Source organism: Anser cygnoides, chromosome 4, assembly GCF_040182565.1.
Source record: "Anser cygnoides isolate HZ-2024a breed goose chromosome 4, Taihu_goose_T2T_genome, whole genome shotgun sequence".
Taxonomy (NCBI): Eukaryota; Metazoa; Chordata; class Aves; order Anseriformes; family Anatidae; genus Anser; species Anser cygnoides.
Window position 1 is genome coordinate 44,583,777 of NC_089876.1, and position 226,218 is coordinate 44,809,994.

Genomic DNA, 226,218 nt, shown 5'->3' on the forward strand with positions numbered 1-226,218 from the left:
ACTTTTCATAGGAGCGCTGATTTGAGGATAACAACAGTACAAATGGGTCTGTGTGTTTGTAGGAGCCAACTGTGCTTGTTGCTGTTCTCTAGCTGTATCTGTTGGGAGTTGTGCATGCATTTTCCCTGAATATCAAAATAGAGGTGTACCTAAAAATTGCTGTACCTGAAAAATGGAGCTCAATCCCATCTGTAGAGTACCCAGTAAATTAGCTACCAGCTGGCATAGCCATGTTGTAGGGCCCAATTTTTCATGCAATACAGAAGTTATTTCACACTATAGGTGGTTGTTCTCTTTACATATAGCACTTTTCGGTGATAATCATGTGGTACAATGTTGGAAGTACACAATGTTAATGACAGAACCAAGCTTGGGGTGCACAACACTTTTTTTGTCTCATCAAATGTGCTTAAGTGACAATCTCATTCTATTCTTGTCTGGAAAGTTGAATAAAGAGATTAAAGGAAATGAGAGATCATAGTCCTGATATTTAAAAAGAGAAAGGAGAAAAAAAAAAGTACAGAGATCTGCTTCAATTCTTTCCACCCCATCTTCTAAACTAATTCTGCCTCTGAGGAGCATACTGGAGGAAAGGGAAAAATCTGGATGGACTTGCTACATGTGGTCTCCTTCTGGCTCAAGCTTACCCAGCAACAGGGGGAGATCTCAGAGTGGAACAGATGCTGTGTTCTTCAGAGAAAATATGAATTGCTTCCTCTAAACAGATTGATCTAAAAGTCTGAGGGCTATGGGGTGAGGGGAAAACATTAAAAAAAACAATAGCAACAGCAAAAACAGTGCTTTGGAAATGTAATGCAGAAAGGGAGCTCAGGAACTCTGTAGGTCATTTGCTTTGCCTCCAAGAAAATGGTTGTTCAGACTCTGGCCTTCTAGCACGTCAGCAGTCCTGCTGCTACTTGTTTTCCTGAGAAGCATTTCAAGAGCAAGCTCTCGGAGGTAAGTTGGGTCTCTTCATCTTTTCCTGTTGCAAGAGTGCTGGTATGCTTTTGTCCATGTACCCATTACCTGTTCAGGATGGTACAGCAGGGGGCTCTTGTTGCTGGTAGGACCCGACCTGTGCCAGCTTTCTGATCTGGGTTTGAGAAATGCTCATGAGGGAGAAGGAAGCAAAAGCAGCAATGGATGGGCAGGGTGAATTGTTGGGAATAGTGGCAGCCCTCTGCTAGTTGCCCTATTTTTGCAAGTGTGCTCTTCAGATGCTGTCAAGAGGCTGCAGGTGGAAAATGCGACTTTTGGTGCATTAACAGTTGAGAGCAGTTTTCACGAATGTCGTATGTAACAAGTTTTTGAGCCTTGTACATGTTATGCATATGGAGAAGTGCAGTAAATCCCAGTCAAGTGGTGGGTTGGCTGCATCATGTGCTCTTTCAGGCGGTATATGGTATAGATGGAAGGACTGAGTATAGGGATTGGATAAAAATCAAATGGAAGATATTTTGCAGTCTCCCTATGTATCCTTTTCTAGCTCTTTATCATCTTTGTAGTTAGAAAGTTTGTTCTACTTTTGGTTTAAATCTGCTTTTCAACAAATGAACCTGATTCCTTCTTAGTCTGCCTTTGTTGGTGATGCAGCAAGTCATTCACTGACATCTCGATGATGCCTATGAAAATATGTACATTCCTGCCCCTTGCCCTACTTTTCCATTTCTCCTTTTTTCAAAAAACTAATCTTTAAAATGCATTCTTTTTTTTTTCTGCTTTTAAAGGCACTTGATGAAGTTTTCTCCTCTGGATTCCAGTTTGCTTACCTCCCTTCTAGTAAGCTGCCTGAAACAGCGTTATGGTCTGGTTGAGATCTCACCAATACTTCAAAGCTATCGACTGGAGAGCTGAGTAAAGTAATTACTTCATTTCTGCCTTGTAGCACTTCTCTTAATAGATTTTGGGACTGCATTTTGCAACATCATTTCCAGTCTGTGGTTTTCAAGCCTTTTTAGAAGGATGAGTGCTTAGCCAAATAGTTTTGTTTTACGGGGGTCAAAAAAAAAAAAAGTTATATCTTGCACTTACCTATAGTGAATGTCACCTTGCTAGCAATACAGCAAGGTTCAATCCTATTTTCCTGTGAATCTTGACAAAAGGCTAATACTCGTGTGAGAATAAGCAATGGGGGAGCAGCGGGGTGGGGGATTTGGCCTAACTCCTGGATTCTTATACTCATAATTGGGTCAAAATACTAAATTTTGTATATTCTGGACACTGAATGTGAGGAATATTCAGATTTAGTCTTTAGAAAAGGTTAATTAAGCTAATTGGCAAGGATAGATCCTTTGGATGAAACTTTTTTGTTCTTACCTTTTCTTTTTTTGACTCTGTTTCTCTGATGCCTTTTTAAGCTAAAACAAGTCAAGTTTTTTGGTAAGAATTTACTGTTCTTTCTCAAGTAGGTGTTAAAATATTTATCCAACCAACATCTGAGGGTCATTCTTTAATATTAGTTAAAAACAAAACAACAAAAACCACAATCAACAGTTATGTTAAAGTGAAGGAAGGAGGCAAACTTTTTTTCCCCTTTTATTTCAATGGAAAGTGCGTGTGCTTTCACACTTTATGATTTTCTTCATAAATCATCAAGAACAAAAAAGAGTAACAAATTTCTTTTGCAGGTTAGACATTAAAACTTGGTCTTTGCAGATTACAATGCATGAATTATGAAAGCATGTAGTTAGATAACTAACATTAGGTCTGTACTTGTAGCCTTCATCCAGAAAGACCAACCATAAACTTTTCAGAAATAACCTTCACTAAAATACATGCTGCCCTGTTGTCTGAGCTTCTGAGACGCTGTAGTCATCGTTTAAGTAATCCAGGAGTATTTGTGTGCATGGTGGGAGAATCCAGTTAGGAAATTGCCCATCAGAACTCAGAATGCTTACTGTATTACTGACATTATTTATTAAACGTTTTATTCTAAAATATAACTGTAAATAAATATGATATAAAGTTAGCTGAAAAGGTCAGAGGAATGGATCTATGACAAATAAAGGAGGTTTGATTTTTATATTTATATATTTCTGTAGATATAGTCCTGCTTGCTGAAGAATATCAAATGAGGATTGTACTTGCTTAGTTGGAAATCTTTGAAGGTTCTGGTTGGTGGGGTCTGCCTCTGAACTGAAGAGACTGGAGACACTCTATTTTACGGTTAAGGAACTTGGTCTACCACCTGTCTTGACATTTAATACTACAGTAACAAAACCAAACCAGATTTAACTGTTTAAACATAAGTACCTTTGTGGTCTACACGGCTAGTTTTATGTAGCATACTGGAATGTCTCTGTCCTGCAGAGTCAGGGCTTTGACTAGCGAATTTTTGCTAGCTTCTCTACTTCCTGTGGTGTAAAGATAAGATGTCATCTGCCATGTAGATTTCTAGGGGGGGAAAAAAGGACAATTTCTGATGTTAAAAGTAAGTAGAAATAAGATGGGGAAAAGGGAGACAAGCACCTTTATTATTTTATTTTATTTTATTTATAGTAGTAACAACGACCAGAAAAGATAGGCGTGAAGGCCAGCTTTTCTTCTGCTTAGCTGAGTCTCAAAGCCCCTGAGGTACTGAGACAGGTAGCTTCATACCTGGGAATCACAGAATCATACAATGGTTTGTGTTGGAGGGGACCTTAAAAAATGCCCATTGGGAATAGCACAGGTGTCCTTGATGCTTTCTTGGATGCTTTCCTGCTCTGTGCTGTGACTGAACGTTTAGGGCCTGGTCTGAATGTTTAAGAACTGAATTCTGTCGGAGATCTCAATGTTGAGGAAGTGGTCCCTTAGTCACTTGAGCATATTTTCATGCTTACTGAGACAGATTGATTTAACATAAAACAGGCAAGAATATTTTCCCCTTCTGCTCCTTGTTCCACACGCCTATGAAGTTAAAGTGAAATTGTGCTACAGTTAACAGATGTAGTCGTTTGCACAGCTCATCCTAGTGACAAGCCTCACTTTCTGCTGGAGAGTGTGTTCTGCTAATAGCATTTAACCCTCAGTAGGAATGGCTGGAGTATGAATGCCTGATAGGAGACCATCTGGAGAAGAGCTCTTCCTGAGGCTTATCAATATTCCATTCAGGAACCTACGGGGAGTCTTTGCTCTCAGAGCAGCGAGACTGGAGAAGTGGTGACAGCTATAATGGCAGGGCACTAATGACTTTAGAGAAATGTTACTTTTGTAATTGGAAATGATACAAACAGTGTCATTAAAACAGATTGTTGATGCAATTTTTATTCTTGTCATAAGCTTAGTTCTAAGAATGGGTTCACTCTAAGGAGATGACATCGGAATTTTTAGGCTTTGCACAATTGGATGGACAGATCATGAGCCTTTAACTCACAAAATGCTGTTTTCCAGAACACCAATTAAAACAAGTGAGGCTTTGAATGACTTACTTTTCCTTCAGTTGAACAGTAGTGCAGAAGAGGTGAAATGTCATTCTTGAAGATGTGATTAAAAAGCTGAGAGCTTCGATTTGAACTCTGATTGTTTTAATTATTATTATTATGTTTTTTCTTTAAGCAGTTGCACTTTAAGAAAAAAATCTGTATAGTCCAAGATTTGGCAGAAAATATGAGAAGCTTATTTAAAGATAAAATCAAGATATCTTCCTTTACCCTTCAAGAAACATCTCATTCTCCTCGTAACCCTGCTGCTCTAATCCAGGGTCCCCACCCATTCAGTCTTTTTTTAGAGTAAGTTAGCACACAAAGTCAGCAGAATGGTGGTGGGGAGGAGACGCTTCAGTGAAGGAGACCTTGAATACTTTTAATGCAACACTTGATTTTTTTGCTTGTTTGTCATATCAAGTAAATTTTTAATATCTAATTGGCACATAAGGTGTTCTGTCAGACCTCGACTAGTGGTGACTGTTGTCCTAACTGAAGTATTTGGCATCTGTTTACTGTGTTCTAGTATCAGTCTTGTTACATGAGAAGATAACGCCAGGAATATATTCTCCTGGAAAAAAGCAGCAAACAAGGACAAAGAATGGTATGTATATATGTAAAACAGCATTTTCTTTGTGTATTCCTGCATTCATCTTTGAATGTTTCATCTCCTGAAGATTTGAATCTGGCCTGGCTGGACAGAGTTGAGAGTTGGAGCACTCCTGGGAGCTGGTAGAGCTGCTGGCCTTTCCAAAGTCTGAACCTACATCAAACTAGGGACAAATAGATACAAAGCTAGAAAGTTTGGAAAGAATTAGGTACAGCTTTTGTCGTCTGACTACTGTTTTCTTTCCACGGCAATGTTAGATGCCCTTTCTCACTGTGCTTTAATCAACAAAATAGCTATTTCTGTTTAAAGCTGATATGCTGAAACAGAATATTTGTTCAGAAGGAAAAGTTTCAGTCATTCAGTCTGTACCTCCTTTGCTTCTAAAATTACAAAATAAGTACAGTTGAATCTGATCTCAAAATGATGAAGGATGCTGATGACCACAAATCATCTGAGGTGAATGCTCAGTGAATGTTTCATTCTCAACAGTAAAATGCACAGTCTTTGAATAATGACTTGTGCTATAGGACAAGTCTTCATACCATTTATATGAAGTTTCCAGTTTCTTCTCCGCACTGATTTTCTGAATAAGTCTCTTAAGACAGAAACAGAGCCACTGGTTAAAGTTATGCTTTGTATTTTGTTTGTCTTTTGTAGGAAATAAGATGACATTCCCACATCAGTGTATATTGTAGGGACATCCCTAACTTACTGCAGCAATCGAGGAGAGGCCAACAGTAATTCTGCTGGAAAGTCCAAAGCTGACTGTGATGGACTCCCAAATAGGGTTACAGCCACTTTCCATTGGTCTTATGTCAGTAAATAAAAAAATAAATATAAAAAAAATAAAACCAAGGTGGGAACTCGTAATGGCAGAGGTGTGACTTCAGTATGTTACATTCTGAATCCCACTGAATGTACTCCACATGAATGTGTTTAAGTTCCTCAGGTTGTTAGAACACTGCTGTAGCTGAATAGGATAGATTTATGGTTGTAATGATGAGGTAATAATAAATTCCTTTGTATTCAGAATATGTCCAAGCTGTGTGACAAAAATACATAGCACTAGCTTCCCCTCCTGGCCAGAAGAAGTAAGTGATCTTGAAGGTGAGACACCCAAATTATTTCTCTTTTTTACCTTTATACGCTAAAGATAGAAATGCTAGTTTTCAGAGAACAAATTAATACTTAACTGCTAATGAGAGGGAAGGAAAAAAGTGCCGGTGAGACATCTTTATTGGAATCACAGTACAATGATGGATCGAGATAGGGTTACTGTTGGAAGATGCAGTTCTTCTCTAAACGTGGGCCTAATTTGTAAAGTAACTAGATAAAAATAATAAATTTTGGACAGACAAATTCCTGCAGTCCCTTTTAGACCCCTATTAGCTGGTGCTAGAAACAAATATTTTACTGCTTTCCATATTTTGTATGCTAATCTTCCCTGTGCAGCTGCGTCTGTTATGATTTTAACTTTTATTTTGGGGTTTGCCTTTTCTTGCTTGCCTTTTTGTTTTTAAAATAAGACATCTTTCTTTCATTTTAGTTCTAGGGTACAATATTTTGTAGTATTAGCATAAATTTTGTAAATACAGATGTACTGGCATAAAGGTGTTTATTTTGTGGCATAAGGCAACAATGCACAATATGATCCAAAATGCTTTTTAAAAAGCTATTGCTAAGTTAGTTTGCCAGCCTCTTACAATGTTGTACTGCAACCCTTTTGGATGGTTTGATCACATAATATTGAATCTTAGCAGAATCTTTCCTTTTTGTCATTCTCTTCCATCTGCTACAGCTGCCTGGAAAATGGGACATTTAAATCTCTAAATAATTTTGCATTGTAAGAAGACTGAAGTCTTGCTTTTGTGGGCATGTTGGAGATTAAGCATGCAAGTGCAGCATGCAGGCACATAGATGCATATGAGAAAAACAACTTCCCGCATGATAAATGATAGCCTCATGTTTAAGATGCTTATGTTGACTGCAGGAAACAGGATTCTCTGTTTATATCAGAGGAGTTGGTCTGAATTGGAAATATTTAGGTTTTCCAATATCTTAGTCTTGAATCCCAATTATCACATTTATCATGGGCGTGGTCTTCCTCTTCATCTTGGCTGTAAGTGTCATCCTGGAACTGAAAATGTGTCTTGATATGTTTTGCTGCTATTGTTATGTTCCTATGGTCACTCCTGCCCGCTATCTCACTTCCACCAATTGTCTTTTTCACCTGCTTGTGAACCATTCAGCACAGGGATGTTGAAACAAAGATCTCTGAGCACTTATGCTCTTAGAGATGCAGGGAAAAACATTTGAATGCATGAAAGACTTCATCTTTACTCTTAATGCTGTTTAACATTGTTGTTCAAAGTTGTAAACTGTTATGCATTCATCATTCATTCTTTGCCCTAATGTATGCTTTACTTTGTGAACTAAGGTTTTTCTTCTTGCTGTATAAGATTGTGCTAATTTCATACAAAGCTAATAAACGTTTTACACATTGGGATGGCAGGGGAGGGAGGCAAGAGGTTGTATTTCACTTGAAAGTGTCAGTCCTTTTTTTCCATCTTTGTCAAGTTTGAAAGAACTTAGGAACTGCAGCCAATCAGTCATGTCTTCAGGCACAAAGTAACTGGGAATTAAGATATCTTGTCAAAGTCAAGTGTCAGATCGTATTATCCTCTTACGTTTACTAATATGCTTGCTATGGTTTCATTGCTGTAATAAAAGTAATCAGGAGGACGCAATTAATGATTTCCTTTCCAGCTTGTGCAATAATGGACTACATGAGAAATATTTTTGTCATAAGCCATAGATGGCTATGGAGGAAAACATTCTTTAAGCCAAATTTTTACATTATTAATTGAAAGAAAAAAATAGTATTTTACTGACAAGTGACATGTCCTTGCAGGCTTATAATTTTAACAACGAATAAGTCTTGGAAAACATTATTTAATTTGCCTTTGCAGCCATTAGTCTGTATGAATTAGCATAGTTTTCTTGTCCATACAGTTATTTACAAATAAATTCACAGAAAACATAATTGCTTTTAGAAGATAAACTTTTTTTTATCTGTCCCTTTCACATGTCATTTTAGACCAGGCAGTTCATCATGAACTGTTGAAAAACTTCTGCAGAAATGGTAGAAAATTTTCCAGTAGTGATTGATGTCATTTCTCACTAATGTGCAGTCATTGCTCAGTTTATACCAAAAAGAAAATGTTGGAGTCACTGCTGTAAAGTTCTGTGAATAAAGTTCAGCTCCCTTGCTTATAAAAATGTTATACAAGTATAAACCATAGTGTTTTAAGATGCTTTTTTCCTCCTCTTTCGTCGGTTACTCTTGTAGGTCTCAGCCACAGTTCAGAGAGCAAATTTCATTTTCCCAGGTTCACCAGGCAGCTCTAACAGCTCTGGCAACCTTACAGCTCCTCACCAGCATGGGTACAATGAATCTGTACAACAGTTGGAGTCATCTCCCTATTTGTAGGTTGCTGAACCGGGAACGCTGGGGTAAGGCTTTTGTCTCCATACCTAGCCAGAGAGACGACTTACTGCTCTGTCCTAAAACCTTCAAGTGCCCCTACACAGCAAACACCTGCTTGTATAGCTGTTAATGAGCCTTTGGGGAAATTCACTTCTTTTACGCTGTTGCCTTGCCTGAGTCATGAATGTAAAACCCGAGTCCTGAGGTCATGATACATTTAAAGAAGTAAACTTTCAGATGTGAATATGCTTCCATTGCTTTTTTTCAGGTGTCCAGTTATCTTTAAAATGATGGGGAAGGACTTTTTTTGTTAGGAGTTCTGAGACTGTTCTTATTTAAAGGCTACTGCTCGTTACTGAAAATCAGGCTGTAATCAGCAGGTACCTTGCTTAGTGTTGCTCTGCAAAGCTTGGATTGATTCAGATTTTTCTCTGAGAACTCAAGTGAATTGAGGGGTGTCCTCTGAAATAAAGGACAAGTGCTCATTCAGTCACCACTGTAGTTTCAGTTGGTACTGTAGCAGGGACTGTAGTTTTTCTGTAATTTGCCTAAGCACGACATGCAGGCAGGATTTAACCCACACCACAAATAAACACTTGCTTATTGCTCTGGTTGGCAGTAGCAGGTTGCAATGGAAGAGAACCCCTTGTTTCTCCTGTGCTCTGGGATGCAACGTGTCGGCTCTCAGCCACAAAACGGGAAGTGCTGCATTGCTGGTTCCTGGGAGCTGGGGGACAGGCATGTAGTGTTTGCAGGAGGGAGCCTGACAGAGTTTGGATACTGAGTTTGGATCTACATTACGTCAGCCGAAATTTTTTATGTAGTCTAAGGAGTACGACTATTTTTCTTGAACTTATCATAGCAATAAAACCACTAGTCTGGTTGTAATCATACTAGCCAAAAGCATGCATTTGCAAGTAAGGAGGGTGGAGTATTTAGAGGCAGAATGGAGAAATATTGGAGTGAGTGAGAGAGAGTAAAAAGAGACCCAGTGCTATACTGCAAGTGCAATGTGAGTAGTCAGCATAGGAATTGCCACTGAATTTGTATTCCTGAATGAGAAGTTCTTTAGCAATAAGGCATAGCGGAGAAAGCATTTTGGGGACATGGTAGAGCCTTAAATACCACGCCATCCTCACAGGGGGAGAATGAAGTAATGAAATAAAACCACATCTCTAAGAAATTGTCATTGCTTTTTGTAAGTGACATGCATTTCATAATTCTGGAACAATAACCAGTAATGTGTAGTCATGCCAGACCTTTTAACATACAGACGGAAGAGCCAATAGAGGTAGTTCCTAGATACAGAAAAATTACATCTTTACATATTTGGGAAAAAGCCAGTGAGTTTCAAGCTGGTGCTGTTCATTTGATTTCATCAGTTATTTGTCCTGTTGTAATTTCCTTTTAATATTTTTCATTTAGATCATAGAGAATCTTACTTTTGTACTTTTGCACTTTTGCAACACATTGCTTATATCTGTATCTATGAATGGATTAAATACTGTAGTTATAATAGTAATGTGCACAAGGATTGCTTCAGAACTTCTTAAGGAGATGAGCAGAGCAGTGGAAACTGGAGTGCTGCCAGAGAAAGGAAGCACTAACGGATGGCAAAGATGTTAATACTGTTTGTCTTGTGAGAAGTTACAGAAATCTATTTTTCTATTATAACGATTGTGATTCAACTGAACACTTTGTTCAAAAGATCTGCACAAAGACTAGTGCATCCTCACACGCCCCTACTCCATGGTGCAATATTTTATAACACTTGGCTCAGAAGGAAGACTGCCGTTTCACAAGTAACCAGCAGTACTGTTTTCTTAAACATCTGGGGTAGATTTACTATAAGGAGGTTAAGACCAGATCAGTTGCAGACTGTGATGATAACTATGGGATACACATTTTTATTCTTCTAACATCCCTGGAGAAAAGAAGCAGGGGGAACACAATAGAAAGATGACTTGCATTTGAAATAAAAACAAATAGAAAATACGAGGGAAGCAAGCATGAGGCTTAGTGACTTTGAAAGCTACTGAAGGACTTTCCTGAATACCTCAGCTAGGATGTTGTGTGAATTAATAACTGGGTAAAGGACCACGTGAGCCTGCAGAACTCCTTGTGTTGGAAGTGAGAATGCAGAAAGCCCGTTAAGCTGACCAAAATTCAGTGGGTTGGGTGTAATAAAGACCAAAAAGATGCATGTTTGGTCTCTTACTGTATGTGACAATAAGGAAAACATGAAAACACTATAGTAGGACAGGATGCAGATCGAGGAGACTCAGGATATGGTACAGCTTCCAAGGAAGTCCTTTGCCTATTTTAGATGAGGTCAGAGTAATGTAAAATCAGAGATGCAAGAAAAGCATGTGATTGTGGGAGAGCTGCACAATCTGTATTCCAGTATACTGAAAGTATGTGTGTATATCCATTACAATGCAATAGGAATTCTTTCTGTCAAGTCTGATGTTTGGAAATTATAGTCTTTAGAGAAAAGAAACTTACTTGTTTAAGATTGGAGTTGAGTGGAGGGGGAGGTGACTTGCACAACTATGCTTTTACTTAGTTGAGCCTCATTGTGTGAGTGTCTTAAAATGGTTCTTGTATGAAAAGTACTGAAAAATACATACGTGACTTCCTCATGGTCATACCAGCTTGGCAATGCAGCTGATGAACCATATAAAATAGCACACTTTTTCTTAACTGCTGAATGCACAATTTAATATAATTCCTACTATTCTGTTCCACAAGATGATGGTGCACCAAGAACTGAACAATCCACTCTCCCCCTTCAGAGCTGCTGAAACGTGCAGTTTTCCATTGCCATTCATCTAGTCCTTGTAACAAGGTCAACAATGAAAGCATTCAAGGTGAAAGCGCACAAAGTCGAATGAAATGTAGGATCAACAATCTCTGATGAAACCATAGCGGAATGTCTTTGTTGTTGTTATTAATGGTGTTGTGCTATCTAGGTTTAAGAACAGCGCTTGAAACGGCCTTAGAAAGTGTGTTTAAAGAAGAAATGATAGTGATTCATGGTAACTGATGAACAAAGGCATAGCTACAGAGAGAGGCTACGCAAGGCTACTTTGAAATGGGAATTCCTGTCTCTTTCTGCTGCATCACATGCTGATGAGGATGCAAAACCCCACATTTCATCAGTTCTGACAAGAAAGTGTGGATTGTTCAATTCTCCATGTATGATCATCATATGGACTGGAAGAATACGAATGATGTTAAACTGTGCGTTTGGAAGTTAAGAACAAAATCTATGACATTTCATAGTCCATCAGTTGCACTGTCCCTCTTGCAGGACTGTGGACACCTCTGGTATTCTTTCCAGAATTGCGTTAGCATCCTTGTGAGGTACTAGCAACAGCTTAGGTAGCAGCAGATGGTGTGCATTTCTGTTTATTAAATGCATTGGTTTTAACACAAACAGATGCAGCACCAGGCTGCTAACATGACTAGAGAAATAAAAATAAATAAGGAGGATATTTAGAGAAATAAAAAATAAGGAGGGTATTTAAAAAGTCATGGTTGTTTAACTTGGTGAAAAATAGGAAGTATGACTTAATAAACGGTTGGGGGTTATTTCTTTGCCATTGTTTGAAATGAAATGGGAGGGTATTAAATGGTCGTGTACAGATTTGAATTTGACATCTTAAAGATTTCAGAAGGGGAGTTAAAGGAGGTGTTGCCGCATCCTTCCTTATGCTGACAGGGCAGAGGACCTGCTCCTATCTCAGCACGACACCGGCAGCAACCTGAGGCCGCCTTCCTCTACAGTGCGGACGTGAGGAGCGGGGCCGCCCCCGCCTGCGTTGGCTGCCCCTCGGCCGTGTCCGTTAACGCCTCGCAGCCCCTCACGCGACGCCGCCTAACGGTTACAACGGCCGCGGCGGGGCGGGAAAGGCGGGGCGCTGCGGCGCACGCGCGGCGCTGCCTCAGCGGCCGCGGGCCGTGCCCGGCGGTTCCGTCTCGTCCTGAGGCCGTCACTTCCCCGGGGCGGCGCCGCGCTCTGAGGCGAGCCCCGGCCCACCGGAGCCGGCGGCGGCAGCGAGCGGGGCCGGCGGCGCTGAGAGGCTGCCGAGGGCAGAGCCAGTCCCCAACAGCGGGTTTGAACCCCCGGAGTCCGCGGAGGTGGGGGGGGGGGGGCTGAGTTCGTTAAGCCTGAGGGGCGGGGGGGGGGGTGTTGATTGGTTGGGTCCTAGGTTTGGGGGATTCCGGGTTGTTGCTGGATTTTTGTGGGATGTTGGAGCCTGTATTTAAACGTATTTTTTATTTCATATTTATAAAAAATTTGTTATGATTCCGTGTGATAATAAAGTGATGCCGTGCTGATGAACATTCTGTAATGTCTTTTTCTGTTTTTCAAGAGGAAGAGAGAATCACCTTATGCATTTAAAATGCTGGGTTTAGATAAGATATCAGCACCTGCATACACGTTTCATTTGTGTCCTTGCAAAAGCACTTGGAGTACTTTGAAGGAAGTGAACTTTTTCTCTCTCTCACCTTAGGGTCTATGCAAACAGAAGTGAACTGGTACCTCTGGAGCGTTTAATTCCAAGCAAGATGAAGATCCCCTCTGTACTGCTGAGGTTTCCTCATTGTTATCTCCTTAGAAGAATGTATTTCAAGAACTTTCACTGCACTTCCAGATCAGATTTCCCGTGCGTTGAGTCTCTCACGCCAGTGCGCCGGTATCATACAAAATGGATGTGTTCATTAGAGGGTTTGAAGAGAGAGCTGTGTCACCAAGCTGTCCCTGACCAGCAAGCAGAGGGACTCTCTGACAGAGAAAACAGACTCATAGACAGACTTTACAGTGGACTCATCCAGGGCCACAGAGCCTGTTTAGCTGAAGCCATTACACTTGTAGAATCAACTCAAGCTAGGAAAAAGAAAGTAGCCCAGGTGCTCCTTCAGAAGGTATTATCCTACCACAGGGAACAAGAAAAGTTAAATCAAGGAAAACCACTTGCCTTTAGAGTGGGTTAGTCCTTTTATGTCTGTCCAGTAGTTGCTTTGACAGAATTACAGCATTCACCTTTCATTATTACTGCTATTCTTTAAACATTGTGATCGATAGTCTTTCATCAGTGGTTTCTTGTGATTTGTAACCAACCTAGATCACTTCTGTTGTATGGCAGAGTTATGGCTTGGGCTGGAAAATGTGGAAAATGAAAAAAATCAAGGTATAATTGACGCTTCTTGAGTGGTTGGGGGCATTGGTTGTTGTGCTGTTTGTTTGTTTGTTTTTAATATGTATAACAAGATGAAATGTTAAGTAGTTAACTGATTGTTACAGCTATTATCTACACTTAGATAGGGAAGGATGTAGTTAAGCAGACACGTTCTTTTCCTGAAGTGAGTGTTTTCTTGAGTGCATTCTGAGTCCTTTCACTAATCCACGAAAGGAAGAATATGTACCTTCCTGTTTTATGGTGTTACTTTAAAGCAGCCTACTTTTTGACTGAGGAGAGTTGAACCTGGCTCTCTTGGAAACTGTAAAATGTTCTTCCCTTGCGAAGAGCTGGACTAAGTAAACTCGGTTGCGCCCAGCTGCCATCTCTCATGTGTGTACAGAGGTATTAAGAACAAGAACTTGGGCATGGGAATAAGAAATACCTAGTGCAGGTTTTCAAACTAATCCTTCTTTATATGCTTTGAAATGGAAGTAAATTGCTCATTTTTTGAAATATTAGCCGCTCAGGGTAAGGGCTTATACTCCTAAAGTGTCTCTTGTATAAATCTGAAAAATACAGTTTTACGATATTACAATTTAAAACTTTGTAATATAAACTAGTATAGATAAATTTCTTTGGAGGAGAGGAAATAAGGATAAACCAGATGGTATGGGTAGGATGAGGGGTGGCGAAGTGAGCACTGCTGTCTTGGGTGAACCATGGTGTTGTGTTTCAAGTCAATTACAATTGCTCATTGGGGTACTTTTTTGTGATCTTGCGCTAAAATAGGAATTATCAACTTAACTATCAAGTGTTCACATGATGTATAATTTATTTAATTAACAAGATCTTTTCCTAATGTGATTATTAGGGTTGTCTGGTCCTCCTGGTGCTGGGAAATCAACTTTCATAGAATGCTTTGGGAAAATGCTTACAGAAAGAGGACACAAAGTGTCGGTGTTGGCTGTAGACCCTTCTTCTAGTACAAGTGGTGGTAAGTAGGACTTAATGTTTCAGTCAGGTTTCTAATACCTTGTCAAATGTAAGAGTGTCTCGTTGGGGCAAATGGAAGAAAATTTTGGGCCCTATGAAATTATTACAAAACTGATATTGTATCACTTTTTCATTTTTTCTCCCCACACATTATGAAATTGAGAATTATGTATCAATGCCCTCATTTTGTCAAGTTTATTCCTTTCCAGTGTTTGAATGCTGTTTAACATTTTTTTGTCTAAAACTTTGCAAAGCCACTGTTTTCTCTCTAGTTTTATTAACTTACTTAATGCAACGTCAATGAAGGAGAAGAGCTTTCATTTCTACTTAAATTTCAGAAGTGACAGTGCTGATCACTGAGCAGGATATAAATGCTAATTTAAAACTAGAAGATGCTGCAATTCAAATGTATCTGTCAGGTTGGAGTATAGAATATTCATTAATTCTCTATAAGAATTTCTAGTTTTTTGTTGACTGTATCAGTTTCATGGTTTCCTGCTGCATTGTCACTGACCATTAGTCTGACTTGTAGCATGGCCTGCTGATTTTTTTTAAATTTGAGATTCCTCAAAGTTGTGTGGCTGTAATGTGCCACTCTCAAACTCTTAGGGAAATTCTAGGCTGATCAGGCTTGATTAATGATATCTGTGACATAAATAATAGAACCTTGATTTTGATCCTTTTCTAATGGGCAGCTGTCAGGGAACATCATTCCTTTTTCCAGTATCTACACCATCGTAGAAGATGCTGCAATGTAACTATTTTAAAAAACAGATTTAAGCACTGCAATGACTTAGAGTTAAGAAACAGTATATTCTTGTATGTATACATTCAAGACGCCTGAGTAGAATAGCAAAATGTGGTGCCAAGACCGTACCAGTTATATGAATTGAGCATCTCTTGTCTTTTGGAATGTGCTTTATATATGTAGATCTCAATGAATTTGATGTAAAGTTTGTATGAATAATAGGAAGGCAGGAATGTATCTAAGTTTCCTTAAAAATGAACAAAAATCAACAGCAAAATCTTAAGGTAAAGATTTGTCTCTTTGGAAAGAAACAGCAAATATTAATTAATAGCTCTTAAAAAAGAGCTGTTCAGGAAGTGCGGAATCCATTCTGACCTAGATCAAATTCTTCATATTTGGTAGCAGTAAGGTCCACTTGTCAGGCCTTTCCAGCCAGACAGGAATTTCCTAGTCCCGAGCAAAGTCTTGAACAACTATTATTGGAATATTGTTTTATGACTTCTTTCTTCCAAGAGATCTACCTTTTTCTCATTCGTTTTGGTGGGGGCAGGGAGCAGGGAAGCAAAGTCTAGCTGTTTGGCACATTTGAAATAATTTAATAGTAAATGTTTAAGGTTCTCTGTTGGGTGATAAAACACGGATGACTGAGTTGTCAAGAGACATGAATGCATACATCAGACCATCTCCAACCAGAGGGACGTTAGGAGGTGTAACAAGGACCACAAATGAAGCCATTCTGCTCTGTGAAGGAGGAGGCTACGATGTTGTTCTTGTGGAAACAGTAGGTATGTGCTTAGGGTTTTCTTTCAGTTATCCTGCTGTGACACCTAAATCAGGTGTGTCGCTAACTGCATACTTTGGCTGCTTTCATCTTGGATTTGCTCATGCTTTCTTGCACGGTCACTGGGTAAAAATGCATGCCTGTTCTGTCAATTTTCTAGGCCTTTATATTTTGTAAAAATGCTGGAACGGCATTTTCCCTGTTGTGTTTATTTATTGCTGGTGAGGCACTGGAACAGGTTGCTCAGAGAAGCTGCAGATGCCCCATACCTGGAGGTGTTCAAGGCCAGGTTAGACGAGGCTTTGAGCAACCTGGTCTGGTGGGAGGTGTCCCTGCCCATGGCAGGGGGTTGGAACTGGATGGGCTTTAAGGTCCCTTCCAACCCAAACCATTCTGTGATTAGTGGGTTTTATTCAAATCAGAAAGGTAGTGCAATATTATGATCTGATATTAGCGTTGTCATAAATGTGACTGTGAAAGATTGCTGTAAACAGTGAACTCTGGGTTTAATTTTTCAGGTGTGGGACAGTCAGAATTTGCTGTGGCTGATATGGTCGATATGTTTATATTACTGCTGCCACCTGCAGGTGGAGATGAATTACAGGTATTGTTTAGTTTCTCTTTGTAATTATACTACCTAGGACTAGGAGAAATTTAAATCCAAGTAGTACCTCTCTGTGCAAGAAGTCCATATCGATAGTATTTTGTAAATTACATAGTTGCTATTGGAGTCTTTTCAATGTCTTACCAACGTATTACACAGTTGAGACCTGATTTTTTTTTTCCAGATCTTGGAATTACTGGGATGTAAGGTTTTGATACTCTCTGAGTAGTATCAGGTAGTATTATTATGACCTGTTTATTAGTTACGTATGGTACTGGGAGTGGTTTTGAGGAAAACAAATCAGTATAATTAGTTTTGTAAACTTGGTCATGTTTTGTTTAAACTTAAGTCTCTATGCATAAAATAGGTTATTGTGTAAACTCTGATATCCGTATTCAATGTCCCAGTGTCAAAGCAGAGTAATAAATGGTGATGACAGAGGCCACTGGTACTACTGCTGCGTGACTAGCACGCTCATCCTCCCACCAGCAGGAGCCATCAGAAAATAACAAAGCTTTCCTGACCTGCTTTCTGTGATGAAATCAGTGTGTCAATTATTCTGGATATTCATAATTTCTCTCCATGTTCTGTTCAGGGTATCAAACGGGGTATAATTGAGATGGCAGATCTAGTAGCTATAAATAAAGCTGATGGTGATTTAATTGTGCCTGCACGGAGAATACAAGCTGAATATGTTAGTGCCATGAAGCTGCTTCGCAAGCGTTCAAAGGTTTGGAGACCAAAGGTGTGTGTACTTCCCTGTGGTATTTTTGGTGGTTTTTTGTTGTTGTTGTTGTTGTTGTTGTTTTCCCAGAAAATGTGCTGGATGCGTTGGGACTGTTATTGTCTCATTTAGCTGTTTGAGACTCCTTGAGCTCTTTGATAAAAAAATTAGTTTGATTGTTTAGCTTTTTACACCGTGTTAAATATTGATTGTTTATTGTTTAACATTCATATAGGTGGCACACGGTTCTTTGCTTTTCAGCAGTCTGTGTTTAGTTCCTCACTGTTTAATGGCAACTGATACATCTGGATACCTATTTGTTCAGCCTGATAAATGTGACCCAAAACACCTGTTTGAGATCAGTGAGGCTGTCAGAAATCTGTCTCTGTTTCAGTGATGAGGACTTTATCCATTAGACTGGGGAGAGAAAGAGAAAGAGAGGGTTTTTTGTTTGCTTGTTTTTTTTTTTTTTTTTTAGGCAGTTCCATTTTAAAGATGAAGTTGGATGCCTGAAATACTTTGGTAAAATGAATTCCTACTCCGGAAAACATATGTAAAAAGAAGTTTCAATACCTCCTTTCTGGAATATTTTAAGTGCAAAAGGGTAGCTATCAGAGTGTGTCTACCTGAATTAATAATTAAGTCTACATTTAAGTAAAATAGCAACACTGTACATTTTAGCTAAGGGTCTCATTTAAAATGATTCTCACTAGTTACACAAGCAGTTGGACAAACCCTATTTATCCCAAATACTGTTGATCTCAAGGTCTGCTTATAGTTGGTAGAATCCCAATTTTGAGTTTATTTTTTTTTCTTATTCTTTATGGAAAAAAGTGTGAGTGGCACAAAACTCCTTTGAGCAGCATTGGGTGAGTGTATTGAAGCAAGCTTGCCTTCCACATTTCCTAATTTTCACTCGATCTACTTGATTCAGTAATTTAACCCTTAAGTCCAGTAATTATTTGGCTTTAAAAATTCTTCTGAATCCAACAGGTAATGCGTATCTCTGCCAAAACTGGAGAAGGTATCTCAGATATGTGGGATAAAATGACAGAATTCCGTGACCTCGTGCTCACGAGTGGTGAGCTGCTTGCAAAACGACGGAAACAGCAGAAAGTGTGGATGTGGAATCTCATCCAAGAAAATATGTTGGAACATTTCCGGAGTCACTTGGCAGTCAAGGATAAGATTCCACTTCTAGAAGAAAAAGTTCTTAGTGGTGTCTTGTCTCCTGGGCTGGCAGCTGACCTGCTGCTGAAAGCATTCAAAGATGGTCTCTAAACACTGTAGTATACTGTGTTCTTGCTACATTCTTCATGTTAACATAAACATTAAATACAGTTTTTCTATGTGTGGATTCAATTGTTTTGCTACAACAGACATTAATGGAATGCATATCCAGTAATCTGCCAAAAAAAAAGGTGAAAAAATATTTGGGCACAAAATACTGTAGGACCCTGTATATGCAAGGATTGTGACAAATGCAAACACAGACTCAGAGACTGTTACAGATTGTATTTGGACAAAAGCACATTTCTGAGTCTCCCATCTGTATACACCATGGATTTACTGGTCACAAATGTGTGCCTGTGTCAAAAGGGCTGGTTTTGATAAAAGTTTGGTGTTGCAGAGTCTCATTGTGGAACCATCTCAGAGCTGATTGGCAGTGCAGCTTTCCATTCTGGTACAGTATCAGCTGTTGCCTTTTCCTTCCTCACCTTTAGTGACTGCAAGAACAGTGAGCTTCCCTGATAGAACCTGACACAGTTTTAAATAAATTGTATGCATATAAATAGAGCATAGTGCTTGATAACTGGTTGGGAGTTACTGTACTATGTGCTGGGAGAAGGGAATGTAAACCAACCCAGATTCTAAATAGACATTTTAATAAAAAAGCAAAGTTTAATTAGACTTTTTAAAATACAGACATCAGATGGAACAAGTGCTATCTACAATGTTTTAATTGCAATTGGTTTTGTACTAGAGTAATTGATTTACTCTATTACTTTTTAGTAATAATGATTTGAGGTTCTGATCTGACTGAAGTAACTTCTTCGGCTTCAAACAAAATGCCCGGCAGGTTTTTCCTATCTTGTAGAAAATGTGGCTACTTAGGACCAAAAGTACATATTTTTTTTCCCTTTTCCCTTGAGAACATGTCTGGAGGTGTCGTTTTCTTAATCCAAGAACTAGAAAGTAGGGTTCATTTGGTACCTATTAAATATGAAGAGTAACATGGAAAAGTGGTGATTTCTGAAGACTTGACAGAAAAGCAGTAAAAAGCAGGAGATTTTATGACTCTATTGTTGCTTACATGAATTAACTTTAAGTATTGCTAGTGATTATTTTTATAATCTTGATTTTCTGTACATGTACTAAATGGGATGATGACTTTCATTCCTTATTTAAGCTCAGTTTTACCTATTTGAATTCCAAAGTAGTATGTCATTCACACAGCATTTGAGTTCTGGCAACCTGTGTCTGAATTGTTCAGGCAATTCCAGGGTAGCAATGAATCTGTGTAATTTGATCCTCTTTCTTTTTGCCTTCATTTTTTTCCCCCTGGGGACAGTTTTTTTTCTCTTCCCTTAGCACCGATTGTTATATTGTGTCCCCAGCAAAGTCTACTTTTTTGTGGAAGACCTCTGTGCTTCAGAATTTTCATTCCAGGGTAGGTATAATTTAGCAACTATCAGAAAAGGTGAATGAGTGTTGAAAATGCTGAGCATTTTTTTCCTTTGGTTTGTCAAAGTGGCATCAATTAAATACAGAAAAAGCCTTCATACTCAGTGCTAGCATTTCAGTTATTTCTCCTATTGTAGGACGGTTTCTGTATTGTTGTCCATAAATAAAATTCTCCGTATTGTCGCTCTGAGAATACGAAGCATGACCAAGAAGTAATATGTAAACTACAGTGTAAAGTAAAAATACTTCATAATTTATGGCAAGGATCTCTTTATATATTTGCAGTGCAATACTAACAAAGTGCGTTGTGTTGTTTTGCAGGATGTGGAGCTGAGACATTTCTTTTTAAAGAAATTTGGCACCAGTGTAGCTGGTATTAGTGGTTTCCACCACACAGACTGTCAACCTCCCCCACCCCCGTATTCCTGTTTCTTAAACTTTACATCCCAAATGAGTAATTTAGGATTGCTGCAATCAGTTACTTAAAAGTACCTGAAGAAGTGTTCAGGGGGTGCCAGAAGCAAAGGGATCTGATTATTGCCTTGCTGTGTTGTGGAAAAAAATGTTTCTTTTCTATATAAAAACAGTTTAGGTCTCTAATGACTATGACAGAGTACCCTGAACCTAAAGTGATTTATTTCATCCTCTTAGATTTAAAAATTAACTGTATTTTGGTGGTACCTAGTAGAGGAAAGACGGATGGAAAATGATTTGATGAGAGCAGCAGCTTTTTAACTGGTGAGTTCTCAACTTTTTGGTAGTCCATTTATTTCAGGTGACAGTTTTTAAGATGACCTAATTTGCGCTTATCTGCTAGATCTAGTCTTCACTATTGTCATTTCTTTTTCTGTTGTCAGGGACTGCTTTTTTCCTTGTCTGCTATATGGCAGCCATCATGTAAATAAAATAGAACCTCTGGCTTTGTTTGAATAGAGGCTGTTCTAGCAGAATACCTTTTACCACTTCAGGATTTGTTTTCTGGACCGAGATCTGTCTATCTACTCAAGCTATGGCGTTATCATCGTCTCATTTTGTTGCTTCTCTTGGAGTAGAGTTAATTTACTAATGAACTCCTAGAAGATAGTGCAGTGGTTTAAATAAGTTCTACTTTTCATTCAGCTGCATTTTGCTCCTAAAGGAGAGCATTGAATGAAAATTACATTTGCCTTCTTTATGTGTTTGTTTGTGTTTCATGCTTCAGTAGACAGAAAAATGCCTTATACCGAAAAGGGTCTCCAGAAATGGCATGATAAATGACGGTCCCTGCTTTGTTTTCAGTGATTCCCCTACAAAACTGAAAAGCTGTACTGTGTGAACTATGAGCTGAGCCTCACATGTAAGAATCAACTTTTTTTTTTCTAGCTGGTAGAATATTGCCACAGAATGTTTTGAAGCCAACTGTTCAATTAGTTGTGCAGTTTTGTTTATGTCCTCACTGACATAAACAAAATGGGGAAGTGCATTGTCTTCAGAAGGACTCTGCATAGCTTGAGCCAGTAGGCTAGAATTTAGTAAACGATTCAGTATTTCCCAAAATGGGAAGTGACATTTGCAGCTCATCACTTCTAACTCTGGGGGATTAGACGGGGTAAAATGCACTAAAACATTGTCATTCGAGTAAACAGGCTTCTGAAAAAAAAAAAAAAAACAGTAAATAAATCTGTTGAGTGGGATGTTGACATATTCTCTAGTTTCTAGAGTTAAATTTCTTTCACATTAACATTTAAAACCACAGCTACTGCAAAGCAGTATAAGAAAACTGTACGAGAAAATAATAAGACTGTTTGTAGCTAGAGATGCGATGAACTGTTAGACAAATTGATACGGGAGGTGAGGAACAAACTTTCCAGATGCACAAACTGTTGTGTCCTGTGAAGTCTTGCAGTTGTATGTAAGTGTGAAACTTTTCCCCAGGTCCCTGTATAGTAGATGTTGCTGCTGTTTCACAGCTGGAAAAACAAGTGTGGTGAGATCAAGTGATTTACCCAGGACTCTGAAACAGGTCAGTAGAGTATAAGGGTTACAGTTCAGTAGTCTTTACTCTGAGCCCCATGTATATTTACGGCCATGTTACTTAAGGTTGAAAAAATGCTCTTAGCAAGTTCATGCTCTCAGTGTGACTTACTCCTTTCATATCTAATCTCTCTGTCTTCAGTGACAGGACACAGTGACCCCTTCTTGACTACTGTTCTGCGGTAATGTCCTGCTTTAAGTAGTAGAAACCTGTTCCTTGATAGCTAATCTGCCTTCACCTTTCTGTAAATTCATTGCTTCCTGTTACATATGCTTGCTCGCTCTTTCTGTTTTCCTCATGTATGTTGCTTATTTATGAATCTGCAGTGTGTTACATGTCTTTCTGTGGGTTTTGAGATATTGGGGGGAGGGGTGTTGAGCAAAGCTAGAGCATACACGTTAACTTTTTTCTTTTTAATTAACCTTATGCGGCTCCCTTCCTAAAGTTTTCTTTCTTAAAGCAACTGTTCTGGTGTAAATATACTTACTTCTTTACTTTTTCTTGCTCATTGTTCTGTTGTTCCCCCCTTGGATGCACAGTCAAGAAGTAATATTATCCATCAGTTAAAATGAGAAATGTTTTTACAGAGCTTAGTGGTTCCAACACCATTTTTTCTGGATGTTCTAAAGTAGCTATCATTTGAGACATGATTGAATAGGGGGTAGATAAAACATGCATGTAAAGCAAAATCAGTATGTTCCCCTGGAATGTACAATTTGAACAATCTACAGTGTACAGTTTAACTAGTAACAGGATTCCTCTTGTAAAAAGTAGATCAGATACTCAGTGGTCATACTCCTTACAGTTGATTTACAAATAAGCCCTCCCCCACTTCTGCCGTATTAGAACATTAACAAAATTTGTGGATTGAGAGCAATTTCTTTTCTTCAAATGGAAAAATTCATAAGCAATTACAGTACATTTTTAAAATGGATGTACGATAGGCATATTCTGTTCCCTGCTGCCGTACCTAGGTATGGTTCATCTGATAAACGAGGAAAAGAAGAGCTGACATGCATCGTAGTCAACGGAGAAGATGTATTATGGAGCAGCAAGAAGGATGTCTACTCTCTTCCTCTCATGAGAACATAAGAATTATCTCAGATGTTTCACTGGCAATTCTCACAAATTGATGTGATACTTAGTGTTTGCTGTGTGAGGTTTAAAGAAAAGATAAATTCAATTCCCTTTTCTGTCTTTTAGATTTGTTTGTTGAGGGCGACTACTTTAATAATGTAGACAGTTGTACTTTGGAATTAGGTGATTTTGTTTGTAATCATGCTCTAGGGGTGGAAAAGTTAATGTATTCAGAAGTACTTGTAGTTTAAGTACATGATTGTTCACCTGTAGCAAAAAGCAAAAGCTTTACTACTCAGAATGCACTTCTTTTTTGGCACTTCTCCTTCATGATGAATTTCCTGTATTTCTCCATAAAATACTATGGCAAATTGACTTACATTAGTTACTTTCTGTGTTTGTTATGTTTAGATGTCTTTCACTGGTAGAGTATTGTAAAAAAAAAAAATAGTTTCAATTATTTAAGTTATTACTTTTAAAAATTATTGAGATAATCCCTAATTATGAATAATGTTATTTTTGTTTTGCTTCTTCTACTGAAAGAAACTTAGACCTAAAGATTCCGAGTACTGAGCTGACCTGCACTGTGGCTGGTGGTGATGGCTGAGGATATGTAGATTTAACGAGAAGATTGTCTCACTGATTGTGTGGCTCGTAGCAGTACAGAGTCACACTGCTAAAAGTTTCTCTCAGTCCTGAATCTATGACACAAAGATCCTGTTTGTAGTTTTCTAATTGCAAGTGGTGGAAGACAAGCGTAATGTTAGTTCTTATGGCTTGTTGCTTAGCAGCAGTGATCAGCAGAAGTGCAACCTTTTCTTTTCCTGTGACCTTGGTGAACCTTGGCACGGACAGAGCTCACCAGCAGAAGACAAGGATTTCTGAAGTGAAACCGCTGTTCAGTGTCTGCATTTGTGGCAAACCATCTCTTCTTGACCCCTTCATTACCTTTGCCCTTTAGTCTTCTTTGTCTCTCTCTCTCTCTCTCTCTCAAGTCTTTGAAGAAAACAGGCACCATCCTGGGAAGGTGGGGAGATTGAAAAGTTTAGAGATGAGTCAGCTGCGCTAAGACGTATTCTGCCACTTACGGGGGAAAAGGAGCTGAGCTAGTCCCCAGGTTGTCATGTCAGATGCTCCGCTCATGGCAGCAAAAAAAGCCACTGTATGCTTTATTTCTGTACCAAGATTAAACAGTTCGTCTGAATTACAACATTTCGAAGAGGGAGGGCTCCGTTTCATCTCTTGCAGGATGCACGTGGCTTTTAGTTTAGCTTCAGCCACTGCTCCCCACACCCATTTCCACTCCACACAATTCCTGGCTGTGTGTTTTCTCTTATTGGAAATGGTACCATTTTTCTACATCTTCACATCAGGAAGGGTGGCATCTGAGCACGTGCCTCAGTGTGATTGAACAGGGGTCCTAGAATGCAGGCTGAGTTTTGTCCCATTAGCGAGTCAGTTTTCCACTTTCGAGGTAGCAAATTCATGGGCAATGAGACAGGAAATTTCAAAGGGGAACTGGAATAATTAAAATAATCTTGTTTGGTCCACTGCCAACTCTTTCATCTTAGAAAACATTGCTCTGGAGACAGGCACAGATCCTGTAAATGAATCTAATCTGGATCTCTCTCATCTAATGTTTTGAACATGTATTCCTTACTAAGCAGCTAAAGTGCAAGGACATTTCTGTGGGACAGTTTGAATGGTTATGGTTTCCTAATTTTTTCCTTTATTGGCTGCTGCTTGAGAGTAAGACTGGAGTAAGTGGATTCTGAAGTTAATGTGGTGTTTTCTCATGTAAATTTCATCGTAAAATCACCAAAAAGGAAAGATTTTTACAAACAAGACTTACACAACTTACAAAGAAAAATGATATTGCACTGAAAAGGCAAAATGCAGATTTAATTATTGACAAGCTGGATAGAATAAGGCTTTTCTGGGTTTTTAGTTTTATAGATCCGGAGTTTTTGTAGTAAACACCTTGTTTGCATACCAAGAAATTGCAGCAGAAACAAACAAATTGCTAGAAATGTCAGGGGTAGATCTTTTTAATTTTATTCCTCAGCCAAATTCTCAGTAACTTCGTTTACTAGATTCTTCTTGATGAATCAGTGACAGTGATTTACGGAGAAAACAAAATTGCTTAGGAAGCTTTCTAACGGGAGAGCTAAAGGGCACACAATGTGACAGGGAACCTGAAAGCTCTCTGGGAACAGCTGCAGCCTTCTCGTCTCAGCTGCAGTATTTGCAGCGAGCCCTTAGATGGTGCTGTACAGCAGCGCTCAGCCCTGCCGTGCTCCTGCTGCATCCGGCGTGGCAGCTCCTCCGCAGGGTCACGCCACCCGAGGGATGCTTTTGCTCCAAGTCAGGGTCTGTCGTGATCACTTGGTAAACTTCCTGAGCAACTGCCTGACTTCTCGGCCAACTTATCTTGGACTACTGATAGAATTTGTTTTTATTTTTTAATGAAGTTCTCATATAAAAGAAAATTAATTCCAAAATGTTGCTTGAATAAATTATGGAAGCGAAAGTGACTCTCAGGGCCTGGGTGTTCCCAGCAGGGTGTTCCACACAAGTCAGAGCTTTCTGCCCAGTAGAGGAAACACTCCTCTTTCTCTCCAAAGTGTTATGCCCAGTAACTGGCAAGCTAATGTCTATTCCTGTCCTTTGTTTTCTATATATCCATGGATCCGTAGCCCAGATCTGAAAATTTTGCCTTAGCTCAAGTCTACAAACATGGATGAGGTATCTCTGGGCACTGTTAATTGAAATCAGTAAATGCAATCTGTCAGTAGAGACATATTAAATATTAAATTCAAACATAGATTTCAGTAACTGCTATAATTTAATTCTTATAAAACTTGAACCCTGTCATGTTTAAAAGTGTGTCAGATATATTGCTGTCTGTCTGTAAAATAAAGTGCTTTTGAATAATAGCTAAAGATTTTTTGAGGGCATTAGAGGATCACCGTGATCAAAGAACAGTATTCAGCCTGGGAACTTCCTCACATAAATGTGGATGTGGTACCAGGGCTTTCAGGTTAAATCTTCCATTCTGTGGAACTCACTTCATTTCTAAACAATTGTTGGATCCGGGACACAGATCTGGGGATATGAGCTGTGCTGTTAATTGCAAAGAAATTGAAATGGAATTTCCTTCAGCGGGATGGATCTCGAGCCACGAAGTTGGTTTTATTTGGAAGCCCTTGGTGAATTTCTGAAAGGAATTTGTTAGACAACTCTCAAATACTCTATCAGTATCTAGCCTTTTCTTTTATAGTGAGGCAGGAGAGAAGTGAGATGTTGAAAATAATTTGATCCCTGCACCTTGGAAAAGAGCTAAGTGAGTGAATTTTTCTAAGTTGGGAGTACAGCCTTCCTGTAGTTTTACTGTGTATTTATGCACATTCCTGTAATTTGGGAATGGATTGAATTGCTTCCCACCTTTTACCACAATTTGAGGGGATTAAGCCTAGGAGTAGCCTGCCAAAGCAAATTAAATAATTCATGTTTCCAGCATGACTTCATTTAGTTGTGACTTTTATTTATTTAGAGAGAGTGAGAGAGAAAGAGCTGGTGTTGTTACAATCTCAGTACTATTTTTTTAATCTCTGTAACTTCCTACAACCCAACCATTTTTTTTTTGACCTTTGAAATGTACCACGCTGCATATACTAAGTATCGATTGTGTGTTCTGCTCATCCCAGTAATTTTCATCCTATGGTCTCTGCATGCTGTTATTTTAGGTGTATCTTTTACCATTATGCAAGGTAACGAGTTTGTAATGTTAACTTGCATAATGGTATCTTTTACCATTATGCACCTTGTTAACATTACCCCAAATTCTGCAGGCACATAGCTGGAACAAATACCAAGTCTTTTTTTCCTGTGTGTTGAGAAACTCTGTAACTGAAATCGCTGACAAGTTAAATGTTACCAGGTGGTGACTTGTAGCCTAAAACTGGTGGCTATAGATTCTCACCTGTGGAAAGGGACTCCTGTAGCTGTGCTCAGTTATGTTCTTCCAGCTGCAGCTGAATTTCTGCCACGTTAAGATCCTTAAGCAGCTGCAGCAGTGTCACACTGATCTAGCATTTAGCTTCCTCAAAGCTCTGCTCAAATATTTGAACTCAGTAGAACACCGTGCTTTGAGTAGGCGAGTGTCACTACAGCTTTACAGAAAAAGAAACAGCCACTGAGAGGTTAAACCAGCTTTCCCTTACCACACAGCAAGTCAATGGTGGAGCTGGAATTACAGCTTGGGAGGTTCCTGGCTCTTGCTGCACTACAATGCTGTGTAGAAAGGTCATTTCCCAAAATAGTACTGAAAGTTCCCATTTGTTATTGATAATAGGGCAACAAAGGGCTCTAGCTGTATTAATAGGTCACTGTATAATGTCCTTAATAATCCATAATTAGCAACCCTGCAAAAATGTCAACATTGCATTTTTTTGGGGCGGTATCACTTCCACAGTTAGTTTTGTCTACTCTCAGTAGGTATTTTTATTTTGTCTCTTCTAAAACCACTTTAAAGGAAACAGACACATTCACAAAGTAGGCGTTAAATAGCCTCCCCGTTAACTGTCATGTTGGACCTCATATTGGACTCACCTTCAGATCCGTTCAGCTCCCCTTCCTCTGTTAGTACGTGCTTGTCATGGCACTTCAGAGTTTGACGGCAACTTTGAAGCTATCAAGCAGACTTCTGTCTGCCTGGAAGAAAAATGTGGGCTGTTGGAGAAGGCTGTATATTACCTTCTATACCTTCTGTGTATTACCTTCTCCTAAGGCTGATAATAGAGGGTTTTTTTGGTGGCAACATTTTCCCTGTGTTGTGTGACAGCAACCCAGCACTGGCATACTTTGGCAGTGTAGCAGCTGAGATGCAAGCATGGAACTCCACAAAGGCACCAGGTTTGGTGGTCTCCAGGGCTTCCAGGAAGGAAGGCAAACCCCATCACCATACAGCTGGACAGGGGAAAGGAAGGTGAGTACTTGTGAAGTTATTGTCACTGAGATTTAATCACAACCAGACTCAGTTCCTCCAGTGTACCTGGAGCTGGGGTGCCTGGTAGATATTGCTTGATTTTTTTAAATTTTTTTTTTTACTTTGCTTGTTATAATGTTCTATAAATCCTGAACTTAGAAATGGTAGCGGCACTCTAACTTATTGGCTTCAGCAGTCTACTACTGAAAGTTTCTGTTTCTTGTTTTTCCTCTAAATGAATTATTTGAACTTCCAGGTTATTTAGCAAATTAAGAAGGGTCATGGAGTAATAAATACGAAGCTTGAGTTTGTTCTTTTACTGGGCACCTAAATCTGTGCATCTGTAATTGACAGAAGAACAAATGGTGTTTTACGCTAGCCAAGTCTGAAAAATTCCAGTGAATGATGGTGGGAAGAGTGGCATTCACAAAACAAATAGTTATTGAATCAATTTATTTAGCCCTGTTTTGGTTTGAGTTAGTGTGAAGTGTTTCCAAACAGGCAAACCCCAAGAGAAAAACAAAACAAAACAGTGCACCTCCCCCCCAACAAAAAACAAAAACAAAAGCAAAAAAAAAAAACATAGATTGATGATTAGGAAAACAAAATGTGTAAGGAAAGTTAAGAAACCAGAGCATGTATAGCATAGGGAAATGGCAAGGGTGCTGTTCTCTCATCTTTATATCTGCAGATCTATGTATTCGAATTAACAAAGCAATAAGAGCATTATGTGCTGGATTTGCTTTTTAATACATGTTGGTTGAAGTAATTGGATCTATTGTTGTGGGCAGAGGGAATGCCAGCTTGGCTCTTACAGTCACTGACTTGTGAACATGACCTACTGGAGGTCGAAACACTGGAGAGCCTGCTCTGTTTAATTCTCAGAGGTAACAGTCATAATAGTTACTGCTTTGAAAAAACAATCTAAGTGATCCCTGCCTGTATCTAGTTTACTGTTTGTATTGAATTGTTTATATTTTTTATTTTTTTCATCTCTGTAAGTGGATTCAGAATTTTTTTAGTTTTTTTTTCTTTTTTTTTGAAAGCATAATTGAATTTTCACAACGGAAGTTTGTTAAATAAATCATCATAGATTGAACTGTAAATGCTAGTGGTTTTGGGTGATATTTTGGTACTTGTTCAGCCATCCTGCTTTCATTCCTCCTGCTGATCAAGCCAGCCAGACATAGTCAAACAGTCCTGCATAGGAAAAACAGTGTACTTTCAGCTTGAGGAAAGAAAAAAAAAAATCTCTTGTGATTGATGCCAAATGATTCCTGGTGAATGCTGATGGCTACATAATTTCAGCATTGAGTACATCTGCCTTCCCTGCTAGGGAACTCCAGAGAGACCTGAGAAAAAAACATCCTACAAAAAGAGACAAATGCTCTCTTTAGTGAGTCTCTCAGTTCACACTCCTGATCTTGCTGTTTGGGCAGTGCTAAGCTCCAGTCCCTGTGGTAGAAAGGGAGGCTTCAAGGTCTGTGTGGTTTGTATTTTCTGGCATCAGCTGGCTTAGTGGTTCTTCGTGGAATGAATCCTTTCAGAGAACTAGGGGAGTTGCTGTCAATCCTCAACTTTCCTCCTAGAAGTCTGTCATAACATAGTATTTTAACACTAACCATGCAATGAAACAACCCTTAGATTTTTGTAATCTATTATCAGATCTGCTGGAGTTAGAGAAAAGCAGGCATGGCATCGGTGACCATATCTCCTCCTGTAAGGTATACTTTCCTGGACAGTTCAGATAGGGGAAACTGAACTTCCTCAGAATTTCTTTCTCTTCCCCCTAAAATCCACCAAGGTATAGGTACCACGTTATCTGTATTGAAGAGTCAATTCGAGCTGATTTGAAAATTAGTTTTTCCTTCTGGTGAATAGCCTTCTTCCACCACACTGCTCCTTAAAAATGCTTATGTAAACGGCTGAAATCTGTGTCTGCTATCAGGCTGGTTGGGATCTGTGGGCAGGCTTACTCTGTCATGCTAGTAATGTTTTTTCTAGAACTAGGAGAATTCAGACCTCCTTAAATCTGGACTTGGACTTGCAACAGATTTGAGTATTTTTACCTCTTGCTAGACAGCCTTATTTTTAATTTGCTCTATGGCTTGCTCAGGGCAAGCAGCCTGCTGTATATCTGCCTGCACTTGTTTGGAATTGATGCAGTGCGCTGTGTTGTACTCAGATTTACAGCCAAGGTAAAAGGAACAACCACTTGTTACCGTCTTCTCCCGCCCCCCCCCCAACACGTCAACCACTCAGTGCTCCCTCAGAAGCACATTGGACTGCTCAGAACCAGGGGAAGTGTGCTAAAGGAAACAGTGAGCAGGGCCCTAAATCGATTGCCTCAGGTCTTGTCTTCTCCTGGGTTCTACGTTTCTGCCTTGCTTTCGACCAGGGCTCGTTCAGTGTTTGTGATGGGGAAGAACTACTGAGGATATAAAAGGCTTTGCAGCTGGAGGAGAGAAGATGCAGGGCAGGCAAGATCAAGACTCCCAGCTGTTGTGTAAATAACTTCAAGGGCATAACTTTTTCAAAAGGCCTGTCCCTGGTTAAATAGTTCAAGTCATTGCTATTAGCCAGGAAACCTCGGTTCTTTAGCCCTAATAGATCCAAGTTCATTTGGATCCCCCTCTCCATCCCCTTTTCCCTTCTTGATATCTTCTGTTTACATGGTGTGCCCTTACACAACCTATTCACCCCTCTGTTTTTCTGTGTGATTGTATTTTATAACTCTCATGACGGTGTATTTCTGCAATCTTTCAGCAGTGAACATATATAACCATCTATTTTGTTCCCTTTTTCCTTACTTCTGGCTTAGATGGAAAGCTGCTTTGAGCCAGTGTGGAATTCATGCTACTTTTAATTACAAAGAGCAAATTCCCACTTTTGCAAAGCTCCTCTCTTTCATTTCCTTCCTGATGGTATCTCCGCGTCGCTGTCTGCTGTCTGACGGACCTCTCTCTCGCTGGAGAAGGCAGCTTGTGGTTCTGGCAGTAAGAGGCACCTGACAGATGCAGCCCTCTGCTCCGCTGCTAGGTGTGATAAGGGAAAATGCATTTTGAGTTGGAGTTAGGAACGAAAAGAATCCACACTAGTTCCTGCCCATATCCTGACTGTTTCTCTTCAAAAGACAGAATGTCTATCATGCAATGGAGTCACTTGTGTTAGAGTATGAAGTCTTTATTTATAGATGTATATAAATAAAAATCAGGCTTCCTCTAAAAACTGTCATCCTGCATCTCCCAAAAGCTGAGGAATCTGGAGTTAATGAGTGAGGCTGAGTCTCGAGAAAGAGCACCTTTCACTCAGAAAGACTTGTTTGTTTTAATTTGGCTGCTGACATGGATTGCCTGCAGTTTCATCCTACAAAAAAAAAAAAAAAAGGAAAAAGAAAATATGTTGTTAAAGTGTTTAAAAAAGAAATATTACTGCACTGTAGTATTTGATATGATGTTTGCATTATTTCATATTTTGCCTAAAATAAATCCAGTATAATTGAGGGGGCATAAGATACAGTTGGCAGCTCAGACAAAATAAGATGTGCTACCAGAGATGAGGATGGATAAGTGCTTACGTAAGATCTTCATTATCTGACATTAATTGTGCGATGAAGATCATTGGAAGCAGGTGCCCTGAGCAGCTGGTGTGGCTGTCTGGTCTTCACCTTTCTAGGATGTAGGTTGGAACTATGCCATACTGTTCTGTCTTAAAAGGAGGAAAAGAATTGTGCTTTGGACTGGAAGTACCTGGAGGTTGGCTTCCATGTCTTATAAATTAAGAAAAGCCAGTCCTTTTACTTCAGTCAGCCTGTGATCCATGATGGATGCAGTCTCCGTTTCCTAGTTAGGTGTGCATCAGTCTCTTTTCTGACACCTCTCATGTCCAAAGTAACCTGCAGGGTTGTGGGTAAGAAAGGGTTGGTTCCAGGTCTGAGTGTCAACTCCGCCACTTAGTGACCTGAAGCCTGGGTGGGGGGTCTCACACAAGCTTGATTTTCCATGAGTAGGAGAAACTCTGCTTATTCACAAGAACAAGACTATGAGAAACATCAGCGTGGGCAAACGGATGGGGTTTCCTGTTTGGTGTGTGGACAGGCTGCTGTCCCCTCTCAGGCTGTCTGCCTGGTGTCCCAGATTGCCTTCTGGAGTTGAAAAAGGTGATGTTTTCTTCCCTGCAGCTTCAGAGCACGTGGCAGCTGTCTCTGGCCTGTGCCCACGGGTGGGAGGCTTCTCTTTGTCCTCATGCTTTCCTGGGAGAGCTTCCAAAGACCTTGGAACAGGCAGGAGGGGCCCTTTGCTTGAGGGTAGCTTTCTTTGTTGGCCATCCTCTTTACCGCCTTGGAGGGAAGGGGGAACAAGGTTACCATCAGGCTTCCTGTTGAATGCTTCCTTGGGATGGTGTAAGCGTTCAGCTTTCACTTCAGTAACAATATTACGTGCACTACTGGGCATTGCACGTGTTCTTTCCATTTCTGTTAACAGAAGAGAAGTCTTCAGTAAGTCCACTTCCACGGCTGGGCCTGTGAAGAGAAGATTGGAGGGATTGAGCAGTCTCCCTGTAGAAGCAGGATAATTGATTTGAACTTGTTATGACACTGCAACTTGTGATGACTCTTGGGCTGCCCTCTGCAAGAGCAGAGCAGGAGGAGGCAAGGTATGTGCGCTTCTGTGAGCACTGTTGTGGTAGCAGTTCTCTGGGTTTCAGTGTTTGCACAGTAAATTCAGTGTCAACATGTACAGACAGCAGATCTCAGAGGAGTTAGAGGTAACTAGCCTTTCTTTTTTGAGGTTTCTAGAGCAAGATGCAGAGCTAAGGGATTCTTTCAGTTTTTGCCCTGTCATGAATTGGCAGGTGACTTGGGAGGAGGTAGTCCCTGGTCATTTGGCAGTGCCAAGAGTGAGCTTTGAACCATGCAAGCTTTTGGCAGCTTGGGAACATTTGCAATGGTGACTTCAGAGTCCTGTCCTCTTTGTGGCTGCCAGCAACATTTTTTTGATGATCTGCTTTATTTTTATTTGGTTACTAAAAGCAAAAGTTAGGTGGCTCAATCCCGCTGTTAGTCTGTCCTGAGAAGCCTTAAAAAATAGGAAAAATAAATTCTGAACTATACAAAAACATACCACGCCCATGTTGTTTTGCTTCCCTATATGTGGAGTGGTCCTGAAGTCTCAAAATAAGAGCATAGATCTTGAGAAGTTATTGGTTAGGTGACAAAAAGCTAAGGCCAGGACTCGCATGACTCGTGCTGTCGGCAGCAAATATAAAAGTTGAAGAACTGTCCGTTACAGTGACGAAATAAAAAATTCTGGTGGAAAAAGTCCATTTTGAAGGAAAGCTCAGGAAAACCTCTCTGTATAAAGGATTTGGGGAGCTGGATCCAAAGGCAGTCAGGCAGCCCGTGGCTGGTAGTGCTCCTCAGGAACCGCACACTCTGCTCCACAGGAAATTCTTGCGTCTTTAGAAACTTGTCTGACAGCAAAACATTCCACTGGGAGAAACCTCTGAGCAATCCCAATGTATGGATTTTTTTCTTTCTTTCTTTCTTCTGAAGTGTTAGTCAGCAGCATTACCGTGAGAGCAGAATACTGGCAGGAGCTGCGGGGTGAATGGGCCAGTTGAGGAGGGTAAACACTTTTGCCACATATGAAAGTAAACTGTGAGCGAAGTGAACTTGTTGTGCACGTGCTGAGGTCCAGAGGAGGGTAACAGCGCTGCTCACAAGTGAAAAATGGTTTATTCCTGGTAAGAGTGAGCAGAACAGGGCTGGCCACGTTGGGCACGTATGGTTGGCTGCTATAAAATAGCTTGGGGAAGGCTAATCAGGAACTATTTGTGTAATCCAAGCATTGAGGGGGCAATTTAGTATATTACTGGGTTGCAGGCTTGCAGCAAACAAAGTACTTTTTCCCACATAGTGGGTTTTCATGTAAATTGTGGAACTCAGTGCTGGACATGTAAGTTTAAAGACCGGATTCGGTGAGAGGAGGCCAATCCTGCCTCCCTTTCATAAGTAAGTACTTTTGTCTTGCACAGTCACGTTAGGAAGACCTTGGATATAAATTACTATTGCAGCACCAAAGGACCCTTAGCTAAATAGAGCTTAAAAGAAAATACCACCAGATTCTCTCTTTTTTTTTTTTTTTCCTGTTAAGTTCCTGGTTACACAAGCTGAGCTGGGCCAGCTTGTGAGGGGGCCAGCACCTGCGCTGAGTTCTTCCATCTGGGACCGACTCCCGGGCTCAGTCGTAAACCAAAGCTGCTGCAACCGTGCTAACGAAGGTGCTCTGAACAGCAGATACACCTGTATAGAAGTGTATGGTAACCTTTTGTAGTGTACACAGCATTGCTTTCCAATTAAAATTGGATGTGAACTAAATTTTATTATGAAATTAATTAGTTTTAATAGACTAGTCACAGGAAAATAACCATGTGTTTATCACAGAATGAGGTATTCTGACGTGTCTGAATTTGGGTAAGTGATTACGTGCACCCTTAATTATATTTTCCTGGTTTGAATGGCTGGAGGACTGTTCTTCGTGGCTCTGTCTTAGAGGAATCTGTCACTTTGAATAGGAATGAAACTTGACTGGTAAAAATGCAATCTTGCCACAGTATCACCATATAACTGGATCTTATTTATTTTTAATTGACATGTCACCTTAAAAGATGCAATGCATATCTTTAAATTGCATTAACATTATATTCAGATCTTTTCATTAAGTGCTGGGTGTGCAGTCCCATTAAAAATAGGTAGCTAGCTATAAAAACATGAAGTCTTAATGCTTGCTTACTAAATATTCAGAGTGCAAACAGACATCGCTGATAATACATGTGAATGGAGCTATCCTGGTGTATTTTAAAAGTGTCACAGGCATGAGTGACAGACACCAGTGTATGCATATTATTTCAAATCAAACTGATGGAGTGCACACTCCTAAAGCTATTTATTTTTATTTATATTCCCATGCCATTTTATTTTTATTTTTCCTCAATTTCGGGAAAAAAGAAGATACTATGATTTTATTGCTAAAACAACTGCTGTGTCTAACTGTAATGGAATGCAATTGTATGCTGTGTACTAGAAAGTCTAGATGTCAGGAAAATGTTAATCCCTACAACACTAGAAATGCAAAACATGTATAGTTTAGCATAATTTATTTTGCTGGTTCTAGCAAGAAATTCTGTCTGAATCTCCCCACACAATTTTAGAGTTGTTGTTCCTACAGGGAAGCCAAGTGACTTTGTGCTCTCCTCAAGCAGCAGTTGCTCTCAGTGCCCAGACAAACTCTGTGTGCATGAGGCTACGCAGCGTGAGACGTGCAGTGGGGTAGGGCGTGCCTGAAGCTGGCTCCATCCCTGGGGTCTGGCTTGGTGGCAAATTAGTCGGTGCTGGGCATTGCGCTGGTAGCGCTGCTGTCGCGGGTGTAGCAGCAGGCCTTTTCTGATCGGGGCGAGACCAGGCTAGTGTGGTTATTTGCAGCAACATGCTTGAGGAGAGCAAGCCAGGGAAAGCATGCTCATATTCATTCATGCAATCGTATGTAAATAGGTTCTAAAGTCCTACTCAACTATGCATGAGCACGTTGGTTACATCTTTGACCCTCCCAACTGGCTTCCTGTTAAATCTGTTAAAAAGGAAGGTCTCCAGTCTACTGTGTGAATGAAAATTCCAGTCCTAAATAACAGACAGGGAAAGAATCAAGAAAACATTTGCTATTTTCTCGTTTGTTTTCTTTGTTTTTTAACCAGCCAGAAAGCGAGGCCTATTTTTGGTTTTGGTCACATTAGGCTGTGCTGAATGTTGGCATGAAGTTCTAGGAGCTCAGTGATAGCATTTTTCTATTCTTTATTTAAACAGGCACCTTCCCAGAAGAGTTACAGCACAAAGTTCGCAGTTCCAATGAAATGATGTCTGAGAAGTGCTGGAAAAGAAGGTATGTGATAGAAATTAGAGGCTTGAAAAGTAATGTAGAGCAGAAATATATGCAAACAACAGAGAATACTACAAGAAATCAAATAGTCTTCATGCTAAATTGGAAAACTATTTTTTTTCTTTTTTGTATTTTTTTCCCCCCCGAGTTTTGCAATGTGTTTTATTTTAATCAGAGTTGAGGGGGAGGGAAATGGAACAGTAAGATTTTTTTTTTTAAAGCTAGTATGAAAAGCTTCCCCCATACAGCCTTAAAGTAGGGAAATAGGTTGCAGAACCTTCACATGGCTGCACAAGAAATGCCAGATTATCACTTTTTACTCTTCCATACACCTCTGTCTACAACTGCATTTTACTGTTGTTGCTGGTGTTTGGTGTTTTTTTTTGGTTTATTTGTTTTTTGTTTTTTAACCTAATGGAAAATTTCCTGTTGGTGCCCCTTGCAACTGTTCTGTGCCTGCTCTGAATCATGTTTCTCTCCCCACTTCTTTCTTTCTTTTCTCTTTTCTTCTGTTTTCTCTCTTTTTCTTCTCTTTCTCTTCTATTTCTTTCTTTCTCTTCTTTTTCTCTCTTCTCTCCCTCCCTCTCTCTCTTTCTCTCTTCTCTCCTCAGTGGGTACTTAAGAGGGTCGTACATGTAAGTATATCCACAGCCAGGTTCTTCAAAAAGCAGCTGTTGTGCACATGTGGCAGCACAACAGCTGCATTTCTGATGTGTTGCCTGGTATCCAGCAACTGGCTGGCTTCCTGGTATACATAGCAGCATTTTCCCAAGAGGCACACAACAAGCCCACAAGCCAAGTAGAATTCTGCTCTGTTTCAGATGTAACCTGTTAACTCAGCCTAGATTTGCCAAAACACATGTGACTTCGAAAGAGCCCTGACTGGCTTGATGCTGGAAGTGCTGTACCCCAGCTGACGTGTCCTCCTCCCACTGAAGTGGGCAGCAGGTCGTCCCCTGCAACTTTCCCTCAGGTTCCTTAGGCCCAGGTGGTGACTGAAGACAAGATTTTAAAAAGTGACTGATAAACAGAATTAGTTGCTCAAGCTGAGGCACCTTGAAGATGCTTATCTTGCTGGGGGTATGACCTCAAGGCACTAAATCCACACCCATCCCTTTTCCAAGGGCTTCTGCTGGACACTCAGGCCCTGGCTCCCCATGTCCAGAATTAGCTGTTTCAAAACAGCTAATTTAGTTTCAAAGACGTCATTGCAAAAGACCACACACCTTCCCCTCGCAGGCTACTTGAGTGCATCTGTGATGAGAAGATGGCATTCCACTTACTGCCATCCCACAGACAAAGCCGTGGTTGGCAGACCTCTGGTTCGAGTGATTGTGCTAGCACTTTATTAGCTCTCCGAAAATATATAGCAGAGAAGAGGCTATGCAGGCTCTGCACAGTCTGCCTGAGCTCTGACCCCTCGGGCAAGAGGCTAGATTGCTTTTACAGCCAGTACTTAACCTTTCTGACGAGACTTGTCAACAAGGAAACCAATTAGCAGCAGATATGATGGCAGATGATATAATGCAGACGCCTGTTTGTTAGGAGCACAACTGATACGTTTTTAACACAACATGTATTTTAAAACATGGCTCTGAATTAATGACGCCATCCCCCACAAAAATCACTCTACAGTTGAGTTTCTGTCTTTAAGGTTTTTTTCAAAGTCTCTGCCTTAAGCCTTGTTCTGGTGGACTTATGGCAGGTGCAAGATCATAAGAAATAATGAAACTTTTGAATAATCAAAAAATTTCTTCCACTTTTCAATATTTTTAAATTAACATTGATGGCATATTCAAAATATATGGAGCTGCAGAATGTGAACAGGGCAGTTCTTGCCATCTGGAGTGGGTCTAGACAGAAACTGAGCTGTTTTCTATGACCACACAGATGTATATTGGTGTGTATATAACAGAAGAAAACTAGTTCAGGGAAACTTGAGTTAATTGATTAACACTGTGCAGATCTACAAGCACGTTGTAGCCACCTGCTGGAAAGGACAGTGGCTCTTTATCACATAAATATGTGACACCAATACCTCCGTTTGGGTGCAAATAAGGTTCCTCTGTCACAAATACAGAAACATGGTTTTGCAGAGGTGGGATGGGGGGAGCTAGGGGTAGAGCTTAACAGGACAGCTGATGTTTTGGTTGAGATTTGGCCTGATCTTTTAAACAAAAGTTTACAGTAAAACACAATGTCAGGAGCTACTAAAGGACCTGCTAGCTGACTTAAATGATAGCTGACTATGTGTCCAGGCAGGACAATTCAATCCTCTGGCTCTGGCCGTTCCTAGAGAAATTGTTCTCTTTGGAAGAGAAACTGGACAGTACCACAGCATTGCATGCTACAACATGTCAGGTCATAGGGATGCACACACTTCGAGAACCAGCCGTGTCCCCTCTCCTCCACCAGCCCAGATGCTCTTTGACTCACTCTGTACACATTCTCTGTTTGTTTGGACTGAACCTTTCAACCAACGTCTTAAACCTTTTTCTCAAGTCACCGAACAGTTACTATCATTTACAACAGACCTGTAACAATTTACAGTTACTGTTTTAAAACCATCAAGATACAATCTGCGTTTGGTGGATCAATCTCTGAGATATCTTTCAAAATCAAACCCAAGAATTTGCATGATCTGCTTTTAATTGCTAGGATAACTACAGTGCAAAAAAAAAAAAAAAAGCACAACCAAACCAAACCAACAACAATAAACCAACAGAATTTCCTTTTACAGCACAAGAGGAAAGACCATCTCTGTGTGAACATAGTCGACTTACCATTCTAACGCCAGCGCTATAGAAGCCTTCCCTCCACATAAGCAGTCACCAGCAGGAGGAGGACCGGTGGATTCAGCACATGAGCATTAACAGCACTGCATTCTCTACCAGGTACTGATAGAAGGCCTGGAAATTAACATCCCTCTCCCAGTAGAAAAATAAAATCTTTTCAGTTGATTAGACCTTAACACTGTCCCAGCTGAGGGCAAAAGACAATTAAATTTATTGAATGTTAACATTAACTTATATTAATGGATAATTTTTGTCTAATGCATACCCAGATTTTTTTTTTCTTTGGTTAGTGTTTATAAACTCTTTTTCTTAACATGTTAAGTATCTTTTTGTGTTCAATGTGGCCAATAACATCTTTGCTTAACCAGAGCTTTCCTGTCTGATTTAAATTGTTGCTAACATCTTACCTCTTTTCCGTGTATCATCTTGTCTTGTTGGAGAATATGCCTCCATTCTTCCCCCCCACCCCCCACCCCTTAAATCAAGCCTAAAATCTACTCAAGGTGGTCTATAACAAGACAGGAAGGAAAAGCAAAAAGAAACTAAGGGTATAGCCAACCTTTTTAATTAGAGTATATTGTACTTCCAAACTGGATACACTAGAAATTGGCAATGCAACATAAGATGCAAAGGAATATACCAGTTACTGTCAAAATGACCCTGTACAGCCTTATAATGCAAAAAGCTTTATACAATACAAATTTTTATTAATGTACACAAACCTTGACAGAAGGATATCTGAACATAATACAACAAGTTAAAAAAAAAGACAGAAGAAAGAAAAAAGTACTGAGAACTTTAACTGAATTACTCAATGGAAAAACACACTACCTTTCATTAAAGAATGCATAGGGATAAACCAGTATGAAATTAGCTTCATGGTGGGGGGGAATTTATCAGAACTGTTGGTCTTTATAGTAGGAAGGGGTATCTCTGGAGAACATTCCTTTTTTTAGTCTTGAAACTGCAAACCAATTATTTTAATATGCATGAGCTCTGATAAATACTGTTTTTCTTTTTTCTTAAAAAAATAAAAACCTCCTAACACACTTTTCCTTACAGAGAAAACTTCTATAACTTACCAGAAAGAATGAATTTATCCTTTCCAAAGTGCTAAACAAATTTCCCAGGTACATTAAACATTACTATGTCAGATACTGCTACAGTGGACCATCGATGAACACATGGCGTTTGTATGCTGACAGCTCCTTCTTGGAAGTTCCAGCCCTAATTACATTGCAGTTTGAGTTACAGAAAGTAGCCTAGTAGTATTTATACTTCCTCCTCCTAGACGGCTGTACTTTACCTGTTGGTTTGAAAAATAAGCTTTCTGAGTTGGAAGTGTTTCCTCTGCTATGGTGGGGTCAGAGATAGATGCGTTGAGTGTATTGTATAGAACTGGTATAGTTTCCGGATGCAGATTGCATATTTCATGCTGTTGAGATACTTTTTTTTTTTCCCTTTGTGTATTTACTAATACAGCACTTTCTATTTTGTCTGTACTCCCAGGGGGGTTACCAGGAGTTCTGATGGAGTAAAGCATGGCAAACAGGGCCCTGAGTTACTTGCATTGTTTTCTAAGGTTTATACGTGCTTTGGAACAGATGGCTTTTCTTTACTGCGTAGACAGACAGAACTGCCACATGCTCGTTAGAACCAAAACTGTCTGCTGGAATGTAAACAAAATGGTGGGACTTCTCTGCCCTTCAATTAATAATTCCAAACAATAACTGGCTACTGTTTTGGATGTCTCCCCCTTGTAGATAGCTTCCAGGATGTTAAACAGGAGTGCACAGATCAGGATGTACTCCCTGAACAGGAAGAGTTTGGTCATGACAGTGGAGAATGTTTGGCCATCCCAGTGCAAAACAAACGTAGGAATCTTGATCACAGATTAAATGATGCAAATTTTGCATCAAAAAGTATTTCTACACATGCTTCACTTAAGAAGTAATGAAGATTGAGATTATGCTTCTACTTGCGCGTATGGCTCAGAGCCTTTGTGGACCAGAAATGCCTTCCTGAACTGGGGCACTGCTTTAGTGCTGTCACAGACAAGGGGCTGGCTCCAACTGGTCTGTCAGGATCTCTCCATCCCACAACAACCTGTAGAAGAAGCTGCTTCAGGACAGCATGAGGGTGGGTAGCACATCAGATGCGTCTCAGCACCTCTCTTACAATGGCTTGGCCAAGGGAGGGAGAGGGGGGACTGAAAAAAGCTAGGTCAGACATCTCCAATACGTGGTGAAAGACAGCGAGATCCAATTCCAAGAGACACCATGGAAAATGATAATCCAGTAAGAAAGCATTCCTGTAAGTCATGTGATAATTTTGAAATGCTTCATATTTCATACTTCCAATTTTAATGCAGAATATTTTTAATTCTGATCTTTCTTCCTGGATATTAAGTTGTCTATGAAACAAATCAATTAACAGTCAGCTTTTCTTCTTTAAGATCGCTGTTGTCATTTTGAGATTAACAAAGGTTATACAACCAATCCACATTTGCTTCTTCCTGCAATAAAGTGCTACATATAACATGTCATTTTAATGACCACAAAGTAAGAGCATTAAATAAGTATAAAGTTAGCTTCCTAGCAGTGTACACTCTATCAGCCATTAACAAAAAGGAATAAAGTATTACTAATAACATAGAGGGTATTGATAGGACCATAGAATCTGCAAGTACAATTGAAATAGTGAGGGTATAAAAGAGAACTGTATGGTTCAAACAGTATCTTTTTTATAGCTTGATATTTCAAAGAAGTTACTGGTACCTTTTCAAATATACAGTCATATTACCTTCACCCCACAGAATTTTTTTCTTTTTTTTTTTTTTTGCAAGTGAGAAACAAACTAGTGCAAGACTAAAGCACTGTGCAAATCTGCCTTTTTTTTTTAGTCTGAGTATTTATACCCAGAATTTATCCATACCCTTTGTAAAAATCCCCTTTGCTGGATTTTTTTCCACCATAGATTTCTAGTTGTACAAGTTGTTCCTGCAAACTAAAAGGTAACCACTGCATAATACAGCATATATATATCTATACATAATATTTATATGCCCTTTTAAAACAAAAGATGTATGCTATGGCCCAGGCTCAGGTGTTTGTTACACCTGCGTAACAGCTGAGAATTGGGCCTGCTGTGTGGGTGTGTAGACTGCACACACTGCATATGCATGTGCGTGTATACACACACACACACACACACTTCCATCGTCATACTCTCACCCTGCCGTGCTGAAAGCCATTTCTTCCTCATCAGCTCTACCCAAAATCCTCAGACCTTGACAACTCAATACAAGGCAGCAAACAACTAAAGGAAGCTGCAAGCAGCACTGAAATCATACACCAGGCCACCCTGAACCAAGAGTTACTCCTGCCACAACTCTACAGTTCAGGGGGGCAGAGTGCAGGGAAGGAGCAAGTGTGTTCAAAGGGGAAAAATAATAATTAAATAAGCCAAGACAAGGGATGTGCAAAAGCAGTGTCATGGCACGCTACAGACAGACTCTCTTTCACACACCCACACGCACACGAAGACCAAAAATAAAATGCATCAATATGTAATCTTACAAGTGCTGATTGCCATTAAGGACACTCGTTTTCAGCTTAACAAGACAAAATAGTTTCTTAGATAAGAGTACTGGGAACATGCCTCTGAAGGTAGAAGTATGCAGTAGGTCACCTCTTGAAGATTTAATAAAGCAGCTTTCATGTCAATGCAATAAGTATACACAAAGCCATTTTCTAAACCTTACTAATGGTATAGTACAAGTGTTCGTTACCTCTTCGGTCTATGGTTTGCAGCAATGTATGTATACCTGCTGGGTTTGTCGGGGTATTTTTGGTACAGAATGGAACTGCCCTCAGACAGTTTCTGCCCTTTCTGTTAGTCCAAGATAGGCAAGGAAGGAGTGTTTAGGTGAAGAGGCACCTCCTGGTGCAGTCTGAGGTCTGGGTGGATGGAATGTGAGATCGTAGTGGTTTTTGGGGAAAAACATTGTTAAAGGAATAAGGTGGGCAAACTCTGAGTTCCAGTATTTATCAAAGCACAGGGAAGTGCCGTTGATGGCCAAGGCTTTCACCGCCAGGTTTGGCTCTGCCCCACTGCTGTGTGCAGCCGACAGAGCCACTGTCTGCAGAGCCTGGGAGGCAGACATAACTGAGAGGGGTGACAGGAGGTTTCTGGAGCTGTTCACTGGTAGGAGTGGACTGGCTTCCTTGGAGGCTGAATACTGGCCCTTCTTCTCCTCTTCGGAGCAGTCCCCGATCTGGTGCTTCTTCACATGGCGGCTGAAGACAAAAGGGTGGGTAGTCTTGAACAGGCACTCATCGCAGCTGAAAGTCTGGCGTGGAGCATGCTTCAATTTCTTGTGCAAGTTGAGATTGTCTTTGCGTTTGCAGCTGTAGCTGCACTGGTCACAGTGAAAAGGGCGCTCGCCAGTGTGGACACGCACGTGTTCGATCAGCTTGTTGGCTGTCTTGGACAGGTAGCCACACTGGTCGCACTTGTAATGGTTGCCAAGCCGGTGTTCTCGGATGTGCATCTCCAGCTCTAGCTGATTTGCTTTCACTGTCTGGCAGATCCGACACTTGTACTCCATCTTGTAGTGAGTCTTCAGGTGGCACTCCATCGCTGCGGGGCGGTTAGTGGAGTAGATGCAGAACGGGCACCTGGCAACACAACACGGAAGGGCATGGAGAGAGAAAAGAGGAGTCACTCAGCTGGAAGACCTGCATTCCTGGGTTAACCCCGTCATTCAGCCCCTCTCTGACTTACTAAAGCAGAAAAAAAAGGCACTTAGCCCTCCCTGTACAGTCTGTTTAGAATATTTAGTGGATCTTGACATGCCTCTACTTAGAGTAGCTTTGCCCACTAATGGTGGCAGAGCTCGCTCGTTCCTTGGAAAGCACCTATTCACTCTGAAGGAGCATCCCTTAATCTTACCGGCTTACCTCAGTGGGGCAGGTTCTGCAAAGCAGGCCAGGTTGTGCAGAGTGGGTGACAGGCTCACAGGTACTTTGTGTAATGATATTAGTGTTTGCACAAAGTCACTTTTGCCATTTTTTCCTTTCAGAACTGGTTTAAAAAATGAATGCTTACAGACGAATATGAAAGCAGCTGTTTAAGTAAAGATGGAATAAACTTGTAATACCACATGTACAGCAAAAGCCTAGAAAATTCCTTTTATGTGACCTTGAACAATAAGCTAGCTGGGTATTCGGCTAGAAACAGCTGAAAGTTGGTCTGCTGGATGATTTGTAGAGATTCCCAGTGCTGGGAGATGAGCTAGTCCACGCTCAAAGGGTGTGTGTGCTTGGCAGAGCTTGCCTACAGCTGCCTCTGCCACAGCAGGAATTGTTCCTGTGGGGGAACAGGATGTGGGCTCTGCTTACTCACAGCAGAAAGCGTCCGGACCGGGGTGGACATGGCAAAGGGCCTCACCCCTGGTTCCTGGACCAGGAAGGGCTGAGAAGGCTGGAGCCTTGAAAGCTTGGAAGTAAGCCTGAGCTGAACAAGCCTGGACACCAGCGAAACCAAAGCACACCAGCTTCTGCTTGATGTTGTTAAGAGGAAGCTGGTGAAGACAGCTACCTGCCAGAAATCTCTGCTACATTAAACAAAGCGTACTGCCTTCTAGGTCTAGCTCGTGAGCTAGAAGAGCAAGCCTAGATAAAAAGATAGAGCTCATGGACCAGGGTGCTGTCTTACAGATGCCTCCATCTCCCGCTGGTATGCATTCACCATTTAGCAGGTCTGCCACTTGTGCTCTATCGTTTAAGATAAGTTCTAAGCAGAGATCCTCTTGCTCCATGTTTGTTTTCCCTTGCTACAACTGGTTGCACATACAGGTTTAATTTTATCTAGCTAATAATCGAGAGACTCTTGAGCACAGTGAACAATACAGGAGGACAAACAGATAGTAGAACATCCAGACATTTTTCCTGATGCAACATCAAGTACTCTGATCCAGAGAGGGAGCCTGGCACTGAGGCTGCTAAAGCAATTAGCTCTATTGCAACAGAGAACTCAGCTGTCTATACACACATACCTCTCCTGGGCTGGGTGCTCTCTGGATCAGAATCTCAGATTTTGATCTGGAGCTGGAGGAATCATGTTATTTTCTCTTCCCCCACAGCAAACAGGAGACACAAAAATACAATTTACTTAGATCTCTTCAGGCTCTTCTGGATGCCTTAAGAAAAAAAAAAAATCAGAGCTTTTTCTTAGGTGCAGCTTTCAAGGTACCTCATTATTACTTGAGCTGGGCAGGAATAACTTATGTAGACTGAGAAGCCCATTCTGTCAGGAAGGTCTGAGTCATAGGTCATGGTTTTTCCTTGGTAAATAGAACAGATTCTGTGCAGCTTAAACCCAAAGTGCATTAGACAACTGGTCTGTACATCCAAGACAGACATCCCGTCGTTCTGGCACGCTACTTGTTTCTCAATCTGGTCTTCTTCCCAGATTCAGTCATCACATCTCAAGTGATCACAGATCCCAATTCATGGAACTACTGAGCTGGAGACCAGACGCTGCCTGGCAAACAGAACCAGTTTCACAAACTGCAGTGCAAACTGATAGAGCTACTCACGGTAACACTAAACGCGGTGCACCAGTCACCTGACAGTTACAGTGCACCAAAAACACTGGTTTGCTTAGCCAGAGCAACACAAGCAGGGAGTCCTGTGCTGAACCCTAGCTGGCCTTGAAGTGGTTCCAGCCTCTTTTTCCTGCAGCAGCTGGAACAGAGACCAGGGGCATACATCTTGCATAATGTCACACTGACTGTGCGCAGAGAGCAAGCATATGGCCCCAGCAGTCACTCCTTCCCTCAGGGGTCCAACTTTGACATCAGGGCACACTCACTCGCTACAAACTGCTCTGCACCAAAAGACCTTAAAGGGCAGCACCCTAGCCAAAGACAAAGGGCTTTTTTTCTTAAAAGAGTGTGTCATTTGTTACTTCTTAATTTATACAATAGAGATTATTCTGTGGCATGCAAACCAAAGCAGTGAGCATCAAAATTGTTAGTTGCTGGACTGACTTTGCATTAGCATCTACAAGGGTTATAAAGCTACTCAGAGATCTGATTTTGAGAAGCTGACTTCAGACTTAGCTGCACAGATCATACAGGATTTAGTTTCTTTAAGCCAGGTGCAGAACAGAGAATGCGCTGTGTGCTCTCCTTTGCTCCGATGCCTTCAAAAAAAACCCTCTTAGTTTCGCAGCACCTCTGTCCAGTACTACCTCATAATCTTAGGACTCATACTGTCTCCTATTTGACTTGAAATGGGAAAAGGCCATGCTTTGTTACAGCTCTAAAACCAGTGGACACTAGATCTACTACTAGCTATCTACTATAACGATGCAAGCCAATGTTAAAGCAACTGTAAAGGACTGGGCTTATATTATCTAAACAAAGGAAGCCCCAAATCTGGATTCCCAGACATTTAGCTAATCCTTTCTAGTTGACTTCCTTTTGTTCTATCCCCACAGTATTAAAGATGCTTAACACAGTAAAAGTTTGTGTACTTGCTTTCCTTACTTGAGCCCACCGGTGGGGACAGTGTGGCATTTCTTGTGCTCCAATAATTGCTCAGGTGTCTTCATGAACTTGTGGCACACATCACACTCAAACATCCGTGTGATCAGGTGGATTTGCAGATGGCGCTCAAACATATTTTTTGTTTTGCAGACAAAGTTACAGAAAACGCATTCAAAGCCTGAAGAATGAAAAAGAGAAAAATGTATTCCTCATATGGTGGCTGGATTCACTGCACAGAAGGTGACAGCTTGTGTTTGTTTAACAGGGTATTACCTTTCTCTGACTTCTCTTCAGTATTCAGTGAGGTCTGAGTACCAGGCACTACAGAAATGACTAGCAGATTGTTTGAACCTTTATTTTTTGGAGTTACATCTGCATCTTCTTTGCTGTTGGCAGAGTCACTGAGCGCTGACAGCGAAGATGAAGATGGACTGTTAGATTCACTGGGTGTCTTCCTCTCTTCAGCTGAAAAACAGGAATAAAGAGCAATAACTAGTACAGCAGATTAGATGAAAACTCAGCGATCCAGTTTTAAATTTCAGAAAAAATCTTATTTATATTTAAAGTTAATTCAGACTTGCTTCTAAACAAGTCTAAAATCAACTGGTTGGTTAAGGAAGCATCATAATTTCACCTCCTTCCATTTTATAAGTGTTTACAGTAGTATATTTCTGTTTATCCTAGAATGTATTCTGTCTGCAATGGCATAAGCCCTTGTCCATCGTATTCTGCTGCACGTCAAAAAAGTTGGATGGGCAAATGATTAGCTCCCATCCATGAGTTGGTTTATTCAGAGCTGTGTTAATATGAAATGTTGGCAAAGTCTGCTTTTATCTATGGGATAAAGTCCCCTGATAGAGGCGTCTGCAAAGAGCAGTGTGTGCCTAGCTTTCAACTCATGAGCGGCACCTTTAAGTAAGTCTGAGATAAAAATGTAGGAATGCACTAATGAAATCTGATGACCCAAGCTGTCAATAGGGAGGATGACTGGGATATCATACAGAAAGATTCACTGACCTTGGGGACCAGAGTAATAGAAATGGAATGAAATTTAATAGTACAGAGTACAAGGCTATGACCTGAAGGGCCAGTAACAAGAATTTTTGCTACAAATGAGGAGTGCTTAAGTTGGAAACAGTCAAGGAAAATAAAAGAAGAATTTGAGCAGAACATGGGATGAATATGAGCTATCAGCATGGTAGAGCCTCCAAGGAAGGTAAATATGATCACAGAATGTTATTGTCTGAGTTATTCCCAGTAGCTGCTGCTGTTTTACACTACCACCATTACTTATTTCATTTCAACTAATACACCACGTATGGCTGTGATTGTGTATGTCAAGAGCAGGGATTGTAACAAGAACAGACACAGTGAGGGATTGGTACAGTAAGAAAAGAGTATTTCATGTAAGAAAAGGCTCTACGAACGTTTAGATGGGATTAAGTTGTTCTCCAGGAATATACGAAGGAATAAATACAGTGGGAGGGACGAAGAAAGGTGGAAGGGCAAGAGGTGGACTGCTGTTTCAGACTGAAGACAGCTCTGGCACAAGAACAAAGTATGTGTATTCTGATTATCAGTAAGACACATGCTGGAAAATTTAAAAAGGTACCTAATCTTTAATGCCAGAAAATCGTCAGCTGCCTGTCTGTTGGAATAGTTGGTCTGCAACAATTCTACTTGCTTGAAGACATTCGCCAAGACCCTTATGAACAGATCTTTTATGACTTGGTAACCTTACAGGGTAAGGGGCTGGAGTCAAGTGACCCACAAAATCCATTCTATTTTTTTGCCTCCATATTTGCCTTATGTGTAAGCCCTTGGCTGAATTGCCTGCTGAACGGCTCATTTTGACAGGGTGATTGAGGAACAAATAATTAAAAGAGAGGCTTTAAAAGACAAGCAGCAGCTCCAAATTTTTAGTTTTAGCCAAGAGAGAAAGATGCGATTGAGTACAGCTCAGTTTTTAGCTCTGATGCAAGCTTTTCATGTGGATGGCATTTCTCCATTTGCCTTGACTTCCTACATGTGAAATACATATAGGTTAAAAGTTTGGGTGAAGACAGAGTTGTAAGGGAACACAAACACCTCAGATAGCAGGGAGATGGGAGCAATGTTGTAGTACTGAGAGCTGTGCTGGCACAAAATCCCATGAGGGCTTTCCAGTAGTTTGTATTTCTGTAGGGACATTTAACTTATGTATTTGTAAGCACAAACAGCTGCATTCTTCTCTCCTTTCTCCTTCTCCATATTCCTATTTTCCCACTTTTATCCCTGGAGGATAAAAGGAGGAGCAATTTAGCAATGGGAAAATTGTGCAGGATGCAATTCAGCTTCAGTATTGTCAACACAATTATTTGTAGCTTGTGATAGCAAAGTCCTTCTGCCTGGCGTTATAAGAGAAATTAATTAAAAGCATTCTAATTTTCTTCTCCCTAAATTATGCCAGACTTCATTAGCTGGACTACGCATGTGGAGCTTGTTTGAAAACTGCTGTTGCTCTTATCTTTGGCTATTAAGTGAACAGGACCAAAGAGACTTGGTCTGGTATGTGACTTGGTCTGGTATTCAATACAGAGTTGCATTTAAGGCACTGCTGAATCACAGTGTTGGCTAGGCATCAACATGATATTCCAAACTGACGGACTGTGGAGGTGAACAAACTGAAGACCAAAGCTCAATATTTTGTGTGTTACAAACTTACAGCCAGGTATGCATAATTAGCACTCAAAGTCACCTTATCACCTCTGAAGTCAAACCAGGATTTTGATGAAATAGTAAACCAGTCAAAAAAACACAAACAATGTATGCTGGCTTCAACCGGGGAGGGGATTTGGGGGATGTGAGGAAGGAAGACTAAGTAGTCCTTCATTTATTCCCCTAAGCTTGAAAACCGATCTGCAGTACCAGACTATTTGCCTGGCTAGAGTCCAATTCACTTCAGCTTTGAGAGATCAGGCCTTAATTAGCAAGCATTTCAGTGAAAGTAAAAAGTGTGCTAATGGGAAGTGTGAAGGTTGCACCTAAAAAGCAGGGAAGAGATCACTGCAGCTGGGAGAGGGGGATCATCACCTGTGTGCTTGCTGTTGACATGAGCCTTCATATCTGCCTCTTCCATGGTGACAAAATCGCATGCGGTGCAGCAGATCGAGAACATCCACTGCTCTTTATCCACGTGGAGGGACATATGACTGACAAACTGGACGTTCATCTCTGTCTCAAACCCACACACATGACAGCTGCAGGCAGAAGGGAATTCAAGAGTAAGAAGGATTAAAAAATAAAGCACAAACAGAAGCATATTGCCCTTCCCTTCATTTTTGTAAGAAAAAACTCACTGCACTGATTTATTTTCTTCTTCACTGTTGAATGTTCACTGGAAAATTCTTTTGTCTGCTGAACTGCCTTTGAACTGATGGCCATGCCAACGTGATTAAGGGCAGGCACAATGCAACAATCCTGTACATGCTATAATGATGCTAAATAATCATAAAGTTAATTAAAAACTACAGATTCCAGATGCTGCGCATCACCTAGCCGATTCCTTTGGGCAATAAGAGGCATTGCAGCCTTGCCAAGATGTTTAGTATGGCTGATACACTGACAAACGGAGAGCTTGCTGCACACTCCAGGAGTTATTTTCAAGCCCTGGAATGGTTCCCGTGCCAAACTGGGATCTTGTGCAAAACTGCCTGGCAGTTTCAGTGTAAGCAAGTAAAAATGGGTTCAAACATTTCTTATGCTTGACTGGAAAACAGCAGTCATCAGCTATACAAATAATTAGCAAGGAGACAGATTTCACAGCCAGTGCATAAAAAGAGTGATATTGAGAGGCAACGGAAGGGACCCTTTAATTTAACTTTCTGTGCAGAGTCCTCCTCTTGTTTTGATTAGGCCATTAACATTTAAAACAAGCCAAAAACATTAAAAAGGCGTATACTCTAGGGCACTATTTTGCCTTCCCAGGGGAAAGGACTAGATAATCTAATCCAGGAGGTCTTATTTATTTCTTACTTCTATGGTTTTATAATTAAATCTGCTCTTGGCATTTTGACTGAAAGTAAGAGTGATTTTGTAGTCTGCTTGGCCACTAGGGTACATATCATGGTTTGCAGAACACGCAACAGCGCATACAAGGAGAATGCCCAAACAGCCATTTTATCTGGGCAATTCCTTCCAAGTTTCCAGGTAAATTCTCCTAAAGATCTTCTTTCATCATGCTGGTCACAGAACGTATATACCTCTAGCAAAGGAGGAAAATGTGTATGTAGTCATTATAATTATTGTAAAACTTTATTCTTTGATTTCATAGATTTGGCTGAAAACAACGGAGCTAACAGACACAACTGGAAGCATAGCACTTTACATTTGCCATGAATCTGTGTAAACAATGGGGTATTTTGAAGCACAAAACTTAAATGAAAAGTTAAAGAGGCTTCTTGGAGCCCATCTGCCTCACACAGCCATTAAAAAAACAACAACAAAACACACACCAAAAATGTCATTCCTTCCTTATTGCTATCCAAGTCAAACAGCATGAGGCAGCCACATGGGTTTTGCTGCTTAGCCCAAAGTCAAATACGGGCAAGGCAAATACTTTGAGAGCAGTTCCACCCTCCGATGCCAGAAGGGTGGCCCTGTAACACCACCTTAGCAGGAAGCTAAGACATTCAGATTCCAGTGTCTGGTGCACAGCCCTCATCTGGGTCCTCACCTGTAATAATAAGGGTGCTTCTTTCCATCACTGCCTTCAGAAGTGACAGCGCTGACAATGTCCTCAGTATCTGTACTCACCAGCTTCACAGAATGGACGGTCAGGTGTTGGTTCAGATTAGCACGGCACTTAGCAGCATAGGGGCACAAGTGGCATTTGTATTTTCTCTCTTCTGAGAAAGAAACAGAAAGCCTTCAATGTATATTTCATATTGAAGCAAGCTATTTTCAAAGCTTCCAAATATGCATTCTTTGGAGTCTCTCTGAGCAACTTCCTGAATGAGGTACTTTGGAAGCCTGGCACTTCGCAAAGTTATAGGAGTTCACAGCAATTACTCAGAAAAAAGAACTCACTCAGAGGTAGTTTAGGGCTAGGGTGGTTTTTTTTTGTTTGTTTGTTTTTGTTTTTAACATGTTCTACCATTTGTAGTCAGATAATATAAAACCTCATAAACTGGAAAAGTGGGGTAACGGCTGCTCTGAGAGCTGCAGCAGAGCCAGTACAGAAACAGGTCAATAAGCTACACCTACTTCCTTTACCTAGCATCTTTTATTTGATTTTTGGGCCCAGTTATTCTTGAGGTTGCCCATGTGATCACCTGCAGAGAGCTGATGGTTGATGGTTTTGTATTAAAATCTGAGAGTGGGGAGAAAAGGGAATGCTGCATCATCAGGCCAATTCTGAACACAAGCTAACCAAAAAACCACTCAAAGAGCAATTAAAGAAATTAAACACAAGTTATGCTGCTTCACAACTGTTAAAATAAAAATTATTTTAAATTAAGCATTTCTAAATCCTGGCAGCAATCTTTTTGTGCATGCCAGGCTTCATTTTCTGAAGAGCTGATTAATAAAACAACCAAACATTACATCAGCTTTTACAACCTTTCCCTTTGAAGAGCTGCTGCTCTATATTTGAAATATAATACTACAAGTGTTAGGGGAACAAATTCAATGGAGAAGCTTTGGATTAAGAAAACCCCATAAAGCCAAGGAGCAAGAGCATCTGAACCTTTTCAGCATGGCTATACTAAATGACACGATACATACTGGTGTTATGCCAACAATATTTTTCAGCACCGCATCAGAAATTCTTGCATTCAAGTCTTAATTTGTGCAGTGCACCTCAGCAGGCTGACGAGGTGCATCTTCCATATCAAAACTCTGCTAGTCTCAGTTGATTTGAAGCTGATCGGATTTAAGAAAGCTGATATGGGGTAGAACAGCCCGTGTTCCTCTTAGAAGAAGTGAACGATGAGAGCAAAGGTGAGTGACAGATACTAAATCCTTTCAGTTTCACCACATCTGAAACACCAAGGCCAAATCTTTTGTTGTTAAGTAATGTTTAAAAAGCTCGTCAGGTGAATGTAAAAAAGGCCAGACAAAAGCTGTGTCTTCAGGACTGTGTTAATGGGCTTGATTAAACAGCTGAGGTCTACACGCAAGTCTACTGGAACCTGGACAAACTTGAACTTGCAGATTTTGTATAAAAATTAATTTAAAATAGGCTGTAAAGAAATGTTAGTTAACCCTCTGTGTACCACTGCTATGACATTCTGGCCTGTTTCTGGGCTTGGCTGTGCTCTAGGTGCAACAAGCTGAGGATAGCTCCTTCCACATACACTCTTCTGCTTACCTTCTCCCCAGGCCATGATGAACACAAGGATTTCCTCAGTGCTGCAGAGAACAATAAAGCATCAGCTTACCTGTGTGCAGCGAGAGATGTCGGGACAACGTCTGCTGTCGGCCAAACACTTTTCCACACACATCACAGGGGAAGAGCTGGTCGTTAAATTTCCAAGACGGCAATCCATTTCCTGCCTCCAACCCTAGCTTTTCTGTTTCTATGCCCAAAAACACATAAACAGAAAGTTGTACTTTAATAACTGTAAAGAATCTCAGATTTCACTCAGCAGAGTCCTGTAGGTATCATATAAAACACAGCACTTCAGGTATATGCAGTGTAATGTGGCACACAAGTTCATGTAAAACGGAAACTTTCCCAGTGGTGGAAAGAAAATTAATCTTTCATACAGCATATTCCATACATACTCTAAAGCAGAACACTTATGAGCTAGACATAGAATTAAACTGGATTATGTAAATAGAGAGAGTCAAAGTGAGCAGTGCAAAGCATTAACCTCCAATTCTGATTTTGTGGAGAAACCCCTCCTTTGGCTTTTTCAATCACCTACTTTTGCCTGGTGGATGAAGAAGACCTGGTTTGAGCTGGTGGTTTATTTTACACTGGATTATTACTCACGGCTGAAGGAAAACTTCCAATCCTTTTCTAGTGATGCAGAAACTGCTGCAATATGAGCATCTTCCACTGAAGGAGAGCAGAAGATTGCTCAGACAAAAGCTAAGTGAAGAGAGCCCAGCATGCCAATGAGTGGGTGGCATCTGGTGTAAGCTCTAACCAGTACCTGCGGTCCTCAGGCATCAAAATCCCCAACAGCTTAGAGGGCTGTCCATTGAAAAACTCAGACCCACAGAGAGCACTTATCTTTAAAGAAGTGGTTTTAATTGTTCCAAGGACAGAGAGTCTGCTATATATCAAAAAAAAAACTCCACACGGCATAAAACACAAAGTCACTCTGTAAAGATGCAGAGAGAAAAAGACTGGAAGTGAGGAAGACAAAAAATGTACACAGTGCTTCAGGAGGAAGGTAAAAGCATGACCAGTTTTGATCTGGACAGAAGGGAGCAGGAAACCAATAGAGACTGAAGATAGTAGTGATACTATTCAGACCTATATGAGGACTTATTTTTGCTAAAAGACCGCCTACTTCTACTGGAATGATGAAAGATGCAACATGCAGAGCACCCTTCTCTAATCCCACACCACCTGTGACACTGCTGCCCAGAACTAATTCCCCTGGTGCACGTGTGATGGAGGGAATCCATTTCGCTGGTATTTTCAAGTACACAGAAGGAGAACTGAGGACAAGAGCGCAAAAATATCTTACTGAGCTTAAGCTGCTACCTTGGAGGTTGGTACAAAACGGTAAAATCTTCATCCAGTGCAACACTGAGGAATAAACACCCATGTGTACAGGCAGCATTACCTACCACTGCAAATTTGGCTAGCATGTCTGGAAGAGTCTCTCATTCACAGATAGGTGTCCATCTCACTCTGCTGTGATTTAGGCAAATAGTTGTCAAATACTGTAATTAATTTAAACAGTAACAAAAACAATGCCTCATTTAGGGCTGAGATTGCACATAGCAATCTCAACAAGTTTATGGATGGTCGTATTTGCCAGCCCTGTTTCAGCTCCTGTTCCTTTCTCGTGTGACCCTGTGTGTGTACAATGTTCAGCACAGCTGAGAAATTATGAGGCACTTCTGAGTACTACCATCCAACAACAACACATTGGTTCTTAAAAAATTCCTAGTCATGGAACAAGTCCTGCCTCTTCAAAATAGCCATTTTGTGAAATTAAAAAAGACCCTCACTCCCACCCCCCTAAGGGACCATAACCCTTAACCTCCAAGAACTTGAATAACAAATGATTCTTTTTGTTACCATCCTCGAATTCAAAACAATGGAAAAATCTGACTCTGTACTACCGTTACAGTTATTTTAGCAGAGCTTCTTGAGGACATCATCGAAACAGTGCTTTAAAAAAGGCATATGGTAATAATTATAAGAGAAGGTCACACAGGTGCAGGTTGCCTCAATATGGTCACAACAAAAATGAATTAATTGGGACACATACCAAACAAGTAGGCTCAATTAGAAGTAAATAAGTCTCCTAACAATTCATTTCAGCATTAATCATCAGCTCTCTTTTATCTCTTAAGTAGGAGAAATATCCTCTTCCCTCTGGCAGATTTATAGCTATCAGTTCTGGGAAGCTCATAGGAAGTCAGAAAAATATCAACTCTCTGGTTATCTCGAGCTGGTGAAAGCTAGTTCCCCGCAAAGCAGCTGCATATTTTTCATTGATGCAAAAGAGGATACTGTAGGTGTTTTGAAAGTACTTATGTTTACTTTAAAGATTTATTCCTGGAGTCCTAACTACAGTGCTTCTTTCTTCTCTTTCTACTGAATCTTCTATCTATAGCAAAGCTTTTTCTTTTCAGCGAGCTTCTTAGTTTGTTCATGGCAGACCAGAGTTGGTCTCTGGTGCAGCAGGAGCCTCAGCACTTCGTGGGAGATTTTTCAGCTCCGAGGGAAACCACCTACTTCTACCCACCTCACCCTCTGGAAAACTCTGTCTGCAGCCTAAGCCCTGTGTCCACGTGGTGGTCCAGAAAACTCCCCAAAACACACACAGTAACTGACCTGGCCAGTGACCTGAAGAATCGGGTGAGTCAACATCCATATTCAGTCCTTGGGCTCTGTGTCTAATGCCAGGGAATGGTCTTTTCTGTGAAGCAAGATCCTAACACTGGTTTGTGCACAGCGTTCTCTGTGTATCCCAAAGCATTTACCAAGAAAGTATCGTTTTAAGAATACTTTACACAGAGGGTCTTTCAGTGGCCAGGAGGAAGATGGACTGAGACCAACTAACATTAAATAATAAGTCACCATTGCGAGAGATGTCTCATAGAAATCCATCTTTCACCAAGACATTCTCATACTTAAAAAAAAAAAAAAAGACCTGATGTAAGATTTCTGCTTTAAACATTCAACAGCAAATTCCAAAGCATTTATGTTAAAAAAAAAAAAAGACAAAATAATACTGAAATTATTAAATAAGTAAGAGGCTGCATAGGTTGTGGAGTTTAAAACAAAGTATGCTTAGTAAAATGGAAGGCCTCCAAGTTCTCTAGTACATCATTAAAAAGTAAGAGAAAGTTTAAGACTCAGCATATTAAGGGTTAGTAATAAAATTATTTTGAAATAGTTTTGCATGAAAGTTTTAAGAGCTAGATTTTATTTTTTAATATAAAAGTAAAACTTCATGAAATTTAGTGAAACGCATTTTTATGGTCACCTTTCCTGCCCTTCTGCATCACCTGGCATCACTTCCCTACTAACCCCAAGTCGACTTCATAACAAGTACCTGTATTAAAGCTGACCATTCCCCATGGGGTTAGAAAGAGCTGGGACTGTCCCCACCTCAAGTTTCCCTGTGGTGAGGATACGGCAGACAACAGCTGCAGAAATGTTGCTCCATCCCTCCCCTTGCCCCTTCAAACAGAATAATTTCTGGTAGGCAAAGCCCAGTGGCTTGAGATAATTACTACCTACCCCTTTCCTAAGCTGTTAGTGATAATTTTGAACATGTATGTATTTTTGGTTTTCACATTTAGCAGTGAACTCGTTTTTTGTAACCTCAAACTGGTAATATCGCTATGAAGAACGCATTAACCACCCCTCCTGAAAAGCCTTAGTCTGACTTCTGTCAAATGCTGAGAGAGGATACCGTATCTGGCTGAAGCTCTAAATGAAGAAGAGAACAAAGTGTGACCTGAATACATAAGTAACTGTCTAGAGTCACTAAATCAGCATTGTGACTGCTAGAAGCTCTCACATACAAAGAAACTTCCCAAGAGACTGGATTTGGGCTCTGATATGTGGTACTTTGATTACTTATTTTCTTTTACTTAGCTTGTGTGTTTTTCAATTACTGCTTCACAGTGCTTTATACTACATTGTATTTCAATCTGTGGTTCACTGCAATGCTTAGCTTTATATCTTTATACCAATAACTGAAAGAATGAAACCACTATTTAACTGAAAAATATAAAGATAAGAAAACAACCAAAACATATATGATGAAGCATTTTTCAAAGAAGATAAATTCATATTTATAACCGTTGCTGGTTTACTGTCTGCTCTGACACCCTATAAATCACTTAAACAGCTGCTTCTCTGTTTCATCTTCACAACTCCGTAGACCTCAGAAGCAACAAATTTCGCAAGGGCAGATCCTTACAGTCCCAGAGAATCCTATAGATAAAAATTAAATAGATTGTCCTTTCCAATAATCATTCCTTAAAAAGGTAGAAGTGAGAGGTGCTGATGAGACCTAACAAGGAAGGTCAACATTTATCATCTCCATTCTTCTGGGAGCGTGTATCATATTTACACTTCGGGTTGTTCAGACAGTTTGATACCACGTAGACAGTCAAGAAGAAATCAAGTAAGTGATTTTGAAAATGAAGTGAACAGAAATTCTGTGAAGGGAGAAAATAAAGAGTGGTGGTGAGACTGTTTTTGATCAAACCCCCTTGCAACCGAAACGTGATGAAGAAAACAAGTTAGACATCTAGAGGAATTGGTGGCAGAACAGTCGTGCAGGGGGAGGCTGAGCACTAAGAGGGAGAGATGGCCAAACGCAGAACAAGAGATGAACTGGGAAAAGGTAGATAATAGCTGATGCAAAAAAAAGGGAAAATGAAATGTGCAATACCTCCCTCCTCATACTCCTCAGGGACAAAACTTGATGTGAAGAATATGAGATGTAGAAGGAAGCTCCCAAGGGAAAAAGCATCTAAAAAACTCCACAAAAACAGAAAATGAATAAACTGACCAGAAAACAGTGCTGGATAAAGTAACCAGGTTTCTGTGATCCTCATATAGATCCTCATGGCAAGAGGACCTACACAACTAGAAGTGCAGATGTCCCACGACAGGACACCTCAGCTTTGCTCTGAAAGACTGAGGCAATTCAACAGTCACCAGATAACTTTTGGTTCCTACCAGCCTGAAATGGATTGCTGTTAGCATCATCTTTCAAGTACCTCACTGTTACCCAGGAAGTAAATATACTGTATGCAGCTGAATCGGAATGTCACAAGAACTTGTCCCATTTGTAAGGTTATTTTTATTCTGTTGCATCTAAAAAACTAAAAGTTCAAGAAATGATTTATTCAGAAACAAGGCATTCAGATCAGGCAATCATACAAACACTGCTTTAAAAACATGTATTTGGTCACAGATTTTTTTTTCTTTTCTTCCTCTGCATTCATCTATGTTATTATGTCTTCCTGTTCTCTGCAGTGTCCACATCATCAAAGATGCATTTTACTGCTTTGGAGCCTTCCACCTACGCGTTCATCTATCACCTCTGGCAAGCACACAGTATTTAAAAATCAAGAACTTCTTTTGTGGAATATGTAATTAAGGCTTTGCTGGAAGCTTGTTTGCTGAAAGCCTGAGAAGGGCTTGCAAGCTCAAAAATATATTGAGTGTATGAAATTGCAGTGCTCCAGATACTATATATCTTACTTCCTTCCCAACTTACTTTCACAAAGGTTTTATTTGTGGCACCAGAATTCTTATTTCTAGTAAGTCAGTTAAAATAAATGGTGGAATCCTTCCAGATACTGTAGTTCTTAAGTAAGATATGTCTTGCTAGTTATCTAAGGAATCTGTGATCCTTAGTGGTCCTGCAGTCTTCATTTGTCTCAGCCAGCATCACAGCAACCTGTCTCATCTTATTTTGGGATTTATCTTTTACTGTGAGCAGGCTCATCCACTATTAGCCAGTGATAAGCAACAGCTTTTTGGCATAAAAGCAAAAATCTATGCACCCCACAAAAATAAAAAGAAATAAGAAATATGTATATAAATAAAAACAAAGCTTCAGCTGAAATTCCAAGCTGTTTTGCCTGACACCTTTGTGGGCTTTCTTTTAATGACTTTTTGTAGCTATTAAAGGCAGTAAGTGCTGCAATACCAATTCAGGGGCATCTGTTCAGATAAACCCAAGTCCCCTTGCTTGTGTTCTGGCTGGCCAGAGGTGATCGTGCACCAGTCTGGGAGCTGTCTAGTGCTGGCAGCAGGGCCCTGTGGCCAAGCTACCAAGTTTGAAGCATGAACAAAGGAAGGGCTTATGTAAGCCTGTGTACCCAGTCACAACGTGCATCAGATAAGAGAAGTTATTTTGGGAGATTTTAATAACTACAGCAATACTCAATAAAAAAATTACTGCCCAAATATACAAACCATAATTCCACTTGCAAGGGGGACATGTACTTTTTATTTCATTAATCCTGAAAAACTGCACACAAGCTGTCTGAATGACAGAAAAAAAACTGCAAAGAGGAAGCACAGGACACCTCATTGCTAAATAAAACAACTTTACCAACTAGGTTAACAGGCTCTTATTTTTTTTTTCCTCAAATTCTTCATAACTAACTAACATTACTATAGAGTGTGGTAACAGATAGTCATGTTATGGTAATTTAAAATCCTTGGTATGGGAGAAAATAGAAACCAAATGATTTTATGTATTAGAAGTATGGTGCTTAAGTAGCTCTTTCTGAAGCCATCAAGCAAAAAGACTTGAAAGTATTTCAATAAAGAGCTTGTATAAACCACAAAAAGAAACATTAATATTATGCATTGAGTTATTCCAAATGCACGATGATAGGCGACAACATTTGAAAAGGTCACTGAGAAGTGATAAAGATGCTTGTTTTTGTGGGGGAAAAAAAAAAAGTTAAACCAAAAGACGAACTTTAAAGATGCTTCTGCACAGGTACATTGGAAAATGGTGCACTTCACCACTAAGACTAAGCCCGTTGCTCAAAAACGGGCAGTTACAAGCAGGGTGAGAAGAATAGAACCCATATCATGACAAAGATAAGGCAGGGATACACTGACTTTAAAACACAAGTCCACTTCCCACCTTTGTTTAAAAATCAACTTCTCTTACAACTTCACTTATCAAACAGAGAACTTCTGACCAAGCAGTGAGGTTTGGGATAACCTTCATCTGCATTATCAAGCTGTCAGATTTGCTTTTACTGTACACTTTAAACTTGAAACTTTAGAAACAACCAAGAAAACAGAAATTTCCTTCCCAGTTCCAAACTTAAATCAGTCTTTGTTTGTAAATTCTGTGAAAGGTGGCTGGAGTTGCAGATTTTTAATAAATCCTAAAGCTGCAATAATTTTCCAGTCATTTCTTGAAATACATTATTTTTATAACAATGTACACTACAACATCAAGTTGAGAATAACACTGGACAACACCACCCAGCTTCTATGATGCACTGTACTGCTTTAGGATAAAGCATAATCAGGGTTTTCTTGCTGCTAACTTTGTTCTATACACAGTAAGAAGGAATAAAACAATGTAAAATTCTTGACATATGCAAAGTAAGGCCTTAAGCTGTAACATTTCTGACCAGAAAGTAGTGGTCATGGAAGAGTCCATCTTGCTCACTGCACAGGCTCCAGCAGTTCCTCTGTCATTCACAGTTATCACAGTGAAGAAAGTCAGCTTGGTTTCATAACTATATGTGAGATAATGCAATACGGTCCACATGGAAACTGGTTTATTTCTTAGACAGAGTTGAGACATTGCAAGAAAGGGAAAGAAACTAGCAGCAAATTCCCCCAAAATGTGTTTTTGAAAGCTTATCTGCTCACTGTCAGCCAATAGAGCTATGAGTCCCCTGAGTAGCAAAAGGCTCGATCAACACAACTTTTTTTCTTGTTTAGAAATAATAGCTATTATAAATAAAAGTTAAATTCTGTATCTATTGTCAGAGAAAAACTTGATAATGTGCTCTCTGTTGTCCTATGCTTTATTTTAATAGAATACTACAACGTCTCCCTGAAACTTTCTCCATGATAGCTGCAAGATGTGCCACGATGAATTTGCATAAGCTCCCCCTCCAATTCACTCTCAGGTAGGTGGCCCTCACATTTATCTCATCCATTTACACTGTAACATTTATTTTGGGTGCTACAATACTGAATACAAATGAACTTATGAAGGTATAATTTGCTCCTATTGTTATTTTTAAAACACAGTTGATTCATTTCTGTATTGCCAATAGGTTTCTACCCTTTGAGTTTCTTCCCTACAATTCTGTTTAAGACACACTTTCTAAGAAACACTTTTAAACACGATTCAGTGACTGTCATACATATTTAGGACTGTTATCGTATGTGTATAAAGTTCTTTTTGTCACTATGCCAATTTCTACTTGCAAGTCCACCTGAAGTGGGGGCTTTTCTTCCATAGAGAGGAGGTAATAGCACATTTAGGGCACTTTGCAGAGTCTAACACTTGTACTCTATCCAGGATTCAGATACAAATAAAGACAAATTGGCCTTTTGATTACTTTTTTCTTTTCAGCTCCCTGCATTCTTTCTAGAGGAGTAAAAAGTTCTTTACGAGGGAAATCGTAAGCTGGTGACCAGAAACATCAGTGGAGGGGATGCAAAAAAAACCCAATCCCAAGCACAGACTGAATACCTCTTCCTGACCTGAATAAATTAAGATTCAAAACTAAATGAAAGTAACTGCAAACATCCAGCAAAAGCCACCTTGCAAGTTGCTGGGGGAGAGGTACCACCCTTCACAGTACATGGTTGCTGCTGTAAAAGAAAACAATTCTTGTGCTTTTCTTGCAAATTTCCTGAGCGATAAGTAACGAATCTGCCATTTCCTTGAAGCCCTTAACTCACTCCTCTTTAAGAGGAGATTCACCTCTCCTCTCTCTCTTCCATAAACACGTGTCCCACCTTCCTTCTGCACTGCTCCCATCTGCCTCTGCTCGGGCTGCATCCGCAGGGCACCAGGGTAATCGGCATTGCCCCCGGCCCCAACAGGACTCGACTAAAACATCCAGGAAACAGCAGGGAACTTTGTACCCTGATTGAAATAGGGCTGTAGAAGAAAAAAGCCTCTTCTCTTGCTTAGATATTTTTTCAACAATGGCCTTTTTTTTTTCTTAAGCTGTCCCAGTAGCCTGATGAATTTTGCATTTAATTTACTCCTAGGCAGACAAATATCATAGAAGACAACCTTGTACAAAATAAGACAGGTGAGGACTGGAGAGTCCCAAGGTAACTGAAAAGAAATGCGAAAGAATAATGTCTTCCTATTCCTTTTGCAGAGCGAGAAAAGTCATTTTAAAACCTCTCTTTCTATTTCACGTTGGGCTTGTATTTGGAAAAGTTTCCTATTCGGTCTGTTTTAGAAAATTTTCTGATATTAAGACAGACAAAAGAGGACATGAGACTTCATATGAGTTTGAATAACATGCAGAGTCTAAAACCCAGCATGCCGAGCATTTATAAGCCAAAAGCCCAATCTATCAAGTCTCTTTCAAAAGGTTATTTAATCACCATTACAGCTTTGCTACTGAATTTATATCACAGCATTGGAGCTGGAAGGGACCTCAGGAAGCCACTTTTTCCTCTCCTTCGCCCAAAGGTGCACCCACCACACACAAAGCATACCTATCAGTCCTGACAGGTGCTTGTCTAACATTTAAAAAAAAAATCCTCCAGTGACAGAGGCAACACAGCCTGCACGGCAGTTGTTCCAGTGCAAAATCCCCCCCCACTGCTAGAAAGTTTTACTTGATGTTTAACTTAAATCTCCTCTGCTGTCATTTAAATCCATTATTCTATATTTTACTCACATGAACATAGGCAAGATTTATTCCTTTTCTCCTAAAGTTGTCATTTTACATATTTGAATGGCATTATCGTGTCTCTCCTCTTTCTTCTCCAGAATAAACACAAATCTTTCAACCTTTATGCATGGCTCGTGGTTTCTCAACCTCTGACCACTGCTCTCGTGCACATTGGTTTGGGGTTACAAAGCCCAGAATTGGATTCAGGGCTCCAGCTGTAGAGCAAGAAGTACCACAGGTGCCTTACAGACAACATTCCCAACATCTCAAAGGGATATCTGGCCTTTCTGCAATGTGTATGTTGTCAGCTCCACATACAGTGTTTGACCAAGACTGATCCAGATTCTTCCCTGCAGTTGCACTGCCTGGCCGTTCATCTCTCCCCCCTTTTTGTGGCGCTCACCATTCACCCAAGCATGGAATTTTGTCCTCACTGAGTTAGCCAATGTTTTCCAGACTATTTCTTCACTTCCTCAAGACACGACTGAACTCTACTTCTGTCCTCTGAAGTGATTAAGGCACCTCCCAGCGTGGTGTCACCTGGACATTTAATAAGCACATTTTCTCTTCTGTCACCTACATTAATTAAAGGACTGAACAATATGAGAACAAGCGCAGACCCTTGCAGAATCCCACTTGGTTCCTGGGGTTTGACAGCTACCCTCACCCACCTGATTAAAGTTTCACCTGCTCTAGGTTTTCCTCCTTACTGTGTTGTGGGAAGCAGCGCCAAAAGCTTCACTCAACGTAAGGGTCAAGTTTCGTTAATGGCCTGGCAACAACCATTGTCAGGTCTTTTTCCACACAGATCTCCCTGTTTGTAACAAGTGTACTCCCTGAGGCCAACTGCTGTTAGTTTGCTGTTTTCCCTTTTTCCCTTCCTGAAAATCACATTTCATCAGTTCATGGCCATTCTTCACCAGGTTGCCTTCTGTCACCTGCATCAAAACACAGGTCCAAAGAACCAGCTAAACAACCTTGTGCTGCCCTGAATTAGTCTCCCAGAAGACAAGTTAGGCAAAATCTGACATTTCTCATTCTGTGCTTTGGATGAGTGTAGCTGCTCAGTAAGCCCTTCTCAGATTTGACCTCCACTTGTGTTACACATTTATTTTGAAATACTGATGGCTACAATTACTTTACTTTTTAAAAAATCACTTGCTGTCAAACAACTGAGAAGCCACATCCAAAGATGTTAAGAGGTAGCAAAACCTGCCCTACTCAGGGTAAAAAGAAAGCCCAAATGCTAAGTTTTATTTTCCATGTGGAATGAAACTGTTACCTTTGCCCATTTTGACTTGGATTTGATGATGGTGATATGAACAGCTTCTGGTCTGCTGGATTTAGTGAAAGGAGTCTAACATGGGTTTATCCCGAATGAAACCGGAAGGTATTTGTTCTGAGCAAAATGACTTTCTTATGCCATTTACCATGAAGCTGATCCTGCTTTAGGAGGAACAAACACAAAGGGAAATGAAATGAAATGAAAATAAATATTTTTGTCTGTATGAGAAGATCATGCAGTGTAAGACTGAAAAAAATACCATGTATAAAGGCAGCCCATAATAAAAATTGCCCATTAAAAAATCATAACTTTTCAGATAGAAGTGCCTTTAAAGACTTCCATTAGACATGGACCTGAATGTATTTCTGTTTGTCTATTATAATTAACACTTTTCATCTTGAAGGTCCTGTAAATAACAGGCAAAATAATCAGTGCAGTGCCTTCACAAGGAAAAGTAGTAGCCCTGTATGCCCACAGCAATTCTTGCAAAGCCCAGCTATTTAGCATATGCTGTATTTAGAGAGGGAGTGGACAATTCACCAGGAGTTTCATGCGTTCCTCAGAAGGATCTGATCACAGTCCCCTTAGTTGCTGTGGGAATGGCCAATAAATTATGATTGTTAAGAAAAATTTGAACATGTACACATTTGCACATGATGCACACTTCAGTTGTCCTATTTTAGCCAAAGAACGCACTGTGCATTTTTGAGCAAGAGGAGATTTGATGAGTTGAAATGGTCTCTTCTGCCTAAGAATACTTTCTCTTTTGAAAGGGGCCTTGTTAGTTTTGAAGTGTGATGGCTGCTCAGGAGATGGGCACTATCACTGCACCACAGACCTGCAACACACGTGCATTAGATGCAAACATGCTTGGCAGCAGACCCAGAAAAAAACTGAAAAGGAAATGTAATCCTGTAAGTTTGCTTGGTAAAGAGATTCCAAGGAAAGAAGCAGAAATTCAGACCCCCCTGCTCAAAGGCTGCAGTGCAAGCTGGTTGTCAAGGCAGCTGGGCACACAGCAAAAGAAGGCTGCGCCCAGGCAGACGATCAGGGGAACCTGAAGACAAGATGCTATAGATAAAAACAAGCAAGAGTCAGAACCACTGTCACACAGTTTAGCACTGAATTATGTTGAACAAATTCTGAAAATCTGTCTCTCTTTGTGGAACTATGCCAAGCGCAGCCCACTTCTTCAGCAGTTCAACTATCTCGGTTTCCTAGAATCACTGTCTACAACTTGCCAGTTATCTGTCTCCTACTATCAGACTTCAGAGAGCAACCAGGATGGCTGACAATCCTTAGCCTCTTAACGTGTGCAAAGACAGCGTACACCAGGTAGCGTGTACCCAAGAGATGTACTTTTTGTGTGAAGAATCAAAGTAAAATACACGTTGGGAATCAGGAACTTAAATGAACTACTCAAATCAATTTGCCACTCTGTCACAAGTATTTTCCTACCATTTATGAGGCTGTCACATCGGTTGGATTTGTCAGAGGGCTCTCTCCACTATTCTTCAGGTATCTGCATGGATTCATATACATACACAGAAAGAGAGTATCTGGTTGAATTTCACCCCAGACAGGTATCAGAAGAGAAATAAAATTAAATGGTCGCTTTTGAAGACCGAATGAACCAGATTTTGGGAGGGTTAGTGAGTACCTAACACTGTGTACTGCAGGCAGTGATGACAGCAGCGTAGCATCTACCTCCAGCACTGCTTCCAACACGCACATTTCACAACAATGCTGAGATGGAAATGAACAACAGGAACAAATGCCTGGTGGAGCAAACCCTGCATAGCGATTCAAGTGCCACTCTATGTTTTTCCACGCTGCCAGGAAGCCAACAGGGATCAGGCACTAGTATCATCAAGAAACTGAAGGGGTTATCAAATGTCCTGGGTGGGCAAAGCTCATAACTCAGAGCAAAACTGTAAGCAAATGCAATGATCATAAACACCAAAAATAAAGGGATAAAGGAGGAAAAAGTGCACTAGGTAAGTCAATTCATGTGCAAGTGGACTCCCTCTGCTACTACATAGGCAATAAAAAATTGCTAATCCATCACAGGGCCAGAAAACGCTCCTAGGATTTTGAAATGTTCTTTTAGACTTAAAAAAAAGTCTGAAGTCCAGCAAACATGACTAAGGGATAGGAGCATCTGTCATACAAGGACAGCTGGGACTGCTCAGCCTGGAGGGATCAGCTTGGCAGGTGGGATCTTTTCAACATGTATATATACCTGATGGGGGGAACAGCGAAGAAAAAGCCAGGCTCTTCTCAGTGGAGAAGAGGCAGAGGTACAAATTGAAATGCAGGAAATTTCATTTAAACATAAGAAAACACTTTTTTTTTTTTTTTTTTTGGACTGTGAGGGTGGTAAAGCACTGGCACAGGTTGCCAAGACAGCTTGTGGAGTCTCCGTCCCTGGAGATATACCAAACCTGCCTGGACAGGGTCCTGAGCAACCCACTGACTGTGCCCTGAGCAGCCAGGCTGAACTAGACCGGTCTAGTTGAACTGTCTTTTGTTACCTCAACCATTCTGTGATTCTCTCAGAAATAACAGTCCACAGGTTCTGCTGCTCTGAATATACTAGAAAATCAAATGCTTGTATTTGTATTCTTAAATCCTAGCTTTCCTTTAAACATTCTGGCATTTAGGATTGCGAAGAAAACCTTCATAAAGCAAGCAGGGAATTACCTATAATGTGAAGTTAGAGGCTTTTTGGCAGATATAAGTAAACAACAACGGTAAGAAGGTGTGAATTGTTCTAATTAACTCCATGGGTACATAGCTGGGAAGCTGTACAATGGCAATTTAAATGCCAACATTTCGTTGTTGAGCACTTCAGCCGAATCCTTAGGGCCTGTGCATTTCACAGTCCCCTATGGCCTAGCACATTTTCCAGGGTGACAGAAGTGCCACAGAAATAAAAGCCTCGAGGTCTCCTTCCATCTCTACAGTGCAGTTACAGTGGTCTCAGGAACAACATAAGGTAAGTTAAAAATAGAAAGTCTGGCAACAGGCTAAAAGAGGCCAAGCTGGAAAAGAGTCACTGGCAACTTGTGGAGAAATTGAAACTATAGCCAGATTCACTCTTAACTTCATATTCAATTTATCAAAATCCTGACTTTCTTAACTAACCCAGAGATGACCCAAAATTCAGAACTAGTTGCAATGGATAATTGCAGAAGTTTAGTTTGCTGCAGAAGCCACAATCACAGTGCAAATACTGCCAGAAATACTGTATATCAATGAGCATGTTTGTAGGTTGGACCAAAAGGGCTCTTGCTACCTACTTTCTAGATGCTTTAAGCCACATATGCAAAATCACAACATCAAGATTACAACATTAACCTTAAAGTGTCTTTAAAAAGGGATTAGGAAGGAAGAAACATGTTAACTACTTCATTCTAAAGCATACGGTACCTGGACAGCAGTGAACAGCTTAATTACTTATCACATCCAAGTTAAACCCTGTATGTCCAAGAGTTATTTTCAACTACAGTCACAGAAGATACGAAACAAAGTAAGTGCGGTCACAACCACATCAATCTCACATAAATGCTGAAGGGTCATATGGCTAGAAGATACGGCCTTACCTTCACCCTGCTCACATCCCAACAAACTATTAGAAAAAAGAGAGTAGTCCGCTAGTTCCCCCGATCCAGCTTGCAATATGGCCACACAAACATCAGTACCACTGCATTGGAGAACGTGCAAAAACATGCCCAGGGAGCAGGCAGATTTGCCTATTTTAGCTTATTAAAGTTACTGTGGAATTACTGCTTTAGAGAACAGAAACAGGAGGGTGCAAGTATGAAGGGTTACAGGAAAAACATGTACATCTGCTGAATAGTCCTGTAGTAGCTGTAAACATACAGGAATCTTTGTCACATATATTAATTTAATTCAATAAATGCAAATATAGGATAATGCCACCAATGGCATCATCATTAAAAATACAACTGACAATTGTTTTGCACAATGTTTCCAATTTTTTACTGACCTAAAAGTATCACGCTACTGATTCAATATTGGCTTATGGGCATTCCTGAAGAGTAAGCATGGGCTGTCATCTTACAGGTCACTGCAGAACATGGAGACCCAGTGACAGAAGAGACTGATGCATTTTCAGAAAGGGACTTGAGGACAGAAGCTTTATTTGCTTTATTTCATTGAAATAAATACCAGTGGTAAATTTAGCTTGGAGAGCCAGAACTATTCATGGGCTACAAGTCACAAAAACCTACATCTTCCAGTTCCAGAAGTCCACTTCATCCATGCGAAATTCATTTATCACAATCAAAATTACAGTTTTGCAAGTTACAGTAAATTTTCACAAAAAGATGAAATTAAAAAAATAAAAATAAAAATCCTCTATAGATGAAATTGTTTCAATATTTGGCACTGGCAATGTAAGTGAAAGATGATACAAAGTTCTTGGTGAAATGGAGAGAAAATAATGAAATATTCTTATACTACATACAGATATGCATGGAGAAAAAATCCTTCTCAAACCCATGGTTAGAGTCTTTGACAATATTAATGAACTGACTGGAAAAAAAATAGTAAATATCACTCATCTGCATTTCATGGAGGCAGGTTTGATTTACAGAATGAGTCAATGAGATACTGGAAAACTGTTAAAACACATTAAAGATTGGCTAAGGGTCAGGAACACCAGCATAAGATCAAGTCTTTGATTTATCTAGGGATCTGGGCTGAACTACATAGTCTGACATACAACTAAACTGTTCTGTCAAAAGAAACCAGTCTTATAAAACAGGAGATAAAAATGCCCTTTTAAAGCAACTGTTTGAAATGAAAATTTTCATTTCTTCCCCTTACCTTTTGCTAGGCCAAAAAAGGTCACTTTGCTGTTCTTAAAGGAAAAAGCTCGAACTGTTGAATTGCTTTGAATATACCTTTGTATTGGATATGACTTTGATACTACTGTATTTTTTGCACAAACTGTTTGAAGTGGTCATCAATACTATCTTAATTTTAATTTTTTAACAGAAGTGAATATATTTAGATAGTAGAATAATCCAGAAAATTAACTGCAATTAATTTCATATGCTTATTAAGGTACAAAACACTTCAGAAAGGAAGGGAAATAATTCCCCAAACCCATCTAATACTTTTGAACTACGTACTACAGGAAACTTTCTTCCCTCCTCAAAATATTAACAATTCACCACAGATTATCAGGGAGGTACCATTACTTCTGCTGGACTCCCCTTCTAACAGCTGTGGAGATTTTTTCATTGGTTACCAGACTTAAAAGCTGCTACATGCTAATTATTTCTCCTGCCTGTGATACTGCTGCTGATCAGGATTCCTTTCACCTTTATCTCAGGTTAAATATATTGCTATGCCATCCTTCCCCCTCCCCCCCCTTATTTTTTCTCCCAGTAAGTGCCCCAATCAGTGCATTTCACACATCTTTTAATAGGTCTTTCCTAATTGTTTCATACTCCTTGGGGATCTTACATACTCAGTGCCCTACAGAGTGCGCACTTCCTCTTAAATTCCTAATCTTGCAATTCCCTTATAAACTGGATATGAAGAGAAGTGGTTTGCACTAAGAAGGATGGCAGTAGGCTGAAGGGCTGCTACTATACGAAGTCTAAAAGACTGAACTGTGGACCAGCTTAAAAATCCTCTTTGAGTTTTTAAGCATTGCATTAACAAAAGTATAAATATGCAGAAATTTCAGAGTATTAAAGAAATAACTATGATCTTGATAGCTACAATAACAAGTGAAACAATTCAAATTACAAGGTCATATGCCTATGAAGTAACAAGAAGAATTGCTGTTGCATGCTGTGGAATCATCAGCTGAAATTGTAAAGGAAAAGAAAAACATGTCACTATTTGATTAGCAAATGATTTGCAAGTCATCAGTGTGTTGTAGTTAAAGACTATGATTAATCAGTAGAGGCATTTCCAATATACATAAAGATTTCACGCTACTGAAAAAGTAATTGGTAGGACTTTACGTAGAATAGCATATGTAGTTCTTACTACACATATTTGCAGAGATTAATTGCCCTAAACAGAGACAGAAAAAGGCTATGATGCTGGTCAAGGAATGGAAACCCTATCATACCAACAGAGACTAAAAGATGTTGACTGGCTTACTTTTCCAAAAATGAAGGCTGGAATAAGGGGATATAAAATAGCACATCAGATGAGGCCACAAAAGAGAAGAATTATCAAAGCTGAAGGATACCATGATAAAAGGAAAAAAAAAAGTGGACGTTGTTGTGAGTAAATTTTGGCTGAGAGTGGTCCAACTCTTAAAACAGGTGAGCTTCTGAAACAGTGTCCTCATACAAATAAGTAAGGATGACAGGTTTAAGATGGATTATTGATAAATGATACAATTACATAATATTGTTACCTAATATAGAAAAGAATTGAACCTGACACATGAGATATCTGACCGTCCCATGTTCATGTCACTTTCCCAATTCCTCTTCAGCTAGGGTGCCAAGAAGTCTGCACACAGAAAATTGGCAGGAGTCTGGGGATACATCAGTTTGTGCTGGTACTCTCTTGGAAAGAAGCATGGAGATGGAGTTTCACCAAAGCCACCCTGACCGACCTAAAGGCTTCCTCACGCCACTCTGCCTGCCTGAGCCGTGCCAGGTCACAGAGCACCAGTGCAGAGTAGCAGCTCAGATCCCACACTTGTTCATTAGCCTCCGTTAGCCGTGGTGACAGTGACACAGAGTGGCATTTTTGGGTGTGGGCACTGCTTACTGAATGCTGCTGGCTGTTAGAAGCTAATCTGCTTGTATTTTAATTGATGACTTGAAGATGACACCAGACTGCAAATTTCCTGTCATTTTGTGTGCTGTTCTTTTCTAGTTCTTACTATCCCATTTCAGGGATGAAATAATCCCAAACAAATGTCAACCAAAAGCATACATACAATTTAACCATGGGACACACCACATATACATTTCCACAGCATTTTCTCTTACATCCGGTTGGCCTTTACTGTGGTTTGTTACTGTTCCTTTATGCTACTCTATGCAGGGATGAAGCTTTTTCTGAGCTATCCATAGCACCATGTAGATTATTTCTTCTTAGAAGGTTGAAACTCGTAGAAAATCTACCTGTGGATATTCTACTGTTCTTTTACATGAATTTTACATTTGTAATTGATTAAAAATTTAAATCACATTCCTGATGCTACTGTAAAGTTGCTGTTCAGGTCCAAGAATTTATTATGAAGCTCAGAAAATGAATGACAGTGTTGTTGCAAAAAGAAAAATGAAACAAACTGACATTTTTAGATTTTCAGTATATATACTGCTGTTACATATTGGAGTCTTTTTAACGTTTGTTATAATGCACAGACCTATCCAGCTAAGACTTATATTCCATAAAGTACAATATGGGGCATCATGAACATATAAAAACCAGTTCCTCAATAGCCATTTTAACACTCCAGGATGTCCTAACCAACTAGATAATTTACGTCTTTTAAACATGTTACCAAAACCCATCCACAGTTTTAGTGGCCTCACTTAAAATGAAGTCTTATTGAGAATCAGAATTCTTAGACATTCATCTTGGTATGATGTAAGAGCATTACTGCTAGAGGCCATGTCCTCTGAGGTATTGAGCGCTGCCTAAGGAGTCCAAGAGTTCTTGTCTTTCATCTGGGTATATGAATATTCTATATTATGCCAAGGTCAAAAGCCAGAATTGAAGCGATAACCTGGTTTACATTTTAATACTTAGAAGTACCGCAAAACTGATCTGGTTCACCTAGTCCTAGGTTACAAAAACCACTACCTTCCTTGGGAAAGTGTAGTTGAGAATAGCCTGAAGACCCTTGTCCTCCTGCTACAATTTTTCTTCTTTTTCTGCCATGAATATTTACCCTTAGACAACATCTAGCTCTTAACCTCATCTGCCACTTCACAAGCTGTCAAATGACTATTCAAGCATTAAACAAAATGAAGGGTCTGTTAAGTTGTAAATTAAATGACAGTCTATAGTTGAAAATTAGCAGTAACATGCCCAAAACTTTATTGATCGCTAAGAAAAGGTGAATAACCCCCACTGCTACTGGCTGTGTAATTACTGACCTTTAGAACTCAAGAGCTATTAATTTAAGAACAGATACCAGTGAACTAGCAAACGAGATATTTTGCAACAGGACAGTAAAGGCACGTATCAAGGTTTTGCATGTATTTAGTGCCACCTTGAATGGTACTGATATATGTCTATATTCTCTCTTTTAATGCAGAATATAGCCCAAGCTACATTTGGGCATAAAATGCCTGTCAGCTGGTTCAGAAGATCAGTGGGAACGCACCCACAGACACCAAGGCCAAGGCCTTTCGGTATCTTGTTAGAACTCCGTATCTTTCCAAAAATGTTTCTAAATTACTGTTAAAGGCAGGAGAATTGTATTGTCAAGCTCAGCCACTCATGCGCATACTGCAAACATTTCATCCATACTGTGAGAGATGGAGATAGAAATGGCCAGTAACAAGAGAATGGCAGGCAGTAATCAGATGTAAGTTCATTTAAACATGGAATACACACACCAAAAAAACCTACCTGTTAATACTGCTGTTTAATCTGTTATAGAGTCTTTGTTTCCTTATACAATTCACAATAGCAGTTTAAAGAGTAGTAATATAAATAAATCATTTTTTTTCCTCCCATTAAGCACTTACTGTGATGGAAAGACAGTTACCTTTTGACAAAGTAAACTACGTTTTAGGAGCACTGGTCAGGTGTTGTTGCTGTTTACAGTAAGAAAATAAAAATAATAACAATAAAAAAACCTATATTGACTGGAATTAATGAAAGAAAAAAAGGTATCTGACCTGGTGCAGATGTCCTTCCATGAAGAGCTGTTTCATTAGGCAGGAGATCTTTTGTGTTGGAAGTGAACGGTGATTGTCTAAATGTGTCTTCGGAAAAGAAAGGGCTATGGGGAAAATAAGATGTCTTTTTGTAAACAAAACAGCAGTTAACAACAACAACAAAAAAAGCAAGCACGATTTTTGACCTTAACATTATATTAAAAGCCCCATTTAATTTACAGAATTCATGCTGAAAGATATGCAGACTGTGAGGTAAGGTGTGGAGAAGGAGCATGCTTCGGGAAAACTGCATCTGAATCAAAACTGAAGTCCTCCCAAAATGTTTTTAATTACAGTATTTCAACATCTCACATTTGCTGTATCACATCACAGCGTAGATCATGAAAATTAATGCTTCAAAAATTTGTATTCTACTGTCATATCTGGAGAGGGCAACCAGGAAAAGTGCAAAATACTATATTACATATTTTAGAGTATTTAATAGTCTGATGAATATATTAATTATGTTCAAAACAAAACTTTTCAAATTTTAGGTTAAAATTATGCTGAACAGTTCTCTTTTGACACAACATCCCATGCATGAAATTAACTCCACCAGTTTGATTTTTAAAGCAGGGAACAATTCACACATGCAAACTGAATGGTGACTTCCCAAATAGAGCATAAATCACCAGCCACTTGATTCTGAAAAGTATAACATGCTTTGGTTTTAATTAACACACAGTAAAACGTTAATTTCAATAGTGAATGGGCATTTCTGTGAAAGTATTTTTTTTCTGCTCAGTTAAAGATCATAACGGAAACAAGGATCCCTTGTCCACAGTACAGACAGACATTAGTAAGCATTACATTATAAATTAAAAATGGAAAAGGATAATCCCTCTTGGAAAGCTGTTTTCTAATGTAGTGTATTCCATCTGCATACAAAATATGAACTTCTTCTAAGCAAAATGGGAATTACATTTAAATCTGATCTTTACAGTATTGAGATTTCTTAACAGGCTGCTGTATTAGAGGTGTTTTAAAGGTGTAAGACAGGAAGCCAGCTCATTTCTGCATTTTATTCTTATTGAGCAATAAAATCCAGGAACCCTTTCAGGATAAGGAATGTAGTACAAGTTCTTGAGGAGCACTGCACAGCAGGTAGTCCGGAACCAGAGAGTATGTGCCAGCAGGACCACCCATATTAACCCTACTAGTCTTGATATACAAGGCGTCAATCTATACAATGGCACCTGCAGAGCTTTTCCAACATATGGTCTTTCTGCAGAGAGTGAACATTGTGTTCTCCACTGAGTCACACTTGTATTCCATTCAGATCTCTTCAACCTTTGGGAAACTTGTTGATAATTAGTTACTGTGATCAAGTAACACCTTCAACAATCATATTATTTCATTTCTCAAAAGTTTTGTTTTATTTTTTTTTAACTATTATTTTGTGCTGTTCTATATGTGACAGTTAATGGGATATTTTGGTATTTCTACAGAAGTCTGAACATAACCATAAGCAGAGTCAAACCGGTTGTGCTGGAGGTAAGGCATGAAGCTGCTCCAAACCTTGAACAGTTCAGGGTATGCAGATAGCTGATTAAGCAGGATAAAATGAACAGCTCCAGCCCACACGTGCAAAAGTTAACTTTTCCAAGGCTCACACTCCCACTCTGGGGTGAAATAATATAAAACAGACTGACGCTGTATAAAAATATGGCATCATTTATTGCAACATTCCTTTCACTGGGTTAACAATGATTTGAAAGAAAAACACCAATAAAAAAGTTTTATTACTCTTGTAAGTCTTCAAAATCTTGTAATCCACTCAGGTTTCCATGTTGGCCTGCCTGCTTGTGTCTTAGATTCAATCACTGGCACGCTGCTCATTGCTGGTTCTGAGCAAAATGATGCAGATCTCATCTATTTCAGGCTATGACATGTATCATGTGCAGGTTGCTGTTGAAGACTACATTGTGTTGGTGTCCTAAGAATCTCCCCTCTCCACCATCAGCCTTCAGGGAATTAGAAAATCATCCTTACCTTTTTTGCCTTTCTCTAGAATGGCAGCTGAGCCTCTTCAGTGTCAGCCCTACTACTGTTTTTATTTCAGTGGATATGCCTTCCAATCCCCAATGCAAAATAAGGAGGGAGAGCTCCTGCTTCGTAGTAAGAAACTACATATATTGTTCTCAATCACGGTGCAAAGTAAAGTCCCTTGTGTTGAAGGTTAGGCTTTAAGATTTTTTATTTTTCTGGCTGCACTTCTCCAGTTTTCTGTCTACACAGATCTCTAGATGAAAGAAACTTATCTTGGCATCTCATGCTGGTGTATTCACTTCCAGATCATTTGCTTCTCCACTTTCTGTCTTCAGATCACAGATGGCAGGCTCTACCACCTCACTCAGCCATTGAGCTGTGAGGAATCCTTGCCAGTTTCATCTGCTTGAGCAAAGTCATATGGATGTATATGCTCACAAAGTCCAAGAATACTCACAGAAGGAACAGCAACAGATAAGCGACGGTTAGAAATGTTAACATGGAATAAGACAGCAAAAAGTGCTTGCATACCCCATCTTGCTGGGCTTTGCTGATTTAAGACTCTTACCAATGACACAGCTTAATCTCTCCACTCCCCAGTTACTCACAGGTGGACAACAATGACCTCGCCTTGACTTTCTGCAGCTGTCAGCAAACTTCACACAACAATTGTGATTCCAATGCCTTCTTGTCATGACTCCAGATGTAGGTTGGTGAGCCAAACTGCAACACTACACGTTTTCTTAATGCAGCCTTCATGCCTCTATCCTCCACTGCCTGCTCCATCACATTCTATTTTTGAAAAGGTGTCATACCCTTACCAGTAAAGGCTTCCAGCTGTTTGTTTGGTTTGGGGTGTTTTGATTCTTTTTTTGGGAAGGTCTTTTGAGTTAATCTGTTTGAACTTGCAGGATTTAGTAGACTTACTGACTTCCCCTTAAGAAGCTCCTCTCATTCATGTCTTCTTCTGTTGATAGATAGGTAAGACAAGAAAAGCACCCAGAAGAATTGAATCAGGCATGCAGCTTTTCATACCCTGAGGGGTAGCAGCCCTTATCAGGACTTCTCAGTAAAATTCAGTGCGAGTTTGACAACAGCCAACTGCGTTACCCTCTGACAAGGTGGCAGCCAGAAGGGGAGGTTGTTTGAACTGTCCTTAACCTTTCCAGTTTGAACTACCCTTGATAGATCCAAAAGTAGCTCTGGATTCTCACACCAGTCCTTCTGGTATCATGAGACATTGAAATCTATTTTTTACCAACTATTTATCGCTCCCTCTCCGCAATACACACTGGATGGTTAATGAGAAGTTGGACAATATGTGCATTCATCTTTATATGTATCTCTCAGGCTTATGTTTTTTCAAGAAGTAATGGGAAAGCTGTGCAGTCTCCATAACCCATAAATTCCCAAACTAGCAAATATGGAAAGCATTCACAATAACCAAAAGTTAAAAGCTCAATTTAATTCTCTTTCAACTCGTAACATCAAAAAGTCCCTAACGGGCATTTACTGAGTTGTTCAGTTTATTAAAAACAAATTTATTACAGTTACCATGAAAGAATGGGATGGGTCTAGGAATTTAAGATCAACATATTTCAGAGATCTTTTCTTCTGTAAGCAAAATGCTTTTCAAATTCTGTCTAGACAAAGTTGTTTTAGTTAGCAGGCGCTGTACACCCTGAGAACTTCTGCAGAAGGGGCTGCAGAGGCACAGAAGGTCTTATCCTATCTTTGAAGGGACTCTCCAGCATGTTTTCTCCAACCCATCTGCACTGACTAGAGAGCTTTCAGGTAGGAAATTAACGTATTCTTGCCCCAGGTGAGAGCTGAAGAAGGTATCAGAGATTTAAGTTTCAGATTTGGAAGCCAATTCCTGCCCACTCCTCACCATGGGCTACTAAGTTTTCACCAATTTTAGCTGCCACTTATTACATAATAAGTTTGAATTTTCCCCTAGGGACACCTCACTTTGCGGCTAACATATTTAAACAACCTGTGGGTTTGTTCCTAGCCAAAATACCAGAGAAGGGCAATGAAGCTGGTGAGGGGTCTGGAGAACAAGTCTTATGAGGAGCAGCTGAGGGAGCTGGGATTGTTCAGCCTGGAGAAGAGGAGGCTCAGGGGCGACCTCATCGCTCTCTACAGGTACCTTAAAGGAGGCTGTAGCGAGGTGGAGGTTGGTCTGTTCTCCCACGTGCCTGGTGACAGGACGAGGGGGAATGGGCTAAAGTTGTGCCAGGGGAGGTTTAGGTTGGATATTAGGAAGAACTTCTTTACTGAAAGGGTTGTTAGGCATTGGAATGGGCTGCCCAGGGAAGTGGTTGAGTCGCCATCCCTGGAGGTCTTTAAAAGACGTTTAGGTGTAGAGCTTAGCGATATGGTTTAGTGGAGGACTTGTTAGTGTTAGGTTAGAGGTTGGACTCGGTGATCTTGGAGGTCTCTTCTGACCTAGATGATTCTGTGGTTCTGTGAAAGTACGTATTTCTTTAACAACACATGCTATCATTGAATCATATTTTTAATTCTTGCATAATTTCACTTAGTGTGTTAATGTGACTGTAATCTTGAACAAATGTTTCATTAGCATTGTCTCTTAGAGTTTGGCTTTTAAAAATTCATCTCTAGAAGGCATCGAGAGGGTAGAAATACCAAACTGAAATTTTGTTCAAGAAATTCAGGCTTGCCAGAAGACTGAATCACAACACCTCATCTTACATTGGTCCATGTCTTAAAATCCAGTTGCCACCCTGTTCTTCCCTCAAGCACTGCATGTAGCATGCAGTTTCTTTTAAGTTTCAGTTTTTGTAGAAAAAAAAACAGAAAAATACAATTCTTAAAACCATGTGTGAATACTTGATCAGAGGAGAACAGTCATTTTCACCCAAAGGCCTTTTTTTGTATCATGGACACTAAGAAATCAGACCTATAGGTGTAATTTTTCAGATATATGTTACATTGCTGCATGAAAATATCTTACACTTGTAGTATCAGGTCACATTTGCAAGAGAGAGACACATCTGCATACCCAAGGCAGAATTATGAAATGCCATTTGCACTACAGCTTTATAGATAACAATGGACTGCACTTACCTGGCTGTAGTTCTGATGGCATTATCTTTATTGTGATTGTGCTCTTTGCTCACCTTTTCTGCAGAGGAACATACATTATTATTATTATTTTGTGATTAGCATTTATCATATTTTCCCTATCAAGTTCTATTCAGTAGCACTATTTTAATGCTTTCTGTTAACAACGTTATCCAGAGTAACTTAGGGCAATTGATTACAACATGATTAGAGGATAGGCACTTTTTAAAAAACTCACACCAATTTTTCTTACCTTCGTATTTCAGTGCTAGTGCTCCACGTACAGTGTGCACTACAAGCATTCATTAAACAGTGCTAAAATCATTGCATTTATGTAGTAGCTGAGGTTCACCTTCCTTATGAAATGGACAGAACATTCCCAGGAACACTGTGCTGCAGCCGCTGCCCATTTATGCTGGGAACTGCCATCTATAGGTTTCCCTATACTCCCAAGCCTCGATCAACCAGTTGTCACTAATTATTTAATTAGCTTTCAAAAATACAGGAGTTGAACTCTGGCTTTTCCAATTCAGTTCAAATATTATGAACCTGACCTGACTGTCACAGTGCTCTAAAGCATATGTTAACTATGGGGAACATTTGGCAAGACTTCTGCATTTCAAATGTGAGGGTAGAAGGGCTCTAATTCCTATCATGTTCCAGTTTTTAGTAATCTCACACATTCATAACACCTTAATGGTTATACACAATCTCTTTTTGTTCTTTAAATTCCATCAACTATTTCCACTGCTTTTACCTGATAACTGGAAGAGCAGCTCAGATGCCATCTTCACTGATATATCTTGGCTGAATAGATTTCTTTCTGGGAGCACACGACCTTCTGGTGCCTTCTGTATGTGTTCACTAATGTCTCGCCCTAATAAAGTGCTGTAGCCAACATTTTGGCTGGGTTGGCTGGGTGACACTGAAGCCTGTGAATCGTGAATGTCAACTTCCATTGGTTCTTCTTTTATTTTTACCATCTGGGTTTCCTTGTAACTCTCAGCTGCAAATATGTATTAAAAGAAAAAAAATAATTAGGTTACAATTTTTCAGAGCACTCAAAGCAGGAATCACAATTACAAACTCATAATTTGTACACCACATCACTGCAAAATGGTAAGGGAAGCGAGCAGCTGACTGCTATAATATTCTTCTAGGGTTTGTAAATAGAAGAAATCTCTCAAAAATATTTTTAAACTAGAGTATAGAAAATAGTACATAGTTGTAAATACAAGAATTACATCACTTTCTATGAACACTGGGTGATCATATCCCAGTTAGTGAAGCTTTGCTTCTCTTTATTAGCTGAAGTTACAACAATAAACCAGCTCTTCAAAGGCAGGGACTGAAGCTTTCTTCCAAACTCTCCATTACTCTTTATCAGCAGAAGTACCAGCACAGACAGTTAGAAATATTGGTATGGGGATAGAAGAAGAAACCTGATCTGCTCCTCTTCTGCTCTCTTGATGACAGGAGTATTGTGGGGCCCGCGCTTTTCTAAAGCGTGTTTTTCTAGCAGTCACTGATACTCCCTCATATATTACAACACCCAATAACCTTAATCACTAGCTTCCATATGTCCACATCCTTCCCTCTCTGCCTTGTTTTTCTCCAGTGTGCCAAGTCTAATGAACAAAACCATAGTCTAGAAGCCAATTTGTAGTTCACATTCTATACTTGATATTCCCCTGGTGCTGCTGAATGCTCTGATTTGGTTGCAAGGTGATTATTTTTTCTTCAGAAGAAAGCTCCAAAATCTCAAAAATAAGGCTCCAATGTAACTTGCCTACTACAGCCCCAAATACTTCTACAGCCTTCTTGATTCAGACTTTCTGCTGTGAAAAGAGAAGTTGAAGACCTGTGTAATTTACTCTCAGTTTAGTTTCAGAGACAAATAATGATTTTTTTCTAATGAACTTCTTTCAGAGTGTTCCTGAAAGGACGTGGATATCATGGCAGAACTCCCCAGCCAGGTGTTGCCTCTGCTGTCTGGGTGCTCATCAGACACTTGGGAAACAGGCAGCCTGAGAAGACAGGCAATATACCTGGGACAAAATAAAGACAGACAAGGAAATAAATAAATGCACGAACACAATTGTATAGCAGAAGGGCCATCCAGGTGAGGAACCATTCCAACAAAATTGTATGATTCTGTTCAAAAAAATGTACAAGGGATTTATTATTTTTGCCTAAACCTATATATGTACTTCTGCTACTAACCAAGATACTCAAAAGCTTATGGAAAATCTGCTTCTTTTTACTTATGATTAGCACATGCCCTACAATGTAGCCTAGGTATCCTCCACAGCTGGAGTCAAGGGAAAGCATAAGTTTGAATTGCTCAGACTTCATGAGCCAAAGGACAGAGAAGGCAAATCTAGCACCCAGGGAAAGAGGTCATGGGCAGGGACATACTGCAGCACATTGAGCCAGAGAAGCACAGACCTTAAATGTTGAGTGGATTAAGACCCGAGAGAGCAGCCTGGCCCTTGTCCAGACTGGGGGGATGCGATCAAATCTATGACCACAGGCCAGCACGTTAACTGGTGCGGGCAATCTGGCCATCCCCACACCATCAGGTCACTGATGAAGGTACTCTGTACTATGAGTTTCATCACTTGGAAGGTTCCTTTTCAGATGTCTAATTTTAATACTCATAAGGATTTGATACTAAAAATAAATAAACGGATACCAGTTTGTAAAAAAAAAAAAAAAAACAAAAAACACTAACCTATACAAACAATATTTTCTATTAAATTTGTGTCAGAGAAAAAAGTGGGGAAAAAAAACAGACTAGCTTCACTTGAGAAATGAATCTGTTGCTACTCTCTCTGCCTTTTCCCTCTTCTCTAACTCACATATTAATATGTCAGCCTCACAGATTTTACTCTAAGTACGAACGTTTCTAATTACCCAACATTACGATGACACGTGGAGGCACCAAAACATGGTTTGGTCATCTCTGATAATGCCCTCAAGCTAGTCAACTGATTGGTGTCATCTTGTAGCCTCCAGCCAAGATGATCAGAATCCCTTCAGCATGCAGGTATACACCTTCTGCATAAAATTGAACTGATGTTTTCCACTGAGTCCTTTTTCATTCCCCCGGCTTCTCCCTCTCCCCACATTCCTGTTGTACTTAAGTGGAGAAAAAGTGGCTTTGCTGCTTGCAGCTCTTAAAATAAGAAAAATCGAAGCCAGGAGATAAAAGCTACTTGGATATGCTCCAGGAATGATTTACATGAAGTGCTTTCAGTCTTTTCTTATGACATTTCATGACCTTTAAAAGAAACATATAAACATTGATAAAAATCTTTACCATCTATGATCCACCAGATACATTTCAGACTGGAAATTTTCAACTGAAGATGAGTTAGAAATATTATTATATAATGCCTTTTTTCCCCCCTGTTAAACAGACTTTTTTCTTTTTTCCTTTTTTTCCCAAGCTTCCATTAGCCTCTTATTATAAAGCCACAGAACATTGTATCTGTGTTGAAAAGTGCAAAAATAGTATGCTGTGCATTGAAACTGAACACAGAATGGCAATGGAACGCATCAGGTAACACCGTCAATCAAAAGCTCAGGTAACTCCACAAACAAATGAGTTCTTCAGATGTCTGACAGACTGAGCTCTGTACCCAGCTGCCAAATTTAGGTTCAGAGTCAGGCTGACCTTTGCTGCTCTTTCTGCTTTTAAAATATTCTTTCTATTTCTGTTCCTGCCCCACACAGTTTAATTCCCTGTCCTGCAAATGCTTTTCAATCAGACTGATACAACCCCAACTAAGGCAAGAGTTGAGCAATACCAATGACCTTCTCTCCTTCACAACCAGCCAACAGTCACATTGCCCTAACTAAATTCACATATTTGATAATTTCCTTTGACCTTTATCTTCCCAGCTGCACCCTTCTGACCTTGCAGAACGTCCCTACCACATGTGAGTCCTGTCATAGTCCAATTCCCAAAAGCAAGCACACACAGATGACAGGGAGGGTGATAATGATAATTTTACAAAGCTAACCAAAGGGAAATACAGCCTGTCCCATGAGCAACAACCACACCACAAGCTGCAGGCAGAGAACCCACGTGTGCTAGATCTTTTGCTGAAGAAAGGACCAGGATAAAGGTTATGGCCACGCACATCTCACAGTACAGACTGTCGAACTGTAACTTCTTGAAGATTATTTTCCCTTCTGTTCGTTTGTGCTGTAAGGAGACAGCCCTTATTTCCTTACATAGGTATCTCACGTGGTCATGGTATAGCTGAAGCTTTTAAAGTACACTGAAAGGTCTCTAGGTTCAAATAATTAAAATCATGATAGCTTTGGCTTTTTTCCCACTTCTGCATTTCTCCTTGAGTAGATGGACTAGGTAAAATAAATGGCAATGTATCAGAATACAAAGTTAGTATATGACAGTAATTTCCTCCATCCCAGATTTTTATAAAAGTACAGACATCTAATTCCTAACAAAAATCAGGGGATAACAATTCAAATAGCTTTAAAATATCTGGACTGTGATCTGGTCTGCTATTCATTTAAACGTGGTCTGCTATTCATTTAAAACTAACCTGGATGAAGGTCAGAACAACAGTACAGCAGTGAACATTGCTTCTCTGGCAGAAGATCAACTAAATGACCTAATACACCTTTTTTTTTTTCTCCCTACTGTTAATTTTGTCATATAGAAGCAGCTTAACAAGATTAGAGAAAATTATTGCATACATGGATGTGCTATCATTAAGCCACAGAGATGGTCTTTACAGTCTACGTTTAAGCATCTGATTTAGAAAACCCTCAATGAACTTCACCCTATTCACATCAAGTGAGACAATTTTCCACATCAGATATGCAAAAATGCAGTATTTCATAGTCCTGTTCCAGGAGGAAGTAATTTTTTCCACAGCTTTCAAGTTCTCTGGCATTCACAAGTGCAAGGAATTGCTAAATAGTGGCACTCGTTTAAAATAAAACAAAACAAAACAACCAAACAAGAATGCACAGAACAATACTTGTGCTACCTAAAAGCTCAGGGTATGGCATTCAGCCCTGAAGGCATGACAATGTCACCTCAGGTATGTGTGGCAGCAAAAGTGGCTATGAAATTTACCCTTAGACAATGCCTCTCTGTAGCCTCAGACAGAGATTGCCAAGTTTTAGAAAGCTCATTCAAGCTACCTCAGTCAGAAAGCTGGGACTACCACAGTCCAACACCTGTAACAGACATATGAAAATGGAAACGGGGACAAACAGAAAAATCATCTTTCCAAAGCAACCCACCACAAACTATATGATTTCATTGCTTCAGCACCATCTTAAAATAGATAGGATTCTAATTCATAAATCCTCAGCTCACGGAAAACAATGCAAAAAATGGCACGTAAAGTAAGTGAGAACAGAAACACTGGAGTTCCTTATGTTCTGAAAACATTAACAAGAAGTTAGCAATGTCAAGACAAAAACAACACATTTTTACATTAAAACGGGGGATAAAAAGAAGCATAACAAACTAGTAGACTTAAATACACTCATTGCAAATAGAGATACAAGGAAAAGATTTCACTTTTTGCTGGAATTGCAGTTCCAGTTATCTTAAAACCAAATACACATCCTACAATGGTAAAAACAAAACAAAACAAAAACAACAACAACAAAAACTATTGGCTCTTGTTTGACACTTCTCAATTCTAGATTTCCAGAGCACTTTAGAAGATGTGTTAACATAGTACTTATCTTACAAAACAAGAAACAGAAATGGCAAACTTTAAAATACGCACCTGCTCAAGTTATAAGCATTGCTGTTCATTTGCAAACGTGCATTTGCTGCAGTGACATAAACCAATATGCATGATGAAACCTCGTAATAATACACCCCGACTCAAGATACACTTGCAAAAGCATACTTTCTGACTCCTAAGCATTTCGCTTAGATTCAGTGTTCCTCCCAGTTGCAGGAGCAGGTCTAGAACTAAGGAGGGACAGAGGAGGACACTGTGACTGCTGCCAAACCTGCACTGCCAGGCAGATGTTGTCAGGGTATTTCCAGCCATCCTGGTCACTTGGTGTACAAACTGGCAAACCACACGTCATGAAGAGGCTTCAACATACACCATTTCCCTGTGGCCCTGGGAACACAATAACCAGGGAGGAGCTGCAGTGCATTTCAGTAAGTTCTCCGGTTTGGACAAATGGGACCAGAGCTGTGGGATAAAATGCTGAGTGCACCTCACTGCAGGATACCTACAACCAGCGAGCCCCTGGCACTACATGTGACCTAGTAAGATCACATTTCCCCCATGCAAAAGGCAATAGTTAGGTTTATTTGTATACAAATACTGTTTTGTACTCAAAAATGTTGACAAATAGTCATTAGTCATTTCCTCCAAGTACTGTTCCTGACAACAGTATTTTTTTTTCTGTCTAGAGGTTGGTCGGCCTAACCACAGTCTCCTAAAAGATTATAGAACAAATCCTCCGGGAAGCCACTTCCAAACCTGTGAAAGACAGGACTGTGTCTGGGAAAAGTTAGCATTGATTTACCAATGGCAAATTGCACCTGATAAACCTGATCGCCTCCTGTGATGAAATGACTGGCTGTGAGGACAAAGGGAGAACAGATTTTGTTACCTTAACTTTGACTAGGCCTTTAGCTTCATCATTAATAAATACCTGTATCAGCAAACTGGTAACGTGTGGACTGGATAAGCGGACTACAAGATGGGTGGAAACATGGCTGGATCTCAGGGCTCAATGGGTTGCGGTCAGTGACACGAGGTCTAACTGGCAGCCAGAGTCCTGCAGAGTGAATAGTGGGCCTGACTCTCTTCAACATCTTGATTAACGGCTTGGATGATGCACAGGAGCACACTTCTAGCAAGCTCATAGGCAAACACAAACTGGGAGAGTGGTGGATATGCTGGAGGGCAGCACTGCTCTTCAGAGGGACCTCAACAGGGAAGAGAAATGGGCTGACAGGAACCGCAGGAAGCTCAAAATAGGAAAACACTGAGAACTGCAATTAGAATAGCACAGCACATGATAACACAGGCTGGACAGTCACTAAATGGAGAGCTCTTTTGCCAAAAAGAACCTGGTGAACAAGTTGGACATGAGTCAGCAATGTGCCCTTATGGCAATGAAGGCCAACTGTATTCTGGGCCTTATTAGCAAACCTGTAGTCATTAGGTAGAGGAAGGTGGTTCTTACCCTCTATTCTGCACTTATGAGACTGCATTTGGGGTACTGTGCCCAGTTTGGGGCTCCCCAGTACAGAATGGACACTGACATCCTTGAGTATGTTCAGTGGAGGGCTACCAACATGGTTGGGGAGCAGCTGCAAAACCTAAGAGAAGAGTGAAGAGAACTGGGTCTGTTCAGCCTTACGAGAACAACACTACAGAGTCATTTTATTACTGTCTGTGACTCTAAGGAATAAAAAGAAGTTATAGAGAAGCTGGAGTTAGACTTCTCTCAGAAACGCACAGAGACAGTCAACAGACACAAGTAGGAACGTGGGAAATTCTTTCCACATAAATGGAAGAAATTTTTCACCACCAGACTGGTCAAATACTCACACATGTTCCCAAGGGATGCTTGGGCTCATCATTCTTGGACACATTCAAAACTTAACAAGACCCTGAGCAGCCTGGTATTGTTGGATCTGCCCTGAGCAAGGGTTTGGATTATGGAGGTCCTATCTGAACTTAATTATTCCACGAATCATCAGCACCAGATCACTTCTGCTGCACCTTTATCTAGCAGCATTTCCAAAACCTCCAAGCAAGGGAAAGATACAGCATCCTGGGAAACACTTGATCTAGTGCTGCACTGGAAACTTTTCTTAATGTCCGGGCTGAACCATTCAAGCTGCAGCTGGTAGCTGTTGCACCTTGTTTTACCATCTGCCACTACGCAGAAGAGTTTGACTCCACTGCTTTTCTAAGACAACTTCAAGTAGTTGCAGGCTGTGATTAGATCTGCTTTTAGTCTCTCCTTTGCCAGACTAGATAGGCCCAGTTTTCTCAATGCTTCCTCGCAGGTCATAAGCCCTAGACCCTTAATTAGGTTAGCAGCCCTCCTCTAGACCCTCTACAAACTCTCAGCAGCCCTTTAAAACCACGGAGCCCCAAAACGGTACAGTATTCTCATGCAGACCTCATCCAGCTCTAAATACAGGGCACATGCTAAGCATGCTCTTCTAATGCAGCACACTATGTTTTTCACCTTATTTGAGATAAAAGTCAAAAGCAAGTGCACAGAATTAATAAAAAACCACAAGCCATATAGCAAATACTGCTTTCACTGATAACAATAGCAGTCCAACTATTTTCCATTCCTGAAATCAAGCGAAACATTTTAAATGATTCATACTTCTCCTGATCATTTAATTTAAAACCTCAGCCTATCACCAGAATTCTGAGATGTTCATATTTGCTGAAATGAACATCAGCTTTACAAATCAACTTTATGAATCAACTTAGAAAAGAAAGTCTTTCCCATATGTCTTATAAATTGGACTTGTACTAGTTTTTGCAATCAAGCAGACAAGGGTAACTAGTGGGTCAACTTGTACCGACTTCAAAAGCTTTCAGTACGGAGAATCGGGCATTTTGTTATGCTAATTGTTCTGATTTGCTAGAAATAAACATGCCCTAAAACAGCTTAAATAAAACCTTAGAGGCAGGGAACAGTTGGCGAGCCCTGAAGGTTCTGCTACAGAGACACAACAAGTAACATCTGACGTTCCCTAGGGCACTGTGCTTGATGCTTTATTTTGCTAGTATTTTTTCAAGCTGCTGTTTTATATAAGACAATGTCAATGAGCCTTGAATCAATGCAACACGATCCTGCATTAAAAAAAGAACAAAAAATTGGCTGATATTTGTTAGTGGAACTCAGAAATCCCATGCTATAGAATTTTTCAACTAAAGGCTCAGTTTCACAGAAATGCAAACCGAAAAAAAAAAAGAGAAAGAGAAAATTAAAGCAATAGACGAATTTGAAGTTGCAATATGCATCTGCTGTTCTTTCTGTTTGAGCAGTAGGAGTTATAGTGCTTACTAGAAAAATCCTACTTGCAGAACACAGCCAACCCTTTGAATGTTCACAAAACATAAATCAAAAATAATTTGATAAGTCTACACGTGCAGTGAATTGTTATTTTACAACATATCCCAATCTATGAAAGTCTCCCAGTTGAAGAAAACTCTAGTTTCTGCTCATTTCTGCAGCAAGCTGTGCCTTCACAAAGAGCCTGGCTCCAGTTCTCTTGCCCTAACAAGCTGACTCTCCAAATCCACAGGGGACTGCAAGAGGCCCTTCAGCAAGTACTGTGCATCTACAATCCTCCGACAGATTGAAAAAATTGACACAATCACTTAGGGTTGTGGCCACTCCTACCTGGCTGAACATCATCAAGGAACAGCAGTAAAGCTAAGGATCAGGGGCTTTGTTTGAACTCTTCAGGGATAATTTCCTAAAACAAATAAATTAATAAAAAACTAAACAAACAAAAAAACAACCAGAACACCAAAAGAACCAAATTTGAACTACAGATATGATTTCTTATTATTCCAAATGATGTAATCTTTTATATTAACATGGTTTTCATTGAATGTCAAGATTTCCCTGACATGAAATAAAGGGAGAAAATAGCACTGTAGCACTAGCTTAAAGCTACAGTAGAACATCTACTGAACTTGAAAAGCTAGGCTCTGATATGAGGTACTTGCTTTTCTGTAGACTTTTTTTTTGTTGTTGAAAGCTGTAGTTTAATTATGGTATAGAAAAAGATAAAGCTTCACTCTTAACTATTAACAATGATTTTCACATTTCTGTTGGAAACACACACAAAAAATCTGGGCTAGCGGACTTCAATCTGTTGATGTGACTTGCCACGGCATCTCTCCAGCTCCCCTCAAAGAAAGTCTTATTTTGGGTCAGACACTTCTCCGCTTACTTTTTCAGGCTTCTGCAGAAGCACCTGCTGCTGCCCAGAGCCTTCTAACGAGCCATTTAGAGACCAAGGAACAAAAGACTTCCCTGTATTTTCACTCCTGCCTCCATTATCAAGGCTCTCTAAGCAGGGATAAAAGTATTCGACAGCTCCCCTGCAATCTAGGTACGGACATATCTTACAAAGTCCTGACAACAGCTGTCCCCAAAGACTGCAGCTGAGATTCAGACAAGCACTCCCCAGAACAGTCCACAAAGTTAGGAAAAAGAAATATATAGGAAGGCTAGTTTCTCTGCCACCCAATTCACCCCAAGAATGTAGTAATGTATGCTTTCTTCACCATATTAACAATAAACCAAAAGACCACCAACACAACCCACTAAACCTGGAAGATTTTGTTACTGCTAAGGATAATAGCTTACCAGCTACAGACTCCTTTTTGTTATTTCTATTTCATGTTGCTGATGAGAGTCAAGCAGAAAGTTACCAAAGCCTTAAATGAGGTAACTCTGACACCAACTGTCCAGACAACACAGGCATAGGTAGCACTACTATTTAACAAATTTTTAAAAATGGTATTCTCATTTAGTTTCTCTGGAAGTCTGTCCTCTCGTGACTGGAGTGGCTTTTGTACAAGCTAATTTAAAGCCTTCGCAGGAAGCCCTTCAGTATACTGTGCCCTGATACATGCTGGGTCATTTCTGGAATGGGAAGAGCACTGGCGTGTTCTGGCCTTCATCTTACATCTAGAATTGTACAATCCTTCTCTCTCCCCCTCCCCCCCCCCCCCCTTTTCTTTTCTTTTTCCCCTCACTTTTCTTAATAGAAGCTCTAACCCATGTGGTTTCAGTTAAACCTAAAATATAGTGTCAAACAAAATTAATTATGAAGAAATTAGTGTAAAAATTTTCAAGTAGATAAGGACTTAAAAAAAATCAATCCACAACAAGCAGTTGTGCTGAAAGAGCTCTGAATTGTCATATAAATAGGTAATAATAAACAGAGTTGATCAAGGATGGCTTTGAAATCAATTGTATGCAACATTTTATTTCACAATCTTGGCACAAGAAATAAGTATGCACTAATTTCATCTGCTGATAACCCAAAATTACGATGCATTGTTTGTACTGGGAAATTGGTGTATTACAAGAAACACTGTGTGACCTGAGGACTGAAGTACTAATAAAACAAAGGAACTGAATAGTACAAAGGTCGTGGATATGCTACTGATAACAAGGATATCTGCAATACATAGGGAATTGATCCACTGCAAGAAGAACAAAAAGACCTAGGTTACTGCAGAAATGCAGAATGACTACAACTCACAAATAATATACAGATGAAATAAAGGCAAATGGGATTCAGACAACATTTCTTGGAAAGACAGGAGCTTGCTAATGTTATAGTTCAAGGCACCAGGGTAAAATATTTATAAAACACTCATACCTGGAATAGATTTTATACACCTCCAACAATGCATTCCTTTTTGGACAAGAAGGGAAAGGAACACATGCTTCTGAAACACAATACATGCCCAAAACATATGAGCGGCATGATTACTGCAACAGAAAATGATCTTTTAAACAACGTTGGCATGTGAATGCAAAATTTATTTTAAATTTCAGTCTCCTCTGAAACCTACCTTTCATCTTACAAGACTGAGGGTATAAAATTGACCAAAGATCACTGTGTGCATCACTTAGTTAAACATTTGGAGAATTAAATTAGCTGCTCCATAAAAGAGAATGGGTAAGAATGTAGAAAACTGGTTCAGGTGTATTTGAAATACATTATTTCAATGTATTTTAAGTGATTCTACGCAATGTTGAATGGGAATTTAAAATCTTGCATGCATGGCACCCTTCCCAGGCTGAGATGAGAGCAATTTGCCCCACTCTACTAGTTCCTCAAATCTGTTTGGTTACCATTGCATCGCATCTCAGTGAAAACTTAGTAATGGGCTGCACGCACAGCTCACCTTTGTACATTTGTATAAGACACGGCAGTCATTTTACATTCTGTAAAACGTGGATTGAAGGTCTGTACTTAAGCTGGAACTGCTAACCCACAAAGACCATTTCTTTCAAATGGGTGTTCCATTTGTTTTTAAACATCGGATCAGTTGTTACAGTTTTGTTTTGCCTATCTGGATGGAAATGAGTTCCACCTAGACATGCCCTAGATTGACATTAGCCTTCCTAGTTTGAATAATCCTTTAGAAGAAGCGTTCAAAATGTGAGGTCTTTATTAGTTATCAAGCTTACGAATTGTGAGGTAGAAGATCTGAATTCAAGTGGAACGCAGTGGAGAAAACTCATATGAAAGGGCATAATATCTCCAGATAAGGTCCAATTCCCCTGAAGTAATATCCAGGATAAGGGCCTGACCTTAAGCACTGGCTATCTGCTGCTACAAGCATGCAAGTGTCCTGACAGCTTTTTAGCTTTCAGAGAACAGAGAGAACCTTGTGCAGTAGAACTAAAATATAGACAGCTGTATGTGTGATTTTTTACCCATTTCTGTACATCTATGTCCACAAAGACAACTAGTAAATGTTCTATTAATATTCTATTTCAATAAAATATGTTTATTCTTCAAAGTTCTTCCTAGTTTTAGAGTGAGTTCCGAGTGGCTGGCAAGTCTCTGCATTATATTCTCAAGGTACAGGTGATTTACAAATGAGTCTCTCTTACAGTATCTACCAGCCCAAACTAGGGTCCAGAGCCAGAAAGGCTTTCCACTAAACTGCACTAGCTCAACTAAGAGCCAGCACAACAGCATATCTGTTTGGGAAAATATATTTTCCAGTGAAAAATATAAGCCAATGCATCCCTTCACATGAAGGGAGACTGTAAGGTACATGTCTAAATCCTAAGGGGCTTCCAAGAGGCTGCAACAGTCGGCAATATTATTGCTAGGGGATAACAGAAACACGTATGGCAGGAATGCAGAAAGCAAAACACTATTTGTGTCGGAAATCCTTTGCCTAGTTTGTATGCAATCCAGGTTTTCTTAATTAGTAGTACGTAGAAGAACGTGAAAATAACAAGGCAAGGATGTCAAGGATGTAATCCATTCAGTCTTTACCAAGACCATGTAGAGTCCAGAAGGACCTGACTTAAACCCAATTATGCAATATATCAAGTCTGATAACTGCACTTGACTGAAGATTTCCCACAGACATTAGAACATCCAGACATTCACTCGTTTCAATTTTTTTCTTTTTTTTTTTTTTTTTCTCTTACTGAAAGTATCATGAAAAAGGAGGAAGTTTGTTCTGGTTTTCACTTTGTTCTGACAAAGTGGTATAGTTGTTTAAATGCTACATCACTAGAAACAAAGTGCGCAACTGCTTAAAATAATCTGGGAAGTCAACAGCAATTTCAGAATATTTTACCAGATAAAGTAAACAAGTTAAAACAAACAAACATCAAACAAACACTAAAGAGATTATTGATCTTAGATTTCCCTCTTACACTTGTCCTACGTTAAACTGTATGTTAGCATTTTTCCTCTTAACACTTTTTGTTTTAGATGCTAATTCAGAAAAGTGCGAGTTGAAAGCAGCACAAGAAATAAACTTGGTATAACCCCACCCACTGGCTGATTCAGGAATGTCAACTGCAGCAATACTGACTAAATCCTAAGTAAATCCTTACCATTCAATCCACTGATTAACCACTGTCAGCAAAAACTGTGCAATCACCAAGAAATCATAAATATATATATATTATACTAGTGTACTTCCTACTGGAACCTTTAAACACTGGGGTTTCCCAGCATAAGTGACTGAAGACTTGGTCAAGGTTTCCTACATGCCAGGTTTCACCCACATGAATAGACATTTAAGTCACTAATGCTCTAATATAATGAAGTCTGTAATAGAACTATTTAAACAGCCTGCTAGTACTGAATTCAACATTCACAATAAAGAACCCTAGTGTCTCTGAAGCACTTGAAAAATCATTAAGTTACGGGGCTCTTTCTTTATGGAAATGTTTATATACATTTATATGAACCAAGAAAAATAAAGTCACTGGCTAACATTCATTAGGCCATAAAGTTCTGTTACGAGAACACCATACTTGAACCAAATACCAACAGCAACAGTGCACTTTAACAAGATGTTTATTATTTGAGAGCTCAAAAAATTGGGAAACGTCTTCTGTGATCAACTATTAATACTTGGGATGCATGTTTTGCACCATCAACAACACCAAGGCCTGAAAATCAATGATTCAAAATTCCTCTGTAAATTAAAATGCGCAGGTATGAACAGGAGTGAACTAATTACATGTTAGAATTCATGAGGGGAGATCCTAGTGAGCTGAAGTTTTACAGGTATAAACTTGAGCTCAAATTCAATTCTGACAGTATCCAATGAAGCCAATTAATTTCAGATAGATTCAGCAGGGATCTCAGAAACTGGTGAACTTGTGTTTCCAATAGCACTTCTTGTTTGACCCCTCCACTCCCCCCAAAAAGTCTTGTCCAGTTTTGGAGAAGATTTAAAAGCTAGCTGATCCAGTTTAAGTGGGAAAGTATGAATCCTAGGCTCCCAGACCAATTTTTGTTTCTCACTACTAAAAATTTAAGTGTATTAAAAGTTCAAATCCTTTTCATCATTCATTTAAATCCTGTTCCCAGCAGGGAGAACTCAAACTTTTTACTTTCCCTAAAGTTAAACATCAACTCTGACAGCTAGACAAAGCATAATTAGCAGAACATACATTTTATTTGGCTCCCTCCAGACCTAACAGTACTTATGTGTATACACATGCATACTGTCCAACTGTCTGAAAGGCAACGTAGGCAAATTCAAGTGTTCAACAGCAGTACGGCAGCTCAGTTTACTTTTTTTTTCTTACAAAAAAAAAAAAAACAACAGCCTCTTACAATTTTGAATACAATATATTGTCAGGAAAAAAAATAAAAAGCTTTAAAAGCATTTTTAAAGCTATATCAGGTACAGGTCAGTATAGATATATTTTTATGATGTTAATGAAATGACACAGATATGAATAAATTGATATAAAAATGTTTTGGTACATTTTAAAAATAACAGTACCTAAAAGCTTTAAGGTTTCATTTCTTTTGACTTATTCCATAGTCATTAATTTGAAGACCACTGAAATTTGTGCAGAACACAGATAATTAGATACTATGGTGACAGAACAAACTGAGATGTCTTATGTATATGAACTTGTGTGGCTAGACATTTTCATTTGTTCCTTTACTTGCTACTAAAGCTTCATTCCCTCCTTCTGCAAGGTAACCTTGTTAGCATACTTGAAAAAATATTAAGCTGAATATTATTAAATTAAAAATCTACCTGACAGCTTCATGAGGAGCTCAGATGCTGCCTTGACTGACATGTCCTGCCTCATCACATTTGTCTGCGGTTCTTGTGGTTTGAGTTTCTCCTCAGGGACATTGGGAGCTGAGGCTTCGGATTCCTGGCTGAACACATAGCTGGACTGAGACAAGGTTGAACTTGCAGCTTCTTCATCCTTAGGCTCATCTTTCACTTTAAACTTTGGAGTCAAGGGCTCTTTTTGATTTGCAGCTGTCAAGAGAAGGAAAAAGGTAGACTTAATGAGGTGTGTAATATAGAATCATACAGCAGCTAGTAACAGTAAGAAACCACAACCTGAAAAATGATAGAGCAGGTATTGGAAGCAAGAATGTCAAACAGTATTCAAAGATGCTTCAAGAGGTAAACAAGCATCTGCTTCTTCCGTACCAAAGGACAGTTTTGAATCACAAAAACTGTATCTAACCAGAGCTCAGGAAAACATCCTACTTCTCCTTCTTCTTTTGTCCCTACTCCAACTACAAAGCATCCCACAAAATCATTGGTTTGCATGTCTTCCATACGTTTGATGGAAGTTTATAATACCATGTCACATAAGGGCAGATTGGGCAAAGTCCATGTTCACTGCTACATAGTGAATTCTTAAGAGCATGAAAAAGAGGCAAGAGGTGAAGAGTAGAAAGACTGGAAAACTAAGAGGGGTGTACATAGATATGTACATAGATATGTTTCCTCTCCCAGGTATTTTCCTCCTTCCATATGACATTCACCTGTCCACCCTCATGACTCTTACAGACGAGCTCAGCCCTTGTAAGAGGGAAGCATCCCACAACACTTTTTACTGCACAGTAGGGCATTAGAAGTCAATATGCATTAACTGCTGTAGGGAGCTGTTTGTTTTACAAACCCATGGCAAGAACAGTAAAAGCTGAGGAAATGGCATACTAGAGGGACAGTAACATTCAATTGAAGGTGCAGGATACTGACAGGTCAAATCAACACAAATTCTGGGAAAGTTCACTCGCTTAAGCCCTTGGTCTACTTCCTCCTCCACTTCGCTGCTTCCTACCAACTCTCTGGCTCCTCACTTTCCTGGCTTATTTCCCAAGATACTCTCCTTCTCAATCGTTCCTCCAAAATCTGACTCCTGGAACGTGTGAATTCCTGCAGGCCACTGAAGTGCTCACCATCTCCCAGAGACCTCAGTCCCAAAGTATGGAGCACAATTGCCATCTTTCTTGCAAACAGTCAGTTCCATTTGCTTATGTGTTCATTTTCTTATGGTTCAGTGTCTTTTTTTTTTTTTTTCTTTTTCCCCGAAGCAACTGTTTTACCCTGTAACACAATATTTAAATCTCTCCCATTTATGTTCCAGACTTGTTTGATCAGGCTTCTGATGATCTATATTTTTGCCCTTGTTGGTTGGGAAGCCATTACCAATGGCCAAGATTAAACGAAGTGGCACAAACTGTATACACATATTCAGCCCATACATACACACTGGGACTATTCACTATTTCAGAAATGAAATCAGTTTATACATGTAGTTTTTAGTATGGACTACAAGCACTTATGAACTAAGTGCTTTTATGAACTATAAGTGCTTTTACCGGTATTAGGAATTACTTTTTCCTTTTTTAAAAAAATAGCAAAAGCAGAAATATGAAACATTAAAGTCTGTTTCAATTCACCAAAATACAGATTAGACTCCCAAACCAATCTTAACTTTACCAAGGTACTCACAAAAAAACCCATCTGCCCTCTACATTGTCTTTCTAGCTCAATCTATTCTGGGGTTTGACCTGAGGTTGACCTTTTGGTTTTCACCAAAAAATAAAATAAAAGTCTTTCCCCCTTTAAAATAAGCCTCTCTAGCTGCTGCAGATATGAAAAAAGCCTCCACCAGGAGCAAAGTGCAACTGGTACAGAGATTTCTTCCTGAACTTTCAGAGAACCTGGAGAAAATTCTTTTGAATGTGTTCATTTCAAGAATGCATTAATTCAAATTGTTCCAGAAAATAAAGGAAATATGAGTATGAGTGAAGAGGTAAAGAAGACACAGTGAGAACAATCATTAACTTGTGCAGCCTGCTGTGTTTCTGCCCACGAAATGAACCAAGTAGAGGAAGCATTATGGACCAGGTCAGCAGGCAACATTACCATGTAAAATACAGAGGTGATACTGAACTGACATACATAGGTCAGCGTGTTTGCAAGCTTTCACCATAGTCCACCAAAAACCATGTTAAGATCAAAGCAAAAATATCTACACACAAGTAGAACCACCGTAACTAAATTTATACAATATCATAGCCTTAAGCTACGAACTTTTATTCAGAATCAGGCCCTAGTCGGCAGTGACAGCGGCCTTATGGGATCCCCTGCCACCAGAAGGGGGAGTAGCACAAGGATCAGTGTGGGCACTTCTGGAAGAAATTAGCATTTATTAAACCCTCTTTAACACAGAGCCAAAACTTGGGGGGCAATCTGACCCCACCAAGGGCAGTTGTCAAGTGCTACCTCTATGCCCTTCATCCCAGGGCTATTCTCCAGCTCTGCTGAGATGAAGTCAAACTCCAGTAGCTCAGAGAACCAACAAGTCAAGGTAGGCCATGCCAGAGCTTAAACTGAGGCACACCCAAAATGATTTTGAAAGGGCATCATTCCTTTCCCACCTCTGGCTCTCCCCTTCTTTCCCTAGGCCACGTTAGCCCTCCTACTTTGGCAGCTTGTGCTATGAGCCACTGCTCTCTCACACTTTGAGCCACCACCCAGGATTCCAATGCAAAACCTACCCTGACAACAAATCTACCAGCACAACATTAGTCATAGTCCAAATGAGCTCTTCATGATCTGTACACTCGTTTTGTCCCTGTATGTCTATCAGACCTCACCTATGAGAAACATAAAATGTAGTCAAGGTCCAACAACCCAGAGAAGTCTTGATGATGGGCATTTGGCAATATCATGTGAGAGGAAAAAAGAAATCCAAGACTAATGTTCTTATCTATGTAGCTGGTTCTGACACTTTGCTTTGGACCAAACAGTCCAAAGATAGAATTAATAAACTAGGAAAGAGGTAGATATTTGTTTTGTTAACTGTCAGCACATTCCTTTAACTGACCGCACTTTCCAAAAATCAAACATCTTAATCATAGACAAATCCCCAAAACCAGGTATATTTACCTCACTTTTCTTTCCCAGGAAAACAAAAACAAAATCAGACAACTACTAGGTCTGTTTCAACACTATTGCTTCAGTTAGTGGGGCTTTTGCTCTTCCTTGAAACCTGTTAAAGCAGATTCCAGTGTAAATGAAACCTAAAGAGAAGGACTAATAAAAAAGGGGGGAGGTTGTCCAGTCTATCAGATCCATACATTAAAACTATAGACAAAAAAAAAAGTCATGATTTCTAACAAATGGATAATAGCCATTATGATGCATCCACTAGTTACATTAGGGAGAACAATAAACAGATCTAAGAAAAATAATTGCAAATTAGGGAAATAAAAGTTGACTTAGACCAATTAGAAACAAACAAACAAACAAAAACCCCTAAGACTGAAAGATCTTTTTTTAAAAATGGAACTAGACAAGGATTAAAGAGAAGATGTTGAAGTCTATTAAAGTATTTTTGAACTACAGAATCATTACTCCCCAGAAGGAATAACATCTTCTATCTACATACGAAAATAGATACACGTACATATACTTAATTTGTAGTTAACTTACATTCATCCTGAATTGCAATGAGAACAGACTGAAGGATGTGTTGCCTGCGGACTGAATCCAAAAAAAGACAGCAATTTAATTTAGAAATACACAGTGAGGGAGGGGGGGAACAACACTGAAAATCCAACCAACAGGCAGCAGTCTCTGAAGCAGGGTTGATACTTCTACATTCATTCCATTCCATTCCATTCCATATCCTGAAGAAATAAATCAAAGAAGATTCCAAATTGCCAGTTTTTATCTTCCTGGAAACTGGGATCATTTGATCCATTTGGCAAAAGTAGAAGATCAAAGTTTTAACACTTTTCTCAAACTGCCAAATGCCACAAGAAAAGCCTTGGGCATCTGCCACTAATCTGAAACGCTTTGATAAGAGCTGCTAACAGCATCAGTCCACTCACCGAGGATTTCTGAATGCTTAAAATGTTTTTAATTGAGAAAGGAAAAATGGGCTGATTGCTTCAGCCAAGTTCAGTTACAAGTTACAAACAGCAAGGAGTTGGTCACCTTGTTTGTCTGAGCAAAGGGGGGGGGGGAATCCACAACAAAAATGCCCCCACAAAAGAGGAGGCCATGACAAAAACCATCTACAGTCTGGGTCAGAAGAAGCAGTGCTGAAAATCTCTAATGCCACCGTACACTGCTGCGCCATCACAGCGATCCTCGACTACTGACAGAAAGATGAGAGAGAGCAGGGCACTCATGCCTGAGGGAAAAGTGAGGATAGATTCCCAAATGCACCGCAAATGGAGCTGATTTCCTTGAGACCTTTTTGATTCTCTTCAGACCCATCATGAAAGAGAACCATAGCATGACTTCTACCTCAGGAAGAAAGAACAGTATTTTAGCCAGATCCCACTGGAGCTAGTGCATCTGAACGATGCAGCGAGCCTTCTCTTCCAGGGAGGAGCTCTGAGCCACAGTGGTTTAAAGAAGCCAAGGACCTTCAATAGCTTCAAAAGACATTTCCCTGAAGGTGGACAACATCCTCCTGAAGGCATCTGTGGTCAATAAAGGTTCTGACTTGAGTCTTCTACTATTTTCAGTCTAATAATTGAAATGCACAGGTAGGTATTGGCATTCTGCATGGAAACTATGGCTTATGTTTGAGGACACTCAAGAACTGAGTAAGGGGTACAAATGCTGCAGAAGAAGCCACCAGTGGCTTTTGCAAGAAGCATTTATACAACTGGAATCTGTTGGAGAATCTCCAGACTAAGATCCAATTGGCTGATAAATCATGTTCAGCTTATTATACACAGAGGCTGCCTACACCATAAGTGGCCCAAAAGGAGAAATACTATTCTTCTAGCAGGACAATCCTGCTGGTCTCTCATTTCTTTTTAGTGCTTCCTGCCCTGGAGTACTGACCTGTCCAAGAGCACGTCATTTTACTTACCCTTCCTGGGAGTGCTAACTCAATTACATCTCATTTTCAAAGCCCTTTACTCTGCCCTCAGCCAAATAAACTAGCATACAGGGCTGCAAAGAAGAGGATGGGAAACTACTTATGGCTCAAGGACACTTGGCTTTAAAACACTGCTTTTTATCAAAGCAGTGGAATGGCAGAATAGATGATCACGAGAAGTATGATAGTGCCACGACTTGCCATCTCAGGGCTTCCAGAGACCACTTAAAATATATGGTCTTCCAAATTATCTTGCTTAAGTGTGTTGAAACTGTGTAAGCAGTGGTCTAGAAAAGGTCGCTAATTATCTTGATCTTCTCTAAAGCTGTTTTGCATTTAAGGACCTGTAGTGGAGCAAAACGAGACACAACACTGGAGAGCGACCAGTCCTGTTACTCTCCTCTCAGAATTTTACAGCATTCTAGTGCAACAGGAATGGAGGGATTTGGCAAATTGCTACAGCACCTGGAGGACCAGACATGCCCCCATACCCTAAGATGTCTGGTATACAGCCAACATCCCACCAGCTAAACAAAATTGTAACATCTGCTAAGACCATGTTCTCCTTTCTAGGTAAAAATCAAAATAACAGCAGATTACGTAAACTTCTGGGGAGCAGAAGAAAAGAAGGGGAACAGCGTAGAAGGAGCAAAGCAAAATTTGTTGCTTATAGGAAATAATTATTTGGAGTATGGAAATTTCTTCTCTCTACACAGGAACAGAGAAAGAGAGATGTGCCACCAGAATGACCTTTATAGTTGTTTACGAAAATTAAACAAACAAACAGAACAAAACAAATAATCAGAGATGATTGAACTAACAATGTCCTCAATTCCTGTTTTGGATAGATCTGACAGAATGGCTCATGAGCTAGGACTTCTGCCCAGAGTAATGGTGTAATCAGGGAAGCAAGAGACATCAGTCTAACTGTTCCTAAATATAAGAGTTTCTGTAGATAATAAAACAAAGTTGTAAGCACAGAGATGGTTCTGAATCATATTTATGTCTTCTTTTAAGCTGTATTGGGCTGAGTAAACAAAAAAGCAATTTGTTATATTGCATTTTAAACAACTGAATTAGAGGAGAGTCTACACTGCTTTATCTTGCTAAACTCTGTTTCTACAAGGTATAAAATATGATGTATGTGATTTTAAAAATACCAGGAAATTCTTGGACGTAAGACTAGCAATTGCTGAAAAGGGATGAGAAGAGTGGTGGCGTATCAGTGGCAAAGACTTGCACAAGTTTTCATTAGCTGTGCTATTGCACTTTTTCAGTTTTATTTTAAATTAAAGGTTCATATAGAAATTATGAAAACGTGATTCTGGAGAAGCACTTCAAAGAGATCTCAATGACATCAGGGGTATTTACACTGACAGCAGCATTATGGAATTCACAGTATTTTTAAATTAAGGATATGGCTGAATAATTGCCAGCCCTGTCCGCTTACATATTCCAATTGAAAATTTACATTCTGGCATAAACTATGAATCCTAAATATAGACAGCATGGTCTTTTCTTTGGAACCTACTACACAAGTGCATCAATTATGACAACTTAATTGGACATGCTTTTATTTTATTAAAAATAGCTGCTCGAAGAATATTCAAAGCCAGCCAGTTCAGTACTGTCAATGGCAAATGCTGCAACTTTTCAAGTTACTCGTGTTACCTTTAAGGAATGCAGTACTTTTCAAAAAGCAAACAGAACGGGTAAGCTAAGCGGTTACTTAGCTTATCTACTAGTATTTTGTGTGTAGCTGTCTGATGATTTACAATTTTGTTACTCCATTAATGGAATCAGCTCAGGAAACGTGAATGCAAAGCCCAAGTTCTTTGGACAGTCACCAAAATCCCACGGTGGCATTACTTTCCAAAATCAAGATTTGACTCCTCACACGGCAGTGACATCAGATGTGACTTAAACCGGGAGAAACCACTGTTTCTCTTTGTTTAATATGGCCAGCCCCAAACACTCAGCATGCCTGTTATCCCTTCTTCCCCCTTTCTATATTAAAGTTTTTCCATGCAAGTAACCTGGGGAACATAAAAAGAACTTCAGAAGCAAGGCGCACACAACGTCAGAAGATGAAGAGAGATGCTTTCTAGAGTAATGCACTTGGTGAACACAGAAAGCCGGGGAAGGAGGCCAGGAATGAAGTATGCTTTACAATTACTATTTCCACACAGAATTCCTTTGAGATCAATAGTGCAAGAATCCCATTCATTTTGATGGGTTTCATTTATTTTCGAATGTTATGAAAAGTAACTGCTGTGCACAACATAGGCACAGTAATAACTTCACTAGAGCATAGTGGCCATGGTAATTTGGATCACTGTGAAAGCCATGCTTTATTACAGAAGAAAACAAGCCTTAGAAGTGGGTGGAAGGGCATCAGAATTTAAAGAGATGTGTTGTATAATGTCTACCACTGAAATTTTTAAAACAGGAAAAGCAAATACTCTGCAAATTACAATACGAATGCAGTGACAAAGAATTAGTGGAGTGGGGGAACAAAACATCCTGGCAAAGCACTGATCCATCAAAGTATTTGGGCAACTTAAAGCATACAGGCAATCCCACTGAAAATAAGAGGGGGAAGGTCTGAAGGTTAAAATAGACCCATGCTTAAATATTCTTCTAGTATAAGGTTATATGTTAAGAGTCTTCAACTAATTTTATTTATAAACAATAATCATTCCAAAGTTAAACAAAATTTCAGAGAATCCTTTTATATCACTATGAATTTAAAAACATCTCCTGCCTTAAGGTAAGACCTAGAGAATGAAATCTGGAAAAGATTTCAATGTTTGTTCCTATTTTCTGGTTCATGATTTGCATGCATCTAAAAATATTTGTGGCAACCAATATCATTGAATCATACAAAAATGAGGATTGAAGGGATCTCTGAAGGTCACCTACACCAGCGTTGCTCTACCTCTTTGAATCTAAAGACCCCCAAAGTCTTTCTGAATTAAAATTCAGAAGCCATTTTGAGCCCTATCATCTCAGTTCATTTATGAACAACTCAAAATCAGGTCCAACTTTGAACATCTGTAATTTTCCCCCCACCTTTGCTACTCTACAGCTTGCTACTTGTCGTTCAGCTGGAGTTTCCTCTAACTGCTTCTGCTGTTGTATGGTTCACTGACCAAGACACACGTATCTAGTCCATCCTACTGCTTAATACGTGATCAACGATATCTGACAGGCAGCTATCTGTTTTTAAAAAATCTCCAGTGGTGGAGATGTCCCAGTCTCTCCTGCCAATTAGAAGTTTAAAAACCTCAACTTTGGGAAAGATTTTCCTAATGCTAGCATAAAACCTATAGCAACAGATAAGCGTGTTATTGTTTGTCCTAATCATCATGAATCAACATCAGATTATTCACTCCCCTAAACGTTTTAACGCATTAAAGGTGTGACTCTCCTTAGTCTTCTCGATAGGTTTCACAACCTCACTCCCTTTCATGCATCCTCACTGGAAATGTTTCCTCAACCTCCAGTCAATTCTGCTGCTCTCCTCTGAAGTCCTCGCAACTGTCCATGCTCTCCATGAACCATAACGCCAAAAAGACTTGGACTTTACCAAGTCTAAGAGTGGGATCGCCTCCCCCTTCTTTGGGGCTGTTTCTCTCCTTACATATCCCAGTACAATGACTGCCGTTCTAGCAACGGTATGATGTTATTAACTCCTGTTCCTTTCCTACAGAACTGTTACCTAGCTGCTGTTCCTGGTTTTCTATTTGTGCAACTGTCTGCTGAATAGCTGCACATTTCTCCCTGATCCCTTTTCAAGGCAACCCTTGTCTTTGGCCTGCAAGCTACTCTCAACGTACGGTTTTCCAGCCACCTGATACCCACTTCGCCTAGACTAGAGAAGTACCGCATTGCGCAATCAGAAATAATATCCAGTTAAGATTATATACATGCTTATGAAGATTCGATTTCAAAAGTGATGATAGTTAATAGCCACCGATTTGGTACCATCTTCCACCCCAGATGCAGTAGTTAAGCTTCTGCTCTGAGATGGTACTGGAGAATGCATCTCTTGGGTGTGAAGGGAGGCAAGTATGCCTCCGGGTCAGACACTTGGAAAAAGAAGAGGCTGAAACTGCCCAGAAATGAAAACCAACAGGCCCCGAGGTTTCCCATGAAATTAGAGGCGCAGAAACTGAAACTAAGAAAGAAGAGGAGGAGCAATAAACATTGGCAAGCAAAAATAAATGTTCATTTAAGCCATCAATATTCAATAAGAATAAATGCCAAATTCTAAAAGCTTAGATATCTATCTACTGCTTCTCTCTTAGCCACAAGGCCTGTCAGAGAAGAAAATTAGATTGTTTTGACATAATTTGGTCTCGACAAATCTGTGTTGGCTGTTAAAATTGGCATATACGGTTTGAGATGTCAAAAGATTTATATCATGGAAAAGGTAAGGCCAATAATTGAAGTTCTGATGGGCCTAAGAAGAGAGTGTCATAATAAAGAAATCACTCAAACAAACTTGGTTCAGCATAGCAAGCAGTCAAAAAATGCAGCTATTACTTAGCCAACTTGTTTAAAGAGAATTTCTTTTACTTATTCTCTAAATTTATGCACGTTGTGTGCAGGAAAGCACAAGCTAAATGTATATAACACAATACAAATCTCAGGAGAAAAGAAATTCCGTTCCTTTGAACATGCTCTCCTTGTGTAGTAAACTTGGAGACTGGCAGTACATTTTCATCCAAATATGCACACATACAAAATTACAGATACATCTCACTCCCCCAGTGACTTTATAACATGTTGCTAGGTAACAGTGCATACAAGTCAGGTTTCAAGACCTTTAGTAAGTCACCATAAAATAACTGCATAGGCCTTTTGCATGAATAATGTACATTTGTATCCTTTTTCTCATGCCAATAGATCAGACACTGAAAACACGACCGGCTGCCAAACTGTAAACAGCTCCCCATCAACAGCTACATGAAAAACAACATATCAAAATGTTGCATGCTTTTTCAGCATTCAGCCCTTTCCCCCTCTCCTGCTTTCTGCTCTCATTCTTGCTACATGCATCCTCCACGAGCACTACCATCCACAGGTCGGTACAGCCGATGCACTGAGCCACGGGGTGTACAATACAAATTTAAAAGAGACATCAGAATGACAACATATACAGGACAGCTGTCAGACATCAAAAATGGATTTCGTATAAAGTTCAAATTCAAATCTCAATTAAACAATGTACAGACAAAACAGACTCATCTTTGCTCGTTTTTTCTTGGTCATCCTGGGCAGATGAGGACTGCAAACCTTTCCACAATAAAAGGCTGCAGTTGCACCTGGGCAGGGGCATTAGGACAGAGCTACTTTCCTACTTTACCTGACAATAAAATTTACTGAAATGCAACTTACATTCTATCTAAAGGAAAAAGGTGACCAATTATTCTCTATTGAAAAGAGCATCTTCTGCCTCCGAAGCCTAAAACTTGCAACACAGACCGTCTTCTCCTTGTGAAACAAAAGTTCCTCCAGTGACGTTTTTCCTGACTCCTTTCTCTTTAAGAATTAAAGGCCAATTTTGAAAACATTTAGTATAGAACAAACTCCTAGCATGTCCACAGCTCTGAAATGTTCAGTCAAATCAATAAGAGAGCACATAAAATAATAGATTTTCCCTAAACACATTCTCCACTTCAGATTCACACATCTGAATATCATTCTCACAGCAATAATCTGACAATGAAAAAAGAAACCACAATAAACACGTTTTGCATTAGATATGGATTTCAATTAAAATATTTTTAAAAAATGTTCACAACTCTCTAGGACTACCAATTTCATGTTAATAATCAAGAAATGCAATAACATTCATACTTCACAAGCATTGACTAGTTAGACATCATATGCTACTCTGAAAGGAAGGTCACCAATCACTTATTGGTGCTATTTAACAGATGGTTAAAGGCAGAGAAGTTAAGAGCTGAATTTTCTAACATGCTGTGTGCTCGTGACCCTCAGTGAATTTAAACCAGAACTACAGATATTTAGCAGGCCTGAAAAAACACACAAAATGAGATTTGCCAAGGTAATTGTCAGCGAATATCAAAGCCTGGAAAACAAGTTCTCACTCACAATCCCAGATTTTAATAATTAAACAGCAAAACCCCTCTCTTTTTCTCTTCTCTCACTGCTTTCCCTCTTCCCTCTATCAAGCACCTCTTTTCTTATCCAAAGAAACAAGAAATCACAAGTTAAGAAGTTGCAATGTTTTTCTCCCTGCAATTCAATGACTTAGCAGACCCAAGGCAAAAGGTTTCTTAGCCCATCAAAGGAGCAGCTGCCGCTGCTGGTGCTTGCTGCTCAATTACCTGACAGCTTCATAAGAAAATCTGATGCCATCTTGACAGAGATGTCTTGGCTGAATAGTGCTGATGCTGTATTGGCCACAAAGTCAGAGGATTCTTTCAGCTTTGTGTTGTTGGGGGCTCTGTCAACAGTGCTAAGAGCAAAAGGTGCAGCTGAGATGCCATTGTCATCTTTGGGCTCTTCTTTCACTAGTAAAGGTGGAACTCCTCCACTAGCCTGCCCAGCCACATCAGGCGTTTTAGATACAGATGCTGATCCCATAAGGTCAGGTCCAACTCCTTCCCTCTGTGGTCCCGAGCAGGAGTCACTATTTAGCTGTGGTGACCCCTTCACCTCAGTTTCTGGTATTTCCTCCTTCACTTTGGATTCTGTCCTGAGGAAATGCTGATGGCAACGCATATGGAGTTTCAGGCTGAAGTGGCGGGAGGAAGTAAAAGGGCATAGCTGGCACTGAAAGGTCTCACCCCTGTCTTGGTGCTGATGAACCTGGTTCAAGAGGTGAAAGATAAAAGCATGTATTAAGCAGAGCAGTTTACTAGCATTACAGAAATCTCAGCTCAACATGTCTGACACTGCTTTTAAAAAAAAGAAAATTTAACTAATGAATGAACTCTGCATTCAGAGCACTTGGAAGGAGGTCAGGTACTATGAACAGTAGGATTCTTTCACACGTAAGTCAACATAAACATCAGACTCAACTGAAGAAAAAATATCAGAAACATCTGCTTCTGTGGCATGAAAATGATGAAGGCTGCTTTGGGTGAAACAGTTCTTATGACCTGATCCTGATGACCTGCCAGTGTGCAAAAAAAGATTTCCAAGCTATAACTAGCAGCTTCCTTGATTAAAAACAAAACCAAAGAAACTCCACAATAACCTATTTATTATATGTCCTGCTAAGTACGATCATTCTGTGCAACCTCATAAATAACAATTGTTCAGAGCAACCCAGCAAAATATCAACCTGCACAGCAACGTCCATCATCAATTTATGAACTATTAGGGTAAACACACAACACCTGACAATACCAATGTGCTATTGAAGCAGTTCACTGCAAATTAATCCTCCCAGAAAATAAACGGCTCTGTTATCATAAACTACAAACAGGAGAGATGGTGTTTGACAGCTAATTCTATCAGTCAATGATTACAGTTAATCTTACTGCCCTCATTTTTTGACTGTACGCTCTTTCTCATAGAGACTGCGTGCTCCTATATGACTACATAACGTCTAGCATCCCCAGGCCTAATCCTGATTATGTTTTAAAAAGAACTCTATCCATCCATCCATCTGCAATGGTTTACATATTATCTACCTGAACAGACACACTCATTAATATAAACTATGTACACACAATTATACAAGTTCTTGATTAACACAGTACTCATGAAAGGGAAGGAATAATTGAGCTCAGCATAATAATCACAGGTGTATTAAAAAGTTTTGTCTCCATAGCTTCACAAATAAATTTAAAATCTTGACAGTAGCACTCAGGGCTACTCCCTCCAGAAAGACTAGCAAATACATACGTTTGTTCCTTACTAATTGATGAACACGTGATTAAGACAAATTGGCACCAGATTGAGCTCCACACATTCATTTTCACTTGTGACTTGAGTTGGCTGGAAACATTGCACTGAGACAGATTTTTGTTGGAAAATGGCAATTTGTTGAATGTAAAATATTTCACCTGAAACATGGAGGGGTTCGATGAACTCTTGGCAAGGCAGGCGTCACCCTACTGAGAGGCACCCTATCCCCAGCTCTCTGGGCTTGGCTCAGAAGCTGCCACCTGTGCCAGGAAATCACGGCTTGCTGCTGAAGCCTGGGAGTCCAAAAGCCAAAAAGGAATTCAGTCACAAGCTCCTATCCAGCATTCCCAGCTCTACGTGCATTGCACCTGAACTCAGGTCTGCTAAAATGTGAAGCTGGTAGACCTCCCTCTTGCAGCCCTTTTTGCATTCAGTGAAAACACATTTCAGCAGCTCTGCGGAACTTTTTATTCAATGGTTCTTCAAAGGCTCTGGAGATTAGGTGCTAAATAAACAGCAAAAGAGACTTTCTCTTGGCCAGCCGCTTCACAGAATGACATTCTCGGTATTGTATAAGCATGACATTTACAGACAAATTCTGGAATCTTAGAATTGCAACTGACAACAACAAAAAATTAAAGCTAATGCTAGCCTAAGACAATTTTAAAGCAATAACCTTGCAGAAGAAGAGAAGCACAATAAATTCTAAGTATTAATAGGTTACAACGGAAATGCCAACCAGATCGTCTATCTCCACTGCTGGAAACTGGCTGGTCTGTGAGCGCAGCAGTATGCAAGCTATTTCCTTCATGAAGAGCACCGAGAGGTACTAATGGTAGCAAGCACTCTCACCATGGCAACTTTCTCTCTTACACCCACTGAGATCCTGTGTGCCAGAGTTTGTCTCCAGGATCCCCACCAATCAACATTTCCCTGCCTACATATTTAACCACTTCTTCCAGAGGCCCTGTATCGCAACCATCAATGCGATGCCTCCTGAAGGCTGTCACTGCTGCAGATAGGTGGCAAAGTCTGTGTGGGAGCCCACCCTCACCTCCCAGGAGCACGGCACGCCACCCCTGCAGTACCTTTTGAGAACAGGGGACCGATTCATCTGATTTGGATTTCTCTCCTGTCCGAAGACAACAGCAGTGTCACCAATGGATTTCTCCTAAATTAAAGCCTTTTATAACTTGCAGCCAAGGAATGACAGAATTAAAATCCAGGGAATGGCTCTTACACTGTGCTAGTGCTTCCCAAACCATCAAGTGTCTTCTTCAGACTCAGCTAGGCTGCTGCTGGTGGTGGCAGAGCTACTGCAATGGGGGACGGATAACCCCTGGCAAGGACAAACACAGCAGCCTGACCTGACTCCTATTCCCTGGTGACAGCAAGAACCACAGGCAAGAGGAGATGAGAGGGTAACTGGAAAGTTTTCTCCAGAGTCCCAGTCTGAGCCTGGCTGCTGACAGATTTGGATCTCTCTGAATTACGCTTCAACAAACCAGAGCACATAAAGAAAGGCTCTTCCAAAATCCCATAAAACCATGTTCTGACTTATGTCAAAAACATTGAAGGACTTCTTCCGAGTTTCTTTCATTTAACTGTGGATATTCTCCTTGACAGCGCAAAGCATACTTATCTTTTTTTTTAATCCTACAGTCTTCCCAGTCTCAAATGGTCTTTTGTGGTTCTACAGTTTTTGCTGTGTGCGCTTCATATGAAGCACACAGTAAGTTTCAACAGATCTACACACTTCCTACAAACTTTAGACATAGTTGGAAGACTTGGGTACAATATATCTATTGGTTCTTTCTGTTTGTTTCTTTCTTTCATTTTCTCTTGCTGCCTCCTCATTGTCACATTACAATAAAGACAAAGAAGAGTCAGTTCAATTTATCTTCTCTACCACATGCATTATTTTGATCACACCTTCTAAACCAAGCGGTTCCAATCTTTTCAGTTTCTTTCTTCAAAGGAGTTCTTGCCATCCCACTACTCATTTTCATTACCAGCTTTTAAAACTCCTTCTAATACTAATATATCTTTTTCATGCACAACGTGCATCAGAAACGAATATCAGAAGTGGCAGCACAGCATATGTTTGTAATAGCATTGTAATATTTTCAGTGTTATTTTTGTTCTATTCTGCACACATTTGAATATCTAACATACTTTTTAACCACTACTGCACATGCAAAGAAAAGGTTTTCATTGAACTGTCTAGAATGATACCCAGATATTTTCCCTGAGTAGTTACAGTTCGTTATATTAAAGATAGTCAGGTGCATGATTAGTTTAGACTGCTGTTTCCAAGGTGCACTACCTTGTATTTGTCAACAGTAACTTCGTTTGCCCTTGCATTTATCTGTCAGCTAGCCTCTTTTTATTCTCTTTCAAGTTTTGCCTTTTCTAATCTTGATTTGTGTACATGAGGTTGTATCGTCTACAATTTTCTTACACCACAGACATTATTTTGTGTGCATATTTTCTATCATATTTTCTAAACTACACGCCACTCTTAGCAACGGAACACCCCTCTGTTAGCCTTGTGTCATGTTTAACATTGCTAATTTCTTCCTACCCTTTGTTTTATCATCTCTTGGTGAATCTCTAATTTGCTATAGTACATCACATTGCTTAATTTATTTGGCAGCTTCTCAGTGAGCAGCTTTGCCAAAGGCTTTTTTAAAGGCCAAATAAATTTCAAATGATTCTCAAGTCCATGATTTTCTTGACATGCTCAAAACATCTTAGTGGAAGAACACATGATTTCCTTTTACAGGAGCCACGTGTCCCTATCATATCACATCATTCATATCATCCTATATTTTGTTACATTTTTTGTCGACATACTAACATTCCTGGTATCATAAGCAGTTTGTTAAATCATCTTTTCATACTTAAAAGCAACATCCTGGCAGATTTACCAACCAGTTTAAGTGATGTGACCCCACCTAACACTGAACACGGGGAAGTAGGGATGAGAGAAACAATGACATAGACTACTCCTGCAACTTTGTAGTACCAATGAGGTAGATCTTCTCTTGTCCACTTCCTTAAAGTTGGGGTAATGCTGCTTGCACAGACTCTCCCTTCTAGTTACGAGGCACAGGAAAGGAAAGTTTGGCATTCCTCTTTCTTTTGCGGGACTCTGCAGATTTTATTGGTTTTGTTGTTGCCTGTGGGTTTTTGTTTGTTTGGTTTGGTTTTGCTTTTTTTTTTTTCCACACTCAAAATAAAGGGGAGAATAAAGAGGACATTCATCCCTAAGCAAAATTAGCACATAAAGGGTGTAATTGCATGTGCGTGAATTCTGTTTGCTTCTGGCTACTCACTCTGACTTACTCTCATTGACATATTTATCAATTTTTTCTTTGCCCACTGTAGGTTTTATTTTTCTCATCAACTTTTGTTTGATGTGGATTTACATGAGGAGCATCTGTTTAAGAAACTACCACAATCAACAGTTACGACAACCTGACATTTATACATACTTGCCTCCTCACCTATCCCCCCCCCTTTTTTTTAATCTTGTCGTAAAATACCTACTGAGACTACACTCAGATACACTTGAGAGATCTCTATTTTGCATCTATCATGTGTCCTCTGCCATTTCCTTTCATGCTTTCTGATGAACTCCTTCATTTTTAAAATCTTTTACTTTCAGAAGTTTAGTGCTACAGTGCTAGTTTTGGTATGATCCTTCGCCTCAGGACACATACACTATTTATATAGGATTTTCTTTTTGAAACCGTTTCCTTGCTTTGCTTAAAAAGCGAAGAAGAAAAGCCTCTCTGCAGGACTGAACTACCTGTTCAAAAACTTTATTTCATTTTATTTGTCAGATTTAAGGTATACATGTTTTTCCTGTTGTATTCTTGTACCATATACAAAGAGTGACAAGATTAAAAGGTAGGTATTTGAAGTCACTTGTGGTACATATCTGAGACTCGAGTCACAGATTTCACTTGTTGAAAAGAACTGCAAGTCTGTAGTACCTCCCGTCAGCTGAGGTGAGGTAATGGAATCATAGGAGCCTCCCCTGGCTCTTTAAGGTTAGCTTAAACAAAACTAAACAAAAAACTCTCATAAAACACAGCCAGCCTCCTTCTCCTTGACGTTGAAGATGCTTTAAAGTAACCTGTTCTGTACTTCACCAGAAAGGACAGTGAATGCTTATGCAGTTTTCTGACCTTTGCTGAGGGATAAAGAGGAAGATGCAAATCACTACTGTAAGCACTTAGATACATTCTTCAGAGCCTTTTCTTATTCCTGTTATCATGTAATCAACAGCCTCCCTCTGATCCGCAGGTTGATTAGAACCCACTGAATATGACACAGAAGTATTAATCTAAGATCTCACTACGTGGTCCTTCTTCACAAGCAACAGTAGCACGAAGATGCTGTATCTGAGCACCATGTGACCTGCCTGCCATTGCATCTGCCTGTTCTGTTAAGCTTAACCTTCAGTTTCTTCATTTTCTGTCTTACCATCATGCTTCAGCACAAGTTCACAACACTAAACTTCTTTTCCACTGCTAGAAGAGCTGGCTCAACTGTTTCTGCATTATGTCTATATAGCAGCACAAGGAACATTTATAGATATTATTTTTGGCCATATGCTCCTCTTCCTCATTCCCCCTTCCAAGTACTCAGGCTAATATCCTGTTGCTTTCTTGGAACATATCCGTATGATCTCACAGCCTGTCCTTCCACCAATTGCTGAGGAAGATATGTGCATGATCCAAAGATATCAATTGGCCAAAATCTGACTGATGCTTGTGGTATTGCTCTGAGGTAAATTTAATCCTTACTTCCCTACCAGGAAAAACAGAAAAGCCTGAAAACATCTTGCTGAATTACACCACCCCTTTCTGTTGCTTTCTGCAGCTTCAGAAGTAGTACATAAGATATTCTTTTGCTCAAGAAGAAAATAACATGTTCAAACTGAGTATGTGTTTCGATATATGGAGAGGAGGTCTCACACAGCCCTTGCTGCCTGCCTGGACAGGACACCTCTCTCAGTTACCCATTGATTTTCTTCAGCTTCACTTTCAGCATTCTCTGGGCCCCTGGAAACCGCACTATGATACCAGAATAAAGTCCTCAGATGCTACCCTCAGATTCTTGTGAAGAAGGACCAGAACTTGTGGTTATGCAAGTACTATAATTTGTCTCCAAAATAGACTAATAAAATTCTGTACTGTGTCTATTTTAGGACTTTTCTAAGGTGCCTATCACTGTGGAATCTGAATGCCATATAACAATTATAGATAACACAATGTGCCTTAAAAGGCAAGCTACTCCGTCTCCCTTGTTCATTTTGTGCCTGCGTGGAAACTTTTCTTCTGCTTCCCTTCTTGCCTTTCACTTCCTCGCCTCCAGTTGTGAGTTCGTCCTGGCAAAGTGCCCTTACTGAAAGAAAGCTTTCATCGACATGGTGGGTAGCACATGTAGATCTGAATATGGTCAGGGCTGGAATTGCTCCAGCTCTCTCTCTATTAAGATATTCTCTAGCAGGGGACAAAACACCAAAAATACTGGCAATGTATTCTTGGCCAATGAGTTTGAGTTTACCATAAAATAACATTATTTATATAATTGATCATTACCCTAAAGATATACACAATAAGGAAGCCCCAAGTTGACACTCACACAAACCACTAATGGAAATCAAATCTCTAAACTAACTGCTTCAATGGAAAATGCCTACAAGAACCTAGAAAAAAGAGGAGGTACTCCAGCTCAGAGCTATGCTGCCTTGGAGGAAACACGGACAATGCTATTAGATTTTGAAGACCGCAGCTGGACAAAACACCTCAACAGGTTTTGCCTGCCATCCTGATCAATGGACCATAAAAGCTGAAAATTGAAGAGCAGCATAAAGAAAGCAAGCTTAGCTTGTGATAGCATCCTAGAGTAAAAACTGACTTATAAGAACAAACACCAGCCTGGTACCATAATTTTTCAGTCTTGACCAGCAGCTACAGTCAACTCATGGGGAAGAAGAGATAAGCGGAGAGCTACAGGCAGATCTGCTCTGCCTTCATAGGTGCCTGCCAGGAAAGATACAAGACCAGGTAGCTCCCGAAGGGTCCTGGGACAACAAAGAGCACTGGACTGTCCAACTGGCATAACCAGAACACTATATCCCAACTCCCAACTCTGCTGTACTACCTCTGGTGTGTATACACCACATTTTGAACAGTCATTTTTTTTTTATATATACGCTCATACTTATTTACAGACAGATTTAAGATCAGCACAGTTTTGTAATGAGAAAAAAAAATGTGATTTTTAAAAATCTTGGTATTGATTGACTTTCACCAAGGCAAACTCAAAGTATGTCTGACACTGTTCAACACAAGACTAACATCTCACTCACCTGCTACTATGTAAGTATTTCCACTTTTATCACTTTTGACCTGATAGGCAGTGTTTTTATGAATGGCCTGCTCAATTAAGAAAAGTTTATGAAACCCACTGCAATTAAGGTAAAACATTATCTTGCCGATTCTTGCACTTGTGATTTTATGCACCTATCCGGAAGACTATAACAAAAATAAAATACCAAATACTGGCCAACTAGTTTTATAAAACAATTGCCTTCAACTTAAATAGGGAGCAGTTTTACCAGCAAAAACCACTGAGTCCATCATGACCTGCACAACCAGACTGCGTTGACTGAGGAGACTTTACCTACGTACTGAGGCTAAAGGAAGCTATAATCTCTTACGCTGTCAAGCAGCTTTGGGGCTGACTCTGGTCTCAATAAGATCAAAAGGAAGCATTACTTGCTAATAATTACCATATTACCAAATTACCAAACAATTACCAAATAATAAATGCTACATGTTACATACTTGTACCAGGGGTCTGTTTTAAGACAACGTGGACTCAGTTAATGAAGGGGTTTATGTTAGGAGCTGAGAAGAGCACAAGGGCTTCAGATAGCCATCAATCTGACAGCACTCAGATGGTGAAAAAGTCGCTGATTTTCCAACATCCTACCTATGACCTCCTATGGAAATTACCATGTGAAAAAGGAAGAAATAGGCCTTCAACCTGTAAAAAATAATTCCAAAAAGGCACAAAAAGCAGAGATGAAGAATTTCTGCAGGGAATAATAGGGATGTCTTTCACAAAGCAGGGCACAACAACAGGCCTCCACCAAGAAACAGCAAGCTTTTAGGTGGTTCATGCCTCTGTGCAGGTTGTCAACAACTGAAAATAAAAAACCTTTCCTGTTATGCTTAGTTCCCCTTCCTTCACATCTTCTACTTCGGAGGGTCATCTGAGCCCTCCAGTCAACATCACACACCAAGTGCTGAAAGAAATAGTTGCAAATACCAAACCTACTTGTACCTGACAAGGACCAGCACAATTCACTAAGGATGTCTGGGAACAGTGCACCGATTCTCACTAGGAGAGGTACGGGGTGAGCCTTCTGGCTTTGGGGGAATATTTTCAGACCTAGCAAGGACCTGAAATTCAACAAGATCTGCTGTTGTGATCAGTGGAATCATCTCAATTTATACTTAAGTGAATAGTTACTCAAGTGTAAACAAGGTGGGACTCCTGTCTAGTGATCTCAGATGTTGCAATAGTTTATATAAAAGCTGAACCAACATTCCTGCGCCCCTCCACACCAGTCTGGTACTCTTACACACATTTGCCCCAAACAAACAAAATATTAACCATTATTTTGATTCACTGTTATTATCACAGCTTGAGTACATTAACCAAGGCAACTCTTTACCCTTCAGCTTCTTCATCCATGGATTAATGGGTCAGGTACCATTTTTTACTTCACCAAGCATGCCCTACATTATACAAGACCAGACACTTCCTATCTTGCAACCGTGCAGTACTTCAGCTAAATTCAGCTAACGAAACTTTAGTTTCTTTACATTTTTGTATTTCTCCATACCAACATGAATGTTGCTTCCTTCAAATGGTCACCTTCAGTTTGAACCTAAAGCATAGGCTGAGTTAAAAACATATTTTAAACTTAGTAGAAACATTCAAAACCAAAACATTACAGTATAACTTGTTATTCATTCTGTGGGGATACTTCACTTCTGAAGTACCTGCAGTTAAAAATCACAGCAAGAAAAAAGTTCAAACTGCAGAGCAGCAGGCCAAGTTGGTATGCTCCCTTAGTGCAATGCAATGCCAAGTGCAAGGCAGATACTAGCTTGCAGCCAGAAAGCAGCACTGCTATGTTTGCATGGTGTCGCATCTCAGCTACCATCCCTGCATCCGGTGGTTCCAGGTCCAGAACTAAATCCATCACAGACAGCTTGTGCTGCACCTAGTGCATGTAACCCAGGGCAGCTTCCACATGACATAAAATGGAAAGGCAAGCAAAGGAAAATATTTTATTTCTTTATCTCTTTATGATGCCTTTATTTAAATAAACACATAATTAGTGGTACAAACAGTGAAATCTTCTTGCAAATGCCACTGAAATAGGTTTGTTGCGCTATCATTTTTTGATTGACACTTCAAGTGTTTTGAAAATTAGTAAACACTTCCCTTACCTTCATGTGTGATTTGAGATTGTCCTTGCGGGCACAGCGAAATGGACAGAGTGGACACTGATGACTTTTCAAACCTGTATGAATCACCATGTGCCGTTTCCAGTAACTCTTCCTCTTGATAACCAAACCACAGATCGGACACTGGAAAGGTTTTCCTCCTTCTTCTTCTGAGGCTTAGCAGAAGGGGGAAGAAAAAGAGAGCATCCTTTACAGCCACTTGTCGAATATTTTCCCCTTGTAAACATACTCAAGATACCATTTTTCAATGCTAGTATTTCATCTGCAAAGAGACACATCAGTTAAACAACAACATGTACCAGAAATTTCAGTTCCTCCCCGTGCATGTCTCTTTTCCCGTTAATCTAGTTATTCTCCCTCTAAGAAAGGTCACCATAATTTATAAAGGTTAATGCCCCAAACATCCTTTGGCTAATCAGTAGGGGATGCTACTCTGTCTCACCTGGTCCTAATGTTCCTTATAATTTAACTGAACTGAGATGGATGTCTCCCATAATCATAACTTTGCAGCCTCATTTCCTATCAAATGCCAGTTTTAGTAGCGTATGGAAAATATGCTTAACTGTGTTCAAAAATGATCCATTCCCATATCTGATTGATCGCCAGGTGGATATGGAGGATAGAAAACAGGACAATTCACAGCTTAACTGACAGGCACGCTGGTATTGCATATCAGATATATTTAACTCCAGAAGTGAATGATTTCATAACCCCTGCTGCTGAACTTGTTTAGCTATGGCTCGAGCAGATGCTGCCGCAACTTCAGCCATCAGGGGTCCTAGAGTCATGGGTTTCCTTGTACTCCTCTAGTTACCAGGGCATTAAATCTACTGCCTTCCCAAATGTTTTCACTCTGCTTTACTGCCCAATTCACCTATGATAAGAAAAGCATTTGGTGGCATTTGTCAAGCAAACATGGTTAGACTACTGAGTGTGGAACCATCTCAAGGTTGATGGAAAGAGAAATTCCTTGCTGCTGACTACACACAACCATCCATCCATTCATTCTCTCACCACAATTTCCTCTGCTTATTATAAAGGTCTAGCATTATTACAGAATTGGAAGCCCTTTTTCCTCAATATAAAAGACAGACTGTTTTCAAATATCCAGAGCTCAGCAATGCCTATCCTGCTATTTGGAACTTCTCTCGGATTATTTCATCTCATTATTATCAGTTATTTCCTACTGATAAGGATAGAGCAAAAACCAAATTCCCTCAATAAGGAACTAAGGGGTAAAAACCACCAGGAAGATTTGTCATATCCTAAAAAAAATAATTCTTGCTATTAGGTAGGAAACACAGACACTGCAATTCCACTGATTACTTACTCATTATGTAAGCACAAAAAAAGGACACACTGTCAAAGCATGCACTTCTGCAAGTCCAGAAATGTCTACTTGTGAAATTTTCTATCACACTCAAAGTATTATCAAATTGTTCCCCTCTCTGACTTTCTATGGAGCAAGCCAAAGCCAATGCTATAATTACTTGTGTTTCACTTTTTTAGTTTCTTTACTTACTTATGCAAAAGGCAGGAGAAAGACAATCCACAGAAAAATATATCGGTAGCACTTTTAACCTACCATTTCTTTTCCTTCTATTATATCTTTTCCCCAGCCTCTGGTTATCACAAAAGATCCACAGAAGAAATGTGTAACAAGCTTTCTATTACCCATTTTCCACACCATTAAAAATAAATCTGCAAACAAGACCAATCAATAGCAATTCAGCACTTTGCAAAATACGCAAAGAACTGGACCAAATGCCTGAGACTTCACCAGTAACAATGCCAATTAATGGCACGTGGGATTTGCATCAACCCCCTCCAAAGCTCAACCACATTAGTACTTTACTACACTACACAAATCTTAACGTAAGAAAAAAAGGGGGGTTCAGCTTTCCTTCCTTTATATTAACGTGTATTTTATGCCACTTGCTGTCAATTAATCGGAAGAAGTGATTATACTGAGGACAAAATCAGCTAGTGTTTCCCCAAAAAATTGCAGGAACAGAATTGCAAGCATTGCAGGCAAAAAGTTATTACCAAGCAAGTATTTTGTCAGTAAAAAAAAAAAAAGGGAGGGGGGGGGGCTGCCACCCACAGTATTTCAGAAATGACATCAGAATTTTAACAGAGATTACAGACTTCCTTTAAGTTTGACCCAAAACCCACGAGCATTTAACAAAGTTGGCAACACTAATAATTTCATTAAAAGTTAGTCTTCTCTGTGTCACTCCAGCAGAACCTGTACAAGCAAGGATGAAGTCCACCCAGCTTGACTTGTGGTATTAGAGGTGACAATGTTCTGATAAGCCACAGCTCCAGCTTGCTGCCTGAATAACTCTGACCAAATAGCTCAGCGTGGTGGGCAAAGGAGCAGCGTGCATACTAGCCTCCACCTTTGCTGTTCCTTGCTCGTCAACATCTAATTAATCTCGCAGAGTATTGATCTTATAACCAAAGCTAGATGTTGCTGGTGGGTAAGTAAAACAGATCCGTAACAACAAAGAAAACTCAACAATGCCTTAAATGTTCCAAGTATGAGAGGGGAACAAAATACCTCTCACTCTGTGCCTACTGGGAAAAGATGTTTAACTCTCTGGGAACAAGTCAAAAGCCCTATGTCCCCAGAAGCAATCAGACACACAATAACAGATACAACATTATTAAACTTTACTAGTTAAAGAAATACCATTTCTTTGCTTCTAGTGCCTTAAGGTTGTAGGTGTAAAAGGAATTGGGAACATGTGACATTTATTTTCATGGGAAATACAGATGCTCTGCTACGCAGCTCAGTGCTACAGAAATTAAGTCTCCAATCAAAGGTCATTGCTTAGTGACTTTTTTTGCAGGCTGCGTTCCTCCACAGCCAAACGAACCAAGGAGTTTGGCCTTCCACAACCAACATCCATATATGCAAGCCAACCGCTTGCTTTTTGTTTTCAGTTGGTTAATTATTTAAAAGGAAAAACTTAATTGCATATCAGAAAACCGACTTAGAAGAACTTTTGTTATGAACATCACACTATAAAGTTTGCTCGGATGCCAACTGGCGTTGGCCCAGTGCATATAAACTGAAAGGAAACACCCTTCCCCTTGGGATACTAGCCCCATATATTACAAAAAATGAATAGTTGTGCCTTGGTTACCAAGGACCTGAGGCAGTCGGCCCCTATTGTTATCCTTCAGCAGCACAGACCGCTTGGGCCCTCAGCAAAGAGAAGAGTTGCTAGGAATTTGCTGCATCAGAGTTAGTTTGCAAAGCGCTGGTACTACCAGCACACACACACACCCCAAAGCATTCCCCCAGAACAAGCTGCACGGACAAATCCCACAGTTTATTAGTCGAACACAGAACCCGGATTTTATTCCAACCATTTATTTTCCCTTGTAAATAACTTCTGATGTGAAGGGCTTTTCCTCCAGCAAGAAACAAACTAATAACTGCAAATAAATTTCAACCTTACCCCATTCCTATCCATTGCTGTCCTTCCTGTGTGAAGGCCAATCTTCATCACAAAGTTAATTAAATTAATGCCCACAGTCGCACTGGTGTAGCCAGCGTGGGTCCTCCTAGTCCAACACAAAAAGGTCTTTTTTTGGTTTAGCTTCTATTACTCTGGAAAGGACTTAATCTAAACCAATGGAAACCTTAGGTCAGACCCGTGCCAAGACTAGCTTGCCACTTCAGCTGCCTTGGCAAAACACACCGGCACACCACTTGCAGAACACGTGTAGCTCACAGTATCCCACAGAACGCCACTGCAGGGAGAACACTGGTATCAGACACTTGAAGCCTAGATTTTCTACTAGAAATATGAATCAATGACGTGAACCTTTTATAAAAAGAAAGAATCTTGTTTTTCCTTATTTTGAAGATGGATCAGTTAAGTTTTCATGCATGGCCCACCGGTTCTTCAAAGCTTTTGTTACCAAGACTATTTCTTCTTATTCCCTATAAGCCTGATTCCTTGAATGCCAACAGCTGGAACTGGTGGAGGGAAGGCTGTCGTGTAAAATGGTTCTTGTTGAGCTAAATTAGAGAAATGCAGTTCACTTTTTTTTTTCTAAATGACAAAGGATTGTAAAAGACCAAACATGTGAGATTTGTTCATGCTGCTGCAAAAAAATTTAATGAAAAGTGGCAACATAATAATATACTCTGGTAAATTAGGACAGGGTAGTAAGCGATTATACAAAAGTCCATTTGTGATAGAGACAGCAGGAGGGAGAATTCTCCCTTGTCCAGTATTTCAAAAGCACTAGTTTTGTATATGCTCACTGATACCGTGAGCTCCCTAACAGGGATTCTTTGATCTTCTCCATTAAATATTTTTGTGGACTTATTTTGAACTTGGTGAGGGGGGGACATGCCATTGTATGAAATACAAAAAAAAAAAAAATTACTGAACTGTACACTTAAATCTTTCAAAAATGGAAACATTTGTGACAGTTTGGTCCTCAACTGGTATTTTAAAAAGCTTTTTTACTGTTTCCCCAGAGTACCTAGTTCTTATTCTCATGATATGAGGAATCAAAACAAATCCAGACCCATTGAAGAGATGTTATATAAGTGCATAGCAAAACAAATGCACTCTACTCAGTTGCTCCAACTGTATCCATACCTGTACTGGTGGGTTTGGATGCTCTTCCCTTAGGGACTGGCAGTAACAATAATTCCAAAGACTGTGGTGGAGTTGCTTTCTCTTGCTTCATCTCTGAAAGCTGCAGGGGATCCTCAGCAACCAGTGATTTCTTCTTCTCTGCCAACAGGGTGCCTGCAGCTCTCGCAGCAACCTCCTTGAGTAGGGCAGCTGAAGAGGTCATCGAAGCCAGAGAAAGGAAAGAACTGGCTGGAGGCGGGTGCTCCTGCCCAGGAGTCATGCTTCTTTCACTCACTTTCTTTGATAAAGCTGCTAACGTGGAGCTGGCTGACTGAGAACTAAAAGGTGAGGAAAAGGATTCAAATCTTATAGTATCTTCAGTCCTTGAAAGAGATTTGTCCTGCAGAACGGCATTGGCTGCAGCTTTCAGCTTCAGGATAGCTGAATCGGGGGACAAACCACAGGTGGTGGTGGAGTTTGGCAACCACTTCCCTTGATTCCATATAAAGTGACTACCTGCATTGTATTGGTCACTTTGTTCCTGTTTCTCAGCTAGCTTTCTGGCAAGAACACTTAGCTGCTGGGCGTGATGAGCAGGTGGAGAGAAGGAGAGATTTGAGCCAAGATTTACAGGGGACTCAACTCTGCCATTGACGTTAACGGCAGCATCCAGCTTCAGGGAGCCTGCCTCCAACAGCCGCCTCAGGTTACTGCTCAGTGGCTTATTTGGACCTGGAGGTTCTTCTTCACACAGAGATGACACATCAGGAGAAAGGTGCTCTTTGCCCTGTAATGTGTCTCTCAGTGCCTCATTTTCAACGGTTCCTAACTCCGCTGTGTTGCTGCTAGGAGTTGCACTTCCCAAAGAAGTATCTGGGGAAGTGGACTGCTCCTGGATTCTGTCCTCGAGAGACAACTTAAAGTTCTCCTGGACTTCTCCATAAGATGCTTCTGAAGGAGTCTCTGAAGAATTTCCAAACCAGCGTTCCTCTTCACTGAGCTCACCTTCCACCTCTTCCTGTCTGGTACCATCTGTGTGGAACCAAGAAAAACAGTATTATTCCCAAATCTGTGCAGAATAACTTCTTAGCATGGAGTATGCCTGGCCTCTGCATGACCCTTCTGGATAGCCACCTAACATCCCCCTGAAGTGAACGGACTTGGCATCAGCCTGGACTGAGTGACCAGGAAAAAGTTTTATGACTATGAACAAGGGTTTCTTTGAGGACCAAATTCAGGAAGCCTGTCATCTTTCAGTCAACATTACTAAAACAGTTAAAACTGCAACAGTACAAGTATACCACATGTACTAAATACCACCAGGGCACCACCCATATATACTGATAATTATTTTATTATCAGTACAGTCTGCACACCCTGCAAAGTATTATGAACTCTGTGGTATAAAGCAGGGACTTACAGGCCCAGAAATTATTAGATACTTGAGTCTCAGTACAGAAAACAGGCATGCGTGCCTTCAAAAGCAGATCAGGTGTATAGCTACTCAAAGGAGTTTCTTTCAGTGACTTTAAATCTCAGCCCAATCTTGCAGTTACCCCTATCTACAATATAAGACAATTTGTACCAATAATATACAGTTCATTTCTGAATAGCTGAAATGACTAATGCATGAATGCAAACTAAAGGTCTCATCTCTCCACCTACCTAGGAGAGGAATATCATACACACAAAACTAACCTTTGGGTTTTATTTTTTCTTCTCACATAGACACTACTTGCTTTCCATTCGCTTATCACTCTTCATTAAGGTTTTAAAGACTATCCTAAACTGAAGTTAGTTTAGCTGAAATTATAAAGAAAAAAAAAAAAGCATGTGTTGGTCTCAATGCAGTTAGTTACATTTTCTCTTTTGGGTAACTGCAACACATCTCGTCTCTCCTCAGATCTCACTGGCAGTGTTTACAGTGCTGTGACCCTGGATTGCTCTTCTTCCTGATAGTATTCAAAGTAATACAGACATGACCAAGGCTTTTTTTTTTGCAGATCTTGTTGGCCAATCAGAACATGGTCAAGAACAACAGCAATGCTAGGATTAAATTCATGTTATCGTCTCTTGCCAGATACCTCTCACATTTCTTCTTTTAGACTCAGTGTCCCTAGCTACAAAAGAATCTTTGTAATCATAGCACAGCAAAACAAAAGAATTTAATATAACCCTCCACTGACATTCTGGCAATAAGCCTGCATGATATGTACTGTACCTATGATCATGTATTATTCCCAGATTCCATATTTAATTCCGGCAAATTACAAAGCTTGGAGAGAAGTCAATGAGTAAAATCTTAGATTTATGTTACTGCTTTGATCCAATTAATTTAAGAAGGAAAAACCTAGCCACTTGCATAAGTATAGATATACCAACAAACACTCTGAACATTGCATACATTACGAGGAGTAGGGCGTCATATTAAGTTCCTTTTACTCAAAACCCCTTGAAATTTTTTCACCAATATTTTAAGACCCCACAATAAAAGCACCCGTTTCCTTAGATTAGTATTTTACACAGAAGCGGGTTAGCATCTTTCCTATTCAAAACAAATAAAAGCCAAGCAAAACCCAAAGCACTTATCTAAAATTATTTTGATACTATCCAATGTAGGATCACAGATGGCAGCAGTGTTAACAACAGCAGGCCAATACCATGTACACTGAAATACAGCAGACGTGCTAACCAGTCGAGGCAGCACTTCTGCAGGTTGCAGGAGAACTGCAGGTATTCCCATTTCATCCTGTGAATGCTGCAAAGTAACTTGAGGCATGTCTTTACAGCTGGGTGCAGCCAGATGAGACCTGTCTGCTCATCCCAGATACAAGCAAATTCTGGACTGGAAGCCAAGAAAGCATCTTTCTGGCACTTCTCCTGAACTGATGCACCAAGAGCAGGGCACGTCCCCTGCAACACAGCCCAGAGCTGACACCACTACACAGGCTCTGAGCCAGAACCTGCCTGCATCCTACCACTTACATTCATGCACATTTACATTTGTCTGGGTTAAAACACCCCCCCAAACCCCTGGACCAAATCCTTCTCTCTCTCTGTGTCTCTGCTCCCTGCCCATAAATTGTGAGGGATAATCATATTTCCCTTCACTCAGTCAACAAAAAACTACAGCTTGAGAGAAATTTAATTGTATATAACTAACAGAAGAAGTGGGTTTCTGTTTTAGAGAAACTTCCAACTTATTAAACCTCCAAATTTCTCTGTTCCTGGACATGTATCTCTATTCCTTAACACTGATGTTTCCTAGTTGCAACCAGTCCTTTAAAAACAGTTAAAAAAACACCGTTCTTACAGATCTTATTCATTCTACTTGCACTGGAAATGAGCTCTTCCTTCTCACCTGTACCTGTTTTTGCATTAACCATAAAAGTAATGTTGCACATTTTTATTTTTTTTGGCTAACTATCCCTCCTCTCTATGGCTGACCCCTCAGGAAATACTCACAGTGCTTTAACAGGTCACTGGCAAATTGATTGTAAAGATGCAGGGAGTGGAAGTACGTCTGCTATGGTGGGGCTGCAGTGCAGCTTTCTTAGACAACGTAACAGCTTTCTTAGACTACGTAACAGCTGGGACCAAAGAAAAAGGTACCAAAGGCAGACAGGACAGGAACACGACTTGGATCGCCTTTCTTTTTCCAGACATGCACGTTCCCCGTTGGTCTTGCCTACGTGAAGGGCAGCCACCAACCTATCATCGACAGGGAGCAGCAGCCACGAAGCTCTCTTCTTTTTCACTTAAAGGCTTGCTACCAAGCCCAGAACTTCCCTCCGCCTTGGGTAACGCAGTGAGAGCTCCCCCTCCTGTTGCTCATCTACCTGTACCTACTCGGGTCTCAAAACTTCAAGCAGTCTTTATAAAAAAGGGAAAAGTTTCGTCTGCAGCATCTCTATCCCAAAAGACAGATGGATTTTTTTTTTCCCCATACAGCTTCTTTCAGTACCTAGAAACCAGACCTCTAACTGCTGACACAGTTCTAATTTTCCTCTTCTCAGTAATTCCCTCAGTTGCTGCAGTATCAAGTCCACTGTATTTTGAGGCTGTAAGGTTAATGCTGAAAAAGCCAGCATCAGTGTCTTATCATGAACTCAGTCAAGCCTCCTTTTAAACACTAGTGAATTGGTTTAGAAGCATAACTGTGAAGCCTGGCAATTTCATTTCTAAGCAAAGTTGCCATTCATGGCCTTCAGGGCAGGACTTGAATTCACATACACTTGCAAGCCTGTGAGTTTGAACAAGCTTGAGAACTCCTGGGGAAGCCAGACCAACCCATCAACTTTCATACGAGTTCAAAACAAATAAAACCTCCCCCCAGAACTCAGAGGGTTCGTGGGACACCAGACCACGTTTGTCTGAAATAGGAGCCAACCTCCACGCCTGTCAAGAAACTTTAGCTGACTTTCAGGTTTGCGGCAGAAGATTTGCATGACGTGTTTCTTCCCTTTTGCAACGCAGCTAAGGAGCTCCAGTGAGAAGTCCTTGAAAGGTTGGAGCAGACATGCAACACCACATTTAGGTTTCTTCTTTCTCCATCATAAACATACCCGTTTGTTATTACAGAATTAGTTACAAATGTTCAGCTACAAACATTTCATTCCTATTTAAGACTGAAATGCTAAATGTGGGTAAGAAACCACCTGGAAATTGCAAAGCTGGAAAAGGTAACTTAGGAGTTAGGGGCAAATTCTCACTGACTTCCTTTTGAACAGGACCTGGCTGGGAATCCCGCCAACATTTACCAAGTAACTGCTCATCAGATTGCCTCTTCTCAACATGATTCAAGAGTCAAAACCTGTCAGCACTTCTCTCTCCTGACTTCCATGGCAGTTCTGGAGGGAGAACTGCTTCCCAAACCATTTGTCGCTGGCAGAGACTGGTGAAGTTAGGGGTGTCCTGCGTGCTTCGGGACTACCACATCACACTTCACCCAGGAGCCTCAAACACGTACTTCCCACTCCTGCCAGCATCAACAAAAAGCACCAAAATACTGCTGGGCCGCTGATGTAGCCCAATATCAAGCAATCTCTGGCAAAGCCACAGATGTGTGCAAAAGCACTCCTTGAAGAAGTGCCAGTTTCTTGCGCTCGCCCACTCATCTGCTTGTTTTCAAATACGGAGAAGTTCTGTTTCCCCTTCAAGAGATCGGTTTGACAGACAAATCTTATTGATCCTAAGCTACGCTATTTCGATTTTGTGACCATCTGCTTTTTGACGTAGAGCGGTGATTAGAATTTGACCATGATATCAATAAAAATGTAAATATTAACTGCACACACTACTTATCTCTGCAAACTGAAAAAGACAAACATGTTTGTTGATTTAAATACTGAGCCACCCAACACAAATGCTGAAAGCTCTAACTCTACCTAATGAAATGTACACGTGCCATTTGTGAAACTGGCAAGTATGAGATGATAAACAATTCCAGTTCGTATGGACCTGGAGTGGAGAAATACGAACGCAGCAGAGCATATGCAGGCTATGCAGCACAAGGAAAAAGTAAGGGTCTTCAAGGCATGGCACTGAGCGACAGACATGGGCAGTGAAAGCAAAAGCATGATTGCAAGAACACCATGTGGACCACCAGAAATTACCTGAGAAATGGCCACAATTAGGGAATCTACCCCAAAGAGACTGAATTGGCATGTTAAGAGGGACATAATTTCACTTTAATCACTCAGAGCAATGAGTAAATTACAGAACTCCAAAACAGAATTAACGCTGCAAATCCATATGCTATAGTGATATCATACATATGGAAATCATAATTATCAGATTACAGAACAAAAATTAAAACAAATATAAAAGAAGGTAGAAGTCAAATCACTTCAAAGAAATGCTCACATGAAAACTGCTGATGGGATAAATTAGGTAAGATTGCCCTAACTTCTGCAGTTACGTTTCAAGAAAAGCCTGGGAATCTACACGACCAGGATACACAGTATTAAAAGACCTTCTTTTTATTACCTTGTGTCATGGTTTCTGCTGGGATTGAGTTAGTTTTCTTTGCACAGGCTCACAAAACGCTGTGTTTTGCATTTTTGATGAGAATAGGGGTGATAACCCACGGCTGTTTCAGATGTTGCAGAGCAGGGCTCACACGGAGCCAAGGACTTCGCTGCCTCTCGTGCTGCCCGGCCAGCGAGGAGGCACCGGGAGCCAGGAGGGGACGCAGCCGGGACAGCTGGGCCAGGCTGCCTAGAGGGATGTCCCATGCCGTGTGCCATCGTGCTCAGCAACAGCAGCTGGGCTAGGGGAGGAGGAAGGGGGACGTTGGGAGTGAAGGCGTTGGTCTTCCCAAGGAACTGTTACGTGTGATGTTGAGCCCTGCTGGCCTGGACGTGGCAGAACACCTCCTGCCGATGGGAAGCAGCGAGCGGATTCCTTGCTTTGCTTGCATGTGCAGCTTTTGCTCTACCTAGTAAGCTGTCTTGATCTCAACCCCTGAATTCTCACACTTTTATCTTTCAGGTTCTCTCCCCCATCCCACCTGGGGAGAGCGAGGAAGCGGCTGGGTGGTGCTCAGCACCCTGCCAGGGTTAAACTACAACTTCTTGGCATCAAGCATCATGATCTATATAAAGATTTCAGATATGACCATTCAAGTTTGCCTCAATCTAAATAAAGTTACAATTGCATTTGTTGGCTATTTGTCACCCAAGTCATCTTCCTAGTTTGTTGCTCCAACTTGTTTCCTCTCTCTGATATTTTCTTGCCCCTGAGCTTTTGTTTAGCCCAACTAAAGCTAGATTGACCTACAAGTATAAGCAGCAGTTTAACAGCATATCTTATTCCCTCTTCAATGACTATCATAAACCATTTTCTATATTATTTTATACTAAACACTATTCCATAGCCTACTCAAAGAGCTAGGATTGAGTGATAGGTCCACACTGGGGAGCTGAGGAGCTCTGCAAAGATGCCTAAAGAATTTAAAAGGTCACATTAAACTTAAATGAAGCAGTAAGCCATCCGTAAGGAGTTCTGGGGAACCACAGACTGACTCAGGTGAGCAATCAGTTTAAAGCCAAGTAAATAGGCAGACAAATAAAAAATAAAGCAGAAACAACACCTGAGTGATCCAGAGTTTGGCCTCATGTGAATTCTCTCAAGAACAGCAAGAAAAGGGGGGCGAGTGAGGAGAAGCAGCAGCTGAGAAATGAGAAGGCATGGAGAAGTGTAAAAGTAGTCACTGACAAGGAAGAGGTGAGACAGACTGTAAACTGTTGTGCTCCTATCCGGCTTCCAGGATGGCTTCAATTACCACCAGAACACATCAAATTACCATGTCCTATACTCCCTCCTGTCTCCTTTCTTAGATCCCTCTAACAAGGATTAGAGATTGGGCCCCAGGCCAAAATACGCCGTTCTGGCAGCCCATTTCAGAATACGCTCTCTTCACAGGTGCTGCAACCCAGAACCATGCTATCACCACCAGCATCATATCCAAATAAGTTTTGATGAGTTTCCCATCACACGATGGCAGCACATTCAGGAAGAGAACGCAGGTCCACCAAGTCTCTATTTTAGCTCTGCAATAGTCATCCAACGTAAGCCCTTTAGAAGTGGAGTACAGAAGGATGCTCGCTTCCTCCAGCCAAGCTGGGTAAGTACCTCTGGCACAGGAGCCTTGAAATTTGCCAGAAAGTGGCTGCTAGTCACCCTGGGCAGAACAGTTTTAGTGGAATATGGAAAGTCAAAGATATACTGGAGAAGCTCCAGGATGAAATTAAGAGGAGAGGAACTTGAAGTCCTCACTGTAAACAGAATATTCAATGAGAACGAGCAGTCACAAAAGTGTCATGGCAGAATTTAGTGCAGACCAGATAAAAGAATGAAGGAGCTAAAGGCTGAATACGGTAAATACCTTAGGTAAACCATATATACTGTGTAAACATATCATTTTAGCAACAGAAAAAAATAATAATTAGAAGAGATCACTCCCTAATATCGCATCACTTTCTAACACACATTGTCTCCGGCTGTCAGCTTCACATAAACCCTTGCTAATTTCACAACCAGGTTCTACTGAAAGCAACACTCACAGGCCTAAAAATGGCAGTCATATCTGGGGAGTCTATTTTGTGGTATTCTGTATAAATCACTAGGTCCAGTTCCCCATAAACTACTGTTTTTGTATTCAGACTGCCTTTTTAAGCACTTCGATTTGTATATTTTTTTTATTTCTTTGGGCTCAACAAACTTTGTGTGTTCCCACACCCACCAGACTATGTCGATGTGTAGCCTGTAGGACTACCTCAGAGACGCTGGGCACACTGTGCACTGACATCCCTGCCTCTAAAAAGCATTTACAGCTACATTTGATTAGACTATACATCCAGAGCAGTAGCGCTGTTGATTTTTCCCATAGGGATGCTTGCAAGAAAATCATGATTTTAATAAAGACACAAAGGCCTGCCTTAACTCCTTTTATTACATCAACAGCAGCAAATAAAACTTAGAAGTCACAGTTACATAAACAGTCATGTGCTAGAGTGCCCTCGGTCCCCCGTTTTCCCTTCATGGTTCCTGTGACCTATAATAGGTAAGCAGCACAATAAGTCACTGTCCTCTTTCAACAGAATTTCTGGCTCGCTCGCTTATCAACGGGATGATTATTCAACTCTTGACCTCATCACAAAATGGTTTAGCAGTGTTGCTGGTGCTTGAACCAAATTTCTCTACTGCAGGCTGACCCAGAGAGCAGCACAGCTGCAAGAAGGAACTGCCAAAAAGCGGTAACTCTCCTGTGCTGTCCTTCTCCCCTGTGTTTTATATGTGTGAAAATACTCACGCAATTAGACAGGAAAAGAAGCCCTAGGTAGGACTCTGTATTTCATCTCCACATCTTCTAAAATAATGATTTTCCTAACTGGAGGGAAGGAGAAGAGGGAAAAAGAAAGGCACAGACTTTAAAGACAGGACATATATCCTCTGCTTTTATCCCTAACTTAAAATGAGTTTAAAAAAATCCACTTGCGAGAAAATCCCAGAACATTCACCTAGCAATTTCTCTAGCACTCCTTTTTTTTAAAAAGGGCTCCAGGATGAACAAGATTAGAGAAAGACAAGTTAATTACCTCGCAGTAACTGGGACTCTTCAAGATGCTTTGCCCGTGTGCACAAACAACTCTGAGTGTGCAGAAATACCATGCATCCAGGTTTCCCAACTGCTAGCCAACAGCTGAAAGTCAAAATGCACGTACAATGCTTTCCTCTCTGAAACAGGATCCAGGTGTTATGGACTCCAAGGAAGAAGGGAGGCAGGATGGATTATGGAAAATGCTTATCACAGACAATGTAAAACTGACTTATTTCCTGTCCCTCAAAGGAGAAAATTTTGTCAAAGATGGGAAACAGACAGTGACCTTTTATTTTCAAGCTAGTGCCCCAGAATAAGTATGTCAAATGAGTTTCCTTATCTGCCAAAAGGATCCTTCTGTTACCAGCTGGACATCCATGAAAGAGGACAGAAATACATGGTTTCTCCTGAGGTAAGCTATCACTACTTCACAAAGGTTCTCCTGGCTGTTGACAAACCACAAGATAGGACATTATAGGGACAGGAAGTCTCATCTCCCCTAAAACATCAAGCTCTTCAGAAGATTACTGCTAGTTCAACGGATGTTTGACACCTTGCCTCCAAGATTCACTGTTCTTCTGTTCTAGGCAAGAGGTTATAGTTGCTAGCTGTAGGATCAGTATTAGAGGAGTGCTGCTTCCACTGGGATTCGGAGATTTAAACAAGTGAACAGCAACCTAACAACCGTTGACACAAGCTCACAACTGAAAGAGTGATGGTCCTGTGCCCCCTCTTACATTTGCTCAGTTCTTTGCTTAGTGAGCCAATTTCAACTCTGCCAAGAAGTTGGAACAAAACTGATATGAATGAGACAGGAATGGGGAAACAGGAATGGATTTGGTGGCCTGAGAGTATTTATATTAGCCAGTAATTTGAGCCACCTATCCCCTGAGGTCCTTTATGGTGCAAAGCACATCACGCCTTGCCAATGAAAAATACCAGAGGATTCTCCCTCCCATCCCAAACCTCCACAATATACTACACCTCTCAGGGAGGACCTGGCCATTGTGATCAGGATGGCCACAGTAGGCAACATCACAGAGGCTGCTTTAGAAGCCCTATCCAGGACATCTATGGGTGCGTTGCCCACCAAAGATTGTTCTGAGACTAATTAAAAACACTCCTCTCTAGAACTGGGTGGCAGCATGTTCCTGAGAGAAGAAAAACCTTAAAGACACGGAAACAGTATCTTGATAGCAAAGCCTAGTAATCAGCAACCAATATGTGGGCACGGAAGTACATCTCACAGTGTTATACACATATATCAATGATACATATATACATACTATATATGTGTGTATACTAATCTACATGTATTATTATACATATACTGTATATGGCTCCTTACAATTTAAAATGACTTTGTTCTAGGATTTTGCCCCTATTTGAAGCTCAGAGCTGAAGCACTCAAGGTGCATGCACAAAACAGAATGGGACACATGTGGGCTCAGAGGAATGTTTCTGAAGACCATTTCTCAAGCATTACCCCAAAGAAGAGCATCCTACTTAAAGAGCTTTCATTGACTTGACCAATACCTAGAACTCCTGAAGAGAAGGAGACAAAGACAATTGATTTTTATGAATGAGGTTTTTAGATGAAACAAATATTCCTGAAGTCAGCTTACTCTGCAAAGGCTTGGTTAGTAGCCCCAGGACGGATTCCTAAAGTACATAAAGTGTCAGTCTAACAACAGAAAATCACGTTCCTTACAAACCGTATTTTATGGTACCTATGTTCTTCTTGTAGCACTTTTATGGAGACTGAGCAAAATACCACAGCCCACCTTACTGAAATGTCCTTCCACAGGCCCTCATCAACATCCTATAATAAGCTATAGTTGAGTGTGAGCACACCTTTCATAAAGCGTGAGATTGCGATCATGCTGATTTATACACCACAGGAATACGGACAACTGAAAACCTGGAGTCTGTACATTAAAATATCAAAGGAATACACCTTTCTTTCCTGATGAAAAAAGACAATATGATAAACTATTTGCTACAAAACTAAACACTTCTTCAGGCACCAGCTTCTGAGCCAGATTCAAAAGCCCCTTATCAGGAATTTCAGGCTTCCCCAGGTCTTTTAAAACCAGCTATGATATCTGATTAAGACTCTGACAGAGTATTATAAATGTGAGGACAAACTACGCAGGAGATCAACTGTTATTCCCACAGCTCTATTTGAAACAGGAATCAGTTTTAATGATCTTTGATGGTTCAAGTGGTTCATGTGCTAGTCTATACCCAGAGACGTTCCCTGTACCTGAAGCTGTAGTGATCTTTTAACATCAGCACACATTTACCACAGTGGGCTCACTTACATAGTAAGTTCAGCACAGTGATTACAAATTCTACTTTTCCTTAGTTATAAGCAAGTTGAAAAATTCCTTATAATTCTTCCCAGTGAGCCAAAATTCACTTTGCTTGTTAATTTGTTTTGCTCTAGTTAGAAGTCTATGGCAATAGACTGTCACACTGAGAACGTGTCAAATACCAGAAGGTAACAGGGATGCTGGCATCTCCAAAGTAAGAGTTAAACATTATTCTCAACACTTTGATTATCCTTAGCATATAAAGCGTTGAGGCCTACCATGTCAGCCTACCTCATAAAGGACCAGAAATATTTTAAGATTTCCCAACGTGGGCCTTTATTAGAAATGAAACCCCAAACAATTCTAGCAAAGAATTTGGAAAAGCTTTCTACGGTCTTAAGATTTCTAAATGCAGGAATTTAGTTTCCACTCTAAATCAAATTATTGTGGGGGATAATCACATGAATGCCAAATGGTCAGTATAGGAATCTGTATTTTAAAGACATCCTTGGATGAAAATGAACTCCATGAGCGAGAAGAGATTTTATTGCTTTGACAGGCCATTAATGAAGTCTTCTTTGAAGAACTGTTTACTGCACACAAAACTAGAACCTACCAGAGGCTTGATTACTTATTTCCAAACACCAACATGTTTTGTAGTAGTCTGATTCTAGGGCATAGTCCTCTGTTGGTGTCTGAAGACACCAAAATCAAGACTTAACTTTTTTTCCTGAGAAGATGTCAGGCTGCAGTATCTCTGACTTAAAAAAGAAAAAGAGAGGGAAGGAGGGAAAACTATGGTCAGACTAAACAATCACCATGAGTTCAAGCAGTGAAGTACCTCAGCATTCTCAATCCATCAGCATAACATTTTGTTTGGGTGTTACAGAAGACAAGATCCATTCACTTGGACACTTCTACTTGAGAAAATGGAAGGATCATACTACACTATTAAGATAGCTAAAAGGAGAAAAAAAAAAGTAACAACCACCTCAGTTCTTTATACTTTTTGTCCCTTAAAGGCAATGGATTTCTAAAAAAGGGGTTAGCACATAGGAGTGATCGCAGTACTAGCCAAAAACTTGACCTCTGACCCTGAATGAAAAGCTTGGAAATAGAGGAATTACATACATTTTCAGAGGTAAACATCTGCCTTGAATAGCTGAAATAAGACCAGCAGATTTTCTTTCTGCATGCCCAGCAACGCTTTTTTGGTGCTGAGGTGATCAATCTCCAAGAAAAAGACTAGGCATAACGGAGGGTTTAGAGGATCTATCTGCTGACTGGATGGCTCAAGGCATCTTAAAGCAATTGGACTCTTCTTGGCTGTCAGAGGTATCCAAAAGGCTTTGGCAAACACCAGAAGAAAATTCAGAGAAGCACCCTTGCAGGTGTCACTTTTACGTAGTGAGCACTTCACAAGAGAAGAAGTACCCATAGCAAAACTGAAGTAGGGCATTAAGCATGACTAGCACAGTTTCTCTTATCATATTATGTATGATCTAGGTGCCAAAAAGGGCTGGAAAGCTTTGCTTTCTAATCTTCATTTAACTTGGTAACAGATAAAACCGGTGGTTCACTCTCTTTTGCATATCTGTGTTCTCTATTTTTTTGAAATACATCTATGAACCGCCTGCTCTTACTCACTCAGTGCCTTCATCAGCTAACAATTCATCTTAATTAAGGCCTGCACCTGACCTGCCACCTCCCAGAACTGGCTGCAGTGATTTCTGTCTCAACTCTTTACTGCGACAAAGCGCATCTTCATTGCCTGAAACGTACTGCAAGCCTCAGAACAGTCACAGCCCCGACAGCAGAAAGCAAGGACAAAAATCCTTACATGTTCCTTGCAATTTAGAGCAGCCAAGAGAAAAGCGATCGGTTTACAGCGCAGATTATTGTAACATTGGTTTACCCTCAATATGTGCAGCTCATTTTAGTGTGGCTAGTCATTTAAAACTGACAGGGTCACCACAGCAACGAGATTTTAGTCACCCGTACAGTCGGAAAAGAAGTGCATGAGAAGTTGCAAGCGTCAATTCATCTGGCAAAATGGGCTGACCAAAGTGAGAAAAGTGTTCAAACATGCCACTTGGTCGCATACAAACAATTTGCAATGAAAATAAATAATTCCCCTTACCACAACAGCAATTCAGCATAATGGCTTACGCATGGTGATAAGTTTACAGAAAGTTCTCAAACGACCTGAAAGACTGAGATGGATCTAGAAACACCAGGGAAACGCCATAAAGCTCCTATGCTATCAGCTGTCCTGGGCAGGGCAATTCCAAACCCTCCTAGGGGACACACCACTGCCCAAAAGGCTAACGGAGGCACCAAAGCCATGCTGGCTGATTACCTGCTCCTTCACCCATTCATTTCAAGGAGGTGCCCTCATGTGTTGTACTAACTATATACGATCTGTACCCTTAAGCAATCCAGAGTAAATTTACCATAGCTACCACAATGTTAGCAGAAAAAAAATGGTCTGCTAAGGTTGATAAATCAGTCAATTATCTGCTTCCTTGACTCTTATTCTGGTGTAAATTTTTCAACCTTGCATTAGTAGTAACAGTACCTATGACAAGACGATCTGTACATTGCCAAAACCAACTGTTTAAATTAGTAAGAAATCCTTAATTGCCAACAGGCTTTTTTTTTTTTTTTTTTTTAAAAAAAAAGGGTTCTAAACAGCAGAAACCATGGCTTCAGAAAGTAAAGCTTCCCAGCTATCATTACTGGAGGCCAATGTCTCCACACTTACTTTTGCTCAGTGCACAGCCCTCAATGATCCCTCAGCACACCCGAACACGCCAACAAGAGCACCCGCTGCCTCCCCATCCATACCTTCCTGCCTGGCTGAGGATATACACAGGACGCATGAAGTCCCCAGTCCCCCTTCAGCTCCTCGTACCAAGTCCAAAGTGCCTTCCCTCCCAAACCACCACCCATAAAACAGGAATAAGTCATGAATGTTCAATGCAAGGTGGTGGGGCAGAAATACTACTGAGGCACTGCAGGTACTGACTTCTTCGTCAGGCAGGCAGCCTTAATGCCCCTTGTGGGAATCTAAAGAACAAGGCAACTCTCAAAGGTGCAAGAGAACATGGGAAAACCACAAAGGGCTGTTGTCCTTGCTTGGAAGCAGTGAGCTGGTTTAGGCTCAAAAGGGAATATCAAATCTGTGGCAAGGTAGATGCACATGATCTCAGGTAAAATTTCCCTTTCCATACCACTTCTCTCACTGGTAATAGAAAGAGATTTCCAGAAAAGAACAGAAAATATCTGACTAAAGACACAGAAGCTGAAACCAAAATGAAAATGATGCATCATCCTCTTTCTCTACACACAGAAGTCAATAAGTACAGAGGACTATGCAACAGATCTGGTTTCCTGTGTCTTTTCAAAGACATGGTCAAGTTTTGGAACAGAGAAGGGAAGAAATCCCACCAGGGTTTGTACTGTGACAGAATAATATAAGCCCTGCATCCTTTCAATACCTGAGGAAAGCTCTTTAGGTTTCAAAATTGTTGGAAAAAACATACAGCAACATCCAGAACATACCCAGTCATTTCAAGGAATGTGCTTTCCTTTTTTTTTTTTTTTTTTTTTCCTGCTTACCTCTGTTTCTCAGAGGGACAACTAACTGCTGTCCACATGCATGACTTCATTCACTGCTGCCTTGGTTTCACTGAGAAACTGCTAAATGCATCTTTCCTACAGTACATCTAATTAGAATACAGACTGTCTTTCAGACAAACTATTTTTTGTTAGGCCATGTATGCTGAGGACAACAGACTGACTCTCTGACTTGTACCCCTAAGTGCTATACAAACACAAGAAAAGAGAAGGAAACAATATTTCCTTGTCTCTCATGCACAAGGTAGTTCTTGAGAGCACTTTCAGATGTCTAATAACTACTGCATAAACCAGAAGTCTAGGAGACACTCACGTGAAATCAGACCCCTACAGAAGAACATGCTACTTCTCGTCTGCTTTCTTCATGACTGCTGGCTCTAGTATCTCAAGCAAGGCCAACAAATGTCTGGAATAACACAAATGGCAGCATTAACTTTTCCTCTTCTCCCCAAGGGGTTAAAAGCATGTTGTGTCTTCTCTTGAACCAGTTCCAAGTAACTTTTCATTCTATCAACTTATACAACTGCCAAATCTTCAGGCAGTGACACTGACAAAGTAGTGGCATTACCAAAATGAAAAATAGCAAGTACCAAATGAAAAATCTCTGCTTTCCCACATATAGGAAAAAGCTGACCAATCTCTCCAGCTGGTCTAGAAAACTTACCATAAATATTGACTGGCAAAGGATAAAAAAAAGGATGAATTATCAGTGATAAAAGCAGTGATTACATCTCACGTGGTTTTGGAGAAAAAGGAAGAAAACTAATTCTCATCAGTGCAGTAGTGCTACACAAGGATTAAAGCTGGAAAAATAGAGATGTCTGTGAAGCTCTCTCCCAAAAGGTGTGAAGAATCTCTGAAAATAACTTCTTGTTGAACTACAGGAAAAAAAAAAGAAACAAGAACTCCAAAAAACTGTCCACTTCTTGTCAGTGAACTGTCTCACTGAGCCTCCAAACATCCTCATGAACACCAGATAACCCAGAAAGCTCTGTCATTGGAATCTAGATCTCTTAGATGCAAAGACCACTCCAAGCAACAATTGTAACTTACATGCCAGAAAAACAGCAAGAAAAAAATTCTTGCTTGCTAAAGTCAGGTTTTCACGTCCTGTGCACAAAGGTAACTCAGCCAGCTTCTAAGGAAGGGAGAAGAACACAGCCTCTCTTTCTGTCTCTCGATCTTTGTTGCTGCAGGAGGCTGGCTGGCTGCTCTTCCTATAAAGGACATATTGGAGTTCAAAAAACTGTCAAAGAAGCGTGTGCATTTGCCTGCCTCGATGATATGATGCACTGTTGAACATTCTGACTTGCACTTACTTTGACTTTGGGGTCAGCTCAGTATTTCCTTCTCTGAGTACAAATAAGACATCTTAACTTCCCAACAGCCCCAGTGGCATTCTGGCAAATGCAATTCCTTCCACTCAGCTCGAAAGAATCACTATCTCTACATACTCAATAATCCAGACACTTCTGTTCAGTCTACGTAAAGGGCCAGGTTCTCTGCTGTGTAACCTGTGAGCATTGGCAAAGGAGGAATGAAGCATGAGCCTTTACAGATCTCTGATTCTCCCTTGCATTTTCTAACACAAAACCTGGGGATTGGCTCCTCAGGGGCAGTTGGAAATGGTTGTTAACTAGGAATAACTAGATCCCAGTAAGCTGCAGCCACGGCTCCATCTGTGACCACAGCTCCGTCTCTGATTCACAGCCTATTCAAGTTTCAGTGATACTGAGACGTAAGAAACAACAGTGTTATTTTCCCCCTAGGAACATCCCCATGCAATGAGAATCCCCGTCAGGGAAGACGAAGGCAACTTCCACCACATCTGCATCACCTTAGCAGCACAAGGGCAATCAGAGGAAGACTGCAAAGCTGGCCCATTGTTGATAAAAACCACTATGGTCTGGTTTTAAAAATTTGGTTAAATGGAACTCATTCTAGTCATTTTAGATTATTTTAAATATTGAACTTGGGAAGGTAGGGACAGCAAATGCTGTGAACTTTCTTTCCTTCTTATTAAAATACAGAAAGAGAAAACCCCACAGTAACCACTCCAAAACATCGATTCTTAGAAAAATACTGTTAAAAAACATGGAGTTGTTGCTTTAGAAGACATTTATGAAGATTGTTCAAGTGATCAGTGAAATAAAAGAAACAACAAAACCAATTAGAAATTCCAACACTACTATAATATGTAAGCTGCAATAAAGAAAACCAGGGAAGCCTCAGACCAAACCGCTGCAATGCCTTTAACTATGCCTCTTGTGTTTACAACCTATGTCAAGGGGTCACAAAGCAAAGAGGGGAGCTCACAAACTGTACGTGTGTCAATACTCAAGCACAGCAGGTGAGATCAGGCAGCATACCTGATCTCACAAAGATCTTTGTTATTAACCACTGTTTATTTTTGCTTATATGCAGCTTCTCTAGATCTATTTTTGGTAAATAACGTGCTCCTGATTTACCATCTTACTCTGCCCCATTACTCACCTGAGTGCTTTATGCACATTAGCTTGCTGACTGGTTCAGAAACAAAAGGTTTAGGTTTTAGATACTGAAATTATTCCTTCCCATAAATGTCACAAGAATCGAGTCCCCTATAATTTATTTTTTTCTCTCTCCCAAAGTCAGATTAAAGCATGGCAAATTATATTCTCTCTTTCTCTAATTCCTCCCACAAGGATGATATTATGGTAACGTATCTAAGGGGAGCTTGAAGAAGTATTTATTTTGTCATGCTGTTTGCTACCAAAGACAGCTGCTTTCTTTGACCCTGAGAGGATTGCTTGGGGTTAACAAGCAAAGCCAAATAAGAGAGGATTAGGAAGCTACTCGTAGGGGTAGGCTAACACACAGGAGCAGTTCTTTCCATGTGGAACAGACACTCCTCGCTCCTAGACACACTAAGGCACCGCCTCAGCTTTCAACCTTAAGAAAAGTTAGAGGTCACGTAAATAATGTGCAAGCACCGAATAAAAAGTGGAAACATGATTTAATTTAAAGAGATTTAGGATTCTGTGTTGAGCTCATGCTACGAGAAACTAATGCTGTGGCTACTTAGGGCACAGTCCATTTCTGTATTCTGCCTTACAAATCCACCTAAAATTCAGATTGAGAGGAATGCTGGAAGTGAAGGGGAAGTTTCGTGTCTACATCCATTCCATCACTGGCTTTTCTGCTGCACAAACAAACAAGCGTGCCAATGGCAATGGGAGTTGAGTTGATTTTTTCAAAGAGCACTTCTTGGCTGAAAACTCTGTGGGCTTTACCCACACTTTTTATGCAGGCCAGTAAACGCCTTCAAAGACAACAACTCCGATTCTCATGAGAATATGTCTATACTAAATAACACAGTGCTATGTAGTGATATCTGAGCCAGCTTGAGTATACCCAGAAGTATTATAGCTGAATTAACCTGGGTAGACTGCTGTGATAACTGCCTCCCATACACAAGGTAGCTTATTTAGAGCTTGCTTTGTTATCTCAATGTGGCATAGCGCTCCGCAGGAAGACATATAAGCAATTATCGTGAAGTCCATTTAGACCTTATGGGCAATGTAAAAGTACCTCAAGGTGGGCAGAAGAGCCCCCTTCAGAGTTATTCTCTGTGCATACAACTCCCTCTGGCCACACAGAATTGACAAAAGGATTATGTCAGCCCTTCCTCTCCAGAACGAGGAGCAGGATGAGAGCCAGTGGGCAGCAGAAATTAGAGCAGCTCTGGGTTGTTACGCTTACACCGGTGCCTGAGAAGGGCTCTTCATGGCCTCAAAGTGCTAGAAATACAAAAGCAGACAAGGGGAAATTCTGCTCCAATCACAGATGAAGTGAGTTCTCAGTCACTAGTAGCGAGGTCTAGATTTGACACAGTGGCCTATAAGGCCACTGTGTGGCCTATTCTGCCTCTGCTTCAGGAAAGCATGCAAACACAAACAGCCACAACACCAGCTGCTGGATAAATCCAGTTGCCCACCACCCTCCCTTTTCCTTACATACTTTTGACTCCCTGATCATCTTGCTGTGGAAGATCTGATGCTATTTTAATTTTTTTGAGAAAACAAATTATTTGAGACGAATTATCGTTGCTCATTTGTACTACTACACCAGTCAAAGACTCCAACTTGCAAAGAATTCCTGTTCGTTAATAAATTCACACATAAGGATCACTCACAAAGCGGAGTCACACTTGTTAAAACCATCGACTCTTTTAATGCATTTTTCTAAGAGTTACTTGCCATTTGTTTTTAAGCATTCACTTGAATTCCCACTTTTGCCCTGATGCACCATCTTACAAACCCTAACAGGCACCAAGACCCAGGACACATCCAAAACATCCACTTAAAGTAGGAAGCCCTAATTTTAAAGTAAGCCTTTACCAAATCTTCTCCTATACAGAAACTTTCAGGTAAAACTTCTGTCCTACTAGTTTAAGACCATGCAGGGAAAAATTCTTTGTACCTGCTTAGAAAACCCTGTGGTAAAGGAAAAAGACATTCAAGCAGCAACCTTCAGATGAGGGCCAGCAGAGTTATAACCCCTTCTTGAGGATAGGAATCCCTAGAGGTTGGACCACGCAGAATTCAAAGGAACGACGACAGGAGCTTGCTTTGAGTTGTTTTGAAATTTTTATTTCTATCCTAGTGAGAGAGTGTCCCAAACAAAAGAAATGAAACAGAGCAGATGTTTGGAACCTAACTTGACTTTCTGAAACTGCTGATGAAGCCATGCGTTACAAGACCTCTACCACCTGGTAACCCTTTTGTTTTTAATGCAACTTATTCTAAGCAGCAGCTAAATCAGCAGACTTGCAAAACAAATTTTCTTTCATGGTCTACTGTGCTATCAACATCAGCCATTCTTTCCCCCCCAACTTCCACCACTAGCACCTAAGTACTGAAAAGAACAAGGGAAAGGGCTGCTTACGCAGTCCAGGTTTTCTCTCCTTACTGCATGCTTCTCAAAAAAATCATAACTCTTTAACCTGCAAAACAGAACAGGTTAGCCTGAGCATTAGGCTTAACCTGAGCTTCTACCATTTGGTGTAATTACACCACAAACATGAAATCCCTGGAAAAGCAGGAGAAACTTTACGCGATAGAGCCAACTGCTAAGTCAACAGGTTGAGACTGAGCATGTTTGGTGTCTAGGCCCAGTAGAACACCAGCTTGTAAATGCTACTGAAGGTACGGAAGAAAAAGAGAAATCGTCTTTGGGAGCATAACGGTTCTGTAATTTATGACCCCGAGTTATCTGTAAAAAAGAAAAACTGAAAGACAAGCTCTTAAGTGAACTTATGGGTATATGTTACTGAATCGTACGTTGAATTAGCCATAATGCAGTGTATATGTGCAGAGACATGCTGACTATACCCTGCAGCATGCTTCCTTTGAACTGAAGTCTGGTCAAGCCTGAGTTTTATTATTTAAATTAAAAAAAACTAATAATCCTTTGGGGAAAGGGATAATATCTACCTTTTTGAGTTGTTGGTGTTTTTTTTTTTCCTTCAGCCTAATATCATCTGTTATTCTTTATGATCATATCAGCCCACGTCATTTGTTGTTCTTCATATGAACAATGTTTAAAAGTGAAATAAAAAGTCTTAGTTTGGGGGGCGAAAAGAGAAGCAGAGAAGTCCCCCTCCCCCTTGAAAATTGACATCCATTACATACTGCCAGTTACTTTGAACTCAGGATTTCTGCACATTATTTTCATAAAACACGTGACACTTCACACATACACCATGGCGGGTTCTGTATACGTAAACTGAACTGATACAAATCACAGTACCATGAAGAGCAAACTAGGCACCAAAAAAATGGTGTACCAGGAACCAGAACAAAACATTATTGAGAAGATAAATTCTTCAAATATGACTCTGGAGTAGTTTAACAGCTGTAACAGTAAAAGGATTCCAGGCATAAGCCAAATTAGCTCTCCCTAACCATCTGAACTAATGTCTATATTATGATTTCTTTGCAATGTGAAAGAAAAAAAAGTCCTCTATATGGTGCTTCATGACAAATCACATGCCTAGTGAAGCTTCATGTTAGAAACCCTTTTAACTTCCAAAAAGTCCTCTTTTGTAGGTCATGCTCTCATTATCTTGCTCTGGGATCTGGTCTGATTAAATTATAGGAAATTACTAATACTTCACTTTGAACAGCCAGCTCCTCCTGGCTGTTCTTCTTTTTCTTTTTTTTAAACTAAATTCTTCCTACTCCTGCCTTCTTATATATAAAAAAGACAACAATCACTCTGTTACAAAGATGAAGTTGCACTCTTTCTTTGTCCATTTTAAGACTTAAAAATAAAAATGCATTGTCTGCATGTTCTTACACATCTCATTTTACTGCTCTACCTGCAGGTTTCCCTGTTTGTGTTTTACAGTCTTTTGTACTCCTGCCCTCTCTGAAATGCAATTCGTAAGATCCTAAAAACTTAAGTAACTTTAATGAGCACAACACTGACTCTGTGGTAGTCCAATTTACACTCCAGTGTGATTTATATTCTGTACTATCAGACAACACTAAGACATAGTCTACTATTGAATGACTTTAGACACTGACCACTGAATGACTTTATACAAGCGATGTAGTTGATATAATGTTGTTCCCCTCCCCTCCCCCCCCCCCCCCCCCCCCCCAAAAAAAAAAGAAGCAAATCTGAAGAGACAGGAACTTCAGACATCAAAAACCTTCTCCCTTTATGGGGATTGTATTTCTGAAAAGTCAGTGAAGACTTTGCTATAATGAGTGGGACAAAATAAGAACAGTGTTTTCAGATGGAGTAATGCAGATGCTACTCCATCCAACAAAATGCTGCTGTTCATTTGAGAGGTACATTACAGTACCACCAGGACAACTATGATGATGGCAATGAAATTATTAACCTAATCATACTAAGAATAATAATTTTCCCTACATGGATCCTCTTGTTGACAATGAGCTATATCATGATCCCTGCAGTGGTGAGAGGTTAAAAATAGTAAATAGAAAATATGTTAAAAGCTTCCCCTTGTACATGCAATGCCTGATAGTAAGGTAATAAACACTATTAAAAGAGAGATTCCAGTTCCTGGTAAAAGCCTTGTGTCTCAGAACAAACTCTCAAATGCTGGTGAAAGCTTTTCTGACATTGGGAATTCTTTTGAAAAAAACATCCAAAACACCATCTCATGCTATTAGAAAGTATCAAATACAGCAAGGTGCTGAAATAAACTAAGTAGGAAACTTTCAATTATTCTTAATTTATTCCGCTGTCAGTATTTTCTTTACACTCTGATGATATAGCCCAGCAACAAAAAACAATATAATAAATAGCTTCAGAGTTTGTGCTTTTTGTTTTGTTTTTACGGTATAGAGACAGCTTAAAACTTCAGCAAAGTACCTGACCATGAAAGCGAGAAGAATTATGCCCCCTCATTATCACACATCTAGCTTTTGATATCAAAACTAACATTGTATCCATGCAGCGTCTCTATCTTCAACAAAAGATTGTGAACAGAAGTAGGTAGCAGTTTGTCCTAAATGAACCACATTCTTCAGATAGTAGTAGTAGTACAAAATTTTGAATGTAGCTTCTAATCGTGTCTGATATAACAAATGCAAGCTTTGTATACCTGGTATTGTGGCATTCATTCACAAACTACACTGCAAACAAGCCTTTGAGACTGAATCAAACCCCAAAGAGTATTGATTGCTATACTTAAGGCAACATAGTGGTCTAGATCCTAAATAATACTTGAGTGTCTCACAACTTTCCAGAACTTTTGCTTTTCCGGCTGATCTCTTCCAAGTCACATTTGTGAAGTTCAGAAGAAATGCACTTTCAGGGACTCTCAGAAAAGAAAATTGTGTGAGGTAGTGTGGTAGGTAAGGCCATGAGGAGAACAAAACAAAGTAAAGCTGTACTTATACATACATTTTTAAAGATTCTGATAGACACAGAATAGAGGAGAAAAAACATCTTTATTTAGGTCTAAGCACTGAAGTAGTTAAAGGGAAAACAAAAACAGAACAAAACAACAACAAAAACAAGCAAACAAAAAAACCTAAGTCACACTAAAGAATAGACTTCCTTTAAACATTCCAGTGAAGATGCATTGATTTGTCTGAGTCAGGTGCATGCAGAAGTAATCATAACACACGTGCACTAGGTAAATTTTTAACTTATGAACCTAACTCTTTCATTGTAAACTGAGGCTAGCTGCCCTACTATTTCATTTTTGTATGAATAAGCCACTGTCTATCCAGGAATTCCTAAAGTCCTGTCCTTATTCACTTGTATCTTAAAAAGGATTCACTTGGATTTTGCAGTGAGTAAAGACACTCCACTAGCATCTGTGACTAAAGATTTTCCAAAAACTTCACGCCTTTACAGGTGGAAACCCCAGTTCAATATTTTAACGGCGGCATTTCAAATGGCCCCTGTGCCTGACTGAACTCTGAGGTTCACCCTGCTTTCAGCAGGGGGGTAGACCAGGTGACCTCCAAAGGACCCTTCCAAACCAAATTATGCTGTAAACAACTCCAGCAACTGAGGGCCCAGCCTTAACTCTGCCCTTTTAAGCAAATACCACCGAAGCATAGTATTATTACATCTAATAAAATCAACCCTTTTTTCCTTCAACCTCTTCAGCATCAGTATCTGGCAACTCACTTAAAACCAAGTTAAATTGTTGCAACAGCCTAAAACAACTCTTTCTTCTTTTACATAAAATTTCTCCACCAGACGATGTGTTTTGGCAGTGCCATCTTCTTTTGTGAAATTACTTCTAAATCTACAGAACAGTTGTCCAGTGAAGTCAATGTACAGAAGTATAAAATAAGCATCCCAGTCAGCAGCAGCTGTACACCATCGCTTCAAGCAGCACGACTGTGTTCTTCAGGTGCATTTCGGGGTACACAATTTATAGGAAAGTAAGGCCTAAGTAAGGCCTAGACACCCTGAAAACACAGCTTCCTACCTTAGCTACAGTAAAGTCCACGGGACTTACTCTACTAAGCCACATTTGCTCATTTGCATTCTAGCATTGCCAAATCATTCAGTGGAACCATGTCTTAGTGTTTATTTCCCCAGCTGATAGAACCCAAATTATCACAGAGGGGTTCAGTAAGGTGCCATGTGTCAAAGCGAGCCCCACAGCCATTTAGGTGCACAGGGGAGTGTTCATGTGCTAGCAACAACCTGTAACATAGCTTAGGGCTGAATCACAGCGTAACATCCACACTGGGGCAGAGTTAAGGTTGAATAGTGTATCAGCCATCTCCCTTCCAGATCCGCATGGTGTGCTTCACGTTCTTTTGCTATTGTTAACACTTAAAAATGAAAAATGTATGCACTCTTAATAAATGCATTGCTAAAAACAGCAGGAATTGCAAAATAAAAATGTATTTTACCCTGAGTAGCCATTAAAGCAATATGTTGCTAAAAAAAGTAAAATCACTATTTATAGCATTTGCACCCTGAACTGAGTGCAATGAATTCCAAGGCATCTTCTGAACCTGCAGGGCTGCAGACTGTAACAGTATTCCTACAATTCTCCTGAATTATCCAATGTATTATTAGGTGGTGTTTTGTTTTTTTTTTTTTGGGGGGGGGGGACGTTGTCAAATGATAGTTTTTAATCCAGTGCAATCTGGTTGTAAAAGAACTTAAATAAAACCCATTTCACAAGTAGCATTACTGTGGGACATACAGTGTGTGCATGCTTCACACGTCAGGAGAGAAAAAAAAATCTTCCACGAATTTAACTAAAAAATTAATCTGCAAATTAGGCCGTGCATTTAAAATAAAACGCAGAAAGCACCCCCGGACGGAGCTCGGCTGGCACAATGCAGGCAGCAGCCGGGCGGCGCGGAAGAGGCCGCGGCCCCTCCCGGCGCAGGCGGTCAGGAGGTCGGGGCCGAGGCGAGCCTGAGGCGCAACCCGGAGGCGGGGGCAGCCAAAGCCCAGCGCCGGAGCCGAGCCCCGGCAGGCAGCGCCCGGGAGCGGCGCGGCCGAGCGAGCTAAAATGGAGCCCGGGCGCCGTGTCAGCCCGGGAGGCGGGCGGAGGGCAGGGGCAGGGGCGAGGGCAAGGTCAGCCGCCGGGCCGGCCGCGGCGCCGCCTCCCCCCGCCGGGCAGCCCCCGGGGGGCTCGGGCCGAAGCGGGGCGGCAGCGCTCGCCCCCCCCACCCCCGGACGCCCCAGGCCCGGTGCTCCCGGGCTTGGCCCCTGCCCCCGCCGGGCCGAGCCGGGCGCTGCGGAGGCCGCCCCCGCGGTGCGGGGGGAGCAGCCGCCGGGGCCGCCAGCAAGGGGCGAGCGGAGAGCGGAGGGGTGAGGGGAAGGAGGAGGAGGGGAAGGAAAGGAAAGGAAAAAAAAAAAAAAGGAAGAAAAAAAAAGCCCAAGTGGAGCCCTTAACCCGACCCCGGCGGGAAGAAAGCGGGGAGGGAAGGAGGCGCTGCTGTTGGCGGGGCTGCGAGTGCCGCCCCCCGGCCGGGGGGGTCAGGGGGTGCCGGGGGCAGCGCGGCCCCGGCCCCAGCCCCAGCCCCAGCCCCGGCCCGGCGCCGGCCGCGCAGCGCAGGGCCCGGCCCCGCTGCGCCCCCCGGCCGGGGCCGCCCCGCTCAACTCCCCTCCGCCGAGCCCGGCTCCGGCACCGCCGGCTCAGCCCCCGGCCCGGCGCGGAGGGGCTGCGGGCGAGCCCCGAGCGGAGCAGCCGCAGGCAGGCAGTGCCCCCGGCCACCCCCGGTCGCCTTGAACCGGCCCCGGGGCCACGCAGGGGCAAGGTATTTTTAGGTGCCTTCCCCTCCCCTCCGCGTCTCCCGCACTGGCTGCCGAGCGCTTCGTGCGGGGAGCGGGAGAAAAGTTAACTGCTCTGCGAAGAGGGGGGACGGCGGGGGGAGGAGGGAGGCAGGCAGGCAGGGAGGGAGGGAGCGCGGAGGAGCAGGGCAGGGCGAGCCGAGCCGTGCCGGGGATGCGCGGGATGCCCTTAGCCCTGCGCCCGGGGCAGCGCCGCCGGCGCCCGGGGCTCGCCTGACCCTTCCCTCCCCGGCGGCAGCCCCGAGCCCGCCGCCGCCTCTCCCCGCTCCGCTCGGCTCTGCGGGGACCTCGCCGGGCACGCTGTGCCTCCCCCCGCCGGCCCCGGCCCCCCTCGGGGCGGCTGCGGGGTGCCCCCAACGCCGCCGCCGCCTCCCCCCGCTCCCGGGCCGCCCAGCCCCGCCGCAACCTTTAGCCGGGGCCGGACCTCGCGGCTGGTTCCGCGCAAGACGCCAGCAGCCGCTTCCCCTCTCGCCGCCCTCCCCTCCGGTGCTAGCCCCCCTCCCCACCCCAATAAATCGCCCCCCCCCCCCCCCCCCGGCCCCAAAGAGAAGCCCACGCCGCCCCCCCCCCAGCACAAATGCACAATCACGGGCGAGGGGAGGGAGCGGGAGGAAAGGGCGAGAGCCGCGAAGAAAGAAGGGGGGAAAGGAGAGAGAGAGGAAAAATTAAAAGGGCACAAGGCTGTTCATCACCAACATGGCTGCCTTAGCTCAGACCTAAAAGAGGAATAACCCAGGCTGTGTCTTTGTCAGTTTCACCTCTGTAACCCTAAACTAATGCACAAAACGACGGAGGCGGCTGCAGAGGGGAAGGAGACGGGGAGAGGAGGAAGGAGAAAATGGCAAAAAGAGGGGGCACTTACGTGAAGAGAGGCGCTTGGGCTGCTCCTGCTTCCTCCTGGGCATTTTCCCCCTTTTTTCACATTCTCCTCCTCGGTTAACGGGAGATCAAATAAGACCGGGAGGGGGGGCGCGGGCAGGCACAAAGCCGGGCCCCCCGGGGGAGCCGCCAGCCGGGGCGGGCTTCCCCTCGCCGCCGGGGGAGCGGGGGCTGGAGCCGGCTCCCCGGGAGCCACCGCCGAGGGCTCTCCCCCCGCGCTCTTTCTCTCTGCTCTCTCCCCCCGAGCCGGCCGTGCACCTGGCTTGTCCCCGCTCGCCGTGCTCTCTCCTCTGGCTCCCTCCTCGCTCCCTCCCAGCGGCCGGGGGCTGCGGTCCCGGCGGGCGGGCGCCGTGCCGGGGCCGGGGCTGGCGCGGCGGTGCCGAGGGCTGCGCCCCGCTCCTGCCGGCCCCTAACTAACACTAACGCCGGGATCAAAGGGCAGCGGCGGCGCTCACGGCTCGCCCGCGGGAGGCAGCCGGGGACACACGCGCACACACGCGCGCACACACACACACGCACACGCCCGGCCGGGCAGGGCGAAGGGAAGGGAAGGTGCCCCCGCGCCCCGGGGTGCGCTGCCCCGGTCCCGCACCCGCTGCCGGTCCGCCCCGCAAGGACGAGCAGGGAGGGAAGGGGCTGGGAAGGGGGGGGGGGGGTTGAGGCTCGGCTGCTCGCTCGGGAAGCCCCTCGCCGTTCTGGGGAGAGAGAAAATAACACACACACACCCTTATTTAAAAAATAAATCAATAATAATAAATCAAGGCGTTTTGCCTTCCTGCGATAGAAAAGAAAAAGCGTGATGAAAAGGCACAGGGGTGGAGAGGCTGATCCTAACCAACTTCAGGGTCAGGGGGAGGGAGGCCGGCTGAGCACTACTCCCCCTGCCCCAGGCGGTGCACAAAGTGAGCGAGAAGGGAGCTGGGGATGCAGTGGCCCGGCACCAGGCTCTGAGCTGTGCCAGGGCAGCTTCTAAGCAGGGGACGAAATGCAAGCCCCCTGAAAATCCCAGCTCCTGGAGCAGTGCACGTGCCGGGGGAGGAAAGCACGCTTAGGTCACCCCTAATAGTTGATTTAACTGCCACATGAAACTCCTGCAGTGCACACAGCAAGCTGGACTTGTGAAATTTACTTTTTTCCTGCTGTAATGCGGGTAGACGAAGCTTTATCCCGAAGCAATTTCGGTGTGCATTATGAAGGCAGTATAGCAGTTTTCATTAACTGATACATACTTTCATTACTTCACAAATCACACATCTTTCTTCAAAGACGGACATGAAGGTGGGGAAAAAATAGAAGAGGGAATGGGTCTCACTGAAGCACAAAAGGTACTTCGTGAAAGAGAAGTGTTCTCTTTGTGACTTGCAGTCATTTGGATAAAAGTTCACACAGAGGTTGTTAATGATTTAAACTCTAAAACCTGTTACTACAATTGAAGTAAAATGGTTTGAAGCACGGTTGTTTCATATAGCTCTCGCTTTGTGTAAGGAAACTTTGAACTTCGCAGAATACATAATCGAAATCATGAGTCAGATGTTGCAACTAAAACAAAAAATGCATTATTCTCCCATGTATACCTATTAGGTTGGTTGCTTTTGACAATCTGACTCATCATTTTATCACACCGTATTTTATCCTAACTCCAAAACACTTTATTTTCTATAAACAGCTGTCTAGGAAAACTCAAAACGGTAGATTTGCAGCCTATATCTTTTAAGCAGTCACCTCAGCACTCTTAATCGCCTCACGCTAGAAAGGTTTCATATAATATTACACCCATTTCACAGCACAGTTGCCTCTTCCACGCAGGGAAAAACAAAGATTTAAAAGATTAGGTTTATAGGAGAGAATCTGAGGTTCCCTGACGTGAGTACAGTTCTGACGTTAAAACCAAACATACAGAGAAGGTGAGACTTCTGAAACAGAACACGCCTCCTGACTAAAGTTGGTTTCTCATTTCCCGATATGGCTAAAATACTTCGTTTTCATGGAGAAGTGTATTTACTTTTAATCCAGAAGCCAAAAAAAGAAGTACATAACAGAGTGATACAGGGCTGGAGATGAATCCAAACAAATACCTTACACCTACCTACTCATGACCAAGTGTACCGGAGTACCAAGTCCCAGAGTACTCAAGTCCTGTCTTTGCCTTCAGTTCTCCAGATTACACTGGTTTTGGAGATTCGTATAGCACGAGTAATATTAACCAAAAATATTAGGGGTATTTTTATTATTATTATTGCTCCCAAACCTCAATTTTGACGTGCCTGGGACTTAAGCAACATAACTTTGTTAACTTAACAGGAGCCGCAGCTTAAGAAGAATAAACCCTTCCTTATTATCTTTTAGAACCACTCCAATGGCAATTGTGTTAACTAAGCCAGCTTTGCACGCAACGGCTCGCTGTCTGCTTGGATGCCCCTACCCACACAGGAGGCCACAAGGCAGCTGCCTCAGAAAGGGACGAGTCCTGCCTCGTGCTGCCATCCACCGCTGTGGCAGCCCTTCTCCAGGTGCTCTGTGGAGAACGGGATGTCGGAAAATACTGCTTTCTGCATCATCACTCTTTTCCACCCTCTACTCCTCACGCATTTCTGGCATAAATTAATGCTGACAGTGTCAGCATTAATTTACAATATGCTAATTTTTTCCCCTCCATCATTTGAACCCCCCTTCAGGGGAGTTAAGGCAACTGCAGTAAGGACACTGGGGGAACACCGCTCTTTGAGAGCGCCATGGGAGCTGGCAAGCGACTGAGCAGCACCAAATCTCTGAAGATGACCTTGGCTTCAACAGATCTCCCAACAGTTTGACAAAGGGTTTAGAGGGCCAAGCCTTGAGCCTGCTCTGCAGTGAAAGAAATCCCAATGGCTGAATGAACTATCAGGGAGAAACTTTATACTTCAGCTTTAACGAGTTTCTAATCCCATGCCTGGAAGTAGTCTATATGGGAACGGCTTCGTTCTTCGTACCTCTCCTGGTTAATTGCACTACTCTGCGCATTGTCCTACTTAAAATATCGCATCCAGCAATCACATTGAAATCAAAGACACCAGGTCTAAATTTACATGCTTTTATGCAGTGGTTTAAGGAAGATGACTTAGGGCATAATGCCATTTAAAAAATAATCTTCCCTTACATGTTTGGTGGTATAGCAGGAAAAGAGACAGAAGTTGGCTGACCATACTTTCGAACATTTCTAGTCCAGACACAAAAAAATAGTTGTGAGTCTTCCACAGATAACATAATATAAATAATGCATTGCCTCTGCAGGTCCTGCTATTAATAAGTAATGATCGTATGGCACCTTCCAAACACCAACCCTAGTTACACATATGAATTAAGTTCAGCCCCAGAAACCACTTTTGAACAAAGTAAATATTTTCTTCACTTACACATGAGAAAAATGAAACAAATTGAGTAAATAAGGTTTTACACAGTAACAAATGATGTAATGTTCTTAAAACCTTTGCAGGTTATCTAGCATCCAAACTATCTTCATATAATGTAACAAACACTTGAAAAGGTTGCTAAACTGAAACCTAAAAACTAACTGATGTCCTAGCTTTATTTTTTGAAGCTTTAAAGAATTCTGTTGTCAAGGTCAGCTTAAAAGAAAAAATAAAATTGTACTGAGAAAAAAAGAAAAAAGGCCATTATATCCAGTTCTTGGGCCCCAAACCACGAGACTATGGTAGCTACGGCACTAGGCCACCTCTGCTTAAAGTACAGCCTACCAGAAGAATTGCTGTGTCCCCCTGTGTATGCAAAGATATACAGACTCTCTTCAATGCTACTTGTATCTTTAGATTAATTTCCTACTGAACAAAGGTATTTGCCTATAGCCCCTGTATCTTCAATATCTAACCAGGGACCCTGTTTTCCATCAAAATCACACTCCTTCCCACACCTCTTGGAGGAAGATTATCAGTAGCCTAAACTCCTCCTCTTTTCTCTTTTAATTGAGTTCAATATTCCTACACTGAACAGTAACTATGAATCAATCCTGCAAACAAGATTGGATTACAAACTTCTTGCTCTGAAGTGTTTAAGAGGCAAACATAAGGGGACGAACAAATCCATAGGATTCATAGTACCATGGATACCACCATCCTTGTTTGCAAGTGCTCTGTAAGCTAACAACATTAAGTACCAATTTGTAATAATAATAAATAATGACAAGTTAATAACTGGCAAGGCCACTGACTGGTTTCACAAAGGCCAATAAACAATGATCAGAAGTCATTATCAGATGATTACCACCTTGGGACAGATAATAAACAGTTACAAAGTGGGAGGCAGAGTTGCATAACCAGTGGATCCTAAACCACAAACAGGCTTTAGCTTTTGAAAGAGGCAACTGAGTTCTCCTTCCCCAAAGTTTTTAACCTCTTTGTCTTTTAAATGGAAAACATAATGCAAGGGCCACGGTCAAGGAGAGCAAACTAGACAAAAACTCTTTTTGGAACCACTGAAATCACTGGCAGTACTCTTCTGACTCTTCAATTGCTTATGCCATGATCGTGAACAGAGAATACACTGCAGCAGGAACATTCTTCAAGATCCCGAGTCTCATGAATTCCCCCTATGGTCTTGCAGCCTCAGAGTGGGGAGGCATCAGGAAGGAAGAGTGCAATGCATTCTGTATCTCTTAGCTAAACCACAGCCAGCTGTGTCAGAATATTGTCCAGATCCTGGTAAAAAAAAAAAAAACTAGCCATAATCATTTTATAATAATTTCAGCATAAGCTGCTTCTAGTTGCAATGCAAGTTCAGAATGTTAATCCCTTCAGAAGAATTACAGTGTTTACATGTTCCAGCTGCTAGTATAGGACACTACTTAGGAAAGGTGATATACCTCCTAATTCCAATTAAAACAGAAAACAAACAAACAAACCACCACTACTATAACAAAAAACAATACTACAGGCTGTTAGCCTTAAACCCATGCTCTTGAATAATCCTGGGGTCTGCAGGCCAGAAATACACAGACTAGAGGCCAGAAATACACAGACTAGAGGCCTAGAGACACAGTTGCTACCCAACTACTGTGGTGTTCCTTCAGATTTACCAAGGAGATCTTCTGATTTTAATAACCATAAGTGCAGTTGGCTGCTTACTTACATAATTCACTATACTACCTCTTCATGCCCTTTTTCTGTAAGCATGTTTTGAAAAAACAAACCTCACTTGAGCCTTTAACTATCAGCCTTCAGTTTACAGATCCGTAAGATACAGAATTTCTCCCCAGAATCCAAACCAGCAACGTCTTACAAACTACAAACTAAACATACAGACTTAATTTCATATTTTGCAATGTAAAATACTAAGCAACTTCTGACCTGATGAAAAGAATTTGTGTCAAAAGGGAATCAGAACACTTAGCTTAGGGCTATTACAGTTACAAATGTGAATGATATATATAAATATATCTGCCCCAATCTTGATCTTCTTGCACCATTTTCCATTCTCCACTTAAAGACATTCAAATCAGTAGCTTTATCCCATCTTAAGAGTGGTTTAAGTTAAATCAGAGTGAGACCAAAACCATTCCTTCCATCATTTTGTTTCCACTTAGCCTCCTGTTAGTCACTGGTTAATTGAAGATTTAGGCACACGCACATTAGCAAACACCTGCCATGGTTTAAGGCATTACCACCCTCTTGGAGGAGCTAACTGCTTCCACCCCCACACTGGCAGAACAGAATGCATTTGGCCTCCTTGTCTACTTCAGGGTGAAGTCTTGCAGCTTAGTTTAGTAGAAAGGCAACAGCATTTTAAGCCACAGCTGTTTGCTAAATGGAAGTGTGTCTAAGTTCTTAAACACCTTGTTACATATACTTTGAGAGGCAGAGTTTCTACTGCACCAGCAAGGTGGCAAATTCCTCAGGGAAATCAATTCTGGTTTCTCAATTCACTAGCTACCTTTGTGTTAAAACACTGGAGTAATACTGAGACTGCTCTGGACCTCGAGAACTGGCAAGCTCCCAAGGGGCTTATCTACCATCTAGGACTGTGCATTTACCAAACTCATCGCTCTCTCCCTCTGACATAGCATGTTACCAGCAGCAGCAGGAAAGAAGGAAGGCATAGTAGACTTTAGCAGTACTAGGCCAACTATGCCCTCTTCCCAACACCTCAATAATTTAAAGAAGGGTGAAAGAGAATAGAAGGGCAATTGGGAGACAAGAAAACAAGACAGTGATGAGATCTTATGTTCCCAGGGAAAGGAAACGCATGCAGGTAAGGGATAGGAGGAGTATGGGGAGATCAAGCTCCTAGCAGACTTCACCTGCCTGGTGTGATGAATTTCACATGGCATTCAGCTACATTTCACCATGCCACATGTCCTCAGTAATCAGCCCTCACCCACTGGCAGGCAGGAGGGTTTGGGTTGCAAGTCAGCCTGCTGTCACCGCTGCCTGCTGAGAATGAAGTCATGTGGCCGGTCCCCTCCTGTAGGGAGTATCTTCTTGCTTTGGCACTTCCCCGTCATACCAAACAGCACAGAGGAAAAGGTTATTTGTCTTTTGAGGTACTAGGAATAGTCTGGTCTCCTCAACTCCTGCTCACACAGTTTGACAGACATACTGTTTCTAGCCCCTACTTTTCAGCACCAGGGCCACCCAATGTCTTCAAGCTTGTAGTTTACAGTAAGATGCAAATTATTTGTCCATGAGAAGCAGGCTAATAATAGTGAAAAATCACACATGGAGTAGCACGCAACTTCATGAGTAGGAAGAAAGGGGAAGAAGTGATGACTGGAAGGAAGCAGCTTACATTTGCACACAAGAAAGCTGAGGGATGCAGCTACATAACAAGAAGAGAGACAGCAAACAGTGCCACAGGGATTGAAGCGTGGCTTTTAGAGAAAGGGAAAGCAGCACAAGGGAACAGGTGGGAAGTGCAAGGTTCCACAGGAGAACCTTGAGAGGAAAATATCAATTGAGTATTCACTAGCTAGGGAGCTTTGTATGCCTCAGGAAAAGGCAAACACCTGTGTGTTCAACTTCTTGACTCAGAATGATCATACATACATTGGGAGCTACTGTTTTCCTTTTTAAGGCAGAAACAAATGGAAAGGCCAAGAAACCTGTCATTTTCTTTACCTTGAAGTCTCTTATTTTTACACCTGTATCATAATTTATGAAATGCTAGCTCTAAATCATCATTTCTACCTATGAGAGTATATTCGAGGAAATGTGACTAAAATGTTTCCATTCTTGTCCTGTAAAAGAGGAGCTACTCACTCCATCTCAGTTTACTATTTGGTCAGAGAAGCATTAAGTATTTATTAAAAATTACAACTATTTATTTCTCCTGCCAAAGGATAAGGGTAGTTATGTAAGTATTCGACAGAAATACATCTTTCTTAGAGGCCAATGAAAACAGCACCAATGGGTGAGATTTTGAGAGTTTTCTTAAAGGACTGGTTGCACAAAGCTCTGGTGTCCAGCAAGCAGATCCCATCTCCTGAATTATTTTTAAGCCTAGGTTCCTGAAAACTGGAAGACAGCAAATGTCACTCCTGTCTGCAACAAGAGCAGGTAAGACAGTCCAGGGAACTACAGGCCACTCAGCCTCACCCTTGACTGTGTGGAATCAAAGCTGACAGACAGAATCCTCCTGGAAAGGCTTTCCACACACCTGAAGGACAAGGTGATTGGGAGTAGTCAGAATGGGCTTATGCAGGGGAACATCATTTTTAACCAACCTGATAGCCTTCTACAATAAGGTAACATGCTTGGTGGACAAAGGGAAAGCAGTAGGTGTTGTTTACCTCAACTTTAGTAAAGCCTTTGTGACTGTCTCTCATAACGTCTTCATAGATGAAGTGACCAAGTATGGGTTAGATGAGTAACAGTGAGGTGGATTGGAAACTGCCTGAACGACTGGGACCAGAGAGCTGTAATCAAGGGTACAAGGGCCATTGGAGGCAAGTCACTAACAGTGTGCTTTTGGGGTCAATATTGGATCCAATACTGTTTAGCACCTTCATTAATGACCTGGACAAGGGACAGAGCGCACCCTCAGCAAGTTCACAAATGACAGAAAACCAAAAGGAGCAGCTGATGTACCAGATGGCTGTGCTGCCATTCAATTAGCTTGACAGGCTCCAGGCAGGGACTGGGCAGGGAGGAATTCTGTGAAGTTCATAAAGGGAAATGCATCTAGGGAGGAATGATCCCAGGCACCGGTACATCCTGGAGGCCTACCAACTGGAAAGCAATTTTTTCAAGGAGGCCCTTGGGGTCCTGGTGGACAACAAAGTTGACCACAAGCCAGCGATGCACCTTCACAGCCAAGACGACCAACAGTGTCCTCTGTTGCACTAGGAAGAACATTGCCACCAGGTCGAGGGAAGCAATCTCACACCTTTACTACGCACTGGTGAGGCTGCATGTGGAATTCTGTGTCCCATTCTGGGCTCCCTGGTATCAGAAAGATACGGACGTGCTGGAGGGAGTTAAGCACAGGGCCACAAAGATGACGATGGGACTGGAGCATCTGTCCTATAAAGAGAGGCTGAAAGAGCTGCAGCTGTTTAGGCTGGAGAAAAGATGACTTATGTATACAAACGTGTGAGGGGTGGGAATGAAGATGAGGGAGCCAGACGCCTTTCAGTAGTGCCCACCAACAGGATAGATAGGAGGCAACGGGCATGAATCAAGAAACCCAGAAAATTCCATCTGAACACAAGAAAACACTTTTTTTCTTGCTCTTTCTTCTATTTTTTTAATGTATTGCTTTTCTTGCTAACCTGCACCCATTCTTCCTTTGTGCAATTCACTTCTTTCACCAGTAGGCATACAATTTACTCATTTATGCTCTCATATACATTGGCTGCTTGCCCTAGAGGTTCCTATTTCATGGAAGATACATATACAATTCATGAGGTACACAATTTAATTTATTGTTACACTTGCTCTCATTTAGATTTTGGAACAGATACTGCTGCTGCTGTACAGTGAGAAACACCTGCTGATTCCAGCAGTGCTATTCAAGACCCAAGGTGCTCGCACTGCAGAGAGATGACGCTGAATCTCGGCAAAGAGTAGCATGCTCTTGCCTGCAGAGGGAGTAATGGACCAAGGCAACATGCTCTCACACATCTCTTTCCCCCCTAACTGGGGCAACAAACAAAATGACAGAGTTGTGGGACAGGGGTTTTGCCGCTCTATTTGCTTCCCAATCGAAAAGCAAGTGTGTAAATGAAGAACTGATGGTCAGAAAATGGAAGAACGTACTAGAAAGCATTTGAGTGAACATCTATTTATCCCTTTGCATGTGTGCAACAGAACGCACATTTTTGTATTAAAGTGGGGAAGAGAAAAGCAGAAGTGCTCCTAAGGTAAAGGGAGAAGTATTTTTTCCATATTTTATACTCTGTGAGGATTTTGCACAGGTCAAATCTACAGGCACTGCCAGAAGCCTGAACAGGACATATTCCCTGCCCAGCTGGAGCATTAAGCCCACTTAGTCTTGTGAAGGTCATCAGGCAGGTGATAACAGGGAAAAGTCAAAGCAAATGACTATTAGAGAAGGGGTCCAACAAAGCAGTTGACTTGTGCAAGGCCTATCAGTTTTAAGATGTTTTTGTTGGGTTTTCTTGGAAAATTTATTATATTTGGGACATTCTGTTCATTCTAACGTACTGAATGGCAACCAAGAGAAAACTAATAAACCTTCCTGGTCTCAATAATCATGAAGTTAGGTGGCCTGTACCTCACAGTGCAAAGAACAAGGGAAAAACAACAACAAAACACAACACATTTTGGCTACTTCATTCATGAACCATGTAAGAGTCAACTCAGGAAGGAGGTACTAGGATGCTTTCATTTACATGGGGACAAAAAGCAAAGTCAGTGGCTTTTAAATTATCAGCTGAGTAGCAGAACAATTGGGAAGAGGGCCATGAAGGTACTCAAATGCAAGCTTTCTAAGGGAAAACAGCTGAAAAAGGCACCACAGCAGAGACAAGATTAGAAAGAAACGGTGTATAATGTCTTTCTGATCCTACTGCAAGAGGAAATCTGCCCTGGGGAGAAGGATAATGCAGAAAATATGAGAGGAACTCTCCTGTTCAGAGCTTACTAGGTTTATAGGATTCATGCAGCCTTCCAGGCCTCATACTTGGTGATACCACATCAGACATATTTACACCTTCTGCTCAACTGGATATGTTAATCAAGTCTGGCACCCACTTACTTCCCTCCCATCAATAACTTTTAATCAACTTAAAGATGTAGAAAGCTCATCACACTCTTCACTGAAGAACATAAAAATATGAAAACTGTCATCCTCCATTGCTGACTATGTTTCAGATCATCACAACACATGGCCTTTTTTTTTTTTTTTTTTTTTAACCAAACATCCTGCTTTATGCTCTCAGTGCTTCTATATTATTAAAAAGAATAGTACAACAAGTTCCCTGGAACTAGATACATTAAAAAAAAGCAAAACACACAAAAAACACCAAAAAGCAAAAACAAACAAAAAACCCACAGCCTCACCCAAAAGCTGCCCACAAGAACAAACAAACAAAAACCAACCAACACAACTGAAAACAGAAGGTGCTAAAAAGATGTAGACATTTTCGTCTGCTAGGAAAGCTAGAATTCAGATCCAAGTTGCTGAAAGTGCTCTTTCTTAACACCTTTTCACCTTTTGGCCTGACAGCTCTAACACTGCAGCTGACTGAAGTTGTCATCCCATCATGTAATAGAGGGAATATCTAACTTGCAAACCTTTCGAGCTTAAAGGCCCCTTCTCTTCCCAAGTTACCAATGAACTGTTACTGTATCCAGTTCTCTATTCCTGTTTCTCCCATGCTGAAAATAACACCAATTTTACCTCTACAACTGAAGCACGTTCTTCCTCTTCATCCTGACCCACAACACTCTTCTAACCTACATGAACACCTAAACTCTATATTCTTCCTCTGCTCAATCATCCTATCAAATTCAAAGCTTCATGCTTCATTTGCTGCCAAAATCAAACCCTTATCAAACTCCTCCCCATCTCCAAACTGCTGTGCCTTCAACATTTTCCAGTAGTATGAAGACTTCTCTGTCCAGCATCTTACAACGTAGGCTCTCTATAGTTGGCCTTCAAACTGACTTTCTCTGACAAACTGCTAATCTCCAGGCCTTGTTAAAGGCTCCCTTTATCTCAGCAACACTGTCCCCTGTGATGCTTCCCTTACTACTGAGTGTCCCATTGTTTTTAGCTGCTCCTTGTACAACCAAGCCTCAGGTCTTTACTGGCACAGTAAAGCTATTGTATACACAAAGTGGTAAGATGCAATTTTGCCATGTAGTCAAGAATTACAACCCTTAGCCTTCAGAGCTCTGCCCTGAGGGACTGTACCTCCTCGGACCCCAGACTGAGGCAACTACACTAGCAGATGCTTGGAGTGAAGGTGCTTCTTTCTTGGCCTACGCTGTGCAAGACCCAGGCAATGCTGCAGGCCTTGCTCACCTGTCCTTTAAAATACAGAACACCTTACCTCCTGTATTAAAAATCCTTCTTGTGTAAGGGAGAAAGTCTGCTGAAGGAAAAGGCTGTGTCAACAGACAGAGGATGACAAAGTCACAAATGCAAGATTAGGTGACAGGCCAATACTTGTTTTCTAGTCACAAGGTTAAGCATGCTGAAGATACAACAGTGACTTATTTACGGGTGCAGAAATAAAATTCCTGCACAAGGTCGAGTCTGTTTTACACCTGACTAGCAAGAACAAGCCGATGACTCAACCAGCCCATGCCACGGCCACCTCGTTACACCCAGCACACCATTCACTGCCTCTCACCAGGAGGACACCGGCCTCAGGTGAGGAGAGGCGGCGCACCTACAGCGGCACCCCCTGCCTCTGGGGGTTTCCCTCCCGCCATTTTACCCTGCCTCCTTCCCGAGGCCGGAGGGGGAGCCCGGGCACGGCCCGCAGCGGGGGCTCCATCCTGCCTTGCCCTTTACGTGAGGGGCTGCCGGGTGCTGCCCGGGGGTGCCCGGCGGGGCCGGGCCGGCCGCCGGGCCGCGGCGGGGCGCTGGCGGCCTCCCCCCGGCCCCGGGGAACCGCCCCCGGCGGCTGTGAGGAGCGGCGGGGCCGGGCGGGTCGCCGCGGGGTGGGTGCCCTGACGGGGAGGTGCCCGAAGGACGTGACCCCCCCGCCTTGTGTCGCGATATTGGGGCCGCTGTGGCGATGCCAGCCCTACCTTCGGCTTTCCCCGCTGTTGGCTTTGGTCTGCCGGCCTCACGGGGTGATCCTTAACGTGGTGTCTGAGGGAACCGTGGTGCATTCAGAGGAAACGTTTAGTTTCCTCTGTGTTAAAAGAGTGCCGTAAAGATAAGATTAAAAAAAAAAAGTCCCCCGGGAACATGTAACTATACGTTACGGTTTCTGCTCCTGAATGTTAAATATGCTGAATCACAACAAATGAGACAATTAGAACCAAATTTCAGGCAGGCCTTTAGCTACTATGTTGTGGAAACTGTAGCACTGTCAGCTTTTGAGTAAATTAATACAAGCAGTAAAGGAAAACAGCTTTAGGAGAATCCAACACCATCTTAAAAATAACAAGCTGTTTTGTAGTTTGTTTGCAGGGCTCGCCATGTGCTTAAAGATGCTATGTTTTGCAGCCAACCCTTTCCTATTAAATTACAAGAGGAGTAGCAGTGTTTTAAAGAAAACAGCATGTTAGCGCAGCACGTCCATGTGCACTTTTAAAATTGCCCCACGTACTCTATTGGACTCCCTGAGAGCTGAAGCTGTAGTTCCTCGACACCTTTCCACCTCACGAGCTTCCCTGGTCCAGCTCCATATTAGATCTGTCACTGGACTCAAACACTTGGGTTGTTCTCATGTGGGCTTAGCAATGGTACTTCTGATCATTATTAACACAGAAGATGCGAATTAACACAGAATATGTAAATGAGACTCTAGTGGACATACGAATTTTACCCACTAATCTCACACCTTTTCCTTTCAAGATATTCATGCAACATTATTATCCACCAGGAAAGCACAGAGAGCAACTGCTGCTAAAATTCATATCCTCCAGAGCAGGATCAGAGAAAGAATTAGACACAAAAATTAGGATATAGATAATCTCATATGATAAATTACTATGGTTTCATAAATTGCTGCTCATCAGCTGAACTTTCCTAACTGCTCTTGGACACCCTCTTAGACTGTTAAAATGGCAAGTACAATGTGTTAGACTAAAATACCTTTGTTTCACTTCAAATGTGCCAGAGATGAGAAGAGCACACAGTCAGCTACCTCATTATGCCATTGTAACTCAATAGCTTGCAATAGTCAGTACAATCCTAAACCACTGGGTTTTTTAAGTTCTGAATTAGAAGACGCATACCGAAAATAAAGGAGTCACTTGACTCTAAAGGTGCCAACGCACCCTGGATTCAGGAGCCAAGTGTTCAGTTGTCACTACTAACCTTTTGTAGTTCTACTATTTTTACAATCTTTTTGATGACCATATACTGAGCATATAGAAAATTGCTACTTTTACCACTGAAAATGTGGAGCGATTTCCCCAGGTCTGCACCTTCTACTTCTTCATTTGATCTTGTTAGCAGTTGGTCATAACAGTAACACTGCTTCGGTAAACATACACTTGAGAGGGAGAGAGCCTCATATGAAATGCACAAATACAAAAAAAAAAAAGTTAAAATAGATCCTTTTGTAGTCTCGGCTCTAGGGCAGAATCCTGAATTGTGGTAGGCCCCTGAGGTCCCTAGATACGTTATGACTGAGGTGCCTTAGAACCAGACCTGTGACCAATCCACACACTAGGAAACTACCTAGAGCTAGTGAAAAACAGATTTAATGCTTATTTCCAAATAAATTATTTATGCATTTTCCTCAACAAGTTTCCCCATCCTACATAGCCAAGCATCAGGTAATATAGGCACACTTTATAAAGTAAGTGGGAGTTGTGGGTTAGAGTCAGTTCCTTCAAGAAAAAGTTAAACTTAACTCACCTGCATCCTGGAGTTCCCTATCCATCGGTCTGCAGTGTAAAAGACTGTGTGTCATTGGCTCTTCTTTTACATCCCTCTTCTCCTCTGCTCCCTTCATCTGAAAGAAAACAGTAGTTACTAATGCATTTTCTAAGCAGCCCGATTCTGTTAGTACATTCCTATTTAAACTTGGAGAACACTTACCACTGCCTCTATCCAAGGAGACTGGTGGAAACGTTCTTGATCCACAGCAGGCTAAACTACAGTCACTGGTCAAAGCACACCATAGTTTGTTTTCAGTTTAAGCCTGGAAAACTTTTACTAGTGAAAGCTAAACTTCAGTACTTCCAGAACTAAATAGCAGCTGAGAGGGTTTATTTTGTATGTTTGTTTTTGCCTCTCTCTCTCTCTTCTTTCTTCTAATTGCAGTTTTAGACTTAATTAAGGTTTAGGTTTCTGATTTTTGTTGTTGCTTCTTTTTGGAAAAACTGTTGAACTCTAAACCACAAACAGGATCTGAGCAGACGGAAGTGCAAAACAACTCACTGTACCTTTTTTTTTTCCCGTCTCACTTTTAATAGTTCATTCCTGTAGAAAAGAAATAGTAATAGCCTTTCCTCAATGTTTGAAGGAAAGATGGAGTGAAGATTTAGGACAAATGCTAAGGAGCTAAAATAACAAGATTCTGCTCTTAGTCTTCAACTACTTTTCTGTCAGTCTCTCAGACTGCATCTTTGCTGCAGGAAGTCCTCTAAGCTAATCACTACTCTCTCCTTCTCCATGCATCGACTTCTCTCTGAAGGAAACTAGGAAGGCCAGAAGATAATGGGTGCCAGATGTCATTCCAACACAGACTCAGGTGGCAATCAGGGTGCTTACCAAGATTTACAGGTACAGCTGATCAAAGTATTATTTTTCCCCTCCTTTTGTGGAATACTTCAGCATTTCTACTTTTATTTTTTTTTTGTGTGGGAACAGGTGTTAGGGGAAGAAGGTGAATCAAATCCTGATGTTGAAGCCCTACTAAGTATGCTCCTCTTCTGCTTTAAAGGGTAGACCCACTAGCCAGGTCATCTAACTTGTTTTAGGGTATTCAGCTGGTCAGCTAAGTCAACATTGCTGCAGAAAACTGACTTCTGATAGATCAACACTCCCCCACACACTGTCCCCAAACAGTGATTTTTTTTTTTCTCCCCAAATAAACAACTGTTTTTTCTTAGACTTCTTTGTAGGCATGACCTCAAATTTTAACAGTTGTTTTTACTTGTCCTGATGGAGTTACTGGTTCTGTGAACTCCTTTTCTAGATTATTTCATCTTTTACTATCACAGCTCTCTGGAGATCAGCAAGACTTAAACCAGAAAAGAGCTATTATGCAAAAATATCATCCCAAGAATTATCTATAAACAGAAATGGCTATCATGTCAACACGAGATGAGAATGCTTGTATTACTACTGACACAGCACCAACATTTTACAGAAAAATCCTTTCCTGCCACAAGTGCCTCTTTTTTCTTTTTTTTTTTTAATCATTTTTCCTCCTGTACCTGAGAGATAATCCACAAATATTTTATGTGGTTATTTAATACACTTTGGTCAGCAAGCATTGCTTGAGTGGCTGAAGAGGAAATTAATGCAGAACACACCAGTCATTTACCTGAATGATCTTTTCATGCATCCATCCTCATCAGCCAAACCCTACTTTTTAAGTCACACGTTCTGAAAGCAAGTAGCACAGGGATTTATGAGCCCCGCTTCCCAGGCCTAAAAAGTTGGGGGAAGGAATAAATCAGTTTCTAGCACTGGTAAAAAAACACACACAAAACAAACAAACAAACCCAACAACAATAAACCAACAAACCAGAAGCAAACTGTTCAGCTCTAAAAACAGCAGCACAACTGTTGCACATTTGCCATAATCGCTAATTACAGTGAAATCCTGGTCCCAATTCAGTCAATGTCAAAATCCTCACTGATCTGCTCATAGCCAGGGTTTTGCTCATATAGGCTAATGACTCTAGCTCTCATGCACCAAAGCAAATTGTTCCAGGGCATGAGCCACTTTACTGCTTGCAACTGCTCTTTTCATCTCTTTGCCAGAAGTTAATTTTCCCATAGCAGTCAGCAGAATTCATCCTATATGTTCACCTTAGCCATTGCATTTTGCAGTCCAGGTGTTAGGACACAATGAGGCAAACTCAGCTAGCTGCACCTGCCCTAGATTAAGTGGTTGCTGACCCATTTCTAATACCCTGCCACCCCTTACCATTTTTTAGTTCAGATCTTCCATATTATTGTTTTAGGGACTTCTTTTTTATTTTAAAGAACACCATATATGGGTTATTTTACTAAGCTCTTGCTGGTGATTGTGCTATGTAGGTAGCAGCATCCACCTGAGGAACACCGGTAGGTTTATCAGAAGTTGTGGCTCACCTCACAGTTCTCCTCTGTCAAACCAATTCCATCTAGTCTGTCCACTTTGTTGCTGACAGAGTTTTAGACATCTAGTAGCATAAGGTTTTATTTCAAAGTTTTATGAAATCAATGGAATACAGCAGCCTTGAACAATTTTAAACAGTAGACAGCAAATGCAAATTCTGCTAGTCTTCACCAAGAGGGAGACATAGTCATTTAATATAACCCATATTTCTGTTTAACCCATATTAATTAACTAATTAATTATTAATTAATTAATTATTAATTAATTATTAATTAATTAATAACGTTAATTAATTAACCCATATTTCTGTTGTCAGAAGATACAGTTAGGTGCTGCCAGTTTGCAATCGTTCCCCAGCCTATGGAAGGTAGGATGAATTTACCTGGAGCAGCTTTGCTCTCTCCATGGACTATGGAGGAAAATAAACAATCGATTCAACCCCAAACATCAAATTTATAGATGGTTAAATCTAGCTTAAAGGAGAAGTCCAACTCATTTATTTTAAAATAAAATTATTTCATCATTCATTTAACTAAAAGGAATGCGGTGTCCTAAGCCACCACACGTGCTCTGACACAGCCTAGTAACATGGCATGGTTTGACATTCAGTGGCAGTACAGCTTGAGCAAGTGTAAGCAATTGCCACCCACCTTGCCTATCATTCCTTCTTTTCTGCACCACACTAGCAAAAGCATTTGTGTAGCACACAGTGAACAAGATTGAACAACAGATGTTGCTAAAATTAACTCAGAAAAACAAAAGCCCAAAGTCACTAACCATTCAGATGGATTCCCAGAGACCCCACAAACTGTACCTCTAAAGCAGAAAACAAGGGCACAGGAGCTGCATACGACTGAATGGCCATTTAAACCATTCTGATGAGACCACACACTTTGCCTGCAGTCCCCTAGACTGTTGTAGACTACTAAGCATTTCATTTAATTCTCTCCATGCAGATAGATGCCCATCTCCTGAGAAAAGACTAACCTATTCCCCACCTTACAAGACTGTTTGTGACCCAAAATATATTACATATTATGAGATGATAATGCATGTTATTACATAAGCTCTGTTAAGTATATCCACATCAATAACAGTAGTATCAGAAGCCCACCTGTTAGTCACTCTTCCCATACCAAATCTGTCCCTTCCTATTGCTCAACACACAAGGCACGTTACACAAAGGTCTGCCTGCTCACCTGTAGTTTATCAGAACTAACTGTTACTGTGTTTGCTAATAATGATTTGTAACGTTTCTGTGGTAAATCAGACTTCTCTCAGGAACATACTAGACCCATTACAGCCAGCAGGCCAACACTACAGAACCTTCAGCTGCCAGACCCAACAGATTTTCAGGACTGAAGAATCCTAGCAAATGCTCAGTGAAATAACCAGTTTCCTCAGATAAGAGGTTGCAAATAGCCTAGGTACAGTGACTTGAGCAATTATACTTTCAGGTAAAATGCTGGTTTCTACCTTTGCCCTGAGTCTTTAGTTTGGCTGTGATAAGCCTTCTGGCAGAAAGGCCCTTGCAAGCGCCACTGCCACTTGCTGCCCCTGGATCTGCACTGCACTTTTGGTGGCTGCCACATTTGCACACCTCCCCCTGTACTGCAACCTGTTACGCCACCTCCTGCTGCAGCAGTTCCATAGCACCTATACAAGCTATTCTATTCAGTACTGCTCTACGCATGAGAGCAAGTCTATTTCTTTCATCAGACTCCCCCAAAGAGAGCTTCTGCTTCTTCCTCCCCCAGTGGGGCAGGAGAAGAATTTGGGTCAGCGCTTTCCAAACCAGAAGGTGACAGGTCAGCTGAATGACCTTGGAGGAGTGGGAATGTAAAGAGTAGGATGTTCTGCATTTATGATACTGTATGACCATTCAAAGTTTCTGTGAATTTATCTGACTGCCTGACTAAATACATTACTGAAAGTTGTTTCAGCAATCCTTTCTGCAAATTAAAATGGTACCTCTCACTAATAATGAAGTCGAACATAACAGAAGAGAATGTAAAGAGGAAAAATTCAGTATTTATGTACTATAAATTCTTTGCGTTTCCTTTTCTCCCTCTTTGTGTCAGTATGTAAATTGCTAATAGATTTGCGCTGGATTATTTGACAAAAAAATCTACAGGCACCTACAAACCTTCCCCATACCCTACAAACAACTGAAACAAATCGTAAGCCTCCGTGTTCTGCTAAGCAACACTCTTCACACTTCGGTGTAAGTGTATTTAGAGGAAAAATAAATAATCTAATCAATACCTTGTACCTCAATTAAATTACCACAAGCCAAAATGTGGTTCTGATTCTCTGTCATGGGAACGTCTCTTTAGCTTGAACCCAATTAGTGAGAAAGTTAAGGCAGAGGGGAGAAAGGAGTTTTTTATATAATTGTACATTTTTTGCCCTTCTTTACAGTGAAAGTTTAAAAGGTAGAAAGTAGAATTTGTTCTTTGCCACCTTCTGTGGGTGGTATTTTGAAATGTTTAATTAACTTACTACACAAAACAATGTAAACCAGACTGACTTCACATGTTTTTCAATGGCTAAAGTACTGGAAAAAAAGTAAAGCAATGGTAAAGAAAATGAAGGTTAAGATTAAAGAAACCTACAGTTAATGACAGGCTGAAGTTCAACTGTCATGTAACTGAGAATGTTTGAGAGTGGACAATAATTAAAGTCAAGCAAAGGATGAAGCCCAGATTATTATAATGAGATATGATATGTTCTTCAGACTATCTGGAGGTTAATGTTACTTAGTTTCATACGGTTACGGGTAAGTAAGTACTGTACTACTATATAGTAAAAATAATGTAGCTGGATACAGTCTGCTTCACAGTGACCCAAGGTTAATGGTAGTTGCTCTTAGTATATTTAAAAGGTTTAAAAGAGATGTAACAACCTCAGCATTGGAAATCTAGTGCAATGGCACTAGAAAATGGCACTGAAGAGGCTAGCATAATACTGGTGTTCTTGGTTCCATGAAAGCAGCTTCCAGTGTAATGTATGTTGGCTTTTATCTCTGTAATTATACTGAATATGTCCATGAATTCTTTCATTCCTGAATGGCACCACCTTTTGAGTAATAGGTCATTGGTATGCATCACTCTGATAAGGTATTACACTAATATATCATTAAAGCAACAGATGTATTAATGTAATACATCACTGGGACAAAGCACTCTGATGATGATGTATTTCTGAGAAGATGGCACCATCCAGAAAGACGAGGCCCAAGAGAAGGCTTTTGCTCAGTTTAGTAGAAAAAAAAGGTATATTTTCCAGGCACAAAAAATATGATGCTTCCTATAAAGATATGATTCTGCTATTAATCCCCCCCTTTTTTTTGGGGGGGGGGAGGGGGGGAAGGATGGGGGGGATAATTTGATGATCGTATGGCTTGGAAAAGAATTTACTGTGGTTGAGGAAAAGATACCACTTAAAAACATAACCGATCAGACTACTTTACAGTCTTTTCCCAGAATGTCTGATCTCAGCCCTCCAAACTCTATACCAAAAATCTCATTGTGTTGAGAGCCTCAAGATGCCAATCCTTTTCTGGAGCTAGGGAGGCTATGGGAACAGTTCAGCGAGCTCAGTGATGACATAGTCTTGCAGAAGTCACCTGAGGAATGGGGCTCAGCTACATGAACAGCCAGAGGCCAGAGAAATCCAGTAATATTGGCCTTGCAGACTCTAGCTGACTCACTCCTTCTGAGAGCAGAGATTATGCCACAGGCCCCCCAGGAACCAACACATGAGTTGTACTTAAATAGTTAGCTACAAGCAGCTCAAGGGGCACAGACTGGCCAGTTCTGTTCTAACCTCTGTGTATCAATCAACTTGACTCAAGACCTCCCATGGCCAATGAATTACATTCAAGCTTATGTAAAACCAAAAACTAATGTGCTTTGGGGGTGAGTCAAATAAAAGAATACGTACTCTGAAACAGGGCTCAGGAAGCTAAATAGCAGCAATCCAGTCAGTAGCATGTCCAAAACTTCCGTGGTTTCAGATTCAATGATGATCACAGTCCAGACCTAAATGAAATTCATTTGACATGTAACAGTGAGGATTTTGGAAGTAACTCTGAACAACTAGAACATTAAGTGGTAAAAGCAGGATAGCTATCGAGAAAGAAAAGGGAAAATGTAAGTATAGAGAATTAAAACAAAAGCATTTGAAAGAAAGAAAACAAAAGAGGTAAGAAAAGAGTTCACATGTCAAGGATAGAAAGAAAAAGATTTTTTTCACTCCTAATTTATAATGTTGACTTCGGTATTTAAGTTTTACTCTATCAGTTATAAGCACGCACACACGTGCTTTTCAATGAATAATAGAAGCAAATGGGCCCACCAGACCTGATTTTCTTTTCTCTTCTTGGTTGGGCTACTAACATTTATTCAAAGAAGAATTAACATCATAAAGTTTTTAAGGGCCAAAAGTGATTACAGAGCAGGTAAGGCAAATGGGAATCAGGATCATTAAGTTTTGGGAAGCTTTGTTCTAGCAGTGTGAGGTATTGTTTCTCTTTAAAAAAGTTTTAATTTCAATTTTTTAAAGTGGTAAAGTAGTGTTATTAAGATGAAAAAATGTCCAAACAGGTTCTCTCTTTCTGTCTTAATAGGACTGATATGTGATGGCACTATATGTTAGTACTTTCACAATCAAGCCTACATGCTCTAGTCAGAGGAAAGTAGATAATGTAAAACCATTGTGTGGCATGTCTTCACGTAATTTAGGCTTAGAGTCAATTTATTAGCTAATTCTTCTCTTTGTCAAATGCTCTCCACAATCTTATTTTTCACTTATATTTGAATAATTGTTTAGCAAAAGATACAGTTCTTCTAATCAATTTAATTTATTTCTTATATACAAAATACAGCACCAAATACTCCCTGTAAATGAAATTCTCTTTAACGGAACTATGTTCATTTATTGTAGCTGAAGATTTGCTTAACAGTGCGATATTTGGTATCAGAGAAACAGTTCTATTCATTATTTCAGTACAGTAGCAGCTAGGAACCAAAAAGAAGGGTAAGCCCACTGTTTTAGGTGCTGGAGAAACAAACAAACAAAAATGCAAAACTACTTCCTGACCTATTAGACCATCTAGGATTCTGTTTTATTTTGTGATCCAGTTTCACAGATGATGACAACCCAGTGCCTTGACAAGTCTGAGCTGAACAGATGCACCATGGGGGGAGATCTTATGTAATATTTGGAGCCTTTCCCCTGCTTTCCTAAACAGATGAGCACCTGCTTAAAAATATAACCCCCAAAGTCAGCTAGGCATTTGCAATTACTCAGCTGCACAAATAAAATATTACTACAGAGTGATGATTGATACTATAATCTGGTCAGTCTCCACTTAGATTTGCTCTTACTTTTCTTACTAGAGAAAGAATCTCTAGAAATAAGTAACTTCCTAGATTACATCTTTTCTGTAACGGTCTTTAACCTGTGGTTTGCAGAACTCAGGAAGAACCTAAGGAATCTGCAAAAGGGAATTAAAAGAAGCAAACTTACTCTAAGTAGGTTAACATTTCCCATACACCTACACTGGAAATCAAAAAGGACTAAAATGCACTGATTTGTGAGATACCGCTTTACATACTTTTCTCCATCCTGAATATTCCTCTTAGCAGTTTCTTCCATGTATTACTTGTCTTCTATACAACACTCTATATTCTTCTTTCAGTTGGAAACTGAGACTTTGCTTTAAAGTTTTCTTTAACACATAAAAGAATTATGCAGTAAGTCTCTGTAGAACCTGTCACAACTCCTCCTCTTGAATTCTAGGATGGCCAGGAATGCCTCCAATAAAATACCATTCAAACATAAGAAACACTCTCTGGCCTAAGACCAGTAGTCCCTTCAGTCTGGTATTGTGTCAGTGATGGCAGAAGTGGGGGAGTTGTTCTGGCAACTGTTCCCATTTTCTCATCAACTGGAGCTCTTCAGGAAGCAGTGGGCACCACTGGATGCTTTCCTCAGTGCTCCCCTCCAGTTCTTTATCTATGTAAATGTGATACTGTGACCTTCAAACCCCATACCTTTTTTTTTTTAACTGTTGTAACATGAGCTGTTTTTGAAGCCTCAGACAGTTGTGGGTTTGTTTGTTTTCTCCTTTATTTTTATTTCTCTCAGCTGTTTTTCTCCCTGGGAAGTTTCATGGGGGGTTGGCTAATGCCTGAACCAAAATGGACAGGCCTGAGGGAATACCACCACCGCCAACAAAAAAGCTATTCTTTTTACCTTTCTTAATTTTTTGTTTGAAATTGACCTGCCATGTTTGATGGACTTTCCTGTTCTCATTTGAGCAACCAAAAACTACAGACCAAAAACTACATTCAAAGGAAGGTTAGGAATTGATTGGAAGAAATGTGCCTGGGTGTGAAAAGCAAGTGAGTGAATGGCATGGGAAGACTTTGAAAAGGAGACCCAGTAGACAGTCTTAGGATGAGAAACTTTAGGAGTTAAGGTTAAGCAAAAAGAATAGAAAAGGAGGCCAAGAATGGAAAAGCAGCAAGACTGGGACAGGGACAGCTTATGAAAGTTGAGACAAGCAGAGGCTCAAGCCTGTTAAAGATGGGCAGAAGTACCTGTGTGCGCATTGGCATGCTGCTGACCACGGCGCAGAGCTGAACTTAAGTTTCCAGTGGTTTTCCGATTAATTTCAGCTTGCCTTTGCTGCATCCCACTGCAAAAAATAATAATCATATAGTTGAAGATTAGTGTAAGGTGTATATGCCCAAAGACCGAGTTAATATTGTGTTGCGGCATTGGTACTGGCGCTTCCTAAATCCTGAAGGCTCAATTCCAGAACCTAATTGAACATGCTTTTAATATAGCTTTCTGCATGTTGCAGAAGTAGAGACTGAAGATGGGCTAAGGTTGTACTGAAGTGAGAGAGGCCAAGGAAAGGAACAGCTCTGGTACAGTTGCTGTTGAGCAATTTGCCATTTGAATAACTGGGCTGCACCTGCCCTGCACTCTTCCATTTTGGAGGGGAAGTAAAAACGTTAAGGAACTTAGAACAGCCTTTACATATTTCTCCAGTGGGTGCTTGCCAAAGTTGTAGCATGACTAGGGGACTTCAGGAAGGAAAATGCAGGACCCTGTAATTACCCAAATGCTTATTTTTTTTATTTTCATTTTTTTCCCCCTACCTGTCCTGAGGCAACTGCTCACTTTCATTTACTTGTCTTTAATCATGTGTTTAATATTCTTAAATAACACTGCATTAGAGATATAAATTACCACTTTTTTTTTCCTACCTTTGGCATGAAAAGTGAATATCTATGTGGATATGACATCTTTACGAGATCTTAACTAATCTGTTGGAGGATTTTCTTTCCTCTTTTCTATTTTTTGTATCAGAAATGAAGTGAATTAAAGTGAGAAACCTCCAGAGGTTAGTTACATAATTCTGAGGATCCACATACATGCATATCCTACACTTTGCAAGTTCTGCTATAAATACATTGTAAAGTTCATTTTAAAATATGTAAAGTTTCAGTGAATTATATGTTTTTTAAATATGTATAAGTTTAAGGCAATACACATTAAAATGGGATGCCTCCTTGGTGAAGACTTGAAGGAAATAAAATAGCAGCAATGGTCCCTTGACCTTTTTTCTTATTTAAAGATTAAATAGGAACTATATTGCTCTTCTGGAAGCCTCTCAACTTCTTTCCCAGTGGCACAAGAGGTCAGTACAATCACCAAGACCCTGACATCCTTTCCTCTGTAATGAAAAAAAAATCCTTAATAATATGTATAGTTAATAAAATCTAATTGCATAATTCAACTGTAATTTCAGTCATGGTTCTTGCCAGTATGTCAAAGATGTCTTTCATAATATATGCTTCGTTCACATAAGCACCCCCAACTCTATTCAGCTTCCTCATGAATAAGAGTATACATTTTTAAATATTCAGTAATTGTAGGTTCTTGTCTAAATCCAGCCAAATTTGGCACACTGTAATAAAGTGAAAGGTCATCTCTCAGTTGCTGCTTCTCTGAAGGTGACATTTCTTTGGTCAAGTTTCCTGACACTGTGTAATTCCTCCTGTTTATTTTACTGCTCCAGTACCTCATTAGCCATTGCAGAAATGGGTTTTCTTTGATTGTGGTTTGCACAGAGGACAGAACATATTGATATGCACTTACAGAGTGTTAAAATGCAGACTACGTAAAAGCAAATGTTTAGGGACAATCTGTAAATGTAACTTAATGAACCAACAGACCATAACAGCTTCAAAGCATTGAAAATATAAGAACAGAATCAATACTGTGACACAGAACCGTTTGTAAGTTACTTTCATTCTTCTGCAAGGAACACAGTTGGTTTTATTCCTTTGTACAAGAGGTACCAACCTCACCTCAAGCATACCTAAGAGCCACTTGCACACTGCCTTGACAACCTCTTCTTGTTCTACGCAAATAAAATGAGGCCAAAATCAAACTGTACCTACCAGCTCTTGTGAATATGGCCTGAATCTCCTGTGGATTCAGAAGGAGGAAAATCAGTTAATTAGATTATGCTGGCTAGGGACAAGTTTGGGCTATCATCTGAAAAACCCCATGGCATGACTGCTGCTCTCCTCCTGCCTCACAAGCAGCCTCTTTGTATCTTCCTTGGTCAAGGTTGTCAACTTGAGTTGAAAGACAGAAGGTCACTTTTTGCTACCACAGAGTCTTCTCCCTGACATCCGACCTTCTACCTGTTTTTTTCTACCTTTTTTTTTTTTCCTTTTTTTTTTTTTCTGGCACAACACTCAGACAGAGCTACTCTTAATATAATGTATGCATTTCACCTAAATCTACAGTTTAGACTGGACATATCCTGTTTTTCTTCACTAATGAGACTGAGCCCTCTTTTCCTTATAGTTTCCCTTTTTAGTTATTTTTAAAATTTTTATACCTGCCTTCAGCTTTTTTTCCTTTTTTTTTTTTTCTTTTCCTAGCCTGACCATGCAAGCCTCTCTTCAAAGGCCTCATTTTTCAACCTTTAGGTATTTTTGTTGCTGTCAGCTGAACTCTTTCCAACACACTGAGGTAATTTTAAAACCTAGTGCCCACAACTGAACTAAGCCTTGCAAATGAGGCTTGCACAGGACTGTGTCAAATAGAATAATTACCTCTCTTACTTTAGTATATAACCCATTATCAAATTTTGTACAATATTGGGCTTTTTATTTAAGACAATCTTTTGTTTTTAATTCATGGTTAGCCTATGGCATGTGTGTGCAGCCTATAAGACCTATAGTTTGCCTTTGCTTAAGAAAAAAAAATTGAAGAGGTAGCAGTAATACTTCCCTGTGAAAAGTAATGAATCTTAAGGCGTTGGAAATGCGGGCCAGGATCAGACATCACAATCTGCTTCAGCAAGGCCAAGAAATGAAGCTTGTCAGGGAACAGGCCGTTCGGGCAGTAAGCAGGCCAGAGCTGAAAGCCCAGGGCCGGAGGAGAGGAGTGAGCAGGCCTGAAGCGAGGCCTGGCAGGAGGAGAAGCAGAGCTGAGGTGGTCTGAAAGCCCCTTTGGCTTTGGGAGCAGCTGACAGGATCCCTGGATGAGAATCCATGAGGCGGACTAATTCAAAGTCCCCAGTTCCAACCCAGCCTAATGCTTGACTTCTGCCAGGCGAAGTGGGCATGGGGCCGGCCAGTGCCTGGCGGCCACCGCATAGCCAGCCACCTGCAGGAAAAGCCCTCGTTTTTACACTGCTGGCTGTCCAGTTATAAAAAATACTCCTTTCTTCTAAGGATTTACCATACGTTTTCATTTAGTTTTATCCTATGATTTTTGTCTCAATTTCTTTCTCAGACATGTCAAACAGTAACAAAACAATTGTATCTTTGGTTGTGTTCCTAAATTATTTTATTTCCTTCTCTTTCTACTTCCCTCAACTATTGCCCCCTCTTAAGCTTCCCACATGTCTAACACTTCACCTCTACATTAATTTCACCTCTTAATAGTGTGCAATGTCACAGACACAGTCTTCAGTGAAAACTACTGAAAAGGAAAGGAAAGCGAAGCGGATGCAGCGGAAAAAAAAAATATTAACACACTTTCCTGTAAACTTTCTGTAAAATTAAAACTTTCCTTTACATTTCAAAATTGGGCAGGAGGTAGAATTGAAGAAAAACTGTCACCTTTACATACTCATCCAGTGGGGCAAAAAGCCAAAAAAAAAAACCAAACAAACGAAAAACAAACACCAAACCAACCCACACCACAATAAATGAAACACAGACCAATGAATTTAAAAAAAATTCTACTGCTTTCCTCAGAGGGAAATTCAAACCCAAAGTCTTAAACCAGAAACTAATAACCTGATGCTTTTTCTACTTTGAAGTCATGTTAAAAAGAAAATAAAGTTTCCCTCATACTCATCTTTTCTTTTCCAACAATGGGAAGACAAAAAAAAAAATCTGAACAAACAAAAAAGAGACAGAAGGTCAACAGCAGCTGGCAAATTAAAATAATAAAATAAGAGGGTACAAAATCATAGTATTTCTTAAGAGATTCATATTGACTTTTTGGGAAAGGATGGAAGTAGAAAATAATAATTAAAAAAATGGCAGGAAAAGTGAACTATCAGGAGTATTTTGTTATTTCACAAAATAGCTTCCATTGAAATGGAACTACTAAAGAAGGACTGGAGATTTGTCTTATCCCAGTCTGATTCTTACTTCCCAGGTCAAAGCTGAAGACTACTGTGTACCATTGCCTTTAAAAGCAAAGTGGGTCCTCTAAAATACATTGTAATTAGGGGGTTCAGCTCTACCTGTCTTAACTACCACAAAATGTCTGTCCTTGCAGACATACATCCCTGGAAAGTTCAAATGAGGCATGCCACCACAGAGGCTCTTCTGTTGCTTTTTGTGGTTTCTAATAAGCAAAGGTTAATTGTTATCCTTTGTATTTCCCAAGAGACACTAAGGGAATGCAGAGAAGTTCAGATGTCTGTAAACACAGAAGTGTTTGGAAACCTGTGGCAAAGGTGGTCATTTTGCTCGCCTTACTCTTTGTGTCCTGTAGGTCTCAGCACTGTCCTTTTGACAACATTCCCTGAAGTGTTCATAAAATTATTTCACAGGATGATGGAGTGTCACAAAGGCTAATTGACTTGTGTTGCTGCAATGATCCATGATTGTATACATACAGACAGCATTGTTACCAGTCAAGTGTACACATGCATCTGCAAGTAGAGGCTGGGATTTGAATTCATAACCTTTAGCTACCCAAATTCAGGTCTTTAACCAGAGAGTTAAAAGAGCAGCTGTAGCCACAGAAAAAATACTGCTATTCATGGGCATGTTTACCCTATTGAAGAAAAAAGTAGCAGGGCATTTTCACTTTGGCCAGAGTGACATATTCCCAGGCAAACCTGCTTCTGGAAAAAATGCCACATTTCCTTTATGGATTTCTGGATATCCATGCAGTTACTGGAGCTGTTCTACTGAACAGAAGACATGGGAGTTAGACTTAAATGTCTCAGTACTTTTGTCTCGGTACCTTAGTTCCTGGTCTTCTTGGACGCGCTAGTATTTTTTCCCATTCCTTGTCTGACTTGCCTACTACCCAGAAATACTGTTTACAAGTATATTAAAACCATTTAAATTTAAGCATGAGGTGCGCTAATCCAAGTGCCTTTAACAACATTTAATTAAAAAAGACAACATGTTCACAACTGTTGTAATGTATCAGGCCCTACTAACAATTAATTTCTAAGCTTTCTAGCTATGCTCCACTCTAAGGAGATCCTGTAGGATTTAAACCTGAATTTAGAAGGATTTTCAATGCTTATACTTTTTAATTTCGTAATGAGGGACATGAACAATATGTTTGCAAAAGCTTTCTGAAGGATTGTATTAACCACATTTCCTGTTGAGGCAAGACAGCCTTACCTGCCACACCACCTGAATAAGAAAACCTGTAGCTACAGAAGCAGTGCTGGTTACCTTCAGTAATTTTTCCAGAAACCAGAAGAGCTATTTCCACAGGGCAAAACATATACAAGAAGTATTTTGAGCATCCTTTAAAAGACTATTCAAAGCATTTACTCTGCTTTTGGCACACCTATTCTATGGCTTTAGGGAAATTGGAACTACCACAAAAACACCTTACAGGACTAAACGACTGATGTGCAAGGAGCCAGATCCCTATCCGAGGAACAAACAAGAGGCAAACTGTTTATCCATTCACTCACTTCAACTCATTTTCACCTCTGTGCACAGCCTAAGATCCACACTTGAAAACAAGATGTCCTCATTTGTCTGCATGGAGGCACAGAGATGCCTGCTTGAAGTGATCTGAATGACCTCCATTTTGGTGACACCACACAAGGTAAAAGAAAATCCTATAGCCAGTTCAAGAGAGGTGGTGCCATTTCTTTCATCCTTTCCTCAATATGGTAGTTAGAGATTTAATGGGAAAGAAAAGGATTTAATGTCTCTCTCTGGTGTGGAATACTGCATAGCCAAACCAGAGCACAGGTTATGACACTGTAACATGACACAGATGTCAGAAGTGAAACATTGATCCACGTCTTACTAACACTGCTGATATAGTTCCAATAGTGCAAGACCGTAGTGCTGAATGAGAGAAAGATAAAGGCAGCAATCAGCAAAATACATACCCATCCTAAATAATCAAATATTTTCAATTTAAAAAATGGATTGTATACTGATTTTTATATTTTGCAAACATAGAACAGCCACCTCTTTTAAAAGCAGTCAAGGAATTTCTTCAGAATGCTACTATTACTTTTCAATAAAAATGCCACAGTATGAAGACACGTATCTTAGTTTTGCTTTCTCATCATATAAGTGAAGAATAACAATGATGAAATTAAGTTGCACTTACAGCTTTTATTGTCTTCCATTTCCAAATAGCCCAAGGTATTTTACACACCAAAAGGGTCAGTAAGACCAGGAACTCAGCAACTGTCAATGTGAAGCTGCATGTAGCGATGCTAAGCTGATCAGGACAGGAAGCAAGAATGCCATAGCCAAATGGTACTGAAGTTTATGAAGATAGAAATTAATTAGCTAAAAAGGCTTAGGAAGGGGTAGGACTGCTACTCTTACAAAGAACCTGATCTGCCACCTCTATCAGCACAATCCACTTGACAGCTAAGACACCAGATATTTGTTAAATCCTTCTATTCTCTGTCGTGTGTCTATATATTGTGATGATTTACCATTCAAATACAACCCTTTTTCAGCTTAAAGAAGTCCAGGTTAGTCACAGGACCTAGGTGGTACCAGCTCATAAACCTATTGGTTTAGTTCTTTTTTCTTCCAAAAAAAGGCAGAAGGTTCTGCTTGCACCTAGCACTGATTACTGTATTCAGTACTGGATCGGTTATTTTACTGAGGTACTTTCTGAATGCAATACCTACCCACCTTGCACAGTGTTCTTCATGTTCACAAGTAATGCATTGCACTAATGCAAAGCACTAATGCATTGGATAGCTCTACACTGAGAAGTGTAGCTAAATACCAGGAAAAAATGTGACAAAAGAAGTTAGAAATGGGGAGAACTAATGGTGGAGAAGAAACTGGAAAAAAGAAAAAAAAATCAATTTTAATAATAGTTTGACAATTACAATTAAATAATCCAAAGCTCAAGCTGGGCATTTTTGTTACACACTGCATGAATGATGTTTGTACTTTGGAACCTTTAAAATATTTAAGCAGAGAAGAAATGAAATGAACTGCAACCAGTTAAGGTCATCCATTTAGGATAAAATTGATGAAATATTAAAATGAAAGAAATAAATTTTCAAACAGAGATACTGAGGCTTCACAGAGATGTATTATTCAAAGCAGAGGAACATGTGTGACCTCTAGGCCATTACATAATGGGGAAAGGATACAAAAGTTCAAACGAGCAGCAACTGTAGGCAGCAAAGGCAAAGAGGGAAGATGGATTAACAATTCCTTCTGCCAGAACTTCGCTTTCAGGGTACTGCGGCTGGACCCCAGCATTTAAGCATTACATTCTCAGAGCCAGCTATTGGACTCAACTATTACGTTGGGCTTAAAAACGCTGGAGCAATCATGTATTTTTAACCACAAGACTGATTTTGTGTCTAACTGAATTTGTTTGTTCTCAGAGGCTGGCATTAACAGCAGAGGTGGTCCCAGGCTGCTGAGTTTCAGTGCATGGGCTTCTTCTGAACTGTGACTTTGCCCTCACGTATCTTTTCTAGAACGGCCTGAAGTCAGGACGGCACAGGCTGGCCAAGGTACAACACATCATACTTCTTTCTGTGGTCAGCTTTGCTGGCTGACAGCCAACCTTCTCATTCATCTCTGCCCTATCAGGGCTTGAAGATGCCCGGTTTACACTTCGGGCATCTTCAAAGGAAATGGTCTTAAACTCTGGCCATAAATTCTCCTTTTTTAAAAAATTGCTAAGGCCAGGGCCAGTGTTTGTTATACAGGGTTTATTATAAAATGGGGTTCTGCAAAGTTCTTGACTGTTTTGTATCTGAGGTACTTGGATAAATCTCCCCTAAATGAAGACGTAGCTTCCTGAAACAAGAAGTGTCTTTAAATCCCAGTGAAGTCTGCGGAAGAGTACAGATTTTGTTCGTTTGAAAAATTAATTTCCAACTTGCAGAGGGCTCTTGCCTCCAAGCTCAGTGTTCCAATGCAACTCCATTGCTCTCCCATTGGCAAAAGATATTCAAAATTCATACAGCCAGTAAGGCTGTGCCTAAAATAAGGTTCTGAACTGTGCGTCAGGGGCCAGACATCAAAAAGTTAGGTGACACGATGCCAAAGCTTTTTCTTGGATGTAGATTAGCCTCCCTAGAGGATCTATACAGAAGCATCTAAAATATTAGGAAAAGAAGTGTCACTGACAGCCATTCATGATCTGAAGTTCTCTAATGTATTTGATCGTCTTCCCATTTTTACTCAGCCGCAATTACTCCATGTGGAAAATAAATCTTTGCATTTGCAGAGCAAGCATTTATTTCTAAATCTCTAAGCTCCTTCCAAAATAAAGTATAAACATTATTAGCTTGATTTTATAGCTGTTCTAAGTGGAAAGATAGGGACAGTTTTAAAATGAGGTAGTATCAAGGATGTAGGCATAAACTGTGATACTACTTCTCTGCAGCACTGCAGCAGGCTTCTCTAGTGACTCTTGGCAAGATGTCTACTTACCTCACTGGAAAACGGGGATAATGGAGTGGGTCTGCCCTTCTGGAAATGGTATGAACACAGACCTCGTAAGGCCTACTGCAGATGGAGATTTTCAGTGGAAGAACTAAGACATGGGTTCTGGGCTTGGCCCTGTACCTCAGAAGCATTTTGGAAGAGAATGGCCATCAATTAGATCCCAGAGGTCTTTCAATTTTCAAAGGTATTTCTAAGACAATTCTTCGGGGAAAAGGGATCAACAGAGCTCAAAACCTCAATAACAAAACCTACCTTTTTGCCACTGATTAGCTTGCAGAAATGAAGAGACACCTAGTTGCAAAAATAACCACAATTCCTTAATAAATTATTACCCTTGCACTTCATGGATTTCTTACTTTTTGAGTTATATTGCGTAATTTTCAGGAATACAAAGAAATAGGAAGTGCTTAGGAAAAAAAAAAGTATAATAGCAATCTTAGGCTCATAATCTTAAAAAGTATTACCTTTAATAATGTGAATATTTCCAATCACATTTTAACGGTCAATATATTTTTCCCCAGAAGCTGAAAATATGGCAATTTTCCGTATAATTATCAAAGATGATCATATGAAAAGCATAAAAGAACTGTTCTCTGTAACGAACTAAAAAGAGTGATTTTCTACTCTGATGGATGAGAAAACTGTTGTTCTAGCTCTAAAAGAATATTTTTTCCCTTTGAGTCAAAATGAACTTTTTGTTGACGTCACTAGACGCCAAAGGTCCATGCCACCAACTACCTTTCCTCCAGCAGAAGCCAATAGCAAATGCCTAAGGAAGTGAATAAAAAGGGGCAAATGTGCAGTGACATATCCTCAGTTTAGTCCTGCAGTTTCTAGTGATCTGTGATGCAGGGATTTTCTTGAAGCAGAGTTAGTACCTGCATATTTGAAAGTCCCCAGTAGGTTTCCCTTCATTAAGTTGTTTAATTACATTTTCAATATATGTATATATAAATTGTGAGATTCACAAAATCTGTAGCCATGAGTACCACACTGGCCAATCTATCTTCCTCAAAAATCTGGCAAAAGTGATTTATGTGGCATGGCTAAAGAAAAAGTAAGCTACCTTTTTCAAATAATGGAGGAAAAAAAAAACGGAATCAGACTACTTGAAAAACTTGCATTGAAATTTTGCTGAAACAATCTGCTATGCCTTCAATGCAGACAAAGAAATTTTGTAGCCATCATTTTAAAAACTGAGATAAGTATGTGTGTTGGGGGAAGGGATAATAGAGCTTTCTATTAATGGAAAGCAGTCTGGCTGCAGTCTGAACTGTGGTGTCTTCCCTCCCCATAATCATGGCATTAATTACTTCATAGGTCAAATTATGTTTCTGTTTGAAAGAGTTTGGCCGTCTACGTGAATCAGGGCATGCATATTTAGATCTACTGTATCCTCTAGCACGAGCTTTTATTCTTGTTTGATGCATGTGGGCTAGTAATTTAGTTTTTCAGTGAAGACCGCTCTCTTTTCTCTCTCCTGCACAATGGCAGTCTGGTTCCATAATATATAGAAGAAGCACACATTAATTGAATCTGAGGGCAAGTACACTTCCTTCTTCAACCATATGGACAGGATTTTTCTTTAAAATAAAATGGCCAAAAAGGGACTGGAACAATGCCCAAAGGGGAGAATAAAGACAGACATTTAAAGGTGAGCTCACTAGATTTATAATAGCAGGGGACACTATCATCCTTTCCAGCCAGCTACCCAGTTAGCAGTAATGCTTATATCACAGGAAAGGCCCAGGAGATTCTTCTTTAGAAAATAATGGATATAGCTATTAATATACTGGGGAAGCTGCAGACATCCACTTCAGATATTGATAATAAATTACATTGTTCAGATACAAGATTACATAATCCAGACAGAAAAACATTTTTTGCGTATCAGTGTTATTTAGAGGAGTTGCTCTGAAAATTTTTAAGAAATTAAGAGTGCTTCTCTCCAAAAAGAATAGCCAAGAGCTTTGAACAAAAATAATGCTAATTAATTAAGTATAAGAGCCTGAAGGAGACTGAAAATAAGGGCTCACAGGGAAGGTGTTGCTTCTTGGTTTTTCACACAATCCACAAGAACAGATTGTGAAATTATTTTGACTGTATCAGAAGATATAAGCAAATCAGGAAGAGGTAGTGAAAACATCATCACCTTGTAACACATGGCAAAGCTTCTTCAGTAGCGAAAGGCCTTTCACTGTAGGCATTAGTGTCAACTTCAAGAGGGCCATTAGTGGCCCAGCAGCTTACCCGCTAGAAGCAAAGTATTTCAAGACAAGCAGTCTTGGTCTCAGAAACTTTTAGAGCATTAGCTTACTGTCACGTGCAAACAGATGCAAGCATTTTGTTGTCCAAAACTTAAAATAGGAAGCAAAATGGAGAAACAGGAAATAAGCTTGAAAATCCCAAGACTGCTAACCCTAAATGCATTAAAAAAATACCATGAGCTTGTCTTAAGAATAACTGTACTTCAGAGCCCTGTGATACTGCAGTCATCTGGTTTGTCTGCTGGTGTTGAGACAAATGTCTTTAATATTATCAGATTTTCTCAATCACAAAGGTTAGACATTTATTTGTTTGTATGATGACAACAGATATCCTCATATTACACAGCTGATCTGAGAGTTATAGAAGCTCTTAAAAATCATGGCTTTGTGATAAGGTTGTAGGTTGATATGAGTGAACTCCAGAGACTTTTCTGAACCCTCTATAAGCTCCTGTCTTCTTCTAATTTCTGGCTGAGCACATAGCACAAGAATTCCCACTGACGCCCACAGAAGTTAAGTTACCCCTTTACCTGTGGTGGCTTACAAATTAATAAAATCAAAGTGATTTTTTTTAGCTGTACCTTTTAAACCATATAAGAGTCTTTAACACCACCTTCTAAAAAAAAGTCTGACTCTAAGAGGATAAGCATAATACAGCAACTTTGAAAAATTCCCTTACTCTCTGGCACACAGATTCAAGTCTCAGAGTCACTGAACCCTTCACCTTTCTCAGATAGATAAGATGACTACTGCAATATTTAATACAAGATAAGCGACACAAGCATTTGACTGGATTTGACCTCTTGGACAGCTTACAAATCCAAGAGCTTGTGTAACCTGAACCTCTGCAAGGAAATGGGTATTTTTGCATTCTCCCATAGCTCCAAGAACTGGGGACTTCAGAACCATCAAATATCATAAAACTGCTAGTCAACAATACTGCTGAAGACACTTCCTTATCTCTATCCTCTAGTGCCAATGGCCAAGACTTCCATTCACCCAGGTACAGACACCAGGCTGAGCTCTGGGTGTCTGTGAGTCTGCAAAGCTCCTGTCCAGAAGGAGCCACACATCAGAGATAAAGCGGTATGTAGGTAAGAACACCAGTGCCTCTACTAGGACAGACCAAGGTGCACCTAGCCTAGCCTCCCGTCTCCCACAGCGGCCTAAGGCAGATGTTTATAAAAGAGCAGTAACAGAGCTGAGCAGTGCTCGCTGCGGATGCGTACTTCCACAGGCTACTCCGGCCTGTGAGGATGATTCAGACTTTCCCTGAGCCCCGGCTGGTTTCTGTGTGGTTAGTAACATTGTACTCACTCCTCCAAGTTCATGTAAACTTCGGTCATCCCTCACATATGCACACCAAGTAGCACCACAAAGCTTGCCTGGGTATTACGTGACGATTTGCTGCTACTTTGGGGACCTGCCACGTTACCTTCCTTATACACTAGCTTGCGCCTGGAAACAACAAACCATCAGCCCTTACTTGCTGTCTTCAGGCCAGTCCTGATCTTATAACACAACCCTTCTCTGTCATCCCGTTCCCAGACCCAAATGTCTTACTGTACCCGGCTGGTGTTCGCTCCTCAGGCTCTTGGGTGCCTCCTCTGGAAGGAGACAACAGATAGCACTCGGGCGACTGACCAGCCTTGCTAAGCTCGTCCCCTCACACAGTTGGTACCAACCGGCCCAACTGGTACTGACCGGCCCCAACTGGTACTGGTCAGAACGAACCTGCCCCAGCCGCCCGGCTGCTGCAGGGCATCAAGGGGCGCTGCAAGATGTCTGCCCTGATCGGCCACCCTCAGCGGGAGGTCGCGAAGCAGGCGTGTGTGTGAGGTACTGCTAAGGGCAATGAGGAACGTAGCAGGGTATCGGGCTTGTGTTAAGAAATCGTTTTGAATTCCTCACTTGCATGACATCAGTTTCACCCATGACACTTCCTTTTCTAATAATCCCTAATGTGTAATTTACCCTCTCATTTTTCATCTGCGGCTCAGCATTGAGCTGATATTTTCATCAACGATGCACTGCTACTCTAAGATCCTGTTCTTAAGTGTCAACAGATGGCTCAGAAAGGATTATTTTGCTGGTGAAGTCTAGACAGGTACTCTGGTGTTCCACGTACAGTGCTCCATTTGCTTGTAACGTGGTGGTGCAGCAAATACCTTCCCTTAATGTCCAGATACAAAAGCACAAGGTTTTTTTTCTTAATTTAGAAAACACAACCAGAGAGGAAACCCAGCCTGCCAAGAACATCACATGACTTTGCTCTCCAAACATTGTCCCAGTGGTATTTCAGGTAAACACCAGGTCTGAGTCACCAGAGAATTACGGCATGAGGAGACATGAAGCCACAGACAGTCAGTAGGACAGCCACAGGGCTGGCCACACTCAACCGAATTTCCACTTCTCCCTTCACTGGGTCCTTAGATTTTCATGCAGCTTCTGTACAAGAGTTTCTGTTCAGTTTTAGAGTACAGTAACCTCATCTTCACATGTGACAAGGTTTCTCACAGTGGCTATAAAACAAAGCAACGTCTCAGGAAAGACACTTATGACTTGTCTGCCAGGCTATGGTACTTCTGATATACCAGCAGATACTGGCATTCGTATTACTGTATCACCCAAACCTGCTCAGGAAAAAAGTCATCTATTGGTAAAGACTCAAATGTCTCATCTACACGTAGGGCTCTGGTAGTGCTAAACGTAGACTGACATGAGTGGAAAAGTCCCAAATGCAGACAATCTAAATGCCATAGAAAATAACCCACCAAGTTTCAATAAACTTGTGCAAAGCATTCCAATTTCTGAGGCAATAATTCCTTACAAACATTCCTATCTCAGAATACAAGAATACATACAGTAATTCCTTACAAGAGTATTTCCATTTATTCATTTATACTTCAGGGTGCACTTCAAATGCCTCTGGAAGTCCAGGACAAGGATTCTTGGTTTAATCTGTATTTCCTCAAAGTAGCAATGGAATTTACAAATGGCCTGTAAATTGAGAGAGTCTTGGGAATTTTTTCCCTTCTTCTGTTGTGGCATCAACATAAACAACAGAAACAAAAGTTCAAATTGCACAGCTGTAACTAACATTCTCATCTTAACCAAGCTTTAAACAACAAAGGTCTGTGTCTTGTTTACATGATTTATGAAAGCTTCTGGAGAAGTCAAGACCACTTCAAACCACTTTGGCTAAGAAGTAAGGAAAAAAAGTCATTACTAAAAAAAATTCAGGAAAAAGTATTAGATGTAAACTAATACAGAATTTTGATGTATTCTTAACACTATATTTATTTGATAAAGAGAAAAAAATAATTAGAAAATCTTTTATTCCCACTATTGTTGCATTTGTCCATACAATGCAATTAATTCCTGCTCTAGTAAGGTCCTAACACATACTACCGTCTGTGCTAGGAAGTAGCAGGAAGACATACACAGCTGTTTGTGACTGAAGCTATCTAATCAAGGACATATTTTTGGTACTGAAAACAAATACAGCAATATTTTAAGAATAGAAACTGGTACACTATAAATCATGTTTGGTTATGAACTGGAATAAACTTCTGTTCAGGCATTTTTTTTTCCTATATGGTTGTCAATGGAGGTTACTGTTCCCAGTTCTGACTGCAGCTGCATGAACTCTTCCACGTCTTATGGCAAGCTGACTCAAACGTTTTGTCCAAACCACTTCACACTACACAACTGAACATTTACAAGATCTGTGATCAAACTAATTTATTGCTTTTGTTATATTAGTTTTGCTGCTGATTGGTGCAGACCCAGATCTGAAAACACTTAAATTAAACCATGCAAATAGTCACAATTACTTCAGTCGGTCTACTGGCATATGTAAACACGAGTGCTTTAAGGTTCAGGAACCTGGCAAGCCTTCACCAGCTCTTTGCCTATGCATCCTGCAGGTATATATTGGCTACAAAATGGTCCTGCAGGGTAAGAGATGAAATTCACAGGCTGGACAACTGCTTGCAAGATGGATAAATATAATCAACTTGCCAGAGGTACTCTTCATGTCATATTGCTCTACACAGAACAGTTTGACAACCCGTGCCTTCTAAAACAACAATTAAAGGTGGCTAAGATCAGTTTCCTCAATCTGACAGTATCAGGTGTATTATTTTCATGACAGAGGGAATGAGTTGACCTAGATTCTGATGCAAAGGTTATTTATGTGTAAATGCTACATATTGCTAAAGTTACAGGAAGCTTTTAAAATTAAAATTAATGTTGCATAGTAATGGTTCCAAATATGCATGTAATGAACAAGTTGCCCATAAGAGCTGCTGACGCTGATAGCAGTGACATTAAACTGCTGCTATAGTTCAGGCTGACAAGGGGACAAGTACGCTGTAGCTAGCAGCAAGTTATCTTCTCTCTTCTTGTAGCTTATGCACCAACTGGGTGTTACTGCTGAATATGTAAGTGCTGTGCTCTTTATATAAATACATGCAAGAATACATACATACTGCACACACACAGATGTATGCATGTACATTTGTACCTTAAACAAAATATTCTGGATGAGAATTCCTTGGCCTTCTAGAATTTGCAGCTCCCTCATTGGCCTCTCCCAAAATGCACAGCTGAGTTCAGCTCTTGCCTTTATCAATTTTACCCAAGCAGAGCTTTCCGTTCACTTTTGCTTGGGCTATTTTTTGAGCTGAGCTTCTGTGTGGGCTTTGTTCCAGCCATGGATAAACCAGTTGCCATTTAGTGTCATACATTTTCATGAGCTGCTATAGTTTAGATTACGTACAGCATTGATCCAGTGGATGAAACCCAGTATGGTGACTGAGTTCCTATGACAGCGGGAGATAAGGTAGTACTGAGTTCATTCCTATTGCACTCCTCGCTGGACAGTGGCAAGCTAGCATCTGAGCCGATGGTTGGACAAGCTCCAGCTCCTCTCCTCTAAATGTATGTCAAATGGCAAGACAATGTTGCCAACCATTTGTTGTGATGGGCTTCTTACACCAAGGTTTCATTTTGAAATCTTCTATATTAAATCAGGGACTGACATACTAGACTTCTTACTGTGTGGTGTTGGGGTTTTATATTCTGTGGTGTGCTATGCTATCTTAAACCTTTTTCCCTGTTGAGTAAGCAGGTTATGGCATTGTTAACAAGGTTATACACCAAAGAGCCATACCTCCTTTTCTCTGTATTACTTATTTTGCATGCAACAAACAGTATATACTAAAAATAAAGAAAAAAAATCTACTTTTAAACGTTTTCTTAGTATGTTCAGCTAAAACAATATTTCTTTGGAGAAAGGGAATGATGGCTATTTTAATAGGATTGCAAGATATGAGGAAGTTAGTGCTCATTTCATTTTACAGTGCCTAATAGTAGCTAAATATCTTGATGTAGACATGCTGCATTTTAATGTAGACATTAAGTAGACATGGTCTCTGCACCAAGGTTGTAAAATGGAGATGGGAAAGATGACTTTAAGGAGACTTCAAAAGTTCAGAGTGACATTTAGGTAAGCAGCTTCTGTGAATGTTGAATGTGTGTTTTTTTGTACCTTTGGAAATTACTGTTTTCATAAAATATGTGATTTTTTTTCCGATGTATTTACAACTCTTGATGATCATGTAAATATTTCTACCTGTGGCTTACTTATAGACAAATGAACATATTTAGTCCCAATACATTTAGTAATATGCTCTGAAGACAAAGGCAATGAGGGCAAGGCAAAAATGTATGGGCAAACAGCCTTGGGCAGGATGAATGCTATCCTGGACAACAGAGTTCAAGTGGAACCAGCTCAAGTAGTCAGGGGCATAGGAGAGACACCCTTGTGTAACTTGGCCCATGTTTTCACCCTGAATGAAAATGAACAGGGTTCAAACCTGATGGGAATCAGCGAACAGAAGCTTCAAAATATTGACACTCATCAAAAAAAAAAAAAAAAAGGCACCAGCCCCAAAACAACAACAAATACAAAGCAAAAGCTAAAGTCATTTCTCTAGCACAAACTGAATTTAAACCAGATTAATATATTCATAATATATTAGTACAGTAGCACATGTATATCATTTGATAAATAAATATAGATATTGGGGTTGCATACTCAAAATGATTTTACTGGTAGTGGCGTGTGATCAAAAAAGTTTGGAGACCTCTGCTGTAAGGATCCAGGATCCATCCCTAAATGACCAAAGTGGGACCCCATAATCTGACAATTCTTCTACGAAAAAAAAGATAAAATAAAATGACAAACATCTCTTGGAACTTCATGCAAAGATCATTGAAATAAATGGTGACCTGATCCAAAAACTTCAAGTGGGCTTGGATCAGGACCCTACAAATTAAGGCAGCAGAGCTAAGAGAAGGCATGAGGCATTCCTGAATCCTGTTCATACAGCTCTGCTGACTCTGCAGTCCATAAAGAAATATCATGTAGCTGAAGAAGGAAAAAGTGGTTGTATGTAATTCTACATAAGAGAGCAGTTTCATGGTGATCCCACAGGTAGATAATCTAATCAAGTATTAATATTGGGCAAGATAAACACTTTCTGGTTTACAGTAAAGGATACAGTTAGCAAAACCGAAGTTTAGCTGTCAGCTAAACTAGTGTTACTAGTTTACTTGTTTCTAGTGTTTCACATCACAATCCTAAAAAACAAAACAGTCGACATTGCTACTGTAAAACAACTGAATACAGAGCACACAAGTTTGAACCAACAGCTGCATTCCTTCATCCTAAAAATGGATTCCACCTTATTCCTTAGCCTGTGAGTTGTCCCCTCAGGAGCACAGCATTGCTGCTAACAAGAGGCATTTTGTGGTATGAGACAACAACCCTTTTCTGTCATAGATTTCTTTTATTATTGATGGGTATGCTTGGGTGGCATTGATCAGCACTAGCTTCTCACTGACCACAGTGCCTCAGCTGTAGCAGGAGGCATGTTTATACCCGATGCCAGTCACACTGTCCCTCAAGCAGTTCAAAGGCACGATCTTTCCTTGGATCTGAATGATTAAGAAGGGCACCTGAAATATAGCTATCGCTGCCGCTGCTCTCCGGAAGCGTTCCAATGTGATGCAACACTTTTATGCACCAGAAACAATTCTACCACTATAAAAAAAGGTAAGCTCATTTATTCCAACATCCAAAATCAATCATCGGCTAGCTGGAATAGATCATGTCTGAAAAGCCATTGCTTATCCTGCTCAGTTCCAGTAGCAACTCTACTGTAGGTCTGTCTCTAACTGCACCAGTGAATGGGAGGGTCAAAGAAGAAAGCTTAGAGCATCAGCATATATTTTTCTGCTGTTGGACCTCCCTCCACTAATCGAAACTTCTTTCAAGATGTCTCAGCTGGCTTTTTGAGATCCTTGTGGAGTTATTGCAGCCCTTGCCAAACGAAATTTTGCATTGTGCCAGATGTGAAAAGATGCCTGATGCTTCCAGAACATCTTTAATTGAATAAAACGCATGATTATTAATAATATTTAATTATAGAGGATATCACTAAATTATATTAGCTCTAGAAGAATGCACAGATATAAAACCAGGGCTACATTTTAGCACTGACACACGACTACTTCACTTTTGTTAATATGATCAATAGGACATTGACGGATGGGTCTGCACTGGGCTGTTCTCTAGGTACTGGCACACTTATGCTATGGTGGCTGCTGCTGTAATTCCCATCCATACACAAGGGAGGGACTCAGATTACTTCAGGGGGTGCAGAGGGGCTTATTCGTTAGTCTGGCCTTGCAAAATCTTGTTCTACTGCGGACACATGACTGGCTACACCTATTCTAATGTAATTAAAAGACTTCATAAATCAATGTTACAACAAGTATCATCCTTTAGATACTCACTAATGATCTTAGCCCTTTGGAAAAGGCTTTTTGGTTAGCCCTCCGGTACAGCAGGCAGCACAAGCCTGTAGCTAGGACAGCTGGGTGGCTGCAAGGGCTCCCCAGCACTGCCAAGCTCTTGTAACCTTGGCTGCTGCTCAACAGACGTGCTCGCCTCCACGCTGCTGGCAGAAGAGGCAATGCTCGTATACCTGCACCTCTGTGCTACCCTTTGCTGCTATCCTTAGCGCAAAGAGGCCCTGCCACTGCCTCCAAGCACTGCACCGTGACAATATATTTCCTTAGGGTAAGCTCCCATATGCCCTTTTTAGAAAAGGGGATAGCTGAGTCACAACATGTTTAGGTGTCTTATCCAAGATCACGGAGCAGCATCAAAGTGGTAATTCTTATGCAACTCCTGAGGAAAGCAGCATATTTCACTGAATCACACTGCTTCCCAACCATTAATAATGATTCCTGGATTCAGCACATTCAGATCTATGAGCTATTCTGTCCCTGACTGATGGCTAATGAAATCAACTGCTTTTATCCTCAAAAACTTGAAGAGAAATAGGATATACTTCAAGCTTATTTTACGAGCGAGCCCACTGTGGAACAGAAAGCAAGGTGGTGGGTCCCAGGAAACTTTTCATTGTCAGCTTAAATAGGTAATTTTCTGGAGGTACGCATGTAATATTTAAAAACAGAAATTCTAAAGGAGCACAGACTGGCAAAAGCACACCACGAAGAAAAGCAGGAGGTCAACCTCGTATAGCTCCATTTACAACCACCAGCCCCCACAATCCCTAGAAGCCCTTGGGCTTGCACATTATGTGGGGTAAGGCTGCAAGAGCTTCTGAAAGCAGTCTGTCAGCAGGCAGGAGCACCCCAAAGCCCAGCACGCTCGACATCCAGGTTGAGCTATTGCTTCTCCATCACCAGCACCCCATGCTGCAGTTCACTAAGGTGAACAAGGGGAAGGGAACAAAGCCTACTGTACACCTTCATAAGGTTTTTATCTTAACATGTTTTTTTTATTATTATGTTATAGTCTGGAGCATGTCAACAGGAGATAAAGAGGAGAGATGGCTGAGGAATTAAATTATCCAGAGTGCTGAGCAAGCCTATTTCAGTCCACTGTGGTTTAAATTTGCCACCTGACATGATAAGGTAGAAAAGGTTATGTTACTCTTCAGCTCAAAATGCACCTGTCTAGGAAGCCCTAATATCCCTCATTAAAAGGGGTAGTGCGTGACCTAGCACTGAGGTTAATACTAATATGTTCCCCTGGAGCCATGACTGTAGTCCCTCATTACCATTATCCTCTGGTTGTTGTTCTAAATGCTGGCACCCTAATTGATAAACAGAATCAGACAGTTTCAGACCTCAGAGACAAGTGGCTAGAATTTGAGATAGCTATTCTTTGAAACAGGAAAGGAGAAGGGTTCCCCCCCTCCCCCATTTTTTTTAAAAAAGTGTCTACAGAACTTTAATCAATCTTCACATGATGCCAATAGTTCACAGACAGAGCTACAGCTCTTGAAGGAAATAGGTTATCTTTTCCCATTGTGAGCTGCTATTTCCAAGGAGCATCTGATGCGAGTCTGAAGTAACCATGCAATCTGAATTTGAAAGGGCCATTAACCAGGAAAAATTAACAAAATACACAGAAATGACTGAGCTCAGATGATCAGTTTTCCAGCTATGACCTTTAATTCTCCATAAAGAGAAGGTGTTCTAAAAAGTCAAATATTCTCCCCAATCTAGTTATTTAAACAGAATGGTGAGCGATGCTGCATGTGTGGAAGGAATCCAAAACACTTTGGGTGGAAGAGAAAAATATGCATATAATCAGCCTTATTTAAAGAAGAAAAATCAGTATTTAAGCACATTACACTATTCTGTGATTCTTATACTGTGAGACTAGTGTAAATATGCAATAGCACTAAACATACATATAAATAAAGTGTGAATGAAATCTATTGTTCTCAAAAATCTATCAGAATACTCAAACAAATACGTATACCCAACAAATATATATATGTACATATATATATGTATTTTTAGGGAGAGAGTGTAAGCATGCAAGCATGGTCATGAAGAACTTGTAAGCCATATTAAATGACTTACAGGAGACTCAAACATCAAAAATTCAACTCAAATACAAGCTGTATGTTAGAGATGCATAGAGTTCAAACTCGTTAGCTCATTTCAGACTGCCTTGACTAGGTACAGGGATGCTCACTGACCACTTTCAATACAAGGTTTGCTCCCTGACGCTAAACATTTGCCTGAATCATGGCCAGAGTGAACAGATGAGTTGAACTTCATGCCCCAAATAGCAATGAACCAGTACTTAAATTCACAGGCAAATAAAATTCATCCTTACAGGAGGTGTTCTTCCCCTACACTACCTAAATTTTATTAAATGCTCAGAGATTTGTTACCCATATGAGGGTACAGTACTCATTCCCTGAAAGCCATCACATGCCTGCTGAGGAGGTAAAGAACATAACCCTCTGAGCTTTCTGAAAAAGGACACTAATGTCAACCAAGTTGACAGACATAGGCGTAAGTCCAAAGCTTTTGAAAGCAGGAGTTTATGAGTCCCTAGTCCGACATGCATTTATTTAAACATTGCATTAGCATAGCATCTAATGATCCGAGTCATGGGCCATCACCCTCTTGCACTTGGCAATGTACAAGCACACACAGAACAAAAGCACATTCCCCAGATAGTTTACAATTCAATTACAAACAAAGATCCAATAGAGGTATGCAGCGTGGAAAGCACAAGCGATGAGATTGGTTGATGTAATGCAGTAGCTTGAAAAACGCTGATGTGATGTAGTTCTCCTTCTGTATTTCTGCCTTCCAAGTGTCATTAAAAATAGCTAGAATCTCTTAATTTTTTTGCCTTACAGCACTTTCCCAGGTGACTCTATGCCACAGGGATGCTACACCATTACAAATGGGAAAACTACCAAGGATGAGAGGGGAAATGAGTCAGGAAGCTGTGAGACATAGTCTAGAAATATTTACAAAACCTTAGCTAGAAAAAAAAGGGGCTGTTGGAAATGACCCTTCTTGGGCAATAGGATTTTTTGTGGGGACAAACAGCACATGTGACATAACAACTGGCAAGCTTTCCATGTGAAACCATTTTCAAAGAGCTTATGAATGTCTCTCTCCTGAATTTCTTCCTCAATTTTTGTTTAAACTATCCCAAGTCCTACATATGGAGACAGAACAAGCTTAATCAGGGCAAATATAAGCCTTTTATCAATTCAATTATCCGTTTAAGGACTCACTCATTGAACTTAGCTGTAAAATGCTAGAGTTGCAGTGCTGCTCCTGTCTATCAGCTCGTGTCCCTGTATTCTTTGTACCCTTAGGGACGTTTTATCTTTTGAGAAATGTGACAGCCTGCCTTCTGAGACTGGCCTCGGCAGAGTCCATAGCCAATATATTGACAGTTAGAAGATAGCATGGAAAGTGAAGCAGTGCACAGCTTACCTGGGTGTGTCAAGCTGCTTTTGTCACCAGCCAAAGGATCTTTGATCTTTTAAAGCTATAATGGGATCTTTCAAATCATTAACTTCCGTTAATTGCAACTGATCCCCCCTTCAGCCCCCGGCGATCTATGGATCTGCAGCAGGATCACATCATACCCCACTTCCCAATATTTTTACTTTTTGGAAAATATAATTAACATATCTCCAAGCACACACAGGGATGATCTTTGGAATGTTTCTTCATGGTCAGGAGAGCAGGCTCAAAATGGGGAAAATAATTTACTGATACTCCCACTATTTCTGATGTTTTCTACTGAAATGTAAGATGATTATTTCTACATGCAAACTCGATTCTGCAGTTTCTCTTCCCTACGTTTTGAGGAGGGATGAAGACAGACAGCTGTTTCAAAGTAAACTAAAAAAAAAAAAAGTCATGTCACCTCGGAGAATATACATGTTTGTAAAAATTACAGTCAAAATGATACAGGATTAGTTGTGGAATATTACAGGGATCCTCATGATCCCTATCAGCCATCACTTCAGATTTTGCAGGCCACAGATAGGCAGCTATGTTGATTTTAGTGCTTCCTTTTGGGAATACTACTATAGAGATTGGCCAACACTGTTTTCCTCCCTGTTTCGCCTCACCTGAATATTACTGTTCCAGTGCCCCATCATCCCAGCTACATGAGGGTTCGGATTCCTGCTGAGAAGCATTTTCTTTTAAAATTACAATTCCTGCAAAGGTAATGGAAAACAAATGAGTTACTTTTTGTGTTGCTAACATTTTTATACTGTGGTATGCTTTTCAAGATCAAACTGTCAAAATATCAAATGACACAACACTCAAAGTTGATTTTCTTGAATTTTAGTTTAAAGGAACAGCCTCTCTTGAGGATATGTACGCCCATATACTTTAATTTCCTGTCTTTAACTGAAGTCACCAGTCAAATGCTAGCACAAGATACTCATTGGGGCTTGAGATTTCTTGCCATTTTATGGCCTTTTCAGCAGATACAAGGTTTAAGAACAGTGCAGCTTCAGCATTGCAGGGTAAAATCTTCCAGGTAAGGGCTGGAAGTGCATTTAAGAGGGGATTTATGAAAAGAACATTTTAAATCAGCCTTTAAAATCACAGGCAAATATTTCCTAGACAAAGTATTAAATTTGCTGGTCTAATGTAGAACTGAAAACCTAGGCTTTGGTACTGGGGTGCTGTCCTTTCCCAGCGAAATAATCATGTGCCCAGCTAATGGCACGCTATATGGCTGTCAATATCACTTTCAAGTTATTAGGTCCAATCAATGTTGAATAAAAGGAAAAAAGGTGGTCAACAGGCAATCTAGCTTTCAGTTTAACACTCCCTTGAGGATTTTCATTATCCTTTCCTTTTCTGCTCTCAAGGTTAGCTCCAGCTAGCCTATTTCTAGCTTCAACTTCCTGGAGATAATGCACATCCACAATAGCCTTGCTCCTCCAACGTCAGTGTGCCCTTCCACCTGAGTAAGCAGAGTCCCTTCTCTTTTCTATTATTTGTGACCTTTTCCTGGGTTAAAAGGTCGCTCCTGAAGCAGGCGGGTTTCACTCCTTATGGTGATTGCAGTGCAAAAAGCAGGCTTCTACCTTGTTAGAAGTGACATCACTGTACATTAAAGACATCATATCTCCTTTCATATTAAAATGCCTGTCAGTTCTGCTGCTCACAGGCTGTAAATCTGCCACAGTATCCTGTGCTTGGGAGTTTTCATTATGAAAATATGAAGATAAGCACTCTGCTTTACTGTCAGAGGGAAAAAGTAGTCTGGTAGTAATGAGGTTACTTGAAAAATAAATATACAATTTCTGAAATGGATTATTTAATGTGGAACAATTTTTAAAAGGAATTCTTTCTATTTCAATTCCTTAAAAAATTCAAGCTTAAAACCCACTATGAGAACAGGGTGAATATACAGTCCTGTAGAATTTATTAATATATAGACTGTGCACTTACTCATGCAGTAAATCATTAGATTTTCCCTTTGACTTTGGCCCTCTAGCCTTGAGTGAAATGACATACCAGAATCTAACCTGTTTTTCATCTTTATATCATACAAATACCGAAAGACTTGTATGTTCTGCAGGAAAGTGACAACGTTCAGTTGTTATATATGTGACTTTAGAAAACACACAGCAGAGAAATACCTCACAAACAGCAAATAAAAATATAAATAATTACTGAGCAGTGCCAATTACTAATTACTAAATTACTCTCAAGGCATGATTAGGATATTAATACCTCGCTATTAGGTAATGATTTTCATCCATCAATCTGGAAACACTAGATATTAAATTAGTGTTTTACAGAAGGGAAACTGAGTCATGGAGAGGTGAAATGACCCACCTAAACATTTGAGAGCAGCTCAGCATCTAAAGTGAGAACAGATCCTACATCTCCAGACTAGCCTGCCCAATACTTAGCGTGCTTATTTCAAGCTAGAATTTTGTTGGTGTATCCCCAAATTGCTCACACTGCTTGTGGTCATCTATGTATTATTAATTAATGGATAAAATTATCACAGATGTTTCTTTATTATAAAAAAAACTTCCTCCATTTTCTTAGAGAATACCAATCCACTGCTATTGCCTATTTCCTTCTTCCTTAAATATTTGGAATTCCGTTCAATTGAGAAAACTTCAGCATGGGAGCATAGCATATGTATTTTCAATCTCATCTTCCAGATCACATACTCCATTGTTGATACTCTGTTTGGGGAGCTGAAATGAATGGCTCAAGAGTTATTTATGGATGATGAAACTTTTCACCTCCGAGGCATTGATTTTAATGTCTGAACCCTACATCCAGAGACGGAAATAAATATATTTAGACTGTGCTGTGTGCATTACGTGAAATCAATTCGTAATGTCAGTTCCAAGTAGGCAAGAGTTCAGGTGAAAACCATGAAAAAATAGATAAATGATGATTTGCACGAGGAAGGTGAACGTGTGGCATAGGAAGAATTCAGTAGCTGAGAAGATGACTTGCTCGGGCCATGGTCTGAAGAGACAAGACCAGAGCATCCCACATACGTTGTGGAGGAAACCAGAGCATATGTCAGCTCAGCAGAGCTGGAAGTGAAATGAAGCAAGAAACCTAAGAAAAGCAGTGCATGGTAAAAACATAGCTTGCTTCTTCATCTTCCAGTTTCTCCTGAATGCAGAGGAGATTTTCTTCCTCATCTTTCTAGAACGAAGTCCTCTGTTCATGTAGACCAGAGGAAAGTAACAAGAGCTGGAGCTCTTTAATGAACCAAGCCATAAGGATTTATAACCCGTTTTAGAGCAATATTGCCAACACCTTCCTGGCCACAAAAGCCCTCAAGGACTACTGATCAGGCTTTTGTATCCTCTCTCTTCTCCTCAGAGGAACCCTTCAAACCTTTCCAGCTGCACGGTCACAGGTCACGTCTATGCTGAGTGGCTTCTCAGCGTTTACCATCATTTCCAACATCCACACAGGTCCATGGCAGTGGTAAGGGTGTGATTTTAATGATGGGTCTGGGTAGCTGCAGGCACTTCACGTTACTGCCGTCCACATTTTCTAAGTAGGATAGGGTGAGTGGGAAAACACGGGTGTTGTCTTTGCCCTAAAGCCCCCACAGTTCCTAGGACTAATGGAGCTGCACTGATAGCACAGCTTTCAGTGAAAACTGAAAGCCGAAAAATGGACCACGAGCCAGCATGTCGATTTCCTTGTATCATCCTCCTCTCCTAGAGGTAATAATCAAAACTGTTATCACAGATCCGAAAGACTTAGGTCATAGTGTTCAATACCATTTTTATATAATTTTCCCAGCAATATCTTTTCCTCATCGAAATAGTCAAGAGTAAAATATATAGGAATATTTTCTTGCATGTGCACGAACACCAGGGAATCAGGTCTGAACACAGTGTTCGAGGTTAACGGCAGACCCTGGGGACTGGGTCACAGGCAGTCGCACCACATTGACAGATCTATATTTAAAGCTGGCATCCTTATTTTCACTAGTATATGCACAAAAGGATAATAAAGTTAAAAAGACAGGAGTTGCATAATGTACTCAGTTCAAAATTAGCTTTTGACTTAATATGAAAATTTATGTCTTTGTTTTATTCCGAACAAAACTGTTTATCTTGCATACAGAGTTTCTAGTCCGCCCACCTGATTTTACCTTTTTTTTTTTTTTTTTTTTTTTAACACATTACAAAATCATCCTATTCAATTTTGCTTCCTTCTCCTCTGGAATAGCGATTTGGTAGTCAATGGCCAGGAATTAAGGGTACTGGAAAATACCAGCTCACAAATGCCCTAGGAGTGACCTAACATTGACATTAAATCACATTTTATTTCTAGAGAAATTGTGCTCTCCAGCTCTGCAGCTAATAAAGGTACAGAAAGAACAGAGTGATTACACCATAGTCTCCATTATTTTAAATACTTAATTGTTTAGTTTCCTGGATTAACAGCAGACTAAGTAATTATTTTTAAAGTTACTGAAAGTAGGAATATTTGATTTTTTTCTATAAATATCTTTCCTATTTTTCCTCCACTTCAAAAATAACGTATACTAATAAAAATAGCTTCTTCCATCTAATCAAGTTTCTGTTAATTAAATGAATGTGGGAACTGAGCCACCGAGGACGCAAGTGATTCACCCAAGGTCACCCTGGAAGCCTCTGGCAGAGGCATATGGGAACCCAGGCAGTCTGAACAACATAACACCGTTGTGTTTTTTGCCTCTTTTCAGTATCCTCACAAGAGTAACACGTACCAGCCCTGAACACTGACTTCACAGCCTCCACTTGTGGCTTCCAGTCTGGCTAATATCCAGAAAGGCTCTCCTCACACAGACAAACTGAATCATTGCATGCTTATTTTTTTAACATTTGAGTAATATTTTTATTTGCAGTTCAGTAATGTCTAAGGAGCTTCTTCATACTGTACAAACATCAGAAACAAAGGGCTTACAACTCCAGAGCTTAAAGCCTTGATCCTTTGTTTGCATCATCATCATTTTCCAGTATTTTTTCTTGGTATGTTCCAGGGCAAATGCTTCAAATTCCTCAGTTATCTACACTTTTATATAATATACATATCCACACTTTTTATATAATATATATATATTATATAAAAGTGTAGGTAACTGTATATGTATGGTATACATACAGTATATGTATACATAAGTGTAGATAACTGTGTGTGTATATATATATATATATATATAGTACTGTGGTCTGCATCAATAAAACTCAGTTTGCTACTATTACAACTGTTCCTTAAACTGTGCTAGCTGCTCCATCCAGTGAAGTAGCACTGCTGGGCTCAGGCTTAATGTTTTACATTTTCTGGAAGACTGCAATGTGTTGATGGAAAAAAACAAACAAACAAAACAAAAACCAAAAACACAAGTTATTTTAGGCTTGATCCACAATCTGCTGCTTGCTGAAATCCATGAAAAGGCTCTAAGGCTCTTTCTGAGGAGAGGTCAACACAATTTTTTCCCATATATGAAATACCTGTGAATGCTCAGATAAATGGAAAAAATGCATTGAGAGGGCAGAAGAAGTCAGGGGGTGGCAGATCCAGTCAGGTCCCCAAAAGAGAATTATTCTTCCCCCAGGTCTACTTCTGTCCTAGAGCATCAGCTGAATCCTTAGGTGGAAAGGGTCAGAGGGACAGAAAGGTGGCTGAACGCTTCCCAATCCTCCTCATTCGTGGAATTTTGAAACAAGGTATGGATTGTTTTCACCCCACTATGAATTAGAACAGCCCCATGTTTACTTCATATCCTCAGGTGGCTATCGGAAGCACTTCTGGGGAGCTGGGAACTAACCTTGCAGATGCTTTACACCAGCAGGTCAGTTAAAAGTAACCATTTCAGCTCATCTCTGGGCTTAATCTTGACACCAGGATTTTAACCTGAAGTACTGAATTAGCATCAAACTGGCTATGGAAAAATTTACATTGAAATGTCATCTGGAATTGATATTCCGTACTGGAGAAAATAGAGAACTTGTGTTTCTTTGATGTAAATATTTTAGAAAGTTTAAACATAAAAGGCTGGGTCCAATTTGATTGTAATTTGGATATAATCTAGCTGTTTCAAAATAATAATAATAAAAAAAATATATCCAGCCTTTACTTAGTGTAACAGAAAGCACAGTTTTCATGTGATCTGTTAAACTATACTTGAACCAAACAGAAAGCAGCAGACAAAAACATGTGACAAAAGGTAATCATGTCACTTAATCCGTATCGGATGACATGAACATCCCGGGCTGGGGAACACAAAGCAAGGACCTGAAGACAACAGAATTTTTTTACGCTCTTTGTCTGAAATCTATAGCACAGAACCAATATATATATATATTTGATTAAGGTCCAATTTAAAAATGCATTAACTTTTTAATTGAGAACATGGCTGGGAATCAGCAGTTCTGATGATCCTAGCATAGCATTGGATATAATGTTGGATAACTAAGCCTTCATTTAAGGGAAAAACCTTTGATCTTTCACTGTATAGGAGCAGATAGAGTGTCATTTAAATGCTGAAAGGCTTGAATCCTCCCATCAAAATGCATGCACAGAGAATTTCAAACCTCTTAAGGCTCACAAGAAAGCTTATCCCTTGGGTGAACCAAGGAGAGCACTGCCAGGAACTCTGAGGGAGTTACATGAACTCTGAAAGCTTCTAGAGACCTTCCTTTTCTTTTCTACAGACCTGAAAGTCCAGGAGGAAGAGAGAAAGCCTTGGGCTGGGTTCTCACGTTGTTATCCTCAGCTCCCTCAAGACCTGCCACTTGGATTGAAAAAGCTTTTTTGTCGTGACGCTGAGCAGCACAAGGCATCAATGTGCTCAGTTCTTCCTTAGGGATAGCTTTGGAGAAAACATGTTTGGTGCTTCCTTGATGCGAAGAGTGTGGAACAAATGTGAGACTGTTGGATCAGGCCAGTGGGCAAAGTGATTTTTCAGCAGCCAGGAACCTCTGCTGAGACTTTGGTTTCCAAAAACAAGCTGTGACAACTATCACCCTACTGGTTACCATTTTGGTACCAGCTCATTGAGAAGGATTTGTTTTGAAATTTTCAGTGTACTTTCAAGATTTTTTTTTAGAGGTGTCCAGAGTACAGAGAGGTAATTACCAAAACCTCCACTGACTTCAGGAGGAGCAGAATCTCACCCTCCATCTCTCAAACTCTGGAAATGTGGTACAGCGTTTACTTAAGGGCCCTCAGGAAACCCTGCAACTTCAGTGTTAATTCTGAATTGCATGGTTCTCCACCTTGATATTATTTCACGGAGGTTGATGCCTTCTGCCCCACACTCTCGGCGGCTCTGAAAAAGAAGTTTCCCTGGATTTGGAACTGGTTCTCAGCCCCATACTTCATCTCATTTTTCTTTTTCTAAGTAGGTTCCAAAGTTGATTCTTAAAGTCTTGGGGTATGCCATGACTTTGGCCCAGACAGGTTTGTCCTCCGTGACAGAATTGTCAGGTGAGGATTGTTTAATACATCTTTTTTCATCCACTGATTGTAGCCAGGGATTATTTAGGCTGAATTCAAATTCACAGACATTCTTTTGTCATCTGGATTGTTGTTCTCCTGCATTTAACTTATGTAAATGGTGTTCTTTTCAGAAGAGCTAGAAGAATTGGACAGTCCTTTTTAACACATTCTGTGTTACACGGCCATCTCGCTCTACGGAAATGCTTTTATTTCAACTGGCTGGAAAGAAAAACCTCCCTAACTTTGAAGTGTTTTTTATTGCATTGAAAAGAGAGAAAGAGAGACTGTCAAATCCCATTTCATTTTTTAAAGCTAACTGTAAAGTTTTAATTAGGTCCTCTGAACAAAGATTCCGAGATGCTTCATGTTTAAGAGTTAGCGATAGTATACGAGCTGCCGACTTCCATCATTAAGTTCAGTTGACAAAGGCCAATGCAACTTTTTCTTTGTAACTTTGTAACCATTTATGTTTGAGGTGAAGATGTTAATATGGAAATTCTGCGAGCTGGGAATGAGTACAAAATATCATTGTAATTTATGACCTTTCATCTAAGGCCAAATGTAAAGGCAATCACAACTGTTCTATATCTCAAGGCCAGCACATAGCAGATGTATGAAATTTGGAAGTGTTAGACATAAACTTTTATTACCAAATTATAAATAATTTCTACCACTTACAATGTTCACCTTTCAAGTTCATCTTGATTAAAACACAAGGGCAGCATCTCACTGACTTCAGTGAGTTGCACAGCTGGAAAAACTCTCTCTGCACTATGAAAGGATAAAGCAATACAGTATTTAAAAGAATCTACTCATAGCAATGCACACAACGTTTTAGATTTAAATCCTTTTTCATCTAGATGACCGAAACAACAACAAAAAAAAGAGAATCATTAAACAATGAGGTCTGAATTTTATTTTCATTCTTGAAGCTTTGAATTCTGTAAGCAATCCGCTGGATGTGGATTACTTAAATCCTTTGAAGACCACCTTCCTGAGGTCATTTGGATTTCATCACTCAGGAAATAAAGCATTCTTTAGGTTGTGTGTTAACAGATGTGATTACATAATCTTTCTGAATCTACAAGATAGGAATTTTCTTTCCAGGTCAAATCCCACTACACCAAAGTGCTCGTAAATGTGTGTCTTATTGCATGAAGGTTAATTTACCCCTAAGAACAGCATGTGAGATTGTTTAGAGACCTATGGCAATCCTGGAAAAATTAACAGATTTGGATTCATGACTTGGCCACAGAGCATGGAAGCGGCGAGCTAACGGTATGAAACTTGGCCATTTTGATTACTGTATTACAGAATAGATACATTTGTAAGCTTAGTAATGGTATTAAGAAGGAAATTAGGAGGATTTGGGTGGCTGGCATCAAACACCCAAAAAACAAACCTGGCACCCACCTGACACGGTGCGGCCTGCTCCCCGTGGTGCCCGCTGCGTCAGGCTGTGGTGAGGCATGGCTGCCCGACTGTGGCCGGTCTTCAGCCCCAGGATGAAGGCCTCCTGGCCTGAGATTTGGGCTATTTTTCTTTATTTTGGGCTGTGCGTGGGGGAGATGTGACTGCAATTGTATTTAAAAAGAGAAGACAACCAAGGGAGAACGCTTGGCCATGCTCTGAAGAAAATTTTTTTCCCTGTTCTGAAGAGCACGTTTTCTGGAGCACATTTTCCCTCTATTACAAAAATTAATATTTTTTTATCAATAATGGAAGAATAAAGTAAAAAAAGAGTCCAGATGCTTTCACAGATGGTTAACTCCTGTCACGCTACCAAACTCCTAAAAACCACGGTGTTTTGTTTGCTTGTGGGTTTTTAATTAATTATTACTATTATTTTATTATTTATTATTATTATCATTATTAATCTTGTTGAAGAACTTGGGACAGTTCCTAAATTTGGGGATCAGCCAAACCCCCCGCGGGGTCCTTCGGGGCGGGCCGGCTGCCGCCTTGGCCCGGGCGGCGCTGCGCGCCCGGCGCGGTTTGTCCCTGCCGGCGCGCCGTAGCGGGGCCGCCTGCATTGGCCGCGAGCGGGCCGGGGCGCGCGCAGGCGGCGGCGGCGGGTGAGCGGCGGCGCCCAACGGCCGCGGGGCCCAACGGTCGCCGGGCAACGGCCGCGGGCTAACGGCCGGGCCGTGACAGGGCCGGGCGGGAGGGAGGGCTGGCCGCCCTGGGGAGGCTCCTTGCCGAGCGGGAGCTGAGCGCTGCGGCTCCGGGAGCGGCTCTAGCGGCTCTTCGGCCGCCCGGGTGTTGCGTTGAGCGCCGGGGAGTGCCCGCCCGCCCCGAGCGGCGCTCACCCGCTGCTCGCTCTCTCCCCAGTTTCCCGGGGAGCCCAAGATGAGCCTGCGGAAGCAAACCCCCAGTGACTTCCTGAAGCAGATCATCGGGAGGCCCGTGGTTGTGAAGCTGAATTCCGGAGTGGATTACCGAGGTAAGCTCGCGCCCTGTCCCTCACAGCAAGCCTGCGATCCCCTTGTTCGGGGAGTCTGGAGCCTCTCAAAAAGCAACACAAGTGAGCTAGCGTCTTGGTGTACGTGCACATGGACCTCAGAGTGGTGACAGTAAGGAAATCAGCTCTGGAGAAACTGATGGAGAGGAGGTTAACGGTGGATTTACAGATTAAAAATACCTATCTAAGTCATTACAACCCTTAGCCACAGTGACTGACTGCAGTCGCAGGATGAGTCTGAGTTTCTAAATTGAGTTTTGTGGAGATTGGTTTGAATTACAGCTCCTGAAATGGTCAGGCCACTCTTCAGTGCGCTGACAGCATGCCTTTTTGAAGCTACCCCTTTTCTTTATCTTCATGTTCTACAACTCCTAGCACAGACCTTGGTCCAGAAAAGCTTCAAACAATAAACTGTGCTATCAGGAAGTACATGAGGGACAAAATAGAATTAGTTGTGTGCTTGGTTAAACAACTCCTAGACTTGTGTTGGATCAAGACACACAGGGATACAGAAGAGAGCTTAGTGTGTTCTTTGCACCTGTGTGCCCAGTGTTTTTTAACACAGTCCAGCAGTTTTATTACAGAACTCTTTGGCTGATCTGCATCCTGCACACATGCACTGTGTGCAGGATTATAGGGCGTTTGTTTTTTAAGCAGTAAGTTATACTTCTGTTAAGTGAAGTGGCCTGGTCATACTCCCCTTAGGCTAAGACTATCAGCCTGCCAATTTTTCCCCAGTAGTATCCAAACATAACTAAAACTATCATGATCTCCTGTTGAACACAAGCTAGGCATTTTATTCTAGAATGATTTAAACGTTACTGTTGTGCCAGAGATACCTATTTCTGGTAGGTTTAATTCAGTTGGTGTTGTGGTTTAACCCGGCTGGCAGCTAAACACCACACAGCCGTTCGCTCACCCTCCCCCCTCCCTCTCTGGGATGGGGGAGAGAAACGGGAAAGTGAAGCCGGTGAGTTGAGATAAAGACAGTTTATTAAGACAGGAATATAATAATAACAATAATAATAATAATAGTGATAATGATAATAGTATTAATAATAATAATGTGTAAGAAAACAAGTGATGCACAATGCAATTGCTCACCACCCGCTGACCGATGCCCAGCCCAGCCCCGAGCAGCCGGCCCCCCACCCCGGCCAGCCACCCCTATATATTGTTTAGCATGACGTCAGATGGTATGGAATACCCCTTTGGCCAGTTTGGGTCAGCTGTCCTGGGTCTGTCCCCTCCCAGCTCCTGCTGCACCCCCAGCCTGCTCGCTGGCAGGACAGAGCGAGAAGCCGAAAAGTCCTTGGCCTGGTGTAAGCACTGCTCTGCAACAATTGAAACATCAGCATGTTATCAGCGCTCTTCTCATCCTAATCCAAAACATAGCACCCTACCAGCTACTAGGAGGAAAAATTAACTCTGTCCTAACTGGAACCAGGACAGTTGGCTAAGCTTAGCGCTTGTGAGACAAGACTTGTTTGTCCTGTGACAAGGAGTCTTTGCATTCTGACAGTTTCAAATTCTTGTTCACTGACAGGGCAAGCAGTGCCTTATTATCCCTTCCTGTCCCTCTTTAGTGTCTCTCAGCTGATGAAATTTGCAATCTGTTATTTCTTTGGAGATCCACATGGTTTGAGCATGTCAGGTGGGGTTGGTAGCTGAAAAACATCACTGCTTCTCATCTGTCTTTGGCCTCTGTAAATTCATTCTTGCAGGATTATGTAGTGACAGCTCATTAAAGTTAATTAAAGCAAGTCATCATCACTTGCCTAAATGTACATGCAAGGTGTTTTTTGATGTACTTCCTGTTTTCCATAAGAACACTGGTACCTTTTACTCATTAAGATACATTTGTAACCTGCCCCCTTAGCTAGGCCCGGAACTCTGCTAGTTTAATATGCCTACAATCAGACCTACAAGGAGCTTAAAGACACTTTGTGAGCGGTCAGTTTTTCCCCTTTTGCGTGGAAACAGAAAAGAAAAACACACAGGAGAATAACAATCCTCAAACCATTACAAGTTGGCAGAAAAAACTAAATTCCTAATTATTTAATGGAAGATATTACAGTAACAGTTCTGGAAAATGAGAACATGCCCTAGAGGAAGAGTCTCAGACTGGAGTTTTCTCCCCCTTCTCAATACAGCCAAGGTACTATAATTCCTGAGTTTTAATGCCAGGTAAATAAATGAGGTTCTTAATTTTAGTAGTGGCAGTAATTTTAGTAGTAGTGTCTGTGCAGCAGTGAAGTTGGGAAAACGCACAGGCAAGACTGAGGTAAGAACAGCTTGTTAGAAGTTGTTTCATGTACACACACACACAAAAAAAATCAGATTGCATTCTCTGAGCAATTCTTTACATCTGTTAATTCCCACATTTGGTTTGTTACACAAACGGTCTGTTCATTAGCTAAGTTAAATTTAGCTCTGGCCATAGTGGTGGGTGTAGATCCCGAGGAGTGATTATGAATAAAAATGCCATCATACTGCCGGCACAGTGCAAGTACTGTGCGAACAAGGTGCAGCCTGAACAGCGGCTATGAGAAGTCAGAACATAAGAACTTCTAAAGGCAGTGCTACTCTAATGCATATTTTCCTGATAAAGAAACCATCTAATATAGCAGATTTTTTCATGCTGTGCATTAATTAAACAGTGTAATTTTATTTTTGTGGGAAGATGTCAGTGTCATTTGGAAACCCCTTGCCTGTTGAAAATGACTTAGATTTGCTCACACAAAAACAGATTGGCAGCCCACATTATTCTGGGTCTGTAAGCATAAAAACCAATCTGAAAAATGCGTATGGTGTCCCATCCTTGAGAGGTTTTAATTAAACTTAGTAGTCTTGTTCTTAGGTTACCCTGTTACACTTAATGTCACAGGTTCTTCTCAGGAATAAAACACAAGCAAGAAGGGACAACTAAACTTTCAGAGTGGAGGTTGTTGATCTTTTGAAAGTCGTGCCTCAATGACTCCCCCCACATCCTTATATCAACTGATAAAGTTGCTGCTAGACAACCTGAGGTTCCTTACTCACAGCTTAGTTCTTTTAAGAATACTGTGATCCACTGACTCACCTGCAAGCTTGGGCTTTTAGTTTGTTGTGAAGAGTTTTTTTTTTCCTCCCTCTACTGTTCAAATGCAATGCATTTTTATTTCTTTAAAAATAAGTTTAAGCTGATTCACTGTTAAACTGTCACTGTCTTCAGGTGTCCTGGCTTGCCTGGATGGGTATATGAATATAGCTCTGGAACAGACAGAAGAATACGTAAATGGACAATTAAAGAACAAGTATGGTGACGCCTTTATCCGAGGAAATAATGGTAACTCCTCCTCCCTGTGTTATTGCTCAGTAAAAGAATGGTATTTTACTTCTGCATTTGAGGTGTGACTGAGGTGTTAGCAGGTTCCCTTAAGAATGTTACTTTCATACTTCCTTGGAAACCTTAATATGTTTACTTTTTATAGTGCCCCTTTTCAGGGTCTGTGCTTTTCCTCATTCTTGTTGCCCTTTTTGCCTCTGAACTCAAGAGGTCTTTTGGAGAAGCGTGCTCTTTTCTATCCACTCATAGACCTCAAGTTCCTATCACTTGACAGGTTTACTTTTGCACTTGCTGCCTGCCAAGGTGGGCTCTCCTCCACAGGAGGTTCTGTGTTTTGCTAGGTAAACTGCTGGGTGCATGGATGATACAATACACAGAGACAGCACTGCGTTCCTAAGGTGTGAATGCCCCAGCCCGAAGAACAGACCTGGATGAGTGGTGTTCATTAGTACTGGAGGCTATTTTTGTAGTACAGATTCTGTGATCAGTCAAGAAAAATCACTTGCCCTTTGCTATTGAACCTTCAACTGTCCCAGTGCAGTACGTGAATTTTAGTGCGCTGCAAGGACAGTTAGCATCCTTCCCCCTGCAAGAGACTTGCTTTTAATCATAGGCTGATGGTGTCCCAGGCTCCTGGAATGATGCTGTGGTATCAGTGAGGCTGTAGCAGCAGGACATGCCAGGGAGAATATCTAAAAATATAAAAGGTTCAAAAGCCAGATGTGAAGAGACTAGTAGAAAAGGTAAATTAAGCAGAGTTTGACTAAGCAGAAAAGAAAGTGCAAGCCAGGAAAGGGAATGGAAAGAAACAAGAACTGAATCTCCCGTTACATGAAGAGTCAAGGAGACCGTGGAACCAGCATGAAAGATTCTGTTCTGTTTTGGGAGGAGAAACAATCCTTGAGCAAGGCCAAGTGTTTTTTTTGCAAGGAATTTAGCTTATTATGCTAAGAAGTACTGTGACACTGCAGCTGGACAATCAATTATGGAAATAAGAATTTATTATAAAAGTTAATAACAATTGGATAAGAGGGAGGAAAATGAAGTACAGGCTGGGCAGAGAGCTTAAGATATCCCAGCTTTAGGAGCACAATACAATTTCATGTTGTGGGCATTCAAAATACAGTTTGCATAGTCCCACTCTCAGGTAAAAAATATTCCTAAGTGCCTGGGAAACATTGCCTCACATGGTGCTCTGGTATCACCAGCCAAGTAGGTAAGAGATGTCTGCTGTCGCATGGGTAATTAGCTTTGCCAGAAGTGCTTGGGATTTCAGCTCTTGTTGAAAGACCGTAACATTCACGTCTAACACCCTTGATTCTGCTGCTTAAAGATTTTCTCCTCAGTAATGCTGCAGGGTAGCTGGGTTTATTCTCATCTGCTGGAGTGTACAGTTTGGCTGTGAATATAATACTGAGCCAAGTTAGTACATAATGTGTAAATGTAATAATGTTTCTTGAAACTTGAAAGTTTCTGACTTTGTTCATGCTGAAGGGGATTCATTACAGTTATTTGACAAGCCATGGAACTAAGATGTTTTAAATAAACAGTCTCCTGCACGTTATTTACCAGAGCCCTCTTATGTGTGCCGCTTTCTCGTTTTCACAGTATTGTACATAAGCACGCAGAAGAGAAGGATGTGAAGATGCCAGAAGGAGGCTGATTTGTACTTGTGAACCTTTCCAAAGGGACGAGACGGATTTGATTTGTAGTTAATAACTCACAAGTGAAATACACAAGTGTTTAAATATTTTTTTAAATAAATGTAAACCACTCTAAGCTTCCTGAATGTTTTTGTTTCAAAACACTGCTTTTGTTCCACTGTACAGAAAAAAATAAAGATGAAGCATGTAACAGTACCACAAGACTAATTCAAAGCAACAGCTCATTTGGTTACACTAACAGTCACAGAAATACTGATGGGAGGTAAGCAGGTGTAGAATCACAGCCATGCAATCATGGCAAAACAATCGTTTAACTGATGTTAGGAAGGAAAAAGAATCTGGTGACAGTGACCTGTCTTTTTTGGAAGAGATTCAGCTTTAAATGCCAAACTGTAGCAAGAGTCATTGGGTAAAAAGTTCAGCTACTGACTGTTAAATTACCCGAAACATCTTGAATTGTGGATTGGAATCAAGGGATGCAACAGTGACACTTCAACAATTAGGGGTGGGGAAAGAATTGAGTCAAATGGAAGAAAAACCCTAAGGGGTAGCACTGCACCCGCTGTGGAAGTCAGTCACCAGTGAAAAGCTCTCAGCTGGTAACCCAGCACAGCCAGCAGCCACTTCACCTCCCACCTCCGTACTCCCCTCCCTCCCCCGACTGCAGGTACCTTTGTGTTTGTAAAGAGATGCAAAACCAAAACAAAGGAGTTCTTCAATAAAAAGCAATTTAAGCTATTATTTAAAGCTACTCCTCAAAACAGACTAGAAATCTAAAAGCTTTTGCTAACATATCACACGGATTCTGTTCAGATAGCTTGCGCTTTTTCTCTCAACACCATCCATACATTCTCTTTTCTTTATGTGCTAGCCAGAAATGTGAAAAAAATATACTGAGCTCATAGCATGGGGTATGTGTAAGGGAAAGAGAAATATCTCCGCAGGCAGTGAAGTCAGAACTTGTTTGTTTACATTCTGCAGCAACCCTCCCAGTTAATCAAAGACAAGCAAGTAAATCCAGCTCAGTTTTAGATAGGTACTTGCATCAATTTATAAAATCCTTTTACTTGCAGTCAGACAAGAAATATATATGAAGGTTCAGGTGTTTCTTAGTCTGACCATTACCACACTTAACATCCAGATTTTTTCAGAACACTTTCTTGTTTCTCAGAACAAGGCTATAATTTAGGGTACTGTGCCTCATGGTGAGGTTACTTAGCTTTTTTTCTTTTTTAAATGAGTTTTTTGAAGCCCTCCTTTATTCTCTGAGCTGCTTACAGTGCCTCCAAGAATAAGAAAATACTTTGAACTGTGGATGGATGAACACAAGACAATTGTGTTAGTGTAACATTGCCCCATTCTTTTCAAGTACCAGTAACTCTGATGCAAGTAGGGAGCAGTAACATTTCAATTATACAAGGCAGAAAATGTAAGTTGCTTTTCTAAAAAAAAAAAAAGAGTGTCAGGGAATAATTCCAAATTATTTTGCAATTAATAGTTAACCTTTCTACAATAAAGACTTCAGAAGCCACTACAGAACACACAAATAGAGATGCTACTTTATAAAATGCTTCAATAATTTATCATTCTTTGACAAGGGCTTGAAAATGGTCCAGAATGTGAGTACAAATCACCAGCTTGCTCTTCTGTAAGTGACTTCTAAAAAAAGAAAGATGTGCTCCAAGTGAAGCACGCAGTTGCTCATTTGTTTTGTCGTCTTTATACAGCTGGCAGGTTACTGTACTTTTTCAGTCCCTGAGACTTGTTTTATTTTTTTATTATTATTCCTCCTCTACCTACCCAGCTGTAGCAATACATTTTGTATAGACTTTATTCTCAAGTGTTTGCATCTCTAACTTGATCGCTGCAGTTCTGTTTCTAAATGGCTAATTATGGAACAACTTTCAATTGTGATTGGCTACTTCAAAAGGCAGTGCATGATCTAATCACAAATTAAACGCCAACTTTGGAAAAGACTGTTTAAATACTGAGATTTTAATGTGTTTTAGATTATGAAGTCACAATTTGCTACGTGAGATTGATAAAATTTGCATTAAAGAAGAGCTGTTGCAATCCATATTCAAGTTTTAAAATAAGTTAATTAAATGTTTAAGTCCCACAATCACTGGCCTTCATGTACATTTTTCAAGATTTTCCTCTTAATTCAAGCTTCAGACCCTGTGTTGAAGTCAAGCGAACATTTAAGCCTTATTTCAATTAAGCGTTCCAATGTTTGTTTTGAGCTGGATACAACATTCATCGTGGTTTTATCTTACTTATCTTTATTTTACTTATCTTTTAGATTTTGTTTTGACTTACTGTGTTATATGTGACAACATACCAGCTACAAGTAAATCAGATGCTGGACAGTCAGCTTTCAGAGTAGCACATGGAATGCTATCCAAAGTTTAAGGCGATCTTTCTCATGATGTACGCATATAAACACAGTAGAACTAAGTATTTCACAAACTCTTGATGCTTAGAAATCACTCAGCCAAGTTTATAAAATCCTTACCCCACTGGGAGAAGAGCCACCAACAACTTGATGCATCTTCTGTACTCTTACAACTATAAGCGTATCTTCATGCAGACATTATCGGGTAGTAATACTTACGACCTTCATTTTACCTAATTTACTACGTCCTGCTGCTATTTCCCTAGCAGCTGGATGTCAAACTTTCCTTGAGTGACTTACACGTGCTTGGCCATAACAGCAGCCACTTCACTTAAAAGAATGCCTCCAAAATCAAATAATCAAAAACTAACCAACAAATTAATTGAGTTGCAAAGGACAGAGCGGTGTTTCCGTACCATAGTAACATCACACAGATTCACTTCACGAAACCAAGACAAGACCATCCAAGCACTGCCCCAGTCCTGCCCCCTCCCATGCTTTCAGGTCACAGGCAGACCCTGGGAAGAGCAGTAACTCCAGAACTTCTCAAGAATCCAAGTGGAAAAGCCAAAGCACACCACATTGCCTTAAACAAAACCCTGACCAGAAGCAGCAAGGCACCCATTCTGTGGGAGCAAGAGGTCAAGGAGCTGGGTACTTACCCCCAGCAGTGATGGAGCAGGCAAAGGTGCAGCTACTGTCAAGGCCCAGGTGCCCTGCAGTGCCCCTCCATGAAGGGAGCAGAGGGTGCTGGGAGAGGTTTGCTTTAAAGGTGTGCACGCTGCTGACTGCTCACTTTCCCAATTCGCCACCTGGGTCCTCGCTGAAAGGAAATCTAATGTAAAAGCACTCTGAACAGTATTTCTTTGAGCTCTGCCCAGCTTTTTCACAACATTATGGTGACAGCCGCCCAGAATCCTTTTGGGCACCACTTGCCCATGAAGCCCTGAGGTTCATGCCCAGCTCCAAAACGGGTTACGCCACACCGCTGTAGGTTTCGGCTGCATTGTTCATGGTAGCCAAAAGAATGTGTGAAAGTGTTTGCAAAGTGACGCCTTAGAGCATTTCACTGATGGTACCGAAGAGATGCCTGAGCTTTAATATGCCAACCCATGCCTGCGGCCAGCTCCAGCTCATTGTCATTTTTGAAAGCAAACAAACTGCAGGGCCAGTGGTTTAAAGTCTGAGGTTCCTGTGCCAAACGTCTCCAAAACAGAGAAAACGCACGGGCGCGAGCTTTCCCTGACCGGTACTGACCCTGCCCGTGAGGCCGTTTCACGCGCAGGGGTCAGCGCTGCACATCAGGACACCCCGAGCAGGCGTAGCAAGCCGCCTGGCTGCGGGATCGCCAGCATCAAGCAGCGTAACAGGAGCCCGCGGGCAGCTCCCACTGCCTGTGCCACCTGCCTGGCCTTGCCCTTTATCGAGCAGGGCAGCCAGGCGTTCTCATGAGAACAGCCTTCAAGAAGAGAGTTGTTTTCACAGGAAATCACATAATAGTTCAAATGGCCAAAAGGGAGAGCGTCTCTCAGACAGGGTCAGATCTGCTCTGCACAGCACGACATAGGAAAAAAATCCATCCAGGCTGTCTGATGCTACCTGAATGTGGGGTGCCCAGCATCTGAAGGGATGTGCAGCTTACTCACTATCTATCTGTATTCCTGTCGTTTTGCCTTACTAAACCCGTTTTCTTATTAAGCTCTTTGTTGCCAGGCCTCTTACTGAACTCCAGAAAGAGCCCTGCACCATCCCTCTCCGCTAATCCCCACCCGCACCCCCACGCAGGCTCCAGTAGTTACCAAATAAAATAAAGTGGCAGGGGGTGGTTAAGCAGAATTTGTAAGAGAATGAGGCTCAAGAGGCCACGCTGTATTTTGCATATGTGTGTATGTGTCAGTACATTCCCACCAGTAACATCTGAATGCACTGCCAAACCAGTAAGTCTGACAGAGGAATAGCAAAACCAGCCGATGGAATAGAAGCAGAAGGACCTGCTGGCACTTCTGACCTTCCTCCTAACTAGACGTCAGAGAAGCATCCTGCTTTCCCTGATCTCCCCAAACACAGAGCCATAGACATGCATGGGTCAACCCTGAGATGCCAGTTTGTAGGCATTATTCTTCATTCTACTTGTGGGACTTCTCAAGGTTTTTACCAACCCCCTTCCCCATTTAAATGTTGGCCACTGCTTCCAGTTTAAAGGTGACACGAAGTACTCAAATAAGACAGTACTTCCAGCTTTGTGGGTTTAGTGATCAGTTCCTCGTGAGCCCGACTTAACTAACTTGCCACCTTCTGTCTCGCTAATTGATCAATCTGCTCCTTCTTCTCTAAGCCCCCAAAACTTCGTTCAGAGGACTGAAGTGGCTGCTGGCTGAGTGGGATGGACTGCTAAAACTTGTTTTAACCCTGATTATCTTGCAGTATCAGAGCATTTCTCAACCTGTCGATGAAGCAACCAGCATGCTCCAGTGTCAGCTTGGGGTTGCTTGCATCCATGCCCGCATTACAGAGTGATCTTCACGGTACTTCTCCACATCTGCTGCTCCATGCCTGCTGTCCCTGTTGCACTCTGCTGATGTGGAGATGTACAAGGAACCTGCAAGAAGGAGAATGTTTCTGCATCAAAGAGCCTGGACTGTTGCTGGGTTTACAATCTTTCTGTGCACTACGTTGCTGAAATTTCAAATTACACGGTCTATAGACTGTTTTAATTATCAAGCTATTATGGAGCATGTACAATTTTCTCTAATTCTATTTTGAAGCCTCAACTGAGTATTTTTCTCTTCTAAAAATCTGTAACACAAATGTTGCTGAGAAATCAATGAAGAGGATGTAAGTTGTCTTACATCCCCTCCTCTGTGCCAGCTTCCTACTAACAAAGAAATTTATGACAGGAAAAAGCCAAAACTCTTGCTAGTGACAGCAGTGCCACATGATCTTTCCTAGTCTGTGTCTGGGCCCCATCACAAGAAGGACATACAGAGCCTGGCTGAGCAAAAATGACTCCAGTAGGTCACAGCTCTGGCCAGAAAAGGCTGAGGCAATGCTGTCCTGTTGGGTGATGCAACCAAAGGCTACGGGGAGGACTATATTTCTTAAGGAAACATATGCCTGTCACTTGGCATTAGAGCCTGCAGCTGGGGGCTGCTGGTAGGTGCTCATGTCATGGTAATGACTGTGACGGGATTTTTCCATCTCTATCAGGAGGTGGTGGTGACGTCTGGTTTGACTGCAGCTTTGAAGCCACTGAGTTCTCCGCTCGAGAGCAGACAGCAGGGATGAACTCTGCGCCAGGCTGTATTTCAAACCAGCCCAGCAGTTAAAGATGTGCTCAGGCTGTGCAGATCTCTCTGACCTGGCACTGAGCAGAGCTGGTGTACCTACACGCAACACACTGCGTGCAGCCCAGTGCCAGCTCCGAAGTGTGCAGGGACAGCTCCGCGCTGCGTTACATCCCGTGCTGGTGCAGGTGGGTTGGTTCTGGTCTCATCGGTTTGAGGCTCTGCTGCTTTCTCCCATACATTTCCACAGAGAAATGAACCCCATGAACCCTTGGGGGCCACTTGCTTCAGGACCCCCACCACTCCCTGTGCTGCTGAAAGCCACTTGAGGCCTGGAGCTCACTGGAGATGGCACAATGAAAACACGTGCTCAAGGCAACCAGAAGCTGAAAAAGGCTGTGTGGTACTGTAACACCACACTATGACTCAAAGACACACTTACCTGCAATGCTGGTGTTTGGTGGATTCAAATGTTTTCCCTACACATGGGCAGAGGTCTGGAACTGCTTCCTTATTACACGGGAATTACAAGAAAGGGATTGTTTAACTTGGGAATAAGTTAGTAAGGAATAGCCAGAAGAGCCTTCCTCGTTTCAAGAAAGGATTAGGCACTATTATAGCATTACTTAAATGCATTTTTTTTTTAATATATAAAGTATGGGCAACTGCAAACTGAAATAGAAGCAATAAAACAAACTGTCCCTCTCCTTCAACTACTACAGCTAAGACTTTCTGCTTCTGCTGACAAAAAGAAGGAAAACTATAAGCCTTACATTATATCCTGAAAATCAGTGGATATAAAGCCTTTTTCACGTACAGATCTCAGATGAGAGGCTAGTACCATCAATTCCACACTTTCAAACCAGTCAAGCAGATGAAAGCTGGGCTGTCACCAGTCACGTCTCCCCAGCACCACACAGCAGCTTCATGCTAAGGCATGTATTGACCACCTCCACTCACTGCCCAGGGCAGGGTGTCGTGGTGTCTGCCACGGCCGAAGCACCTGCAAGAACACATTTGTCAGCCGAGGAGGACTCAAGGATACCAAACCCTCTTCATTCACCCCTACAACCGTAAGTGCCACAGCTGTCTGCGTTGCCCTGCCACAAGGCCAGGGCCGGGCCCTGTGGCACTGTGGGCACCTGATGCTGCCTCCTGAAGAGAAAATGGCCGCTGAGGTGGTCAGTGCCTTCATCCCTACCTGAGGCTGCAACACGCCGGCATTATGCTCAGCCCCTTCTAATGGGGGCTCTGGGGTGATGAGGATTGGGATTGGGATTTCCAAACAGGGCTGCCGGTGCCATCAGGGGCCTCCAGCAGCACCTGCACCAACCTGGCGATGGTGGCCACGAGTCCAGGCCACCACAGCACCCTGAAGAGACTAGGAAGACCCAAAACTGAGCTGGGAAGTCAAGGGCCAGGACCAGCACCATGGTTGGGCACTGGCACAGCTCAGGCAGGGCCCAGGGGTGACCAAGGACCAGGTCAGTCAATGAGAGGACATTGGTATGGCCAGAGCCACTTTGCTGTCACCCACCGTGCAGCCTCCTCAAGTATGGCAAAGCCGATCACAGGCAGGGTGATGACAGGCAACAGCGATGCTTTTATGGCCGTGTTGATTTCGTACTGGCACACAGACAGGCTGTTTATGCAAATCTGCGCACAGCACAGCCACAACAAAGCCCACTTTCAAGCTTTTTGGTTTGAGTGGGGTAATCCCTGGTCTCACCAGGGACCTGAGGACGAGGGGAGCGTACTTGGAGAAGCTGGCACCCTGCCCCACCCAGAGGGGTCCCAGGGTGTCCCACTCACACCCCATGGCTTGCTGCTGCCCCCCCCGCTCCCTTGCTATTTGCCTTTGTTTTCACTGCAGAAGCTTGGAGATTTTTTTTTTTTTAAAAAAGGGGGGGGGGGGGGGTGGGATACAAAGGGGAAAACTAATGTGATTAAGGCTGGATTTGGGCACTGCCGGCGCGTTCCCGTAGGCAGCGGGTGTCAGCAGTAACAGCTGCTGCACTTCCCATTAGAGGAGAAAGCGAAGAACTTCGCTGACGGGATGCGTCGCCGGCAGGCTGAGGGACGCGGCGGCAGTGAGCGGGGAGGTGCGTGTGTCCTGAGGTAAGTGCGTGGAGACAGCGCGGACCCAAACCTGGACCCAAAACCAGGTGTCCAGGGCCCTGGAGGTGACGTCCCCGCTGCCCGTGAGTGTGTGGTGAAGGGCGCGGGAGGCAATGGGGGTGGGATGGGAAGGGGGAAAATGCAGCCTGGGGACCTCCCAAGGAGCAGAGCTGCTGCTCAGAGGTACTTGCATGAGCTCCTGAGAGAAATCTCACCCAGCAAGGGAGATTCAGGTGTATCTGGAGGGGAGGCTGGCACTAAGAGCATAACAGCATCCTGCCTCTAGCACAGGGGCTGGGGTGTTTGGCAAAGGCTCCTGTGAATCCCAGACCATCTTCTGGAACATAACTGATGGGAACGTGATGATGCTCGGCTGTAGAAAGTTAAACTGCATCCATCTGCGCCCAGCTTCATCATGTGATTTTTTTTAAGCGTCAGCTGGTGAGTTTCAGAAGTGATGTAAATGGAGGTGCAGGCTAGACCGCCTCGGTCTCTGATTCCTTTTGATGCATTTGCATCTAATTTGTTGACTGAGTGTAACGAAATCTAAGCCAAGAAAAGCTGCGTGTTCAAAAGATGCTAGAGTTACATTAAAAGCAGGGCTACCTGCTTTATGACACGTTACCACTCACAGTAAGCGTGGTGCTCTCACTCTTCATCTTCACTTTCTAAAGTGCAGTCTGAAAAATCGGAATAAAATACTCTTTCTAATCTGGAAATATGTTCTGTGCCAGCCACCAAATCTGAGTGACACGAAAAGCAAGGCATGCGAAATATTGAACTTCTAGAGTTCAGAAGAGGTAGAGGGTCCTGAGCTGACTCGTGAGCATATCCGCACAGAGCCTTCTCCTCCTGCTAAATATGACCCACAGTTCCGGAGCAAATCTCTCCCAGCTATTCACTCCACAGATGCTTCACAAGAAATGCATCCTCTGGTGGGGTCTCTTCCCTCCCAGCCCCAACAATTTACTTCAAAATGTGAAATTCTGTGGATTCCCAGAGAGGCTCCCTGTGCTACAGAGATCGTTTATTCCTCTTCGTTTAAAGGCTGTGGGAAAGGCTGCTCAGCTAATTCAAAGGCGACGGACACGCGTACAGACTGCAGCTGCCAGAAGGCACTGCTCTGAAGTGAACCTGCCTGCTGTCTTCCCGACGCAGCATGGAGGACGGGAGGAAAGTCCACCTGGTGATCGCTGGCTGGGTGTGCACAACCCTCTGCCTGGTTTCCTACACGGCTGCCTTCTCGCATGGCGCCAGTCTTTCCGCCTGTGCTGACATGATGCCCAAGCACCTGAGAGCTCAGCTGCACAGCCCCAGGAACAACTACATTACCATCCACACCAACATGTCCTTCTACTTCCCAGGAGACAAGGTTCCAGGTGAGGAACAACTGCTGATTTTATATCTTAGCCAGATCTTTCCAGTCATGGAAAAAAAAAAAAGTGGTTATTAATTCTAGCTGGTGGCAGTTTCACAGACTTTCAAATTACATCCACTTGTGACTCAAAACCCTGTGTACTGAGCTTTCTGGTCTGTGGTCCTGACTCAGAAGAGCAATTATTTAAGAAACTTTCATGCATCTAAAAAACACATGCTAACTAATCGCAAGCGATGACATTAATCTTTGTGAGGGATGGGAAGAGAACTTCCACGTGGCACTGCTCCAGGTGCGCTATGCTGTGTGTCTCATCACTGGGAACTGAATGTATTTACAGCTAGATTCTGTTTGCAGCACTTTGCCTAAAGCTTCCTCAGGTGGTGTGCCTAAAGCTTCCTCAGGTGGTGCCTGGCTCCAGATTTTCACCATGTCGCAGACCAAGTGGTTGCCAGAGCGAGCTGGTAGGTTCGGATGCTTTGGGTGGGATTTGTCTCAGCTGCGTCTCAACCACACAGGAACCCATCACACGCACTGGCACGTGAGAGGCACCTCCAGAGGGCAAGCCACCTTCTCTGCCTCTCATGCCTGCACGGAGACAGGATGAACCATCCCCGGCAAGGGATGGGCTCTCTTCAGGCCATGAAGGGGGTAAGGTGACTGCCTTGACTCTCAGGGACAGTTGGGCAGTATGACCCACCCCGAGCAGTGCTGCACCCAAGCAGGAAGCAGACAGAGCTGCGAGGTTCTGTCCTCCAGCCTGGCCATCTGCCCGTTCATTCCCATCCAAAATAATACTCCTCTGAGGGCAGCGAACAATCTTCTGCATAGGCACAGACCCAAACCTCGCGCCTTAAAAATGGCTGCAGACTGCCTAACGCAGCATGGTTAGCAATATAATCAAGGGGGAAAAAGACTCGAGCAAATTGTGCAAGGTCATATGGCAAAGTTAAGGGTAAAGTCTGGCCCCCTGAATCTAGCACATCCAACATAGATTGTAAGGACAAATATTGTAGGATGTTGGTTTCTTTTCAATGGCTTTATTTTGATTTCACAGTGCCAATGGAAATTCCATTTAAAAAAAATAATCTGAGAACTGCAAGACAGATCCCTTCATGTCCCATGTCTTGTCTTGCAGTGACGGTGAGGAGCAGCCGGGATTTCATGGGCTTTTTGCTTCAAGCTCGCAAAGTGTCTAACGATGAAATTGCTGGCACATTTGTCTTCATTCCTCCTGGTTCCAAGCTGCTGACGTGTTTTGAAGATGGTGATACTGTCACCCACTCGGACAAGTCCCTGAAGAGAAACCTGTCCTTCGTATGGAAGGCACCAGACCAACCCATTGGAGACATCAAATTTTTGTAAGAACATGTTGGCTCCTAACCAGAACTAGTTTCTGCGCAGTTTCAGGTTTTCTCATTTTTCAGTTTTCAAGGACTTGGCTGTACTTTTCCATTGTACTTGTCCAGCGTGGTGGTTTGATGTCTTTTGAACCCCATATAGCTAAATACTTATCAAATGATGCAACAGTGCCCCAGCTGGTGTATAAATCTCCATTTGTATCTGCTGGGTAGTGCTCCTTTTTATTTACATGGCCACTATTTTCTCAGAATAAATGCACTGGGAGATGACAGCCTAAGCACTAAGGACATAGAAATATTAAGGCACAAGGAGAGAACTGTGATCACTCTGCCTGCCTTTCTAAATAACACAGCCCATAGGACTTCCCTGCCTACAGGACAATGTCATATATCATTGCTGTGTTGATTTTTTTTTAATTTAGTGGTTTTTTGTTTGTTTGTTTGCTTTGTGTGTGTGTTTCCTTGTTTTTATGTTAAATGCAAACAGAATTATTCCCAGTAGGATTAGTTAGGGAGCAAAACTTGGGGTCAAAAAACAGGGTCAAAACTTGACATTGCTGTTCTGCACCGAAGTCAAAGTATTTTGGTTCTGATCTGGAATGAAGTTAAAATTTTTCTAACTGGCTGTCTTAGAGGGAGAACAGTGATTTTTCATTTTAGAATAAATTGTTATGTTTTGACTTCACAAAATTGCTCAGAAGCTGCTGGGCCAGATCCCTGGCTGCTCCCCAAAACATAAGCTTCCCGGTGAGTGCCACGGCTTGTGCATCTCATCGTGATTCAACACAAATCCATTGAAACAAAAATATTTTTGCTCAGCATTTCCATTTTGCCCACTGCTTCAGATTGGAAAATATTATTAAAAACATGAAAAAAAAAGAAAAAGAAAGCAGATAAAAATAACCCAAATGCAGCAATGCCTAAACCTAGCCACCCACTGCAATTCTTCCTGCACCCTCTGGCTGTTGCCCCTCCAAGCTGACCGCTCAGAGCCTCTCCCTGCCGAGGCCAGGCTGTGCCCCCACACGCATGCCATGTCTCCAGCAGAAACCTCCAGCCGTTCCCTTCTCCCCTGCTCTCGCCCCATCTCCTGTGTCTGCTGTTGCTTCTGCTCTCAGATCCCCCACAAAATTATTTATAAATCAGTAAAATTTGGGCAGATTTAAGGCAGACAGCAAAAGGCACATCCTGCAAGGGTGACCCCAGCCACACCGTAAATCTGTGTTTCAAAACTTGTGTCATGGCATCTGAGAAGACTCCTTGCTGCACTTAAAAACCTCTCCCAGGAATCAGTCAGCCTAGGAAAAGCAGGGCTGTTTCCCCCTATCTAATTTTCAGAAGCAGCTGAGCAATCCGGGTTGAAATTCTCCAAAAAGATCCAGCTTGAATAAGGCTCTGGGGACGAATGGCTAAAGGCTGTCCAAGCGCAGCTTTGGCACCTGACAAAAAGCAGAGCGTGAGGCAGGCGCAAATATTGAAGGGCTGAGAAGACAGAGCGCCTGTGTTTTTTTCTACCTATTCTGCTGTTTGTACAAGTTACACTGACTTGTTTTAATTAGTAAATACCTCTGTTGTTTCCCTGCCTACGGAAGATTATATGTAGAGCTATGCAAACTTCTCCAAATGTACTCCTACCAACACAGCTAATATAATGGCTTTTTTTTTCCTCTTCCATTTCTGTTCCCACACATTTTTTGATTGACCTTAATTATGAGTGATCCTTCAACCAGTATCTTTCACTTGGGACCTGCTATCTTTTATTTGTAATATAAAATGTGTGATGGGCTAATCCTTTAAAATATTTTTGTGCTGCCTTTAGATTAAAGCACTCCTTGTGATTAGCTAAGCATTCGGATCTTTTATTAATGGTACGGAGTGACTAAATTCCTTCATCATTATCTTTTAACAGCATCTCTGTAGTCCAGTCATACTTTGTTTACTGGGCAAGGATTGAATCTGCTGTTGTGGCTCAACAAGCGCTGAACACCACGTCTGCTGGCACCAAGAAGGCCGGCCCCCTGACATCTGCATCCTTGCAGGAACCCGATGACCCACGTGTAGCTGACACAGCAAGCAAAGGTACGTGTTTTGTTGCTGACAGCTTCAAGCAGAGCATTTTTACAGCTTATTTCTTGCAACCACTGAAGACAAGTGTGATAAACAAGCTACAGAGGGCCATTTAACTTTTTTAGCTGCCAGCGAGATCAGCAATGGCCGTGAAGAACTTCCTGAAGTGAGGGTACAAGTCGGCATCCAAGGTAACAGAGACGGTCCCAAGAAAGGTAGCAACAAGATAGAGAGAGCTGCCAGATCCTATGACTTAAAACCTAAAATGCTACTGAAAAAACTAAACATACTTTGCCTAAAATCCCGTCTCCTAAAGACAAGCAAATGTAGTTAGCAATACTGCCTAAATAACATCTCTAAATGTGACTACTACCCTTCAGGCATGTAGTTATTTGTATTTACGCAGCCTCTGATCGGTAAAATACTCAAAGAATTTACTTAAACTACAATCAGATGTGTTTCTCAGCCTTTTTGGCATGGCATCAAGACTGAGTTTTAATTATTTTACTTGAATGCCTTTTAGGCAGTGGGCTTTGCTCTTTACTGCTGCTTTACTCTCCATCTGGGTTCCTATCTAAATTAAGTGACTTAAAAAAAAAGTCATTGCTATGATCCTTACTAGTAAATGCTAGCACCAAGTGGGATTTGAAATAAACAAAGCAAAGAAAGTCGACTTCTGCTCCTCTTCTGCTTTTTGCTCTGTCTCCATGTCTTTCTTGCAAGGCTCCAGCTCTCCTGCTGCTGCCCCCAGCTCCCCCCAGCACACCAGCCCAGCTCCTGCCAGCCCGGCCGGCCTCACCCCAACACCAGCACCGGGGCCAGGTTTTGGTGCACACCCAGGTACATCGCCCACTGCCGAGCCAACGCTGTCCCAGACTTTGCTGGGCGCATCCAGCAGGAGCGGAGGGAGCAGCAACTCCAGCGGTCCGGGGCTGGAGCCATCACTCACCTTCCAAGAGCCGGGCACGGCCAGCGCTCTGCAAAGCCTCCTCTTCCAGGACTACGCCTCCAGCCAGAGCCCCTCTGACGGGTACTGCACGGACACCCGATGCGATAACTAGGCAGTGGGACCAGCCGCTTCCCCAGCAGTCTTGGGGAAGGAAATCAATGCTGGTTGCACTGCGGGTGGATGAGGGTCCATGGAGCAAGGCATCTGTGACTGCAGAGGGGATGTGAGAAGGTGTTTGCTTGCTGAACTTTCCAAAAATAACCTTTTGGAGATGGCACACGCCAGACAGTAGCAGTGAGATAACTGAGAGCAGTCAGAGAACAGGCCTTCTGCTGATTAGCCCAGCAGAGCTGCCTAGCCAGGTGACTGAAAAACGTGATAAAAGCTATTGACCACAATCGATTGCTGAAATATTTTTCTAAAAGTGTGTGCAAATGTTCAAAGAAATGGTGAACTTAGCAGAGCTATTTCTCCACCTGCAGGGAAAAGGAAGAAAGGATTTCAGGCAATTATGAAATTTTGCCTTGAGGGTGTCTACTCAGACGTCTTAAAAGGTTCGGGCCATATGACCTTTCATGCAAAGTTTTATACAGTGGGTGTAAATGAGTAAATGAGGAGGGTAGGACTAAATGATCAGATGTTACTAAAAATATGACCCTGTATGGTGTGCGTTGACTGTGTGTATCATGAGGTTGCTCCAACAAGTGGCACTCTTTACAAAATGTGCATACTGTAGGCCCCAGGGGTTCTTCTAATGTGATCTGAAGCAAGAGATACTGTATATTAACCGTGTCTTTCCTGTTTCAATATTTTAGAGCACAAAGCACTGCCAGCACTACCAAACCATACCCGTGTTTGATGTGTAAAGAAGATGGGCAGGTAAGCACTGGGCATGGGGAGGATGTCCTCTGCAATGGCAGGAATTGTTGGAAGCTGGTGAAAGTTCTAAGAGAAGATGAGGATAAAACCTCTCTGCTACTTCACAGGACCAAGCAGCCTGCGTAGGTCTCCAGAGTGACTAAAACTACTTTGAGACTGTTAGGTTTTATTTCTTTAACCTTAACTTGGAATTGTTTTTTATCTCTGTCTTCTTTTTGTTTTGTTGTTGTTTTTTTTCCTTTCGAGCCTGATGCCTGGACTTCTGAGTCCTACTGCAAAAACAATGTGAGATAGCTTTTCCATACGTAACCATGATCATGACTACAGGCTGCTGGATATGTGCATTTTATTCCAGTGGAAGGCTGAGCTATTCCTTTCCAGAGGTGCCCGTTACATTCACTGGAGGTCAAAGATTTCATCCATTCTGGTAAAAGCTGAGGATGCTTTCAGAGGGCAGTTCCACACCACTCTGTGCACACAACAAACCAGTATTCTCCTCAGTCTCCTAAGGGTGGTAGAAACTTTAAAGCCTGTTTCCTTGTTTTCCATCAAGTCAAAATGTTATTTCCTAATAGCACACTAAGTCTCAGAGTGCCCTCCAAAATGACTCTATTTCCCTAGTAGCATTTAGCCTCTCTTTCTGCCCTTTTTCTTTTGCCTTTTGAAGTAGTCACCTCCCTGTGGTGTCACTGCGGGCCTGCTCTGTGTATAAAACTTAAACATACAGAGTCTGCATGGCACTCCTGGGACCTGCACTGCTCCTCTTGCAGGGACAATGTCCCACCTGTCCCTGCAGGGTGACTGCTGGGGCCCAGCACAGTCCTTCTGTTCTCTGCTGTGCACCCGAGACAGCTGGGAGAGCTGGAGATGTCAGAGGGGACAAGCGGGTGAGGGCGCCTTTTGGGAAGGAGTGACCCTAGGAGATGGACGGACAGGTGCAAAGTGACAGCAGACGTGGGGGAGTGGTGGGGCTGCACTGAGAGAGAGAGCTGTGAGCTGGGAAGAGCATGTGGGTAAGTGAGTAGAGACACACGTCTGGCAGTGCTATGGAGAGAAGTGAAGAAATGGCAGAAGACGGTAACCAATGGAAAGGAAGTTACTGTGCAATGCAAGACCAGAAGAGCATAATGAAATAAAAATACTGAAAGGAGAGAAGCAGTACAAAGAGAAAGAAGAAAAATGGTGAGACAGGGCAAGGACATGCAAGGAAATTCCATTTCCTACAGTAAAGTCCCAAGTCCTGCGCTATATCCCTACGTGAGCTGACATTATGAGGTCTAGCAAACCATACACACGCAATATTAACTTTGCCCATCAGCTACCCTACAGCTTGCAGTTCAACCACTGAAATTCTTTTATTTACTACCTGTGTTTTACTAGCACCTTCCTTTCTTCAGAAATTGTCTCTTCCACAAAGGATGCTCTGACACCACCCCCGCCTCCCTTTGGGTCACAGCTTGCCAGGGTTCCTACCTCAGCTTTGTGCTCCTGTCACACGGCCTTCCCAGCAAGCTTTAGAAATCACCGGTGATGGGAGAGGGTGAGATTTTTCTCCGGTGTAATTAATGGATGTGTGAAAAAGCCTGCCAGGCTGGACAGGCTGGAGAGTAGCCAGCTACTAAGGGCCAGATCCAAATCTCAGTGGAGCCAAAGAAAAGACTCCAGTACATTTCACAGGTTTTAGATTGGGCCTCAGGTGCGCAGTGGGAATGGAAAAATTCTGTGGGGGCCTCCTAAATTGCAAGATCGTTTCACAGTTAGTCTTGGATGATATTTGCAGCAAAGCCTGGACTGCAGACCTGGCATGGGGTGGCTGTCATTTTGTGACTGATGAAATAAGGTGCCTGGCACCAAGCAGAGCCCCTAGAAATGCACCGGAGCAAGGAGCTCTATAACGTGTGGTTAAACCGTGCTGAAGGGCAGCAGATTTCAAACTGGCTGTGCAGACTGAGAAACCAGGACAGGCCTTGGGGAGAGTTCGCAGCTTTTACGGGACTGCCCCCGAATTGCTGATGCCAAGAGCCATCTCAAGCCTTCTCAAGGCCGCTCAGCTCCATGGCCTGATCCACAATCTCAGAAGGGCAACGCTGAATTACAGGGGGCCCACTGTGACCCCAATCACAAAGCTTGGCTGGGAAGATCACACCTGTCCTTTGAGCATGACCGTGGCATAACTAAAGGCAGGAATTAAGTGATTTTTCTGATAACAATGCCTGTGAAAAATACCACTACATCAACAATGGGAGCTGCAGACCTTTACTTATGCAAAGCAGTGACCTTCCTCTCTGCCTGTGCCCTTCATCTCTGCCCATTCAACACGCTTACCTTGCCCCTGCAGGATCAACCACCAGTGCCTCACCTCCTGTGACTACTTGATACAGAAAGAGCAGTTCTGAATCTAGCTTGTTTCCTAAACGCTACCGAGTAACACAGGGGATGAAACAAGAGTTTTTCCAAGGCCAGGGGATGCTTGAATCAGAAACAGAGCTGCACAATACAGTGGAGTTGGTAGTGGATGAGAATCTAATCCGCCTCCTTTCCGTTCCCTCACTGGATATTTTGTCATGTTTTTGCTTTCAAAGGCAAGCACTGAGAACGGGGCCACCTTGAAAACCTCCCTGCAGGCAACAGCGTCGTGGTCTGCCCTACAGATGCGCCATCACCTGGGTGAAGCCGCTGTGACAACAGCCTGGTTTGGCGACGCGGACACTACCAGCAATTTGTTGTTGGCTTCGAGGCGGATGGCAGAAAGCAAGCCGTCACTGCCGCTGGAGGAGGTAGGCTCCGTGGGCAAGGAGGAGGAGAAGGAGGTCAGAGAGGAAGCAGGTGGGAATACACTGCCGTGGGTGACCAGACCAGCTCCTGAATCTGCTGTTCCTGGCAAGGGAGAAGGCTCTCGCAGAGGGACCCGTCTCATAGCAGCCCAGCTTGGCATCCTCCTCGTCTGCACAGCCGTCCTGGGCCTGGCTCTGGCAGCTGGCTTGCGCTGCCTCTACACCCAGTACTGCCACAAGCGGACAGAGGTGTCCTTCAGCGAGCCAGGCAGCGACGTCGTCACCGTCAGAGAGAACGGGGAGATGATGCACTTCCGCAAGATCCGGGAGAACAGCTTCGTGCTGGTCCAGGCTGAGTACAACTGGGTCAGCCCCCCCAGCAGCGGGAAAAGGAGAATAATCTAAATGTTTGCAGCGCTTAAGGCAGAGCCACGTAGGTAAGCCAGCTGCCCGTAGAGGTGAAAATGGCCCAGATGTGCAGAACACGGACTCTAGAAAGCAGTAGTGTCGTTTGTGTATATGCACATGTAGAGGTAAACAAAAGTGACGCAGCCAGTTCAGACAGAGGTGTTAGTCAAAAATATCTAAGCTCCTGCTGCTAAGAAAATAAACGTAGATAGACTGTTCTGTGTTACACTTACCACAATTAATATTGTATATCTGCTCATTAACTGTCATTGCAGCCATTACACTTCCCCTGTTGCCTTAAGGGTGTAGCCAAGAATAGAAATTCTTCCTCTGCACTGTACTGTTGTCTCCTATTTAATCTCAGCAAAAGTTTCAAGTGTTATATTTTCTCCTCCTTTCTAGGAACTAGAAACCCCTGATTTAAACAGCCATTCTCATTTAGAAGCTTACAGGTTTAGGTCTGTGCACTTGGTATGTCTCAGATGACAAAATATTTGCCACTAGATTTAAAGTTTCAATTTAAAAATAAAAAGCAATAACTCACTAGTGGAGAACATTGATCCAAAGGATGCTGAATTGATCTAAGGGAAAGAAACACAGGGTAGCCAACACCAGCTTTTGGGGGAGAAACATGCCACCTCATCAGGTGCAAATGGAAGAAAACCTTTTCTATCCATTTGCACCTGATGAGGAAGCTTGTTTAAACCTGAGAGCCATCATTTACTTTGTCTTTTATTTTGAGTCAGTTCAGTAACGCTCTGTGCAGAAACACACACTGAGAAGTGCTGTTTCCAGGTCACTTTGGAGGTCCCCAGCAGAGGCTGCATGGTAAGTTAACTGCATCCTTCTCTGAGTTTGCAAACTTCCCTCCGACCATGTGATTTTCTGCAGGAGGGCACTAAAACAGCCCTCGGAAAACATGAAGACCCTTGACACGTTCCAAGAAGGAAAGGTGATGAAGACAAGGGCAAAGGTTTGTTTTACTGAAGCCTTAAAAGAGCAAGAAGTAATCCTGACAATAATCCTCCTGAGATGTAAACTTAAGAGCCTTTCAGAGAGCAGTGATCCCCTCTTCTGGTGTCCTTTGCTATGGCGCAGGGGCTGTGGTCCACTGAGCTGTGTAATGCAGAACAGACTTAAACCGTGGTGCTGCAACTTATGTCCCAGCCCGCAATACTGCCCCACCAAGTTAGGCAGATACTGACGGGATCTTGACGGCTTACACTTCCTTCCCGATGATGGGGAGACCAGACAACCCTGTCAGCAGGGCAGTGTGGCCGTCTCCAGCTAGCTGGCCATCTTCATGCTTGATAATCAGTCAGTGCTCTGCTCTCACTTACTCCTTTGCACTGCCACTGACTTCAGTGGAAACATATGATCTCCTGTTCAGACCCCTGCAGGGTAACACAGCACATCTTTTGCTAATAGAGACTTCCATCTTGAGGAAGAGCTCGTTTCTGACCATACTGCTGCATTGTGATTAGCAACATGAAGCCTCACAGTCCCTATGTGGCCAAATTCCTGTCAAGTAACAATAAAATAAATGAGTAAGAAAATAAATGTACTCACAAATGCGGCTTGCAGAGACGACCTGGGCAGTCTTAACCACCGCACTTTGATGAGAAGGGTGGCTGCACCGAGGCACTTCTACTGCAGAGTAGCCAAGGTTAGGGGCAGTGCTGTAATTGAAAATACATTTGTTTCAGGACTCCAAAGGGTGTTAGGTGAATGCTTTTATGTTCAGTAAGTCCAGTTTAAGCACTAGCTACTAGGAACTTTATAGTTTTTTAAGCACAAGTCTAGACACACACAATGAAGTTCGCCTCCTATGTCATGCTTTAGAAAGAAATCATGTTTCTCTATCTCAGTGTTGCTGAACTGTCTAGTGACTGAAGCAGACTGCATTTAATTCATTGTTAATGCAGCCAAAAAATTCCTAATTAACTGAGAAAATAGGCCAACAAACTCTTAAATATTTAAAGAACTATCACATATTATTTTAAGAAGTTTCTCATGAAGGCATAGTTGTTTATAAATAAATTACAAATACCTATGTCCTCTTCCACTTTCTCTCTAGGTTTAATGTTATCAGACTGGTACAGCTTGAAAACTGTACCCTTCTTCTCCCCAGCACTTTCCCTATAATCCAGCACTGCTTCTTACCAGACTGATTGCAGAAAATGAAGGCCTCAGTCTGAAAGAGGGAGATGTTTGATTAGGATAGTAGCATTTCAGTGCTACTCTTGCCTTCTGCCAAACTCT

At 41.2% G+C, this 226,218-nt stretch overlaps 4 protein-coding genes and 1 long non-coding RNA gene across 20 annotated transcripts; 4 read left to right on the forward strand and 1 right to left on the reverse strand.

Moving 5' to 3' along the window:
* Positions 1–12,427: 12,427 nt before the first annotated feature.
* On the forward strand, positions 12,428–18,888 carry MMAA (metabolism of cobalamin associated A). Of its 2 annotated transcripts, none has more exons than XM_048071796.2 (7): positions 12,428–12,643; positions 13,021–13,496; positions 14,561–14,683; positions 16,045–16,215; positions 16,730–16,815; positions 17,411–17,560; positions 18,533–18,888. In XM_048071796.2, exons 2-7 carry the CDS (start codon positions 13,076–13,078, stop codon positions 18,818–18,820), a joined length of 1,239 nt encoding a protein of 412 aa, XP_047927753.1. In that variant the 5' UTR covers positions 12,428–12,643; positions 13,021–13,075; the 3' UTR covers positions 18,821–18,888. The 2 variants fall into 2 exon arrangements, with proteins under 2 accessions (XP_047927753.1, XP_047927754.1); XM_048071797.2 differs by having other exon boundaries at positions 12,479–12,618.
* Positions 18,889–22,232: 3,344 nt separating this feature from the next.
* On the forward strand, positions 22,233–40,245 carry LOC106032230 (uncharacterized). The gene is made up of 5 exons (XR_001204698.3): positions 22,233–27,620; positions 28,159–28,302; positions 32,787–32,958; positions 36,164–36,239; positions 38,977–40,245. It is a non-coding gene; the product is annotated as an uncharacterized lncRNA (long non-coding RNA).
* A 233-nt stretch (positions 40,246–40,478) lies between these two features.
* ZNF827 (zinc finger protein 827) lies at positions 40,479–200,670 on the reverse strand. Of its 14 annotated transcripts, none has more exons than XM_048071772.2 (19): positions 200,307–200,670; positions 192,020–192,109; positions 169,144–169,241; positions 166,481–166,578; positions 161,753–161,859; positions 160,117–160,213; positions 119,404–120,414; positions 114,758–114,930; positions 104,681–105,164; positions 93,200–93,433; positions 78,664–78,912; positions 77,910–77,967; positions 72,789–72,892; positions 53,006–53,143; positions 51,301–51,472; positions 49,659–49,825; positions 46,860–47,051; positions 46,587–46,764; positions 40,479–43,710 (listed from the first exon to the last, which is right to left on the reverse strand). In XM_048071772.2, exons 5-19 carry the CDS (start codon positions 161,771–161,773, stop codon positions 42,903–42,905), a joined length of 4,086 nt encoding a protein of 1,361 aa, XP_047927729.1. In that variant the 5' UTR covers positions 161,774–161,859; positions 166,481–166,578; positions 169,144–169,241; positions 192,020–192,109; positions 200,307–200,670; the 3' UTR covers positions 40,479–42,902. The 14 variants fall into 14 exon arrangements, 13 of the variants coding, with proteins under 13 accessions (XP_047927729.1, XP_013030526.1, XP_047927730.1 ...); XR_007166113.1 differs by lacking the exons at positions 192,020–192,109; positions 200,307–200,670 and adding exons at positions 45,090–45,233; positions 181,580–181,708 and having other exon boundaries at positions 43,556–43,710; XM_013175072.3 differs by lacking the exons at positions 192,020–192,109; positions 200,307–200,670 and adding an exon at positions 181,575–181,709.
* A 163-nt stretch (positions 200,671–200,833) lies between these two features.
* LSM6 (LSM6 homolog, U6 small nuclear RNA and mRNA degradation associated) lies at positions 200,834–206,541 on the forward strand. Of its 2 annotated transcripts, XM_066996724.1 has the most exons (4): positions 200,834–200,968; positions 201,225–201,336; positions 204,569–204,682; positions 206,291–206,541. In XM_066996724.1, exons 2-4 carry the CDS (start codon positions 201,243–201,245, stop codon positions 206,323–206,325), a joined length of 243 nt encoding a protein of 80 aa, XP_066852825.1. In that variant the 5' UTR covers positions 200,834–200,968; positions 201,225–201,242; the 3' UTR covers positions 206,326–206,541. The 2 variants fall into 2 exon arrangements, with proteins under 2 accessions (XP_066852825.1, XP_013030543.1); XM_013175089.3 differs by lacking the exon at positions 200,834–200,968 and having other exon boundaries at positions 201,014–201,336.
* A 7,204-nt stretch (positions 206,542–213,745) lies between these two features.
* On the forward strand, positions 213,746–223,953 carry REELD1 (reeler domain containing 1). The gene is made up of 8 exons (XM_066996034.1): positions 213,746–214,143; positions 215,191–215,522; positions 216,657–216,879; positions 218,789–218,958; positions 219,072–219,279; positions 219,698–219,976; positions 220,711–220,774; positions 223,357–223,953. Exons 2-8 carry the CDS (start codon positions 215,303–215,305, stop codon positions 223,951–223,953), a joined length of 1,761 nt encoding a protein of 586 aa, XP_066852135.1. The 5' UTR covers positions 213,746–214,143; positions 215,191–215,302.
* Positions 223,954–226,218: the final 2,265 nt, after the last annotated feature.

Excerpts from the sequence above, each read along its gene's own strand:
- MMAA (XM_048071796.2), top strand. The coding sequence starts at position 13,076 with ATGAAGATCCCCTCTGTACTGCTGAGGTTTCCTCATTGTTATCTCCTT. Across the intron at positions 14,684-16,044 it reads TTCTTCTAGTACAAGTGGTG|GTTCTCTGTTGGGTGATAAA; the intron begins GTAAGTAGGACT and ends TAAATGTTTAAG. Across the intron at positions 16,816-17,410 it reads CAGGTGGAGATGAATTACAG|GGTATCAAACGGGGTATAAT; the intron begins GTATTGTTTAGT and ends TGTTCTGTTCAG.
- LSM6 (XM_066996724.1), top strand. The coding sequence starts at position 201,243 with ATGAGCCTGCGGAAGCAAACCCCCAGTGACTTCCTGAAGCAGATCATC. Across the intron at positions 201,337-204,568 it reads TTCCGGAGTGGATTACCGAG|GTGTCCTGGCTTGCCTGGAT; the intron begins GTAAGCTCGCGC and ends CACTGTCTTCAG. Across the intron at positions 204,683-206,290 it reads CTTTATCCGAGGAAATAATG|TATTGTACATAAGCACGCAG; the intron begins GTAACTCCTCCT and ends TCGTTTTCACAG.
- REELD1 (XM_066996034.1), top strand. The coding sequence starts at position 215,303 with ATGGAGGACGGGAGGAAAGTCCACCTGGTGATCGCTGGCTGGGTGTGC. Across the intron at positions 216,880-218,788 it reads ATTGGAGACATCAAATTTTT|CATCTCTGTAGTCCAGTCAT; the intron begins GTAAGAACATGT and ends ATCTTTTAACAG. Across the intron at positions 220,775-223,356 it reads TGTGTAAAGAAGATGGGCAG|GCAAGCACTGAGAACGGGGC; the intron begins GTAAGCACTGGG and ends TTGCTTTCAAAG.
- ZNF827 (XM_048071772.2), bottom strand. The coding sequence starts at position 161,773 with ATGCATGAAAAGATCATTCAG. Across the intron at positions 120,415-160,116 it reads TAGGGAACTCCAGGATGCAG|ATGGTACCAGACAGGAAGAG; the intron begins GTGAGTTAAGTT and ends GGTTCCACACAG. Across the intron at positions 93,434-104,680 it reads TTTTCTTATGAAGCTGTCAG|CTGCAAATCAAAAAGAGCCC; the intron begins GTAATTGAGCAG and ends TTCTCTTGACAG.